The sequence below is a fragment of the Antedon bifida genome, chromosome 7 (assembly GCF_963402885.1).
Source record: "Antedon bifida chromosome 7, ecAntBifi1.1, whole genome shotgun sequence".
Lineage (NCBI taxonomy): Eukaryota > Metazoa > Echinodermata > Crinoidea > Comatulida > Antedonidae > Antedon > Antedon bifida.
This window is the reverse complement of record NC_136232.1, coordinates 3,354,450-3,641,146: the sequence shown is the minus strand read 5'-3', so window position 1 is coordinate 3,641,146 and position 286,697 is coordinate 3,354,450. Positions and strand designations below refer to the sequence as shown.

At 33.3% G+C, this 286,697-nt stretch overlaps 18 protein-coding genes and 5 non-coding genes across 23 annotated transcripts; 10 read left to right on the top strand and 13 right to left on the bottom strand.

Annotated features, from left to right (window-relative positions):
* Nucleotides 1-26,318: 26,318 nt before the first annotated feature.
* Nucleotides 26,319-28,979, top strand: LOC144848158 (uncharacterized). Its single transcript, XM_078704852.1, has 3 exons — nt 26,319-26,477; nt 27,840-27,932; nt 28,491-28,979. The coding sequence occupies exons 1-3, from the start codon at nt 26,422-26,424 to the stop codon at nt 28,720-28,722; spliced, it is 381 nt and encodes a 126-aa protein (XP_078560978.1). The 5' UTR covers nt 26,319-26,421; the 3' UTR covers nt 28,723-28,979.
* A 461-nt stretch (nt 28,980-29,440) lies between these two features.
* Nucleotides 29,441-37,792, bottom strand: LOC144848265 (uncharacterized). The gene is made up of 6 exons (XM_078704978.1): nt 37,695-37,792; nt 37,035-37,115; nt 35,940-35,978; nt 35,498-35,605; nt 35,070-35,123; nt 29,441-33,004 (listed from the first exon to the last, which is right to left on the bottom strand). The coding sequence occupies exons 3-6, from the start codon at nt 35,974-35,976 to the stop codon at nt 30,237-30,239; spliced, it is 2,967 nt and encodes a 988-aa protein (XP_078561104.1). The 5' UTR covers nt 35,977-35,978; nt 37,035-37,115; nt 37,695-37,792; the 3' UTR covers nt 29,441-30,236.
* A 38,106-nt stretch (nt 37,793-75,898) lies between these two features.
* Nucleotides 75,899-76,474, bottom strand: LOC144848362 (uncharacterized). Its single transcript, XM_078705083.1, has one exon. It carries the CDS (start codon nt 76,472-76,474, stop codon nt 75,899-75,901), a length of 576 nt encoding a protein of 191 aa, XP_078561209.1.
* Nucleotides 76,475-88,471: 11,997 nt separating this feature from the next.
* On the bottom strand, nt 88,472-90,753 carry LOC144847939 (coactosin-like protein). The gene is made up of 4 exons (XM_078704538.1): nt 90,577-90,753; nt 89,737-89,819; nt 89,180-89,337; nt 88,472-88,814 (listed from the first exon to the last, which is right to left on the bottom strand). Exons 1-4 carry the CDS (start codon nt 90,654-90,656, stop codon nt 88,707-88,709), a joined length of 429 nt encoding a protein of 142 aa, XP_078560664.1. The 5' UTR covers nt 90,657-90,753; the 3' UTR covers nt 88,472-88,706.
* Nucleotides 90,754-91,968: 1,215 nt separating this feature from the next.
* LOC144848053 (coactosin-like protein) lies at nt 91,969-96,989 on the bottom strand. The gene is made up of 4 exons (XM_078704720.1): nt 96,589-96,989; nt 95,902-95,984; nt 94,292-94,449; nt 91,969-94,144 (listed from the first exon to the last, which is right to left on the bottom strand). The coding sequence occupies exons 1-4, from the start codon at nt 96,705-96,707 to the stop codon at nt 94,037-94,039; spliced, it is 468 nt and encodes a 155-aa protein (XP_078560846.1). The 5' UTR covers nt 96,708-96,989; the 3' UTR covers nt 91,969-94,036.
* A 4,396-nt stretch (nt 96,990-101,385) lies between these two features.
* LOC144847888 (uncharacterized) lies at nt 101,386-108,610 on the bottom strand. Its single transcript, XM_078704454.1, has 13 exons — nt 108,483-108,610; nt 107,737-107,962; nt 107,238-107,394; nt 106,943-107,079; nt 106,667-106,802; nt 105,972-106,067; nt 105,481-105,611; nt 104,973-105,064; nt 104,408-104,567; nt 103,607-103,705; nt 103,182-103,340; nt 102,800-102,895; nt 101,386-101,981 (listed from the first exon to the last, which is right to left on the bottom strand). The coding sequence occupies exons 2-13, from the start codon at nt 107,932-107,934 to the stop codon at nt 101,907-101,909; spliced, it is 1,536 nt and encodes a 511-aa protein (XP_078560580.1). The 5' UTR covers nt 107,935-107,962; nt 108,483-108,610; the 3' UTR covers nt 101,386-101,906.
* Nucleotides 108,611-108,884: 274 nt separating this feature from the next.
* LOC144847889 (uncharacterized) lies at nt 108,885-136,689 on the bottom strand. The gene is made up of 12 exons (XM_078704455.1): nt 136,449-136,689; nt 116,058-116,214; nt 115,571-115,707; nt 115,325-115,460; nt 114,887-114,982; nt 114,003-114,133; nt 113,356-113,447; nt 112,777-112,936; nt 111,832-111,930; nt 110,832-110,990; nt 110,266-110,361; nt 108,885-109,996 (listed from the first exon to the last, which is right to left on the bottom strand). Exons 1-12 carry the CDS (start codon nt 136,644-136,646, stop codon nt 109,922-109,924), a joined length of 1,536 nt encoding a protein of 511 aa, XP_078560581.1. The 5' UTR covers nt 136,647-136,689; the 3' UTR covers nt 108,885-109,921.
* A 3,144-nt stretch (nt 136,690-139,833) lies between these two features.
* LOC144848360 (allatostatin-A receptor-like) lies at nt 139,834-140,961 on the bottom strand. The gene has a single exon (XM_078705079.1). The coding sequence runs from the start codon at nt 140,959-140,961 to the stop codon at nt 139,951-139,953; it is 1,011 nt and encodes a 336-aa protein (XP_078561205.1). The 3' UTR covers nt 139,834-139,950.
* A 4,567-nt stretch (nt 140,962-145,528) lies between these two features.
* Nucleotides 145,529-146,407, bottom strand: LOC144848359 (bombesin receptor subtype-3-like). Its single transcript, XM_078705078.1, has one exon. The coding sequence runs from the start codon at nt 146,405-146,407 to the stop codon at nt 145,529-145,531; it is 879 nt and encodes a 292-aa protein (XP_078561204.1).
* A 479-nt stretch (nt 146,408-146,886) lies between these two features.
* On the top strand, nt 146,887-146,959 carry Trnak-cuu (transfer RNA lysine (anticodon CUU)). Its single transcript has one exon. It is a non-coding gene; the product is annotated as a tRNA-Lys (tRNA).
* Nucleotides 146,960-147,030: 71 nt separating this feature from the next.
* Trnak-cuu (transfer RNA lysine (anticodon CUU)) lies at nt 147,031-147,103 on the top strand. Its single transcript has one exon. It is a non-coding gene; the product is annotated as a tRNA-Lys (tRNA).
* Nucleotides 147,104-147,174: 71 nt separating this feature from the next.
* Trnak-cuu (transfer RNA lysine (anticodon CUU)) lies at nt 147,175-147,247 on the top strand. Its single transcript has one exon. It is a non-coding gene; the product is annotated as a tRNA-Lys (tRNA).
* Nucleotides 147,248-150,658: 3,411 nt separating this feature from the next.
* Trnak-cuu (transfer RNA lysine (anticodon CUU)) lies at nt 150,659-150,731 on the top strand. The gene has a single exon. It is a non-coding gene; the product is annotated as a tRNA-Lys (tRNA).
* A 71-nt stretch (nt 150,732-150,802) lies between these two features.
* Nucleotides 150,803-150,875, top strand: Trnak-cuu (transfer RNA lysine (anticodon CUU)). Its single transcript has one exon. It is a non-coding gene; the product is annotated as a tRNA-Lys (tRNA).
* Nucleotides 150,876-153,402: 2,527 nt separating this feature from the next.
* Nucleotides 153,403-166,229, bottom strand: LOC144847935 (WD and tetratricopeptide repeats protein 1-like). Its single transcript, XM_078704531.1, has 14 exons — nt 165,767-166,229; nt 165,444-165,527; nt 164,331-164,377; nt 163,887-163,998; nt 163,379-163,566; nt 162,736-162,872; nt 162,152-162,319; nt 161,362-161,568; nt 160,261-160,402; nt 159,382-159,576; nt 158,900-159,123; nt 158,433-158,610; nt 157,578-157,770; nt 153,403-155,558 (listed from the first exon to the last, which is right to left on the bottom strand). The coding sequence occupies exons 1-14, from the start codon at nt 165,809-165,811 to the stop codon at nt 155,373-155,375; spliced, it is 2,106 nt and encodes a 701-aa protein (XP_078560657.1). The 5' UTR covers nt 165,812-166,229; the 3' UTR covers nt 153,403-155,372.
* Nucleotides 166,230-168,882: 2,653 nt separating this feature from the next.
* Nucleotides 168,883-176,511, top strand: LOC144847937 (uncharacterized). The gene is made up of 4 exons (XM_078704533.1): nt 168,883-169,067; nt 174,220-174,367; nt 174,760-174,919; nt 176,062-176,511. Exons 1-4 carry the CDS (start codon nt 169,009-169,011, stop codon nt 176,502-176,504), a joined length of 810 nt encoding a protein of 269 aa, XP_078560659.1. The 5' UTR covers nt 168,883-169,008; the 3' UTR covers nt 176,505-176,511.
* A 6,161-nt stretch (nt 176,512-182,672) lies between these two features.
* On the top strand, nt 182,673-195,429 carry LOC144848848 (uncharacterized). The gene is made up of 7 exons (XM_078705775.1): nt 182,673-182,950; nt 191,576-191,711; nt 192,186-192,336; nt 192,767-192,874; nt 193,251-193,475; nt 193,574-193,666; nt 194,133-195,429. The coding sequence occupies exons 1-7, from the start codon at nt 182,898-182,900 to the stop codon at nt 194,210-194,212; spliced, it is 846 nt and encodes a 281-aa protein (XP_078561901.1). The 5' UTR covers nt 182,673-182,897; the 3' UTR covers nt 194,213-195,429.
* Nucleotides 195,412-214,189, bottom strand: LOC144848847 (secreted frizzled-related protein 5-like). The gene is made up of 3 exons (XM_078705774.1): nt 213,228-214,189; nt 200,351-200,440; nt 195,412-196,591 (listed from the first exon to the last, which is right to left on the bottom strand). The coding sequence occupies exons 1-3, from the start codon at nt 213,721-213,723 to the stop codon at nt 196,278-196,280; spliced, it is 900 nt and encodes a 299-aa protein (XP_078561900.1). The 5' UTR covers nt 213,724-214,189; the 3' UTR covers nt 195,412-196,277.
* A 4,970-nt stretch (nt 214,190-219,159) lies between these two features.
* Nucleotides 219,160-222,116, bottom strand: LOC144848846 (uncharacterized). Its single transcript, XM_078705773.1, has 2 exons — nt 221,982-222,116; nt 219,160-221,541 (listed from the first exon to the last, which is right to left on the bottom strand). Exon 2 carries the CDS (start codon nt 221,535-221,537, stop codon nt 220,527-220,529), a length of 1,011 nt encoding a protein of 336 aa, XP_078561899.1. The 5' UTR covers nt 221,538-221,541; nt 221,982-222,116; the 3' UTR covers nt 219,160-220,526.
* A 2,842-nt stretch (nt 222,117-224,958) lies between these two features.
* On the bottom strand, nt 224,959-226,278 carry LOC144848357 (vesicular glutamate transporter 3-like). The gene is made up of 5 exons (XM_078705076.1): nt 226,186-226,278; nt 226,007-226,094; nt 225,500-225,595; nt 225,180-225,313; nt 224,959-225,057 (listed from the first exon to the last, which is right to left on the bottom strand). Exons 1-5 carry the CDS (start codon nt 226,276-226,278, stop codon nt 224,959-224,961), a joined length of 510 nt encoding a protein of 169 aa, XP_078561202.1.
* A 1,968-nt stretch (nt 226,279-228,246) lies between these two features.
* LOC144848068 (uncharacterized) lies at nt 228,247-231,344 on the bottom strand. Its single transcript, XM_078704739.1, has 2 exons — nt 231,240-231,344; nt 228,247-230,472 (listed from the first exon to the last, which is right to left on the bottom strand). The coding sequence occupies exons 1-2, from the start codon at nt 231,314-231,316 to the stop codon at nt 229,482-229,484; spliced, it is 1,068 nt and encodes a 355-aa protein (XP_078560865.1). The 5' UTR covers nt 231,317-231,344; the 3' UTR covers nt 228,247-229,481.
* Nucleotides 231,345-234,030: 2,686 nt separating this feature from the next.
* LOC144848356 (uncharacterized) lies at nt 234,031-244,847 on the top strand. Its single transcript, XM_078705075.1, has 12 exons — nt 234,031-234,424; nt 234,627-235,576; nt 236,047-236,120; nt 237,191-237,370; nt 238,345-238,544; nt 239,154-239,518; nt 239,924-240,174; nt 240,581-240,808; nt 241,512-241,722; nt 242,434-242,486; nt 243,497-243,776; nt 244,686-244,847. Exons 1-12 carry the CDS (start codon nt 234,031-234,033, stop codon nt 244,845-244,847), a joined length of 3,348 nt encoding a protein of 1,115 aa, XP_078561201.1.
* Nucleotides 244,848-245,259: 412 nt separating this feature from the next.
* On the top strand, nt 245,260-286,125 carry LOC144849233 (E3 ubiquitin-protein ligase rnf213-alpha-like). Its single transcript, XM_078706294.1, has 74 exons — nt 245,260-245,383; nt 245,530-245,874; nt 246,320-246,936; nt 247,204-247,363; nt 247,816-248,033; nt 248,319-248,450; nt 248,875-249,036; nt 249,413-250,266; nt 250,366-250,493; nt 251,034-251,111; nt 251,603-251,706; nt 252,070-252,208; nt 252,409-252,613; nt 252,848-253,079; nt 253,355-253,513; nt 253,985-254,099; nt 254,358-254,520; nt 254,779-254,953; nt 255,137-255,249; nt 255,405-255,596; nt 256,144-256,266; nt 256,525-256,654; nt 256,947-257,185; nt 257,399-257,481; nt 257,661-257,794; nt 258,119-258,196; nt 258,550-258,765; nt 259,132-259,295; nt 259,816-260,038; nt 260,286-260,456; nt 260,795-260,967; nt 261,197-261,310; nt 262,267-262,429; nt 262,728-262,840; nt 263,216-263,339; nt 263,701-263,894; nt 264,139-264,327; nt 265,087-265,195; nt 265,687-265,890; nt 266,039-266,175; nt 266,329-266,558; nt 266,797-266,961; nt 267,170-267,418; nt 267,656-267,788; nt 268,067-268,401; nt 268,524-268,696; nt 268,930-269,133; nt 269,373-269,563; nt 269,737-269,845; nt 270,007-270,107; nt 270,464-270,658; nt 271,129-271,383; nt 271,523-271,631; nt 272,086-272,319; nt 272,498-272,662; nt 272,997-273,113; nt 273,308-273,418; nt 273,572-273,625; nt 273,728-273,922; nt 277,679-277,772; nt 277,993-278,027; nt 278,204-278,310; nt 278,814-278,973; nt 279,082-279,250; nt 279,520-279,620; nt 279,934-280,173; nt 280,424-280,562; nt 280,983-281,066; nt 281,366-281,546; nt 282,142-282,418; nt 282,921-283,118; nt 283,747-283,836; nt 284,148-284,320; nt 285,033-286,125. Exons 1-74 carry the CDS (start codon nt 245,326-245,328, stop codon nt 285,178-285,180), a joined length of 12,951 nt encoding a protein of 4,316 aa, XP_078562420.1. The 5' UTR covers nt 245,260-245,325; the 3' UTR covers nt 285,181-286,125.
* The last annotated feature ends 572 nt before the right edge of the window (nt 286,126-286,697 follow it).

The window sequence follows — 286,697 nt, the reverse complement described above, 5'->3', positions numbered from 1 at the left end:
TGATATCAAGTGAATGCAACTTAAATTGTCTACTTAAACACTCTGTATTCATAGTATTCATTACAGCACCTGATAATTTGCAATTATTCATGATAAGGTCACCATCCTTTTGACATACCATAGTAAATAATAAAAGCAGTGAACTACCTGTAATGTCACTCAAATCATTACCACTGATATCGAGTGTGCTTAAAGGCAACTTAACTTGTCTACTTAAACACTCTGTATTCATAGTATTCATTACATCACCTGTTAATTTGCAATTATACATGATAAGGTAACCACCACCACCATACTCTTGACATACCATAGTAAATAATAAAAGCAGTGAACTACCTGTAATGTCACTCAAATCATTACCTCTGATGATGAGTGAGTTTAAACTCAACTTAACTTGTCTACTTAAACACTCTGTATTTATAGTATTCATTACAGCACCTGATAATTTGCAATTCTTCATGTGAAGGTCACCATGCTTTTGAGATACCATAGTAAATAATAAAAGCAGTGAACTACCTGTAATGTCACTCAAATCATTACCACTGATATCGAGTGAGTTTAAACTCAACTTAACTTGTCCACTTAAACACTCTGTATTCATAGTATTCATTACATCACCTGTTAATTTGCAATTATACATGATAAGGTAACCACCACCACCACGCTTTTGAGATACCATAGTAAATAATAAAAGCAGTGAACTACCTGTAATGTCACTCAAATCATTACCACTGATATCAAGTGAACACAACTTAAATTGTCTACTTAAACACTCTGTATTCATTACAGCACCTGATAATTTGCAATTATTCATGATAAGGTAACCACCATAATACCCTTGAGATACCATAGTAAATAATAAAAGCAGTGAACTACCTGTAATGTCACTCAAATCATTACCACTGATATCAAGTGTGTTTAAATGCAACTTAACTTGTCTACTTAAACACTCTGTATTCATAGTATTCATTACAGCACCTGATAATTTGCAATTATTCATGGTAAGTCTACCACCACCATACCCTTGAGATACCATAGTAAATAATAAAAGCAGTGAACTACCTGTAATGTCACTCAAATCATTACCACTGATATCGAGTGTGTTTAAACGCAACTTAACTTGTCTACTTAAACACTCTGTATTCATAGTATTCATTACAGCACCTGATAATTTGCAATTATTCATGTAAAGGAAACCACGAAAATACTCTTTAGATACCAAAGCAAATAAAAAAAGCAGTGAACTACCTGTAATGTCACTCAAATCATTACCACTGATATTGAGTCTCCTTAAACTCAACTTCACCTGTCTACTTAAACACTCTGTATTCATAGTATTCACTACATCACATAAATTACAATTATGAATGCGCACTTCCGGTACAGCTCCAATACATAAAACATGTGACAAAACAATCCCTCTACTATCACGTAAAATTGTATTAAGAAATGTGTCCCAATTAAAGTCATATCGAATAGGGATTGAAATAAATTTTCTTAAAATATGCATAAAATTTCCATTAATTTGTTTAAAGGTGGAAGAATTTACATATTGAATAAACTTTGTTAATGAAGTAGATACATCTTCTACAAGTTGTTGTATTTCTCTACTTGTTGTGGTTATGTGATTAATTATTTTTTTGTTCACAGCATCAGCATGATGATCTTCAACAAATTTTGAGCAAGTAGCCAAAGATATATACGTTGATAAATTATTTGTAATTGAATATTTTAAGAATTTACAAGCATCAGCACCAAGAAAACCAATTGCAAACTCTCTTGTCATTCTAAAATTTTTACTTTCTAATATTACCTTCCATTCACTTTCACCCAATGGCATAAGTAATAACTTTATATCATCATCAGCGCACTCTTTCATTTTACCTTCACTTTCAGCAACTTTGGATAGATAAAATCCTACCAATGACTCAACTATCAGCTTGTGTGGGGGCATGTAAATCTCATCATGGTTAGTTTTTGAAATGGGCGCATCTTCATAAACAAACCCAAGTTTTAAGGCCCTATCGACCATGTCATTGATCATTTTATCATCCTCAAAAATATTGATGTATTCACCTTTAAAATTATTTTTGTCTATGAAAAGTTGATTTTTTTTCAAGTTTTCATACATGTATTTCCCTAACAAAATCATAGGATGTAAATACTCAACTGAAGCGTCATCAAGTTTAGAAATAGGTCTCTTTTTTTCTTTTACAATAAATTGATTTAAAATACTTCGAAATATTTCTTTAAAAAGATCAGATTTACCACTAGGAAGATTTTGTTTGTCTTCCCACATATTACAAATTGTGAGAAGTAACAATGGATTTCGGCACATTGAAATTAGTTCTGGGTGTTTTATCTTGTAATCAGGTTGATTAAAAAGCTCCTTTTCAAGAGAATATCCTAGTTCGGGGTTTTTTAAATGCTTAAAATGATTTCCAATATACGTTTTTATGCTCTCTTCACAAAATCCTCTTACTCTCACATGTACGTCACACGCATTTATGAATTCATCTGTGTTTTCTGTACGTGATGTAAGTATCACCAAACTCTTACTTAATTCGTTCTTTTCAAAAAGATGAATCACACTTTTATTCTCCTTAAACCTTAATTCATCCAATCCATCAATCATTAACACAATCTGACCATCATGTTGCACTATGAAGGACCTGAGTTGTTGAATTGAAAGTTGTGTAGCATCCTCAAAATCGTTCATATTGGGTTGCTTTACAATAAGATCTACAATATTATCATCTTTTTCTAAACCTCTTGCATTCAATGGAAATACAATTTTACCGTCAAATACATTCTCTGTAGCTGTTCTATATGCTATGTACCTTAACAAGGTCGATTTACCTATACCCCCCTCCCCGTCTATAAGCACTTTATTTTTTGACTTGATGTTAGCTAAAACTTCATCCAATGTCTTCCTCTCTTGCTTCCTGCCATTTTCTGTGAGTAGATCCAACTCTGTAAATAGTTCAGGAAGATCAAAACGGCATCTCCTAAATGTTGCTGGTGTAAAGGTCTTGGTATTGTGGCAGAATTGGTTTTGTCTATCACGAAGGTATTTTTCTATCTTTTCTATAAAATAAATAAAACTTATACTATAATACCAATTATATGGATTGTGATCATAACACTAAAACAAAACTGTGCTTTATGTATAAACTGTAAACAGTTAATAATTGTTATGAGAACACAAAAATAAATAATAAATAAAAATAATAAAAATTGTACTGTAGCTTGCTTTTCAATTACAAGGTCAGATTCTGATTATGATTTTTTTTTTTTCATTGCGTTTTTTATTCAGTCATGTCCGACAGCAATTTTTTATAGTTACAGTATCAGGGCTATTGTCTACCAAACATAGCCTGATAATTTCAAAGTATGTACTGTATCACTAATTTCTGAGCATCTAGCACTCTATCTTTTCAAAATGTTCTTACCTCAGCCCCAACCATGGTGAGTCTGAGGTCCTGGGCCAGGAAACGCTTATATTTGTTAAGATACATGTATACATGTACGTTGGTAGGTTATGTAAGTTAACGAAAAATTATTTTTGCATGTGACTCCCTGACTCAAAGCTCTGTTACACGCCGGGCTGTTTACATTGAATTTGCCAGGGGAGGGGTGGAGGAGTGGCAGGCGAACAACATAGGTGTTTTTTTACCCTTTTTGATTTGGGGGGGGGGGGGGGGGGCAACCAAGGGAAATCCCCATAATATAAGTGCCTTTTTTGTTTTAGAAAAAAGAACTCTGTACAAATAATGGCTACGGGCTTGATAATCGTTAGTGGCGTAGTTTGATACCCTTAGGTAGGCCTACACGATGATGTCAATTCAAATTAAAAATACTGCAACTAATTCATACGGTATAAGAGGGGGAACACCCATTTTAAAAAATGGTCAAGTTTTACAATAACCGGCCAGCACAGTGGAAATTTATTTAGTAGCTCGTTTACAAACGTCTTGATAAAACTGTGGCATGTAGGCACTAACATGCAGAAAATTGGATGAAAGCCTAATCTTCCAGAGAAAATTTTAAAAATGCAGTAAAACAGTAATTTCTTACCAGAATCTGACAACAATGGTTCTATTTCCATTTCACATTGACCATGTTCTGTTTCATTATCAGTTTGCGCTTCAACTATTTAATAAGAAAAACAAACATAGTTTTAAAATTATTCACTGTCTTCACAATTGCAAAAAAAAATTATTAATAAAAAGGTAGTAAAGTTATTTCATCTCTCTTCAGATTAACTGCAATTTTGCTTTGAGTCAAATAGTTGGTATTTTTAATATTAGAATACAGTTTGTAACAGTTTTTGTACAGATTGTAATAAATGTTGCATGTACTTAATATAATTATATTTGTGTAAAATTGTTGCTTACCACAGCAGCACTGAACTTTACTTCTAAAGCTATTCCAACACTCATCTGGAAAAACAAATTTTATCAGTCCCACTATCGCCCCCACTAATGCAATCAAAGTACCTAAAACTGCAAAGAAAAGCAAAGGTTAAAATAATTACTCAATAAAATTGTAATATCCTCCTTATTTTTACAATTACAAAGATTACATTGTAGCCTTAATGTTTGCCAAAAAATAAACCAGTTTCTTATTAGGTGGTCGTGAGGCAATAGTTGGTTGTATTACATCATTATTATCAATATAGTCAAATGTTCGCGCTGTTTGATTTGAATTTTTGAGGTTAGGTAAAAAATGAGATTGTGACAGCCCATCAAAAACAGTTTTAAAATCAATTACTTCAAGGCAACATAACATTTTGAAACATGGTGAGAAGAAGTAGCTAAAGTTCTTCCAAACATTCAACTGGAGTACATTATATGTATAATATGTGCAAGCATGTGATACAGTTATACACCAATCCAATTCAATGGCAAGAGCTGATCCAGGAGGTAGAACTCTCACCCTTTTCACAGCTACAATTGCATTAAATATTTAACTACTTTTTTATATCTATTTTTCTAGTCTTTATTAGGCTAATTTGTAAACTCTTTAACATAAAATTTAGGATACATACCAGATGTTATTACTATTATTGGGTCAGCCATATTTACTGTATATAAAAAAGTAAATTAGAAAAGTCAGTCAATGTTGACAATATTGTTAAAAAGATATTTAGTTCATGATTTTGACAAAAATAAGTGATATTAGACCCTAACTAACAACTAACAACTGAAATTGTCTGTATATTACTGTGCAACATTTAGGAACTTCATATGATAATTTTAACTTTAATGAAGGCACTCCGACCACATTAAACTCACATTCTTTTTCAACAGATTGAAATATTTAAATTTAGGCTTCCCTACTACCTGACACGAATGACAGGATTTAGAATATTTAGACACATCTTTTCTAAGACCCAAAAGAAATGCCTAAGAATTTTGGCTACCGTTAAACCTAAATGACCCGAAAAAAAATCATTATGCGCAATACCAATAATATCCTGACGGTATCCACTAGGTATAACTATCTGATGAACCTCATTCCAAAAATCACTACTCAGAACACCTGGGGACCTCCACTTACACATAAGTATGCCATCCTTAATTTTTAGCCTGGGAAATTTTTTAGTTGGAAAATGCGATCCATAATTTATCCATAAAAACTCTATGGTTTTATTGGCCATATATCGTGTAGACGTGAGCTAAGTGAGAATCACTTGGTTTGGTGGCTGCCGAGATAAGATTTAGGGTAGGCAACTTTTGTCATATTTATGGTACATAAATAAAATACTGTGGGGTGTCACAAAACCTAAGACCCCCTAAGACCTAAGATTACAAAAAGATATACGACAGCTTAAAAAAACAAAAATTGTTTACCTATACTGTACAAATTTCAATCATAGTAGGTTTCATTTATTATTGCTTTTTTACCATAAATTTAATTAAATACTAATCACAAACAGAAATAAACTCACAATAGTTTCGCCCGTTGAGTAAATATATACCTTTGTTTCGTGTTGATATATATTTACTCCCTGCATTGGTTTCAGGGGGCGTTTCCTTTTTGCACCTGCTTGATCTTTTGACTCCAAATTAAGTCAACTAACTTTATCCTGAATACCACACCTTAATTAGGCTTCATAAGAAAGTACTTTAAGTTTTATGAAGGAGATTCACATAAAAAAAAAATTACTTGGTATTATTTTAAAATAAACATTGGTGATTTTACAGACGTGTTTCTCGCACACTATTATTCAGAAATTTCGCATACTCAATGTTTAATATTTTCGTTTCTATAGAGCGACAAAAGAGGGCTAAAAACTTGGTGGAATGCGTCTACAGTACTTTTACTTTAATTTAAATATATTTTGTCAATAAAAAATGCTGTAATCTGTTACTGCTGATACTTTTCTGTTTACAAAGAATATTAATTGACCTTAAAATCAGCATCACACCCATAGGCCTAGTCATAAGTGCGTCCTGAGGGGGATATGATGAATTTGTCAATTTTATTCTTAAATTTAACGAAACCATGTAAAGTATCAACAGTAACATTTTATTTGTATTGACAGTGACAAAATATATTGAAATTGAACATGATTTTCACTAAAAAATGCATTAAATAAATGGATTCCACATAGTTTTTAGCCCTCTATTAATGTTGCTCTTTTGGTGTTTTATTGTAAAACGAAAATATTGAACATAGAGTATGCGAAATTCGCATGAAAAAACGTCTGTAAAATCTTATTTATTATTTGTTATTTATTTATTCTTCTTCATAAAAGTAGTAATTCTAAGGTGTGGTATTCAGGATAAAGTTAGTTGACACATTATAGAGTTAAAATATAAGGCAGGTGCGAAAGGGAACTATTTGCAATCTAAGGTCTTGGGTCTTTAAGGTTTCGTGATCTTAGATCTTATAGGGTCTTAGTTTTCGTGATCTTAGGTTCCGTGACACCCAACACTGTGTGCAAAACACATTGCACAAGGTCCGATGAAATGTCTGTGTGTAAAATCCATTCTTTCAATTTAAAAAAAAAAAAAAATTGTGCTCGATACTAGTATTAGTACATGCTGCTTCATTTTAGGCGTTGGGAGTAGTAAACATAAGTGACAGTGAGCAAACTTGTATTGTAAAAGGAGGGTTACCGCCTCTTCTTGTAACTACGCATTTTGGTACTTGGATGTGTATATTTCAGCATGACCCAGAGATATCGACACGCCAACCTAATAGAGTTACTGTACTGTACAGTTTAACTATAAATGTAAAACGATTCGTACAAAAGGGACACAACCAGACAAGTGCGTACCTAACTTAATTTACATTTTGGTCCCTGTAAATTTTGATACGTACAGTTCAGGTGAACCACAATGAATTAACAGAACAATTGTATTGTCTTCCCATTCAATAGACACCCTTCTCTCTATTTTACTATAAATATTGAATATATTGGTTACCAAAAATGAGATGATAACATTTTACAATATTATTATTATTAGTAGCCTAGTAATTTTAGAGTAGGCGCCTGTGTGCACACGCGATTGCTAGCCTAAAACAACAACACGGTGCTAGGTACTGTATAATATAGTATAGCGTATTGTACCGGATAGGCGACCCCGCCCCAACAATGAATGGCCAATATCGTTATATTATCCAATATCTATTTTTAAATTGGGTAAGCTCAAGAGACTGTGGTGCGAAAGTGCATTAGTACCACCTTCTCTTCTAGACCTAAAACCCGCTTACAAAAAGCAACATTTGCAATAATAATAATAAAACTATAATACTGTACTTTTTTCCCACAATTTGTCAGCATTATAAATAAGTTACCGACCATCTTTTATTCTCCTCTCCTCTCTTCTCCTATAGAGGGCTCACTACCGTGTGACAGACCCATCACAATTGTCATCGCTGTCGTAAAATACAAACGAAAAAACAGTACCATCCAATAATTCCAATGTATTTATAAAAGTACTTCATTTATAAATAGGTCATTTGGATAAAAATAGAGATAGAATTTTTGAACATAATTAACGCAAACTGTATGGATATCATAAATTATAACAATTACGTAATTAGAAAGTTAACATGGTGCAGTATTTTGATAAAAGACCGTCGTATTTATAAGTCCTCTGTAGTTTTTTTCGTGGTAGTAGGCCTAGTAGGCCTATACAAATTGTCGCGGCCTACCTCCAGTGTTTATATTTCTATTGGTAATATATAAATTTTAGAGAATGTTTTTTTCTCTATAGGGGTGAACACAAAGATACTGAATATGATATATTGACAGAATGGTAACAGATTTAGAAAAAGTTTTTGTTTAAAAGTTTACGACACATGTTATAAGAAATTCTTTAAGCAGAATCACAAGCAACAGAAAAAAATGTTAAAGTTGCTCAAGCCTGAACCCAAGTTTATTAAATCTAAATCTTTTTATTTTTTTTTTTTTTTGTAGTTGAGCTTTTATTATACATTTTTAATATACATTTCATGCATTAAGAGTGCATTTCCTATAGCAACCTTTACATTTTAAAACAATATATTTTGGCCCATTAATAATCTTTTTAAACAAGAATACATAATTATCCATATCATTAACACGAAATTTAAAAAAAAAAAGACCGAACCTTTTTTTCTATTAATGCTGTGCTTGGGCAATATAATTATTTTGTTTACAATGGCCGATCTTAAAATCAACATTTCTATTGATGAGAGTTGTTATGATATATAATTACAGTATTCTAATAGCTGTAAGAGTGAAGAAATTATTCAAATTTGGCAGCTTCTACACACAATTATTACACAATGTCGTATCAATTATTTTTGTTTATTTTCAGAATTGACAGACGTGGGAAATTCAGTCGTAGGCGAATGTATAACGAGGACAATGACATTGATTACATTAACGAAAGAAACAAGAAATTCAATGAGAAAGCTGAAAGATTTTATGGAAAATACACTGCTGAGATTAAACAGACTTTGGAAAGAGGAACAGCAGTATGAAGAATTGCATATAAACTGCTCTTCTCTTTGTGTGTGGGGCAGGGTTAGGAGTGGGGGTAGTGGTTGAAGGAAGGAGGATGAAACAATCTTTAACTTCTGATTACCCTATAATATGTTTGACTAAAAGGCCTCCTCTATTTTGTCATGAGGGTGGGGGTACCTTTGATTTTTTGTATATTTGTATTGTATTTGAATTTAACCTCCACTCGAAAATTTCTATAGAAAAACATACTGAAAGTTTAAACTCACTGTCAGCCAAACCTTGTATAGTGATTACATCCAGTAAAAGTTGTCCGCTTACTTGAGGATTAGTTGCTATTATTTTTTAGTATCGTTGTATTGTATATAAAACAATGTTAATGAATAACGCTATTGGTTTATTTTTCTAGTCCCGGTGTGATCGAGCTAAGTTGGAAAGTCCAATTAAAAAGTAATATTTTTAGTGTGATAAATTGAGTTTATTGAAGTTTTCTTGTAACTTCTGTCATTTGTTTGCTCTGGTAGTCATCAAATAAAAATTTGTCTCCTGTGAATTTCTGTTGCCACCTTCTGTATCTGCAATCTGTTTTTTCACGCAATCTTTATTTCACTCCATCCATTTACTTTTGTTGTTGGATAAGCATCGTGCGTCAATATTTACAGAATATAAAAAAACACAGTAAATAAACTACACACAAATTATATAGCGTTTTTTTTTCATTTCATTTTTATCAGATAATTTATACAATACAAATTTAGAAAACTAGGTAAAAGTATATGTGTATATACACGTTGTGTTGTGTGTACTAGTAAGAGGACATTGTTTCAAGTGCACTAAAATTACATTTTGTAACAGTATATCTTAATTTTACTGATAATACTACATTCTGATAGTTATACTCCGTTGGAGACACTAACGGCAGATGACTTGGCCATGTTATAATTAATATATGCTATGCTTACAAACTTTCAAAAAATTAAGCTCGAGATATTCACACATTATGTATAGATTGAAAGTATAAACAATTTGATATTACTACCATATTTGGGCATATCACTACCATATTTGGATACATCACACTTTTTTTGTCAAAGTAGTATAGTGTAGATAGAGCTTAACTATATTGAACCTAAATTTACAACATCATATTATTCTTATCACATAAAAATTAAGAAAAAAATGAGTGCAAAAGATAACTTAAATCTACTTATCCAGTCATCTTCATTTCAAAATAAATCAAATTAACTATTAGTACATGTGTACAGTAAACAAATGTTACTATCTTTCTTGCAGGACTATTATATACATTGACAATATTTCAATATTTTCATTTTCAGTAAATCATCATAAAGTAATGAACACAACTCGTATGATATTGATACTTATTTTGAAATCATACGACGACTGATTTTAATATTGTCAGAGTAAATTAGGCTTGGAGGTTTGAAGAAAAACATCATCATTGATCAAAGCAATGTTGTTGAAAGTATTACTACAGATATTGAGCAAAACAAATTTCTTTTAAATAAGTTTCAGTTTAAGACATTCATTACATCACTTGTAGTCTATGTTCTAGACTGAAATTAGTAAAGATTTTACTCACATAAATATGTATATGAGATAAATATTTTGGCACATATGGCGTTTCATACGTATAATAAATGAGCATGTATACGAGATAAATATTTTGGCACATATGGTGTTTCATACGTATGAAACAGAGCTCGTATTTTCAGTCAAAAATCAAAATGCTGACAGGTGGACTAACATAAAATAGACAATAAAAACCGACTTGGTATATTGCAATAGTTCAAACAGATCAGTAGACGTAATAAATCAAGAATCCAGCAAAATTTTATATTGGCACCATATTATTACCAATACCAATGAGATGTTATTATTATGAAAATTACATTTTTATTTTGTTTTGTATGAATCGGCCTCAACTTTAGATTCATTACCAATGTTACAGTCACCAATCAAAAGTGATTAATTAGGCGATTCATTGTTATTAAACATGAGATAGGAACGACATTCCGATGCAAAACTATTGCAGCTGAAATGCATTTTTGGGGCTTTTTAGTCAGTTGGATTTAATTTAGTTTCTCTCTTTGAACACTCACTTTCTATAGCATTCATTACATCATCTGATAAATTGCAATCTTTAATTGTAAGGGAGTATAGGTCATTAGGTATTGACAATAAAGAACACATTAAACTACCGTCAATGTCACTCAAATCATTACCACTGATATCGAGTGAGTTTAAATTAAACTCATCTAGTCTATCTAAACATTCTGTAATCATAGTATTCATTACAGCACCTGATAATTTGCAATTATTCATGTAAAGGTCATCATTCTCTTGACATACCATAGTAAATAATAAAAGCAGTGAACTACCTGTTATGTCACTCAAATCATTACCACTGATATCGAGTGAGTTTAAACACAACTTAACTTGTCTACTTAAACACTCTGTATTCATAGTATTCATTACAGCACCTGATAATTTGCAATTATTTATGATAAGGTCACCACCTCTATACCCTTGACATACCATAGTAAATAATAAAAGCAGTGAACTACCTGTTATGTCACTCAAATCATTACCACTGATATCCAGTAGGTCTAAATTAAACTCATCTAGTCTATCTAAACATTCTGTAATCATAGTATTCATTACAGCACCTGATAATTTGCAATTATTCATGTAAAGGTCACCATCCTTTTGACATACCATAGTAAATAATAAAAGCAGTGAACTACATGTAATGTCACTCAAATCATTACCACTGATATTGAGTAAACGCAACTTCACTTGTCTACTTAAACACTCTGTATTCATAGTATTCATTACAGCACCTGATAATTTGCAATTATTTATGTTAAGGCCAGATACCATAGTAAATAAAAAAAGCAGTGAACTACCTGTAATGTCACTCAAATCATTATAGTCCGGTGGCAGGAGGGGGGAATCACCACCCGAAAGGGGACAAATTGCCATCTAACTTTTCTAGACCAGAATTTTCCGTAGATTACGAATATGGAAGGTAATCGATCAGGATAGGAAGCGTTTTCGAGATATAAGGGGTCAAAGTTCAAAATTGACCAATTACAACAATGTATTATGTATATGTATTATAACAAATTTATTGAAGCACAATTTGGTCTTTTATTACATTTTTATGATTATAAGTGTCTATTCAATCACCTTATAAAAAAAAATCCTTTGTAATTAAGGGTCAAATGTCAATATTGACCAATCAGAGATCGTACCTATAAAATCAAATAAAAACTTATATTTAATAAAAATTTGATGTTTTCTCATCCTGTTAATCAATCATACGCAATGTAAAAGAGCGAATACATCATTTCATCAGTTGACATAAGGTCAATTTCATCAGTTGACATAAGGTCAAAGGTCAACATTTTAATACACGTATTAACAAATAAATGCAAAGTTGTCCAAACTATGATATTGATGGTTTTTTTAAAAGTAATCAAATTATTTGATTAGTAAAGTTATGTTATTTCATTATAGTTTTGATTAATATAATTATAATACTGCATTTAATCAAATCAGACTTTGATCAGGATAGGAAGCGAATAGGAAGAGATAAGGGGTCAAAGTTCAAAATTGACCAATTATAACAATGTATTATATACATATGTATCATAACCAATTTATTGAAGTTCAATTTGGTCTTTTAATACATTTGTATGGTTATAAGTATCTATTCAGTCGCCTTATAAAACAAATACTTTTCAATTAAAGGTCAAATGTCAAAATTGACCAATCACACAATTTGCATATAAACCCAAATAAAAACTAACATTTAAGACAAAATGTTATGTTTTATCATTCTGTAAAGACATCTATCAATCATACACAATCAAAAGAGCACATTTATCATTACACAAGTTGACAAAAGGTCAACATTTGAACAAGTGATATACTAAATAATGCAAAGTTATTCAAACTATGAGATCGATATTCATAAATGTAATCACGTTATTTGATCAGTGAAGTTATGGTATTTTTATATTTTTTCTAGTGCGCATTATTTTAAATGTATTAATATAATACTGTAAAATAAATAATAAAATTATTAATATTATGACGGTTAAAATGTTATGATGTTAAAATGTTACGCTGACCTTCAATGATTTGCCACTATACAGTTGCATTAGGGCTACAATATTCGTTTTTGGAAAATAAACTACTATTCATCAGAACCAGAGAATACCAATTCGTACAGGATAGGGCATAGGCAGATCCAGGTGGCCAAACTCAATCCACAACTCACTACACAGATAGACCACAAATGTTTATATAGCCACAGATAGTTTGGCCCATACAGGAAAGAGTTTCCTGTACACAAAAGATTCTAAAATAAACCATATGGATTTGCCCGAATGAACCCTCTAAGGACCCTTTTGGGATCTCTATGTGGTGTGCTACATAAGGCCCTGTATTAGAAATTAATATGGGGTAAATAGTTCATAGATGAACTATGGATCAATAAAACTAAAATGTTCACCCTCAATCTTTAAATAACATTTATGGATTTGCCCAAATGAACCCAAGGACCGATTCTTCATGGACCTTTCGGGGTTCTCTATGTGGGTCTACAAGAGACCCTATATTGGAAATACTGTATGTGGGGTGAAAATGTGGGTTCATAGAGATATAATAAATATCCCTGTGCACCCTCGATCATCCACATTTTATGGATTTGCCCAAATTAACCCAAGGGCCAGTCGTTCTCCATGGATGGACATAGCCCCATAATGGAAATATAAGGGGTGACACTGTGAGTTCATATAGACAGGCGCGGCCCATGGAATAAAGCTGCCTGTGCACTCTCGATCCTTAAGGAACACTTATGGATTTGCCAAAATTAACCCCCCAAAGGCCGGTCCTCCATGGATGGACATTAAGCCCCATAATGGAAATATAAGGGGTGACAATGTGGGTTTATATAGACAGGCACATGGAATAAAGCTGCCTGTGCACTCTCGATCCTTAAGGAACCGATTTGGATTTTGCCTAAAATGAAACAACAGCAGGTCATCTATTTAGACCCTTCTGTGTTTCTCTACTGTATGTTCAGTTCTACATTTAGCCCCTGTATCGGATCAATGCATTTGGCTACATAAGTTACTGTGTTAGAAATATATCGGGTAACTAAAACTGTAGGTTCCAATATTAAGCCATGGGAAAAGCCTGTCTGTGCACCCTCAATCCTTTTAAAAGGAACCCATATGGATTTGCCAAAATGAACCAAGGGTAACTTCTGAATTCTCTATGAACCGTAAATTCCGTTTATTGGAGATACATGGATACCTGATTGAAATTGCTCAAAATGTTTCTGAAAGACATTGTACTGTATAGTAGTAGTATTCCCCTTCCACACCTCTTTGCATTAAATCCGCACGATAGGCTCTTATGTACAGGATTTCAAAGCAATAATTACACTTGTATTTTTCAAGCAGTATAATCTATTAGATTGAATAAAAATATTTATTATAAACAATTTGCCGTTAGAAATCTCTATGCCATGTCGTTATTTAGATGAGAAAAACAGGTCAAAGGTTAAAATTACAGAAAAATAGTGTTTCAGTCACTTTTTGAAAAAAAATGTTGCATTATGGCAAGTATAAACATATATATTGTGAACAATTTGAAACCAAAATTGGCTCCTTACGACAAATATTTATTAATTTATGTTTTTATAACCTTATTCAATTATGTCAAAGGTTAATAACCACACTTCCGGTCATTTTCAAGCAATATCATCTGTTACACTGAATATAAATGTATATCTTGGGAACAATTTGCTCCTATTTTCAATTCTCTCCGACCTGCCGTTACTTAGATATAGCAAAAAGAGGTCAAAGGTCAAAATTGCTAAAAATGGGGTTTCCGGTAAATTTTACAAAGAAAGTTCTGTTAGAGCTAATATAAACATATACATTGTGAACAATTTGACACCAAAATTATCTCACTAGGTCCAGAATTTCCAGAGATATAGCATGTTTTTATATTGGTCAATTTTGAACTTTGACCCCTTATATCTCGAAAACGCTTCCTATCCTGATCGATTACCTTCCATATTCGTAATCTACGGAAAATTCTAGTCTAGAAAAGTTGGATGGCAATTTGTCCCCTTTCGGGTGGTGATATCCCCCCTCCTGCCACCGGACTATTACCACTGATATCGAGTCTTTCTAAACGCAACTTAACTTGTCTACTTAAACACTCTGTATTCATAGTATTCATTACAGCACCTGATAATTTGCAATTATTAATGATAAGGTAACTATTACGATACTCTGGAGATACCATAGTAAATAATAAAAGCAGTAAACTATCTGTAATGTCACTCAAATCATTACCACTGATATCGAGTGTGTTTAAACTCAACTTAACTAGTCTACTTAAACACTCTGTATTCATAGTATTCATTACAGCACCTGATAATTTGCAATTATTCATGGAAAGGTAACCACGACCATACTCTTCACATACAATAGTAAATAATAAAAGCAGTGAACTACCTGTAATGTCACTCAAATCATTACCACTGACATGGAGTTTCCTTAAACGCAACTTAGCTTGTCTACTTAAACACTCTGTATTCATAGTATTCATTACAGCACCTGATAATTTGCAATTATTCATGAAAAGGTAACGTCTACCATACTCTTTAGATACCATAGTAAATAATAAAAGCAGTGAACTACCTGTAATGTCACTCAAATCATTATCACTGATATAGAGTTCCCCTAAATTCAACTTAGCTTGTCTACTTAAACACTCTGTATTCATAGTATCCACTACATCACCTATAAAATTACAATTATGCATGCCCACTGCATGTACAGCTCCAATACATAAAACATGTGACAAAACAATCCCTCTACTATCACGTAAAATTGTATTAAGAAATGTGGCCCAATTAAAGTGCGATCGAAAAGGGATTGAAATAAATTTTCTTAAAATATGCATAAAATTTCCATTAATGTGTTTAAAGGTGGAAGAATTTACATATTGAATAAACTTTGTTAATGAAGTAGATACATTTTCTACAAGTTGTTGTATTTCTATACTTGTTGTGGTTATGTGATTAGTTATTGATTTGTTCACAGCATCAGCATGATGATCTTCAACAAATTTTGAGCAAGTAGCCAAAGATATATACGTTGATATATTATTTGTAATTGAATATTTTAAGACTTTACCAGCATCAGCACCAAGAAAACCAATTGCAAACTCTCTTGTCATTCTAAAATGTTTACTTTCTAATATTACCCTCCATTCACTTTCATCCAATGGCATAAGTAATAACTTTATATCATCATCAGCGCATTCTTTCATTTTACCTTCACTTTCAGCAACTTTGGATAGATAAAATCCTGCCAATGACTCAACTATCAGCTTGTGTGGGGGCATGTAAATCTCATCATGGTTAGTTTTTGAAATGGGCACATCTTCATAAACAAACCCAAGTTTTAAGGCCATATCAACCATGTCATTCATCGTCTTATTTTTGTAATGTTCAAAAGTATTGCTGTATTCACCTTTAAAATGATTTTTGTTTATGAAAAGTTGATTTGTTTTCAAGTTTTTATACATGTATTTCCCTAACAGAATCATAGGATATGCATACTCTACTGGAGCGTCTTCAAGCTGAGTAATAGGTCTGTGTTTGTTTTGTTTTACAATGAACTGATTCAAAATAGATCGAAATATTTCTTTAAAAAGATCAGATTTACCACTAGGAAGATTTTGTTTGTCTTCCCACATATTACAAATTGTGAGAAGTAACAATGGATTTCGGCACATTGAAATTAGTTCTGGGTGTTTTAACTTGTATTCAAGTTGATTAAAAAGCTCCTTTTCAAGAGAATATCCTAGTTCGGGGTTTTTCAAATGCTTAAAATGATTTCCAATATACGTTGTTATGCTCTCTTCACAAAATCCTTTTACTCTCACATGTACGTCACACGCATTTATGAATTCATCTGTGTTTTCTGTACGTGATGTAAGTATCACCAAACTCTTACTTAATTCGTTCTTTTCAAAAAGATGTATCACACTTTTATTCTCCTTAAACCTTAATTCATCCAATCCATCAATCATTAACACAATCTGACCATCATGTTGCACTATGAAGGATCTGAGTTGTCGAATTGCAAGCTGTGTAGCATCCTTAAAATCTTTCATATTGGGTTGCTTTACAATAAGATCCACAATCCTATCATCTTTTTCTAAATCTCTTGCATTCAACGGAAATACAATTTTACCTTCAAATTCATTCTCTGTAACTGTTCTGTATGCTATGTACCTCAACAAAGTTGATTTACCTATACCCCCCTCACCGTCTATAAGCACTTTACAAGCAGGTTTTGATTGGATGTTAGCTAATACTTCATCTAAATTTGTTGGCTTACTATCTTGCGTCTTGTTATTTTCTTTGAGTAGATCCAACTCTGTAAATAGTTCAGTAAGATCAAATGGGTATCTCCTACTTAATATTGCTGGTGTAAATCGCCTGGCCTCACAGCAGAAAGTCTCTTGTTTATCACGCAGGTATCTTTCTATCTTTTCTGTAAAATAAATAAAACATGCATAATACCAATTATAAGGATTGTGATCATAACACTAAAACAAAACTGTGCTTTATGTATAAACAGTAAACAGTTAATAATTGTTATGCGATCACAAAAAGAAATAATAAATAAAAATAATAAAAATTGTACTGTAGCTTGCTTTTCAATCACAAGGTCAGTGGTTCAAATCCTGGTTCTATAAGTCAAGATTTTTCTGATTATTATTATCATTGCGTTTTTTATTCAGTCATGTCCGACAGCAGTGCAGTTTACGGTATCAGGGCTATTGTCTACCAAACATAGCCTGATAATTTCAAAGTATGTATCACTAATTTCTGAGCATCAAAATGTTCTTACCTCAGCCCCAACCATGGTGAGTCTGAGGTCCTTGGCCAGGAAACTCTCATATTTGTTAAGATACATGTATAATGTATGTTGTCACTGGGTGTTGGAGACTAGTAGGTTATGTAAGTTAACGAAAAATTATTTTTGCATGTGACCCCCTGACTCAAAGCTCTGTTACACGCCTGGCTGTTTGCATTGAATTTGCCAGGGGAGGGGTGGAGGAGTGGCAGGCGACAACATAGGTGTTTTTTTACCCTTTTTGATTTGGGGGGGGGGGGGGGGGGGGGAGGGCAACCAAGGGAAATCCCCATAATATAAGTGCCTCTTTTGTTTTAGAAAAAAGAACTCTGTACAAATAATGGCTACGGGCTTGATAATCGTTAGTGGTGTAGTTTGATACCCTTAGGTAGGCCTACACGATGATGTCAATTCAGATTAATTCATACGGTATAAGAGGGGGAACACCCATTTTAAAAAATGGTCAAGTTTTACAGTAACCGGCCAGCACAGTGGAAATTTATTTAGTAGCTCGTTTAAATGCTTTTGATCATGAATGATTTCAGCCAAGTTTACAAATGTCCTGATAAAACTGTGGTATGTAGGCAGTCCACTAACACGCAGAAAATTGAATAAAAGCCTAAATTCCCTGATAAAATTTAAAAAGTGAAGTAAAATAGTCATTTCTTACCAGAATCTGATAACAATGGTTCTGTTTCCATTCCACATTGACCACGTTCTGTAAGGTAAGGTTATTTCATCTCTCATTTCAGATTTAGTTTTGAGTCATGTAAGTACTACTAGTAATATTCGTGGGATGGAGGTATATAAAACATACCACTGCCCCTAGTGGTAAGTCTACATATTTTCGTTTTAGTTAAATAGTATTATGATAAACTATTACATATAATGTAACTGTAAATAACTAAAAACATTAAGATTATTTTAATGTATTTACTTACTTTTCCTGTATATGGAAGCATACATAAAATAATTGATCATTATACAAGGCTCGAATTAGCTACCCAATTCTCTTAAAGTCAGTAGAAAAATATGGCAATATTGTTTTTGTAGGTAAAAATGCAAATATCTAAAAACATTTTTTTTTACTTTTATATGGTCGACTTTTGGAGCATGATGGTCCAACATTGTCCACTTCATCCTCTCTATTTCCTAGAAAAAAAAACAATCATTATTCGTTAACATTCCTGACCTATAAATATACAATCAAACTATTGAAAACAGGCAAATTAGGATTTAGAAAAGGTATGTATAATATAACACAAGAGTTCGATCTAAATTGATATTACAATAATGTTTTACAATGGCGATACAACATTTTACCATTAAAATTCAAATTGTTTAAATTTAAAAACTATACCTTGCGGTATTCTTTTCCTGTTTCTATCGGATTCTATGACTTTATCCTCTGAAAAGAAAGTAAATGATGATATTACAGTATAAATTTAACTGTTAAGCTAAAGATATGTTGTATGTATTGTACCTGTATAATAAATATATTGGAGGTAGCCAATGTCTCACATGGTAAAGGGAAGGGGTATGCCTGTCCCTACTATTACTTTATAGTGCCGGAGTATTGTCTTATTAGTTATTGAGAGTGATACGTGTAAAAAGTTAGTAATTATGTATGTATTTAGAAAAGTAATTCAGCCGTCTAAAGTCGATGGCGTACAGAAAATAACAATTTACACATTAAATACATACTGTTACAATGTGAATCATTTCCGCAATGTTTGATTTGTGGAAGAAGTTCGGCAAATATATCTTTGTTTTCTGGTTCATCAGATAAACGCTGGTCAGCCTCCAATCTGAATACAACATCCCAGATGTTGGTGTATTCATACTTTGCCAGATTATAATGATCAATAACCCTCTTTAACGCGTCTGGGCCAACATTCTGCAAAGTTTTAAACATTCGTTTTCGATGAGTGGATAGCTTCTCGTCATTATTATTTTCTGCTTTATTGTCTGTAATATACTTGAGTACAACAGCTTCTGCTTTCTTCAAATTGGAAAGTTGTGCAACCTCTAATAACAGGTTAACATTGTTAGGTGCGATTTCACCAGTTTCATCTAGTATGTTGAATAGATAATTTCCAGTGACATTTTCTTCCGAAAGATCCCCTATTGTTACAAAGTCAAACAAGCAAAATTTCAACCAACGAATTCTGTTACCGTCAAAGTGTCGGCTGAGATCAGACTTCAATTGAGTAAACTCTGGATTAGTTTCATACGTTGCCATTTTTGCAGTTATTGATTCTTTTCTGCAAAAAAAAAATGGTGGAACCATCATAATTTATTATAGGCAATAGTAATTATTGTTATTGATTAAAAAATGACTTTGTAATCCAGTGATCGTCAGAATCATCCTCCCATCTTTATCCATAATCATTTTCTTAAGCAAACTACCGGACTACTCACAGGATGTTTTATGCTTGAGTTTTTCAATTAAAAACAAATTCAATACAAAAACAATTTCTGTGTATCATTTTGTTTTCATGGTAGTAGTGAGCCTACAAACTTGCAATTTTTAAAATGTTTGAGATTCCTGGTAATCGCAGCGTTGCGAACGAGTAAAAAATCATAACAACAATAAATACATATCAGTACTTTTACTTTTTATTGATGGCCAGTAAAATTAAATTCAGGTCAGTAATTCAGTTGATTTATTGGTCAGGTAAGTCACTTTATAACATTTAGTATGCCGAATGATGCACATCTTATAATGACGTTGAGAATTATGTTCATTAAAAAATTTATTTGAAAACCAGAGGAGATATTTTAATCTTCTCTTAAACCCAAATGAAAAAAATAAATCTTTTATAAATTTTAATTAGCTTATAAAAGCATAATTATATTATTTATTATATCTTGTAGGATGCTAACAAAATAAATATCAGTGATATAGTTGAAAAATGTACTATTTATAATATACAAGAGCATCTACTAATAATAATAGTATTGTATTGTAGAAACATAGTCATTATGTAATTCTACACATTTTTAATTTCAATTTACAAAATAGTTCCTTTATTGACAGAGATTATGTGTGACTGAAAAAAAAACAGGACCATTAATGAAAGGTAAAATAAAGCTGGGGAACATGTGTTATGTTTTAATTAGTACTTCTTCTCTCTAAAAAACAAAATAATCTACTGTTTTATACAGACGGCCATTTTTAACAGAGAGAACCGACACCCTTCAGATTGCTCCAATATTAAACAGATGAACAAATATTTGGTAATACAACATGTGTTTCACATGTATCTCTTCATATCCAACACAACCTAACCCTTAACCTAACCTTATATGATACTAATCAAATATTTCTATGATACTGAGAAAATAATATTCTGTGGAGATATAGTTCTAAAAATCGAGTAGAAATGGCGTATACTGCAATTCATACTGTTCCAATTTATCATGTGGTCTCAATTAGGCCTACGTCAGATTAGATTTTGAAAGGAGTATATAAAACAATGGAAACGACACCCTTCAACTAAGACGTCATTTTACCTACACTACACTTATTCCGATGTCATTTATATACGGTAGTTTCGCTGCTATTTTTAAAATCTGAATATGATTCCGATTATGGTTAGATATAATTAATAGGAAATTAATTGGCCCCAGTTGTTTTTTGTAATTCTGGCATATCTGTTAAAAAATATGTTATTATCTATAAGAAGAGTTCTAGTATAAGGTTTTAGAAATCAGGTCTTTGAAACATTCCTTGGCCTACAAAATACGTAAAATAGGAGCTTACCCTTAAGTTTACCGTTCGCATACAAAGTAGGTTCTGGTATCTTTATGTAAAGCATATACATGTTCTTATTATATGCTGAAAGCAAGATTATGTAGTTTCTAACTGCATGAGCCACACCTAAATATCACAAACTACTGATCAACTGAATATTTAGCCAACTGCATCACTGCTGTATTTGTTATGCTTAATATTTCTGTCGGTCAGTCTAATTACCGAAAACAACCATAAACAACCGAAAACAAAATAAAATAATCTAAATACCGAAAACAAAAGAGCTAAGACCATGACAGAGAGAAGACCGTACGAAATGGTAGTGTGCACAAAATACAATTAAAAATCGTTCAATCAATCAATCATAACACATTTACTTAAGCCTACAGAATCTATAAAAATATTATGATTTTAGTCTTTCGATTTTTGAACCAGAAACCAATGCATGTACTCCTCACATAAATTGTAATTACATTAATCATGATCAATTTAATTATAGATTTTCAAAGATAATAAATACAAAACCTAGAACTTATTAGTGTAGCTCTTCGTTCTTTCTATCTACCAAGAGAATTTAGTCAGATATTCATCACCATGGTATAGGTTCACCCTGGAGCTGATGTTAAGATAGCAAGCATCATCTTCAAAATAAATCTCCTGAAGCGGTATCTATTATTCTTGGTGACTTTAACAAGTCATGTCCTACCTAACTTATATCAACATGTAAATATTCCAACTAGGAATGAGAAAACCATCGACCTCTGTTACAGTAAGATTAAGGACGCGTACAAAGCTGAGAAGAAACCGGGAATTGGATTGTCTGATCACAATATGGTGCATCTTTTACCAATGGGGCGTTCTTTCTATGCCTACAATACAAGTGGAATACCATAGTACATATTTTAATCCAATATTATAAAATAATACTCTTGATTGAGACAAATCTACCGTAGCATATTGACACTATGGATATGAAAATATGATTTACCCACAAAAGTGTACATGCAGAAATTAACCAGATTTTAATTACAAACCATTATGTATAAGACGCAGACTTTTTTTATTTGCCTTTTATTTTACTGAAATTATGACAGAGAACCTTATTGAAAATATAAATTCAAACTGTTTCCACTTTTGGCAGGCAACTGTTACTCTGCTTTGATGTTTATTCCGTAACACGCTACGTTTTGTTTTAAGGGGAATCCCCGGATTGTATCAAGGTAAACAAAATCATGTGCTGAAGAACAACAGGCGCACAGGAAGGTTTACTCATCTCATCTCCTACCACCACATAACATTATATTAAAATGATTATATTTAAACAATGTTAACATTTATTTAGTATAATTCCATGCCAACTCAACAAATTTTCTGAAAATCACGGCTGGGTACCCCCTCAGATTTTCTTGAAACTTTCATATAATATGCAACTATATGTCTCACGAACACACCAAAAATTTCAGTTGCCAACTCCAAGTCGTTAAAAAGTTATGGCCATTTGAAAATGTGTCGTCTGTAGAATTTTTGGTCTTAATAAATTACCTTTTTGTAAAGTTGCATTTTTAATTAGCCATATTTTTAAAACTATTAAAGCTAATAAGCTGAATATTGATACACTGACATAATTTTGGTCATAGATTAAAAATATGAAAACAAATTTGCTGTATCTCAATTATTTTCCGAGATTTTGGTCCCTAGAGACCCTCCGCTTTCCCATTCCTCTCATTTATTTTCAAATCTTAATCTCATCAAACTTAATGATATCAATTTAATTCAACAAACCATTTTTGTCTACTCTGCCTTAAACAACATCCTTCCTCACCATCTTTGTTATCTATTTACTTCCAATTCCTTCTTTCATTCCCATCACACACGTACTAAAAATAAATTATCTATACCCTCCCATAGAACAAATTCTTTCCAACATAACATTCGATACTCTGGACCCACCCTATGGAACAACCTACCACCCTCCATTCTAAAATCTGCTTCCCCTAAGATACTTCTCTCAAAATTAAAAAAATACACCTTTTCTACTTATTAAATTTTTATTAATCGGTCATGTCTCGATCTGCAGTACCAACAGACTTTTTTTTTTTCTGTTATTCATATTTTAGATTATGAAATTTATTATGATTTTCTTCAATGCATTTCTTTTCGTTTTTATTTGTGTTAAGGCTCGCCCAACTCAAGATGTTTACCAACATCTTTCAGGGCTTTTGCCTTCATTTTCTGATATACTTTATAATTCTGTACAATCCTGTTTCTTGTTTTCCTACTGTATGTATTCAGATCTTGTAAATAAATGTCTATTGAATTGAATTGAAAGAATTAATTTATTTTGTTGCAAACAGTTTCGGCAATTTTTACCCCTTATTTAAATATGAAAATACATTTTTAAATTGATTTTTTCCTATACAATGTAATATATGGTGCTAAATGTATCCATACAAAAAAGTTCATCATATTAAAAATTCATCCTAGGGGTACACTGCGCGTCAAAAAGTCACTCGGGACACAAAATACAAAAAATCATTACTTTTTCGTTTTGAACTTTGACCTTGTGGGCAATTATTCCCAAAGTTGAAACTCATCATATAAGTTCATCAATGTATGATTCAGCTATGTTCCAAATACCAGTTTGGTGTCTTTATTCCTTCATGTCCAAATATGACAATGAAATGAAGGCGTTTTGTGTATATTTGTAGCAATTTCAATGTAAAACATGCTATCGTCAATTTTCGGAAGAGCATAATTTCAGTATTTTATCTCCTAGTTGCTTTCAATATATTCAATTTTAGACAATTTTTGGCCCTGAATCCATTTCTGCAACATTCAAAGTAACAAAATGAATAGTTTAAAAGATATACGTGGTCAAAAATGGCTCAAGTGCATAAATAGTGTGCACATATTGCTACAATCGCGATATTTAAATGGACATAAGTTTTATACTGAAACCCCTAGAACATCACAACTTGTTATCCTAAAATAAATTGTGTATCAATATTCAGCTTATTAGCTTTGTTTTAAAGATATATTGTCCCCCAAAAACATGAAAAATGAAGATTAATTAAATCAGACTTTGAATATGTTATTTTGTAGCTTTAACAAAGTTAATCACTTCCATAGAAAAAAAACGAAAAAAAAAAAAAATGTTTTCACTTGTAAAATGACAAAATAAATGGTTAAATTCAACCAAAATCCATTGGCTGGCAGCCAATTTGACCATTTTTTTGCTTTAAAATACATTTTTTTTCAGGTAAATACATTTTTTTTCGACCTAATTTTTGGTCAAAGTGGATAACTATTATGTTACATTAAAATGGAATATTCAACAAAACATTTTTTAAGAATTAGTTTTTCAGGGGGACAATACAGCTTTAAGGGGAATCCCCGGATTGTATCAAGGTAAACAAAATCACATGCTGAAGAACAACAGGCGCACAGGAAGGTTTACTCATCTCATCTCCTACCACCACATAACATTATATTAAAATGATTATATTTAAACAATGTTAACATTTAATTAGTATAATTATAAACAATCATATTTTTACAATAACGGTAATTTGGAAAAGCACATCCTCCTCACCTGTAATAGAGTAAATGAAATATATAATTAGCATAATAATAAATACTCATCGTCTAAAAAAATAAATAATCTACAGTAGACATACAGTATAAAAGCAATCACGAAATGTATAATAATCACGAAAATGTATTTAGTGCGCCAAATACAAAATGGCGTGAAGCAATAAAACCCAATCGAAATAAAAAAACACGACAGATATGATAAAAAAATGCATAGCTAGACTGACGCGCGCCATAAAAAATTCCAAAAGTTGGTTTAATTGCCACCAAAATAAAACGTTTGTTTGTTAGGCCCAATCATCTGGACCCGATCGTCTACTGGTCCCGATCGTCTTAAAACCTTGTTGGGCCCGATCGTCTCACGCTTTGGGCCCGATAATCTTACAATGGGCCCGATTGTCTGTTCCCCAAAAATTTACACTCCAACGATTACAAGTCTACGTACAGAAGCCTAAAACAACACGGTGTTTAGTATGGTGTTAGTGTACCGGATCGGCGACCGTCAACAATGGCCAATCTCGTTATCTATAAATCTCCTCTAAACCTAAAACCCGCTTACCATAAGCAACAACAAATTACCATCAGTTTTATCTACAAATAATATAATTAATACTGTATTTTGTTCCCACAATTTGTCAGCACTTAGTAGGCGTCGACCATCATATCCTCTCTTCTCTATATAGAGGGCTCACTACCGGGGTGTGTAGAAAGCGACGACCTCGAATTGGACGACCCCAACGACCCGGGCGACCTCGAATTGGACGACCTCGAATTGGACGACCCATAACACGAAACCGACGACCCCTACAGCCTAGCCTAGGCCTAAGTGTGGTATAACATCCCGAAGCCGAACATAGCCAAAGATCTTTAAACCATACCTTATATAATAATCGCAAGCAAGCAATTGATTGAAAAAATACAGAAATATTGCCATTTGATACTGAATGTGTCGACACGAACAAACGAACAGATATGGAACGCCAACGCCGCCGCTGAAAAAGGGGCCGTTTTGACCTGGTTTGCCATGTTTATGATATTTCGTGTGCTAATCGAGTCGAATGCAGTTTTAATGATGCACTCTTGGCGTTCCATATCTGTTCGTTTGTTCGTATCGACACATTCAGTATCAAATGGCGATATTTCTGTATTTTTTCAATCAATTGTTTGCTTGCGAGTATTATATAAGGTATGGTTTAAAGATCTTTGGCTATGTTCGGCTTCGGGATGTTATACCACACTTGGGCCTAGGCTAGGCTAGGCTATAAGGGTCGTCGGTTTCGTGTTATGGGTCGTCCAATTCTAGGTCGTCCAATTCGAGGTCGCCCGGGTCGTTGGAGTCGTCCAATTCGAGGTCGTCGCTTTCTACACACCCCTCACTACCGCGTGTGACAGACCCATCCATCACAATAAACACAAACGCTGTGAAACGCACTCGAAAAAAAGCCGTAAAGTGGTTATTGTACCATCCAATGGTATGACGAAGTCATTAATTAAAAAGCCTAAAAGGGTGCTGCAGTATTTTGTTTCTTTTGTAGAGAAAGGAAAGAAATAATATAAATTTTTTTTAAAGGTGAGATCTTAATTGCTTAAGAGATTTACATTGACTGATATTTTTTAATATTAATAAAATTAATAATTTCCTGGTTTTATATAGCGCCTAATGTTGTGAAACCTCTAAGCGCTGAACATAAAATTACCTCAGTCATTTTTTGGGATCAAACACGTGGGAAACAGCTAGTAATCAGCGCAAAGTTGTGTCTTGATCTAACCGGGTATACCCATTTATACACCTGGGTGGAGAGAGGCAAATATTCGAACCTCAATCTCACGATCAGTAGTCCAACGTCCAACACACTTCGCCACACGCCCTCACAGAATAGACGACTTATTTATAATTCAAATCTGTAGTTTTTTCGGGATAGTAGGCATATATACACATTTAAAAAAAAAAGAACTATCGCGGGCTACCTCTGCTGCTTCTTTCCCAAAAATAGTCTACCTTTTTTTTCTTCTTGAATGCGCTGCTTGCACATCATTTATTGTCAAATATATAACAATATTTCGCTGTGTAAAGGTGCTTTAGTACTAGTACTTCTTCATTTCTGAATCCCCCCTTTTTTTTTGCGCCGACCATATAATTATGCGCATGTCAATTTTAGGGTAACCAATTTATAATATATAGCCATTGTACGCCGGGCTAGCACTAAATCGAGCCCTGTTGTACCATCCAATAATTCCAATGATATGTATATTGATAATAAAAGTACTTCATTTATAAATAAGTCATGTGGATAAAATTTGTGAACATAATTAACGCAAACTGTATGGATATCATAAATTATAACATACGTAAATTCAGCGGGTGGCGCCAGCGACGTAATAGAAAGTAACATGGTGCTGCAGTATTTTGATAAAAGACAACGTATTTATAAGTCAAATCTGTAGTTTTTTCGGGTTAGTAGGCCTATACAAATTCTTTAATTAAAAATTGTCGCGGCCTACTTCCAGGGTTTATATTTCTATTGGTAATATATAAATTTCTCTATAGGGGTGTGTATCCTACCGTCAACAGTCTAATGCAAGAGGAACACAAAGATACTGAAGACGCTATTGACAGAATGGTAACAGATTTAGAAAAGCTGTAGGTTGTTTAAAAGTTTACGACACATAATTAGTAATGTTATAAGAAATTCTTTAAGCATGATTTCCACCAGAACACAATCACAAGCAACAGATAAAAATGTTAAGTTGATCAAGGACCAACCCAAGTCTATCAAATCTAAATCTTTTTATTTCTTTTTTTTGTAGTTGAGCTTTAACATTTTTAATATACATTTCATGCATTAAGAGTGCATTTCCTATAGCAACCTTTATATTTTAAAACAATATATTTTGGTCCATATTAATAACAATAATAATAATAATAACAAGAATACGTAATTATTCATAGGCCTATTATTAACATGAAATTAAAAAAGGAAAAAAGAAACTGTTTTTCTATTAATGCCGTTCTTGGGCAACATAATTATTTTGTTTACAATGGCCGATTTTAAAATCAACATTTCTATTGATGGGAGTTTTTATATATATATAATTACAGTATTCTAATAGCAGTAAGAGTAAAGAAATTATTCAAATTTGTCAGCTTCTACACATAATTATTACACAATGTTTATCAATTATTTTGGTTTATTTTCAGAATTGACAGACGTGGGAAATTCAGTCGTAGGCGAATGCATAATGAGGCAATGACATTGATTACATTAACGAAAGAAACAAGAAATTCAACGAGAAAGCTGAAAGATTTTATGGAAAATACACTGCTGAGATTAAACAGAATCTGGAGAGAGGAACAGCAGTATAATAAATTGCATATAAACTGCACTTCTCTTTGTGTGTGGGGCAGGGTTAGAGGTGTTAGTAGTGGATGAAGGAAAGAAAAACTAATCTTTAACTTTAATAATAATATTTTAGACTGACAAGACGTCCATTTTGAACAAACTTACTGATAACAAGATTAATTCACTGTCAGCCAAACCTTGTATAGTGATTACATCCAGTAAGAATTTTCCGCTTACTTGAGGTATACCTATAACTTTGTTAATACATTAGTTATCAGCTGTTATTTTCTCCTATTGTTATTTTTTAGTATGGTTGTATATTATAAATAAATATAAAAAATAATGTTAATGAATAAAGCTATTGTTTTATTTTTCTAGTCTCAGTGTGATCGAGCTTTTTGGAAAGTCTAATTCAAAAGTGATATTTTTAGATGGGTAAATTGAGTTAGGTAATGTGATTGAAGTTTTCTTGTAACTGTCATTTTGTCCGTCATCAAATAAAAATAATTATTAGGACAAGTCAAATTTGTTTTCTGTGAATTTCTATTTCTTTGTCCATATATCTTCAGTCTATTTTTTTCAGGCAGTCTGTTTGCATTTCTGGTTTTTATATCAGGGTTGGTGAACATAGTCCAAAATATGCAAGTATTTGTTTTTACGTCAACTTATGAAGGCTCAAAACTAAACGAAAATATGCGAGTCTCTGCAAAATGAGGTCAACATGAGGGCGCAAGTGATTTTCCAAAATAAACTGGCTGAAATGACTTGCACACAACATATAACACTTTTGTGGTTTGTTCGTGTGAAGTCTTTATTTCACTACGTCCATTTGCTTTGGTTGTTCAGTAATCTGTATTACATTGCCAAAATATCCATTACGTCAATATTTATCATTTATTCAGATAATAATTTATACAGGTAAAAAATACTAGGTAAAGATGCTTGGTGAATTTAAATGTTTAGTAAAAGTACACTAACATTACATTTTGTACGAATTTCATGATAGCAACAACATATTTATCTTTCTGGTAGTTATACTCCGTTGGAGACACTACTGACAGATGACTTGGCTATTTTATAAAATGCTATGCTTACAAATTTAAAAAAAATTAAGCTCCAGATATTCACACATTATGTATAGATTGAAAGTACTGTATAAACAATTTGATATTAGAACTATGAATAACTACATTCAAATTAAATTTACATATATGGATGATGTGTAGTTTCAGTAAACACTACTATATCTTTCTTGCAGGACTAATGTACATTGACAATATTTCTATAACTTAATTTTCAGTAACTCATCATTAAGTAATACCGACTTGGTATATTTCAATAGTTCAAACAGCTCAGTAGACGTTATAAATCAAAATATTGGCACCATATTATTACCCAATGCCAATGAGATGTTATGAATTATTATGAAAATTACATTTTTATTTTGTTTTGTATGAATCGCCCTCAACTTTTAATTACCAATGTTACAGTCACCAATCAAAAGTGATTAATTAGGCGATTCATTGTTATGAACATAAGATAGGAACGCACCAGTGACATTCCGATGCAAATCTATTACAGCTGAAAGGCATTTTTTGGGATTTTTATTCAGTTGAATTTAATTCAACTTTTCTCTTTGAACACTCACTTTCTATAGCATTCATTACATCATCTGATAAATTGCAATTTTCTGTTTTAAAGGATTGTAGATTAGGAGATACAGTCAACAAATGATACAGTAAACTACAATCAATGTCACTAAAATCATTACCACTGATATCGAGTCCGCTTAGGCCTACACTCAACTTATCTGGTCTAGCTAAACATTCTGTAATCATAGTATTCATTACAGCACCTGATAAATTGCAATTATTCATGGAAAGGCTACCACTACCATCATCATGCCCTTCAGATATCACAGTAAATAAAAAGAGCAGTGAACTACCGTCAATGTCACTAAAATCATTATCACTGATATCAAGTGTGTTTAAACACAACGTAACTTGTCTACGTAAACACTCTGTATTCATAGTATTCACTACATCACCTGATAAATTGCAATTATTCATGGAAAGGCGACCATCATATATTTCAGATACCATAGTAAATAAAAAGCACAGTGAACTACTGTCAATGTAACTCAAATCATTACCACTGATATCGAGTGTGTTTAAACACAACTTAACTTGTCTACGTAAACACTCTGTATTCATAGAATTCATAACAGCACCTGATAAATTGCAATTTTTCATGATAAGGTAACCATCATACTCTTGAGATACCATAGTAAATAAAAAGTACAGTGAACTACTGTCAATGTCACTCAAATCATTACCACTGACATCGAGTATGTTTAAACACAACTTAACTTGTCTACGTAACAACTCTGTAATCATAGAATTCATTACAGCACCTGATAAATTGCATTTTTTCATGATAAGGTAACCATCCTTAGCAACGATAGTAAATAAAAAGTACAGTGAACTACTGTCAATGTTACTCAAATCATTACCACTTATATTGAGTTCGATTAAAATCAACTTAACTTGTCTACGTAAACACTCTGTACACATAGAATTCACTGCATCACCTGATAAATTGCAATTCTTCATGTACACAAAATGTACTGCTCCAATAAATAAAACATGTGACAACACAATCCCTCTCCTATTAGATAAAATTGTATTAAGAAATGTGGCCCACTGAAAGTTATTCAAAATATCAATATACATTAGATTCCATTTCCTTAAAATATGTATAAAATGTCCATTAATGTGTTTAAAGGTGTAAGAAGTTTTATATTGAATAAACTTTGTTAATGAAATAGATACATCTTCTACGAGTTGTTGTATTTCTAAACTTGTTTCGGTTATGTGATTAGTTATTGTTTTGTTCACAGCATCATCATAATGGTCTTCAACAAATTTTAAGCAAGTAGCCAAAGATCGATACGATGATAAATGATTTGTAATTAAATATTTTAAGAATTTACCAGCATCAGCACCAAGAAACCCAATTGCAAACTCTCTTGTCATTGCAAAACCTTTACTTTCAAATATTAACCTCCATTCACTTTCATCCAATGGCGTAAGTAATAACTTTAAAACATCACCATCTTTCATTATACCTTCACTTTCAGCAACTTTGGATAAATAAAATCCTACCAATGACTCAACTATCAACTTGTGTGGGGGCATGTAAATCTCATCATGGTTAGTTTTTGAAATGGGTGCATCTTCATAAACAAACCCAACTTCATAAACAAACCCAAGTTTTAAGGCCATATCAACAATGTCAGTCATCGTCTTATTTTTGTAATCATCTTCAAAAATATTGCTGTATTCACCTTTGAAATGATTTTTGTCTATGAAAAGTTGATTTTTTTTCAAGTTTTTATACATGTATTTCCCTAACAAAATCATAGGATATGCATACATCTCTTTAGCGTCCTCAAGTTTAGAAATACGTTTGTGTTGGTTTTGTTTTACCATGAACTGATTCAAAATACTTCGAAAAAGTTCTTTAAAAAGATCCGATTTACTACTAGGAAAAGTTTGTTTGTCTTGCCACATGCTACAAATTGTGAGAAGTAACAATGGATTTCGACACATTGAATAAAGTTCTGCGTGTTTTTTTTTGCCATCTCTAGAAAAAAGCTCTTTTGCAAGGGATTTTCCCAAGTCAGGTTTTTCAAAATAGTTAAAATACTTTTTTAAATACTTTTCTATGCTCTCTTTACCAAATCCTCTTACTCTCACATGTACGTCACACGCATTTTTGAATTCATCTGTGTTTTCTGTACGTGATGTAAGTATCACTAAACTCTTACTTAATTCGTTCTTTTCAAAAAGATGAATCACACTTTTATTCTCCTCAAACCTTAATTCATCCAATCCATCAATCATTACCACAATCTGACCATCATGTTGCACTATGAAGGATCTGAGTTGTTGAATTGAAAGTTGTGTAGCATCCTTAAAATCCTTCATATTGGGTTGCTTTACAATAAGATCTACAATACTATCATCTTTTTCTAAATCTCTTGCATTCAACAGAAATACAATTTTACCGTCAAATACATTCTCTGTAGCTGTTCTGTATGCTATGTACCTTAACAAGGTTGATTTACCTATACCCCCCTCACCATCTATTAGCACTTTACAAGCAGGTTTTGATTGGATGTTAGCTAATATTTCATCCAATTTTGTTGACTTACTCTCTTGCTTCCTGTTATTTTCTTTGAGTAGATCCAACTCTGTAAATAGTTCAGTAAGATCAAATTGGTATCGGTTATTTAATATTGCTGGTGTAAATCTACTGGTCTTACGGCAGAAAGTCTCTTGTTTATCATGCAGGTATCTTTCTATCTTTTCTGTAAAACAAAAACAAAAAATAATAAAGATATAAAAACACAATTCAAAGAGTGTGAATTGTGTGTAAACAAAACTTTACAAAAGTATGTATTTTGCCCTGGATCAGAAAAGTGCATTTTAACAATTTTTTAGATTTTTGATTTTTTTTTTGCTTAAGGGCATCTTCTGAATGTACTCTATCATGTACATTGATCATATAGGCAAAAAAATGTCCAAAATATAAAATAAATTGTATTCATAAATGCCAAAAACATTTGCAAAAGCGTATTATATCTGCCAAGCATAGAAAAGATACCGTAGTCATCAACCAATCATTTAAGCGAATTACACATTAATTAGGACAATTAGCTGATCAAGGCATTGTTTACTAAGCTTGGCTTGGTGGCAGAATCAAGTAATAAATTCAAAGAAGTGTATCTCATCAATTAGGATATATATGTTTTGTTCAAGTAATATCATTAATCCAATATAATATAAGAGATACTGTTATGATTGATAAGTTTTATATTTTAATATTTATTGTATTAGGCCTAAATGACTGTCTCTACCAATGGGTATAAGGAAATGTTTATTTAAGGTGACAAACGGTTGCATACCAGGGAGTTGTCAATAAGGGTTAGGGTTCAATAATTGATGTTTTTTTTTATTGAGAGGCATAATTCATTTATTTGTAATTCATTTAGTTGAAAATATAAACAAAACATTTCAATATATTTAAAACTAGTAGTATGAAATTAGCTTAAATTTCTTTTATACCGTATTGTCTCCTGTAAAATGTAATAGTGTATTATAACTTGAAAAAGGTTGTAGGTACAAAATCATAATAAAAGTTATTTAATATATTTTCTATTATAATAACCTAGACATGTCTAGATGTCTAGGTTATACCATCAAGAAAAGAAAGCTAGAATTTTTTGGTCATCTCATAAGGAAGGAAAGTCTTCAAATGGAACTACTTAATGGTAAAATAGACGGAAAACGAGGCAGAGGTAGGCCACGTTTTACGTGGACAACCAACATAAAGGAATGGACCAAAATGAGCTATCAGAAAGTGTGTGAGAAAGGCGCAGCTGAGGAAAGAATTGAAATTCATGACAGCCGATCTGCTTCGAGTGTATTGTTACAATACGGTATGTAGCACATTAAAAAGTAAATATATATCATTACAAAAAATTGCTCTGAAGTTTGGTGGTTTAATATAAAGGTCAGTGATTCAAATCCACTCTCCAAGCCTTTTGGTGATGAGTTTGCTGTGAACTTTTTAGTCTGAATAATGGTCCTAATTTTATTTCACTTATTTTTTTAAAAGAAATGTAATGTTGTTGAACTCTACCTAAAAATAAAATTCAATCCTTTTTTTAATGTTTAAAGAAAAAATAATAGGAATGGGAAAAAAATAGGCCTATTGTACCAATACAGTAGGCCTATTATAGTCAAAATCCACCACAAATGTTTAGGCCTTATTATGAACATAGCAGATCAACAATGGTGTGCTTTTCACAAAAGTATTTTCTTTTTATGCTGATGCAAGTTGTTTTTCTGTTTTTAATAGCGAAAACAAATGAATCTTAGTATCTTGTGTTACCAGTTTTACATATTTGATCACTGTTGGAATATTTTCAATGTCAATTATATGCTTGGCAGGAGGTGATTATGAGAGGCAGATCTCGGTCTTTACTTCGGGAGCTTTATGGTAGACAAAGGAAACCATACCTTCAAACAATCAAAATAATTTAATTGTGCACTTTTCCATATTATTAGAACAGTATTTGATTTAACATTCATACTGATAATAGGATGAAACGAAAATAAATTACCAGCAGTACGGTACTTAGAATAGTACTGTAAGTATTATAGAGTCCTATGCGTATTTTGAATTCATTTTTAATCTTATAACGATTATAAAAAGGCATGCTCGTACGTCCTCTTTTTAGGTTTTGATAATCACTTTTGGTCATGCATCACTACAGTCAACCAAATTCTTTGCAAACACAGAACACCTAAAGCCTGTTAGAAAAATGGATAACATTGTAGCTCCAAAATAGTAAAATAACCTTCCCTTACCATAGTTTTGCAACAATGGGTCTGTTTCATTATTAGTTTGTTCTTCTGAAGTACCTATACATGAGACAAAAATATTTTGCTGTAAAAAAATGTTTAATTTACTTATTTTGTTCTATGTCTTGCTTTTTTAATTCGCAATTTAGGCAATTGTACCTGAAAAATTATTATGATTATTATAACTAGTAATTTTCTTTTTTTCAAAACGATCAATTTTAGCTTTTGTCTAATTATTATTAAAGATATTAGTATTTTAGTACTTCTGTGCCTTCAAAATAAGAAATTTACACATGTCACTTGAATTCGTCTTGTAATCTGTCAAAAAAAAGATTTATTACACAACACAGTGTTCTCACAGGTCTCTACTACCAACATTTTACACTGTATTTTTATTACAATAATAATAGTATATGTGTCAAATTGTTGTTTACCAAAGCAGTCCTGAACATTTCTTCTAAAGCTTTCCCAACACCTATCCGTGTAAACAAATTTTATAAATGCCACTACAATCCACACTACTGCAATCACAGCACCTATAACTGCAACGACAAAAAAGGTCAAATTAGTAAGCCTGTCCTCTCTAGGCCTATCCTGGAACAGTATAAGTTAATGTTTAGTTTTGAATTGGCAATATTTTAGGAAAATGGTTACTACGAATTATGGCCTAAACATTCCATGTCGGAATACCTGATATTAAAAATAAAAAGACATTTTTCGAGTTCTATGGCAGTGGAAAAAAATTACGTTCTGAGAAACAACTGTGTATTCCACCAGACAAATCTATTTTTTTTCTCACAGATTTCTACATCTTCATTCTTTACAATTAATTCAGCATTATTGCTGAGTTTGTTTAAAAACAGTAAAGCTACATACCACCAGCTACTATTGCTATATCTTTTTTGTTAACCATATCTAAACAAAAATGTAAAACATAAAATTCAGTATAATAGTAAAAATCAGTTTCAAACTTTGACAACTAAATGTAAATAAAGTAAAATAGATATAATATTACCAAAACGGGTGTTCTTTTCATTTTTCAAGAATACATGCAATGAGGGCTTTAGTACGAGGTACTAAATTACAATTCACTAGAGAGAGTTAATTCATCTAGGGATGGATATGAATTAGTCAATTAATGAATTATATGGAATCCGTTCTGGACAATACACACCACTGTAGAGATCCAAACGGCACATTATTTTGCCATGAAATTACTTCATTTTGGCCATTGCCAAAGATTTTAAGTTGACGTGACCCTTTGTTCTTCTGACGAAGCCATTGCCCTTTTCAAAAGCGCAGTTGGTTGACATTGACTCAGGTATTTAGATGTTTACGTTCATTGCGGCTAATATGAAATGAATGTGGAATATACTGTAGGCATCACAGGAAATGGAATGCATTACGTGACAGGTTTTTAGTGCTATATATTTAGCACGTTAAAAAAGAAAAATTACTAGTTAAATTATTAATAGTAGGTAAAGTACTGAAAATGAAAAAAAAAATAAAAGTAAAACATTTTTAAAATGAAAATAAATCTTCAGAATCTATTATGGAAGACAACATGTTATGACGTCATAATTTGGTCACATGGATTTTATAAACAGATTTTCTGGTTTTTTTTAACGTACGTTTAATGCGGATTTTAAAAAATTGAATGTCAGTAAAATTATTTGGTTATAACAAAGATCACCTATAATTCGTCAAAGTGACGAATTAAATTGTAGTTAATTGTTAATTGTAGTCATTCAGTGTTATTCACTTTAGAGAGAATTATTTTAATTTTAACTGTAAGCAATTTTCCTCTCAAAGTGTAATTAGAAAATTTGGATACATGATAACTTCAATAAAAAGCATTATTTACAAGTACAACCATTGTAATCTGAGAAAAATTAGTTGGACATCTCAGAACTTATGTTATACTAATAAGGATATTCCAAGAATGAAAATAAAACAAACAGTTTAACTTACTCTCGGTTGCTACTTTCTCTGTTCAACAATTGACAATAGTCACTGATGTATCATTATAATCAATCGTTAATGCTTAATGATCTATAATATATTGAAAAAAAATGTATACCGTAACTATAATTATACGAAAAATCATTAACCCAATTTATTATTATCAAATTATATCACTATAAGAATAAACATACAGCCGTGTATCGTTATGAGAAATTTCTAATGACTAGTCTTTTTTTGTAAAATTGTAATTGCAAACAGACGTTTCAGTTGAAGTTTCTATATAGGACTATACAATTATACAGACAATAATTAATTTGTTTTGACCTTTCTTCTTGATAATGATTTAACTCACCACGAAACTGTAGTTGGTGCTGACTACTATAGTACTTGAAATGTCCTTAACTACTGTATGATTGAATAATCTTCTTTTTTCGACACGACCACTCACTGATTTAAAGGATTTCTTAGAGTAAAAATTAGCAGAAATGCTGTTGATATAAAAATCCTATTTTCAAATCTGTTTTCAAAAAAACGGTCGTCTGACGTTATGAAGCAGAAAGGGCGCAGTTGCTTATTACCATGTCAATCCCAATTTTGAAACCTCTCTTACAGTTTTTTTTTTCAAATTACGTAAAATAGAGAAATACTTACTAATGTAACTCGTACCCTGGTAACCTATGTATAGTATTAGTACAGCATATACATTCAATTCTTGATTAGTTGAAGGTTTGTGTCCCCTTTTCGAACCACACCTTACTGAAAGAAACGAACCACTGATCAGTTTGTTATTTAATCAGGTACGTGGCACTGTTGTATTTGTTATGCTTATAATAATATGTTATTCATATTCCAATCATGTTTCACAGATGAATGCACACTTTCTTCAAAATGCACAAAGAGAAATACTGGTTTTTACTGGTTTGAACAACATAACATATAGTATTCGATTTTTCGCAAATTACAAACCACTGAATTACGTTAGGAATGAGATTTCAATTCATGAAACAAAAGGTGCACGCATAAAAACACTGTGATAATATTATACTTAAACAAATGTTGAATTGAAATAATGGATAAAAAAGAAGGAGAGAAAACTACATGCCTATTGAGCAATAATATGACATATCTTTTAGTTTATATAAAACAAAATCATATCAAAATGAATCAAAATACTAGTATAATACAATGAAAAATAATTAAGAAAACAAGTTTATGAGAATTACATTCGCTCTGGTTTAAAAAAAAAATCTCAACATTTTATATTGCTTATAAAAAAAAGTTGTATTCATCTTTGTTTCTTTTGTTTTGAGGGACAATATATCTGTAATAGTAGAATCATGATGTATCAATGATTGAAGATGCTCATCTGTGAACGCAAAATTAGATGAGATACAAAAAAAACAATTTCAATTAAATTCAATAGAAATGTATTTAGGCCTAAGTGTATAATACCGTAATCAATATTGCTGCTTACAATAACGATTTTTGGCTATATAAATAAAATGCAACAATGTTTTTAATGAAACCTGTAATTTACCAACCTTTCACGAATACAAAATAATTTAGAATGTTTATACTATATTCAATTACGAGTAAATCCGATGTTCTAAATTCTTTTAAAGATTTTATTCCAAATTTGAAATTTAAAAAATGGCGAATGAATTCCCAAACACAGAATAAATAATGGGACACACAGTGAGCCTATTTTTAACGATATATTTCAGTTCAATTACCTTTATTAGGTGATCATTTAGAATAAAATGATCACCTATTGTTATTGTACTTGCATTAAAATATTTTTCTTCTTTCTGTACACTTTTTGTGTAACAAATATCTCAAAAAGTTAAATGTCAATGATTACCAAAATTTCACAATGTCTTTCAAATACTGTAACTTAGTCCTAATAAGCTTTTGAGCGTGATCACTCACCCGTCATTTATACGCCATTTTGTGAAATCACATTATCAATCATATTTCCATAATTCATTATCACATATTAATAAAATTCACTACACGTAAGGTTCAGGCCAAGGGTACAAATATTAGCAAATAAAAACGCACGTGCACGTTGAGTCATGCGCGTGAAATCGCTCGTTAAAAATTAAAAAAATTACGTTTTGATCAATTTAGAGCATGAATTAGGCCATTTGCGTGTTTTAAAAAATTACTGCGCAAAAACACGTTTTTGCGCGTGCGTACATAGAAAGCGTAAAAAATACCAATTTTTTGTACAAATTGCATTCTACTCATCTTCCTTAGTACATTCACCAAATTTGAGTCCATTTCGACATAAAATAGTGCTATACGAGCAGGTTAAAAATGACAAAATGCGCACATTAATTGTACAAAAGTACTAAAAATGGTAACAAATAAGGCCTTTTTAAAATGAATATAACTCTTCAGAATGGAAGGTGACCCCCAATTTTTTAACTTATTATGGAAGCCAATGAGTTGTAGATATAAGTGTATATACACATTAGACGTACACAATGGTACAACGTCATCATTTGGCCACATGAATTTTAAAAATAGGGTTTTTACCTCTTTTGTCATAGACCACCATATTCAACAGAGCGCAACTTGCTTATCTGTGATCGATTTTCTTTTAATTTTTAATATGTTCTACCTCAACCAATTATGTTACTCATGAGTTGCCAATATTTTCATTTTTAAACGTCATCACGTATTAAAATTTGAATAACGGTGGTTACGTAATTTCACCTACAACGTATATTTGAATGACTTACAGCTCTTCTGAATTAAAGTTGACCTTGATGTTTGTAACTTATTATGAGAGCTGGTAAAATGTAGATATGAATTTATTTAAAAATTAGGCCTATCGGATGTTATAACGTTATCATATGGCCAGTTGAAGTTAACAAGTAGTTTTTTCATCTTTTTCGTCAAAGTTATACACATTTTAAAGAGCGCGCACCGCGCTTCTACGTGCCAAATTTTCTTCCAATTGTTATATTTTATTGCTCAATTCATTATCTTTCGATATTGTTATCCACAAGTTTATTTTGATGATGTCATCAGTGCCAAAATATTAGAACATGTGTGTCCATAATTTCACCAATGCTACACTGTATATAGATATACAGTATATACTGTACATAATGTATATGGCATATAATAGGCACAACTCAGCACTATAAGCGTATAATAGGATGGCATACATCATCATTTTTCGATTGTATGTTAACGTACGTTCATGTTTAAAAAATATTAATGTCAATAAAATTATAAAAATGATCACCTATAATTCGTCAAAGTGACGAATAAAATTCTAGTTCATAATAAAAGTGTAATTAAAATGCGGGAAAAGACGCGAGTCAATATTTAAATTTAACAGTCATTAGAATTAAAGGAGATCTATCAGAAATATTGGTGTTAAATAAACCATCGTCAATGAACTTTTCATTTCCGTCCGTGTGAATGAATAGGCCTATTACTACTGTACAGTATCGGATTAATGAGAAGGAGAGAGGAAGATAGTATGACGATACGATGAACGCATTTGACTAGCACGTTTGAGCCGATTCTATTATGGGGATTTGGACGGATAAGAGTATGGAAGACGTGATGAAACAAAGAACGCGCAGAAGTAAAGGTGAATTGAAGAGAACATAATCGACAATTGATATTCTGAATTATTCATCATATTCTTTGAATTACTTAGTAAGCATCACATTACCATTACGTACAGCTATTCAAATCAAAGAGACCAACATATTTGCTTTGAACATTTATTATGCGTTTATGTTATACGTATATGTTATTTATGTTGACAATGGTACAATCCATTTCAATCCTGATTGAAATTTTTCCGAAATATAAGAAATTGATAGTATTCAACATTATAGGTTAATTTAAAAATACAGTAGATTTTCTGATACTCAATATTTTTGGTACAGTAGCTATACAGAAACTCACATTAGGGTTGGTGAGTACCCTGCCAAAATACGCAAATTGAGGGCGCTATGCTTTGCCAAAATACGCAAACCATGCCAAAATACGCAAATCTGCTTTGCCAAAATACACAAATCTGCTTTGCCAAAATACGCAAATCTGCTTAGCCAAAATACGCAAATCTGCTTTGCCAAAATACGCAAATCATGCCAAAATACGCAAATTGAGGGCGCTATGCTTTGCCAAAATACGCAACCATGCCAAAATACGCAAATCTGCTTTGCCAAAATACACAAATCTGCTTTGCCAAAATACGCAAATCTGCTTAGCCAAAATACGCAAATCTGCTTTGCCAAAATACGCAAATCATGCCAAAATACGCAAATTGAGGGCGCTATGCTTTGCCAAAATCCAGAGCCATATATAGAGAGAGTTACGGCATTGCGTTCACGGATTTTAGAAAGTCACGTGGTGTGCACACCGGCCATGTTTGTGTCCAACTATGCCTATGTAGCGTATGGAGTCGAGTCATTTGCTTAAAAAATGTATACGAATACGAATACGAATACGAATAGAACTTTATTGCAATCAAACGAAAGATTGAAGTTTAACAAAAGCGTTTCACTCAGAAAAATAAAATGCAATATACAAATATAAAAGACATTCAGAAATGTAGAACATACAATCAAAAAATTAAAACAAAATTACAATTAAAAATCACTTATTATAAAAACAATAAATATAAAATTCAAATTGTTAAAGACATAGGCCTGCAGGATAAAAATTTAAAAGTATTAAAAATGTTTACAAATTTAAAAAATGTTAAAAACTTCAAAAATTTTCAATAATATTTACACACAAAGGTACGGAAGGTCGCGGAAACATAACACAAAATGTTTACCATTTTTGGAATAATCCGTGATTAATAATAAACGTTTTTGAACGGTTAGTTTTAACTCTAGGGATACAGAACTCACGGAGTCTTCTAAGATTATAAGCAGCAGAAGGAGCCTCCGGTAACAAATGATTCAATCTGTGACTGGGGTCTTTGATTTTAACAAAAAAATCCTTGCACAGTCGAACACGGCGGTCTTCTAAGGTAGAAAAACCAAGGAAGCTGCGGGCATCGGAATAAGTAGCATGCGGAAAAATACATTTAAAGGCCCTTCTCTGAATTTGTTCAAGTTGTTGATTCTGTTGCTTCGTAATATTTGATCCCCAAACTGGGGCCGCATATTCTAATATTGGTCTAATGATACTAGTATAAAATTGGACAAGTGCGGGGGCATCCAGGCCTGCCCTCCGCACCTGTTTGAGAAAGTACATTCTAGAATTACATTTACTAATCATTTGATCAATATGAGGTTGCCATGACAAATTATGAGAAATAATTACACCAAGAAGTTTAAATTCGTCAACACGTTCCAGATTACAATCTCCAACATGGAGTGGCTCAAAAGCAGTCTTTGACCTTTTACAACTAATTCTCATCTCTTTCGTTTTCTTAATATTAAGGTACATATTGTTATCCTTAGCCCACTGGACAGTTTCGTCAAGAGTGGTTTGGAGTACAGTTGCCCCATCGTTGCCGACGCGTTCATGGATGGAGGTGTCGTCCATGTATTTCATGCACGGCACCCCATCCAGAAGATCGTCGACAAAGATGATAAACAACATGGGCCCCAACCAGGATCCTTGGGGAATACCACCCTTAACGACTGTCCAAGGGGACAATTCATCGCCTAGTTTAACACGTTGTTTTCTATCACATAGAAAAGCATAGATCCAAGAGATTAGATGGTCTTCGACCCCTAAATTATACAACTTATCAATTAATATATTATGGTCAATTAAATCATAAGCCTTTTTGAAATCAAGCAATAATAATCTCATTTCATCTCCTTGGTCAGTAGCATTAAAGCATTCGGTTAACAAAAGTATAAGAGCGTCAGTGGTAGACACACCCTTAGAGCAACCAAATTGATTCAACTTGATTTTATCTTTAATTTGGACCCAAATCATTTCCCCTACGATCCCTTCAATAACTTTCATGGTGGTGGAAGTCAGCGAAATAGGACGCAAGTCATTCTCAAGAACCTTAGGTGGGTTAACCTTTGGAATGGGGATTATATCGGCTGACTTCCAAAGCATGGGGAGAACCCCTTCCCTTAAACTGGAGTTAACTATTGCACTTATTGGCTTGGAAAGGACATTGGCAAAATCACGTAGTACCCACGGAGGGATTCCGTCCGGGCCTGGGGCTTTATTACATTTCACAAGTTTAAGCTTAGACTCAATTGTCTCTGGCGTGATAATTAAATGGGGTGGTACTACAGTGTTACAATCATTGGTTTTTGGTTCAAGAGGTTTGAACTCAGAAGTCAGGGACTGGAAAAAACCACTAATTTTCGTGGTAAGATCGTATACGTTCCCGTTACATAATTCATTAGCCATAGTTTTAAAGTACTTAGTACCCTTTCCGAGATTAAGAAATTGTTTAATACCCCTCCACCAAGATTTAGAATCGGACGAGAATAACTGGGCAATACTATTACGATAAAAATCACCTCTCAAAGATTTAGCCATTCGGTTAGATAAGTTTCTAAGTTTCTTATATTCGGCAGACATGGGGTCAATTGCAAAAGCTGCTTGCCGTCTAGAAACGATACCTTTAAACGCATTATTTACCCATGGCTTATCTTTAAGAAGTCTTTTAATCGTTACTTGGGGGAAGTGTAAATTTAAGAGTTCAGAAATGTTCTTATGATACAGTTCAAACTGGTTACAGCATCCATCCATTCGATATAGATCTTGCCATCTAATGTTATTAATGTCGCGTTCGAAGTTTTCCTTGGCACCCGGTTTACAGCTACGTTTTGTATGGTAAGCGAAGACGTTAGGCGATTTAAATGTTCCTACGATTGGGGTGCATACGATGACGTTGTGATCAGACAGTCCTAAAGGTGATTCTTTAGTAGGTGCATTAAAAACATCGCTCATATTAGTATATATTAAATCAAGTGATGCGCGATCTCTAGTTGAAACTTTAACGATCTGTTTTAAGGGATACTTAACAATAAGGTTGTCTCTCATTCGGTTGAAGTCTCCTGTGACGATTATTCCTGATTCCGGATGTTTACTACAAATATAATCTAAACTCTGTGTAATGTGAGACGCCATTTCCCAATCATTATTTACAGAACTCTCCGGGTGATAGATAAGGCCGTAGGAGATGTTCGAATATTGTCGCGGCAAACGTTTTGGCCGGGTTGTTATCCACACACTTTCCAGTGATTCGTTATTACATTCACAAGGCTTTAAATATCGAATTTAATATCAAAACAATCAATTTGTTTAAAGGTTTTTGTTAAGATAATAACGAAATCATAAAGTTACTGCGAACATGATTTTTAAACAACAAAATGTAAAAACAATGCATTACTATAGAGAATCGCTGTACAAACTAAACGCGCACGCGTAGAGCGTGCATGGAGCGCACAACCAGAGCCGTTCCGAAATTGCTATTTTTGTTGTTTTTAATCATGTTCGCAGTAACTTTATAATTTTTTTATTATTTTAACAAAAACCTTTAATCAAATTGATTGTTTTGATATTAAATTCGATAATTAAAGCCTTTTGAACGTTATACATTTTCAAAACAAAAGACTCAACTCCATACGCTACATAGGAATAGTTGGACACAAACATGGCTTCTAATCCATTCGAAGTCGTAACTCTCTCTATATATGGCTCTGCCAAAATCCACAAATCATGCCAAAATACGCAAATTGAGGGCGCTATGCTTTGCCAAAATAAGCAAATCTCAATTTGCGTATTTTGGCATGATTGTGTATTTTGGCAAAGCAGATTTGCGTATTTTGGCATGATTTGTGTATTTTTTTGCAAAGCATAGCGCCCTCAATTTGCGTATTTTGGCATGATTTGCGAATTTGGCAAAGCATAGCGCCCTCAATTTGCGTATTTTAGCATGATTTGCGTATTTTGGCAAAGCATAGCGCCCTCAATTTGCGTATTTTGGCAATTTTTTTGCCTATTTTGGCATGATGCTCACCAACCCCACTCAAAAATCATGACAGCTGATTGCTTGGCCATGTTGCAGATGTTATGCTTTCTAACTTGTTTTAAAAATAGTAAGTTTGTGATATGCATAAATTACAAGAAGAAATCATAGACGGTCTGATATACTGTGATTAAACTTAATTGACAAAGTATTAGGCCTATCATTACATAAAGCTTAAGGTAGCATAAAAAGTACATGTCATCTTTATTTCAAAGTAAATCAAACTAATAGTACATTACGTGCGTAATTTCAGGAAACAATGGCTACTGTATTTCTTTCAATATTAATAACTCATTAACATTCCAATGCAAAATGATTATGAATTCAACTGAAAATACATATTTCATGATTTTAATCCGTGGATTATTAAAAAACCTTTTCTTTTCGACCACTCATTTTTTATACAATGCATTACATCGTCTGATAAATTGCAATTATACATACTAATGGTAATTAGGTTAGGAGAAATACTTAACAAGGAAAACAGTAAAGTAATGTCAATGTCACTCAAATTATTACCACTGATTTCTAGTCCTGTTAAACTCAACATCTCAACTTGTCTACTTAAACACTCTGTAATCATACTATTCATTACAACACCTGATAACTTGCAATTATTCATGGCAAGGTGACTGGCTTTAGGAATAATAGACAATAATGAACACAATAAACTACCATTAATGTCACTAAAATTATTACTACTGATATCTAGTCCCCTTAAACTCAACTTAACTTGCCTACTTAAACACTCTGTAATAATAGTATTCATTAAAGCACTTGTTACACTGCAATTATCCATTCTGAAAGAACCGTCTTCACGAATCAAAATCAACAGAGAACAAAGTAAAGAACCGTCAATGTCATTCAAATTATTCCAACCGATATCGAGAACGCGTACTCCCAACGTACATTGTGTCTTTAAAAACTCTGTAATCATAGTATTCATTACAGCACCTGATAAATTGCAATTATGCATCGTAAGGCAACACGTGTTTTTAGGAATCAAAGTCAATAAAGAACACAGTAAAGTACCGTCAATGCCACTCAAATTATTATCCCTGATAATTAGTCCCTTTAAATTCAACTTACCATGTCTACTTAAACACTCTGCAATCATAGTATTCACTATTTCACCTGATTGGCCATAGTAATGGTCTATTATCAGCATATCCAAATTTCCAATACATAAAATATGTGCAAGAAAAACTCCTCTGCTGTCAGACTCACACGAGAATCCGAAACGATCGTTGGGACACACGCAATAGTCACCGTCTGCGGCGTCAGAGTATACACATCGGCCATTATGCGCTGCACACGTCGTGCAGTTTACTGTTGTTTTAGGAATCGATTGTTTGCACACGGCTCCGGAGACGCCATCGCCTACACACACGCAATATTTCGATACACCATCGTACTCCATTCGTCCACTGATGCCACACAACCGTTCGTTGCATGCGCTATTTCTTCCACGGGACACATAGACGAGTATCAATGTTAGGCATACGATTGTCAACAAAGTGATAGCGATAGTTTTGACTTCTAGAATCATAGTTTATTATTATACAGGTGTTTGTTTACTGTTTGGTTTGTAAATGGGAGAATGCTGTTTATTTTTAATAATCTCGCCTAATGTACGACCAATTAAAACAGAATCAATAACAGACAGTGCTGACGATGCAACATTCAATATCCATGGGTGTCTAAGCAAACGAATCCATGTCTCTCTCTCTCTCTCTTTCTTTCTTCTTCAAAATTCTCACCATCACATAACATTCTGTCGTCGTCGTCATCGCGTTGGAAGAGAGAAAAACACAATATTATTTTTTTCTTTCAAACGTTTAATTGTATTATCACTACTATTACTACAATTTTAAGTTTTCTTAATGGATTCGTTGTTACTATTATATTGAGGTAGACGCAACGTTAAAATTGCATTGATTTGTACAATAAATTATTACTACTACAAAATAGAAAGAGAGAAAAGAGAAAAACACACAATATTTCTTTTTTCTTTCAAACGTTTAATTATTATTATCACTACTATTACTACTACTACAATTGCGGCATTCATTTGTACAATAAGAAATTACTAATACAAAATAAACTACTACTACTACTACAAAAACAACAACAATGTTGTTTTTTTTTAAAGTCAATGGATTCGTTGTTTTTTCTTAATATTGCATTGAGGAAGACGCTTTCGTTTTGTCAGCTGTTGGCGCATCTCATCACGCAAAGTATCGGCCATCGAAAGCAAACTGTCTTGAAATGTAGAAACCATATCGGTTTCTTGTTTTTGCAAATTTTCTATAACCTGTTGGTATTTAATTTCTATTTCGGTTTCACGCAAATCTTGGCGTGCCTGCTCCAATTGGCTTACGTGCATGCCAATGTCAGATGAGAGTAGATTATTGACATCACTGATAAAACCCCTCGTCGATGGATACTTGTCCATTATAGAATCTGTTTTTTTATGGTTTATTATTGAAGAAACGTACTCTACCGTACACCTTTTATAAATACGAATGCTATAGTTTTGACTTTCATTGCCATAGACTGATTCTGCAGTCATTAATGATTGTAGTTTGTCTGATTTTTGGCATGAATCTCTCTTGCGCCATATAACAAGCATTTCTTGATTACGTTCCCGACTACAAATGTAATGAGCCTGACGTAAATCTTGTTGTTGAGCGAGTGAAATTCCTAAATATATTGCTAACATTGACCAATCATTGCCCAGCTCTCTTGCCAACTCGAAAATACGCAGATCTGTGAGTGGTCCAAAGTCTTCATCTGAAACACAAACAAACCAAAAAAATTATTTATTTATTTTTTTTTTGTCATTTCTCAAGAATCATAATACCTTCGGTGAGCGTTTCACTCTGATCGTTGTTTTTAGACACTATCTTTAATTCCTCGTTGGAATGCGCTGACCGAGCACGTTTCACTGCTGAATATGACTCCTCGGCAACATACCTTTTAAAATTGTTCAACTTAGCATCAAGACCATCAGATACCTGGTTAATGTCCAAGTTTGTGGCTTTAGACGTAGCATACCCCTGGTCTCCAATTAAGCCCTGTTCTGAATCCATAACCAAACTTATGAAACGTGTGTGTGTGTGTGCAAATTAATAATACACCAGCTGCACAAGCTCATTTACATAACATAGCGGTCACAAACGAAAATCCTTGACCGGAATCGTATAAAAGGGATTGTTGACAGAGAGTCATTCCGGTACTATAATTTGATGTGCCTATAAACGAGAAAACAAGATGTTAAACAGAAACGGTGGTTTTGATGTTGATAAATTGATCGTTTTGGCAAAGAATTATTTGGAAAACGAGGAAAAAGTTGAACGTGAATATCCGGAAGCAATCAAGAATCAAGTTGATAAGGTGAAATGTCGCAGCGCTAAGTCATTACACGATCTGCTCGTGGGCATGTTCGAAGACGGCCATGTGAATGCAGGCTGCATTATTGTCACGCTTCACGTTGCACGTGAATTTGCTAGTTCCAGTAAAAATAAGGAGGAATATTCTGAAGCGCTAACCACATTTCTTAAGCAGTTATTGAATTGAGTAATATTAGCGATCATATTGTTTGTGCGTGCGTGTTGCTGTAGTATTGCGATGGCGTCCAGACGCAGGCACGGTTCTAATGAACGTTATGAAGACAGTAAGAAAGTAAGAAAACTTGATACTGTGTGGATATCATCATCATCTGATGATGATGATGATGAACCTTCAACGTTAGCGAAATCTGCTTCCGTAACACCTTTAAATTATGAAATATTTCGACAGCCGCCGAATAACGTGCCCGAAAGTGATTCGGAGACTGAAGTTCAACCGGAGCAGCAGCAGCATGCAGGTGATGTATACGACGACGGATTTTTGGAACGTGATACCGATTCGTCGTACAGAGTACAACACGACGACTCGAAAAATAAGATAAGAAATCTTCATTTTGTAAAGGATAAAGTAAGCGGCAATATTTGGTATAAAGTACCGAAATGGTTGGACGCAAACGCCGTAAACAACTTTACCAAAAGAAATGAACCCTTTACAATTGAAAACATCGTTTCGTTCACAAAACTGTCTGTGTACTTGAACAATACAATTGCTCTGGATAAAATCAAGCAATTGCTCATAAACACAGGCATTGTATTCCCAAAAATCTCAACGGATACAATTGAAATAATTTCGAAAGAAGCGACAGTAATGTTTTTTGATCCGATTAGAACTGCAGAATCCAATTGATTCACGCGACAATCCAACGGGAAAAAGCATACGCAATATCGAGTGTCATTGCCGATTCGTTGATTTTCTGGGCACCGCTCATTCACGATTTGTTTGTTAAGAAATCAGACTTGATTTCCATGTGGATGTCTCAGATTCCGCCCTGTTTCTTTGACAAATTACTGAGTCGAAACGCTCGCAGAAGCGGTTACAATGCAGACGTGAATCGGTTAGTGACCGTATGGGTTTCATCATTGCCCGACAACAAGATCAACGCGACAAGCATGGGCATTCTTCTCGACTCGTCCGTATTCTCGCCGTATAGAATGAACGAACACAACAACGTCGTCGATGATTGACGAACCACCGACAGAATCAAGACGCTCTTGAAAATGTCTGCTCGACCACCGGAACGTCAACTTGCCTGTCAGGACACACCGAACGCATCTGATTTTACCGTTCTTTCTTCCGGTGACGTGTACATGAATCACGCGTTCACAGGTACAACCATACTTGTCATTCGTCCATTGTTTCATGACGTAGCAATAAAGGGCGTTTTAAGTTGCACGAGTAACAAGAACACACTGTACGCCGTCTTCGAAACAGATTTTCAAGTGTACGAGTGCACCAGAGAAACCCTGAACAAGGGCGGTATAGCAGAATGGACTAAAATTGGCGAGATGCCTGTCGTTTACCGGCATCGTTGTGGAATGCAAATGTTTTGTTTTCTGGATAGATTGCTAGTGTTCGACACGACACGAGTAGATGCAATACAGAAAAATATGGATTCGTGTATGACACGATACGAAAAGAGTGGTTTGCTTTTAATACGACGTATCGTTATTACTCGAGTAAATGGTGCAAAGGAAACGAGTCAAACGGTGAAATCGAACTGTTCACTATCGGCAACGTCATGTGCACTAGAGCTGAGCCTAAAACGGTTGTTTCTAAGCTTTCAATAATCTCGAGCCAATTGATGGCCGACGTTGACATTCCGAACAGAATACTTCCGTCTCGTTGATAATTTTGCCAAATCATACATTCGACACTTGGACAAAAACACGTCGCTTATACACGACAAATTTATGCGTTCTTCAAACAACTTGTATCTTGTACTTGTGTATCGACGGTGCTACTGTAATGACTGCCGAGTGTGACGTGTGTGGGGAGAAATCAATGACTTTTCACGGGGAGACTGCATGCGTAGATTTTTGCAATTACGTATTTACTGAGTACAAATATAATCATAATAATACGTGTATCGCCCACAACCTCCAGGGCTACGATAGCTATTTCGTGCTCGAGTACCTAATACAAAAACTGTATCGTACCAGATATTATTGCTCGCGGTGGTAAACCTATTTAAATTAAGGTTAAAGAAACGAGTATCCGATTCATTGATTCCCTTTCATTTCTACCCATGTCTCTATCCAAATTACCCAAAACTTTTGGCATCCTCGAACTACAAAAATGGTTGTTTCCTCATTATTTCAATACTTTAGAAAATCAAAATTACGTAGGTCCTTACCCCGATTCTTCCACCTATTCCCCCAATAAAATGACTACTTCAGGCCGAGAAAGGTGTTGACCCCTTTTCAAATAATTGAATGACAATTGCCTCGGCGTGTAATCACGTCTTTTCTAGAAAATTTTTAAAACCATCCACCATCGCTCTATTTCCACCATCAGGGTATCTAACAACCGTTAACCATTCTCACTCTGGCATTGAATGGCTGTGCTACGAGTCGCATAAAAAGGGGTCTTTATCCATCATGCGAGAAATGGAGGGGAAAAATGTTTGGGCCTTACATTTTTAAAATTGAAGCAAGAAGCTTCGGGTTGGCCTGATTGGTGTAAAATGCCTGAAGATAAACAAAAATATATTTCGGACTATCGAACCGTAGAAGGTATCGATTTGAATCATGACGATATTGCGTACAATCATGGGCTTCGATGGGGCAAAAACAAGTAGTAGTAGTAGTGGCCATATCCATCTACTAAATAACTTGGTTTTTTTTGTAATTAGTTTTGTTTCTAAATAAAAATTTTTTTTTGAGGATTTCCTACTAATTTGTTTTAATTTAGTGTTTCAGTGTTATTCGTACTCTGCAGATTCTCCATCGTCCGGCCTATTTGCTTCCTACATTAACACATTTTAAAAATTGAAACAGAAGCTTCAGGCTGGCCTGATTGGTGTAAAACGCCCTAAGATAAACAAAAATATATTTCGGACTATCGAACCGAAGAAGATTGAATCAGGACGACATTGCGTACAATCCTGGGCTTCGATCTCTGGCCAAATTAATGCTAAATAGTTTTTGGAGTAAATTTGGTCAGCGTGAAAATCTCACGAGAATTAAATATACGCAAGATCCTAACGAGGTTTACGATATTTTATCGAACCCTCGGATAACCGTTCATGACATAAATTTTGTTAATAAAGACTTGGCTGAGATTAAATACGAGGACGAGGAACAATTTGTTGAAGTTGTTATTGCCGCATTTACCAACGCGCTAGCGCGTTAAAAATTTTAAGAGTTGTTGGAGCAATTACAAAAGCGCGTCCTGTATTACGATACCGACAGCGTAATCTACGTACCCGGTGCTTGGGACCCTCCCCTGGGCGACTATTTGGGTCAGTTAACGACCGAGGTCGATCCTAAAGATGGTAAATTCATCGAGTCCTTCGTTTCTGGTGGGCCCAAGAATTACGCATATAAATTGGACACAGGGAAGACCGTCTGTAAAGAAAGGGGTTTGCCCTTAATTTTACAAACGCTCAGAAAATTAACTTTGACACCGTCTCCAATATGGTAAGGGGTTTTGGTCCCGACACAATTAAGACGGTTGAGAAGAATCGCATAACGCGCAAGCCAAAAACACGTAAGATAGTCAACAAAGCATCTACTAAAGACTAAAAATTATCGCACAGTTCCTTACGGTTATGTTTGGTGAATCATTGAAATAAATTTCATCTCATCGATTAGCTATTGTCTAATTAATTTTTTTAATGTAGAATCAACTAAAGTATCGATTTTGTAGAATTTGTAGGACTTTCGTTTCATACGATCATCAATGCTACATGGAACCGATATTTATTGTTATTGTATTGTTGTATAGATGGAATCTACTAAAGTATCAATTTCGGTGGGAGTGCTAGAGATGGTGATCGAAAATATTTCGGAGTATCAGATAGTAAGACAACTGCTATCCAGCACAACACCTGATACCATATTGTGGTATCTTCTGAAAAAGAAGGCCTAGGAGATGGAGGACCTTAATTGGGAGCTGGTCCTGAACTGGCCGTATCCATCTTCTCTATAATTTTTTGTAATTATAGTTTTGGTTTCTAAATAAAATTTTCTTGAGGATTTCCTACTAATTTGTTTTTAATTTAATGTTTCAGTGTTATTCGAATAGGTATTGTTAATCATTTTTCTAGCGTGTATGTATTGTTTGACCATTGCAAGTCCTTGATTAATCCTTAACGATTCTCCCAACTGTTATTAATTATTCAGTTTCCTGGCTCCGAGTTTTCGACTTGGGCTAAGGCTAAGTCGAATGATTCTAACGATAGTTTGTTTAGCGAATGCCAAAGAGCAGTTGAAGCTATAGTTAGCCTATCGCGGTCTAATATAAACTCTATTGTAACTGACGGTAATATCCCCGATGTTGGGTTACTGGAGGATTTTGTTTTTAACGACCAGGACTTTGATTTGCCAGTTAGTCAAAGTGTTTTTGAAGCGACTTGTCGAATCCACAGTAGAAAATAAATTTATGAGTGTACTTGGAGAAGAGAATAGAAAAAAAAAAGAATGCAACAATACGGTAGGAATAACGTGTACATGAACATTTCTTCACGTAATAAAAACTGTGTTGCTGACTTTGTCGGCGCCGATGTATCGACGATGCCCGTGCCGATTTTTGACATAATCAATGGCGACGTGAAACGTATTTGTTTCTATATGGCACTCGGCTGTCTATACAGTCCACAATGCGATGATGATGATGATGTTGCGTCGTCGTCGCCGATGAATGGCGTTCGACTTCGAACTCCAAATGGAGTTGTCTATACGGCCGCCACCATGCCGATAACTGTAAAACGACGCATGCGGCAAGAATTCACTATAGAACACGAATTGGACAACGACAAACTGGAAGAGTTGCAAATGACGGTGACCAACAACAGCCGTATATTCTTATTGGATAAAAAAGAAAAACGAACCTACCACTGCGGTGCGGACATGAAGTATCCCATAACTTTGAACGGTGCCTTTTCCACACCGTGCACATCGGAGAAAAATAATGGTGTTGCTACCGCCATTGCGAATATTGCCAAAACCAATTCTATCAACAAAACACTATTTGCTCGATTTGTGGGACGAGCGATCGAATCACATTCAAGCAGTGATTGGACTGCCATAGTAAACATTCTTGGCGTATCAGATCAAATGACGTTATTACAAGAAAAGGAAAAACGTACGTACAAGCGAAAAAGAATCATAGAAGACGCTATATTGGACAAGTATCCATCGACGAGAGGTTTTATCAGTGATGTAAATAATCTACCCTCATCTAACATTGGCATTCAACAACTCATAAGCCAACTGGAGCAGGCACACAAAGATTTATTTTATTTTATTCAGTTGTCAACCAACAGTGATGAAACCGCCACTAACCTGGCTACTTTGCAAACACGATTCGATACAATGTTAATAGAATTTCAAAACCATATACCGATTCGTCGTACAGAGTACAACACGACGACTCGAAAAATAAGATAAGAAATCTTCATTTTGTAAAGGATAAAGTAAGCGGCAATATTTGGTATAAAGTACCGAAATGGTTGGACGCAAACGCCGTAAACAACTTTACCAAAAGAAATAAACCGTTTACAATTGAAAACATCGTTTCGTTCACAAAACTGTCTGTGTACTTGAACAATACAATTGCTCTGGATAAAATCAAGCAATTGCTTATAAACACAGGCATTGTATTCCTAAAAATCTCAACGGATACAATTGAAACAATTTCGAAAGAAGCGACAGTAATGTTTTTTGATCCGATTAGAACTGCAGTTGTAATCCAATTGATTCACGCGACAATCCAACGGGAAAAAGCATACGCAATATCGAGTGTCATTGCTGATTCGTTGATTTTCTGGGCACCGCTCATTCACGATTTGTTTGTTAAGAAATCAGACTTGATTTCCATGTGGATGTCTCAGATTCCGCCCTGTTTCTTTGACAAATTACTGAGTCGAAACGCTCGCAGAAGCGGTTACAATGCAGACGTGAATCGGTTAGTGACCGTATGGGTTGCATCATTGCCCGACAACAAGATCAACGCGACAAGCATGGGCATTCTTCTCGACTCGTCCGTATTCTCGCCGTATAGAATGAACGAACACAACAACGTCGTCGATGATTTACGAACCACCGACAGAATCAAGACGCTCTTGAAAATGTCTGCTCGACCACCGGAACGTCAACTTGCCTGTCAGGACACACCGAACGCATATGTTTTTACCGTTCTTTCTTCCGGTGACGTGTACATGAATTACGCGTTCACAGGTACAACCATACTTGTCATTCGTCCATTGTTTCATGACGTAGCAATAAAGGGCGTTTTAAGTTGCACGAGTAACAAGAACTGTACGCCGTCTTCGAAACAGATTTTCAAGTGTACGAGTGCACCAGAGAAACCCTGAACAAGGGCGGTATAGCAGAATGGACTAAAATTGGCGAGATGCCTGTCGTTTGCCGGCATCGTTGTGGAATGCAAATGTTTTGTTTTCTGGATAGATTGCTAGTGTTCGATACGACTCGACACGAGTAGATGCGATACAGAAAAATATGGATTCGTGTATGACACGATACGAAAAGAGTGGTTTGCTTTTAATACTACGTATCGTTATTACTCGAGTAAATGGTGCAAAGGAAACGAGTCAAACGGTGAAATCGAACTGTTCACTATCGGCAACGTCATGTGCACTAGAGCTGAGCCTAAAACGGTTGTTTCTAAGCTTTCAATAATCTCGAGCCAATTGATGGCCGACGTTGACATTCCGAACAGAATACTTCCGTCTCGTTGATAATTTTGCCAAATCATACATTCGACACTTGGACAAAAACACGTCGCTTATACACGACAAATTTATGCGTTCTTCAAAAAACTTGTATCTTGTACTTGTGTATCGACGGTGCTACTGTAATGACTGCCGAGTGTGACGTGTGTGGGGAGAAATCAATGACTTTTCACGGGGAGACTGCATGCGTAGATTTTTGCAATTACGTATTTACTGAGTACAAATATAATCATAATAATACGTGTATCGCTCACAACCTCCAGGGCTACGATAGCTATTTCGTGCTCGAGTACCTAATACAAAAACTGTATCGTACCAGATATTATTGCTCGCGGTGGTAAACCTATTTCAATTAAGGTTAAAGAAACGAGTATCCGATTCATTGATTACCTTTCATTTCTACCCATGTCTCTATCCAAATTACCCAAAACTTTTGGCATCCCCGAACTAAAAAAATGGTTGTTTCCTCATTATTTCAATACTTTAGAAAATCAAAATTACGTAGGTCCTTACCCCGATTCTTCCACCTATTCCCCCAATAAAATGACTACTTCAGGCCGAGAAAGGTGTTGACCCATTTTCAAATAATTGAATGACAATTGCCTCGGCGTGTAATCACGTCTTTTCTAGAAAATGTTTAAAACCATCCACCATCGCTCTATTTCCACCATCAGGGTATCTAACAACCGTTAACCATTCTCACTCTGGCATGGAATGGCTGTGCTACGAGTCGCATAAAAAGGGGTCTTTATCCATCATGCGAGAAATGGAGGGGAAAATGTTTGGAAAAAAAATTATTTTTGAATTTATGGGTTGGGAATTATACGAGTTGTTGGAGCAATTACAGAAGCGCGTCCTGTATTACGATACCGACAGCGTAATCTACGTACCCGGTGCTTGGGGACCCTGGGCGACTATTTGGGTCAGTTAACGACCGAGGTCGATCCTAAAGATGGTAAATTCATCGAGTCCTTCGTTTCTGGTGGGCCTAAGAATTACGCATATAAATTGGACACAGGGAAGACCGTCTGTAAAGAAAGGGGTTTGCCCTTAATTTTACAAACGCTCAGAAAATTAACTTTGACACCGTCTCCAATATGGTAAGGGGTGTTGGTCCCGATACAATTAAGACGGTTGAGAAGAATCGCATAACGCGCAAGCCAAAAACACGTAAGATAGTCAACAAAGCATCTACTAAAGACTAAAAATTATCGCACAGTTCCTTACGGTTATGTTTGGTGAATCATTGAAATAAATTTCATCTCATCGATTAGCTATTGTCTAATTAATTTTTTTAATGTAGAATCAACTAAAGTATCGATTTTGTAGAATTTGTAGGACTTTCGTTTCATACGATCATCAATGCTACATGGAACCGATATTTATTGTTATTGTATTGTTGTATAGATGGAATCTACTAAAGTATCAATTTCGGTGGGAGTGCTAGAGATGGTGATCGAAAATATTTCGGAGTATCAGATAGTAAGACAACTGCTATCCAGCACAACACCTGATACCATATTGTGGTATCTTCTGAAAAAGAAGGCCTAGGAGATGGAGGACCTTAATTGGGAGCTGGTCCTGAACTGGCCGTATCCATCTTCTCTGTAATTTTTTGTAATTATAGTTTTGGTTTCTAAATAAAATTTTCTTGAGGATTTCCTACTAATTTGTTTTTAATTTAATGTTTCAGTGTTATTCGAATAGGTATTGTTAATCATTTTTCTAGCGTGTATGTATTGTTTGATCATTGCAAGTCCTTGATTAATCCTTAACGATTCTCCCAACTGTTATTAATTATTCAGTTTCCTGGCTCCGAGTTTTCGACTTGGGCGAAGGCTAAATCGAATGGTCACTCTTATGGGAGGGTCTTCCTAATTATTTAAAGGTTGTTTGACCAATCTTAATAGTGGACACATTTCCTAAAGGAAGTTTTAAGTGCCTTTGTTTTTTTTTAAATTTAATTAGCGTCATTTTGGCGGTATAAAAACAGCGTAAGTTGTTTTAATTCTTTATTCGTTTACTGATTTTCACAATGGCTCATTACGCTTCCACCTCATCCGATTCTAACGATAGTTTGTTTAGCGAATGCCAAAGAGCAGTTGAAGCTATAGTTAGCCTATCGCGGTCTAATATAAACTCTATTGTAACTGACGGTAATATCCCCGATGTTGGGTTACTGGAGGATTTTGTTTTTAACGACCAGGACTTTGATTTGCCAGTTAGTCAAAGTGTTTTTGAAGCGACTTGTCGAATCCACAGTAGAAAATAAATTTATGAGTGTACTTGGAGAAGAGAATAGAAAAAAAAAAGAATGCAACAATACGGTAGAAATAACGTGTACATGAACGTTTCTTCACGTAATAAAAACTGTGTTGCTGACTTTGTCGGCGCCGATGTATCGACGATGCCCGTGTCGATTGTTGACATAATCAATGGCGACGTGAAACGTATTTGTTTCTATATGGCACTCGGCTGTCTATACAGTCCACAATGCGATGATGATGATGATGTTGCGTCGTCGTCGCCGATGAATGGCGTTCGACTTTGAACTCCAAATGGAGTTGTCTATACGGCCGCCATCATGCCAATACCTGTAAAACGACGCATGCGGCAAGAATTCACTCTAGAAAACGAATTGGACAACGACAAACTGGAAGAGTTGCAAATGACGGTGACCAACAACAACCGTATATTCTTATTGGATAAAAAAGAAAAACGAACCTATCACTGCGGTGCGGACATGAAGTATCCCATAACTTTGAACGGTGCCTTTTCCACACCGTGCACATCGGAGAAAAATAATGGTGTTGCCACCGCCATTGCGAATATTGCCAAAACCAATTCTATCAACAAAACACTATTTGCTCGATTTGTGGGACGAGCGATCGAATCACATTCAAGCAGTGATTGGACTGCCATAGTAAACATTATTGGCGTATCAGATCAAATGACGTTCTTACAAGAAAAGGAAAAACGTACGTACGTACAAGCGAAAAAGAATCATAGAAGACGCTATATTGGACAAGTATCCATCGACGAGAGGTTTTATCAGTGATGTCAATAATCTACCCTCATCTAACATTGGCATTCAACAACTCGTAAGCCAACTGGAGCAGGCACGCAAAGATTTATTTTATTTTATTTTATTCAGTTGTAAACCAACAGTGATGAAACCGCCACTAACCTGGCTACTTTGCAAACACGATTCGATACGATGTTAACAGAATTTCAAAACCATATCGCCCAAATCTGAGCAAAGAGAAATTAAATACCAACCACAACTGACTAACGATATTTTATTTATCGAATGTCAAAGAGCTGTTGACGCTATAGTTATTCTATCGCGCGCTAATGTATCTGACGATAATATCCCAGATGTGGGGTTACTCGAAGATTTTGTGTTTGGAGACCTGGACTTTGATTTACCACTGTTGGGGACAACGTAAGAATAGCACTGTTGGGGACAACGTAAGACTAGCAATGTTGGGGACAACGTAAGAATAGCAATGTTGGGGACAACGTAAGAATGGCAATGTTGGGGACAACGTAAGAATAGCAATGTTGGGGACAACGTAAGAATAGCACTGTTAGGGACAACGTAAGAATAGCAATGTTGAAGACAACGTAAGAATAGCAATGTTGGGGACAACGTAAGAATGGCAATGTTGGGGACAACGTAAGACTAGCAATGTTGGGGACAACGTAAGAATAGCAATGTTGGGGACAACGTAAGAATAGCAATGTTGGGGACAACGTAAGACTAGCAATGTTGGGGACAACGTAAGACTAGCAATGTTGGGGACAACGTAAGACTAGCAATGTTGGGGACAACGTAAGAATAGCAATGTTGGGGACAACGTAAGAATGGCAATGTTGGGGACAACGTAAGACTAGCAATGTTGGGGACAACGTAAGAATAGCAATGTTGGGGACAACGTAAGAATGGCAATGTTGGGGACAACGTAAGAATGGCAATGTTGGGGACAACGTAAGACTAGCAATGTTGGGGACAACGTAAGAATAGCAATGTTGGGGACAACGTAAGAATGGCAATGTTGGGGACAACGTACTGTACAGTAATACTACTGTAGCAATGTTGGGGACACAAAATAAAAATGTTCGATCAGCTACTCAATTTATTCAGAGGTATACACGATATTAAAATCCAAACCCCCAATTTAGAATGTTTGAAAGAATTTGTACACGGTGATGTGGAATACAATTTGGAGAGGATAACCCACTGTAATTGCAACGTTAAGAAAACTTGTGTGCAACGGAGGTAGCAAAAAGCATGTGCCATTTAACTGAGAAAAAAAAATTAGTTTTCTACTGGACGAGGTCAGAATCATTGGTTAATCGTTATTATATAGGAAATCAGTATGATATAACCTTTACAGTAATATAATTTCGCATAAGAATTTCAGTTTCAAACCTATTAAAAGTACTGTCTGTATAGAATCATTTCCAACAAAGAATTATTGAAAACGAGTTCTGGGCGGGATTTAGGTGGTGGTGGTGGTATAAATTTTGTCAGATAGTAATGTGTATCTGGAATGACCCAGTGCATTCATTTGATGGAAATAATAAACGCATCAAAGAGTTTAATAGAACAGGATTGCGAGTTATATAAATTTAAAAGTTAGGAGAACTTATTTCTCCATGAATTAACATAGCATTGTATAGTTCGAAAGTAGAATATTAACTATTGACCTCCACGCAGACTTGTTTAGTAATGTTTACCAAGAAATAATATTCTTTAATGGTGTGTTCGGTTACATTTTGGACGATCATTGTTGTAATAGATAGAGTGTGTACAGCGTTTAACAAATTCATTTATTACTGTATCCTTAAACTTTGCTAGGCTAGAGTAACTTGTTGTTCTTTATCCTTATTCCTTAAGTCGCGTGTTAGCAGCGTTGTGCTTCCATTAATAAATCTTGAACATATTCTTCCCAAGTTTCGCTGCTTGTAATAATAAGTTCATGTTTATGTAGCAATACTTTTTCAAACAATTCTACAATGGAAAACCTTCAGCTTTCTATGATTTGTTATGAAATTATATATGCTGTTCATTATTACTTTTCTGTGTAGTAAATTGTTTCTTCAATCCTCGGGTTGGTTGATTGTTAGGCCACCGAAGATGCGAACAATTTTAACTTTTCGAAATCTTGCTGTTAGTTATGCTGCTCGGTACCACAAATGTACAGTACAGAATACGGATACAATGCTTACTTCATTACTGTTCATTACATCCATTTAGCATCAATTGTGGAGATTTAAGTAATACTTCAATACAACTTCACTCCATGTTCTAAAACTTCGGACGGAAACACAGGAATGTTTTCTTGGCATTGTGTAGATCACAGGTGGCTACTCCATTAGCAATTCTTACAGGGCTAAGATGTATTAGTTTCTATTCAGTTACTAAGATGTTTCTATCACCAGAACCAAAATATGATCGAGGATATCTTAAACATGAGTCAAATTTATGACTGATTCTCGGCGCACTGGTGCTTCGATCGTTCACCCATCTGAAACTTGGTCTTGTTTTGTTCAATATTCAGTATTGTTTTGGAAGTGTTCAAGGTACCAATTAGTTCGTAACTTATTTTGGTAAATTGTTGTTGAACTTTATCAAATGCGATACATTCATGTCCAATAATATTGCTTTAAATCATCGGTAAACATTTACTAAACAAACACGCAGTGGAGATCGTGTTAATGGTCACATTCTTAGTAAGATGCATTGCACACATTGTGCAAGATTACACCGTACAGTGATGGTATGTCAGATGCATTCACTTTAGAATTATTTTTAATGCATGATATACTGTAAATGATTATATTTTCAACATTCATATACATTAATTACACATAGAGTACAGTACTCAACAAGGTTTGAAACATATTCAATGCAGACAAAAGAAATTACTGCGTGGTGGATATCAAATGCAATAGTAGGAGAACCATAATTAAGAGTAGGAGGAGCGACATAACGGGGACAATTTGTTGACGATAGGTTTAACAAATGAAGGTGTTGGCGCCATGTTGATTGAAACAATAAAACATAACTTGACGTTTAATTGGCAGACGGACTAAAAAATGATAATTAAAAGAATAACGTGATTGCTCATATTGTAGTTGAAAGTAGGATAAACTTAAAGGAGGGATGTAAATTGTAAGAGAAGACAGTTTTACAGAATTAGGGTTTTGGCGCCAAGTTGATTAAAAGTAAATCTTACTCAGGCAGACGGACTAAAAATTGATGATAATCATAAAGCAAAAACGTTTAGTTGAAAGTGGGAAAGGATAGGTGAACATTGTAACATAGAAGAAAGGTTTTTTTAGCCAAGTCTGATGAAACAATTTACAGATCATTTCTTGGCAGATGGACGTGTGGAAACAAGTTTTCAACGATCTAGATAATCTGTCCACCGTAAAGATTAAAACAACTTAAATGTTATAGCTACCTGAAAACGGCAACAAAATAGTGGACGTCAACAATTACTTATTTGTTAAGAAGCTGTTGTGTTGTGCGCAACACCAGATACCACAAATGTGGTATCTGTTAAAAAAAAATCGCCAAGATGGAGGACCTGGGGGTGAGGCTGGTGAGATATTTTCATATAAATTTAGAATCACCGCGCAGGTATTTTTATTTATTTATTTGAACAAAATGGTACAAGCACAAATTAATTTGTTTGTCACGGAAGAGCAAATCAAGCAGTTGCAGGAGGAAATACAAGCTACGAAAGGTTACGCGTGGGAACGACGAATTTAATTCTTTATTTTTGTTTAGAATGAAGTTACAGCAAAAAGTCATATAAAAAAAAAGGGAAAAGGAATAAGAATGGCAGGAGGAAAAAAGAAACGATTACCAGCACCATCCCCGGCTCAAGCAACACCACCATTATTGTCCTTTCCAAAGACAATTTAAATTCTGTAATTTTTAGCGGCGATTATCGAAAGAAGCAGATTTATCTTTACCATCATGATAATCATTACGACCTCATAACAACAATAACAGGTTTTTTTAAAGTAGATTATAACTGTGACAAATGTTTCAAGGGCTATAAGCACAAACATTCTCACAATTGCCAATTCACGTGCGTACTTTGTAAGCACAACGACTGTGACCCTTCTACTGTATTACCCCACCTGTAAAACCATAGAGTGTAAAGAGTGCAATAGATTTTTTAAAAGACCACAATTGTGAAAATCGTTTTAGTAGAATTTGTAGGACTTTCGTTTCATACGATCATCAATGCTACATGGAACCGATATTTATTGTTATTGTATTGTTGTATAGATGGAATCTACTAAATTATCAATTTCGATGGGAGTGCTAGAGATGGTGATCGAAAATATTTCGGAGTATCAGATAGTAAGACAACTGCTATCCAGCACAACACCTGATACCATATTGTGGTATCTTCTGAAAAAGAAGGCCTCGGAGATGGAGGACCTTAATTGGGAGCTGGTCCTTGTTATTGTTGTTTTGGCGGGGGTTTCATTTTGATGTTATTGTTAATATTTTGGCGGGGTTAGTAAAGAATTTGTATTTTAAAATTTAATTTAATCATTTTTAATTGGAAGGTTTTTCGTCCAAGGTTACTGTTTGTTGTTCATAGATAGTGTCTAGGTATTTCTTCATCGTTGTTGGGTTGTTAGGAATGTTGTTTATGCTATTGTTGTTAATGGTAGATAGATTACTGCAATTAAGGGTATGAGTTGTATTACTTATTTTGTTGCTTATACCTGTTTTTAAGACAGGCTCGAGGAGTATATTAACATTCATTTAACAATAGCCTTTTGTCCTTTGAACACTTTAATCAATGCTACCGTTCAAAGTATTTCTGGGGATTCTGTGTAGGCTAGGGGGGGGGGGGGGGGGGGGGGTGCATACTTCGAACTTTTTAACAATCGAAAGATTGTTTTATAAATCATATAAAATCGTCTCTTATCCAAATTATCCTCTCATAGCTCATTGATATCTGTAAGCCTATACATTCTCTGTTTCGGCAGTTCCCAGTGCATTGTTCTGTAAAGACTAGATTCTGGTTTTTTCGGCGCTCCCGTATTTTTCCAGCTATGTAAGTACAGTTGTTGTTTTCCTGGTGTAGGCTTTATTTAGTATTTTGTGGTTATTGAGGAGTTCTCTCTTGTTATGGCTTTTAATAGTTCTCCTTTAGTTCACTAATTCGTTGTTTTCGGATCCAACTCGGAGTTTAAAGTTTTTTTTTTGTTCTTTTCCCCTTCATTCACTACTGTAAGTTGCTTTTATATTTTGTTTTTAGTATTTATCGTTTTTTTTATTTTTTATTATAGGATCTCCCCCCCCCCCCCCTTCTTCTTTAATTATTGTTATTGTATTGTTGTATAGATGGATTCAGCAAAAATCTCCATAACCGTAGAAGCACTGGAGACTCTGGTCAAGAGCATTGATTCATACAAAAGTATTAAAGAACTACATGGATTCAGCAGAAATTAACGTATCCGTAGAAGCATTGGAGGTTCTTGTCAAGAACATTAAGACATATGCAATTGTTAGAGAACTACTGATCAAAACAAAGACAGATACCACATTGCGGATAAAGGCTATGGAGATGGTGGACCTAAACTGGGAGCTGGTCCTAGACTGGCCCTACCCTCCATCTTCGTAGGCCTTAATTGGTTTTGTTGAATAATTTGTTGAATAATTTGTTGAATAATTTTTTAATTTGATTAAAATTTGCGGTGTCTTTATTTGAAATTTGTTTTTAATTTAGTGTTTCAGTGTTTCTCTCTCCCTCTAGCCCTCGTACTTTTCCAGTTTACAGTTTGATTTTTTCTGATTTAACGATATTGTGAGTAGTTTTCCCCTTTTTTTCTTTTTCTTTTTCGCTTTTGTTGTTGTAGCTTCCCTCCTCATCTTTATTTATTGTTATTGTATTGTTGTATAGATGGAATCTACTAAAGTTTCAATTTCAGTTGAAGTGCTAGAGGTGATGGTCGAAAATATTTCGGAGTATCAGATAGTAAGACAACTGCTATCCAACACAGCGCCTGATACCATATTGGGATACCTTCTGAAAAAGAAGGCCTCAGAGATGGAGGAACTTAATTTTACAATGTCTCAATTCGCTTCTTCCTCAACTGATTCTAACGATAGTTTATTTATCGAGTGTCAAAGAGCTGTTGACGCTATAGTTAGTCTATCGCGCGCTAATGTATCTGACGATATTATCCCAGATGTGGGTTTACTCGAGGATTTTGTGTTTGGAGACCAGGACTTTGATTTACCGGTCAGTCAAAGTATTTCTGAAGCCGGTAGCCTTTCTCTTACGGATATATGTGATAATACCATAGAGATTGTTTAGGATCTATCGGAAAGTTTAATAATTTATCGTGGACAACTGAGCATAAAATTAAATTATTTTGGACAATTGCTGGGAGTAAATTATGAAAAGCTTTATGCATTAGAGAAACTATATATAGTTTTATTAAATTATAAAGAGTTGAATTATCAAGAGTGTTTACGATAATGAAACTGTGGACGACGGTGATGATAATAATCTGAACGAGGTAGATTTAAGTCATTTTTGTACAATTAATAGATTAGTCGATAGGTTTAACCAACGATTTAATGCTACAATTAGCGATTTTGTAGTTATTTTTAATGTACACCATTTAATTTTAGAGGTATTCCTGCCCACTCTGTATAGAATTTTCGAACATGTCGATAATCTTTGCATTTACGTGCATGTCGACGACATGCTGCGGATAGTTATTTAGGCTGAAGGTTTGGATACACTTAATTACCAATATCCCGAAATATAATATCATATATTATAGGCTAATACTGGTGGCCCTACAGTAACAGACGATAATAATTATCGTAACTCAGATTACAGATCAGACTCAGTGGACACAGTTCATTCATCATAAAATGCTCATAAAGGAACCCATTTCCTTTTTATACCAATTTATTTCTTTTCATTAGTAGATATCATATTGTTTTAAACGGCGGCCGAACGGATTGAATAGCGACCGGAGTGATCAGTCATCGTTGAATACTCGTATGTTTTAATTGGCATGGGAAACAAAATAGCCTACTTACCTTGCACATGTACTGGCTGTACTTGTACGTACAGCATTTGTATCCCAACTCCTCCGTTTGGATTCATGCTGGTGTACAGCACAATGAACAGCAGCTGCTACCATGTTTACCTCGATGCTGTTACCATGGACTTCGGCGAGGGAATGATTCGAAATCTTTTTACAAAGGCTTTTATTATCGAAAACAGTACTTCCTCCACTGCATTGTTATCTAAATAAAGATCAAGCTTTGTTCTTTACTGCCTGCTTTAGTGCGACAAGGATGAGGTCGTTTGGACTTAACTAATCGGATTAGTCCATTCACACGATAGCGTCGATACTTAAATCTAAATACAGTACAGTACCTATTCTTGTAAGCAACAGAAACAAAACGTATTTAATACGTTCCAATGTAGAATCGTACATACAATTAAGTTTCATTTTTAATGCACACTTTAGTTCGCTGGAACCATTTTATGGGGGGCAAAACAATGACTTTTCACGTCTGCATGCGTAGATTTCTGCGATTATGTATTTAAAAAGTACAAATATAATGACAATACTTATGTGTTTGACCAATCGTTTTAGTGTATACGTTTTCTAAAGACGGCGATTACCATCATGATAATCATTGACATTATTACGTCAAACGGGGGAAGGTAGCGCCTTCAAGCCTGGCCCCCAATGTATACATTTATTGTGGCAAAAACATAAAGTTGAATTAATACTCCAGTTATAGAAGATTCATAAACTGATTACAACAAAGTGGAAGCTGTCCACTCTACCACTCTCTGATAAAGTTCAAGATATAGTATGCCGTTGGAAAAAAGAACTGTTCGTGTGTGTATTAGGCCCAATCTGAAGAAAAGTTCAAGTCTGTGAAAAGGGGTGTAAATCTTCCAAAAAGACAATGGTCCAGCGATATTCAGAAGATAATTAAAGAGGTTGATTACTACGAAAACGCGATTATCCTGATACTGCAGAATGTGGTTATCAATAACTATCCCAAAATGATAACACATGAATAAAGAAGTAGCATTGTAAGTTTGTCCTTTGTCCTCCACCCCCAATTCCATACAATAGACGAGTCCATTTTAAGTACATAGGCTTAAGTCTTTGTTCTGGTGCGGTGGCAGCCTTGGGCGATTTAACTACCAATATCCGGACCTATAATATCTAGAATTTTGCTGGTACAATATTGTACATATGGTGCTATACTGAACATCCACAAAACAATATATATATATGATTTAAAGATTGGAAAAGGAAGGGTTTACTTTATTATACAATTATTTATCGTTTTGTTATTTTTCTAGGTAATAACCATGCCATTCATTGCTGAATGAAACCCTTATTAGAAAAACAAAATTTGACCTCAATATTCAAAAAGAAAAACATTAATTTGCAGTTACTACTAGGGTAATAAAGAATATTTTTACCAAATAAATAAACATTCACCAAAAAGGTAGTTAGTAACGTATATTATAGGCTAATACTAGGTAAGCCCTACAGAACAGACGATAATAATTATCGTAATTCATATACAGATCGGACTTAGTGTTCACGGTTCATTCATCATAAAATGCTCATAAAGAAACCCTTTTCCTTATATACCAATTCTTTTCATTCGTAGATATCACATTGTTTTAAACTTAAAATTCACAATCTTTGAAAAGCAAAGTGCTAAGCTAACACCACGGCGGCCGAACGGAATGAATGGCGACCGGAGTGATCAGTCAACGTTGAAAACTCGGCATGAGAAACAAAGTTTAAAGCAAGTAGCCTACTTACCTTGTACATGTACTGCATGTACTTGTACGTACAGCATTTGTATCCCAACTCCTCCGTTTGTTGGATTCATGCTGGTGTACAGTACGATGAACAGCAGCTGTTGTTTACCTCCATGCTGTTACCATGGACTTCGACGATCGCGAGGGAATGATTCGAAATCTTTTCACAAAGGCTTTTATTATCGAAAACAGTACTGCATCCACTGCATTGTTATCTAAATGAAGATTAAGCTTTGTTCGTTACTGCCTGCTTTAGTGCGACAAGGTCGTTTGGAACAAAACGTTTTTAATACGTTCCAATGTTTCATTTTTTAAATAATGAAAACTTTAGTTTAATGGCAAAATTATTTTTTTTTCGCCGGAACCATTTTCAGAATTAAGCGAATAAAATAAATAATATCATGAACCAACGTTGGAGGACAGGGTATGTAGCTAATGAGGACTAATTTAATTTTATTTTTAAAAATAATCAAATTGAACACATAGCAATCAAATTAGATTACAGCCATAATGAAACATTTTTTTATTTTCAATTTTTACAGTTAGTCGTAAATCATAATCCACTAAATGTTCGTACATCATAAGTCATTAAATAAAATTACCAACAAATAAATATTAAATGTTTGTACAACTCTCGATATCATCATAGGTCTGTAAATTTAGCTAAAATTACAATGTCCTTTATCCCGAACTTAATTCTAACAATAGTCCATTTTAATTGCATATCGCCATGGGCTTTGGTTCGAGTGCGGCGGCAGCCTTGGACGGTTGAATTTCCAATTTCTGGACATATAATTAAAATATATTATCTTGATTTTTTTGTTTGGTACAGTATTGCACGTTATGGTGCTATACTGAAAATCCATAAAGGGGAAGAGTTAGAGTATAATTACCAATAAATAAATATATACATATATACTTATGGCATAGTAGGCCTAGTTAGATTTTAACCTGCCTGTTTTTATATATATATTCAGATTTTTTTCTGTTAGGGGCGATGATTCGCTGAAATAAATTAGGCCTATAATTATTCCAAAATTAACAAAACTTACAGCACAGGCAATGGTAAAAAAGCCGAATTAGAGTCCGTATCAATATAAAAGTGTAATATTGTACAGTACCCGGGGAATTAACAAAAAAAAAATCCATATGTAGGCCTACAAGCATTCGCTCACCCCGGATTGACTATAAATTGTTATAAATATACTCAATACAATTTAATAGATATTTACATGGTAGAAAAGCGGTATGGCGACCGAAATGCATTGCATTGCGACCCAACCTCTCGAAATGATCAGTTGACCCGACACCGCAGTCTATAACATCGTAGTATTGACTGTAGCCTAGTTTAACATTATAAGTAATACAGTAGCTTATTTCTATATAACAACTTCAATTAAAGATAAATATTTACTTACCGAATAAACGTTGAAACATTTAAATTGTTTAACTTAATGCTGTAACACACCATTATAATATATATCTGCGAACACCCACCAGAGAAATGAGAACAACAGATCACGAACAGCGTACCCTACCGAAGAGCACATGCTAACACGCGGTAATATGCAAATGAGCACGTTTAAATAACATGCGGTAACTGAAACACGCCAACTAGGGTATTATACGTACATTTTTGACGAAAAAACAAAATAAATATGAATATGTTAATTCTTTTGTAGATTGGTGTACTCAAAATCATCTCGTACTTAATGTCGAAAAAACTACCCTAGAATCAGGGAAAGAAACTGATCATCAGATATGATGACGTTGACAATTGGATAGGAGCCAAGATAATACGCGGGATTTTTCTCCAACACTTGTTGGCGCGCAACATCACCTTTTGATTGGAAGGAACCGTTAAACAAAGTTTGATTTTACATCTTTGTTTCATGAATTAGAGTCTGCCTGTAATGGAGGACAGTATAAAGTTAGGCATCCTGTCAGTTTTTCCTACACTTTCTGAGGATGAAGCTATAGCGATTACAGAGCATCTAGTTAATGAAGTTGGTGCTGAAAGTGTGGATGATTTAAAATTGAAATTGATCCAGCATTGGAAGAAGTGTATACAGTAGTTGGTAGGTTTATTTTTTGTTTATATACTGTACTACATTTCATTATTTTTATAAACAATAATTATATTAAATTACGTACTGTACATAATGTAAAAAATAATATGGTCCTCGTTGAAATTCAAAATTCGGATTAGGCTCTTTTTGGTCATCCTAGTCATAAAACTAAAAACCCAGACTTTTTTCCAAAACATCTTCAGAAAGGGTTAATACTTGAAACATTTATAATGGTGTTTTATACTGTATTTTGTTTTCATATTTATGGCAGATAAAACCGGTGAAAAAAAAAGCTGAAGACAAATTCACTTCATAATTGCACAACTATGAAGAATAGAGAACTGGATCTTAAGGAAAGGGAGTTGGAGGTTAGAAGGCAAGAGCTGCAGTTGCAGAGGGAGGAGGCGGTTTTCAGAAGAGAGAGAGAAAAAAAGAAGAGAGGGACGCACTAATAGAGTGTTTAAAGACATTTGCCAATAAATAATTTATTTATTCCCACTATTCAACGAATAAACATTAATAAACATTAAGCCTATTCAACTAATAAACATTAAGCTTAATTAAGATTAAGATGCTGTTTCGTCATGGTCGTGTGAAGACGTAGAAATTTCAGCTCCGCCATAAACCTGATTTATTCCGCTAATACTTCACAACGTGACCTACTAATTGTAATATCTTCTGATATACGTTGACGGTTGTTTTACATTAAAACAAATTAATACATTTATACTGTTGGATATATATGAGCTTTATTGAATTGAACTAATGTTGCTTGTCTGAAGACTGAAGAGAATATGATAATCTATTAACTGTTCACTGAGTTGGTATATTGTGGAATTTATAATTGCTCTAATGGGATTTCTAATGGGAGTTACTATAAACAAGTGTTGCTGTCCAGTGGTCCAATTTGCCCTAGCTTTCACTGAGGTGAAGGTGATGTGATATCCCTCCTTTTTAGTACAAGGTGTAATTGTTCATTAATTTACATGGTGGCAGCGGTGGGATATAATAATAAAACCTTTGTGCTAGTACAGTTTAAAGGAATTTTAGTGTCAAAAGCCAACGCATCATGGCGGATAAACAACCACATATGGATTGGAACTCTGCAAACATAGGCGATTCGTTTCGGATGTTTAAACGACAAACTAAATTGTATTTTACTGTAAAGAATATTTCGCAGGAAGACCGCATCAACCATCTATTATTGATGGTAGGTGAAGAGGGACTTAATACTATTTGGGAGAAGTTTGAGGAGCAAATAGAGCCACAATCGAATTTCCGTGTCTCAAGAATGTATCTTCAGAAACTAAAACAACAACCGGACACACTCATTGAAACAGATGATAAAACCATTACATCTGATCAAGGCGTTTGCGACTCTTTTAATAAATATTTTTCCTCAATCGGTTCTTCTCTTTGCAATTCTATGTCAGATTCTCAAATTGACTTTAAGTCCTATCTTCCAAACCCAGTTTTGCAATCATTTTTCATTAATCCTGTAACCAAGTTTTACAAACAATTAATGATTTAGATTCCACTAAAGGCGGTGGTCACGACAAAATTACGTCACACATTATTAAAATAGCTTCCCCTTACATTTTTACAAGTTTATACTACATTGCTTTCTAAAGCATGTGCTAGTGGCATGAACAGAGTGGTAGTGACCAAGTATTTTGACATGCTTGGTGCGGTACTTGACAGAGAAGAACTGCATCAATCCACTCACCGAATATACAATGTTGATGAAACGGGACTGCCTATGATAAATAGGCCAGGAATATAAGAAGACAATGGATTTTTATTTTTGATCGTTTCTGTTTCTATGACCAACAGCAGTATTTGGTAAATGAACTACCATCTCAATTCTAGTACTATCCACTTCTATTCTTTTCATTTAGACCTACTTTCCCTTGTTTTCAAAATGTTTTTATGTTCGCATACCATCACAGACACCGACTCAATGGCTACTGCCCCAGTGTCAACAGAGACAGCTAGTCTTCTGACCCAACCATTGACAACTGTCATTACCTCCATCCCCTTCCATTGTTTCCTTCTCGATTATCATCATCTTCCGCTGTCTCACACTCTCCCTTCTTCACACATAACATGCCCTTTAAGATTGACTTGCCCCCATTTTTTTAGGTAACCGCATGGAAGATTTTTCCGTTTGGTGCCGCCGACTTGAAGTTGCATTAGATGCCACAACCCCTCAAGCTACTCAATTGGAAAAAGCGCGGATATTGCCATCATGTCTTGCTGGCGCTGCTTTAACCTTCTAGGATAATCTCCCGTCCCAAACAAAGTGTACCTTTACTGAGGTCAAACGTCAAATGACCAAGGCTTTTGACCATAACACATATCAACATGTGGCATTCAGAACGTCCCTTACGGCCAGACCTCGACTGGTGGGCGAAACTCTGCAGGTTTATGCAGCAGATTTCGCTCGCTTGGTCCGAGAAGTTTTTCCTGAGTACGGCAGACATGCTTAGGAAGGGGAAATATTTAGGCAATTCCTGGCGGAACTTAATGCAACCCTGCGACTCAAGTGCCATGAGCATGGTGTTTCAAATATTTCTGAAGCTTTAAAAGTCGCTCAAAACATTCAATATTCCCAAGAAGCTAGTAAATTGTACCCACCCATTAATTCAGTAGGTTTAGAGACTGATGTGTTACGACCGTGCGTGCCAGATTTCTGTCCAAGATTCTAGGCAAGATGAATGCCTCGACCAGTAACAAATGCTTCCATGTCTGGGCAAATTCTTAATAAACTGCGCCACCGGATAATACGAGGCACAGTTAACAACATGGTATCAATTGCACACAATTCTCCGTGGAACAGATTGCCAACCAACGACGAGATTATGGAAATGGCAAAATGCATGGTTATTACTTATCCCTCTTTGAAGGACGAGAAAACAAGACATGTACAGTAAGTTTCATTTTAATAAGTGATGATGCGCAGTTGAATCTCGCCTCCAGGAAAGCTTATATAATCTCAATTATACTTAAGGTATTTAGTACCCTTGCATAATTTTCAATTTAATTACAGAACAGAGGTTGAGACATTGTAAGGTCCCATCTGATAAAACCATATTTAACTATAATTATCAAATTTACCATATTTTATGTTTATGGGTTTTTTTTGGTTTTTTTTTTATAGATGGCGGTTTGACTAACGATGATCTGAAACACCTCTGCTATGAGGCATTAGGGGAACTTATCCCAACACCAGGAATAAAAGGCATCCTTTTAAGGTTCAAAATATGGAAAGTTTTATCCAGTGTAAGTACTGACAAAATATGATTTTATCTTATCTACTGTTTTGTCAGCAGTAGGCCTATGGGTATGCCTATTGGTATGTATTTAAATTCAATTGTTCAAACAGTAAATTATACAACAATAAATGTCATAAAATCACTTAAGTAAACACATTATATAACAGGTTATGGACTTTTAAAACATAATAGACCACATTTTTTTCTGAAACGCTTGTCACACGTGTGATATATTCATTTTCTATGCTTGATATTTTTTTTACACCACAAAATCTAAGATTGCACGCAATCCTAGTCCCATTTGCATTGAAAGTAAAAGGAGACATGTCATCAGGTACTCAACATATTGTTTTTCTCTAGATTTTTTAATTGAATATTTGTAAATAAATTTTGTTAGGAATTTCATGAGTAGAAAATTATTGTTGAATATTCTGATAGAAAAAGTGGTTTGTCAGTATCGTTACCGTTTACATTGACAGGTGCTAAATTCCATTCCAGAGTCTGAAAGGGCTCCATCAATACCTCTCAGTTTACACCAGTTACCTACCGAAAGGAAATTCAAGTTTGAAGTTGAGCTAAAGGACAAGCCGAGGACAAGAAGAGGGATATTATCAAGAATAAGAGCGACAGATTCAATCAACCCTTTTTTTTAGCTGTAGGTCCTTCTACAAAAAATAACAAATTGGAAAGAATTGAAAAAGAAAAGAGAGGAGAAGGTGAGAAATTATCGACTTGCCTGCAGCAGAGAGCTGGGTATCACCAACAGTGCAATACAAATTTCTTTGGTGGAAAGCAGGAGTAAACTTGCACCAGTACCTGTCGAGACCGAAATACAGGATGTTGCTGCCCCGAGCTTGTCAACATCATATATTGTTAAATCAAGATATGTGCAAACCAGTCCACAACTTATTCAACAACACCAAATCAACGCAAACCCCAATAAGTGATATAAACACAATTTTAACTGAATCACCAGCAGAAATTCCAGAAAATTTACCAAACTCTGAGTCCGACTCCGAATCTTTGTCATCGTCATCGGAATCAGGTGATTACTCAAGTGATGATTACGAGCCAGAGGAATGACTTTGAGACAGGAGAAGATGATGAATATGATGAAGATGATTGTGACAACTACCTATCATCTCATGCTGAACCTCATCGTGAACGCAAATTCATTGTTTATGATTCATGCATTTGTGAACTTCTTTCAAAGTGCAATACCTGCAATGCAACTACACTGGTCAGGATAGCCGCAAAGAATGGATGTGCGGCGGTGTTCCACACAACCGATGATGTAGCAAGATTCCAGAACAAATTTGAACGTATTGTCCAAGAAGAAGAAAGAGAACCCCTAATTCACACAAGTGAACTAACACAACTCATAAAAGCCTTGACAGAAAAACTAGGAACAAGTGACACCAGGCACCCAATAAAGTTACCAGGCTTGCCCCCACCCAAATGGGATGGCACGCCAAGGAATTTCCATTCGTGGAAAATAAGAATGGAGCAATATTTTGAATCCTGTCAAGTCAGAAATGATAAAGAAAAGTTGACAATACTCCTGAATGGCGGGTGGGTGCTGATGTAAGTCCATTGAGTTAATTAAAGGTCAATGGATGATAAATTTGAATTAACATTTTTAAAGCAACAATTTGTCATCGTCATCGGAATCAGGTGATTACTCAAGTGATGATTACGAGCCAGAGGATGACTTTGAGACAGGAGAAGATGATGAATATGATGAGGATGATTGTGACAACTACCTATCATCTCATGCTGAACCTCATCGTGAACACAAATTCATTGTTTATAATTCATGCATTCGTGAACTTCTTTCAAAGTGCAATACTTGGTCAAAATAGCCGCAAAGAATGGATGTGCGGTGGTGTTCTCAGCTGAATGTAAACAAAACCATTTACAGACATGGGGGTTGCAACCCATGCTGGAAAAAATGGCCTAATTTATGCATGGCTGCAACTACACTATTCAGTGGAATGAGTCCAGAGAAGATATTTTTGTTTTGTAAATATTTGAACTTGTTATGCTTCAGTAAAAGGACATTCTTTTTGTTTACAACATGCATATCTAATTCCGTCTATCACAGATGTTTGGAATCGAGAACGGCAAATGGCACTTGATTCATGTAGAGGTACATCAATTACTTTTGGAGGAGCATATGGGCGGAGCATGGGAAAGGATGATTGGCATATGCAGACGCATCCTAGATTCTATGTTTGCCGACTTAGGACCTATCCAGCTGTCACATGAGGTTCTGACGACACTTATGGCAGAAGTTACGGCGATTGTGAACTCAAGACCGCTTACGCCGATACCGAGTGATCCACAATCTCCTGATTCGCTAACACCAAATATGATTTTTACTCAAAAGTCTAATCATGTGAGGGCCCCTCTTGGTATCCGTTTTACCAAGAACGACTTAGTTGGAAAGCAATGGCGGAGGGTGCAATGCCTGGCCGATATGTTTTGGTCCAGGTGGAAGAAAGAATATCTTCCCATTCTACACGGTAAATTATCTGACTACGTTTGAACGCATTGCTAACACCTACTAGTGGCGAAAAGAACACTGGGTAGAAAAATTTATACCCCATTTGACAGGAAAAGCAAGGGCAGCTTATGCATCATTACCAGTGACAGAAAGCAACCAGTATGACAAGGTGTGGAAAGCAATTTTACAATGGTGTGATATAACTGAAGAGGCATATAGGCAAAGATTTTGGAAAGTGAAGGGTTAAGAGAAAAGGGATAGACTTTGAGAAAAAGTTTCAAAATAGAATAAAAATGAAAATTACTATTACTATTTGCTATTTATACCTGGCATGTAAAAATGCCGTTTTGGTGTAGGAATAATAAGGAAAAAGAAACAGAACCATCAGCGTGGTCAGAATAGAAAAATGCAAAAATAAAATATCAGTTCTAGTGTATCAAATTATTTGAGTCTTCTTTGGTACAAAAATGGTAGCAGAGTGAGGTTACACCAATTTAAATACAGTAAATTAGGGCTCAAAGTTGTTAACCACAGCTAGCTAAGCCTAGTTGCAGCGAACCAGTGAGTACATGCTTCTAATAAGGGTGTGACCATCACACGGCAGGCAGATCAAAAGTACTAGAACTATACAGGGCAGTGTTGAAAAGATAAATGATTAAACAAAATAATTTTTGATATCAAATTTTCATTTTTAGTGAAGGTAAAGATAAACGTTGAAACTTACCAACGTTTCGTGCGTTAGCATCGCACTTTTTCAAGGTAGTGGTGTCAGCTTGGTTTGCCGAAACTGATCATGGCATAGTCATGTGATGTTGTTGTGACATGCGCCCTCTCTATTTCTTGAATACCTCTGGGTAAATCCCAGAGGGGTCCGCCCCGGCCGGCCGTCTCACTTCTAACAGGTCATCATATATGTGTGGCAGCCACTTTCCTCCTTGGTCTCTGTTCATGTTGTTATCAGTTTTTCTCATTGAAATTGCTACTTGCCATCCTCTCTTGTTGATGTTTCCCTCTTTCTTTAACACTTTCGCCTCCCAATTAGGTGTATGGTTTTCCTTTATAGCATGGTCTGTAATTGCAGATTTATGTGTGATGTTTGATTGCGACATTCTACTTGACCTTGTCATAACTCCTTTTATGTGATCTTCTACATCTTTTTTATGTTCTTTTATTCTGTTTCCCAGTTTTCTACCAGTTTCTCCTATGTATATTAAGTTGCAATTCATACAAGGTACACCATACACTACTCCACTTGTGTCCTCCGGCTTAATCTTATCTTTTGGGTGTACTAGATGCGGTCTTAATTTGTTTTGAGGTACAAAGTAAGAGTTAATTTTATGGCTAGTGAGCGTTCTACGTATCTTTTCGGATAGCCCTCTCACATAGGGTAAAGCTATGCTGCCACGCATGTCTTGTTTGTTTTCTCCTTTTTTTCTGACTATTCTTTTCTTTTTCGATGGTCCAATTCGGGTAATCACATATATTAAGTACCTTTCGGATGTGCTTCATCTCTTCTCTTTTGCTCTGCTGTGTTGTTACAATGTTTTGGCATCTGTCCACTAGTGTGTTGACGACGCTCAGCTTGTGCTCAAGAGGATGATTTGATTTGTTTAAGTTAAGTTTAAGTATTGGTCAGTATGTGTGGGTTTCCTGTAAATCGAAGTTTTTATAGTACCGTCAGTTTTTAGGGTAATGAGGCAGTCCAAGAACGGAAGAGTGTTATCGGTCATTCTTTCTGTAGTAAACTTGATACTTTTAGTAGGGTCTATGGTGTCAAGATGTTTGTTAAATTCTTCTATATATTCTTTTTTGACCACAGCTAAAACATCATCTACATACTGTAATATCTTCTGATATACGTTGACGGTTGTTTTACATTAAAACAAGTAATACACTTATACTGTTGAATATATATAAGCTTTATTGGATTGAACTTAATGTTGGTTGTCCGAAGACTGGAGAGAATATGATAATCTATTAACTGTTCACTGAGTTGGTATATTGTGGAATTTATAATAGCTCTAATGGGATTTCTAATGGGAGTTACTATAAACAAGTATAAACAAGTGTTGCTGTCCAGTGGTCCAATTTGCCCTAGCTTTCACTGAGGTGAAGGTGATGTGACATCCCTCCTTTTTAGTACAAGGTGTAATTGTTCATTAATTTACATGGTGCCTTGGGAATACGCTAATTTTAGTTAGTTATTCGGGCTATTTGAAGCATTAGTTATATACAGCTTTCTGTCCTATATTAGCAATTACATTTGAGATTATAAAAAGTTATATACAGTAGTTTCGATTGTACAAAATTCAGCTGTCCATATAGAGCTGCGAGCAGTTGTTTTCATTTAGTTCATTCGACAAAGTTAAGCAATAATAAGTATTAGAGTTCATATTTGTTTTTATTAATTATTATTATTATTCTATAGTTCAATTTATTTTATTTTCTATCATCCTTCCTCGTCTTTCGAGTTTTACTTCTTGTTAGTGGTGGAGATCTTTAAATATGGTTCCTATGGTCATTTGTTCTATGATTCTCGTTTCTTTTTCTGCGGCTGTAAATGCGCATTTTTCTGCATGGAATTTAAGTTTAGTAATGTAGTCATCAATCGACTCACCCGGTTGTTGTTTTAGTTTCTGAAGATACATTCTTGAGACACGGAAATTCGATTGTGGCTCTATTTGCTCCTCAAATTTCTCCCAAATAGTATTGATATTCTCCTTATCTTCTTCGGTTAGTCCCCACGAATCAAATCTTTTAAGTCCCTCTTCACCTACCATTAATAATAGATGGTTGATGCGGTCCTCCTGTGAAATATTCTTTACTGTAAAATACAATTCAGTTCGTCGTTTAAACATCCGAAACGAATCGCCTATGTTTGCAGAGTTCCAATCCATATGTGGTTGTTTATCCGCCATGATGCGTTGGTTTTTGATACAAAAATTCCTTTAAACTGTACTAGCACAAAGGTTTTATTATTATATCCCACCGCTGCCACCATGTAATATCTTCTGATATACGTTGACGGTTGTTTTACATTAAAACAAGTAATACACTTATACTGTTGAATATATATAAGCTTTATTGGATTGAACTTAATGTTGGTTGTCCGAAGACTGGAGAGAATATGATAATCTATTAACTGTTCACTGAGTTGGTATATTGTGGAATTTATAATAGCTCTAATGGGATTTCTAATGGGAGTTACTATAAACAAGTATAAACAAGTGTTGCTGTCCAGTGGTCCAATTTGCCCTAGCTTTCACTGAGGTGAAGGTGATGTGACACATACCTTCGCCAATAAGTGGGTCTGATGTTTTCATTTGCCCTGCTTATGGCCTCAGTCTCAGTCTTTATCTTTACCTTCACTAAAAAAATCAAAAATATTTTGGGAAGGAGATGAATTTTTTCAATTTTAAACAAAATAAGAAAAATGATCTAAAAATACTAAGAAATAGGAAAGGAAAATTAACAAGGATTAAAAATAAACTAAATGTATGAAGATGTAAGAAGTAAAACAAGATGTGTGAATTTGATAATTTACATGATAGCTTTAATAAAAGACAGAATTGTAGTACTTCGTGAAAATGATTTAATGTTACAAAAACCAGTTGAAATATGCCAGGCAGCAAAAACTAGCCACAAAGCGTGATGAACAATACAAAAATTACAGGCAACAGTAAAGCGATAGAAGAGAATGAAATAAATAAACTTAAAAAAGAATACAAGTAAAAAAAAGCTAGTAGTAGTGCCACTAGTTCATACAATAAAACTGGTGTTATAAGAGATTGTAGGCAATGTGGTAAAAATCATGAGTAAATAAATACTGTACAAGCACTATGAAGATAATGCTAAAGAGTGGTCAGTAAATGATGCAAGATGATATCTTTTTACAACAAGAGGAAAGACTATTGAAAATATCCCCCAACATCTGCGGCATTAAGAGAACATGTGAAACGGTCTGTTCTACAAGCCATGCCTTCAGGGTTGAACAGGACCCAGTGAACTGAGGATGGAGGAAGGACGGCAACAACTTTAGTCCAGTTTGGAGTTCATTGCCGGAACCATCAGATGTCACAAAGGTTTTAATTAGCTGTGGACACACCAACTGTGATCTTGGACACTGTAAATACAGAAAGAATGATTTACGATGTACAGAGCTGTGTGGTTGCCAGGGAAAATGTGACCTACAATAAGTGTCCGTGTTAAATGCATAACTAAACATAAACAAATAGTGTAAAGCCAGTACGGTTTGAGCTACATTCAAAATGGCCGCCATGCAATCAAAGACGTTATACCAATATGTTTTTTGACCTCAATACCATATTATACTTTGTACCTAAAATTATAACTGTAGGTACCGTACTGAAACATTTTGAGTTCGCTATTTTGAAATTAAAAATGGCCGCCATGCAATTAAAATATTAGTTACCGGTAAATACCAATATGTTTGGTGACCCATAACCATATAATTTGTACCTAAAATCAGAACTCTGTGTACCTTTTTAGCAGAGATATACCTGAAAAATGAAAATTTGGGGGTCCGCCATTTTGAAATCCAAAATGGCCACCATGCAATCAAAATGTTAGTTATACCAATATGTTTGGTGACCCCATTACGTTATAATTTCCATTTAAAATCAGAACTCTAGGTGCCTTTTTAGAAGAGATATACCTGAAAAGTGACAATTTGAAGTCCGCAATTTTGAAATCCAACATGGCCGCCATGCAATCAAAATGTTAGTTATACCAATATGTTTGGTGACCCCATTACGTTATAATTTCCATTTAAAATCAGAACTCTAGGTGCCTTTTTAGAAGAGATATACCTGAAAAGTGAAAATTTGGGGTCCGTTATTTTGAAATCTATATAGCCATGTTCAGGTATATTCTTTTCCTAAAGTCCACGGGACAAGATTTAAAAATCATCAAAGAAAAGGATTAGACATATTACTTAACAACTGGGTTATTTTTGCCCAATGCATTGAGAATGCTATTGGTAACAAGGCACACAGAGCTTTGAAGCCCAAATTGAGAGGCTATCTACTTAGTGTAAGCTTAGAAAATACTCTTTTTTCTCTTTAGTTTGTTTGTATAGAGATCTACTCGAAAAGTTGTCGTCCCTTTCTCTAGCTTTCGAAAAGGGGAATGTAATGGTGTTCGAAGTAGACTTGCAAGTCAAAATTATGATTAACAATCTTGAAGACTTGCTAGAGGATGATTCAGATTTAGTTGTAAATGTAAGTGAATTGAGTACATATAAATATGATTTTGATGTTGAAGCAAATGTTTTAAGGTGCTCTCTCCCAAAACCAAATCATATGCGAAAGAAGCTGGAAAATCGAGAATACACACAAGTATGCTTAAGAGATATGACACATACAGGTGACAACACACAGCAACGAAACAATCTAAAACAACATACAATCCCAGAAAAATGTAAATGTTTAAAGTCTAGGATGCAATCTTTTGATAGTGATCTCTACAAAAATATGTATTGGATTGATCCTGCTAATTGGGGAGACTCTGATTCTATTAATGACACCCAGGATAAAATCGATGCTATAATGAAACTAAGCAAACACTTTGAAACAACACTCGCATACTCAGGGTTTGATTGTTGTAAAAAAATACTTTGAAGAGATAACGATAACTCTTATGGTGGTATCAGGAAAAAACGAAAACATAGTCCTCAAACATCAGTAGACTCAGAAACTGAGTCATCAGAATCTGAAGAGTCCTCAGAATCTGAAGAGTCCTCAATACACAGTGACTCAAAAAGTAGTGATGAGTTGTCTCTCGGTCTGAGTGACCATTGTAATGATCTTGATGGTACATAGTGATTCTGAACTTCTAAAAAGTTAAATAAATATCATTATTTGTAAAATAGTAACTGGTTTCTGATGATTCAGACTTCTAAAAAGTTCATAAATATCATTTGTAAAATAGTAACTGGTTTCTGATGATTCAGACTTCTAAAAAGTTCAATAAATATCATTTGTAAAAAAGTAAAACTGGCTTCTGATGATTCAGACTTCTAAAAAGTTCAATAAATATCATTTGTAAAATGGTAAAACTGGCTTCTGATGATTCAGACTTCTAAAAAGTTCAATAAATATCATTTGTAAAATAGTAAAACTGGCTTCTGATGATTCAGACTTTGAAGTTCAATAAATGTTTTGATCATTTGTAAAATAGTAACTTGTGCCTATGGTTGTTATTTGTTATCAGTCCTACCAGACATCAAACAAAACCAATAATTATATTTCTGTATCAATCATCAGCAACATGCACATAATCAGATTCAAGAAAAAAACAAACAAACATGCTTTTCAATTTGTTAAAAGCTTTATTTTATTAACATTGTCATTCCGTGAAAATAAGTCTTTTTTTTTTACAGCTCGCCTAAAAAGTACAAGAGCGTTTTGAAGCACACGAACAGCTCACCAAAAATTATCGAGGAGAGTGATTTATTACTTGCCCACAATTTCTAAAAGACAAGGCCTGAATAGGCCTACTACAACAAGTACAAGGCTAGCCTACCTTTTAGCTATGCAACACAACTGTAGAAAAATAATTAAACTTTTTTTCATAATTAGGTTGAAAAAACAGGCTTCAAGACACCTTAAAAGAAGCTAAATATTATTCTCTGATATCAGATGGGCCAACCGACAGTTCTGTAACAAACAGACAGATCTTTTTTACAAAAATACAAGTAGGTTGAAAGAGGCAGGAAAAGCAAATCACCAAAAATCACTTAGTGTATTCCAACACATGTAGGTGGAACCAGATGGCTACCACATGTGCAAAGGGCACTGAAACCGGTGTTAGATGGTTATATTCCACTACAGTTACATTTAAATCAGGTACAATAACAATCATTTTTACATTACTTAAATATTATGAGAACAAATTAAATTCAATATTTTAAGTTTTTTTTTTACATTTGAATGCAAATGACTTACTACTGTACTCTTATTTTGTACAGTCAGCATTGCAGCAAGGAGTTTCTGGTGAAGTTAAAGCCAAAGCTAGCAACTTTCGGAAAAACCTCTGTCGTAAAAACCTTGTGCAGTTCATATATGACATAGTACAAATTCTATCAAAATTGTCATTGACTGAACAGAAATCAAGTTCGACTGTAGTGTATGCTGCTGCATCGATTTGAGTCAGCAGACTATAAAACAAAGTCAGTCATGTAATACAGAAAATCTGTTTTTAAACTTAACTGCTGAAAACTGAAAGAAATATATTAACATTATATGTTTGTAATTTTAGGAAAATGACACCAACACTGCAGGTCATTAGAGAAAATATTGTAGATGATGATGGTTGTTTTAAAGGAGAGAACCTTTTAGGGTCTGTGTCAAAATCATTTCTGGTATCCAGTTGGCCCTTGATGGAAGATTCCAAGACATGCAACATGGATTGATTACATGATCTACGTACAGTAGTAGCTTTAAATTTTGGCCTGCTAGTGAAAGAAACAACAGATATTATGAATTTATTACAGGTATTTGAGTATCTTGTCAGGGGTTTCATTAGTAGCCGGCAACCAGCGCATTCGACCATCTACTTTGACATTTCACATTTTCGCTGGCTACTTTCTGTCTACTTAGGCCTACACAGCCTAGCTAGTAGGCCTAGCCTAGCTCCCTGCGCAAGTACTTTTATTAATCAAGAACAATACGTACGTCTTTGTTGTATTTATTACGTTCTCGCGACGACACGATGATGATGGATTAAAATAGGATTGTAATTAATCAATTATTTTACCATGTAATCTTTACACGAAAGGGACCTGTGGAATTTTCCTTTGAAACTTTTCGCACTGTGTGTAGCATGCATTTCCGCTTGACCAATCAGAGGCACTGTTAGAAATCCTCAACCGTGACATGACCTACCCAGCAAATTTTTTTTTCGTAGGTATCCCAGTCAGAGTCATTTGCGCATGCGCATTACATTGATCGCGATTACGTCACCTTTCTCGCGCAACATTATGAAAAAATAAAGTTACACAGAAGAAGAAAACTTTTTCGCAATATAAAAAAGATAAAAATGACGGTATCCAAATGCGAAATTTGTGATGATGATGAGGAAGATGTAGGACGCGATGTAATCTATGAAAAATTAGAGGTCAGTTATGCTTTATTATAATTTCATTATATCGTGTTGATTTTCGCGCCTCTCTATCTATCTAAGCCTTGGCGCCTAGCCTGAGGAGGCTAGTTTAGAGAGGATGAACCTCCTTTGCAAACGCTTTCAGTCAGGTGAGTTTGTTACCATGCCCACAATAATATAGGCTAGGCCTATTATAAATATTATTTTTATATGATAAGAAGAAGAAGAAATGGCATATTAAATGATTTCATCAGATTGGAAAACAAATAGAGGGTTGGGTAGGCTACAGTATGCCATTGCTACTACTAACTACACACTAGCATCAGCGATGAGCGCAGTCGCAATGTACTGATGTATTAATAATAATCAATAATCAATCAATAATTCATTTAATAATAATTAAATGTAATGATAATGATGATGATGATAATTAATGATACTAATAATAATATGAATAGTAATAATTATGAATAAATTAATAATATTATGAATAATTTATTAAAAATATTAAATAATTCAATTACAATCAGTTACATCATACCTGCAGAATACCATCATGAAGTTTGTAAACATGAGCATATTGATGAAGTAAATTACACATGCTTTTGACCAGGCTGACGATGACCAGACTGACGATCAAGAAAGATTGAAATCAATATTTGAAAAGCTCAGCAAGAAGGTGAATGAACATAATGATGTTTACAAAGCCCCTATAAGGAAATTCATGTCCGCGTTTGACAATATCACTACAGATGCTGCTTTAGTCTCTGCATTGGCTACTTTCGGTAAATATAATGGGCACTCTGCTGCAAGGCAAATTAAAATCAGAGCGAAGAAATGCCTCTAAACGACTACCAAAATTGGGGTGCAGCCGACTGCCATAGCGAGTCGCAGGGTTCCATTGGGAGGAAGGCGAGCCTTAATAACTGGACGACCTCCAAAACAAGTGAACCAATCAGATCATGGTTATGCCAAGGAAAGGGGTAGCACCACAAAGAAAGGAGTTATCCCAAAAGAAGAGCATCCGCACCTCACTCGCTATCTCAATGTGTAACAATAACGCATCTCTTGGACAGACACATTCCACAAAGTAGAAATGATCAAGTATAATGGTAAGGCCATAAAAAACAGGAGAACATTCAGAATGTAGTAAAAACATTTTAAATGGGAAGAAATGGGGGAGCAACCCAGAAGTATAGAAATGTGTAATATAATATTGTTTTTTATATAACGCTCTATTACCCCAGTTACATTGGGATGATGTCTGTTTATGGAACAATACCAAATGTTTCCAAAATCTGTAGCATGATATAGGGCCTATATACAAAGGAGAAATTGTACCCTAAAATTGAATTTAAGCTTGCGGTAAGGAATGTGGAATTATAAATACAGCATTACCACTTTAGGCGTTAATTTTCACCTTAATAAAATAATACGTATGGGTTGACCATCATATTAACTTTAACTATTTAATTTATAATATATTAAATTTATATTTTTATATGTTTCGTTTAACTGTATTATTCACATAGTTAATATGATGCATTGGAAATCAAACTTATATGATCTTTTAGATATATAGAATATTATTTATCTACATAATTTACCTGAGCCGGTCCATGTTGTCGTTAATATTTTATGGTCATCTTCACTGCACCGCCACTAGCACTACACGTCGCTGTCAATGTCATATGATCTTGGCTTGTTTGTTTCTTGAGTGTTTCTCTAGGCCTAGCAAAAGAAAGGCTAGGCTAGTGATAGCGATAACATTCCTGACAAACGGGTCATAACTTTATAAGCCTAGTAAAAATAGGCCTAACATAAATACTCAATTTGTTCTTTCGATAAATTATTACGACAACAATTTCTCAAACGATTTCTTATCGTTATGTTCAAACGCAACACGTTGTACTAGTTGTTTTCGTTCTCTCCTCTCATGTCATGCTTAAACCGTTAGTCTTGTTTTCCAGTCGCTTACCGTGCGACTTACCTTGAAGGTGGTACGTGCATAATAATACACCTGCAGTAGTATTACTAATTATTATTATTATGCAAATGATTTGGGCATTCAACACCGTTTATAGTCTTACGTGAACGCATACACAAGCAACATAAGACAAAATATTAATATAATTTATATAAATAGCATTTTTTCCGATGTATTTTTCAGTTGTTTTTTTTACCAGTAGGCCTATATTTTTATAATTTACGGTCTTTTGATATCGTCTGAATCGAGTTGAAAGGAGCTGCGGCTGAAAGGAGCTGCGGCTATAAGAACAGCATCAAGATGACACTTTATCATCAGGTTCAAATATCACACTGGAAATAATGTGCATTTGTCTATTAGATGTCCGTCCCATTGGTTTGGGTGTATAGTGAGTTCGTCATTGTTTTCTTACTTTATTCGTTTATAATTGTAGGATATTATGGCCATAGCTGCACCCTCAAATTGCCTGTTTGTATGATTTGCATATTTTGTCCAAGCATGGCGCCCAATTTTCTAATTTTGGCAAAATTCCTACGATGTTCGCATGCTTACCAACTCTAAGACCATTTTCCATTTCCAAACCATGAATGTCTGGTAACTGACCAATTAGTGTAGTCGTCATTTACCAGGACATCTGGTCAAATGCCACTTTACCATGTTTCTGTATTTTTACAAGGAAATTAACCAGGGTCCGGTGGTGGTGCCCCGTTTGCGACCCGTTTGACCAGTGCTGGTCGAACTTGAGCAGGTAGTTTTTAGAGTTTTTATCTATCTCTATTGGATAATTAAAATGACAACGAATTAGTTTTTTGAGTAGATAATTTTGAACATAAAATTGTGTCAGCACTTGTGTGTCTTGGCTAGTTATTATGATATTCATTTTTATTTAATAACGATAAATAGATATAAATATTTCGTCTTTTTTGTTATTTTGTGATGGAAAAAATATTGAGTGAACATTGGCACTGAGCTTAAATGTTCCCCGTCCCCTTAATGTCCCCTTTATAGGAGTGTCCCCTCAGAAGGATTGTCTGTTTCGCCCCTTAATAATATATGATGGTGTCCATCTTATGTCCTCTCAATTTTAATGTGCTACACCCGATAATCCCACGAACTAAACGAAAGACATTTGCTGACCGTTCGTTCGCCGTAGCAGGACCCAAAATTTGGAACAGATTACCGAGTCACATTAAACACTTAGACGACTATAATCAGTTTAAAAAACATTTAAAAGCACTATATTTCAAACAATGTTACGATACTAATTGATGTGAAGCGCCGCTGATTATGTTGTATAAATGTGCGCTATACAAGTAATAATAAAATAAAAAATAATATAATAGAATACACATCTAGCTCGTATGCACCTAAAGAACCTAGTACATCTTTCGAGACGAGTAGGGGGTTACCCCGGTGTATTAGTACATCACAGCCACTGATCACCAACTGGGCCCTCTGGAAGACCAGTCTTTGACTGAAGAGGTTACCCAGTATAAATATATATTTCAATTCAATTCAATAGAATAACTGTACAGTAGGCTCCCATTTGATGCAATGTGTTACCCAATCCATGCTATCCATTTGAAATAATGTGCTATCCATTTGAAATAATGTGCTACCCGATAATCCGTATAGAATAATGTACAGTACAATTATATCCATTTGATTATGCTACCTAATGTGCTATCCATTTGAAATAATGTGCTATCCATTTGAAAGAATGTGCTACCCGATAATCCGTATAGAATAATGTACAGTACTATATCCATTTGATTGTGCTACCTAATGTGCTATCCATTTGAAATAATGTGCTATCCATTTGAAAGAATGTGCTATCCATTTGAAAGAATGTGCTACCCGATAATCCTTATAGAATAATGTACAGTACTATATCCATTTGATTGTGCTACCCAATGTGCTATCCATTTGAAATAATGTGCTATCCATTTGAAATAATGTGCTACCCATTTGAAAGAATGTGCTACCCGATAATCCGTATAGAATAATGTACAGTACTATATCCATTGGATTGTGCTACCCAATGTGCTATCCATTTGAAAGAATGTGCTATCCATTTGAAAGAATGTGCTATCCATTTGAAAGAATGTGCTACCCGATAATCCGTATAGAATGTACAGTACTATATCCATTGGATTGTGCTATCTATTGTGCTATCCGTTTGAACTAATGTGCTGTCTGTTTGAAATAATTCAGGTTTTTTTTTTTGAATATGTTTTGCTATCCATTTTAAACGTGCTAAACAAGTTACATATTTGTTGATATAAATTTGCGGTACTCCAAAGTCAAAGTCTCCAAAGCTATTCCATCATTTCGTATTCGGGGAATCGCCCACAAGTGTTTTCTCAGAGCAGAGTATGTTCCGTATGGGGTTCTGTATGCTATTTTTTAATAATGTACAAAAAATGAAATGAATAATCATATTAATTATCGGTATGTACGGAGAAAGCTCGAGCGGAAGTCGAGAGTTACTTTTGCCAACAAGACGAAGCGCGAAACAAATAAAAACGCAGCCCGAAACATCTGAAATAATATACAATTTCTCAAAACATGAAAACACAGAATATATTATATTAATATAACTTTTTAATATTTCCAAAGGCTCGGAAAGGAAGAAGGGCCTTAAAAAACTGAATTGCTATATGTTAGACCACATTTCCATAACTTTTCAAAACTCATCGAACCCTCTGCTAGTAGGCCTAATTAATATAGGAGCGTATCGCCAAATCATTAGAAAAAAAAACATGGCATGAAGATGTAATTAATCAAACAACGGCCAAAGAATACCAACAATTTTAATTTAGGTTTCGATTCGTAATTACTAATGTGGTGGACTAAGCCTAGTTTGAAACTATAGTGACCATTTATTTTAGAAAGAAAGATAGAAAAATTTGTTTCCATCTCCATGTTAATACCAAGGCACTTTTCAATTAAAAATTCTGGCCTAGTATTCTTGCAAGGTCGTCACAGCTCCAGTTACAAAGGTCGTCACAGCTCCAGTTACAAACGGTGATACAAAGTGTCAATCATTTGACCAGTGAACAGCCCACTGGTAGGATAGTCCTTGAAACCGTCCGTAAAACACATTAATCACTCACATCAGTCATGCCGCTAATGGTTGAAAACCTCACTTTTTGGGGTTTTCAAACGTAACGCTATCCGGGGCTCCTGCGCCTAATGATTTCCCCGCATAATAGCTTCAACTCTCCTCACCTACCTCTAAATAAAACAAAAATTAATAAACTCGCACAAAAATTTCAATGGTATCACAACAATCACATATGCTCAGACAACAGTTTATTCCTCTAAATTGGTTATGTATATAATAAAGTGCAAATAGCAGTACCCTGGATGCGATATTTCTTTTCGTAAAAAGAGGACCCCTCATGAAACGTCACAAAAAACAATACTGGTACGTATTCATTAGTCATTTCCATAAGGTGTGACGTAAGAAATTGAGCTAACTACAATAATTCGCTAATGCAAACGCTTTGTCGAGCCGTCTAAATCAATTCTTATCTGCCAGTGCCATAGGCAGCGCCTGATGCCGATTCTAAAATCTTTTCAATCTTTTCTAATTTCAATTCAGATCTTTCATCTGCCAGAATCTCTTTACCGAATTGCTGAAAGAAAGAAAATAAATAAATAAATGAAAAACCAAATAAAAAAAATATTTATAACTTCGCTATTGCCATGATGTTATTGTGTAAAATCCATTTTCAAGTGTATACCGTATATTACACTATATTTTTATACATTACGATTTTTTAAACATTGGATAGGCCTACTATACATAAAATAAACAAAGTATGTTAAGCTCTGTCTACACTATCAAACTAGTTTGAAAAAAAATGTCATGTGCCCAAATATGGTAGTGATATGACCAAATATGGTAGTGATATGACATCATCATGTCCATTACATGGGCACATCACATTTTTTTGTCACAAAGTTTGATAGTGTAGACACAAAGCTTTAGGTGTCTTACGGTTAATATCTTTTTCATAAAGGCCTTGTCTGTACTGACTTTAGCCTTTTTCAGTGGGCTAACAGCGAGTCCTATCCATGTGATAAATGCAAACTTTGCTCTCCTGCTCATCTCGTCGCCAGTTTCTACTCGAAGATATACATATGCCCTTACGTCCTCTAAAATAATTCATCAATGAGCCATAGATATAATTACTACTGGTAATCTTTTGTGAATTCACTTTGGCCAAATTCTGTATTGGCAAGAAAGTGAACATTGTTGAATGTACAGCAATATAAGTAATGTAATCTACAATCATACATTTGAAAATACAATTGCACATCTCTTCTACAATACAACAAATTACAAATTAATCATTAAAATTATTCTTACTCTTAAAATAAATATATTATAATTGATTTTGTATCGATACTACTATGCTACACTATCAAACTTTATGTGAAAAAAAATGTGAAGTGCCCATATATGGAAATGAAGATGTCATATAACTACAATATATGGGCACATCACACTTTTTTTGTCAAACTAGTTTTATAGTGTAGACAGAGCAGTCATACCTCCTAATTGCGCGAGACAGTCATCATAGTCAGAACCAGTTCCTGACAAAACAATCTCCTTACCTTCGTAAAGACACAAAAGCCTGAAATACATGAATAATGTGTTATAAACAATGTTAATATAGCGCTTAACACATTATAATATGAATAAACGGTTTCTATGTGTTACAAAGTTGGATCCAAACTGTTTGCGCCACTACTTATACAGGCAATTTACAGTAAAGGAAAAAATATGGAAATCTATATTAGTTCTTATGACCATTTACACGAAACGAAGAGCGGACAGGTGGTTGTGAGAGCGGAAATGCGCTCAGGATAGATACGGTATACAGATTCTACGTTGTACAAGCACGTGGTTTGCCGTTTACCGATACCTCTCTCGTCTGCGTGTAAACTGGCCAGACGAGAGCTAGCGGTAAGCCGAAAACCGCGTAACTTGTCCCACGTAGAATCTATACCTATATCCTGAATAGAAACGGCCTGTCCGCTCCACACAGATTATATACATTGTTATTACCGTTTTACCGCTCGTCTGTGTAGGCGGTAATCACTGGTCCAGCATTTTTTGCACACTCTGATTTGAATTATACCTATGTACTATACTTCTTAATAGTTTAACTATAGGCTATATTTAATGTTGTTGGAGTTTGATTTATATCATTCATAGAATAGTTAAATTTTACATAATTGCATTGGATTATATATGATTTCATTTATAGTACAGTAAGTTTGGCTGCTATACAGGTAAACTGCTAGAGCAATCAAGTGCAACGTCAACTACCGTACCATTTTTACAGTTCGAACCTGTGTTCCAATCTCAAATTTATAACATTTACTTACCATATTGTGTCCGTACTATCAGACCTAACATCTTCGTATGCAGTATTAACCTGTTCTTCGTCTGAAATAGGACTACTCATGTTGTAATAAGTAATGTTTGCGATATGTGACAGGAGATATTTATTTTTTAGAAAGGCAGACAGGTATTTGAGGAACAAAACACTCAATTGCTTTACATAATACCCGAAATCACGTGCATACTTGCATTTCTAGTAAGGCACATGATTGGTCATTACCATTGGATTCTAAGGCGGCTCAATGTCATCTACGTAACATCCAATAACCCGGCCTAACCAGCGGTCTCTGAGATCGATTGGCTGGCAAGTTGTGACACGTCACTAATCTGCATTCGCGCTCGTTTTGAAAAGTAGACACATGCCATCTTAACGGAGCATGCACCGCTAAGAAGCCTTCGTTTATTTTGTAACAGTTTTGTTCATTTGTATATGACTATAAAACTAAAAATAAACACGTAGAAATCACGTTGTAAATCAAATTTCCCTGATTGAACACTGAAAAATAACACGCACCCGAAGAACCAAAAATAGTTTGACAAACATGTGATGTGCGCGTACACGTATGCGTAAGGATGATGGAATAACAACAATTATCACTTAAAATTCATTTATTTCTTAGGAAAGCGACACATTTTAGTTTCTATAGACCCCGAACAAAAAATATAATATAACCTGTAGGCATGCAACTGAATTCTAGAGACAATGTGACTTCACGGCGGTACAAGTGAGAAAATTCTTCTGTAGTCTGTTGATTTGCGTCAACCAATCAAAGGGCGAGAATCCAAAATCGTTCAACCGTGAGCCCTCATAGACTCTCTTTTCCCAGACGTTTTTTTGGGTCCAGCAGCTGGGAACTATACATTATAGTCGAGTTTACAAATTCTTAAAACTGTCGGCCTTAGAACTATAGGTATACGGCGATGATAAAGCTTCTTAATGAGTATGTCCTCTTGAGTCATAGCTGGCTAAAGCCGCAGCGCGAAAATGTCTAAGTATGTAAAAATACATGTAAACAAGAAATATTTCTTACAAAAAACGCCGTTTCCATCTCCCAAATCCCTCTCTACGCAAATTCACCTAGTGGAAAATAGGCTAATGTGGGAAAGTGGTATTACAAAATGCAGTGTACAATCGTCGCCTGCCAACAATGACGTTCGGATCTGACAAGCAATAATAAAGTTTGTGAATCTATGTGCCATAGACTTCACCAAGGCTTTTGATCGTGTGGATCACACGATTCTGTTAATCAATTCAAGTTAATGAATGTGTTTCTAAAGCATCTAAACGACTTTTTACCCTTTCCATTCTTAGGAAAGCTTTGGCCTGTTAAATGTCTTTACTACGTACATACGTCCAATTTTGGAATATGCGTGTCCCTTGTGGCATAGCCCATTAACCAATATCCAATGTACTAGAATTGAAAGGGTACAGAAGAGAGCTCTAAGATGTATTTACGGTGCTAATTACATCAGTTATGAAAATGCTTTATCCATGTCTGGATTATGTTCCCTTGAAGCCAGAAGAGATAACTTGATGATGAAGTTTGGGAAGGGGCTACTACTCTCTAAACTCTATCGTGATATGCTTCCCCCTTATCGTAACCGCGGTCGCAATTTGAGAAATATTAATTTGCTGGATGCCCCATTGTGTAAAACTAATCGTTGGAAACGCTCTACCATCCCATTATTGATAGAATGAATGAAGCTTCTACAACTAAAACTTTGTAGGTTTATTAATAATAATGAATGAATTAATGATTACCGCATGCCTTGGTTTATGACTGAATTTTAAAGAATTTCAACGGCTTTTTAATGATTTGATTTACTGTGTACTTGTATATTATTATATTGTTGTTTGATTCTTTTGAATTTTTACTTTGTACGTTGTTTGCAGAATTATTCAGCCGTTGGCTGCCTTCTGTTTGTACTATTTATGTGTTTTTTTATGAATAAATACCTATATATAATAATAGTAGATTGAACATACGCTTTTATATAACAGCGGCACACTTATAAATAAAGGTGCCGTACTAACAAAGAAAAGAACAATTTCAAAAGTACAATATGTAACCTACTATTACAAAACCCCTACATACATTACAATGCAAGTGATTAAAATTATAATAACATAAAATTACCCTGTACAATCAACAAAGTTGTTTCAAAATAAAAATAATGAAAAAAGCATGTCAAATACAAGAACCAAAGTGGTAATTAAAATTTAAAAACTAATATATATTAAAACGGCATAAAAATAAATTCTAGGCCTCATACATTTTGCTGCAATACAGAATCATCATGTACAGATAAAATAATAATAATAAATGAAGCGTCCAGAATTTGGATAGCTGCTAAGTGACGCAGCAATAAATATGGACAGTTTATTAGTGTACCGTAAATATAGCTCAATATTGAATATATAAATCTTAAATAATTATACTTTAGGCATTAGTTGAATCAGGATACAGTACTTTGTATTGTAATCATTATATTGTAACTTACAATTTGGTAAAATTTGTGCGTACTTGAAGTAGACTTTATTCCTATTGAAAATTTGTTTGTCACATATCGGTGTTTTTACGAATTGTATTATATTAATTCAGTCTGAGTAGAGAAAGCTCTATATTTTTATTTAAACGAATGATTCGCAATCACAGTGGTTATTAACTAAACTTTATATATACTTATATTATACCGTGGTCTTGGTGCCAAAACTGTCTATGTCCAATTAGAGCAAAAATGAGTTAAACCCTCTATTAGTTATGTTCTTGGATATACTTTCTCTGCCAGAAGTGACTATGTCCACTCCCTTCAAAATAGGGGGCGTTAGACAAAGTAAATTAAGTCTATGTCCATATTATATATGATTTTGATTTATGCCAGAACTGTCTATGTTGGGACATGGTCAGTTCTGGCATGATTTTTTTAAATTTTTGTGGGACATAGACATATCTTTTACATTGGATTCCTGTATGCAGCGGTGGTCCAAGCTGTCTCTTCCGTATTATCATTTTCAAGTTGTTTCTCACTTCTTTGGTGAATTTTTGTGATTTAAATGAACCAAAATAGTCACTATGTCTGACTTATTATGTCCATTGTGTTATTTTTTTTTTCGACCATAACTGGTTATGTCCATTTTTGATGATTTTTGGCCATTTTTGGCCCACCCAAGGGAAGAACGAGTATGAGGCCCAAACATCAACTTTGACTGAGTATTAGTAACATAATTCTTGAGTATTATTGTTTAGCCTAGATTTTTTTATTTGTAAGACATAATCAAACTTTGAAACCTCTTTTTCTCAAAACGTCAGTTTTGGACATAGACAGTTCTGACTCTAGGCCCACGATACTAACAATATATTAGAACTATTTAAGTTGCTGATTCTTCCGACATGGTGAAGAAACGCAAGAAATGAGTAAAAGTAATGTCGCTTCTTTTGTTGCCTACTGGCCAGTTCCATAGCTAGCGCCACTCGCCTTATTCAATGCATTTGTTATTGTTTCCAACTTCAATTCGGATTTCTCATCTGCCAGAATCTCTTTAGTAAAATTCTAAAAAAAGAAAAAAAAAACATTGCAAAACAAATAAATGGGACAATAGCACTTATTATTTAAAGAGTTGCTACAATTGGATTGTAACCAATCCCCGTTAGCCTAATATGGTAGCACTCTGAATACCAGCACATTCAGGAAACTTACCTTCAATATTTCTTTTACAAAGGCCTTATCTGTACTGACCCTAGCCTTCTTCAGCGGGGTAACAGCGGGTCCTATCCATGTGATGAATGCAAACTTTGCTCTCCTGTTCATCTCGTCTCCAGTTTCTACTCGAAGATACACATATGCCCTCATGCCATCTGAAACAGTTCGATTAAAACTCAAAATATATGTGGTCTCACCACTTGCATGCTTTACGATTAAAGGTGTTTTATAAATGTCTAAAAAGACCTATTGCCACACAAAAAGGAAACGCAAGAAGACTGAAATTTCACACATTTTTAAAAATCTGATTCAAATCACGCGTTCACTGACTTGGTAACGCTTAGCACGCGCATAATCATCTTTATATAAACACATGATTTTGATTGTGCTTAAAAAATGAATATGCTAGAAAATTATTATGTTAAGAAATGAATGCTAAAATATGATTATGTTAAGAAATGAATATGCCAAAATATAAATTGTGTTAAGAAAGGTATGCTAAAATGATTATGTTAAGAAATGAATATGTTTAAGAAAATGAATACGCTAAGAAATTAATACGCTAACTTAATGTGTTAAAAACTTAACATTTAAGGAGATGTACTGTTGTTACGTTATGAAAATTATGAAATGAATATATTTTTAGTAATAAAAGAAAAAAATCTTTATATAAACACATCATTCTGTCAAATACTGTACAACTAACTAATACTGTACTAACCCTATCCCTTAAATTAGAAGTTCAAATATTATTTAGAGTTTTGAAAATTCCACGTTTAAGTGTAATTTAAACTGTATATTTACGGTTATAATACATTATTTCTAGTCGTTCTCCGTAAACGGGAAAATGGCAACTTTATCGTCTTCACCGGCAGTCTCTCCCTCCCATGTCTCGTGGCGCGCCTAGCCTTCCTAGCTATTATGGGCCTCGCATTCAAACGCCGCTTTTAACACAGCCATTTTAACCCAATTAAAATGTTATTTCATTAAACAATTAAATTAGAAGTTTAAATATTATTTAGAGTTTTGAAAATTCCACGTTTAAGTGTAATTTAAACTGTATATTTAAGGTTAGGCCTATAATACTTTTTTCTAGTCGTTCTCCGTAAACGGGAAAATGGCAACTTTATCGTCTTCAAAAATTAAGACGACGGAATTTCACGCTAAGCTCCGCCCACTTTGTTAAAGCTCATGCATAAATTATTCATGAGCACCGTCCTCCTGTAGCTTCCCGTCGTGTTTTGTAAAGTCTCTAATCATATTCTTTACACCGTATATCGCATACCTTTGTTCGATTTTGATCAAATTTCAATATGTTGTTGCTGAATCAACATTTATTTATTTAAAAAAAATAAAATACCGTAAAAGTTATATTTAATTCCAAAGATCACCTCAGTCAAAGACTTTTCATAGGTCTGAGAAATATAATGGCCATCACCACCACCTTACATTTCGCCGCATTTAGGCCTACGTAGAAGAAGAGTTTTCAGTTATGACGTCGAACATTGAGTCAAATTCTCCAAGGTAAATTTAAGTAAAATAGAGAAAAAAAGATAATGTACGTGATAAATAATAACTGCTCGAATTATTTAATAAATGGTGCATACCTCCTAATTGTGCGAGACAGTCGTCATAGTCAGAACCAGTTCCTGACAAAACAATCTCCTTACCTTCGTAAACACACATAAGCCTGAAATAGATAAAATAAAAACATTCATTTTAGGCATCAAATTGTGAATATTGTGTTTGCTTGACGCATTAGCTATTAGAATTTACAGTACATTCTAACAATACTGGTATTTTCCAGGCAGATACGAAGTACCAGGTATGACCACAAAGTACAGTCAGATGTTTACATAGTAACATAATAATCAGAACAATGTCTTTAAATTAAATCTATTGTTATCTAATATACCCGATTCACGGTACTATATCTAAGAATTTTCCAGTATCCTAGGAATACTGTAAATGGTAATACAACATCACATGTGTTTCATAATGTGTTCCCATGACTCACCATAACCTAACCCTTAACATAACCTTACATGATACATTGCACCACATTTGATTCAATGAGATGCAATTAGGCCTATTCTATGATGGGCAAATATTGTAGTAGGTGATAAAGCCCCGAAAATTGGGTAAATATATAAACCAGTAACATTAAAATTATCAAATTGAGTTGAGTTTGGTTACTATTGGTAGAATACAGTTAGTAGGTGCATACCAACGACAGAGAGTTTAAACTGGATTAAATCACATAGAACTGGGTTGGACCACCACTGCCTACTCACCAAGTTGTTTCTGTTGCATCTGACCTAACATCTTCGTATGCAGCACTAATCTTCTCTTCATTTTCTGGAGCTAAGCTTCTGGCTGCTAAAAGTGCGGTAATTAACGCTAACACATTCATGTTGTAATAATTATTATAAGTTACTTTGGCAAGACTGGGCGCGACTGTGCTGTATGCGGAACAAGGCTTACGAGTGTTTGTTTAGTCAAACTAACACAGTACGTTAACCCGTGGACAAAAGAAGTTACAAAGTCAGTGATTATTGTTGTTTTCTGAAAGGCAAGGTTCGAACAAAAATACTATTTTAGACCATAACCAGCTGACTATAACGTATTAATCCAAAAGTATGCATACTGATGACAATGACGTATTGACCACCGACAAGATTAGATTGGAACGTAGGCTTACTCGAAACCTAAAATGTAAAAAGCAACAGCAAAAAAAGGTATTTTACTCTTGTGACTCTTCAGCAACACAAAATGAACCTTTTTAGCCAATCACAAGTAGGTGCAATTGTGATCAAAGTTGGTTCAACCAGGAAAGAGTTCACTCTTCCTTTGTTAAACAAAAAATGGAACGAATTAAGCATCATTTGACCTAGATCGATGACCTTCGATTAATACCAAGTTATAACTTTTTGGTTTAACCAAAAGTGGAAAGAATTAACATTACGGAAAAGACCCATTTTCTCTTGTGACCTAGATGCCCTTTGATTAAGACCACGTTATAACTGTTTATGGCAAATTCCATGTATCTCATGGATCTGTGACTGTTAATGGCAATAAAATTGATGAAGTTAATGAATATATCTCTCTGGAGCAGAGATTTAGCCTGAAAGAAAAGAATCAAGAACAGGAGGTAAAGAGGAGAGTCAGATTGGGCTGGTGCCAATATAGAAACCTAAGCAACATCATGAGAGGGGAAATACCGTTAAGCCTAAAAAGAAAGGTCTTTAATCAATGCGTGTTACCAACCATGACATATGGAGCTGTGACCTGGGCACTGTCAAATAAAATGGAAAAGAAAATAGCAGCAGCACAGCACAACATGGAAAGAAATATGCTCGGAATCACATATAAAGACAGAAAAACAAATGAATGGGTGAGAAAACAAACACAAGTCCAAGACATTATGAGAACTATCAAATTAAGTAAGTGGAAGTGGGCTGGACATATCAGTAGGAGAAGAGACAATAGATGGACTTCGCTAATGACATCATGGATACCCAGACCCATGGATGGGAGCAGAAATAGAGGAAGACAAAGAGTGAGATGGCGAGATAAATAGACAAGTATTGGGGTAGAGTGCAGTGGCAGGGAGCAGCTAGAGATCGTTCACTATAGCAGAAACATGATGAGGCTTTCGTCCAGCAGTGGACTGACAAAGGCTGATGATGATGAAAACTTTTGTAGCTACAGTAATCACCAGTAGATGCCCGTGATCAAAGTTGGTTTAACCAAAAGTGGAAAGAATTAAATATCATCATTACGGAAAAGACCCATTTTCTCTTGTGACCTAGATGACCTTCGATTAAGACCACGTTATAACTTTTGTAGCTAATCACCAGTACTGTAGATGCTAGTGATCAAAGTTTGTTTAACCAAAAGTGGAAAGAATTTAAGTATCATTACGGAAATGAATGAACTACTTTTTTTGGTGATTTGGTGATCTTTGATTAGGACCAAATTATAACGTTTTTAAAAACCAATCACCCGACCCATGATTTCTTAGTTTAAATTTAAAATTACCATTATTTTTCTTTTGTGACTCAGGTCCTATTTTATTCTTCTATGGGTTTTGTCCTTTACTTTTGATTTTTTATGGAAAATCAGTACCTTATTTGACTGAAAAGTTTCAAAGAGTTTCATCTAACCACCATTATATGACTAGAAGTAGTGTCAATGGTTTTTCAGTTCCTAAATCTGATAGTCAAATATCTAAAACGTTTTATTATACAGGCATAAAGGCATGGAATAACCTACCTCATTCCATTCAAGAAATAGAAAACAAATTTAATTTTAAGAAAAATGTTAAATCACATTTCTGTTCTACCAAATAACTATATAAGTCAATCATAGTCTCTAATTTAACTTGTTTTTTTATATTATTGTTATATTTACGTGTTTAATGCTATACTTTGTAATGATTATATTTTTTATTTTAGATTGTAAAAGGATCCCAATGGAAATAAGCTGATAAGCTTTTTGGGCTATCCTGGAAAATCTCTTATAAATGTATTATCCGTAATTTATGTTATCACTTTGTATGTTTTTTTTATGATGATTTTCCAAATAAATTCAAATCAAATCAAATCATAATGTATCTTAACTTTTGTTGGTTATTGAAAAATTGTATAAGATCTTCACGCTATATTAAGTGTACCGCCCTCAAGATAACTTTATGATTTCGTTCTTATCTTAACAAAAACCTTAAACAAATTGATTTTTTTGATATTAAATTGATTATTTAAAGCCTTGTGAATGAAAACATTTTTTAAGCAAATGACTCGACTCCATACGCTACATAGGCATAGTTGGACACAAAGATGGCCGATGTGCACCCCACGTGACTTTCTAAAATCCGTGAACGCAATGCCGTAACTCTTTATATATGGCTCTGCATTGTAACTTTTCCCGTTTCCAACCGTTACGATGTTGTAAACTCACTGTCCAGCAAACGGCCAATGGATGACCAATAAACAATTATTAAGAGATATTTTCACCTGCAGGATGTAACTAAATACGCGTTACTATAATTTATAAATCAATGTTTGTTAACAATATATGTGAAAATACCACCTGTATAATTTGCATTTTGTGAATCAAGTATTGTGAAAGTGATCATAATCGTATTCAAGATGCATTTGGGGTTTAAATTAAGTTATAAGACATACATTCAATGGTAAACAATTCATGCCGATACAATTAACTTAGCAAGAGTCAATATTTCGAGTATTTTTTACGCATTTTATAAATTAAATTTACAACTAATTTAATTAAAGCAATCGATAAAGTATATACAATAGTATTAATAAATAGGATTATTATTTTAAAGATGTATTGTCCCTTAAAACACAAAAAATGAAGGTCAAAATATTATAAATTTAAATTGGCCATATCAAAGCAAAATTAAAGTTATTCACTTTAAGTCGAAAATTTGAGCCAAAAACAACAAGTTTACGTAATTAACAGGTAAATTAATTTGATTACATTTTGTCTGGCAAATCGTCGCGAGCGAAAGTAAACAAAGATTTCAAACCACGAGTATGCATTATGCATATGCTAATTAGGATTGTTTACAACTCGTCACCGTTGAGAAAGTTAATATCTATTATGATACTTCAAAATGACACAATTTTTTTCGAAATATTTTTACAAATTTTTTGGGGGAATTAATTAGTCAAAGGGACAATACATCTTTAAACAATATTGTGAAATCAGGTCATTCTCCCTGCTAAATCTAAAAAAAATAAATCAATATACTGACCTTCGAAAAAATAAAATACACAATTTTTTAATAAAGACTTTTTACTAAGTTATGCTTGTAATTTAATGTGTATAAAATATAATACCATAAGAAAATTATGTTCATGTAAAAAGAAAGTGTTAAAGAAATGCTATGAACATGTTTAAAGTATAACATATTGGTAATTGGTATTAATTAAAAATTATAATTATTTTGTTATGGATATTTGAGTTGAAATACTTGTATATAGTTATGAAAATAAAATTTTGTTTTATAATTATAATTATTATTATATCTTAATGTATGTATAAGAAAAACTTACATCTGTATTAATTGAGAGTAGAGAAACAAATATTAATTAAAATTGTGCATATTATATAAAGATAAATATTATTTACAAACATATGAATTTTTATAAGAAATAGAAGTGGGTAAAATCCCCACAAAAGAGAAAAAAAAAAGTTATGCTTGTAACCTAGTGCAATTGTGCTTGGATAGTAATTATTATTAAATAAATAATAAGTACCAATTACCCGATCAGGATGTTTATTTTTCCATATTACTTTTGTAATTTACTTATTTGTATTGGTTTAGGACATAAATGTAAAAGTACAATACAATAATTTTAAAAAGAAAAAAAAATTAATTAATCGTGGTTTGAGTAAAATGCTACGTGACACATGTGAACCATATCCGGATAATGAAGTAAAAGTGAATGCACTCGAGACTTGTGGCCCACGAAAATTATCTTTAAAAATACGCTGGAGTAGGCCTATACAATAATTTGTATGGAATAGCATCAAACGTGTACTCTAGAATTGCAGACTTTTTAACAAAGCGCCTTACACCTTGAGAACGAAAAACAATAAAAAAAATGTATCAAGAAATCAGTCTTTCATGGACAGTGTGAGGGTAACTACGTATGGCGCTTGGTTCCAGAATTGGATTACAAGGACGGAGCATGATTTTCGTAAATGGAACCGCAAGTCCGTGAGTGTCCATCAGTTAGGCCTACTTGTGTTGCAGAAGACAGCAATATCATGACCATCGAATTTTACTGGAAAAAAGTTTGAATGATGCGTGCTGTTTCTCATGTATATGACAAGAGGACCTGCAGCTGCGAATGTATGAAAGAAGGCATCAAATTATATTCGATAATCATGGCCAACTTCACTCGAACAGGTTCGGAAATTCTACATGTATTGTTATGAATGTGAAAGTAGGTAAAAGATTATCTAATGTTTCTAATGAAACAGGCAGAAGCTCTCATCTTTTACATGAGACCTCGTGTGGTACCGTAATGATGGTAATGAACTAGAACATGTACGCAATGTACGTATGGGTTTATCATTTATTGACACCATTATTTACAGAGTTTATATATTAGCTTAAATATTTATAAATCGTATAAATAAATTTATCACCCGGGAGTAATTTTACATTTTCCGTATCTTTAAATTTCTAATTAATGCTCGACCCCAGAGAAATATTTAACCTGCCAGCGACGTTTGACAGCTCAGTTAAAAGAATAAGAAAACATACCCAGTTTAATTTATGATGCAACTAAATTTGATAATAACTGATTGGATAGGAGTCGAAATTTATTTTTTTCACACTATAGTGACGACATTTAGTATCGTATTACTCATTCAAATAGCTGTATAATTATCGTTTCATTTCCCGTGAGTATACTAGTATGCACTTTTTTCTATAGCAAAATCAATCAATCAACCGTATTATCTCAATCAATATTTTAAAGTAGGTGACTAAACAAATTTAACTTAATATTAACTTGTTTTTTCTGCAGTAATCTTCTACTTTAGTGATGATCTTTTAACCCCTTGCAAATTCATTCTACTTCTTTTTCTTTTGTGGTTTTTCATTCTTGACGTATTCCTCGAGAAAAGCAACCGTTGCACCAAATCCTTGCTGTAAAATAAAAAAATATAATTGAATGAAGTGATGTTTCAAAATTCACCGGTGCAAAATTCTATTGATACACTTCCTCATTTCCAATGTTATATTTGCTCGCATATTTGGATTTAGTAACACGATGCTTGAATCGGTTGAACTTGTCTTGCGTTCAAACGCGTTTGATATAAAGCTAGTAAATCTGATACAAATCTTGAAACTATCGGAGTTTTATCGGAGGTATAATAGAGTTTTATCGGAGATAACAACATGGAGGCATAAGAAGGGTTAACCGATCACTTACTTACGTCCTCTAAAATGATTCGGAATATAAAAAACTCATAAACAAATCTGTGTAATTACTTTCGTCTGCTACGCGCAGCAAAAATAATTTGATCAAATGACACACGACATCTTGTCACTTCTTGTTGGTCAAGTGTGGACAAATTGGGCACATCAACATAGAATTGATGATTGCAACCGACTGTAATGTGTATACGTTCTAAAATTGAACGCTCGACTTATTTCAAAGAAGGGTCTTATAATTACACGCGATTCATACAAACGATATAATGAAAAGAAGAACTGGCATATCCGATTCTTCACCGACTAATGCAGCCATGATACTAGTGGCTCGCTTTTTCTAGATGTGATTACAGCTGTGTTGCAGGCGACCATCTAGTAGTCTATGGTGTAGCTATTATACCAGTCACTGTTTACTGGGAAGGCATAGGTCTACAATAAGTTCTAGGATATCGATAGCAAGACGCTTTGATTTTCAAGTTTTTTGAGACCCAAAAAAAAGATTATTTATATTTAAAATACTGTAGGCCTACCTCATACAGGAAATTCCTGTCTCCAATTTCAATAGCAAAGTCTGTTCCGTTAACATAATAAGTATCTACACCAACAGTACGTTTCACATCAGTTGGCTACGAAAAGGAAAATAAAGGCCTACATTTTCTTGATAGTGTATAATACAACCAATATGTCTATTATATTTTCAAGTCATTATTACACCAATGCATTTTTTCCAACAATAGTAACGTATGCATTGTTTTCTAAAAAAATAAACATAAAAATTAAAACAAATGAATAACAAATGTTAAACATGATTTCGCTTATAAAGTAAAGAATATTTTTATGTTACATTCATTAAAAAAAAAAGCTATTTTTAAGGGGACGATAACAAGTAAAGTGTATAATTATCTTATTCACCTCAACGTATTCTCGCATAGCATGGTTGAAAACACTATTCTGTAAGGCCGTCAAATAGCTACCAAATCCTGTAATAACTTGACGTCGATATCCAATAAACTCCGCCAGCATGTGAACACCTTTGCTCTCAACGTAATCTAGGATTTCTCTTGAATGGAGCTGAACAGATTTTAACAAATAATTAAAATGTTATGGTAAAGTCTATAACACAAGTCTTGACTTAAAATGCTCGGCTGTTATAAACTGTATTTTTTATTTTAATTACGAGTCCTAAAGTTAAAAATGTAGCCCTTAGCCCTACCTCCTAAATCAAAGTAATACTTGGACTAAATTATTTAGAAATGTTGTTGCCATATGTATAATATATACCACCCCGAAATATTATTTTTAAGTGTGCGTTTGTTTGATTGTCATACAATACTTACCGTTCCATTCTTGTCTTTGTCGATTTTATCGAATACGGTTTTAACATCTTCATCCCCAAACAACGTACAATAATCTTCTTGTGTAAAATCATCCGTATTCTATTAAGAGGCGAGATAAAAATTCCTACGTCATTAAAGTTAATAAGTATAACCAAGGCTGTAAACACCATCTAAAACACAGCCACAGATACACACAACAGGCAAGAGGAACAAGGCAGTAGACTTTAGGCATAGTTAAACAAGGCCAACAGCCATAAGTCGCGTGCTCTCAGAAAAAAATGAACTTTCAAAAGTAATGTACTTTAAAACTTTTCTGTACATCAAAACAGTTCAAAAAGTACAGAAAAGCGATAAAACGCATAGTGATACCGGACCGACAGACAGACCGACAGACCGACAGACCGACATAGTGAACTATTGAGTCGCGTCCACGCGACTAAAAATCATGATGCATAGGATGACGTAATCAGGACATCGCCATGTCTACATAACCTTTAGAATAGATGATCAGAAGACGATTTAAATTAAACCTGCCACGTGGTGGGAAAGGTATACCTTACTTACGTTTACCTCTCTCAAACCAAGTGTAAATGCGTACAAATTACGATAGTTGTCCAGTACGTATTTTACCTGTGTGTTTGGAAGCTTTTGATATTATTTAACAAAAGATGACAAGGTTCTATAATAATAATTTATTTAAACATTTTATAGCTCCATGATTTAAACATACAATTTTGTAACAGTGGCAAACTTTGATATGAAGGTTCTGGTAAACAAGCTTCAATTCGAATAATAACTTACACATTTGAATATATCACTAAACTCTGCAAAACTAAGATCACCGCTGTTATCTTTGTCAAACTTTTCGATTACTTGGAAAAACTTGACAAATGCAGATGTCAACTGTTTACACTCATCTTCAGCTCTGTAAACCTTGTTTTTGATAACATCTTTTCTTTCTCTACAATGCACAAATAATATTAGTGTTAAGCTAAATAACTTGTCAGCCAATGCTAACCTGATAGTGACATATCTAGTACTAACCGGTTCCGCAACATTTTCTATCCAGCTGTTATTAGGGCAGTACATTTACGAGAATGAATTTGATTTTATATTTGTTCGTTGTACTTTGCACTGTTTTTGTATTTGCGTCTTCGAGGAACACAATCTTCAATGTATATTTTACTATAATAGAGTATAACACACATTGAATATGTCATGTAAATATGATATAAATAAATACATTTAAATGTGAATGATATTTCCATCGATGAATGAATGGTTCACATTGGAATTCTGTGTGTTTTCTGGGAAACTAATGAATATGAATATAATTATATAATAATAATAATAACGACATAGTTACCTTGCGAGTTTTGTGTCTGGAATTTTTGCAAATTCTCCTTTGTTCCTTTCGTTGAATTGAAGTTGCATAAGACTAGATTCACTCTCAGTGTACTGAAAAAATAATACAATTTAATATCTGAACGAAATGAACAGTAATGAACTAATCATAAAAGTATATTATAAACTATAATGGATTCAACCTACACAATTACCGAATTCAATTTGTTACATAATAATTGCGTTTATATATCCTTCATGTTCCTAAATGGAATAAAAATAAGTTAAGACGATCTTCTTATTTTTTTTTACATTTTCCAAACTTTCTTGCTCCTTATCAACATCAAGTCTACTATCACAAATAAGGAAAATAAACGTGATTTCTCATTATTAAATCTTTACATTCTAAATACAAAAATTCCTATAAGGATATTCATTCTATATACAGTGATTAGCATTTCGAAATTAAAATTAATGAATAAATTATGAATGGATTAACCATAACAAAAATAATAGATTTCCAAACTCACTAAACTCAGTCCAAGAGTCTCATTGTTCTTCTCTTTGAACCGTTCCTTGGTATTAAACATCATAGGAATTGATGCCGCCGGTTGTAATCGTTTGAAGAACGTGTTGTCCTCTTCCATTGACAACCACCAGCCTTGGAAACAATTTAATTTTATCATGCACCATTATTTATTGATTCTAACTTACCATTGAGCGATTGATATTATGCGATATTAGGTCACCTATGTTTATTAGAGATTGGTCTTTTGTTGTGTTGGTAATGGATATGCGGATATAGGAGTGTTTAGCATTTGTCATGCACTGTTTCAATTTTACTATTAAAAAGCTTTAAAACCAATGTGTTATTTATAGCAAACCATTAGTTGTCAACTGACCATTAATTAGTTAGCATATAAGTAGACACTAATTGGAAACAATCCTGCTGAATCTGTGAACAGATTTTGTATTAAATTATGTTGTAAAGTAAAATGATATATTGGAATTATCTTCTTACCGTCATAAACATGGATTGGGTAGTTACATAGAAGGCCTCCATCTACGTACACATCTTCGTGGTCTCTCAACTTATACTTTACCGCACACAGAAGTGCTACAATATTAGAAATGGTTTTAAAGAAAACTAAATAGAAGAATATTTTATTTATTTTTATTTCAACAATATTTTATGAGGGTGGTCCATCCAGCATTAGCTGATCATTAGGAACCCTTAAACAATACAAACAGTAAATACAAAATAAACTATAAAAACACAAATATCAACAAAGATATAAAAAAAAAAAATATATATATGTATATATATATAAACAAATCAGGCAAAGATACATAATAGAAGCTACACAACGGCAGAGATAACGTCATGCAGTGAAAAAATTAAAGCATAATATATACATAGTTTTTATCAATTCCTGGCATATCTAATTTTACAAATTAAGTGAAGTCAATGCTGTAAAATAAGGTATAACACAGTCAACGAATGGCTGCATTACACCTTACTTTCATTATCATTTAATTATTGGATGTTAACATGGAAAAGCAAGGTGAAATTCTATTTCGGACAACTTTGTATTACTTAAAAACAAACAGATTAAAACAGATTAGAAATATTACAAATATCGATAAAGACGCCTCTGATGATTCAACAAAATAAAATAAATAAAATTAAATTAAAAATGAGGTATCACAACTTACCCGGTAAAGACATGCTCATCCTCAGGGCGACAATGATCGGCATATCCGGAGTCGTTTTCACATGGCAGTATTCGGCAGCCATAAGATTGAGGTTAGTTGCAACACAACACAACTCTTTACCGGTCTGATCATACAGCTGTCGAATAGAAAGATATTAAATATAAATAGTTTAACTTGGTATCAAGTAAAAGTATTTTATCGTTATCGTTATCATATTCGTCTCCTGTGGACAAGAGTTTTGTCATCTTGTATACAAAAAACTAATTAGCTATTTACCTCTTTGAACGTCAGTTTTCCTTTACCACCATAGTCTTCTATATTTCCTTCAAGCCATTTTGTATAAGCATTAGCTGGATGCCAGCCAAAATCAGACTTCAAGTTAAAGTATAAACTGAAAATCCCCCATCGTGCATCTGTAAAATATGAATAATAATCATAAATCAAAGAAAATGCAACGGTTTTGTAACCTTTTTAAAAGTGGTTATTTATTGAACTTTTTACGCATTTTTTCCAAGAGATATATTTTCGATGGACAGTAGATTTTTTTTCTCAACAAACGTTAATGTCCTACCGAGTAACATTGTCTCAATGTTGCATCTTGCTTTCTCCACTTCCACTACCATCTGATGTGGGGTTAGTCCAAGTGCGGCAAAGCATGCTGTCAATGCTCCTAGACTAGTTCCACCGAATCTAGTGACCTTAGGTAATATACCAACATCTTGAAGAACCTAGTAGCAAAAGCACACAATGTCATGTATATATATTTTCTATTGACTTGTTTGTCGGTTTCGAATGCGATTAAACTTAACATTTTTAATACAGTTTGGTCATTATCGCAACTCTTCCTTCTTACCATTACGATGATATTTTACAGTATGACATTTCATTTTTTTTTGTTTTCGCATTTACTTAATTTGTAGTGGAGGCAGCAGTAGACCTACATCAAGACACATTCTAAATATATATGCTTTATGCGGGTTTCACTTTACGCGGTAAGAAATCGTTGTGTACTGTAAGAAATAGGAATATAAATGTTTAATAATAGATTTTATTTTTTTTAATATTATTACCTGTAAAGATCCTGCGTACGCAAACAGTCGATTTCCACCACCTCCGAAAATCAGATTGCGGTAAGGGTATTCATACTTTGAAAGTTCTTTGACATTTTCTAAAAGGTCACTTGGAACCTTAATGTCAGAAACATCAACGCCTCTTAAAGTGGCTAACTCTTCATGGCCCAAATCTTTAACCCTTGGCTTTGCAGACATATTGTGGAAGTAGATATTAGCGTAGATACTGAAATGCACAAAAAGGGTAATATTTTAAAAGATGGAAAAGAGGGCTAAATTGTTACTGGTCATTACAATAATATCAAATTTTACTTTGTTGTGTTTGTATTAATGACACGAATTTAAGTCGTGTATCCTAGTACAATGAACTGTTGGTTTGGTACCGAGTTCGGTCTAGGCACAGGCCTAGCGGATTCGGATTCCGTATTCCGATTGGTATTCAGTATACGTACTGATATAAATGAATATAAAGGCGACTACAAAAATGCACCCTAATGACAACAATTTTGTTGACAGACTATTGAATACCATGTTATTTTTTATATATCATGATATTTTTGTATTGACAATTTGTAAATTAGAGGATCTTGTCAATGGTCGATCCTATAGCAAGCGTAGTAGCTATATCCTATTTTATATTGAAGATGACCTGACGATATATTTAGGCCTATATATAAACTGTAGAGAGACAGAATATTAAGAGAGGAGAACGGTGTGGTAGGCTGGAGTAAAACAAAACCAATTACCTCAAAACAGATTGTATCAATATCAGTGGATGTTTCGTTATTTTGGTTTGGTACAGAGCCACATTCTAATATTCCAGCTGGTTCTGCTTTGGTTGGTGTCAGAGTCATACGTGACGGGTATTTTAAGCCGAACTGCAAGGGAAATTTGCATACACATATTCAGGTGTACAATCGTACAAAAGATTCGTAGAGGAATTATTAAACACACCACCTCAACCGTATAAAGAAAGGTGTCGCACCTCAGCCAGAAAAAAAGATGAACCAATTGAGAAGATAATCAACTATTGTACTTTAATTATTATAACTAATTATAAAGTATGTATTTGCTTACGTAAATCTATGACCCGTTTAAGGTAAGTTTGTAGTGCTACCCCGTTGGGCTGGAGGTGGTACCGATGTAAACATACTGACACACTATTTGTAGAACAAACCGTACTCACCACTGTTAATGATTGAATTTTTCGTTGATAGCATAACACATATGTACTAATTATAATGTTCTCCTATCTATCGCCATATATTATGTTCCGTTCACTTTGTATTATAATATCATAATACCATACCAAAGGAGATATTGGTGAATACTATTTGTAAACGGATTCTCAACATTACGATAGTATCATTCGTAAAGCGACATTCGTGTTGACGAATATCACCAATCATAATTATACATAACCAATCAAAAAACGAATAATGGTTTTTTAAATCCTTTATATCCCATGCATTTAGAATCATTAATAGCTGGAGTTTATTAAACTCCTCATTCGCTCTGATCTTACACCAGTCATAGCAGTAAAAAATCGGCTTTAGGTTGCAAAATCATCCTTATGTAATGTAATGATTCTATTTTTAGATTAAATAATTTCTACGGATTTAAGAGGTAAATCTAGAACCATAGAACCAAAGAAACCCTCAAATACTTAATTACCCTCCAAAATATTCCCTGTCGTAATTATAAATGATAAAAATGAACAGTAGACATAAATGTACGTATATGGGTGTATCATTTAATGGCACCATTATTTACAGAGTTTATGTTAGCATAAATATTTATAGATTATCATATAAATTCATCACCTGAGAGTAATTCTATATTTCGTATCTTCCTAATTAATTCTCGTCTCCTGAGAAAATATTTAAATATTTAACCAGTCGTCGGTTGGCGACGTTTGGCAGCTCATTTTAAAAAACAAATCATACACATCCTGGATTAGATAATAATTACAGATTAGGCAATTTATTTTTTCACACAAAGTGAAGACATTTGGTATAATATTCAAATAATAACTGTATACTATCGTTAATTTCCCTTCAGCTATAGTAAAATCATTCAACCATAATATCGCAATAAATATTAATATATGTTTAGAAAATAGTTTAAACGGTATCCTCTTTTCCCCTCAGTAATCTACTTTCGAAATGATCTTGTAATCTCACGTCTACTTCTTTTTCTTTGGTGGTTTTTCATTTTTGACGTATTCCTCGAGAAAAGCAACCGTTGCCCGAAATCCTTGCTGTAAAATAAATATTATAATTGAACGAAATGATGATCTCTATCTGAGTTATTAACACAGTGCTTTGGTCGGTTAAATATCGTTACATCGGATATCTGGAACATATCGGATTATATTGGTATATCTGATTGGCCGATAGGTTGATTTTTTCCCACTGTGATCGAATGCGCTACAATACAATGTTGTTATTATAGTTCTAGGATATCGATGGCGTTACGCTTCGATTAAGTTAATTTAAATTGCAAAAATATATTTATTAATTACTGTACCTCATATAGGAAATTTCTGTCTCCTATTTCAATGGCAAAGTCCGTTCCGTTAACATAATAAGTATCTACACCAACAGTACGTTTCACATCAGTTGGCTACGAAAATGAGATATATCTGATAAATAAAACCGTCTTTGGCATGACTGTAATATTAATAGTGCATAATTTAATCAAGGTTATGTTTACTAAGAGTTTTTTATTCCAATGTATTCAATAACATCAAATACGTTGGAAAGTTTAAATATGTATTGTTCCCCAAAACATGACAAGTAACGATAAATAAAATCAAATTTTAAAAGGCCATTTTGTAGGTTTTAATAAAGACCAGACCCTCCCTCAAATTTGTAGCTTCGGGTGACGTGTTCGGTCAGTAGATACAGGGAACCGAGATGAATTCCTCGATTTTTCTATAAATGAAGTTAATTTAGTGGTCCGATATTTGCTTTTGATTGCTGAGCATGCGTTGCGCATGAAACGAATTCCGTCTACTGATTCAACAAAACATGTTTTAAAATTTTCTTTCCAAAAGGAAAATATAATATCGTATGATAATTTTATAATTTCACCTCAACATATTCTCGCATAGCATGGTTGAAAACACTATTCTGTAAGGCCGTCAAATAGCTACCAAACCCTGTAATAACTTGCCGTCGATATCCAATAAACTCCGCCAGCATGTGAACACCTTTGCTCTCAACGTAATTTAAGATTTCTCTTGTTTGGATCTGAACAGATTTTAACAAATAATAAAAATAGTTATATAGTAAAGAGGTTATTGTCGATTTTAGAAGGAAAAATAAAACTAATCATGTAAATATTGAAATTGATAATGAAATTGTTGAAATAGTAGAAAGTCATAAGTACTTGGGATTAATAATTGATAATAAACTAAATTGGGAGAGAAACACTAAAGAACTCCGTACCAAGGCTAATAAGAGAATGTACTTTATATACAAAATGAAACGGTTTAATGTTAGTTCTCATCTCATTCATATGTTTTATTCCTCTGTTGTTCAATCAATCATTTCTTATTGTATTATTGTTTGGTTTTCTCATATCAATGTAAACAGTAAAAGTCAAATTCAGAGATTAGTAAATAAGGCCAGCAGAGTTATCGGTGTAGAAGTGAAACCTTTAGATGAAATGTTTAATACATTCATACTTCAAAAATTTGACACAATTATGCAAGACCCATCACACCCATTACATTCAGACATCATTATAAGTAGATCAGGAAGGGTTAGACTGACACAGAAAAAAATATCCACAAACCGTTTCAGATTTTCACCAATGTACATAGCATGCAATTTATTTAACAAAAACTTTTCAAGATAGTCACTTGTATCATTTGTATTTATTTTTATTGTTATCACATCATATTACTTATTCTACTCAGGTACAAAACATATCTCGAAATTGTTAGCAATTTTGACAATAAAGTTATCTTGTATCTAGTACAAAATCAAAGTAGGCCTAATACAGTTGTAATCATATTATGACTGTGTGTGTTTGTAGTATGTGAACGGATTACCATAAGCATTTAATACACATAAGTATAAAACTCACCGTTCCACTCTTGTTTTTGTCCATGTTGTCGAACACGGTTTTAACATCTTCTTTCCCGAACAACGTACAATAATTTTCGTATGTAAAATCATCTGTATTCTGTTTGGTAAGATAAAAGTCATTACTTCCCTAAAATTTAAATTTCCTTAAAAACTATACTGTAAATTAATGGTGTGAAAAGGTTACCAACACTTATAAGAAATAAGTATTTTTACAAACGCATTCCAATTATTGTTTTTAAACTTCAATTAAACTTTTCTGATGATGTGTTGTAATTCTAAATACAGCGGATTACAATAGTAAAAACCCAGAGGTTTACAGGGCATCATGTAACATTGACAAGGTTAAAGCGTTTGGACATTTTCTGCTGCATTATATGGCCGATAATATTTAAAGATTATTTTGACCATTATGCTAATCCGTAGGTCTAAGTGACTGAAATACATTATTATAAGCCAAGTTGAAGTGTTGATTTAAATTTGTACCCAGCTACTATAATTCATTTCCATCAATTAAACGCTTGTTGACTGTCTAGTCAATTATTCTACAGGGAACAATAAATGTGTTCTGATAAGTTCGATAACACTACGAATAGGCAGACAGTTAAAACGCGCGTCTAAATCACGACGGTACGATTTCCGTATACGCGCATGTCCACCTGTTTCTGTTGTATTGTATAGCGTATTTATGAAACACCCATAGATGATGATCAGATTACGAGATCATGGCATCGTAAACTATGTAATTTACAGTAGGCCTAGCTCGTAGATTTCCGTTACTTACGTTTATCTCTTTCAAATCTCTCTCAAACCAGATGTAAATGTGTACAAAATAATAATTAGCAGATGTACAGTATGTATTTGAGCTGGGTAATAATGTGAAATTTCGCATTAAAAAAAAGATAACAGAAGGTTATCTGCTAAACAAGCTTCAATCATGACTTACACATTTGAATAAAGCACTGAACTCGGTAAAACTAAGACTGTCGCTGTTGTCTTTGTCAAACTTTTCGATTACTTGGAAAAACTTGACAAATGCAGATGTCAACTGTTTACACTCATCTTCGGCTTTGCAAACCTTGTTTTTGATAACATCTTTTCGTTCCCTATATTTAAAAATAAAATTATTATTGTTATTATAATTAACTAACTAGTTCTTTAGTTGTCTTGTTGAATCTTCTAAAAACAAACGCAATTGAGTGGCCATGGAATCGTGGCCTCGTACGGTTAGTGTCCGCTCACCATTTCATTTCACTTATTTTTATTCACCCAATTCAATCGATAAAATGCAAAAGTTACAGCCTAGTACATGGTTAATGACCTAAATACTTAATTACAACAGTTTATATATATATATTTTAAATACACACGACAAGGTACAGAACCAAAGTACAAATCACCAATATCTATTTATGAGGTGTGTTATTAAATGAAATCTGAATTTGTTCGCTATACCATCTTTATACCTTAATGATACAACATGACTGTATCTAGCTGTATCATGTAGTAAAGAAAGATACGTTACCTTGCAAGTTTCGTATCTGGAATTTTTGCAAATTTTCCCTTGTACCTGTCGTTGAATTGAAGTTGCATAAGACTAGATTCACTCTCGGTGTACTATAACAATTACAGTTACATATAAATTTAATATCCCGAAATAGAAATAGCATAAAATCTTTCTAAAGCAACGCTAGTAATACATTAATTAAAATGAATATTAATATAAACTATGACAAATTACCCGAAATAATTAAAATTGAATTTGGTCCAAAATGAATTAATTTATTTCAAACGATTTAACGTTGTCCCATGGCGTGACGACAGCAAAATCTACTTTTCCTAAATTGGTAATGATTGCCAATGTTTATTGTATCATAATTATTATATAGAATAAAAAATATGGCAGCCGATCTCTATGTTTTTTATACGGAATGGGAAACGTTTTTATTTTATTTACTCCTATCTGCTTCTGATCAACTATTATTTGTTGATTTTTTTTTTCTTTATCCATAAATTAAAATTTCAAATTATTTTTAAGTTATAAGTACAGTACAACATTCTTATATAAAATACATAAAAGGATATATTTTCTATATGAGGTGATTTAAAACAACAATGGATGTAAATTAACATTGGATTACCAATCATAACGTAATAAATGTCCAAACTCACTAAACTCAGTCCAAGTGTCTCCTTGTTCTTCTCTTTAAACCGTTCCTTGGTATTAAACATCATAGGGATTGAATTCACCGGTCGTAGTCGTTTGAAGAACGTATTTTCCTCTTCCATTGACAACCACCAACCTTGGAAATAATTTTTCAAATCTATCATGCACAATCAGTTGTATTTGTTTCATCTTTCAGTGATTGATTATGAAATTCGCAAGTCGATTATGTTACCTAATGTTTATTATTTTTATAGAGTGGTCGTGGGTATAGATACGCAAACAGAGCTTCTCTTTTTTTCATGCGGCCACCATAAAAAGCCAAGTTGCAAGTTATAGTTACGGTAACTTTTCCTAAAAAATAAAATAAAGTAAAAACTTCTCCTAAACATCATTATCTCAATCATCGTTCCCAGTGATTACTAGTTTTTGTTACTTTCCCCGCCAAACTGGTATAACTACATGCATTTTAGATTGTTGCCAATGAACTATAGGCCTACACACTATCGAACTTATAAATACTACTGTGCCAAAAGTTACGATAAGCAAAAAATCAATGTATTATCATAGGTAACAAACCATTTGTTGTCAAGTGGCCATTAATTATTTTCAAGAATGTGTCACGTTTAAGTAGAAACTACTACATTTTGTATATATACAACTTTTTGGATCATGTTTTATTGCAATAGTGAAGTTATATAACGACAAGCTTTAAACATTGTATCACCTAATTTAGGTAACAAACCATTATTTATCAACTGATCAGTACGGTAATAGTTAGCATATAGTGTCATTTTATATCATATAGTGAAAGGATATATGCATATTAATTTGCATTTTTCTATGTTAATGGTTTTAAAGAAAACGTATAATATTTGAATTATCTTCTTACCGTCGTAAACATGGATTGGATAGTTACATAGAAGGCCTCCGTCTACGTACACATCTTCGTGGTCTCTCAACTTATACTTTACCGCACACAGAAGTGCTAAAATATTAGGAATGGTTTTAAAGAAAACTAAATAGAAGAATATAAGCTACACAACGACAGAGATGACGTCAGGCAGTGAAAAAATTAAAGCATAATTTTATGAATAGATAATTAATTCATTTCATATCTAATTTTACAAATTAAGTAAATTCAATGCTGTAAAGAAAGTCATCGAGTGGCTGCATTATAACTAGTATCATTTAATTATTGAATGTTAAAATTCGATTTCGGACAACTTTGTATTACTTAAAAACAAATAAGATAATGAATATTTAAAATGTTGATAAAGACGCTCCGGATGATCCAACATATTAAAAATGAGGCCTAATCACAACTTACCCGGTAAGGACATACTCATCCTCAGGGCAACAATGATCGGCATATCCGGGGTCGTTTTCACATGGCAGTATTCGGCAGCCATAAGATTGAGGTTAGTTGCAACACAACACAACTCTTTACCGGTCTGATCATACAGCTGTCGAATAGAAAGATATTAAATATAAATAGTTTAACTTGGTATCATATTCGTCTCCTGTGGACAAGAGTTTTGTCATCTTGTATACAAAAAACTAATTAGCTATTTACCTCTTTGAACGTCAGTTTTCCTTTACCACCGTAGTCGTCTATATTTCCTTCAAGCCATTTTGTATAAGCATTAGCTGGATGCCAGCCATAATCAGACTTCAAGTTAAAGAATAAACTTAAAATCCCCCATCGTGCATCTGAAAAACAAAAGAATATTAATAATCTATTTTCCTAAAGCTACAAAACATCTATGGTCACGATGACGTCATATCACTACCATAATTGGGTACGTCAAACTATTTTGTAAATTTTGTTTGATAGTGTAGACAGAACATTATAGAGTGAATAACAGAAGGGGAGTTAAAACAAACTTGAATGGGAATATTTGATGACAATAAATTGTACATACATGAGTTAAAAGGCCAGTATTATTATACTAAATTCATATTATGACCCTAATTATATCATACGATACTTTGCCATTTTCGAGAAATATAGTCCTGTTGATGACAACATTTATCATTTTGCCAAGTACAAACATTGTTACCGAGTAACATTTTCTCAATGTTGCATCTTGCTTTCTCCACTTCCACTACCATCTGATGTGGGGTTAGTCCAAGTGCGGCAAAGCATGCTGTCAATGCTCCCAGACTAGTTCCACCGAATCTAGTGACCTTAGGTAATATACCAACATCTTGAAGAACCTAGTAGCAAAAACAGTCGTACACATGATATATATACTTCGGGAAAAGATTTTGTAGCGTTTAGTTCCACAAATTAGATTAGCTTTCAAACTCGATGGAGCAACTATTCTGTATGTATCTAGGCCTAACACTTTTTCAGTTGCGAATGCGATTATATTTAACATTATTGACATTCATAATTAGTTATCCGCTTGGTATACCAAGCGGATAACTCCTTGTTACTGTATGAGATCAATATTTTTTTTCTGTATTATTAGTTATCCGCTTGGTAGAGCGGATAACTCCTTGTTATTGTATGGGATCAATATTTTTGGTTATCCGCAACTTAGTTGCAGGATAACCCATGTGATTGTAAATATCTTTTTTTTCATCTTCTTTGTTATTCTTCTTTCTTTCCCGGATTTTTGTGCGTCGCATATCCCCTATTGCTTGTGAATATATCTTTTGTATAACTTTGTCATTATATGGACATTTACCTGAAGTTGTGCACCTCCATATTTTGAATGACGTCAGAGTTGCGCAACGTGACTTACGCGCGATTTTATGAATTTCAATGATTGATCATAGGATAAAAAATAAAAGTCATTTTGTATTGACATTTGGTGAATATTTAAGTCATATCAAAGGCAAACTTTCTATGGATTAAAAATGGCATGTTTTACAAGAAGTTACGCGTGCACGCGCATTTAAAGTTTCAAAATGCGCAAAATTAATTTCTAATCAACTTTCTGCGCTGATCATGACATTTTGAGCATGTCAAAAATTCCCGCGCGCGCGAAAAATTTTGCGCGTAAGATGCGCACGGAGTATGAAAATCATGTTTTTTCTCTTGAATTGTGATTTTCCAGACTTTCCTAGTCATTTAAAAAAAGATTGACATCATTTCAAATTAAAATGACGTCATACGAACACGTTGATTTATAACATTTGCGCGCGTTTTAGTTGAAAAAGTTACAAAATATTGTCAAATATATGCCTATTTTGAATCTGTTATAGCTCTTCAGGATCGAAGGTGACCCCCAATTTTTTTAACTTATTATGCAAGAAGATAAATTGTAGATATGAATTCATGCAGAATTTTTACCTCTCGGATGTTATGACGTCATCGTATGGCCACACGAATGTAAAATATAGGATTTCTTACTGTTTCGTTATTGCTCATCACATTAAATAGAGCGCATCTCGCTTATACGTATTCCATTTCACCCGATATTTTAATAATGTCTAGGTCAATTAACTATCTTTCGCATGAGTTAAATATATTTTAATTTTTATGACGTCATCATGTCTAAAAACGTAAATAACGTGGGTCACTTATTTTCATCTTTACAGTAAATTTCAATCTGTTATAGCTCGTCAGAATAAAAAGTGATAATCATAATTAAAACGTTTTCTGGAAGCTATTGGATTGTAGATACGAATTGATGTAAATATTTTGCCAATCAGATGTTGTGACGTCATCATATGGCCAGTTGAATTCAAAAAGTCATATTTTCATCTCTTGCGTAAAAGTTCATTGCGTTTAAACGAGAGCGCATCTCACTTTTACGTGCCCAAAATTCTTCAAATTTGTTTTAATGTAAATTTTTAGATAATTATTTTCTAAAATTGTTATCTTTATATGTCAATTTGATGACGTCATCGTGTTAAAAATTGGATTTAAAAGATGGGTCTCATAATTTTGTCTATGCTACACTGTATATAACATATACAGTTTATTCTGTAAAATACTGTAATATGATGTATGCTACATAATAGGTACAATTCAGCACTGTAAACATATTTATTTCATGTCATAGGATGGCATAATAATTGTCGAGGTTCATATGGTTAAGTATGTGCATGTTGCGTTTGCGCGGATAACCCGAACTCGTCAAAGTGACGAGTTCAAATCTAGTTTTTCTGTATTATTCTTGGATCCTTCCTTCCTTTTTGTGAGTCGCGTTTCTCTAAAATGTGTAAACATAACATTTCATAACGTTGACAACATATGGGCATTTACGTGAAGTTGTGCACCTCCTATTTTTGAATGACGTCATAGTTGCGCAACGCGACTTACGCGCAATTTTATGAATTTCAATGATTGATTATAGATTAAAAACCAAAAGTCATTTAGTATTGACACTTTGACAAAATTTAAGTCATATCAGGGGCAAACTTTCTACGGATTAAAAATGGCATGTTTCACAAGAAGTTACGCGCGCACGCGAATTAAAAATTTCAAAATGCGCAAAATTAATTTCTAATCAACTTTTTATGCGTTTCTTGTCATTTTGAGCATGTCAAAAATTCCCACGGGCGCGCAATTTTTTACGCACGCGGTGCGCACGTAGCGTTAAAAACATATTTTTTTCTCTTGAATTATATTTTTCAAGTCTTTCCTAGTAATTTTGAAAACAATTTAGACCTTTTCCAGTTTAAATAACGCCATACGAACACGTTGAATTAGACAATTCGTGCGCGTTTTTTATGAAAAAGCTTAAAAAATCGTCAAAATTATGTCTTTTTTTAAACAGTCATAGTTTCTAAAGTAAACCGTGAACCGTTTATTTTTATTACAAAATCTAGAAGTTGATGAGTTGTAGATATCGGATCATGCATCGATAAGGCTAAAAAAACATTGTGACGTCATCGTATGGCCACACGAATGTAAAATATAGGATTTTTGTCTCTTTCGTTATTGCTCATCACATTCAATGGAGCGCATCACGCTTATCTGTATTCCTTTTTCTCCTAAATTTATATATTGTGTAGGTCAATCAACTTTCTTTAGCATGAGATAAAAATATTTTAATTTTTATGACGTCATCATGCCTAAAAATTTTAATTACGTGGGTCATTAATTTCATCTTTACAGTAAATTTTAATCTGTAATAGCTCGTAAGAATAAAATGTGATAATCACGATTAAAACGTTTTCTGGAAGCTATTGGATTGTAGATACGAATTCATGTAAACATTTTGCCAATCGGATGTTGTGACGTCATCATATGGCCAGTTGAATAAAAAAAGTCGTATTTTCATATTTTGCGTAATAGTTCATCACATTTAAAAGGGTGCGCATCTATATTTTACGTATTCAAATTTCTTCTACACGTTAATATGTTGTTCCTGAGATAATTTCCTCCAGAAATTGCTATTTAAGTGTTTCATTTTGATACCGTCGCCATGTTAAAAATTGGAATAAATGGCGGGTCCCGTAATTTCACCTATTCTACACTGTGTGTAATATGTATACAGATTATACTCTTTGCATGTATATACTATATGACACAAATTGACAGAATTCAGCACTAACAGCATATCATATTCTTCAGTTCTTGTCATAATGCCATAATCTTTATCTGTGTGCAATATGCCAACGTATGACGTGCACGTGGCGTTTGTCGTTGTGCGGATAACTAACTCGTCAAAGTGACGAGTTTCATGTCTAGTTCTTCTTTCCTTCCTTCCTTTTTGTGAGTCTTGTTCCTCTAAAATGTGTAAACATAACATTTCATAACTTTGACAACATATGGGCATTTACGTGAAGTTGTGCACCTCCTATTTTTGAATGACGTCATAGTTGCGCAACGTGACTTACACGCAATTTTATGAATTTCAATGATTGATCATAGATTAAAAACCAAAAGTCATTTAGTATTGACACTTTGACAAAATTTAAGTCATATCAGGGGCAAACTTTCTACGGATTAAAAATGGCATGTTTCACAAGAAGTTACGCGCGCACGCGCATTTAAAATTTCAAAATGCGCAAAATTAATTTCTAATCAACTTTTTACGCGTTTCTTGTCATTTTGAGCATGTCAAAAATTCCCACGGGCGCGCAATTTTTTACGCGCGCGGTGCGCACGTAGCGTTAAATACATATTTTTTTCTCTTGAATTATATTTTTCAAGCCTTTCCTAGTAATTTTGAAAACAATTTAGACCTTTTCTAGTTTAAATAACGCCATACGAACACGTTGAATTAGACAATTCGTGCGCGTTTTTTATGAAAAAGCTTAAAAAATCGTCAAAATTATGTCTTTTTTTAAACAGTCATAGTTTCTAAAGTAAACCGTTAACCGTTTATTTTTATTACAAAATCTAGAAGTTGATGAGTTGTAGATATCGGATCATGCATCAATAAGGCTAAAAAAACATTGTGACGTCATCGTATGGCCACACGAATGTAAAATATAGGATTTTTGTCTCTTTCGTTATTGCTCATCACATTCAATGGAGCGCATCACGCTTATCTGTATTCCTTTTTCTCCTACATTTATATATTGTGTAGGTCAATCAACTTTCTTTAGCATGAGATAAAAATATTTTAATTTTTATGACGTCATCATGCCTAAAAATTTTAATTACGTGGGTCATTAATTTCATCTTTACAGTAAATTTTAATCTGTAATAGCTCGTAAGAATAAAATGTGATAATCACGATCAAAACGTTTTCTGGAAGCTATTGGATTGTAGATACGAATTCATGTAAACATTTTGTCAATCGGATGTTGTGACGTCATCATATGGCCAGTTGAATAAAAAAAGTCGTATTTTCATATTTTGCGTAATAGTTCATCACATTTAAAAGGGTGCGCATCTATATTTTACGTATTCAAATTTCTTCTACACGTTAATATGTTGTTCCTGAGATAATTTCCTTCTGAAATTGCTATCTAAGTGTTTCATTTTGATACTGTCGCCATGTTAAAAATTGGAATAAATGGCGGGTCCCGTAATTTCACCTATTCTACACTGTATGTAATATGTATACAGCTTATACTGTTTGCATGTATATACTATATGACACAAAATTGACAGAATTCAGCACTAACAGCATATCATATTCTTCAGTTCTTGTCATAATGCCATAAACTTTATCTGTGTGCAATATTCCAACGTATGACGTGCACGTGGCGTTTGTCGTGGTGCGGATAACTAACTCGTCAAGTGACTAACTAGTTAGCAATAAGAACAATACACTAGACATGAAACTCGTCACTTTGACGAGTTAGTTATCCGCACCACGACAAACGCCACATGCACGTCATACGTTGGAATATTGCACACAGATAAAGATTATGGCATTATGACAAGAACTGAAGAATATAATATGCTGTTAGTGCTGAATTTTGTGTCATATAGTATATACATGCAAACAGTATAAGCTGTATACATATTACATACAGTGTAGAATAGGTGAAATTACGGAACCCGCCATTTATTCCAATTTTTAACATGGCGACGGTATCAAAATGAAACACTTAGATAGCAATTTCAGAAGGAAATTATCTCAGGAACAACATATTAACGTGTAGAAGAAATTTGAATACGTAAAATATAGATGCGCACCCTTTTAAATGTGATGAACTATTACGCAAAATATGAAAATACGACTTTTTTTATTCAACTGGCCATATGATGACGTCACAACATCCGATTGGCAAAATGTTTACATGAATTCGTATCTACAATCCAATAGCTTCCAGAAAACGTTTTAATCGTGATTATCACATTTTATTCTTACGAGCTATTACAGATTAAAATTTACTGTAAAGATGAAATTAATGACCCACGCAATTAAAATTTTTAGGCATGATGACGTCATAAAAATTAAAATAGTTTTATCTCATGCTAAAGAAAGTTGATTGACCTACACAATATATAAATGTAGGAGAAAAAGGAATACAGATAAGCGCGATGCGCTCCATTGAATGTGATGAGCAATAACGAAAGAGACAAAAATCCTATATTTTACATTCGTGTGGCCATACGATGACGTCACAATGTTTTTTTAGCCTTATTGATGCATGATCCGATATCTACAACTCATCAACTTCTAGATTTTGTAATAAAAATAAACGGTTAACGGTTTACTTTAGAAACTATGACTGTTTAAAAAAAGACATAATTTTGACGATTTTTTAAGCTTTTTCATAAAAAACGCGCACGAATTGTCTAATTCAACGTGTTCGTATGGCGTTATTTAAACTGGAAAAGGTCTAAATTGTTTTCAAAATCACTGGGAAAGGCTTGAAAAATATAATTCAAGAGAAAAAAATATGTTTTTAACGCTATGTGCGCACCGCGCGCATAAAAAATTGCGCGCCCGTGGGAATTTTTGACATGCTCAAAATGACAAGAAACGCGTAAAAAGTTGATTAGAAATTAATTTTGCGCATTTTGAAATTTTAAATGCGCGTGCGCGCGTAACTTCTTGTGAAACATGCCATTTTTAATCCGTAGAAAGTTTGCCCCTGATATGACTTAAATTTTGTCAAAGTGTCAATACTAAATGACTTTTGGTTTTTAATCTATGATCAATCATTGAAATTCATAAAATTGCGCATAAGTCACGTTGCGCAACTATGACGTCATTCAAAAATAGGAGGTGCACAACTTCACGTAAATGCCCATATGTTGTCAAAGTTATGAAATGTTATGTTTACACATTTTAGAGGAACACGACTCACAAAAAGGAAGGAAGGAAAGAAGAACTAGACATGAAACTCGTCACTTTGACGAGTTAGTTATCCGCACCACGACAAACGCCACGTGCACGTCATACGTTGGAATATTGCACACAGATAAAGATTATGGCATTATGACAAGAACTGAAGAATATGACATGCTGTTAGTGCTGAATTTTGTGTCATATAGTATATACATGCAAACAGTATAAGCTGTATACATATTACATACAGTGTAGAATAGGTGAAATTACGGGACCCGCCATTTATTCCAATTTTTAACATGGCGACGGTATCAAAATGAAACACTTAGATAGCAATTTCAGAAGGAAATTATCTCAGGAACAACATATTAACGTGTAGAAGAAATTTGAATACGTAAAATATAGATGCGCACCCTTTTAAATGTGATGAACTATTACGCAAAATATGAAAATACGACTTTTTTTATTCAACTGGCCATATAATGACGTCACAACATCCGATTGGCAAAATGTTTACATGAATTCGTATCTACAATCCAATAGCTTCCAGAAAACGTTTTAATCGTGATTATCACATTTTATTCTTACGAGCTATTACAGATTAAAATTTACTGTAAAGATGAAATTAATGACCCACGTAATTAAAATTTTTAGGCATGATGACGTCATAAAAATTAAAATATTTTTATCTCATGCTAAAGAAAGTTGATTGACCTACACAATATATAAATGTAGGAGAAAAAGGAATACAGATAAGCGCGATGCGCTCCATTGAATGTGATGAGCAATAACGAAAGAGACAAAAATCCTATATTTTACATTCGTGTGGCCATACGATGACGTCACAATGTTTTTTTAGCCTTATTGATGCATGATCCGATATCTACAACTCATCAACTTCTAGATTTTGTAATAAAAATAAACGGTTAACGGTTTACTTTAGAAACTATGACTGTTTAAAAAAAGACATAATTTTGACGATTTTTTAAGCTTTTTCATAAAAAACGCGCACGAATTGTCTAATTCAACGTGTTCGTATGGCGTTATTTAAACTGGAAAAGGTCTAAATTGTTTTCAAAATCACTGGGAAAGGCTTGAAAAATATAATTCAAGAGAAAAAAATATGTTTTTAACGCTATGTGCGCACCGCGCGCATAAAAAATTGCGCGCCCGTGGGAATTTTTGACATGCTCAAAATGACAAGAAACGCGTAAAAAGTTGATTAGAAATTAATTTTGCGCATTTTGAAATTTTAAATGCGCGTGCGCGCGTAACTTCTTGTCAAACATGCCATTTTTAATCCGTAGAAAGTTTGCCCCTGATATGACTTAAATTTTGTCAAAGTGTCAATACTAAATGACTTTTGGTTTTTAATCTATGATCAATCATTGAAATTCATAAAATTGCGCGTAAGTCACGTTGCGCAACTATGACGTCATTCAAAAATAGGAGGTGCACAACTTCACGTAAATGCCCATATGTTGTCAAAGTTATGAAATGTTATGTTTACACATTTTAGAGGAACACGACTCACAAAAAGGAAGGAAGGAAAGAAGAATAATACAGAAAAAAAATATTGATCTCATACAATTACAAGGAGTTATCCGCTTGGTATACCAAGCGGATAACTAATAATACAGAAAACTAGATTTGAACTCGTCACTTTGACGAGTTCGGGTTATCCGCGCAAACGCAACATGTCATACGTCACGTCATAAAAATTTAAATATATTTAACTCATGCGAAAGATAGTTAATTGACCTAGACAGTATTAAAATATCGGGTGAAATGGAATACGTATAAGCGAGATGCGCTCTATTTATTGTGATGAGCAATAACGAAACAGTAAAAAATCCTATATTTTACATTCGTGTGGCCATACGATGACGTCATAACATCCGAGAAGTAAAAATTCTGCATGAATTCATATCTACAATTTATCTTCTTGCATAATAAGTTAAAAAAATTGGGGGTCACCTTTGATCCTGAAGACCTATAATAGATTCAAAATATTTAGCCAGCAAAATTAATGAAAACTCGACCCCACCTTCTGATTATTTACAAAATCCCATAACGCCTTCTTTCTTCTTGAAACCGATTACACATTATGAAATTGAAAATCTAATTAAAAATATAGATATAAAGAAGTCATCTGGTTATGATTACATGTCTGGGCGTCTAGTCAAAGACTCTGCTTCCCATATTAGTAGACCACTTGAGCATGTATTTAATTTATCATTTATTAATGGGATCTTCCCAGATGCTCTGAAAATAGCAAAGGTGTATCCTATTTTTAAGAAGGGAGAAAACGATGTTATAAACAATTACAGGCCTATTTCTGTTCTACCAATTTTAGCCAAAATATTTGAAAAATTAGTTAATGTCCGAATGTTAGAATTTCTCGAAAAGCACCATATTCTCTATGATCACCAATATGGATTTAGGAAAAATTACAGCACTACATTGTCTCTTGTAAATCTAGTAAATTCAGTTATCAAGAAAGTGGATGAAGGTAAAGTCACTATTGGAATCTTCATTGACATGGCAAAGGCATTTGATACAATTGATCATAATATTTTACTTAACAAACTTCATCACTACGGGATAAGAGGAATTTGCCTGGATTGGTTTAAAAGTTATCTAACAAACAGAAAACAGTTTGTAAATTATGGTGGATGCAACTCGACCGAAGAACGTATTACACATGGTGTGCCTCAGGGCTCTGTCCTGGGACCAACACTTTTTCTTTTGTTTATAAATGACTTACCAACTTCATCAACATTCTTTAATTTTCGATTATTTGCAGACGACTCAAATCTTTTTCACACATATGATGGAAAACACACTAATATCAATCTTGATGAAGTATCTTTTCAATTAAATAAAGTATTAAAGTGGTGCAACGCAAATAAGATAACAATAAACTCGTCCAAGACAAATTTCATTATATTCCAAGGCAAGAGAAAAACAGTCACAACTATAGGTAATATTGTAATTGATAATAAGTACATCCAGGAAGTATCTGAAGTCATGTTTATTGGCCTAATTATGGATAAACATTTGACATGGAAAAACCACATAGAGAAAATTAAAACTACTATTAAAAGAAAAATTGGAATCATTTTTAAATTGAGACATTTTCTTCCACAGAATATTCTCTTATTAATTTACAAATCATTTATACAACCACATATCATGTATGGCCTTGAGATCTGGGGAAGCACTTATTCATCGTATTTACAACCTATCTTTTTACTTCAGAAAATGGCAGTGAGAGCAATTTCTTTTAGTGACTTTACCTCCCATTCTCAACCTTTATTTAAACAATTTAATTTGCTAGATGTATTTAAGTTACACAAATTATGTATTTCCTTATTCATGTTTGATCTGTATCACGATAAATTGCCTCATGATCTAAACGAATATGTAACACTTATCACCCATTCACATGAAACTAGACACAAATGTAAGGGAAATCTATACCAACCTAAGGCAAATAGTACATCAGGCCAATTCTCCATTACCTGTATAGGCACGAAAATATGGAACGAAATACCAATACAGGTCCGGGAAATTAAATATAGGAAACATTTTAAAACCAAAGTCATAGAACTCCTGTTGGAGTCAGAAAATTGATGAGTAAATGTATGGCATTAATATATACATGTGTGTATGTACAATTGAAACGGAATGATATATGTATGTATGCGTGTTTGTATGTATATATATATATATATATGTATAATTTATAGTATGATTTGTATATATATATATATATATATATACATCTATTATTATTATTACTATTATACTATTATTTATTAGTAATTAATTATATCTTAATATGATTTGTTTGATTTAAACAAAAAAAAATTTGAAATCTTTTAGTTATAAGGGAGTAGGGCTAGACAGGCATGAAGTTGCCTTTTCTCTACTTCCTTTTTATCCAATTATTAGTTATCCGCTTGGTATACCAAGCGGATAACTCCTTGTTATTGTATGAGATCAATATTTTTTTTCTGTATTATTCTTCTTTCCTTCCTTCCTTTTTGTGAGTCGTGTTTCTCTAAAATGTGTAAACATAACATTTCATAACTTTGACAACATATGGGCATTTACGTGAAGTTGTGCACCTCCTATTTTTGAATGACGTCATAGTTGCGCAACGTGACTTACGCGCAATTTTATGAATTTCAATGATTGATCATAGATTAAAAACCAAAAGTCATTTAGTATTGACACTTTGACAAAATTTAAGTCATATCAGGGGCAAACTTTCTACGGATTAAAAATGGCATGTTTCACAAGAAGTTACGCGCGCACGCGCATTTAAAATTTCAAAATGCGCAAAATTAATTTCTAATCAACTTTTTACGCGTTTCTTGTCATTTTGAGCATGTCAAAAATTCCCACAGGCGCGCAATTTTTTACGCGCGCGGTGCGTACGTAGCGTTAAAAACATATTTTTTTCTCTTGAATTATATTTTTCAAGCCTTTCCTAGTAATTTTGAAAACAATTTAGACCTTTTTCAGTTTAAATAACGCCATACGAACACGTTGAATTAGACAATTTGTGCGCGTTTTTTATGAAAAAGCTTAAAAAATCGTCAAAATTATGTCTTTTTTTAAACAGTCATAGTTTCTAAAGTAAACCGTTAACCGTTTATTTTTATTACAAAATCTAGAAGTTGATGAGTTGTAGATATCGGATCATGCATCAATAAGGCTAAAAAAACATTGTGACGTCATCGTATGGCCACACGAATGTAAAATATAGGATTTTTGTCTCTTTCGTTATTGCTCATCACATTCAATGGAGCGCATCACGCTTATCTGTATTCCTTTTTCTCCTACATTTATATATTGTGTAGGTCAATCAACTTTCTTTAGCATGAGATAAAAATATTTTAATTTTTATGACGTCATCATGCCTAAAAATGTTAATGACGTGGGTCATTAATTTCATCTTTACAGTAAATTTTAATCTGTAATAGCTCGTAAGAATAAAATGTGATAATCACGATTAAAACGTTTTCTGGAAGCTATTGGATTGTAGATACGAATTCATGTAAACATTTTGCCAATCGGATGTTGTGACGTCATCATATGGCCAGTTGAATAAAAAAAGTTGTATTTTCATATTTTGCGTAATAGTTCATCACATTTAAAAGGGTGCGCATCTATATTTTACGTATTCAAATTTCTTCTACACGTTAATATGTTGTTCCTGAGATAATTTCCTTCTGAAATTGCTATCTAAGTGTTTCATTTTGATACCGTCGCCATGTTAAAAATTGGAATAAATGGCGGGTCCCGTAATTTCACCTATTCTACACTGTATGTAATATGTATACAGCTTATACTGTTTGCATGTATATACTATATGACACAAAATTGACAGAATTCAGCACTAACAGCATATCATATTCTTCAGTTCTTGTCATAATGCCATAAACTTTATCTGTGTGCAATATTCCAACGTATGACGTGCACATGGCGTTTGTCGTGGTGCGGATAACTAACTCGTCAAAGTGACGAGTTTCATGTCTAGTTTTAATGTTTTGTATTATAATGTTATGTTTATGTATTTGGATAAATAAAGAATGAAATAGGCATATATTTGACAATATTTTGTAACTTTTTCAACTAAAACGCGCGCAAATGTTATAAATCAACGTGTTCGTATGACGTCATTTTAATTTGAAATGATGTCAATCTTTTTTTAAATGACTAGGAAAGTCTGGAAAATCACAATTCAAGAGAAAAAACATGATTTTCATACTCTGTGCGCATCTTACGCGCAAAATTTTTCGCGCGCGCAGGAATTTTTGACATGCTCAAAATGTCATGATCAGCGCAGAAAGTTGATTAGAAATTAATTTTGCGCATTTTGAAACTTTAAATGCGCGTGCGCGCGTAACTTCTTGTAAAACATGCCATTTTTAATCCATAGAAAGTTTGCCTTTGATATGACTTAAATATTCACCAAATGTCAATACAAAATTACTTTTATTTTTTATCCTATGATCAATCATTGAAATTCATAAAATCGCGCGTAAGTCACGTTGCGCAACTCTGACGTCATTCAAAATATGGAGGTGCACAACTTCAGGTAAATGTCCATATAATGACAAAGTTATACAAAAGATATATTCACAAGCAATAGGGGATATGCGACGCACAAAAATCCGGGAAAGAAAGAAGAATAACAAAGAAGATGAAAAAAAAGATATTTACAATCACATGGGTTATCCTGCAACTAAGTTGCGGATAACCAACTAGATTTGAACTCGTCACTTTGACGAGTTCGGGTTATCCGCGCAAACGCAACATGCACATACGTTTAAAATATATGAACGCCGAAAATGATTATGCCATCCTATGACATGAATTAAATATGTTTACAGTGCTGAATTGTACCTATTTTGTAGCATACAGCATATTACAGTATTTACAGAATACACTGTATATGTTATATACAGTGGTAGCATAGACGAAATTACGAGACCCATCTTTTAAAGCCAATTATTAACACGATGACGTCATCAAATTGACTTATAAAGATAACTATTTTAGAAGATAATTATCTAAATCATTACATTAATACAAATTTGAAGAATTTTGGGCACGTGAAAGTGAGATGCGCTCTCGTTTAAACGCAATGAACTTTTACGCAAGAGATGAAAATACGACTTTTTTTATTCAACTGGCTATATGATGACGTCACAACATTTGATTTGAAAAATGTTCACATGAATTCGTATCTACAATCCAATAGCTTCCAGAAAACCTTTTAATTATGATTATCACTTTTTATTCTGACGAACTATAACAGATTGAAATTTACTGTAAATATGAAAATAGGTGACCCACGTTATTTACATTTTTAGACATGATGACGTCATAAAAATTAAAATATTTTTAACTCATGCGAAAGATAGTTAATTGACCTAGACAGTATTAAAATATCGGGTGAAATGGAATACGTATAAGCGAGATGCGCTCTATTTAATGTGATGAGCAATAACGAAACAGTAAAAAATCCTATATTTTACATTCGTGTGGCCATACGATGACGTCATAACATCCGAGAGGTAAAAATTCTGCATGAATTCATATCTAAAATTTATCTTCTTGCATAATAAGTTAAAAAAATTGGGGGTCACCTTCGATCCTGAAGAGCTATAATAGATTCAAAATAGGCATATATTTGACAATATTTTGTAACTTTTTTAACTAAAACGCGCGCAAATGTTATAAATCAACGTGTTCGTATGACGTCATTTTAATTTGAAATGATGTCAATCTTTTTTTAAATGACTAGGAAAGGCTGGAAAATTACAATTCAAGAGAAAAAAACATGTTTTTCATGCTCCGTGCGCACCTTACGCGTAAAATTTTTTGCGCGCGTGGGAATTTTTTACATGCTCAAAATGTCATGATCAGCGTAGAAAGTTGATTAGAAATTAATTTTGCGCATTTTTAAATTTTAAATGCGCGTGCGCGCGTAACTTCTTGTGAAACATGTCATTTTTAATCCATAGAAAGTTTGCCCTTGATATGACTTAAATTTTTACCAAGTGTCAATACAAAATGACTTTTGGTTTATAATCTATGACCTATCATTGAAATTCATAAAATTGCGCGTAACTTACGCTGCGCGACTCTAACGTCATTAAAAATATGGAGGTGCACAACTTCAGGTAAATGTCCATATAATGACAAAGTTATACAAAAGATATATTCACAAGCAATAGGGGATATGCTGTAGACAAAAATCTGGGAAAGAAAGAAGAATAACAAAGAAGATGATGAAGAAAAAGATATTTACAATCACATGGGTTATCCTGCAACTAAGTTGCGGATAACCAAAAAATATTGATCTCATACAATTACAAGGAGTTATCCGCTTGGTATACCAAGCGGATAACTAACTAGACATGAAACTCGTCACTTTGACGAGTTAGTTATCCGCACCACGACAAACGCCACGTGCACGTCATACGTTGGAATATTGCACACAGATAAAGTTTATGGCATTATGACAAGAACTGAAGAATATGATATGCTGTTAGTGCTGAATTCTGTCAATTTTGTGTCATATAGTATATACATGCAAACAGTATAAGCTGTATACATATTACATACAGTGTAGAATAGGTGAAATTACGGGACCCGCCATTTATTCCAATTTTTAACATGGCGACGGTATCAAAATGAAACACTTAGATAGCAATTTCAGAAGGAAATTATCTCAGGAACAACATATTAACGTGTAGAAGAAATTTGAATACGTAAAATATAGATGCGCACCCTTTTAAATGTGACGAACTATTCCGCAAAATATGAAAATACAACTTTTTTTATTCAACTGGCCATATGATGACGTCACAACATCCGATTGGCAAAATGTTTACATGAATTCGTATCTACAATCCAATAGCTTCCAGAAAATGTTTTAATCGTGATTATCACATTTTATTCTTACGAGCTATTACAGATTAAAATTTACTGTAAAGATGAAATTAATGACCCACGTAATTAAAATTTTTAGGCATGATGACGTCATAAAAATTAAAATATTTTTATCTCATGCTAAAGAAAGTTGATTGACCTACACAATATATAAATGTAGGAGAAAAAGGAATACAGATAAGCGTGATGCGCTCCATTGAATGTGATGAGCAATAACGAAAGAGACAAAAATCCTATATTTTACATTCGTGTGGCCATACGATGACGTCACAATGTTTTTTTAGCCTTATTGATGCATGATCCGATATCTACAACTCATCAACTTCTAGATTTTGTAATAAAAATAAACGGTTAACGGTTTACTTTAGAAACTATGACTGTTTAAAAAAAGACATAATTTTGACGATTTTTTAAGCTTTTTCATAAAAAACGCGCACGAATTGTCTAATTCAACGTGTTCGTATGGCGTTATTTAAACTGAAAAAGGTCTAAATTGTTTTCAAAATTACTAGGAAAGGCTTGAAAAATATAATTCAAGAGAAAAAAATATGTTTTTAACGCTACGTGCGCACCGCGCGCGTAAAAAATGGCGCGCCCGTGGGAATTGTTGACATGCTCAAAATGACAAGAAACGCGTAAAAAGTTGATTAGAAATTAATTTTGCGCATTTTGAAATTTTAAATGCGCGTGCGCGCGTAACTTCTTGTGAAACATGCCATTTTTAATCCGTAGAAAGTTTGCCCCTGATATGACTTAAATTTTGTCAAAGTGTCAATACTAAATGACTTTTGGTTTTTAATCTATGATCAATCATTGAAATTCATAAAATTGCGCGTAAGTCACGTTGCGCAACTATGACGTCATTCAAAAATAGGAGGTGCACAACTTCACGTAAATGCCCATATGTTGTCAAAGTTATGAAATGTTATGTTTACACATTTTAGAGAAACACGACTCACAAAAAGGAAGGAAGGAAAGAAGAACTAGACATGAAACTCGTCACTTTGACGAGTTAGTTATCCGCACCACGACAAACGCCACGTGCACGTCATATGTTGGAATATTGCACACAGATAAAGATTATGGCATTATGACAAGAACTGAAGAATATGACATGCTGTTAGTGCTGAATTTTGTGTCATATAGTATATACATGCAAACAGTATAAGATACATATTACATACAGTGTAGAATAGGTGAAATTACGGGACCCGCCATTTATTCCAATTTTTAACATGGCGACGGTATCAAAATGAAACACTTAGATAGCAATTTCAGAAGGAAATTATCTCAGGAACAACATATTAACGTGTAGAAGAAATTTGAATACGTAAAATATAGATGCGCACCCTTTTAAATGTGATGAACTATTACGCAAAATATGAAAATACAACTTTTTTTATTCAACTGGCCATATGATGACGTCACAACATCCGATTGGCAAAATGTTTACATGAATTCGTATCTACAATCCAATAGCTTCCAGAAAACGTTTTAATCGTGATTATCACATTTTATTCTTACGAGGTATTACAGATTAAAATTTACTGTAAAGATGAAATTAATGACCCACGTAATTAAAATTTTTAGGCATGATGACGTCATAAAAATTAAAATATTTTTATCTCATGCTAAAGAAAGTTGATTGACCTACACAATATATAAATGTAGGAGAAAAAGGAATACAGATAAGCGCGATGCGCTCCATTGAATGTGATGAGCAATAACGAAAGAGACAAAAATCCTATATTTTACATTCGTGTGGCCATACGATGACGTCACAATGTTTTTTTAGCCTTATTGATGCATGATCCGATATCTACAACTCATCAACTTCTAGATTTTGTAATAAAAATAAACGGTTAACGGTTTACTTTAGAAACTATGACTGTTTAAAAAAAGACATAATTTTGACGATTTTTTAAGCTTTTTCATAAAAAACGCGCACGAATTGTCTAATTCAACGTGTTCGTATGGCGTTATTTAAACTGGAAAAGGTCTAAATTGTTTTCAAAATCACTGGGAAAGGCTTGAAAAATATAATTCAAGAGAAAAAAATATGTTTTTAACGCTATGTGCGCACCGCGCGCATAAAAAATTGCGCGCCCGTGGGAATTTTTGGCATGCTCAAAATGACAAGAAACGCGTAAAAAGTTGATCAGAAATTAATTTTGCGCATTTTGAAATTTTAAATGCGCGTGCGCGCGTAACTTCTTGTCAAACATGCCATTTTTAATCCGTAGAAAGTTTGCCCCTGATATGACTTAAATTTTGTCAAAGTGTCAATACTAAATGACTTTTGGTTTTTAATCTATGATCAATCATTGAAATTCATAAAATTGCGCATAAGTCACGTTGCGCAACTATGACGTCATTCAAAAATAGGAGGTGCACAACTTCACGTAAATGCCCATATGTTGTCAAAGTTATGAAATGTTATGTTTACACATTTTAGAGGAACACGACTCACAAAAAGGAAGGAAGGAAAGAAGAATAATACAGAAAAAAAATATTGATCTCATACAATTACAAGGAGTTATCCGCTTGGTATACCAAGCGGATAACTAATTATCCGCTTGGTATACCAAGCGGATAACTAATAATACAGAAAACTAGATTTGAACTCGTCACTTTGACGAGTTCGGGTTATCCGCGCAAATGCAACATGCAGATACTTTAAACTATGAACCTCGACAATTACTATGCCATCCTATGACATGAATTAAATATGTTTACAGTGCTGAATTGTACCTATTTTGTAGCATACAGCATATTACAGTATTTACAGAATACACTGTATATGTTATACAGTGTAGCATAGACGAAATTACGAGACCCATCTTTTAAATCCAATTATTAACACGATGATGTCATCAAATTGACATATAAACATAACTATTTTAGAAGCTGATTATCTAAATAATTACATTAATACAAATTTGAAGAATTTTGGGCACGTAAAAGTGAGATGCGCTCTCGTTTAAATGCAATGAACTTTTACGCAAGAGATGAAAATATGACTTTTTGAATTAAACTGGCCATATGATGACGTCACAACATCTAATTGGCAAAATATTCACATGAATTCGTAACTAAAATCCAATAGCTTCCAGAAAACGTTTTAATCATGATTATCACTTTTTATTCTGACGAGCTATAACAGATTAAAATTTACTGTAATGATAAAAATAAGTGCCCTACGTTATTTACATTTTTAGACATGATGACGTCATAAAAATTAAAATATTTTTAACTCATGCGAAAGATAGTTGATTGACGTAGACAATAATAAAATCTCGGGGGAAATGGAATACGTATAAGCGAGATGCGCTCTGTTGAATGTGATGAGCAATAACGAAAGAGACAAAAATCCTATATTTTACATGCGTGTGGCCATACGATGACGTCATAACATCCGAGAGGTGAAAATTCTGCATGAAATCATTTCTACAATTTATCTTCTTGCATAATAAGTTAAAAAAATTGGGGGTCACCTTCGATCCTGAAGAGCTATAATAGATTCAAAATAGGCATTATTTTGACAATATTTTGTAACTTTTTAAACAAAAACGCGCGCAAATGGTCTAAATCAACATGTTCGTATGACGTCATTTTAATTTGAAATGATGTAAATCTTTTTTAAAATGACTAAGAAAGGCTGTAAAATCATAATTCAAGAAAAAAACACATGATTTTCATGCTCCGTGCGCACCTTACGCGTAAATTTTTTCGCGCGCGTGGGAATTTTTGACATGCTCAAAATGTCATGATCAGCGTAGAAAGTTGATTAGAAATTAATTTTGCGCATTTTGAAATTTTAAATGCGCGTGCGCGCGTAACTTCTTGTGAAACATGTCATTTTTAATCCATAGAAAGTTTGCCCTTGATATGACTTAAATTTTTACCAAGTGTCAATACAAAATGACTTTTGGTTTATAATCTATGACCAATCATTGAAATTCATAAAATTGCGCGTAACTTACGCTGCGCGACTCTAACGTCATTAAAAATATGGAGGTGCACAACTTCAGGTAAATGTCCATATAATGACAAAGTTATACAAAAGATATATTCACAAGCAATAGGGGATATGCGACGCACAAAAATCCGGGAAAGAAAGAAGAATAACAAAGAAGAAGATGAAAAAAAAGATATTTACAATCACATGGGTTATCCGCAACTAAGTTGCGGATAACCAAAAAATATTGATCTCATACAATAACAAGGAGTTATCCGCTTGGTATACCAAGCGGATAACTAATAAGGAAAGATAACTTCTAAATACAATACTATACATGCGGGTTCTATTTAGTAATACATAACATATTTAACAGAAATGAATGAGGCATCATATTATTATGCATTATATATGCATGTAGGATTATGAAGGTAGTTTTTTACCTAATGCCCAATGGCATGTTGTTTCAAAATATTTTAAATCTACGTTGATCTAGTTTGAACTGAAGAGAAACTGATTGACAAAATCAAATCCTAAAACTTCGAAAACGGAGTGAAGCTTGAAGCGCCTTTATTTACTGAATAACACTTTGCTAAAAGTATTCTAAAAGAACGTTTCGGATACAAAGCATCTAAGTTGACTATATTTCAATAAAGAGGCCTATATTATAAAAGTTGAAATATTGTTAGTGTTGTGTCCCTCGTACTGGCCTAATACCTTTCTGAACGATAATAATAATTGCATTTTCAACGATCATTGTTAATGGCGTGATGAACTTAAATGTTACAACTGCATGCTTCTCCTCTAAGGGTCACGTCCGTGCTGCAAATTCTCTCTCGTTTGTGCAGTGGCTGCGAGATCTAGCACACCTACTCTTTTTGAAAGGTTTACTAGGTTCTTATCGGAGAAAACTCGTTTGTTCTCCAACACATCCATACGGTGCGGGTGAGTCTCAAACACTTGCCATAATGTTATGGATTACAGTTCCACCCTCTTACCACTCAAATATGAGCAGACTTTTCTGTAGGTCTGACCTACATATATATAATCCACTATATATTTTCATCGTAAAAACAAAAACATTAAATATACAGTAATCCATCATGCACGTTAATTTAGAAGATGAATATCATTGAATAATTCATGTTGATATTCAACACAATTAAGTAAATTTTAATAGTGCAATAATACGGTCAATAATCTCTTAAATAAAGTCACCCCTAAGGACTAGGCTGTTGAGTTCAATTAACATTTCAGCCAGCAGTACCACTTCGTCTGCAAATCTCATGATTTCACAACAATTAATTAAGGTATAAAGTAATTCTTCTAAAAATAGAAATGTTCAAAAACACATGTATTACCTGTAAAGAGCCTGCGTACGCGAACAGTCGATTTCCACCACCTCCGAAAATCAGATTGCGGTAAGGGTATTCATACTTCGCAAGTTCTTTGACATTTTCTAAAAGGTCACTTGGAACCTTAATGTCAGAAACATTAACGCCTCTTAAAGTGGCTAACGCCTTATGATCTAAATCTCTGACCCTTGGCTTTGTAGACATATTGGGTAAGTAGATATTAGCTTACTGCAAACCGTAGCTCTGTTGTTGGAGTTAAATATCTAGTTGAATAACAAACCATAGATCGTTAACTTTATTAACTTTATTATAGCCTACTCAGTAGTTTAATGCACTTTAAATTATTATTTTTAGAATACGTATACTTGACATAATATTTACAGTGGCTTATATACGATATATATATATATATACGAAACTCGTTTTCCAACTGCTCACTTTTGAACCGTAACTGTATGTTTTTGACAGATTTAAACGGGTCATCTTCATTTGATAAACATATTTATTTGTAATGTTTGTATTTATTTTAAATAAATTATTACTTATCAATAAAAATAAAAACCAATTAGATAGTCACATAAATTGTTTGTTTAAATGCACTAAAACGGTGATATATGTATAGGACAGAGGAAAGAACTATACGGTTACTGGTTTTCTGATTCTACTTTGATGAATTCATGTTAAAAACGTCGTATTTCGGATTTAAGTTGTATATCTTAAATATACTGAACAGTTTTCTGAATGTATTTGACAATGGAGACAAGAAAATACCGTTCTTTCGAAATAAGGTATTTTAAATCCGTATTCTCCTGCTCAGCATTAAGACATAATATAAGTACAATTGACCATTTGCAATTCATTACCATCGAGCATCTAAATTTAATAATCAATCATGGCGATTTAATGATCATGATAGTATATTCACACAGTAAGCCTAAACATCGTTTTCGAGTCAAGAAAAGACTTCTATAATACGAATAGTACGATTCTTTATATAAAAAATATCAAAACAGAACGAACAAAAAACCCATTGAACAAATTATTTGTAGTTTATCGTGTTACTGTAAGCGTTTATATACTTTTCCCAAAACCAATTTAAAATACAACCGAGGATCAACATATGATATGATAATTTTTGAACTCGTCCAATAAAAAAAAGAAATTTTGAAGTAAAAAAAAATATTTTTTAGATACAATAAAATATACATCAATTTTCATGTAGAGTTCATGTTTAGTATAATTAATTTCAATCAGTAGTACTGGCGTACTATGTAATTAAAGTAAGAGTACAATCGACCTACTTAAAATGGTTGTTTATTCCTGTTTTGTAATTATTTACTCAAATCGTACTTTTTGATGGTAGGTCACGTGTTATTCAATTCAATTCAAGTTCACATTTTTTTGGCCAAAATCGGTAAGGACCTTATCCAAGAAAAGACCATTATAATTCTCTAGTAGTAAGCCCTTTTACCAAATAAAGCAACAGCAAGTGATTGAGCCGAATGAGGAACGCTTCAAAATGTTTATAAACATTAGGATAGCTGGCCTATCGTAATCGTAATCATATAGGTATTACAAACAGAGACAATAATATATGTAACCACTACAGATCATAGCTCAAAAAGCCATTTAAAAGAGTCGTTTACAATATTTGGATTAATTTTTTTTTTATATGCTAATATTTTTATATATATATTTTTTAATAAACATATACAATATGACAATTTGGAGCATTCCTTGCTCGGCTCAATCACTTTCGCCTTATTTAACCAGTTGCTTTATTTTGTAAAGGGGCTTACTACTAGAGAATATGCCCTTTTCTTGGGTAAGGTCCTTGCTGTTTTGGTTAAATCACTGTCGCCTTATGTTAGCTTGCCATTGTTGCTCTGTGGAACTTGTGCATATGCTATTTTTGGTAGCCTGGTTACTACGTCATCTTTTGCAGATTTGTTTTAAAAACATAAATTAAACTCGTCAGTATTCAAAGGATAATTAAAAAGGTGACCTCCATGGTGACGTCCACAGCGACGAGGCTGACGATATTAAAACGCTCAAAAAGAATATAATAATTTGTATCACAGAAACGGTATGGCTATAATAATTGCATCATCGCTAGAAGCAAACTTGATTTGAATAAGGGGAAAATCTCATTTAGATGAGATTTGAGAAATTTATGGTTATTATTCTTTTGATATAAGATACCGATTCATATACTGTTTAAAAAAATAATGAATCGAGCATAATATAATGGTATGATTATTCTTATATTGTTTAAAGGTTTACATGGCGAAATCAAATGTTGATATAAGTTTGCTGTACACCACAAATTTATATCATGATTATTCTTATTATGGTATAACCGTATGTTTTAGTAATAGGCTTAATGGCATTAACGCAGTGTGTCTTACTAATTAAAAAAAGGTTTATAATATCTTTTCCTAACAATTAATGGCAAACATGTAGAATAGAAATGCACACATGTAGCAGTTTGCCCATCTTCAAATATGACTGTATAGGCCTATGTGGATAGTGTCTCCTTTTCAGGGGAAAATGGAAAACGGTTTCCTACTTTCTAGGAGTTTTATCAGATAATCTATATTGTTTTGACAACTCTTGAAAGATGACCAACAGTGCTGATTTTGCCAGTTTTCTCTAAAAAGTTTTTAATATTACAAAAACAAAAATTAAAATCTCGATAAATTATTGGCGCACAGCATTCTTTATTAGCGTATAATTTTTGCTAATTCTAGGCGTACTATAATATTACTACATTACAAATCTTCCAAAACCTCGTATCTCCATTTATATCTAAAATCGAGGAATCAAATTGTACCCATTGTTCATGGGTATCGTCACAATATTGAAATTTTTTTTTCTTAGAGCAACAAAAGCAAATTAAAGCAGAAAACTGTGAGAGTTTTTTTGTTAGAACACGTAGTTTCAGATGCTTATACGAGGATTTTAATGGTACAAACGAGGTTTTGAATAGGACGTTTTGGAACTAAAATCAGATTAAAATCGTAGAAAAAAGTTCATTAATTCATGAGTTATTTTAGTGTTTTATGTGTTTTACTGTGTAGTTTGATATTGTTTCCAAATAGAATATCCTAATAAACACAAAACAACTTTTTTACATGTACCTATAATCAAACGTTTGTAATGATATCTTAATAATATTACGTTGTTTCAAAACGTATACATAGAACTCTATTTATTAGTTCATAAAACTACACAAATTTACATTTTTAAACGCACATATCCCCAATATTACACCGAACAAATGTAAAATTGTTAGCTGGGATGATACTATTATTGATTAAGGCTCTGTATACACTATCAAACTAGTTTACACAAATATGTCATTGATACGACGTCACCGTGTCCATTTATGTGCACATCACATCATCACATTTTTTGTCACATAAAGGGTGTAGATAGAGCTTAACGGACATTTATGTGGTATTGAATACAGTGTATGACTTCGAAGTGCCAAGTTTTAGTACGCAATTCAAAATTGGGTCCCTGTGGTTCTTCGTGTTAAAGTCAAACGGTTACTCCCATTCGCACGTGTATTCATCAAGTTTGGTCGAAAAAAAGTAGGCCTACATCTCAACACGTGGTGTCTGTATTTTTGACTTAAAACAAACATCATCACCGGATTTACTAGCGTCGCTAAGACATAGCATAGGACACTTGGAATCAAAATAATGTTCATGAAACGCTGGTAAGCGATTTCATCTGTCAAAAATTGAACACCTATGGTTGCTATGTAATACGGAAGCATACACAACCCATAGATAATGATTATCAATAGTAGTGATTTAGTCAAACGTATACGCTTCGATTGTTGCTTAGCAATGGCCGCGTTTGACCTCTCACAGAGTTGGCGGCGTATACTAAGCACCAGTACCTTCGCAATTCGTATGTAATTGAAGCCAATGACAAATAAGGGGATTACATACAGACAAATGAATACAGTTACTTCATGAATTTGAGCCATTGTCGTTCCATGATCCAGATAGTTGCATTGGTTGTCCTCTTCATGCGCCATAAAGTAAGTCGGGATGACGGATAACAATCCGATAAAATCAATGGTGATGATGTAACAAGACACTCGACGTGTACGAATCGTGCGGTGTTCAAGCGGCTTGGTGACAACCATATACCGATCATAACTTATAGCACAAAATGAATAAGCTGAAGTAGTCAGTGAGTACATAGTTACCATATTGCTGAGTTTGCATAAAAAATCACCAAAAGGCCATATCCACGTTACCCAAGTATAAATATTCAACGGTAGCATTATTAAAATAAACGCAATATCGCCAACCGCAGCGTTCACTATCAAAATATTTGTGACGTTTCGTAGGTCCTTGTTCAAGAGAATAGTTAGACTCATGATTAGGTTTCCAATCACACCAAAAGCACCAGAAACACACCAACATAAAAAAAATGCGAGATTAAATCCATATTCATCAGATTCAGCTGTAGCGTTGATGTAATCAGTTCCATTTTCCATGTTGATATATGGTAAAAATATACCAAAATCGCCAAAACAATATCACAAAACCTTTATTTCGCTTACCTGCTGAATTGATTATCTAATACCAATCGGTAAAAACAAAACTCATCTTCACAACTTATGTTCAAACCGTTAGTAGGTATTTACACACAATTCACAGGATTCAGTAATTAACGATGACTGTGCTCGGTAGTTTTCTAGATTCCAACGAATCAGATATTTCTCGACAGCGCATGTCCTACTGTGTGAAAATTTATCTATGTGATCCTAGTTAAAGCAGGTTTTTCTTTAATTTTAAAAACGGACAATAATAACACGACTCTCGGTGCATAACAAACTATAAAACACACTTATGTTGAAACAAGAACACAATTTGTTAAGTTCTATCAAAACAGTTTCATCGTATGTTAAAGATACCCGGAAGACTCAGAAGCAATGTACACTTTTTTTTCTCGAAAAATACCAAGTAATTTAAGCCAACACAACAGCATTTCATCACAACAGAGATCGAAATAATGAGGTTTGTAATTTCATGCAATTTAAGTAAGTTCGCCGATTGTGTGGTAAATGCAAACAATTACTGTACACATCGGTAAAGGCTCATAAATCAGTGTCATATTATAGGAAAAAATATTCGAGGTGATCTGCGTGTGTTGGTAGGCTACTATAGGACATGGAATATATCTATGCGTATGTCAAAACGTTTATTGACACCGCTTAAGACGTGGGAAAGAACAAATAATAACTGAGGAAGGCGATTTCACCATATAAGTATCAATTGATAACCATAACACTCCCTCCCCCCAAAAAACCAATAAAACGAAAAAAGTGATGGGAAACAATAATATAATGCAAGGCAAAATCCGCCAATTTAATCCTACGGTTATTTTGTTATGTAATAGCTCCACTCATGTTCAATAATTGGAGCGTTTACATTTATTGCTTTCAGGCCTCAATTCAGATAATCCAATATAAGCCGGTGAGGAAGGGGAAGTAGGATGGGATGTTGTAATACGCGACGTGAGAAGAAACATCTTTCTGCTATAACAGGAGGGAAATTGTTCATACCATATACATTTAATAATCTAAATTGCAATCATATTGATATTTTTAATGATAGGCTTGGTTATTTTAAGAGGAAGATTATGTGTTCATTTCTTGAACAGCCTGCATAACCTGTTTGATCAATATACATTTTAAATTGAAACTGTCTATGGCATTCTGATCTATTTTTTTTTATATATATTTATATATTTATATCTGTATTTTATTGTTAACCGTTTTTGATGTTGTATTGTTTTATGTTTCAAACCTGTTTGTGGCGGTATTTATCGCTGTTGGTTTGGATTGAATAAAATAAAATAAAAATAAACATCCATATGAACAATCGAACCATCGATGTCTTCCCCAGAATTTTTGACAAACATTTTCTAACGGTAAAAAATGAACTTTACACACTTCATTCGTATCTCAACTAAAAATAGTAGAGAGAGGCCTACGTGAATATCTGCACATACCTACAACTCAACATGCAGATGATTTATAATACCAAAACCGTTTATAACATTTTTCCCGTAGGAAGCACTGAAGAAATAATGTATCGTTGATATCATTGACATCAAATCATGTTCTGAATCTAACCCTCTAAATAACTCCTCGCTCTCTCTCTCAGTGAAGGAAAAATGGAATTCGCAGGGTTCGAATCTAGGAAACAACTCCATGGAAATTAATCGTTTCAGAGGCAATTAGTATAGTTTGGTTTCTCACGCGTCATGCATATCAATTAGGCCTAAAGTAGATGAATATAAATAATATAAATACATAATTCAGATAATTTTTCTACGAAAAGAAAATAGGCTATCCTTTTACATAGTAGGCCTACCGAGAAACGGCTGAGTAGGCCTAATTAATCTGTCGCACTAAGAAGATCGATAGTGAGGATAGCGTACAAGAGCATGCTCATGGAAATACCCTAAACACTAACTTGAATCCTAACCCTAATCTTATTTTCCACTAGACGAATTTGTTTCCGCGAATCGAAAGCGCCAGCTTATGCACATGCGTATTTATGTTTCCATCTTCCAAATCCTTCTCTACGCATGCGGAAAAGCTGAAGGTTTCCGCCTAGTGAAAAATCGGCTTAACCCTGCCTACGCTCGTGATTTTGCAGGAGATTATTTGATTTGAGCGTCAATAGTTTTTAGAAGTGAGTAGGCTCTTGTCTTGACATCTTAAGCCATCATTGAGTGATCATCAATGGCCGACATTTAATATTGTATCCAACCGACATTTAACGTTGGAAATTATATATTTCTGTTCTCACCAGCTGTTCAATTATGTGGCCAAATGAAATTGTGTGCTGTCCAATAATAATAATAATAATAATACCACATTTATATCGGATCCAAGTCTTCATAAAGTATTAGAATCGCTCGAGTTTGAACCTTTTATGGATTAAAAACAATGATTTATAACATTATTATTAACGTCGTCACTATCCATCTTAAAAAACATTATTAATATCATCATAACTAATTCAGATTGTTATTTCTTCAATATCATCAGCACAGTTGTCAAAATTATTTTGTTACGATGAGCTGGATATATCATTGCATCATAATCGTCACTGTTATTCGTTGTTATCAATAATCATTATCATCAATAATAATGATCATCACAGTACTCACTCAAACTGTCATGGTCAAGCGGCCATAATATTATTAGCAACATCATCACTAATATCAACATGAAGAGATGTATTGTCATCCAAATACGAAAGTTAAAGAAGAAAAAATGCAACTTTAAATAGGTCATTTTGTAGTTTAATAAAATCATTCACTTTCGCCAATTTACACACAAAAAGTTAAAAAATGATTCCGCTTATAAAGAAAAGGCAAAATATACAGTTACATTTAAATCTTAATGTATTTTCTGTCCTTTTTCCTAAAATAATTAGGTAAATATTTCGTTGCTATCCAATTTTGGTTCAATTAAATAACTATGATGTATTGAAATGCCTCATTCCAGCGAGTATTGTTTAGAGAGTTATATACTTTTCTTTACATTTATTACAATACAAGGCCTATCTTTAATAGTACAGTACTTTCGTCAAACAAAATAAACAGTTACATTTAAATCTAGGCAATGCATTTTCTGTTTTTTCCTAAAATAACTAGGTAAATATTTAGTTGTTATCCAATTTTCGTTCAATTAAATAACTATTATGTATTGAAATGCTTCATTCCAGCGAGTATAATGTGTAAAGAGTTATATAATTTTCCTTTGTGATAATATAAGGCATATCTTTAATAACGTTACTAGGGTAATTTCGTCATTGTCATTGCTACTTTAAATATGTTAAATGTCTCCATCGCTATACAAATATCATCATTATAAAAGATATAATCACCACAATAGTCATGCTTATTCATCATTATTCAGAAAAATTAGACAAACATTGAACTTATTTCACGTTACAATTCAGTTATTTGAATAAAGATCTCATTCAAATGACGTCATACAGTTTTTGACGTTGATTTATTACATTGTTTTTAGTTCCCTGGAACTCATACATTTACACGAAACAAATGTTCATATTATTCAACTCTATCACAAAGGTTTAAAAATAATTGTTTTCGTTGAAAACTACATGAAAATAATAGAGTATGTGTAGGCCTATGTTATGTTTAAACACAATATAAAGAGCAACTAACTGTTGTTATCGTTATATACAATGTAATGCATTATTTATTTTGATTTTAAAAAAGTAAGTCAAAAAGGTCCTTTTAACCATAACATAGGTTATATACATGAGTGAGAGGAAGTACATTGTACACATTTGGAATTACGTCATCATCTTTGTTGCTCTTTTATAAAGCTTGGTTCTCTCTAGGACGCAACACAAAAACGTAGGCGCAACGCAATAAGTGAACTTTCGCTTGTCATTGGTAAACTCGCTTACGCTGTATTTTCATTGCGTTGCAAACCAAGCTTAAGGTTGGAACAAACACGTATCAACACCGTGTTTCGTTGATCCTTCGCATGTGATTGATCAAAATAGGCCTCTTGTGTTACGTATTTTTACACTGCGCCATGGACACTATTTTATATGCATATTTACAGTTGAAATAAGATAACTTTCATCGTCGTCGTCCATTTATAGATTTCTCACCACAACGTAATCGTCATCAGCATAATCAATGTAAGATCAATCTTCATGATAATGATCAAAGTAGTCATACTATTTTACGTCATTATCAGCATAACCCGGTCATTAATCAATCCTAATTCAATCAATCATTCATTTTCATAATACTAATCCTAATACTTCATCATAACCATTAAATCATGATCACATTCGTCGTTATCAACATCTTTATTATCATCAACATACATTCATAATAATTATCGTCATCATTTGTCAGTATCACTACTGTATTTTTTTATCGTAATTGTCGATCGTAAGTTATGATATGCATTATTCATTATTTTATGCCATAATTGATGTCATGCATTCGCGATGTTTGCCGTAAGATGTTTTGAGTTTAGTCAGTTTTCACGTATTTTAGGTGTTCACTATCGAAACAGACGCACTTGCACTGGAGCTATAGTCTTTCCTCTGATTCGATTTATGGTACCTCACTAGAACTTTTGCTGATTCTTGTTTTACCGCCTTACAAAAACTTCTATTATATCCAGTAATGAAGAAGAGGACACCTGGGTTGACGAACGACGAACACAACAAACAGACGAGCGCAAAGAAGTAAAACTTTCCAGCAAACTTATTCAATCGTTCTACATCGTGAAACATAAACTGATAACTAATAGAAAAGATATGTCTTGGTAACAAACATAAAGAATACACCACAACCATTACAAGCAACGTTCTAGCAAGACGAATGCGTGAATCCGTGTGGTGATTAACGCCGTGACGTTTATTCGTACTGACGCTTTTAAATAAAACGATTGCAATACGAACGTAGTTAAACGCCGTCAGTAGCAACGGCGTAACGTAGGACACTATGAATACTAGAAGAACGTATACTTTTGCGAATGTTGTTCCGTGTTGAAGGTAGTAGCATTGTGGACACATGTACATAGGTCGATGTATCTCCTGCGCTGTGATAATTTTTGGAATGCTTACAACGATCCCAACCAGGTTGATTATTAGCTGGGTGAGTATTGTACGTTTGGCCGTCCAGGCTCTACCGGGTTCCAGTGGATACGCAACTGCGACGTAACGATCAAAACTCAGTGCTACAAAAGTGTAAATTGTTACGGCGCTTGAAAAATGTACCACTCCATTCAAAGCTTTACAAAGCAAGTCACCGAACATCCAAGTAGAAGTTAGAAAGTAACTAACATTAAAGGGAACAAATACAATTAACATGATTATTTCTACAAAGCAGGCATTTACGATTAAGATTATCGCTGAAGATCTCATTTTTCGGTTGATCAATATAATGACGATTAATAAAACGTTAGCGATTAATCCAACAGAGCCTAGTACACACATCACAATTATAAGATTTACTAAACTTTCATTAAACCGCCTGACACATTCTGTAGAGGTTGTAGCAGTAGAATTGTACATAGTTCCTTCTAGTATATCAGTATAATTAATATATGATTCCATTTTATAAATTGCATTTATTATATTGGAGACTCTAGTAAAACACTTGCTATCGTAGAGATATGCATAAAGCACCCAAAATCTGCAATTGAAAAAAAAAACAAAACATAATGTTACTTGATAATGCACTTTTTTTACTGAATAGTGTTTCGCTATTATTTCTTCCATAAAGGAAAATACAGGAGATATAGGGCTTAAAAGTAATCAGTTAGCTCAGTCGGTAGTATATTGCTAGCAGTATTTTGCTATAGTTTTCCTATAAATAAAATACAAAAGATAAACCACAAATAGCCCGGTTAGCTAAGTAGGTAGAGCATGAGACTCTTAATCTCAGGGTCGTGGGTTCGAGCCCCACATTGGGCGCACTTCTTTTCCTGTACAGTATTTTGCTATAATTTTCCAATAAATGAAATACAAAAGATAAACCTCAAATAGCCCGGTTAGCTCAGTCGGTAGAGCATGAGACTCTTAATCTCAGGGTCGTGGGTTCGAGCCCCACATTGGGCGAACGTATTTTCCTGTACAGTATTTTGCTATAGTTTTCCGGTAAATGAAATACAAAAGATAAACCACAAAAAGCCCGGTTAGCTCAGTCGGTAGAGCATGAGACTCTTAATCTCAGGGTCGTGGGTTCGAACCCCACATTGGGCGCACTTATTTTTCATGTACAGTAAGTAACTGATTAATCCAAATGTGGTATCAATTATTTTGCTTGAATAAGTAACAGTCCTAACGATAATTAGAGACTAATACATTTTAGATCAAGTCACATACGAAGAATATTGTAAACACACACTTAAATTTGCACAGCCTCTGGTGATCTGTATAATGGCTTAGATGATTAGAATTTGCATAATAGATATCTGTAATTTAAACTAAAAGTTGATTACTTTTGATACTGATTATTAAAAGCCAATGCGGCAAAATGCTAAGAAATCCAAATGTTTTTCTCATCCTGTGACCTTTAATATGCCTTGACAGTAATCATAGGTATACATATCGTTTTAATGCATATTAATGACAAAGCAGCGGTACGCGTTTCGGTTTCGAAGAAATCACATAATTTGGGCGCGGTGCCTTGAAATGTTGATAAAGCTACTACGCGTTTTATACTTTGTTCTTCCGTTTAAGAACGAATTCATTATTACGGACAGTGTATGTAACAGAGGCAGATCCAGGGGCGTGGTGCGTTGAAATTACGATATTACAACCGCTTTTTGTACGCGCAAGGCTTTTTGTACGCGGAACATTAATCTTTTATATTCTTCTGTTTTTGTTAATAACAAAAATTAACGTACATAAAACAATGCATTCAACAACAGGGACGGGTCCAAACTAGACATTTTTTTATAGGCGAACTATTAGGCCTACCTATTATTTCGGAAAAAATGTGGTAAGCACACACATGACACACATTCAGTTTTTAATCTCCAGACTAAAAACATAGTAGGGCCTACCATTTGAAATAAAATTGTAATATACTTGTTCTACATTCCCAAAACTTTTCCACCTCTCCGTGCCAAAACCAGCCTACGCCTTTGAAGAATATCGATATACTTAAATCAATTCGTAATAATTAAATTGCAAATATAAAATAAGACATATATTACGGTAAAGCAACATTAAGGCTTGTATTTAGACTATTTGTAATTCGTATCAATTTACATTTACCCAGGTAAACTAAATAACACAAAAATACTTACATCACGTAGCAGGTACCGGACCGAATTCCGATCACAAAACACACGAGTCAGAACCACTGTGTTACTAGCGAAAACCATTGGCATTTACTAATCGAATACCAATTCAATATTGAGATAGAATTTATAATCACGTTAGGATAGATCGTAGGCCGGAAGGCGCTATTTAATGTACACGTCACGACAAGGTATATATAAGTTACCCGTGTGGACAAGTGACGTGAAGCGTAATGTAAACTAGAAATGCTGTCATTATATGCAGGCCTATATAGGATCGCCAACCCCACTTCAATTCACCCACAGCCTTCTGTGCTGTGGCACACAAGGCCACACATGAACACAGATATTTTTAAAAAACATTTGCAGTTTGCAATTCGATTCATTTTTTCTTTCAGAATTTCTGGTCCATAGAAATAACATACTATGCAATAAATGTTGAAATTTACTATTTATACCGTATGCTTACTTTTATTAACTTTTTTACATACACTAATTTTATTCCACCTGTGCGCCGGGACCTATTCATTTTTTTTTAGTTTTAAGGAGGCACCTTCAGGAGCCAACAAAGTGTCCCCTTAAAATGGGTATCTTGTCCTCAGAATAGGGGTTGACCGTGTGTTAAAATATATATTTCCCCTCATTTATTTATTTATTGGGTGTATCCGTTTGGGTGGTCCCTGAATAGGGGTGTCTCAAAGGAGAGGTTCCACTGTATAACTGTCGTTTTGATTTTCATTTATGATCAAATAATTACAATAAAGTTTTGCCATGTCGTTATAGCAAATCGCAAAAGGTCACCATCAAAATCAACACCATCTACTTCTTTCGTACTTGATTGTATAGATTCCTCAGTCGCTCGATGAATTCTCCCATGGTTGTTCAATTATATCACAATTCTCAGCCGAATACATAAGTGTAAACTAATCTATTGGTATTACTGTGACGTCAACTAGCTACAATTCCTAGACAATTGAAGATTGATAAACCCATATTTATATCAAAAATTATATTTTAATACCAGGACGCTGACTGATAAAAATGTGAAGATTATTTTAAAAGGGAAAACTATTTTTTAAAATATCAAGTACATTATTTGGTCACGCAAAATAAAAACAACACAATGCATTTACAAGAAAAGTGGGCCTAAAACCGTTGTGTGAGGAATAGCCTACATACTTATGCAACTTAATATTTTGTTTAATTAATTTGATGAATATGGCCTAAAGTTAAGTAATTTACACACAATAGATTGTTCTTATTGTCAAAATAAAAGAATCAAATAGATGAATACCCTGTTGCTAAATGTATAGAAAAAAGGAAAAGGAAGATTTAAGTGTTGTACATAGGTACACTCCCTGAACATATCATTGGGCTAGTGATCTAGGTAGTTTACAATTGCGATGGCGCTAGTTACAAACCGTTATGCATGATTAATCAATAGAATGACGTAATGCATACAAAGTGTTTCCGTTTTTTATGTTATTTTTCAATGAAATTAAAATAGGTTCTTCTATACTGAAATAAGTTGATTTTGTTGTTTTAAATAATTGTAAAAAATAAATGAAATTAAAACAGTAACGATATAAAAAAAGGGACAATAACATGGATGAACACCTATTTTATCAAAGTTAGTTCTTACCTGCCGTTCAGTAGCCGACTTTGAGGTGACAGCAATCAACATAAAGTTTAGTATAAATCATGATGTAACATACAAGTGCCAATTTGTTAAACATGGAGTTCGAGGTCAGTGCTCGTGCTGTGCTTGATATATTGTTTTCGATATACGATACTATATAATTCACACTGCAAATGCCAAATGGTCAAATTACACTAAATTATCTAAGAGCCAAGCACAGTTTGAATATGTAAGAGAAATCTCTGATACAAAATAATGATAATTTATACTTTAGTAAAGTAACATTTGCGGTATTTTAAAGGTATATTGATAAATAGATGAGTTAAGTTCTTCTGGTGCCCAAGACATAATTATCATGTTATGGTGACTGTTGCTTTTAAAAAATATACACCAAAAATATGAAAGTGTATGAATATGCGAAACCCTTTACTTAGTCGGTAAAAGTATGAAACTCTAAATCTAAGGGCCGTTGGTTCAAGCGCCACGTTATGCGTAGTTTCTCTATTATAAGTGTTATGTCTGTTATTTCAAAAGAAATTACGGAAATAATGTACGTCTATATGAAGTACGCAAAGCATGTTTAATTCACGGAAAGCGTGTGGTTATCATAATAAAAACAGTACAAAAGTAAATCAATGAGGCAGGATCACCTAAAAGTTATAAATAAAACATTCATGTTATAATGTGTGTATATTGCTATAGTTATACTGTAATAACATATTCAACGCCCGGTTAGCTCAGTCGGTAGAGCATGAGACTCTTAATCTCAGGGTCGTGGGTTCGAGCCCCACATTGGGCGCACTTTTTTCCTGTACAATATTTTGCTATAGTTTTTGCATGAAGGATAATACAGAAACCATACAACAAATCGCCCGTTTAGCTCAGTCGGTAGAGCATGAGACTCTTAATTTCAGGGTAGTGGGTTCGAGCCCCACATTGGGCGCACTTTTTTCCTGTATAGTATTTTGCTATAGTGTTTCCATGTATAGAAAAAAACTTCCTATAATGTTTGTGAAGTACTTGTTATGGTTTTTCCCTGAACAAAATGAATGCGTTTTGGCGATAGATAGTCGTAGTAATAATACTTAAACAAAAATACGAAAATAAAGAAGGTACGTGAAGAAGCCTCGTTAGTAGCTCAGTGGGCAGAGCATGAGGGTTGTTGGTCCAAGCCCCGAATAGTGCGCCGTACACTTGGTATTTTCAACGTGTAGTTATATTTCAAACAAAATACGAAAATAAATGGTGTACCCGAAGAGGAACGTGGCAGGCGTACATGAGGTCCTACTAGGACCGTACAGAAGTATGCACAGCGCAAGCGAGCAGCTGACCAATGAAAAGCGACATTTGTAATAAACCATCGGTCTTGATTGGTCAAATTACATGCTATGTGCTTATGACCTTGGGTTGGGTCCTAGTGGGAACATGACTCTTTAGTAATTGGTTTAAAGTGTATATGCGTTCCTCCTTGTCAACATCATTCCACATCAATGCCATTAGTCAAATTAACTTTCGCTCTTTGTTGTATGTAATTACCAAGTTCATTATCAATTAATTAAATATGTATTTTAATTACACAAATATAATTCCACTTTAATGCAATGATGCATAATCTGAACTCATTTCGGGATATCGGTTTATAAGATAGGTATCTATAAAGGACATACAACCAACCAGTGGCGTAACGGCTATGAGCGCTCTAACTGGCTAAAGTAACCCAGGGGCCCTGGAACTTATGGGGCCCCTGAGCAGTGCCCAGAGGAAAAACAGGCATTAAATAATGTCCAAAATGCTAAAACGCCCGAGGCAATCAACGCTGGAGGGTTCCTAAACCAGGGGCATCAGGTCTCCGCGCGTTACGCTACTGCAACCAACATAATTATATCTTTGCACATAAAAAATATAATGTCATAAACTACTCTTCTATACCTTCACTTCCCATTAACTGCGACGTGTACACGTAACGTCATGACCGACCGATGTTCCTGTAATTTTCCAACAATTTATTTTGGATATACAGTATTGGCAACTGTTTTATGTGCAAGATAGGCCTACACATTTTATGTCAATTTTTTTTGTCTTGTGTGAGTTCTTCTCACGTTTATTTAAATTCTCATTGATGAATATATTATATACATATAAGTACATTTGTGACAATTAAAAGTAAGTGTTTAAAGTAGTTAAAATACAGGTATATTTACATAATAAGATGCCAAAATTCAGTATTAACCATATTTTTTCTCATTTAAAATTTTAGATACGATGTTAATTAAAATGTAGAAAAACAAAATGGCGGTAAAATACATGATTAAAATTTTCTTGTTAAACTATCTTATTTGTGTTCTTATTTGTGTTCGAGTAGAGAGGCTATTTTATGTCAATTTTACTACAAAACGAATTGATTGACTGATAGCTGGCCGTTTTTACAAATGGACGAGAATGCCTGTAAATGGTTATGCCAAACTTCTAACATATCATAATTACATAACGTATGTAAGCATAAAAACAATTTTACAATCACTCACAAACAAAAAAACACAATTTAACAATCAATTGACGGCACAAGTCCGTAGTCAATGAACAATCACATACATTATAATATACAAAGCATTCTTTAACGTTAATATAATTACATTTAATTGTATGTTTTTGTACGATATCGGATCACCTAAAAAACACACAACGATTGATTCGATTGAAAATATTTATTCGTCCAAGTCAATGTTTATGTCATAATATATATGGTGGCATTTATCTTACACCAATGTTTAACATAATTTTGAGAAACTAACATAATATTTCTGTTATACTGTATATATATAATTATAATTTACATTAAATCTAATTAAAAGTCTTCCTTAAGTCATAAAATAATGGAAATATCAATAAAACATTTCACCTCCCCCATACTTTACTTATAATCGATACATGAACATAATTTAATACTATTGAATTTCTAACATAATGTATGCATGTGCATGTATGTATTATGGCGGTATCCGCCTTCCATAGACAAGATAGAGGCATGAGAATAACACAAATGCATGTTAATGATTTGTTTATTGGAATGACCGGGGTAATAATGTTCAGCGCTTAGAGGTTTCACAACATTAGGCGCTATATAAATCCAGAATATTATTATTATAACGCCCTTTTCATAGCCGTTCATTGGGTTTTCTAAACATTTGTATGTATATAAATAGAAACTAAAGAAAAAGATTAAACATGGGAAAAAAAGCGAAAGATAGAAACATTTATATCTTGATACTACGATTAGTGAACAAAATGAAGTAAATTTGTTTTATCGCAATAACAACTTGAGAAAGAAAGTTTGAATTAATATACAGTTTAATGTAATCATGGATTTTGCAGATTTAAGTGACTTAACACAGTATTACGTAGGCGATTGAGGTTGGCGATTGCGGTTTATCATTGCTGTAGGACATGAACAGATAAAAGTAAAGGCGACATTATCTCGAACCGACAAACGGTATATAAAGATTAGAAAAAAGTACGAACCAACCTGGATGAGTTAATTAATTAGTAATACATTTAGCCCTCCAGGTTACTGAATTAATACACCTGAGATGTACATCTATCACAATCAAAACCATACTTCTAATTTTTCATTCAAGGCCTAAAATAAATATTTTGAAAATGATTCTTTCTTTCTTTAGTATTTAATAAAGGATCATGGCAAACGTCATTCGACTACAATTACTGCAGTAACTTTTCGTTTACATCATTGTTTATGCACAATTATTTAGCAAGTAAAACATGTGTAGCTAGGCCTACTGTATAACTGCAGTACAAAATATATTTATGTTTCTTAAATGGTCAAAATTTAAATAAAATATATAATCTTCAAATAAACACTTTTGTAATTTTAAAAATCAAATTCATGTAACGTAGTGCTTACATACGACACGGAACTGTTTAGTTTAATGTAGGCCTAAACATCATCGTAATAATCAGGTGTATGATTACACGCTCTCGTCTCTATATCGAACCAGGGAAGAGTTAATCGGACTTACACACTACTCGCTTCAATCGGCGTTCAGACGTGTGTGGTATACGTTATATCATATATACAATACTGAACAATCGGATTTATATCGGAGGTGCATCGGAGTTAACGAAACGGAGGTGCATCATAGTTAACGAAACGGGCGTATATCGGAGTTGACGAAACGGAGGTGCATTGGAGTTAACGAAACGGGCGTACATCGGAGTTAACGAAACGGGCGTAAATCGGAGTTAACGAAACGGGCGTAAATCGAAGTTAACAAAACGGGCGTACATCGAAGTTAACAAAACGGGCGTACATCGGAGTTAACGAAATGGGCGTACATCGGAGTTAACGAAATGGGCGTACATCGGAGTTAACAAAACGGAGAAATAAGAGAGTTAACCAACACATGAACACTTACGTCGGATATGATTCAGATTACCGTAGCTTACGCTTAGCTCAAGTGCGTGTGAACACAGTAAACAAAACTTGAAGCTACCTAAACTGATTGAATGCTACTCGTAACTTATTTTGTCATTCATTAGGCATACTACAACCAACAAATGTACCACAACTAAATGTACCACGGCGGTTAGGTAAGCATAGCGGTATTGTACTTGATTAGGAGTCGAAATTAATTTTCCCTGCAGCCATAAGTCAATTTAACATCAATTTTAATTAATTTTTAACTTTAGTACAGGTATTAATAAAATTGCTAAACGACCAAAACTAATAGACCTGATTAGATGGCATTATACCTAAGTAACATGCGAAGCAGTCAAAAATAAACGCCGCATTAAAGACACCGCGCGGGTATTGGATAGTGTGTATGTGTAATAACAATTACAATAAATAAAACAATACTATTGTGGTATTGTTCTAGGTTTGCAGTTTAACATACTGCCATGTATTTTTTCAAATAAACCAAAATAAATATAAACACATTTCTGTCATCGGCAACAATTTGGCAAGTATTAATAGGCCTACTACAAATTTTGCTAGCGTGGTATGTATATCATTTTGTCGACAATGCATTGGTTAATTACTTACTAACAATAACGTTAGGCCTGCAAAAAGGAAATTAATTTAATTAATTTTAACGAGTGAAAATGCGTTTTGTTAGATGATGAACCTCTAATGGTTCTAGTGGTAGAAGGTAGAAACATTTTGTTTGGAGTAAGTGTACACATCAGGTTGTTGTGCACTTAAAAGAACACAGTGCATGTTTCAGAAGAGTAGGGGGAATCACCCAGGTGTACTTGTCCTCATCCCCTGTCATTCACGGTAAGCACAGCACCATGGCTGCAGTAGGTCTGTGGGAGGACCTAAGCAACATTTCCTCAATTGAGGTGAATATTATCAAAACTAATTCAAGAGACTCACACATTTTTGAAGAGTCGAAACGACCAATACTTTTACCAGATGATCGCATTAGCTAGGCCTGCACTGATCTGGTGCTTCGCTGCTAGAATCGTCGTCTGATCCTTCTGGCATGCCAGATATCCTCTGCGCCATATTCATCAGAAGCACCTCTAAGGGGTCTGCAATCATCCTCCTCTGATTGGCCAACGCCGCTGAATCACAATCTGTTACGTTTCTGTTACTTGCCTTTCCATCCTGAAAAATTTAAATACATTTGATATTTGAAAAAACAAAAATATATAAATATTTTTATTTTTATATTTTTTTTGTAATTTGTTACATTTCTTCAACTTATAATTTAATTTAAAGTTTAAAAATAGACTAAATAATAAATATTTATAAACTGAAGGGGTGAGGTGGTGGGAATATGCATGAAAGTTGAAATTAACTTAAATGAGGCTGTATAGTGAAATAGAACATTCACATTTGTCACTTATAACACACCTAAGTAATTGATTGTATGGGTTCGAATCACGTGGCGTTGTTATTCAATAATTGATGTTCCTCAGTTGAAAAAAAACAATGATTTCATTAACAAAAATAAATTGTTAAATATCCATTATCTGACAATTTGCTTTAAATTACATTATATTATATTGATCCAATTTTTGGTAAAACTATTATGTGACATTAAAATGGCATATTAAAGTACCGTAATGTATATATTTTTCAGAGGGAAAATATATCTTCAATAATGCAGGCTCATATAGTTAATAATATGTAAAAGCTGCAATGTGTTTAAAGTAGAAATCAAATGCCAGACAACTAAGAGAAGAATGAGTTTTCAACGAAAGCAGCCTTAAAGATGTATTGTCCCCCAAAAACTTGAAAAATTAAGATTAATTAAATCAGACTTTGAATAGGTTATTTTGTAGTTTTACTAAAGTGAATCACTTCCGTAGAAAAAAATAATGTTTTAACTTATAAAATAACATGATAAATGGTTAAATTCAACCAAAAATCCATTGGCTGGCAGCCAATTTGAAAATCTTTTGCTTTAAATTCCAGTTTTTTTCAGGTAAATAATTTCTTTTTCGATCCAATTTTTGGTCGAGGTCAATAACTATTATTGTGCCTTTACTATTATAATGTGACATTAAAATGGCATATTCAAAAAAAAAAATTTAACAAAATTATTTTTCAGGGGGACAATACATCTTTATACTACACGATTGAAGTTGCCTGATCACGTTTCTGCCTAGTACAAAAAAAAGAAATAAGAAGGATGCTATTTGCCCTAAAGCTCTCGTCACATCTCCCTGATGATTCCAAGAATGTCATTGATTAAGAAGATGTGATGAATACTGTTTAATTAGTTCAGAAATGTGATATAAACGTATTACATTTTCACAATTCTAATGAAGCATTTAATCAAAATTGCCTTTCGCCACACTGAATTTAGATAACTTTAACAGGAAAATGCAACTTGTGTACTGAATATTAATAATAATAACATGAATTCTTTTGGGACAGTGGAAACCCAACTCTAATAATATGGATCTATCAATAATTAATCTATTATTATATAGACCAAAACATTCGAGCAAATTAATTATATTTGTTATTAATTAATTATAATCTTTAAATAGATAATTCTGTTTAGATTTTGGATATTGTGAAGATTTGAAAACAATATATATAGTAATTTTTTATATTATATTATTTTGTCCTTTGTAACTTAATTCTATCAATAATTTACACCCAATTATTCCAATGATTGCTAGACCGAAAAATCCTACCAATTAAATTATATTTATTATTAATTAGAAATACTGTTTAGATTTTGGATATTATTATTTTTTCCAAATTAAATTATTTGCATAAATTGCATCCCAGCTGTTAATATTTTGGGAACAGTGGTAATTTAATTCTATTAGTTACAGTAATATTAAAATCCAATATTTAAAAAAAAAATAATATCTATACTGTATACGAAAAATCTCACCATATAAAATATATAAGCCAAGTCATTCAGGAAATTTAGGATCTAGACTAAGCAACCCACGCTTTGCATAACTCCATGTACTCACGTACCACAAAAGCACCATGGGCACTAGATTACGAAGGTCATTACGGCATACATTCACTGGCCTGTTCAAACTCCCTCCTCCAGCGTACAGTGTTTCTACTCATACAAATATGGGGTTTTATTTTGCTGATCAACAAAAAAAAATACTTTTAACAAAAATATAAATAAGGATATTCCATACTTACTTCTGGTTGAGGCGACCATAGCCTTACAACAGGATCAATGCCACTTGTTGCTAAGTAACAGCTGGTAGGGTGTGGCTGTAGACAGTTAACAATTGAATCATCGCCTCTAAACACCTGCATAATGTTAGTTGATTTTCTATCCCATATAAAGAATGAACCATCGTCTGATCCAGCTATTACAAACTGACCATCACTGTAAAAAATGTTGTTGAGGTTAGGGAGCTTTTGATTCGCAATGACCTAGTACATCAGCAGTACATTTTTCATTACAGTATTTGCCCCTTGTTTTCGTCCACTAAAATTTACTGATTACCCAAATTACATATATTAATTTATTTTGTTATTTATTAGACAGAGAAAAAAGTTTGGTTTAATTTTCGAAATGTAATACTGAAGGCCAATTTACACAGAAAATTGTGCGTTTGTTCCACGTACAAGCTATTATTTGCTCTTCCCCTACCGTTACTGATCGTCAGTGTAAATGAGCCTTTATACTGTACATGAGTTTTCTAAAGTGGTTGGTGCTAAAAACTGTGGTCAGTCTAACACTACACAATTAATGCAATCAACAATGTTTTATTGATGACAACATAAAGTTAAATATGAGCCTGAAATCTGTAACAATTTCTATTTCATAGCAGATCTTCATCTTCTTAAGCTCTATCTATAATATCAAACTAGTTTGACAAAAAAAGTGTGATGTGCCCAAATATGGTAGCGATATGTCCAAATATGGTAGGGATATGACATCATCATGTCCATTATGGGCAAATCACATTTTTTGTCGCATAAAGTCCACTCCACTACCTTTAATTTGTGTTGTTAATGTTCACTTTATAAAAATATATATTTTACCTGCCAAAGAAGTTTGCCTCTTTAATGTCTGTCGTAGTGTTACAGTGTCCGCAATATCTTTGTTGATAATCCCATGATTCTGCTCTAAGCGCAATCTCATGTTGTGAGAGTTGAAACTCCCGACCGCTGCGTCCAAGTCGAAGTAGAGGTGAAGTGCTCTCCTGATCCTTACCAGAATCTTTTTTAAATTAAAATACCATCACATTTGAAAGAAAATATTCTTGATGTTTATATATATCTGTGCCTCCTTTGATTTTATTTCTTTTATTCCAGTCCACTTAGGCAGTGAGTATCTGCTTTATATTCTCATTTTTTCTGGCTGTTTTACTTTATTGTTTTGATTTAGTTTATGCTTATTTCTAACTACTGTACTATCTTGAAATCCAGCCACTGTTACAATACACAGCATTGTCATTTTTTCAGTAATTTGCCTTTAGATTTATATATTATTTATTTATATACTGTACCTTCTTCGGAATTCTTTTTCTCACTCAGACCCTTGTCTAAGACTTCACAATCCTTAGTGTACTCTGGAAATTTGACTTTAAATTGTTTAAGGCAGTCACCAGCCTCTGTGAACCAATTCAACTCAAAGAGGCACTGTGCCAGCCTAAATTGAGCCTTCCGATGTGATGGATCCAGAGAGAGGGCTTGATGACAGTCTCTAACAGCACCATAGATGTCACCTTCCCTAGATAAAAAGACATCAATAAAGGATAAGAAACTGGGGCTATTAACAATGTTGTTGCAAAGGTTTTACTATTTACTCCAGAGCGGTTTTAAAGCGGTTGTAGTTCCAAACCTTACATTTCTGGTCATGTGGATACCCCATGTGTATGATGCCTCCAATTATAAACAATTTGTGTAAGGAACAAAAGTATAAACCCACTCTATTAATATAGTTAATAAACAATAGAGATTTTAAACCTGGATCTTCTCTTTAACTAACCATTTCCGCCTTTGATAGGCAGCTGCCCTGTTGGCGTATAGTATGGGGCTGTTCGGTGCGATTGACAAGGCTTCATTGTACAGACGTATTGCATTTGTGTAATCTTTTTTCTCGCAGTAGAATTTATTTGCTTTCAGCTTTAAGGACTCGGCCTTAGCTGGCAGTTCTTTTGTTTCTCTTGCTGGAAGACATGACCTACAGTAAAAATTTAGATAATGAATAATTAAGTAGGGATGCAATCCTGTTGCTGTGAAAAGTATGACCTACTCTAAAATGATTAGTATCTCTTAAAGCTATGTTACCGCCAGACGCAGGGGTGTGAATCACCAAGTGTTGCTTGTTAATTCCTGATCAAAAAGATTCACTTGCAGTTGACAAATGCGTACAACAAATAATTATTTCTGTTCACCCACTATATGCGCATCAAAGTCTAGGCATATCTGAAATAGCACTGTGGCTAAGGAGCAACATTGTACATTCTGTTATTTTATCAGACAAACAAGGAAATTCAGCTAATGATCCAAAAATAATTTATTTAATAATTTCCATCATCAGTTGATTTGATTTTCTAAAGTATGGTTCCCACTCGAGATGCAAAAGTGTGATTAATCAATCTCGAGTCTTGCTTATGATTGGCCACATAACTTACTGTGCATGTACGTCCTTGCATTGAGTCTCTAGTGTGAAACAAGCTTTATCGATAAATAACTAAATACTGATAGTTTGATAATGAAAGGTCAAATTACTCTTCTAAAATCTGAAAATCTTTTTTCACGTAATACTAAAGTTCCAAATTTGTTTCCTATGCAAAACAAACAATTTGACTTTCCAAAAAACCATACATTGTGGGCCAGCCCAAATATGTCCAGTTTGAGTTACCTTATTACTGATGTAGACGTTCCATTATTATCCAAGTTGAGTTTCATCTTGCTGTTTGACGCAATACTTTTTGTAAAACCATTTGACGAGTGAACTGATGTCCCATTTGATGATAATGCTTCTGCCATTGAATTAGACACATCTGAAACAATACCGTAAATCTTCTAATTGTAACCCTGGGTTATTATTATTTTATTGTTTTTTAGGGTGGGTTACTATTAGAAGGGGGGGTTACTATTAGAGTAGTGGGTTACTATTACTAATCTTAAATTAAGCACCTGAAAATAGTAACCCACTCCAACTTTTCCGGTCAACAAATCATAGCAAATTAATAAAACAGTACGAATAAATAAATTTGTTTGAACTCTAACTTTATTTTATAAACTCAAAAACACTCAATACTCCCCACTCCCGAGATCAACATGCATTATCTCCTTGTTTTCAAAATACAGCTGCATCATAAACGACCAGTCTTCATAAATGTAATTTTGTCAATAGTTTTTGTGACTCTAATATTAACCCCCATGGGTTACTATTATAGATTGACTTATAAGGTGGGCTACTATTAGAAGGGGGTGACTATTAGAGTGTGGGTTACTATTAGAGTGTGGGTTACTGTTTGAAGGGGGGTTACTATTAGAGTGTGGGTTATTATTTGAAGGGGGTTTACTATTAGAGTAGTGGGTTATTATTATAGATTGACTTATAAGGGGTTACTATTAGAAGGGGGGTTACTATTAGAGTGTGGGTTACTATTAGAAGATTTACGGTAAGTATAAAGTATTGAAATATACCTTTGCAATAATTTTGATTGCTATTCTTTAATTGCAGAAATAAACTAAACTTGGTACAGTATATAAGATGAGTCCTGTGTTTATTCTGTGCATAAGGGAATGAGCTGTTAGGAGCTCATTGTACTAAGCCTAGGCATTATGTGATGTGGTGGCCAGTTCCTTTCTACGCCGCCTTATCCTCCCTAGTGTTTTCAACAAGGTACTCATTTACAGCTGAGTGGACTGGAAGTTGTCAGGAAATGAACCCAGGTCTCTCTGTATGACAGTCAACTGTCCTAACCACTCGGCTACCAAACTCCAAACTTACCTATACACATTCCATTATTATTGTGTAGTACATAATCTCCAATTCTGAACCGCTTCGGTTCGTTCTGTTGCACTATATCAAATAAATAAACTTGTTCACCGCCCAAATTAACCAGTATCTCCTTTCCGTTTGGACTGAATGTTACATACGTTGCAACTAGAGATGGGTAACGTCTTCTTCTAACTTCCTCTTTTGAAGGCAAATGGGCTAAAAAGTAGATAAAATATTAATAGTTATTCTTGATTTTTAATGATGATTATATGATATTATTATTCCCCAGTTATATTTTTTATGGCTGCATTTATTCTGTGTATGGGCAACAAATGGCCAGAAATTACTTTCCCACCAAAAACCAGCAAATAAGGCAGCTACTGTACCAATCTCTGGACAGCCCTACACAATTAGGACAACTACCCTCTGAAAAACTACCCATTAAAAGTTCTACTCTCTAGACAGCTACCCATTAAGAGAACTACCCTTTGTTCAGCTAACACAAGACAACTATACCCTTTGCACAGGTACTTCTTAAGACATCTACCCACTGGACAGCTACCTCCCTTAAGATAGCCAGTACCTTCTGGATAGCTACCAAAGTTAAGATAACCCCATGGAAAACTACCCCAGTAAGAAAACTACCTCCTCAAGACAACTATCCTCTGGGTCGGGTTGGGTATGTTTCCTGTAAATATGTCCAAAAATTGTTTCTTCAATAGTGCCATTTATCTGGCAACATGAAAATGTATTATTAATTATCCATACAAACTGATAGATATTTTAGGGATGTTCTCACCAGCTACGAAATATTGCACACAACCATCAGGTAAATTGCCTTGGGCATCAGGGTCTGGTGCTGGCGTCTGCCATGGCGACTCATGTCTTTCATCTCCGGAAAAACGCACTGAATGCGGAGAGAGCATTCTGACATCATACAGCCTAACATATGGATCATTAGCACCAACTGACAAGGTAATAAAATGGATAATAATGATGACATGATTAAAAAGTAGCTGGCAACTTAAATTTAAAAAAATTAAAATTTAATATTTAAACTGGTGGTTGTAATTCGATTTCCAGATTTGGCTTTTAATAGTAATACTTTGGCCATTTGTGGAAAACAATAGAAAAAGTAAAGATTTTTGCATAACATTTATTTTTATGTACATTTACACAAGATGCGAACATTTCTTTTTTGTTTTAGTATCCATCATTTTGGAATTCGCCATAACCAAATTAACCTAAAGAGTCATAGATACCACTTTTTTCCTAACAATGTACCATAACACATTATTCCTTGCTCCTTTTAATACCTTCTTTGCCCCTTTTTTTTAGAATGGATCAAGTCTAAGAGTGGTTAAAACAAATGTAGCACATTACCAGCAAGTAACTCGGGTCTGTATTGGTTGATGGCCAAGCATTTACACTCTGCATGATTCCCAATGTATGTATTTAAATTTATCAGAACATTCTCACAACTATCTCCGCATGTATGCTGCATGCGAAGATCAAATTGCCTGAAAAAAGAAAACAAGAGATGTGATTATGCTGAACAGATCAGAAAGTGACAGATACAAGAAAGGCCTGTGATTCTTGAATTCACAACCCTACACATCGCCATTTTTGTGGTCTCATTTTTCAAATATCTTCAATACAATACATATACAGTTGTTTAAATATGGCTTTTGTTAGTACAGTATTTTGAATATACAAAGCCTGCAAACCAATAGGTCAGGGGTGGCCGGAGGATGCTCTCTCACAATTTTAAAATCCTGGATACTGTATACAGTGTATGCATATTGAAAAAATGGTACTTCTTTAGATGTTTTTTTGACTTTTATAATGTTTACCTTGGACACTGCATGGATCTGTTCTTTTAGAATACCAAACTCTAATGATGTGTATACATTATTCAGTAGAACCCATGTTAACCTTTGGGACCCAACAAAGTGTCCCCGAATGGGGGTAGGGCATAATGTTGAAACATACAAAGAATTTGATTTGATTGAGAAAACAACCCTACCGTATTGTTCCATCCTCTCCAGCACTCCACAGCATGTACGGCGTGTTTGGGGCAGTTGCTAGCCTCTTTGCACGGCCTGCATGGCAACTAAAAGACTGAGTTGTCTCCCCTCGGCTTACATCATGAATTCTCACCTTAGTGTCAGCTGCACATGTTGCTACAATGTTATCATCTGAATCTGGTAAAAACTTTGAAAAAGTACATAATAATGATGATACGGCCGTACTGCGTTGAAACACCGGTTTTCATCAGATCAGTGAAGTTAACACATTTAGGACCGGTAGCGTTCATGGAAGGGAGACGTCTGGGAATACAGCATTGGATGCTGTATAGACCGGAGAGTGATGGTGTAATGGTAAGGAAATCAGACTAACATGTGATACAGTAGGCATGGGTTTGATTCTGTCTGTGTGTTGATTGTATCCTATAGATACTTCACTCTTATAAGCATTATTTTTACAAAACATAAAAAATGGCAGTCTCTTTTTTTTTTACAGCTATTGCTTACCTTTATTGAAAATATATTTCCATGATGACCAGTTTTAATAGTAACTAACTTTTTGTGAATAAATGGATTCCATATAATTGTTTCCAAGTCATCGGAACCACTTGCCAATAACCTGAAATTAGAATATAACATTTTGGCCCATATTTCAACAAATTCAATGACAAAATATTATACTTATTCATTAAACAGTGGCGCTAGGTGATTAATCAGAGCTATTGATTTAGTAAGTGATGTACTGTGTGTATGTAAAATGTAGAATCCCTTAAGAAGAGGAAGGCAGGTATGTAGCTGGAGTACAGCAATGGGTGTCAAGAGGTTATAGGTGGTTGGGGATAACAAAACAGTAGGAAGAGGTTTCTTTGATGGTCTAATTGTGTTGGTTGGCAACAAAACCGGACTAATGTCAGAAATGGAACTACTGTAACTTGAGATCGAAGCACTTACGTTCCTTTTGAGTTCCACTCTAAACAGTTGACACATCCTGAGTGACCCTGAAATATAAATACCAGTAGTTAATTTGTTTCTCCAACCCAACACAAATGTTGATGGTGGATGATGTAAGATAATTAATGATGAATTGATATCTATTAGATGATATGAATCAAATGATAAGATAAGGATGCTGTGCTTCTGCGGGTGATGTCAGTGACGTAACGCAAGGAGCAGCTTCTTGTTTAGTACTCCGAAAGGCCCTTCCAACACTGAGTAATTGCATCGGGTTGCCCATGCTGTGGGGCCTCTTAAGCTCTTGGGCCCCTGGGTTTAGCCAGTGAGCGCTCATAGGCGTTACACAACTGGGTGGTGTACATGATGAGAAGAAGATGACGGGATCATGAGTCAAGTTTGTGGATAATGCAGTTGAGGATGATGATAGGAGGAAGTTAAAGATGTATTGTCCCCCAAAATTATGAAAAATAAAGATTTTTAAAATCGGACTTTGAATAGGCCATTTTGCAGTTTTAATGAAGTTGTTCACTTCCATAAGAAAAAAAACGGGGGAAAAAAATTATTTCACCTATAAAAAGACAAAATAAACAGTTAAATTACCCAAAAACTCATTGTCTTCCAGACAATTTGACCATTTTTTGCTTTAAATTACACTTTTCTCAGGTAAATAAATTTTTTTCAGACCCAATTTTTTGTGAGAGTGAATAACTATTATGTGACATTAAAATAACATATTCAACAAAAAAATTTAAAAAAATATTTTTTTAGGGGGACAATATATCTTTAATGATAATGATTTATACATGTGAATTGATTATGAAGAGCAAAATAATGTGTTACATAGGACGATGTTAAATATGCTTCATGTTATATCCAAAGTTTGGATATTTAGAAAGATGATGGATGAGGTAATGACAACAATCGCCACTATACAGTAGTGTACAGTACATTACAGCTCTGTCTACACTATCAAACTTTAGACAACAAAATGTAATATGCCCATATATGGACATGATGATTTTGGGCACATCTTTTGTCAAGCTAGTTTGATAGTATAGACAGAGCATAAACATCATACAAAAGAAGAAGTATGAGTCTTCTTCGACTAACCTCAAGCTCTTTCTCCAGACCAAGCCGACTGACAAGCTTTGAAGTGACTTGCTGTGTTCGCTGGAAATCGGTATGGTCTTTTGCCTGTCATAAAAGAAAAAAAACTTTGCTTTTATTGTAAATATTATGTGTAAAAACAGCAAATAGATATATATCAGATATTCTGGTCTGGTAAAACACACATAAATATTAATAACAAATATTTTTAACTAAACGTTATATTTATTTGAATTAGTTGCGATGATCGATCTTAATAGTAATCGGCCTGCTTTTGGTTATTATTACTCATGGCTTGAAATGACAGACTCTCGAGTCGTACTCACCTGAAACTGGCGATTTCTCAACTTTCTTACAATATTAATGTCCATTTTATTTCATATAATAATACTGTAGTTTAGTCTAAAGAAAGTATATACAGTATCATCTAATTATTGTTCTTGTAGTAGCTATTTTCATCAGTCATTTACGATAAGTAAAGTCTAAGTAGTAAGTTTAATGAACTTTGGCCTTGCAATAGTGATAGCCTAGTAAATTATAGCCTGTAGTGGGCACAAGACATCGGATTGCACTCTCTTAATGTGTTCAGGAACGCTCACACACATTCAATTTTGTGGGCTAGCCTAGAGATTTTCGGGTGGTTCGATTATAATTGTCATGTCATTTTTCACTACAATAATGGATCAGTAAAGATATCAGACACTTCCGTTGGATGATGATTATTGCCAAACGTTTCCATTTAAATGTTAAACTTTAAAGAAGAAATTATTAGGCTAGGCCTAAGCTACCACTTGATCGTCGCTCAACAATGTTTACAAACAACACAATTAAAAGGCTGTGTGATCAGCTGTGTCAGATCACGCCCTCTATCGTACGTAAAATATTAGTAAATCCAGCAGCTAGAAAGATTCAACATGAAGCTCATGGGCTTCTTTTCGAAAAGAATAAGTCCAATCTAAAAAATAATCCCATTCCCTGCTTTGCAAAAGTAATCTTTAAATAAGAAGCCAATTTCGAAAATAAGCCCAACAACAATTCCAAAAGAAGACCCATATGCCTCAGGTCATCCTTTCGCAGATAAATTAGGGTAAATGTCGAGAAATAGTCTAATTAATATTTTTTTTTATTTGTTTTTTTTTTATTTTATACACATCCAACAGCAAGCACAAACTCGCCAATTACAGGATGAATAAACTATTTATAATTTATCGTGCTTATAAACTAAGTCTCATTTGGGGCTTAGGGAGTGGAAGGCAAGCACGTCACACCACCAAGCTACAGCTCCACTATTAGTGTACCATGTCAGGATAGGATTAGGAGGAGCAGTACATCCCATCTTCCTTTATCAAATTCATTGAAGTTTTATATTAAACAAAAATTGAGAATTATGCCTACGCTTGTCCAAGTTAGTCCAAGCCTTTATGACTGGTCAGTAGGAATACGCGCATAGGCCTAATTGAAATCAGGGCATCCAAATAACTGATGATCTAAGAGACGGAACAACTTCCGCCTTCACACCATCATATAGCATTTTGCTGTAGCCTCATAATACTGTACACATTATTTTCCGCAAAGGGTGAAAGTTGCTTGCAATGGTTCGCTGACTAATTGTCAATATAATGACGCCGGGAAACGCGTCACGTCTGCAAAGGAAACGACATTTAAGTAAAATGTAACGCACTTTTACCTGTTTGCCTATAATATACTTTTACACAAAGTGTCTGACAAGCAAGATAATCATGTTGTATGAATATACTCCATTAAAATAATTACTCAATAATAATAATAATCATTCATGCCATATCTAAAGTCAAGATTTGAGAAACTGAGCGAATACACAATAAATAGATTTAAATCATGTCAATCATTAACATACACAGTGCATATCTAATGTCAGGTTCACACGTACGGCGTATTTAGCTTGGCGAAACAATCCTGGCGTGCAAACTAGTGGCGTTGTTAACTCCAAGGACCGTCCTCGATAATTATAAAATACAGTAAAAATTGTATAAAAATGCTACCTTGATAAATTGTAGATTATGTCATCAATTCTATTACAAATAGAAATGTGTTATAATAAAATGTTGTGTATAATATACCTACCTGGATTTTTCTAGACTTTTAGCATGTTCATATAGGGACCTTATAGAAATTCATTGTGGTGAAATAAATTCTGTTGCAATTTTTTCAACCATATTTTATAGTTTTCCTCTGTACTATTATATATCGATTTTCATAAATACGAAAAATAGATTTGTATTGTAATATTATTAAGAAGATATGTCAGAAAGTTCAGACTATCACTAAGATTAGAGGAATAATGAATTAGGCCCCCGGGTTTACATTTCCCTCCCAGAGTATGTAGCCTATCAAATTAACAGTGGGATATTTAAACACGTTCTCAATTCTCATGGCAATAGAATCTTAGAGAGCACACTCGATCATTTCAGTTTAGTTGTTATGAAACAAATGACAATGACAGCGTAGGGCTGTCATTTTAACACAACAGTATATGGTCAGTCCTTTGAGGACTTATATCTAGGCCTACACACAAATAGAAATGGAAAGGGAGAGTGGGTGAGGGAGCGTATCCCCCGTGCAGACGTCGAATCAAAGTCCGTTCAAGTTGTCACACTGATGACAGGCCTCAAGATCGTATGTCTTGTTATCATGCTATTAAGTTATGTAGGAAATAACACTAAAGATAAACATCCTGGTTCATCAATCACAATTCGTAGAAATCATTAAAAGATCATCTTAAAAGATGGTCGGAAATTGATATTGAAAGCAGTACCGTATACCCTGTGAAGATGTATTGCTTTAAATATTTCTTTATTTTTTATATTAAGCCCGCCCGGCCCACATAATCGTTAATTTATAAAAATCGTAAATAATGAGAACATGTTGAACAAATGTTTTCCTCCATGAAGAATGGGTGACTGAATATGTGCTATACGATTATCTGTATTTAAATCGGCCTATGAACAATTGTCAACATATAAATAATTTATTTCATTTTAAAACTTCAATAATATTCAGAAGTCCGTAAAAAAACTCTGCTGGTTGGTCTTAGCATGTTAATATGATTACAATATCTTATCATTCAATAATAATGTAGTAAGTATTGTTCTTCCTGTTCGTTTTGTTCTTCTAAATATATGGAAATAACTTTATCACGTGTTCTGATTAGATAGGCAGTAGAACAGAGTTACGTCACATGAATTGTAATTAAAACAGTGTAGAGTATAAAGAATTAACAATACGTATTAAAACTATAATTTTAATAAATACCTATCACCTATTTTCCAAGAATACTTATATGGTTATTTGTGCAATTCTCAGTACTATATACGGATATTAATCCGGCGGAAGATACGTCACGCCACACAGAAGCCAAGTTTTCATTTTCAGATGCTGGGGTGAACACTCAGCCAATCACGACACGCGTTCAACGGTGTTGAATATGAAACTGTGTTACTGTATTCTTTCATTTTGTTTACAGGCTTTGTTTTAGAAACTTTACTTTTAAGTTGATTATTACTTTACATTGATTATTATTATTGTAACAATGGAGCGATTATGGATATCTACTGGCTCTATTTTCTTTGTTTTTCTGGTTATAAACAGGTAAGTGAATCTTGAATCAAATTAAATACGGACTAATATAATATTAGAACTAATTCAGTGAAGTATAACTAACTCTTAGACGTCAATTTTAGTAGGGACATGTGCAGCTGCCAAGGGTCATATCGTTTAACTCTTATGCTTTATTTCTAACTTCTTTTACACTATCATATGTTACCTGTGCTTTTTATATAAAGTGAGATATTCCCTAAATTCAGAGTGTCACTTCAATCAGACCTGAACCTCGGCCTCATAGTCCTGATATGTTGCTACTGATGTTTCATTATAAATGTTTAACAGTAAAAAGTAGACATAGGCCCAAAGGAGCAAGCACATAGGACATACAAATTATTGTTTTATCTCAGTTTAAGCCTACATGAATATTTGCATACAGTTATACTGTTCGTGTTAGGCCTACTAATTTTGCTTAGGACCCCTTATTTAGCTATGCTTCACTATGTAAGACCGGTAGTCTCGTAAAACAGGTAAATCCACGATAGGCCTAGTATTTTGTCATCAATGGATGAATCACTTCTCTGGATTCATATTCGTCCGATTATTGGTAACGAAGAATATATAAAAATGAAAGTGGGATTAGTCCGGCATAAACATCCAGTCATCACCGATACCGTGAAACTTTCCGTTGGTTTGTGTGAATTTAGGCTATTAATAGATGAAAGATGAATGCATATGCATATTGTAACAACGTATTACATGACCGTAATATTTTTCCTTTCACTTATAAGCCTATCTGCAACCTCTCATAATGGACACAATCGAAAAGCCCATTTGTTATTCTTAACTAGTGCCCTGGTATCGTAAGCATCCCTCGACGCATAGCCTATGCATAATCGACCACCCGAAAAGTAAGGGGGAAAATGCGATTGCTAAATAAAAAATAATAATTTACAGTTGACTGCAAAATAATTGAGAAACCCTAGTCTTCAGGACTCCGTGAAATGTGCGGACGTGAAAGTATCCGCTTACGTGAGGTGGTCGCCCTTTTACATGAGGTTTCGTCAATAGTGTACCAACTTGATTTGTGTTTTTGTGAAAGTGGATATGAGAATAAAGCTTGGTTCCCACTAGAACGCAACGCCAGGACGTAAGCCGCAACGCAAACGAATTGACCAATCCAAGCGATGGATTATTTCGAACCGTACCTTGTGATTGGTCAACTCGCTTGCGTTACGGCTTACGTCCTTGCGTTGCGTTCTAGTGAGAACCAAGTTTTAGAGATCAGATTGTTGGTGCATTTGAATCAAGAACATTTTATTTAATCCTGTTCTTTGCGATCATCATCATAACTAACTCGGACTATAGATTACGTAGATCCACAAATTGTGAAATGTTCACAGTTACTAAAAAATGTTATTTGATTAATCTGAGAACGCAATGTTGATTTTCCGAAATTAACGCCCTGTCCTAACTTGGAATACTTTTCATATAACTTATTATGTATTTATACTGTAGTATATGAATGTTGTTGGTTAGTATAGGCCTATATTGTTTTTAATCTGAAAGTAGTGTTCAATCACTCCAGACATCAGCCCCAAATGTATTAACTAAAACAGCAGACTATACTGTTAAGTTGAGAAATCTAAATGGAGACTTGGCAAAAATACACTGTCTTCATTATTTTGTGATTCAAGCCAAATATCGCATTAACTTTAATATAAGATCTTTATGTTTCCGTTTAAGTTTTAAACATGTGTTGAGGAACGCCACAGCATCAAACAGAAAGAGACGTATCTGATAGAATCATAGCTAGCGAAACACTTAACACCAAATAATTATAACTTTGAATAGAATAAAACAATCAGTGTTCTAAGTGTATTGATGATTAGTGTACTGTTTTAATCATATGCCTAGGCTTTTTTGCCAAAGTTAGAGGGCCAGTTGATTGGAAACACAATGGAAGGATATTCGATGATTATTATATCTGAATTCAGACTGAACTCGATTCGGTCCGGTGATGATAGAAACAGCAAGCAATGTTACGATTTTCTAATCGGGCGCTGCGGTTCACATACGTACGTTTTTGTACGGATTGCAAAACTAATGCATCACAAATAGAAGAATCTCTCCTTTAGGACACCCTATTCAGAGACACCCTTATAATTAATGGGACACTCTCTTTTAGGGGAATCAGGGGAACAAATTTCCTAATGCTTTGTTCATTAAACTATGTCTACACAATCAATATACTTTGACAAAAAAAATGTGATGTGCCCAAATATGGTAGTGATATATCCAAATATGATAGTGATATGATATCATCATGTTAATATATGGGCACGTCACATTTTTTTGTCACTTACAGTTTGATAGTGTGGACAGAGCTTAAGGTACGTATACCCATTAAATAGTTCTAATGTAAACATCCAGCATGATTGTTATCTTTAAAAATCCTGCATACATATCCTGGGATACTTTATGTTCACATGAATGTTATCAGTTTGTTACAGATGTTGGATTTAATTCAAAACCACGCACTTGATAATACAATAAAGAATATGTTGCTGAATAGTAGATTGTAGATAATAGTTTTCGTAGAAATAATTTGTTTGTCTCAATATGTCTTTTAGCGCGTTGTATCAGAAATTATAAACTTTCTTCGTGTACTCAAACAAGAAATATTAGGAACAAATTTCATTATAAAATGTAAATAACCCTCCTAAATAAAGAATAGGAAGAACGGGAATAAACATAAAACATTGACAATATCATTTATATAGCGCCTTTTTGAAAGATCAAAGCGCTTTGGCGATCATCAAAATTGTTTAAAAAAAGATGTGTTTTTAAAATATGTAACGAATGATAAATTCCAATACAAATTCATTAGTATATAATGAATAAATAAAGCTTAGAAAATCTTGAGTAAAATGTTGAAACAAATACGGTCTTCGTGATTCCATACAAATTAATTATAAAATGGTAATTATATGTAAAATACATTTGGAAATGTTTAACAGTGGTATTTTCTGGGCTTCTCTAAACTACTATACGTCTTTCAATAATTTAATATATGAGTTAATATATATAATATATGAGTTCGAATTATTTTGAATGGTTGTAAAGCCAGAACAATTCACATCTTGGCGTTAGTCCAAAATAAGGTCAAATTGATAAAGAATATGCAACTATTATACAATATTACAGCTTGGATTTATTAAATACAGGAAATGATATTGTGTATAGGAATAAAAATCTAAATTTTGTAATGATTTTACATCAACATTTTATGAATTCTTAGCATTTTTAAGATATTATAAGGGTACTGCATTGGTGAAACATCAACCCATTTTTTATTTCTCCTTGATTAGACCAACTATATGTCTATAGATTTTGCTTTGCTTTGTTTCCAGCCGGTCATTAAAACGTTAAGTAAGTTAATTTTCTTTTACTGACACATCACCGCCGGATTGTGTAGAGCTCTTATACTTACAACATCAAGAAACTTCCGTGTTGGGAAGCAATCGATTTGTGTTGTAGAACCTATCGGATTAGGCAGTGAAAAAAAAGAAATCTTTCCCCAGTCAAACTAAAACGTGTTGCTGCCTCTAGCAACAATAATATCAAATTAACCCTCAGGAAAAGCATCACGAGATGTGAGTCATGCATGATTTTGGCGGGAGACCCGGCTACATGTCAGTCAGAGTTTGTTGTCTGCTTGAGTTTCCCCAAGGGTCACAACAAACAAGCGTACATGAGTCACATTCAGACATCCTTCAATTGATTATTTTTACGTCATCAATTCAATCTTTCTAAATCAAACTTCGCAAACTTTTTAAATTTGTTTGTAAACGTGTGAAAAATGACATCATGGCATATCTGTCATTATAATTATGACCATAGAAGCAAATTTATTCTATTAAGTGGATTGTTTAATTAGGCGATAAAATGTTCAGATCTGTTCACAGTGCATGCATTATTTCATGAACTTTTTCTTTGTGCGTGCGTGTACAAAGCACTTAAAAACAATCGTAGGCGCTAATACAACCATTATTATCATTATTCTACATGCACTGTGAACAGATCTGAACATTTTTTTTTAATTTTATTTCATCATCACCCTACAGTGATCAAACGTCACCATTAACAGGGTTGAAAGTCGTAAAATATAACATATTATATACAAGCAAAAATCAACAGATAACAAGACAACATTTAAATATTACTGACATTAGACAAAACCTTGTGACGGAAACAAGCAAGGGAATCAAAAAAAATATCAACAGATCCATCAATTTTACATAGTGAGTGGTATAACTTAGGCAAACGATTAACAAAACCATTTTTAGTAATATTTACCCTCCCTCTTGATATAGAAAATAAAGCAGGATTACGCAATTGATATTGTGGAACAGAAATAGGAAAGTACACTTCAAAATTACCATGAAAAATTGAATTCACAGCCTTAAAAAGAAAAATTAAATCAAATAACTTACGCCTATCCTCAAATAACTTACGCCTAACCTATTTTATAGTTATAATATTATATTTTATAATAGTATATTATACTTGATGCTGCATAGGAACCAACCATTTTCACCGCTCTGTTCTCCAGCACTTCAAAGCTCCTAAATGAGAGTTTGACAACATAAATGTGATTATCCTATTAAAAAAGAAATAGATTAAATGTTAACCAAAATGATTTTTGCTTAAGAGGTCGCTTATTTAATTTTAGCACGTGTCGTCAGAGCCTTCCAAAAACGAGTAGAAAAGATGAATGAACAAATGAATGGTGCTCTCAGAAGAGTAGGACCGGGTTGGGAGGAGTAATCCTACAACCACCCCTCCCCAAGCTTGGCGAATCTGATTTCTGTGAATATCTAAATCATACTTGTTTTGGATAAAGAGTTAGAAAGAAATCGAAAGTCTACCAATACCAGACAATAAATTGCAGTTTGTAGACCACAACTCCTAGACATGTATTAGTCATCTCAAACAATTTGGCCTAAAGTTACACAAAATAATAATTATTTATCCTGTAGAAAATATAAATTATGATATGGTGATTTAGCAAAATTAATGGTAATTATTTTGAGCGATAAGATACCTTCTGATAAAATTAGGACCGAAAAATGGAAGTAATACATCAGTTTGTTACAAATAATATGCAATTTAAATTATTAATTTTATTTAATTTCAGTGTATCTGCGTTTATTCTTCCACGAAGTAATAAATTTCGATGTAGTTTATGCGAAGAAAAAGATATGCTAAGGTGTGTTGATCTGAAGTGCCCACCTGGATCAACACCTGTATTGGACACATGTGGAAGATGTAAAATATGTGGAAAGGTATGCATATTATACGTATTTTATTAGTGTTAGTTAAGGTTATTAAAGCCATTAAATAAATTAATAATGTTTTGACTTTTAAACTTAAAATAAACAGTTATATTCATGAAAAAACCTAGTTTTGGCTTTAAATTACTGTTTTTTTCAGGTAAATCAATTTTTGTTTAGATCCAATTTTTAAATAGTCAAAGTGAAAAACTATTATGTGACATTAAAATGACATATTCAGCAAAAACGTTAAACAATGTTTTTTCAGTGGGACAATATAATTATTTTTAGGAATAATAATGATAAACAGATGATTAAAAGAGATGCTTGATAATGGTAATTATGGTATAATTACGCAACTATTAGTTGAAATATTTATTTACGTTTTCTTTAAATTGGTTTAGACAGAAAATGAGGAGTGTGGGGGAGTTTGTGGAATGTTTGGATTCTGTTCCGACGGTCTCGAATGTCACACGGGTCCGGTAGAAAATCAAAAGAAGAAGTTTGATGTCCGAATTGTCGCAGAACACTTCTCAAATGCAGGAAGATGCATGAAACCATCAGGTATAATAATATATAATTATATTCATAATGTTCGTTCTTTATTATAGAATTTATTGCACAATGCTTACAAGCGCATCACATTATTACCCCGGTCAAACACGTATGGAAACATACTTCCATAATGCAGCTAACCAGTACAAAGTTGTGTCTTGGGTACGAATTTATATACCTGAGTGAAGAGACGACGCAACGAAAGTAATGTATCTTGCCTAAGGATACTGTACAAGCAATGCGACGAGAGTTGGATTCGGACTCACGAGCTCACGATCAGTATGGCGGTACTATAGGCCTAGATATCAAAATTGGTTTGAAACCAGTTTTATCTAATGATCAATGAGATGATAGCCTATGGCATGCGTTACTAATATTGGTCTAGGAAACCGTTCGTCTATTACTGCAGTTGTCTAGACATACAATAGAGATTAGATCAACCTGAAATTCGCTTGACAATTTGAAAAAACAAATAGATAAGATTATTATTATTATTTTTTCAACAAAATTTTACGAGGGTGGTCCATTCAGCTGAAGCTTATCATCATTAGGGACCCTCACACAAATACAAAATGACGACATATAGGCCTAAACATGTAACAATAAAATTAAAGTAAATATAATTTATAAAGATAAACAAAATAAAATAAATCACAACAAAATTAGTATAATAAAATATTAGATGAGTTAAATTAAATTAAATTGGCCATCTCAGGAAAAAAGATAGGAAAAAGGAAGCAGCTAAATACGAAAGATTATAAACTGTTTGTAAGATCTACAATGCAACTTCAATCACAGTTGTTGTGTATAATTAACAAAAGTGGGCCGAAGTAATTACGTTGGAAATACTCTATAGTAAGTCATATATATCTATAGTAAGTAGTCATTTTCAAAATAATGTATACGCACACGATTATCTGACTAAATCAGGGTGCAGTGTCATAGCTGCTATAAATAAGTGGGTCTATTACTGATTCTTCTATCATATCAGGTTGACTCAAAACTTTCCACGTTATTTTACATCAATCCCAATGAAGTCAATTTGATATTTCGTCTTCATCGTTACCTTAATATTATTATCACAATACCATCATTGGCGATTTGTTTAACCATTATATCTAACATTATCACATTATTTCCATTTTTGTCAGATATTCCTAAAACGCAACCAAAGAAATCAAAATCAACCAAACCGGATATTGTTTACTTTTCATCCAATAATGACGGAGGAGAAGATAAGCTCATCTCTGAATGGATTTCGTCAGACGGTACGGAAATGTCATCTTCGTCAACGGTATCGGATAAAGAATACATCTCCGTAAGTGGAAACGATGATTCGTTTATGAACGAAGACTACGGTTCAGGCAGCTTACAGCCATCCGACGCGTCTTCTTCCAGCGATCGGGTTCTGTGGAGTGAAGGCGGAACAATAGACGTACTGTCATCCGATGACTCTCTTTGGAGTGATGGTTCATCATACACTTCGAAGTTCTCTTCTTCGACGGGGGAACTCGTAGATGCATCTGGCGACTCTTCTGACAGTTCTGCGCATGAGGAATCATGGTATATGGGGACTGTCGTTGTAAAGAAATAAAATAAAACTGTTATGATATGGAACTTCAATTAATACACTCTATCTGGCAAACTCCTGCGAATTTTGTTGACATATTTACAATAACTACAAAAAATGTGTAAATGTATTATTGATAAACCTGTACAGTAATATTAAAAATGTTACCTTTATTAGATGTGTTCACTAATTTATTAAAATAAGTGGTTCTTGAGGTATGGCAGCACCTGCATATAATGTAAATTATCGATAACCTTGATTTTAATGCCATTTTAACATAATAGTTATTCACTTTGAGCAAAAAATTGGATCAAAAATAAACTAATTTACTTGAAAAAACTGTAACTTAAAGCTGAAAATAGTTTGGTTTTTTGTTAAATGTAATCTTTTGTTTTGTCTTTTAATATATGAAAATTATATTTCGTTTTTTTTTCTACGGAAATGATTAGATTAATTAATACAGCAGAATAACCTATTCAACATCAGATTTTATTTATCTTTACTTTTCATGTTTTTGGGGGACAATACATCTTTAACACTTTGACTGCCAGAGGTTTTTCCAGTTAGAAACTGCCATCGCCAGCGTTTTTAGCCCAATTCGATGTTTTTATTAAAGCTGATTGAAACCATGTATGTGATCTGATTTATATGTAATTTAGACTAAAATAATTATAAAGAATTTAGCTTTACAATGGTACCAAGAACGATTTTTAAATCGCAATATTTAAATCGTAATAGTAAAATGAAAGTAACCCACTTTTTGAGTTTTTCGTAGTTTCGCGCAAGAAAGTCGAGATATTCGCGATTTTGTGCAAGACATCACAATACGAAAATATCGCCCGGTGAGATCAACAAACAACAAAAAAGTTACTTACACGGCACCGATAGGCCTATAAAAACAAGTTATCACTATTGAAAAATGTATTACATTTTATAAATCATAAATCTTACATCAATGTTTCGCCAAAATCCACATAGTAAATACACCAGGCCTAGTTAACCAGGCCTAAAGTTGGTCCGGAACCGTTTTACGACTAGGCCTAGGCTAGCCTAGTACTACTAGCCTAGATAGTAAACTGATGATAATATCCATACCATTTCAAAACAAGTTTGTTGCGTGAAACTCGGTCACTTTCAGTAAAACACCAAAACAATTAGGGTATACATACAATAATAAAATTAAAGACAATTCATATTGAAAATGACTCCATTATTTTTTATTCAGATAACAAAAAAACATGTCAATCCACAAAAACCTTTGTAATGCTTCGGCGGCATAGCTAGCGCGCGACCGATACACAATGCGCCAAGCCATCCCTCTACGCGCTACTGTGATGCGCGGTGTTTGTTATTTCGACAGGTACCATTTTGACAGTCGTTCGTAACCAGATTAGTTACTTTCAAATTGTAAAAGATTGGCGGTCCAGACCGAATATAGTGTTCATATACCAATAATTAACCTATCTACCGGATTTCTTAAAAAAACGCGAAAAACGAAGATCTTCGTGTTTGGCAGTCAAGCGTTGTGTTTCCAAAAACGAAGATCCTCGTGTTTGGCAGTCAAAGTGTTAAGTGAGTTCACGTAGGGTCTATTCTAGTATTAAGACCGTCTACATATTTGTTTTTTTGAATGAAAATTATATATTTACCTATTTTATCGTCGTTCGTTATCGTCCTACAGTATGCATTGTTAGGCTCATTTGCATTTAAAACACCACTGCATTTCATAAAAGAAAGTTTTTTTTTAAATAGTATGGGAGGATATTTAACGATTGTAAGATATTTAGTACGTATTCCCAAAAAAGAATTATCGGAAAAATATATGTTCTATTTGATTCAACCCTTGTGCCCTGGATAGAAGATGATTAATAGAGCTTTGTTCGCATAGCCAAATGTCAATTGAATTAAAGTGTCTCTTAGGCCCATGTATCCTAAAGAATCAGATCTTACACGCTGCGGCGAATAGACGGCCATGGAGTAGTGTCAAGAACTTGGCAGTGGGCCTAGGCTTGACGAAACTTAGTCAATATTTATTAATTCACGGGTGTCAGTATTTCTACCGTTTTTTTTATAATTCTGTCCGAAAATGTTTTTTCTTCAACAAATATAATAAAAACCTTGAAAATTCCCGGTCGGATAGCCTTTTTTATGAGATACCGGTATTTAATTAAATATATGGCAATAAAAAATAAATACATTTTAAAAAATAGAAAAAAGTATTGGATTGCCATTGTAATTTTTTTGATAACCACGTACACGTTTTAATGTCACATAATAGTTACTTTTGACCAAAAATTGGATAGGAAAAAAAATGATTTACTGTACCTGTAATGGTAATAATTATATTTTTGTAAATGTTGTTGTTAACCATACCTTGATGTTAAGGTGAATGTTGATAGGCTAAATTTGAATTGGACTATTGTAAATGTATATTTGATTTGATCCATTCAATATACATCTTACCTATGAAGGATTAAAGAATAGTTACTTCAATCATTTACATAATTTATCATTTTAAACATAATACATTGATGAAGAAAATACACGAAAAAACATATATATATATACATGTTTAAAGATATATTGTCCCCCTATAAAATTGTTTTTTTTTAATATTGTTATGCCATTTTAATGTCACATAATAGTTATTCACTTTGACCAAAAGTCGGATCGAAAAAAAGTTGTATGTAGCCGAAAAACTAAAATTGTATGCAATGTATATATATTTTTTCTTTTTCTTTTATTTTATTTTATTCAATCGAAACCAACAGCGACTATTACCGCCACTAACAGGTTTGATACAAACAAAGCCAGGACTGTTTAAAGCACCTTGATTGGTCCTAACATTGATCAAGGGCTTCTCTCGTCCAGTGCCCACCTTGATCAGAGGGAAGGCATAAGCCAATACGTCTTTTTCAATGGGTTTTTGGTTGAATTCAAGCGTTTTTATTTTGTCATTTTATAAGTGATTTTTTCTACGGAAGTGAAATTTGTTAAAACTACAAAATGGCATATTCAAATTCTGATTTCATTAATCTTTATGTTTTTGGGGGACAGCACATCTTTAAGTATAGACTCATGGCATAATGAGATGCATTGCATCAAATTGGCGGGAAAATCAACCTAAGCCGACCAGCCAAGAGTAAGTTTTTCAAGATTTTATAAAATTATATTGTTTAAATTATCATACATTTTACAATAACACCAATTTGGTGAAACAGTAAATTTTATGGATATTTCTAAAGGTTGTTTTATGTTTAATTGCAATCCTTGTCTCTGGATTCCTGTGTGCAGCTATTGCCGCCCTCAATCTAAATATTATTCTTTATCCCGTTCTTCATACGTCATAATTGCTGTCTGTCTGTGTCGTAGTTCGAACAGAGGTACCTACTTTATAACACGTATGGGTGTATCCTTGCAACTTGATTGATTAATTACGTATAACGTGTCGTTCGTTATTATTTTCGTCTTATTTAGTCTTTTGTAAGGAAAACATCCCAGGCCAGTTGGTGGAAAAAGAGCCACGGGGAAAAAAATCCCATAGCGCCGCCTATATAATTTGCTTGGTATTTTTCAAAACAATAACATTCAAAATGGCACTCGATATCCAAACAAACTAAGAAATCGTATAGGATAAGAAATTCATCAAAATTGATTCTCTATGAAAAATTGAGGGCACCTTTCTTCAGGAAAAATGTAGGCCTTTAACCGGACGAACACTTTTTACAATAGTCTAAAATCAAACTTTAGATATTTGTTTAAATTTAAATATCGCCCTCATTAATTTTAATTAAAATTAAAAAGTGTATACCATGGAGTAAAGTACAATGTATGGTGATAAGTATTTGTACGATCACATAAAACAAGAATGAAGTTTAGATATTTATTGTTGCTTTTTTTCTTTTCATATTCTTGATATTCGTGTTTCTGTTTTTTTTTAACTAATCAGAATGTACAAACAGAATTCTCAGACAACCGGAAGTTACAGAAGTCAATGAAAATCATTCTCAAACATAGTACGGTAAGGTATGTTTGCCTGAAAAAGTTGCATGTGGCTGACGAACTTAACAACGCTTTGGAACGAAAGGTTGACAACGGTAAGCGTTTTCTATTTTAGTGCCGATGCTATTTCCCTGTATATGACGAGAAATCGCATTTATTGAATGCGTTTGTCGTAAAATGATATTGATGGTAAAAAATGATCAATTCAAACATTTCATCTTGCCAAACTGTTGCGTAGGCCTATTTATAGAATGGTTCCTTCGTTTAAAACAATGAGTACTATTTCTTCAGAAGTAACACAATGTCATACGGACTCGCAGTTCAATTTATTAATGTCATTTTAGGGTTCTTCAATACGAATTTAAGAATATATACGTATTTCCATTCCATTTTTGTATGACAGTTCAGTATCTTAAGGTATATTCAAACTTGATTAGGAGAACTCGGTATACTTTGATTATAATTCTCTAAAGTGAACCTTACCCTAATGGGCATAAGAGTACGTTTAACAGGTGGTTTTAACTAATTAACATAATGTTTTGAAGTGTAGGAATACTTTAACAGGTGGTTTAGAATAAATCACCCCAAAATTACATACTTTCATGTTAATATAACCATAAATAAATTATATAACCACATAAATAACATTCCTTACTGAAAGAAACGTCGATCATAAAAGTTCCAAACGATATCACATTGACGTACTTAACATACTTGTTACATCCTACAATTATATAAATATAATCCATGACGTCATAACCAATTCAGTACATCGTTTTGTGTTCTATTTATACAAATGACATCATTGGCTTCCTCCAATGTTGAATTGTTTCTTTCTATTTAAAAAATAGGACAATAATCAATTCATATGATTATTTTGATAAAAGAAATAAAACAATTTATGTTGTGTAGTTCTTCAACCCGGAGCCGACACTCACGTCGTTCGCTCTGTCGACCACCTTTCAATTACACTGTGATTTCCAACAAAAATAGAAAAAAAATTAAATAAAAAATAAAACGTACAACTGTTGGCCTATTTGCTTTATCCGAACGCCTATGAACACGGGCTCGGCAATTTTTGGCCATCTTACATGTCACAGTTGGTAATTTCATTAGTGAAGAGATCAGGATTTTGTATAAAAGTACACGTGAACAATACTTTTAAAATTAATATTCATAAATATGTTGTAATAACATTGCATACATACAAACAATGTTCAGACAACAACATACAGGTCTTCTCATAAAAGATAAATTGCGACATTATTTTCAAACAGTTAAATTAAACAGCCTTAAAATAATTTATCACGGAAGTCCACTATTATGGTGGCGGGAAAACATCCATTTTAGTTTTCGTCTGGCCTTATTATCGTCTGATTATCTATATAATTAGTGCTTCGAAGTAGCCAATAGAAATGCCGGAAAGGAAATAATTCGGCTTGATTCTCTTGCGATACAGACGTGATTGATTTTAGGTAGTTAGGATATTATTGCAAAACAATTGGTCTGGTGGGGTGGTCATTGGCCTGCTAATTATTTTGGCATTATAAAAACAATATATTTTTTCTTATTATAATGTTTAGGCCTACTAATAATTAAATAGAAAATTGCAACAACAATAATAAGAACTCGCGATCAACAGATTAGAAAATGAATGCCAAACTCGTGGAAAACATTTTTTCTTTACAAGGCTAAGATTCAGACAGTTCTTTTTTTATAGATTTGCGGCACTTACAGTAGGCCTACATCCTTCTTCAATGACAAATGACAAAGGTTGAATTAATTACCAATGTATAACATTAAACAGGTTCGTTTTCAATTGAAATATCTTAAATTTCCTGAAGTTGTCATTGTCATCTTCTACGTGGGTGTACAACAACAATATTTATTTTTCTATTTCCACGACGTAAGCCAAGTGCCTATGCAAACTGCCCGGCTAGATCCCCTCAAGAAATTTCGATACTTGAAATGGTATTCATAGTGTATCGGTCCCCCTGATATTTTATATTAAATTTCAAATGTTTTTTCCTACATTACGTTACAAAAATTAATACAAAATAATGTTTTTCTTCCGGCACTTCCTAAGTTTTCGATATTATATTTAATGAGGACTGACGTGATTGGTTGAAATACATCTGACCGCGCACGATGCATGTTCGACGTATCTGTTACAAAAGATTGTTGTTCTTGCATAGTTGTGGCAGATAGAAAGAAAGTTTTAAAGAGCAATGACATAGGCGCTTCATGATTGGTCAATAAGCGAAACGGAAAGTTTATAAACGAATCGGCAACTTTGTTTCTACAGTTAAATCAGACAAACGTAGCAGACGATTTACACGGATTCTGTAAGAACTATACCGCCGTATCATTTTCTTCTATTGTCTACGGATAATTTAAGACAAAATCTGCAGCAACATGTTGGAAAAGAACTTGATGTCAATTTGTTTAATATCATTCGCAATCTCAAGGTTAGTTGATATATTCTATATTATTATATTGTGTATGGTATAATGAACAAGTCAAATTTCAGATGGGTTTCAAGTTTATTAATATTGTTATGGTTTCAACCAAAATCATATTCACTTTATTTTTGTTTTAATAATGTTTAATGTTATTTAATACAGCTAAAATAGATAAACATTTTCCTACACCCTTATTTTATGTTTTTGTTTGCTGCTTATTTGTGGTTACCGTATCTTCATTTTACAACTATAAGCTCAGCAGGTTTAATTTTCACTACAAAATTATTAATTCTGTTTGCTAATAATATATTTTCTCATATAGTGTACCCTACTTTTAAGAATAAATGTGTTAGAATAGTCCTAGAATGTAACAATCTTGTCATTTGAACAATCTTTTTATTTTAATATTTTCAGATGTTTATATCTTTTTAATTATACAATACCGATCTAACTGTAAAGTAAAGGTCATTTGTTGCGGTGAGTGAAGTTGGCGGAGAGGGTGGGTGGGGAACGTTATATTTTATGATATATTCTATCATGTTTTTAGACTATATAAAAAGGAGTAAGCTAATCCTTTGCAAACTATTTTTAGTAAAAATTCAGCTTATAAAAAAACAATATAAACAGTTATATAGAATAGGATTTTTTAACATGTTAGGGTGGCGCCAATGAAAACGTAAATATAAAGTAAAAGTCTAATGTCTGTGATTTAAATTGATGTTGACAATTGTGATAAAAGAAATGCACTTCCGTTTTTTCCTTTTGGCCTTGTGACCGAATTCCAGCAATTGTGATGCTCTCAGTACATTCCTCAACTATTACAATATACCACGTTATTAAAATTGTTGATTGATGGAACAAAATAGAAAATAGAAATAAAATGTTACCGCTAAGTTAGGTAAATAATTAACACGCCGTCTGTCCAGTCTTTGTTTAATCAAAAGTGGAATCTTTGTCCTGAAAAAAATATATAAAAAATCAAACTTTGCTCGAAAATCTTTGCTCAAAACTGTAGGTATCTTTAAAATAGGATTTATCGATGCACAACAAAAAAATTACGTGGTTATTAACAGAAATGAAAAGGCTTTTTTTGCATTATTATTTGTAAGCATGGTTTAATAAAAAATATTTTAATCCGTAATTTTCCACATATTCATATAAGTAATACTTATTGATTTACTCACGAAATCACTACACAGGCTAATTTTGTCTACAGAGAACTTCCAGGAGTTATTATACTATTAAGTAAAATAATATAATATCCATAAAACATATATATCAACTTTATTGACATTTAAGCCATTTTTCATGATAGGATTTATGCTTTTTTATATGATTATTCTTAATGGAAATGGCACTAGTTGTGATCTATAATTAGAATTTAATGTCCACAGTACATTAATGATGGTATAAAAACAAACCGTATGGTATTAATAGCAATAACAAACATCCCAGTGGAACGCGTGGTCATACCTACCTGATAATTAAACCATCCCTGTGGAATTTTCAAAGAACATTCGGATTTCCGAAGTTGACTCTGAAACGTGAAATTGCAATTGTCATGAGAAATAGACAGAGTCAATGATAAATGTGTCGGGTGTTGTTAATTGTAAAGTTGCAAACATTGACCTAACCACTTACAGCAATGTTTAGGCCATGTTATAATTATTATCGAAATTGTTTGCACTAGGCCTATAGTCAGTTAATACACACAATTTACTGTATAATTGTATTATTGTAAATCTCACGTGTTGTACTATGTTGAATTCAAACAGTTTATCTAGGTGCTCCTGTCGATAAAATGGATTAATTAGGCCTAGGCCTACACTGTCCAGATTTCCATGCATTAGTACTAGAACTAGACAGTAACCAGATTGATACGAAACTGATATATAATTATATATACGGCTTCTAAAATCAGTAGTAGGCCTACAAAACCAGGGAAGAGTAATTTCACTCTTCCCTGTACAAAAAAAATACTAGTAAAAAATAAAGTTTAATTAAATCAGACACTTAATGGATTGGCAAAAAGTAAATATTAAAAATAAATTATGTTTTCTCCACTTGTTGAATCGTCACAGGTATGTGTGGAGATCTCGGTGGGGTAATCTGTACTTCCGCTAAATGATAGTTGTGACACCTGCGTAGTATAGTTGTCTATTGTGCTTAGGTTAAAGGTTAAACGCAAAGGTATGCATTTACACCTGTTGAATAAAAAAATGTATCATCAGTACCATTTACGGTATGTAAACTGTTGATATTGAATGTACGTGACGAAAATGAAATCACGTTGCAGAAAAACAAGAAAATGTTATGGGCAGCTATTATTTGATGACGTCATCTGATAAACCATTTTGACGTGCCGACGTATGTTTACCACCAATAAATATTTTAGTCTATAGATTTGCCCAGTACCATAGGAATATTTGGTGATACAGCATGTCATTTGTATCACATGTGGTGCATGTATTTAAGGTTAGATTGAATAGGGAAGAGTAACTGAGGGGTGTAATAATGTGAAGCGATTAGAAGCTTAGCAAGCATGGCATTCATTCATTTTTCTTTATTAATAAGAAGATTTGAAAATATTACTACCAGTATATAAAATAATATTACAATCAAATTGTTATTATCGTAAAATATTATGAAGGCTTTTGAGTCGGAAAAAATCTATATTAACACTGTAATTGTGTGGGCCTTGAAAAAGCATCATTCATTCAGTTATCTTTATTTCATATCCATAGAAAAAAAAAATAATCCACAAACTTTACATGTGTTTAACTTGACTTAACTAAAAAACAAAAGCTAAGATTGACATATAATTTTTTTTATTATCATCACCGTTACTTCCTACACGTTAAGAAAGGGTCAAATTTTCTAATTTAACATTACCAGTTTTCGTGTCAATCTTGTATCATCTGCACTCTAACCGAATTAACTAAATAATATTAATTCAGTGGAAAATCACGATTTAAACTCTGTAAAGCTAGATGACCAAGGCCGGTCACATTTTCTAATTGGTACAACATTTATTTTCATCGTTGTATGTCGTACCAATATTAATGTTAGGCCTATACTTATAGGCGGCCGGTGGATTACTCATAATAAACCTTGGTCGTAAGAAAAAAAAATGTTCTTTTTATTCATTTAATTATAAAATATTAAATCGAATATTATCTTCTATTCAGTTCATACTAACACATTTATTCACACGGTATAAATGTTACCTGATCCTTAAACAAGAAAACAGCTTGACAATTCACACTATCTTGCATTCATATCAATGAACAAACATGCATCCATTCACATGGTAAACATCTTATTTTCTGTTTCATAATAAAACGAACTGGACCATTTGAACATATATATTACCGACTCACACACTTCATACCATGATTCTCTATAACTTTACAATAATTTGCTACAATTCTGATTCTTGTTTTCTTTTAAACCATAGTTTGTTATCTACTAAGTAGGCCACACTAGTTATATTAAAACACCGAATACAATGTTGATATTATAATGGAAACCCCGAGTGATGCCCTTATCTTATTACTAAGATAAGAAGATTTGGAAAAATCATATTAACATTTTTTATTATCGTAAAATATTATGAAGGCTATTCAGTCGGAAAAGTCAATTTAACACTGTAATTATGTGGTCCTTGAAACACATTCTATTTTATTTTTGATGAATGCTGTTATGATTCACATTAATAGAAGGATCAACATGAAGGCTAATCAAAATAACAATAGACCCACAGCAGTAAACTGTAGTATTTTGTATAGATTATAGAATTTTCTTGAGGTATGGAACGTCTTTCACACAAAAATGTATATGATAACAATTTCATGACGCGATGACGATCAAAATGTATCCATGGTATTAATTATATCGCAAATTAAGTACATTGATTAATATTAATTGTTGCTTGACTGACGTTCCACGTCCAGGCTAGGCCAAACATTGGATTTGAAAGCATAGGATAGGACTATACTACTAACATATCATTTTAATTTCGCAAAAGCTAATATGATTTGTTTTGATACCCAGTGGGGATAACATGTCGCCTCATTTCAACGTATTGTAATCGTCCATTCCAGAAATGTCTAAATATATCCACCGTCTTAACAGGTTTCATTGTGCGCTGTAATGTTTGGTAATTCATTTTTATTACAGAAATGGCATTTGCATCAGGTGAAATGATTTTCTTCGTTAGAGGAACTCACGCTATCTATAATGTTTCGTCTGTAATAAATTGGACAGTGTTATCTATTAAGTTAATAGTACATGAGCAACAATAAAACATGATTTAAATGGAAAAGATTTGAATCATTTCGTATGATTCGCAAGGGCCTTCAAGTTTGATTTTTCTTCAGCTCATTTGTCCACAGTTGATTTGTTCTTTACTTGAGATATACGCGAGTAAACTCTTGGTCTATGGTATGGGCTAGGCCTAACCTACCACTACTAAATAGATTACTAAGGTTTCTATTTTAATATCATTCTTCATCTCAGTGTTAAAAATATTTAAAAAAAAGCTTCACGAAAATTTTAACTTAGGACAAACTGTATCAAAGTGTATTCTAGATTGTTTAATTCGTCAAAAGTCAACGGGTACATCGTATACATTCATTTTCGTATTTAGGCCTATGTCTATTTGTTACTAATCATTCAGAACAGTGTTAGAAATAACAATTAATTCAATATCGTTTTCACAAATGTACAGACTATTTTGTTTAATGTTTAATTTAAAAATAAATTGTTAAATGACACTAGTCTGACGGATTGTAGAAAGTGATGAAAAAACTATAGAAAACTCAGAAAATAAAATTGCTGGAAGCCTATTCAACGATGATTCAGTAGTTCAACGTATGAGGAGTATTCGTCCCATTCAACTCTTAAATATTCATTATTTGTATATAAACGGTGAAATGCTAGGATATAATAATATTGATTGTTTAAGCATTAATTGTGAATTTTAAACTTAACCATTTTGAAAGCTGGCCCGTTTTCAGGTTTGTGTAGTAGTGATACGTATGTTTCCTGTTGATATAACCAGTAAACAGACTATCATTTACAAACATAAATAATTACGCTTTCATGATACTTATTGATGTAAAGTGTTGTTTTACATAATAGACATGCGTTTTTAGAAGTAAAAGTAAAAATATATTAAAGTAGCAGACATCAATTATAAGTTTGAATGTTAAAGGTTGCACATGATCTGTCTGGATCTTACACTTCGGATTGGTTTGTCTGCTATGTGTTTTAATTAACAAAATTAAACAATAATATAAAGTTGAAAGCCCCTAATGTTGTGAAACTTCTAAGCACTGTACATATTGTTACCCAAGTCATTTTTGGATCCAACAATATGTGAAAACATACTCCCATAATTCAGCTAATACTCAGTGAAAAGTTGTGTCTTGACTTTACCCATTTAAACACTTGGGTGGAGAGGCAAACGTAAGAAATGTGTCTTGCACAAGGATACAAGCAATGCGACGAACGTTGGTAGTCCAACGTCCAAGCAACTTATCTAATATTGAATACGTGTTTGCTTTTGCCTCTTTAGGATAATGTAGGCATTACTTTTCAATGTTTCAAAGTTAAACTCAACATATTTAACACAAAAAATAAACATAGTTTAAACAAATATTCCGTATATTTTGTTTTGGTCTGAAAGAGTTTTTATAAACAAGTTTGAGCTTCCTCATTGTATTTATTTTACATTGATGAAATTAATGTTTATTGAATTTGAATATTGAACAAACTTGTTTTGTAAAAGCTATTTTTAGAAATGTTTTGTCAATGTAGTAATGGGAAACCTATTACTTTCAGTAATTACAACAGAATCATGTCTCTTAAATAATGAAAACTCATACACTACTAATGTTGTCATTGTTAACATTTTATTTTGTAACAGTAATTAGTTTAAGCCAAATCGGAATGTGTTGTTGTCGTGTGTCTTTATTAAAGTACATTATAAAAGTGCCGTTTGCTACGGTAGCTTAGTGACAAGATGCATATTCAAAAACAAGAAATTGACTAGAAATGGTTGTCAATGTTTTACACGTCTAAACGTTTGTTGTCATATAAAGTAAAAATAAATATAAAGTTAAACATTTATTTCGGTTTTGGGTGTCTTACAATAATATCTTGACTCCGCCACCTACCTAGTTGGGGGTTTCCATTAGTTATCGACCTGTCGCGTGAAACAAAATTATTATTTTACAAGATCACAGTTATACCATTGAATATTACTTTACGTGTTGAATGGGACAAATAAAAAAAAATAAAATAAAACTTCATAAGTCCTCGTGATACAATAGTAACCAATTAAATGATAAGGACATACCTAAATAGTTATGTTCCATATTAGTATTATTATTTTTCAACGATACCTTTATTTGCGACATTCTTTAAACATTATCACGCGTTACCTGTCTTTTATGTGACAACATGTTGACATCTGATGTAGGAAAAATACCAGCTTGTATTAATATCATCAAACTCCCACGCATCATAAAATAAATTGCCAATTACGGTGACTAAATTTGGGTAAATTGCCAATGAGTAAAATTAAAAATAAGTTACCAAATATAATGAAGTAATCCAAGTTTTTCTTGTCATAAATTGGTGTCATATTAGTAATTATTTAAGATGCAATGTAGGCCTACATGCTGATAATATCGTATAGCTACTATAGGGCTTCTAAGAAATTGTTTACATTATGTAATCTTAAAAAAGCTAATGTTCCTGGTCATGATATCTTATCATACGAAACATAAACATTAATGTTATGAAGTATTTTTCTGTTTCTAATGTAAGACCGCTATAATTGGAATATGCATGTTTTGTTTGGCATGGTTCTCTTATTGATAACGTTATGGTGGTGACTGTATATATTATATATCATAATAATTAATTGGTGTCATATTAGTAATTATTTAGGATGCAATGTACATGCTGATGATATCGGATAGCTACTATAGGGCTTCTAAGAAATTGTTTACATTATGTAATCTTAAAAAAGCTAATTTTCCTAGTCATGATATCTTATCATACGAAACATAAACCTTAACATGGTATTAAGTCTCATCAGTGTTTTTCTGTTTCTTATTTAAGACCGCTATAATTGGAATATGCATGTGAGGCATGGTTATCTTATTGATAAAAAGTCTTAGTTTGTCACTGCTGGATGCGTATAAAATAAATTTAAAAGAGCACATTTATGTATATTTATTTCTTCACACTTTACCTAGTTGCAATACCGTGAGTTCATGTATATTGTTTACCATAATTAATGTCCACATAATCTTCATTACGTCATTAATTAAACGTATTTACAGGAGACACAATACCGGCATTTATTCACTAATTGACAAAATGCTGTAGTATCAGTTGCCAAAACAATATATGTCTGCTTTATTATACAGTCATGGATGATATAGTCTATAAATTAATTTCTCTATAATAGTACACTGCAACCGTTCCCTAAGGTGTGGAACAGTAAATTGGCAATTATGTAATTAGATAAGCAAACACAATGTCTCTTTCATTCAGTAATATCCATATGGCTGCAACAAATTTGAGAAAGAAAGATGTGTACGCATTACTACTATCAGTTTAGACACAGGAATACCGGAAAAAGAAAACAAAATATCATAATTATAAGAATATAAAATATGAGTGTCCTTAACTAGTGCTTAAACAAATTTTGGTTGGTTGGTCTGTTGGACAGTGTGCTTTGTTTTAACAAGTAAAAAATAATATCTGTATTATTAATATGGAAGTTCACATATGGAAGTTTCAATGTTTCCAATATAGACAATGGGGTTTCTACTACCCTATCACAGAAAGACAGTCTGTCTTATGGGTGCTTTTATTTTTATAATACGGATAAAATTGAAACTGTCTTCTGTTATTCAGACAACTTTTGGTCGTTTGGTTAGTGTGCCTTACTGTAGCTGGCAATTTAATATACGTATGCATGCTATCGGTTATAGTCTTTTGCCACATTATAGTTCAAATGTAGTGTAAAACTAGGTCACGTTTGGGACTATAACTACATCACTAATTGTACTTCGTTGTGACCGTATACCGTATTGGATAGTGTATCACCTATGTGAAATTACCTTTACTAAAGTTAATAAGAATGATTTGTAGTATTTCATTGTGACTTGCAAACCTGTCAATATAGCTCTGTTAACATTATACATCCCAAAAGAATTTAACATGTGGGAGGAACTTTACTGTTAGTGTCTTTGCCAATTCGCAAAGGTAAATAATGTAAAATGTTTCATTGACCGTCTGCGTTTGAGTCGTTGTATTCTGTTCGTATACGGTCCTAAGAATGTGGTAACAATACTTATTATACAGTCAGGGGAAAATGGCAAAATCAAAACTGTGGTCATGTTACAAGAATTTATAATAATATAGATTATCTGATAAAATTTATAGAAAGTAGGAAGCCTTTTGCCTTTTTTCCCTGGCTGTGTAAACGTAATGAACAACATATTACGTTTCGTCTAGGCTAAAATATTTTATTTTCTTTTAATTATATTATATTCGTTTTCTCTTAATACAAAACCAAGTGCCTTTCTATATCGTTTTTTATTATTTCAGTGGATTGTCAGCCTCAGTTTATCCGACTTGTAAATGTCCGGCGGTGAAACCGGATAAATGTCCAAAATTGAACTGCCCTCGTGGATCGCTACAGGTGGAACACCCCTGTATAGGTTGCTGTCCTATTTGCGGAAAGGTAACAATTTTAAATTGTTAAAAATCAATTATTTTAACCATCAGAACAATAACAGGTAATCCTTTTTATGTTATTATTTCTACCAAATAGGTAAATATTTAATTATTTACAATTAAACTAGGCCTAAAAGAGACGGGTTAATATTTTGATAGCCATACTGAATTAAATGTTTTCCCGAAGTAACAAACATTCTTCTCTTATTGTTTGATTTGATTTTGAATAAGATTTTTGCTAATCTAATTTATCTTATCTGTTTGAGTCAATACAGTTTAGTTTGTTTAGTATTCTTTCTTTGAAGAAAAGCTTAAGTAGTATAAAACACAGAGTTAAAGTATGGTTGTTTACAACGAAACACATCTTTCATTACAACACCTTCTCTACGCAGTTTCCCACCACATAGTAATAAATAATACACAATAGGCTAATATAACACATTTAACTGTAATGGTCTTCTTTTTATTACTATTATTCCAGACGGAAGGTGAGGAATGCGGGGGTGTGAACGATATTTACGGACGATGTTCACCCGATCTTGATTGTCAACCTGACATGTTTACCTTAGGCAAGCTGACTAACCGTAGAGGGACGTGTAGCAAACCAGCAGTGGGGTTTGACATGACAGCAGGTACGCCTAATTATAGTTAACGAAAACAATTCAATGTGTTTATTGAATATCATATTGTGTCAAAAAAAATAGGAAAACAAGGAATCCATTTAGGTTGACCGTGATACCATAATTATTATTAGCCATTTTAAATTATAATATTAAACACTATTAGATTGGACATCTGGTGTTATGTATTCTACTACACCAGCAATTTTCAAAAAATTAAAATCTTATCATCGTGGAAGATACTTGACGAAGTAGTAGAACAACTTTTTTGTTGCTAGTGGTAATTATTTCTTTGTCTCTGTTAACCCTGCTATAATCCCTATTTTGCTATTGTACCACATTCCTAGTCCAAGCCAGTCACATGATAATGTTCAATGTTTGACAATGCGTTGAATATTTAACAGGCGGAAAATAAAGTTTTCTATGGATTTTGTTCATTCAGATTTTTTGAGATCAGACGATTTGCAAACTGAACTGTGGGATGATTGGGAGTTCTCATTCGGGTCATCAGAGCCAAAGGAATTATACAATGTATTCGATGTAGGACAAGGTAGGATGCCAACTAAAGCTAGAGCTGCACCGTATGATCTGAGATTGTCCTCTTTTTTGAAAGCGGCGAGAGTAGCCAAGCATGAACTGCACATGCGATACTTAACGCGTCTATTATCCCCCATCCCCCAGAGTAGTTATAAATAGAGCCCTCTATCTAATGCAGTGATTGATGTACTTGTAAAATGTTATACCGCCCTCAATTAATTGATCACACAAATCTCCAACAAACTTCTCCAACTAAAACTAAGGCATCTGTCTTTATTTCAAAAGAAATCACCCCAAGACAGAGATTCATGTAATGTTTCCTTTGTTTATTTATTCATCAATAACATGTGTGCTCTAACCATTTACCAAAAAAATCATATCTCTTTCAGATTTTCTAAAACAAGAAGATTTAACGAAAGAATTATGGGAAGGATGGGGATTTTCGTTTTCGTCAATTCGAGAGTCAGACGATTCTTCGTCGTCGGAACAAGGCACAGTGTCTTCGTCGAATCAACAGCAGCAATACAAACCGTCATCGGAGTATCACGAAAAAGACAAATCTTCGTCATCTGAGGAGGACCAATACAAAATGTCAGTTTCATACAATAATAACGGTAACTATTCTCTTTCATTGATTGACTCACTAAACATCAAAATAAATAACCTTCCAAACTGAATTTACCATCATCTAAATTTTGTTTCCTTCTGAAAGATGTGTTGAAAAATGATCAGACAACAAATGGAATATGGGACGATTGGCTGTTTTCATTCTCATCAGGAGGAAGCGATTTTTCGAATATGAAAAGTAAGTAAATAGCATTACTCCTTTTTTCGATGATCATGCGCCATTAATATTCCAATTGTATTATGACGTTTAGTATGGTCTTGTCTGCTGCCCTCAATAATCTAGTAAGGGCGTGTGGCGCAGTGTGTTGGACGTTCGCGACTACTGATCGTGAGATCGAAGTTCGAATCCAACTCTCGCCGCATTGCTTGTATCCTTAGGCAAGATACTTTACTTACGTTTGCCTCTCTCCACCCAGGTGTATAATTGGAAACCCGGTTAGATCAAGACACAACTTTGCGCTGATTACTAGCTGCATTATGGGAGTATGTTTATAGGTGTTTGATCAGGAAAATGACTGGGGTAATAATGTTCAGCGCTTAGAGGTTTCACAACATTAGGCGCTATATAAATCCAGGATATTATTATTATTATAATAAATCAGTAAGCCTCGAACTATTTACATGTTATCATCCTATCCTTGCAGGTTCCGATTCAGAAGTTGTCATTGTAGAGGGCAGTGGTTATTTCTATAACAAAATAATGAAAGGATATCCACCCGTTTAGAGAACACAATGGAATGTATACTCATGATTCCATGACCAAAGAACTTTGGACAAACAGTAAATAATGTAAATTAAAAATAGATAGATATAACACAAATACCAGTAAGTAAATATGGATAGATTGTAAGAGAGGCAGGATGAATTTGTAAATTCAGTATACAGTATATAATTAGTTTTGAAAATTGATTTTAGAGTTTTGCGATGACTATGACTATCTTCACCATTACCCGAATACTATCTCCAGCTCCAGAGTTTTTAACAGGGATGGCGCAGAGAGACCATTATGATTCATAATAAAATGTTGGTGGCGCTAGTTTTTCCATGGAAATGTTTATGTTAAAGTATGGCACGTTGACTTGTTCAAAATACTATGTAGTACAGTATTTATATTTTCAAATTCACTCTACTTACTTTCACTCTACCTACTTTATTTTTAAATTTAATCAAATATTGCAGATAGATTGTTGATATGATCATATTAAAGTGTGATATCTGCCCAATGGTAGTTATATGACGTCATCATGTCCATAATATTATGAGCACATCACAATTTGTTTTGGTCACATGAAGTTTTTTCTTGACGTCATCGTATTTTTCGTCAACATCATTATAATGAACGTCAGTTATAGTGATATCATCAACAAGATCAGCAGCCTTCATTAATATGAATCGTCGTACTCTTTAAATGTTTTATTGTTGGTGTATTATTTAATTTTACTCATCATTAAAAGTCCTAATGTATATTCAACCTTTAGTTTGATATGATTTATTTAACGTGGCATTCTTTATACATCTATCGTTAAGCTAGGAGTACAGTGTAGTTAATAGTACATAAGTATGTAAAATATTGTATAAAAATAAGAATGTATCATGAATATTAAATTGATTAATTATTATTCATCAAGTTATCTTGTTTTATGACGTGTTATAGGCCTACACACTTTTTACTTACCTACCTTATGTGATATTGAATACAAACAGAACAGTACAAACAATTATTATACCATCAAGGAGGAGTGAGTCACTCTGAAGTGAAATGGGAGAGAGGGGTTTTTATTAATTAGAATGTTTTATTACATGTTCCCTTGTTAGTAGAGTGTAATTTTACTCTTCTCAGATGGAGGAAAATGCATAAAAAATAATTCTTATCATATCAAAAAACTAGTAGAGAATCTAGGTAAACTAAAAAGGAAACGAAAATAGAAATGAAAAAATGTGTTTATTCTATATAAGTTTATTTATTTTTACAGCGTAACTTTACAATTGCGAATAAAGCAAGTATTCTTTCTTATTTTACATCTATATCTATCTAATTATGATTTGAGCAATGATTATGACGACCAGTAGTAAAGGTAAGCCGCTGGATGTTATTGTTACCGTTAGGATGTTAAAGTATTCCCACAAATGTCTCTGCCAAGAAAGCAAACGTAGCATAGGTCGTATGACCCCTTTGAGTATACTCAAAGGGGTCATACGACTTCCTTATTTAATAATAACATTTACATTAAGTTTAGGGCTGAACTATATTTATACTTCTTCCCCACTGAAGAGAAAACAATTAATATAATATACTTCTTATAAAATATAATACTGTATAATACCTTGCTACTTCAGAAGCTTTACCTATTGCCTCCAAACCAACACCGGATACTTCACACGTTTCTTTCAAAATGAACACACATAAAGTGTATGTATCAAACATGTACTGGGATAATTACCTAAAATTTTGTTTAGGTACGTACCAAAAAATTGCAATTTATTGCTTGCAACAACGCTTAAACGGACTTGTAACGCTTTAAATTGATTGTAACGCTTACTTAATCGGACATGTAACGCTTACTTAAAATGATCTGTAACGCTTACCAATCTACCTACCAATACGTCACGAGCGTAATTATTAATATTGAATAAGCCTATTAAATATTATACACAGAGTATAACCACAACACGACCCATATACTGTATTAAAATTCCGTCGTAACAAGCATATTATCTTTCTAAATAATTTAAATACACAGTTCGTGGGATAATATTATTTTTTCAATGGTCGTCTTCACATAGGCTATTTACAGTTTATTACAATCAGTTTTCTTGAAACGTCTGGTAGCGTAACGAAATTCTTTCGTAGTTACCCATGTGTGAGCAAATGTCATTATCAGTTTGTTGCTTTTGGTTTTCTTTCCCATCACCAGATAGAAATCAGTGCTTTTAGTGATGATGTCACAATTGCAGAAACCGCCCTCTGTGGCAAAGAAGGTTAGTTTATTTAGATCGCGTTTCTTGAGTGGGCCTTTCTTGTAGATCTTTCGCTTTTTTTGGTTCGCTATGTATTTCTTGCCGTCCGATGAGTCCCTTACTTTGTCGATTTTAACTCTGATAACTGAAAACAAAAAAATAATAGACGCATTTAAAGGACAGTAAAAACGTTGAGAAATATAACAATAGTGATAATGAATGTAAAGAGAAAATGCTGATGACAACGATGATGATGATGGTAATGATGATGATGTTGGTATTGATTGTTGCTGAGTATGGATATGATGGTTGTAGTTATCATGTTTGTAATATTGTTGTAGTGATGATGGATTGTGGTGTGGTAAAAATGGAGCTTTTAATGATGGTATAATGATACATGGTGATGACAATGCTGAATAGTAATTTTATATGGTCCGTAAATGAAAAAAAAAACATTATTTATTTCTCTGCATCATTGTTTCACGTAGGCTACCCCAAAAGGATACAGTACTAGTCACAAATCTGTCTAGAATGCCAATCATAAAATTTACAACTCCTGAATATTTAAAAGTCTGGTAATAACTCATTATGACATAGTTATAACACACACCATTTAATAACAAATATTTCCAATTATGTAGAGGTTGGTAAGGTAAGTAGCTTCGGTTCTTTTGAAAAATGTAGACGAAGTTTGAACGAGTCACAGAGGGTTTTATTTCGCCCTTGAGGATAATGTAAATGATAGGATATAGTAGGATATAGGCACGCTCCCCTGATCCATTTAATCAGACGCGTTCATGGCTTGTTGAAATGGTAAGCCTAAACCTACACTAGCAAATTTTAGTTTGTAACTCAAACAAAATCAAGTTTGACAATAATTTGTGTTTGCTTTAATTGTGGAAGATGTCTGGTTAATTTTCCGGCTGATTTTTTCTTGTTTTTATATGTTTTGTTATATAGATGGAATTACTAATGAATACCATTTTGTTTGTTTAAGCCTAATTTACACTAGCAAACTCTGGAAATATTGTCTTGCTCAAGTTTGTAAATCATTTTGGTACTTTAGGCTTTAATATTCCGCACAGGAACTCGAGCAAAAGTGTTTTGGGTACCCTAGTTTGTTCTAGAATCTAGAGTACAGATTGTACTTTAGTTTGTTAATAATTATCTGTAGCGCCACCAGCGAATATTTTATTTCAAACTTATTCAATTTTTTACTTTTTTTACACTTGTGAAACAAAATAATAGTTTATTTATAGGTACAGTATATGAAAATATTTGTTTTCAAATATTAGGAAAAAATTCAGAGATAATGTTATTTAGAGTTTTGAAGTAAACATACCCAGAGTGCCAAATGTATATCAAAATCCATCTGGAAGTAGCGAGTAGCCTATTGAAATCCCCAGCTCTAGTATGGGTATCGTATGAAGACTATTAGATCTCTTAATGTATGCTACAATAATGCTCTGCGCCGTATACTTACTGTCTCTAGAAGTAGTAGTGCCAGTACAACGTTTACTGAACATGGTGTCCCTTCCTTTAATGAGTACATGCAAAAATATACATATTTTCATGCAACGTATGTTGAATAGTGGTAACATCCTTTTTGCTTATGTTTGCAAACATATGCTCCATAACTCCATAATGTATTTTGGACGGAGAAGCATTCTATATACTTAAGTTTAGAGTTTACGATTTTTCTTTTTCTGTTTATAAGTTTATTAATATGGATGATATTTTCGAAATAAAAAGAAATTGATTTGAATTGATAGCTTAGCATACTCAGCCGCCCAGAGTAATATAACCTAGGCCCAGTCGCTGACCACTACATTCCTATTATTGTTGTTTTACGACGATAAGAAGTCGGATGCCATCACTTTTATGATAGTTCCTACAGGAATTACATATAGTACAAGTTACCCTACAAGACCGTTGTGTGATTGTTTATTGTTACATGATTTACGATTATCAATTCATTGGTTGTATGCATTATATTATTATTAGACACTAGGCCCAGCAGCTTTACTCTCTCTAGCCTCGTATAGTATACGACAGGGGACTGTACAGGTTACAGGTCCAACGCCGAAGACATGACACAAGTTTTAATGGTCCCGTTTTGAGTGTCTAATTAAAACGAATTGCTCAATCACGAAACTTCTATTCAATAATAATATTCACCAATTATCGAAAACCACTAAGCAGATTGGCATACGATGTTATTATTACTTTTAATATGACACTTGAAGTGTTTTTATTCTTAATAAAGATTCGAAAAAAATCAACATCAACTTTCAGCTCACAGATGAATTTAACATAGTTGTTTTGTTAAAAGATATAGGCCCTACAATCTCCGAAACTCCCACGCAATCTTGAGATAGCATCTTGCAACAAGGAAAACACATAGGTGTTTCTTTTATGTGAAAATTAATATGTTTTGAAAAATATTGATATCATTTTAAGCAACAAAGTATGCTATTAGCCCCGTGGAAATCAAGGAACGGTTGGTGGTTATAACAACTACAGGTGAAATATTGTTAGCTTTTATTTTGAATGATTATCGTTCTCCCAGGAGAAGTTGAGGTGTTACATGTTATCCGGTTTTTGCTCTGGGGTAAATAATGAAATGAAAGATAACTTTCGTTGAGATTGCTGCTTCCTTTGTTGGTACACGTGACTTATTACAGTAACTGGGTTTCCCAAAATAAAAATAAGTAATACTGTATACCTTTGACTTTATTAATGAGCGTGTGGAATTGGTTACACTAACAACCTGAATAATGTTCTTAATAAGTTATGCTTCTTAAAGTTCTGGGTTCTAATATTGTGTGACCTTGTAAGTTGTAACGATTTTTGTTTGTCACCCCTTTCTTTGCCACCACCCACAACATCAATTATCGTTGGGATTGCCAATTACAGGATGGGAAGAAAACTAACAATTCATAAGTCTCTTTTAACACATTAGGCTAATATTTATTTACTTTACGTTTTTTTCTCTCTTTATCGTCTTGTACATCACCCGTTGTTCACACAGACATAGGCCTACTTTATCACATATCATTAGTAAACAACATGAGAACGTATATTGTTTGTCTTTTCAGCGACATAACCTACGGTACAGTGTAACCATCAATAATTCCTATAATACAGCCGTAACATGTGACGACCATGTACCACTGAATCACGGAATTTTTAAAAAGAATGATGCATCCTCTGGCTGAATGCATTGGTAATTGTCATTATTCAAGTGTAAATAAAAAATAAGAAAAAAAAATGTATTTGATAATTATATCATTATTTATAATAATAGAATATTACATTATGTTTGTCATGATTCTTAAACTGCCACGAGTCGAAATGTAATCATAAAGATATTTATAGTTTTATGATGTAATAATATAAAGAGAAGCGTAGGTCTCCCTTGAAGCAGCATTTCCTTTATCTACCGACTTAAATAAACAAAGACGTGGAGATTTATTAGATCCGAATTTAATCATAGAAGAAAGGTGTTATAATGCTATTTTAAACTTTATGGCCCGTATTCTTAAAAGAGGACTATCTTAATGTTGTTTTCCTTCTCAATCGTAATAAACAGTATACAAGTCTAAAATAATGGTAGGCCTACAGTATAAAATATTTGGTTTAAGTGTATATGAATTGAAGCGGTAGCGTTTAACTTCATTTGGTATAGTCTACTTACACAAGGCAGGCACGGGGATCAACAGAGAAACCCGAAGATTTTTTCTTGGTACAAAACTAGTATTTTAGGGACGGGGGAGTTTAATAATGAAAAAGAAATCCATTTTAGATGAACATCTCGAGATGGTATATTTTGTGCAGTGAAAATGATATAATACATTGATTGGTGTATCTGTGAAGATGTTGAACATCATGTTACATTACTTACCAAATTCTGCATTACAAAAATACTCTAGAATCAGGCTTGCCGGAGCATCCGTACGACATTGTGTGTACACGTCCATCAGACGTTCTTTACCTACAATTAAAATACATTTTAATATTAATACACATTATTATACATTAATATACATTCTACTTTTATAATTTGTAAAACAGAAATGCTGTTATATTTATTTTCTTTTTTTTTGTATAAGATTTTTGTTAGAGATTTAAAATAGTTTAAAGATTTTAAATTTATAATTTATCGATTTTAAAACTAAGAAAAGAAAAAAAAGGTTTCGATCAAATCTCCCTCCCTTCTCTTCTCGGTCAGCGCCATTGGAAGCATGTTTCTGTGACCATGCCATGACATTGCAATATTTATAATATAATCATTAAAATTCTAACACTTTAAATGGGCATACTTTAATCTTGTTTAAAATAACCTATCAGTAATCTCTTGTCGTAAAAATACCGATAACTATTAGTAAGCAAAATGCCTTAAAATATGATTATGATTAGGAAATTCGGATACAGCTTTATATCTAACCGAATTCTTTGAAAATATTTTTCTGACATTTCGCATACTCCCACTAAATTCAGCTTAATCATTGTGAATTTCATACAATAACAACCGTCTATCAATCCATCAATCATCATATCAATCAATGGCAAGAAAAAAGATTAAACTATACGAAAACAGGTGAACGCTATTAAGTATGGCGGTAATATTAAGTGACGTTAAGTTTATTATTGAAAATATATATTTAAAAGCAAAAGACGTTTCTGCTGAAAGCTTGGCAGTTGACGGTCCATCTTGTCATCGCCGTGTAAATATAGATAGGAAGTGCTCACCGCAATTAGGCCTAAGTGACAGTCTGAAGGGTTTAGTCGTGGACATGGTTTAACCCACCCGCCAAGGTTGTGAAACTTTGAAAGTACAGTGTATGCCTATACCATGGAGGTATACATTTATACCTCCATGCCTAATACAGAGTCGTACAAATAAACCTATAAAACTATAAACTAATACATTTCTTTGAATTAACAAAATCGCAATAAAAATGTTAATTATCTTACTATCTACAGACCAGATCTACAGAACGTCATAACAAAATAATGCTGCCATATACAGTATTATTAGATTATTAATTAAGTTTTATGTATGTTCTTTGACCATTCTTATAAAAAAAGAGCATTACCATATTAATGTAGGAATAGGTGTTATTATTTCTCCTGTATAAATCATCCCCATCATTAATTCCAGAATTCATCAAACAATCATTTATAACCTTTCATCACCATCACTATCATTAGGCCTATTAACTTTAAATAAATGTGTGTCATCAACACTTTTTAGAAACAATTAACCATCACTGAGAAAATCATCACTTTTATTAAACATCACTTTCAACATATCGTCCACATCACTTGTATCACTTTCATCATTAGATTTACTATTACTTTTATCATAAACTTTCTCTACCACCACCTTAATCTCCGAGATATAACTAATCACTCAAAGAAATATATCGTTTAAACAAGAAAATCTTTATAGATTGAAACCTGATCTGTATTGCTTATAAAGAATACCTTGTTCTGACTTTAAAATACACCATAATCGGATAATCTCCTCAAAATCTTTCTAGGCTTAAAAACATATTACCAACATACTAAATATCCAATAGCGTACTCGATATTGATCTCGTAAAACCTAAGCATCCATGGAGGTGGGCCTACATACCAAAGGGTTACAGTTCATACCCATAAAAAGTTCAGACACTGTCGCAGTCAATTATGTATACGTAAAATGTGAACATTAGAACATTAGGTTTATGTATTTGAGACATTTACACTGCTTGGTTTAGTAATGTTACGGTTGGAAATAACATTTTAATGTCACGTTAACTTTAAAGAACATTTTCTAGTTCAATATCCGTTGTGAACCACAAGATATATTTTCAAGATGAAGCGAAATTTCTTTTGACAGTCAATCAAAGTAAAAAAAAAACACACCTTATCAAAAATAATAAGCATTCGACAAACCACGTTTAGCTATCAAAAGTTTTTCTTGCGTTTTTATGAACTCACCTATATTCTATTTATCCGGTGAAATCTCTTGGGAAAGTGGGCTGAACAGTAAAATAATTCTACGGTTTATCACAAGATATTATTCAACAATGTTTGGGCAGGTACATAACATTGTCCCTAGATAGTTGTACATGCATCAATACAAATTATTCTGAGTGGTGGCTCCAGACGTTTTGCAATGAAACAAAATATATGCTTATTTTGGAAAAAAAAGTCAAAGATTTATAGTTGATGATCGGTAAGCTTAAAAGAGTCTGACCATGGAGGAAGGTCTGACCTACTCGTTCTTTGGATAATTTAGGATATTCTTTGAAAAATACAACCAATCCGAGAACAAATGACGGTGTATTTAATCGAACAGTTCAACAAACACGTCGTCATGCAATCAAAATAAAACTTGGTGGTGGAAAAATTAATGGAAGGCGACATTTTTTCCTGTGAAACTACGTTCGATTCGAACGAATAAATTCGTCTGGTGAACAAAAAAACATGAATGGAGATGCTCCTTTTTCATCTGAAAGTACAGTTACAATACCATTTACTAACTTGTGGAAATATATCCGGCAATCCCCTCCGTTCGTATGTTCAATTTTTGCTTGCTGACATAGTTTTCAATTAATAATCTTCAAATTTTTGTCGTTTTTATATTTACTACTGGTTAAGAATTTTTTTTAATAATCCAATCATGTCTAATACCCTAAAAAGAACATTACTATTTAAAACAGTTTTTTATAGCAGTGTAGTATAGGCATATCATCATACTTTAGTAATATTCAAATAATATAATATATACCCGAGTAGAAACCTTTTAGGACAAGAAAAAATATAGTTGTAAATTGTGTCCAACTCACGTGAACCGTACTGGTTATGTTATAAGCAAAAACAAGTAAATATATAAAAAAGGGCAAAATCTCTATAATATCTGTTGATCTATTCTACTATAAAACAATTTGACTTGCTTAATATTTTCCAGATTTTTTGATATAAATGACGCATGAAATTCAACTTGGAGCCATTCGTATGTCATCATAACTCATCTGAAAAGTAGGTTCGCAGGTGCTTTCGGATAACCATAATATTATTGACATTCTGTATTTTTTTTTATAGATTCTATACTGGATTTCTGCCACTTTAATTCAAGGAAAATAGATGGTTGTTCCAATTCTGTGTCATGTAACATTCCCATGTATTCCTGAAAATTAGTGTCATAGCCCTACACTATTCTGAAATGCATCACACGCTCCTTTACAAAATGAATAGGCATATGTCCTATTTTGTATTATCATAATGGTTAATACTTGTATTTGAAAAGAATAGAAATCGCTGCAAGTTTAAAGATTTGAATTAAAACGAATGATAATGTGTATGGAAAGCAATCGCCGCCAAACTACAGACAAATATTTAATGATGTTAACACAACCATTTTATGTGTATTTCATGTAGTTGCACTTTAATATTAAATTTTTCTTCACGAAATAAATTAAATTGATACGCTGTAAATTGTGATATTTGATATCGTTTGACTGACAATCAGCTGTTACCTAGAGAAACATGGCATTTAAAACAATACCAGGATACAAAAAATAGAATCCAATCAATTATAAAATTTACTACTCCCAATAGACTGGAATTTTGTTGACCATAAAATTCCTGTCTCTTAACTGCACTTAAGCAATGTTGTAATTCACTTTTGTCTACATTCTTTGATGTTTCTTTTTAAGATTTTTAAGAATGTCAAATAATAGTTATTTTGCTTTTTCTCACTGAACGTAAATTACGTCAGAGCGCATCCAAATCTCGGTTAAAACCCGTATTATTAGTAACCCTCATGTTCATAAATGTAACTTCAATACGTTACCAAGGATAGAAATAAGTCCAAGTTTGAAAAAAAAGAATCACATTCTCTCTAAATAAACCATTTAATATATATAATTGGTTTATTTATTTGTACAGACTATAGAACTCCGGAGTGATATTTGTTACTGCGTGTATCAATAATGACACCAAACGCATAACGGATTGTAACTAGCGCCATCACATTTAAATATAGTATTCAATAAATATTAATTAACACATAGAAAATTAATAAAATGTAATTATAAACAAAATATACATTAAAGTGTATCAGAATTTTAAGATGTAGGCCTATTTACCGAAATTTAATATAAATCAGGGTAGTCAAAGTATTTGTTTATATCAGGATTGCTTGGATGTACTACAACATTGGATTGTAACTAGTGCCATCATATTTAAATATGGTATTCAATAAATAATAATTAACACATAGAAAATTAATACAATGTAATTAAAAACAAAATATACATTAAAGTGTATCAGAATTTTAAGATGTATTCAATTCAAGGGTCATACTAATCGGCACAGAAATTCCTTCTTAGTAAATGCAATCCATGAGTTCAACTGTAGATTTTTAAGATAATGTTTCAGTTTAGTATTTATTTATGTTGTAGTTTGGTGAGTTCTTGCAGCAAGCAAGAAGAATTTCAACTGTCACATGTTTGGCCTTTGACAATAAAGTTATCTTGTATCTTGTAATTCAATTCAATTTCAATTTCTTTTATTTCGGAAATTTCATCAATATCAACAAACGTACAAACAGGAAAAGAAAAAAGAAAATATTCACTTGAATTTAAATCAAACAAACCATTAATGATTTCTAATAAATCAGGATGGTCAAAGTATTTGTTTATATTTATACCAGAATTGCTTGAATGTGCTACAACATTAGTAAAACATATCCATTAATATTGTCTTCTTCCGATGATAGTTTGAAACTTTACGATGCCCTTCCATTGAACTTACAGTAAAAGTTATTGCTCAACAACGTGTTTCTCCGAACTAATGTGGTGTAGATGAACTAAAATGCAATTCGATGTTTTATTAACGAGAGCAATACATCACTCTTCCTAAACACACGACAAGACCTGGCGGCAGATCAAACATTCTAAGTATACATATCCTCATGATAGCCATAAAGTCGTGTATAGGTACCGTTTCGGTTGCCTTAATTACATGATGAAGATAAAATGAATACTAGTTTTAGAAAAATGATTTTAATATTAAAAACTGTCGTACTTACAGAAAACTCCTCCTGATTTAATTATCGATTTATTTCGAAAAGAGATTCTGTTGCTAGTTAAAATAACTATAGCGAGGCATTTAATGATAGGCAAACTGCCTTAAAATGTGACATGTTTCGAGAAACTATTCTCATCATCAGAAGAACAGAAAACAACGCCTAGAGTACTTATATACCAATAGGACAGATTGTATGTAAAGATTCTGTTTCAATTTATAAAATATTGTAATTTAATACATTTTCGTGGGGTCTTGTCATATGAGGTAAATTTACCAAAAGTAATAACATACCAACTTATTTCGTTAAGTCGATATTTATTTTATTTAGCTAGTAACATTTTATGTTACATTGCATCCATTTCCTTTGAAGATATCGAATCGGAATAGTCTCCATTTTTAGTGAACACCTTTTTACCAAACAAGCTTCCGGCCTTGTAGGACACAAACACAATACACTACGACAAACTACAGAATAAATATCTATTGAAGTAAACTATAAGTAAAATATTGTTTTATATTATATCTATGCCTTTACTCTTTATCGTCATTCGTTGCAGACTATTTGTCTAGCCAATAATAACCAATTCATCTGCCATTTATTAAGTTGTCTACTTTTGAAGACCAAAATCTAAGCGACCATTGGTACAGTTTACTATGATTGCATTATGCTATATTTATATGCCGATGACCGTAACCTTATATCAATAAGGCGATTTCAATTTCCTCTGTTATATCTAAATATTTTGAAATATTAACTAGAAATGACAAGTTTAGAGACGGGTAATATCATAAAGGCAGATAAGTTAGAATATTGTCTTCATATTAATCTGAATTGTTTTCGTAAGTTTGATTGTACCGTGAGAAAGTAAACTTGACAATGGGAAGTAGTCATCACCAAATATACCAGGAAACGTAAATATGTTATAAATACAAAACACACATGTTGTAGTGTGCGAAATATAGATACCTCTCTGAATTGTCAAAAGTTAAAATTAATGATAGCACACCTGAATGTATCCTAGCAATTTGATTGGTTAATAAGTACCGCGTACCGTTCAGTAGGAGTTCTATTAAACATAAATGTGGCAATGTAAATGGTGATATGTAATGGTACTACAGTATTTCGTTCGTATACTTCAGCTTTTTGTTGAGCCTATACATACACTGAATAATGAATAGGGAGAATATTTATATTCGTTGAAATCTTGACTGATTATTCACTTGCAGTTGAAATTTGATACATTTAATTTGGTAGTTAACTGAAGTCCGGGTGTAGCTATATCAAATGAATTGGCGTAATTATCTATCACTAATACATAAAAAAATACATTTGATTCATAATTTGGTAAATGCAATGTATTAACTTGAATGAACCGCAGCTAATAAGGCCTACTGCAAAGTAAATTTACCGTAATTCAATTCAAATTCGTTAACTTTAGTATACTGTTAACTGTATTTGCAATTAAATAATACAACTTCAATATATTTTAATAACTCAAATGCATTGCATTGAATTGATCACGCACTAGATTTTCGTATACGGTATCAAACGCCAGGTGTTCGTTTGGCGAAACTAGAAGGGAACGTTATTTAACTCTCACCGAGATCCCATTGCAACAACACAGGCGTTAACAGCTATTAGCCAATACATAAACACTTGAAAGGCTACGTGGCCTGGTCTTTTTAAAACACGATGAAGTTAGTTTATACGGAAAAGTCTTCAGGCAAATAAAGTAAATAAGCTTGCCGTCATCCTAAATTAGTGATGGAACAAAACACACATGTCATGAATACAAGTAATCACAACATTTTACAACTTTGCCTAATTATATCATGGATCCCAGATTCGCAATTCACACTTTTTAATATATTATGATAAGCGTGTGTAATACGATATCAATTTAATAATAATTGTACAATAATTGCTTGTCAATGACACCGAACCCGGGATTTCCTGTTTCATAGCTGTGTCCACACGATAGAGTTATCGTTACATATTATTTAGAGTTATGCCTAAAACTGACGTAGAAGATGGATAAAATTTCTTTAATTAATACTTTATGTCGATAACTCCGAAAAAAAATACGGTGTACACTTCCAAAAAACTACGATATGTTTCGGATGTACATCCGATGTTACGTTATACCATTCGTTTTTGAACGCAAGTTATTTCGATTGACTGCATTTAATTAATAGAAAAAAGGGCGTTATGTTACTTATAATTTGCTCAGCTACATTTGGATTGTCAAGGTATACATCTCCAGCTTGAAGACATTCACAACATTTTGCAGTCATGCACCTTGCCCTATTTGGACATGTTTGTCTAAAATCGGCTTTAGGCCTAGGCCTACATAAAGTCTAAATTTCAGCAGGTTATGTTTATAGGGAGAAATGGGCTAGTCAACAGAATGTGCATTAAAAGCTAAAATAATCACAAAAATCAACACGCATTCACTCGGTTGTTGGTGTTGATTCCTAACGGTCGGTTCAGATTATTATATAGGCCAACGTAGGCCTCAGAGTTAGAATGTCTCCCAAGTATCGCGGAACTAGCCGCCAATCTTTTGAGATTTTTGTTAGACGTGCAAGACCAAAGTAGCATGTCGATATTAGAAAAATACCTGCTTTTGAAAATACAGTATCTATAAGTATTAGCAGTGAACGAAGCGGTATTCATGAAATAATGTTACACAGCATAAACATTAATTATAATTACACTATTTTATGAACCACGGCTTGGCGTGGTTGACATTTTTATTATTAGGCCGAAGTAAGTATCCCATAATTTACCTCATATTAGAACATTCGTTAATGCTTTTTACATTCCCATCGGGACAATAATACAGGCGTAGCTTGGAGGCAAAATTTAGATATCAAACACCGTATAAAATGTCTCCCATGGTCTAACAAAACATTTCATCTTGTCTAAAAGGAATATGCGTTCGTATCTTTAAAAAACAAAATATAACATTATTATCTATCATAGCAAATATGGAAATAGTTTTAAGGTGGTGTTAAAGGTGAATGAGTTTCTTTTAGACTCAAAGAGCTAAATTCTGAGAGATTAGTCGCTTACAGTACTGTAATACCAACTGCCCCACTCCTAGTGCAGATTATTATACGTACGATTGTGTATAGGTTTTCCCTTAAACAAAATAGTTAGGCCCGTTGATGACTTTTGATGTCTTTGTTAATATATGTGTACCATAGGAAAGCCTGCCTGGGATAGTTACCTAATCGGGCGGTAGGTTTCACTGAAGAATTCGGAGCCTTGTGGCAAGGTAGGAAAACTGATACAAATGTAATGGTAATCCAAACTATTTTTGTTATTGGCAACAATGTACATTTACTCAGTTTTTGGCTTCTGTTTCAAAACGTCAACATATAAGTTTACTGTGGAATTTATTATAACTTCAAACAATATGATGTGTTAATGAATTTAATAAATTCGATAACAACGATTTGTAACTGGGTTTGCTCAAGGTATGGTAGGCCTAATGCCTATTAGATTAAACATGTCGTCGATCGTCGGTAACAATAGCTATTATAAGTAAAGCACCCATGAAAATATAACTAAAACAACTGTTTTTGGAACGGGTTGCGTCACATGCGTTACAACATTGAAATATATAAGACAAGCTTTAATCAAAATTATACAAACATTTATAATATACTGTTACTGATGCATTGTTTTTAACCATGTTAAAGGGCCAACTGAGACAAGTTTTACTTCTAGGTTGCCTCATTTTATGCTTTGTATCATTTGTATGGCATTTATTTGATGAAATAAATGTTTGTTGAATTGAAATTGAATTGAAATATACGACGTGTGATGGACGTGTCTCTTCTTATATATTTTTTCAAACGTAATGTAGCGCTCATTTTTTTGTATTCTTTCACCTGGATTGTTCGAGCAAAAATCAGTAGAATTTGAAAGGAAAAAAATGAACCAATTGTTAGTTCGGTGATGTTGTCATACTCTAAGGATTCGATTAAAGATATCCAATAGAAGGTGATGAGAAGAAGGGAAGGAAGAACGAACAAGTATATCCGGAACAAGAGATGACGGTACGTCTGGACAATGTCAGTAAAAACTACTTCAATATGGTGCACCTGTATCAGTACAATGACATAGAAAATTAGAACAAGAGCAAGTTGTTTATCAAATGAGTGAGTGATATTAATTGTGACTTTTGATTGTGATGACTACAACAAACAATAATGAAAATATCTTGATGATAATTAACAATCATCATCATCATCATCACCATCCTAAATATCATCGAATATCACCATCATCATTATCATCACCATCTCATTATTATCATCATCTTCACCTTCATCATCATCATCATTATCAGTATCATCTTCATCATTATCATCATCATCACCATCCTCATGACCACCATCCTCATTATAATCATCATCATTATCATCTCATCACCTTCATCATTATTATCATCTCATCATCAGTATCATCGTCATAATCATCATCACCATCCTCATTATCATCATCATCATTATTATCGTCATCACCTTCATCCATCATCATCGAACATCCCATCATCCTCATTATAATCACCATCGTTACCATTCTCATCACCTTAAAACATCATCCTCAATCATCACATTCATCATCATCAATCATCACATTCATCATCACCATAACCGTCGTTATTATCTTCATCAGTTTAATTTTCACATTGGGCAAAATACGGTGGATCTTACTTAAGTTGCATGAAGAGAAATCCGACAACTCTAACTCTAATCACAGATATATCATTCATGTTCAATAAATGCCAATACAATCGTAATCAATGGATTATTGTTGCTTTGATGTGAATTTTGTAAATCCAACAAAAGCTGTTTATTTCGCAAAGGTAACTCCGAAAGATTTTGATTCTAATCATTATAGATACAGGTATATGAGTTGGTAGCTTAACCATAACTAAACTATACAGAAACAAACATGTCGGTAGACCTTCAATACTCTAAATCATCAGTGAGAAAACTTGGTACAGTACAAAATGTATACAAGAATGATATCTTTAAAATGTCTTTAAAAAGACATCATTAGACGCAATACAGTTATAAGTTTTACCACTTAAAATGGTCATTCGTGTTTTATTTTTGTGTGTACTACACAGTTGGTAATAATCTCATAATCTAAATCTAATTTTCAATCTAAGTATGTTTCATCCAGCAAGAAAATGTGACGTCATTACGGACATAGCCCACACTGAGTTTATATTATATTCCACCATTGGTAGAATCCCAATTAAGAGAACACCTTCGCAAAAACATGTGATAAAGGTTTCTTTGAATATAGGATTGGCCGTAGTTTTAAAACATATTATCTATTCTGTTTTATATTCACGGCAAAGTGTACAATGGAAATGGTGTACCTCCCTAAATAGGGGTGTCCCAAAGGAGGCCTTTTATACAAATTGTACAAGTGAACAAGTATCGATACAGTCAACGCAATTGACGCACGTATAGCATAATGATAAAAAAAAAAGCATTGACAAATAAACATTCTATTAAATATACAGAACGCAATTCAATGACGGACACAAAACGGATGATCTGAACACGTGGATTCTGGAAGGGTTCATGGTAAGTGAGTGAATCTGTGTCTCAAGGGACAACATATTCCCCCTTGACGCTACTATCAAACTGATTTTAGCATTGTCCATAAATGTTTAATGTAGGCGGTTTATGCCATACTGACAAGTGGGTTAGTGGTTGCTATTGGTGAGTCAGAGGCAATCAAAGAACGCCATTCTGGATTTAAAGGACGACCATTTGAGTTATTGTAAGCAATTAAAAATAATGGAGAGGGATGGAAGAGTTAAGAACAAGTGTAGTGACGTAGCTAATTAGCATGCAGGTGGTAGCGGGTTGGTTATACGCTTAAATGTTTTGGAAATGTGTGAGGTATTCAGGATTTAAAGGACATTTTAGAAAGAAAGGAGTTTTTTAATTATGTAATACGGTTACACTTTTTAAGATGGTCCGTGAAAAAACAAGAATTTAAGAAATGGTAGAAAGGATGACCACCTAATGCTTACAGGATATTGTAGCCCGTGAGTAGGTTGGATGAAATATTGACACAATTAATTTTTAGTAATTTTGAGGGGTGGGTACGAAACTACATTAGATGTGAATATGAATGTTTTTGCATTGCAATGAACTAAATATAAACAGAACCCCAAATCATCACAATATGCTAAATGCGCTTTGCACCGACTGAGTGAGACAGTATTTACGATGCATTAAGCGACTTGGTTTACTACCAAGCATGTACTGCTGTACTGTTGTAGCCTGTAGGCCTATAAATACCAAACCATTAAAAATCAAAATGTATTTCTTTTGCCTATTTGAAAAACCAAAAATAAAACAATCAAAATACCAACAATCATAATAAAATGAGTGAGTAGCCAGCTTTCCAATCGTCGATCTTAATTATGTACTCGTAAATAAATATTAATGATAAATCTACTAATTGGCATTGACGGATGACTAAAGCTTCTCAAACTTCATACCGGCAGCTATTTAAAAGTTTATTCCGGGGTCACGGGCTTAGGTCCGCAACACTCAAGGTTGCCCCCTAAAGTGGAAAAGACTGCTTTCCTTTGCTTGTCATAGGACTAATGAAATTTGCTATAAAATGAGTTCTGGGAGACGTGCTTGACAATAAGTTTGCTAATAATACGTACACAAAAGTCAGGCCTTCATTTATATACGTTTTATATCAATTATAGCTACCATAAAAACTATAAATTGATACGGTAATTGATGAATCTAAAGACATAACATTGAAATAACTTTCACTTTTACCAGGATTTGAATGACATCTTCAGGGAGGAAATATAATAAAATAATCTAGAAAATAAAAAAGAATGCTTGCTTGATAGGCCTATTATTTTGTAATTTCTTATATAAACGTGTAGTTGTTGAACTATGAAACTACTCGACAGAATAGAAGCATGCGTGCCATCATTCATAATAAATTTAATTAATGGTAAATTTCAGCACTCGCTTATTGGTTTTCCACGTGCTCGAATCCTTATTTCCTGTGAATGTAGTTATCAATTATGTTGTAGTTGAAGAATAAATTGACAACACATTTCATAATTATTTAAATGTTTAAAAAAGATATGTCTTATCTTATAGATAGGCCCTACTTGGCAACAAAGTGGGCATCAATTATAATAGTTAAAATTTTGTGTACAATTTTTTAAAAATTTGTTAGCACATTCTCATAGTCACTGCTTCGCGCATGCGTTAGTCTCTTATCTCACAATAATCTCGTAACCACGTATATTACGAGATGATATATGCATTAAAGTATTATAAGATGAAATGCTGGCGTGTTGTTACCGAGTCCGAGGTACAGCCTATTGCTCGCGTACACAATTCGACTAATTTCATCAATATTTGAACGCGCACATTGCCATTCCAACGCTCTATCTTTGTGTTGCGCTTACGTCCTTGCGTTGCGTCCTAGATAGTGCGTCACAAACATTAAAGCGAAATGAGCTCTGCCATGTAGAGAAATATATACAATGTTTACCTCTACAATACACGCTCCCCCTTCTTTCATCTAGTGTATGCGGTGTCCAAACTGTCCCAACACCGGTCTATTACAACGATGTTATGTCAATGAATAAAAGGGATTATAATGTTTTACTTACCTGTGTTTGAAACGGCGGCCGTGTTATTTGTATAATTTGTGTTCCCCATCTGAGCAGTTATACACAGGTTGTTATCTTCGGGATAGTTATCACATCTCAGCATGTCGGGCCATGGGAAGCAATATTGAGCCATCACAGGCTCACAACTCCGTTTTACCTCCTCGCAAAACGAACGACACGGGTATATAGGCCTATCCAAACACACGGGGGTAAATAACGAACACAGAAAGAGCTTGACATCTTCGTGGCAAGACGTTCCTACAAGCGGCATCCATGGTAAAGATTGGGTTTGAACTTCTCTGAAGGTTTCGTGATCCAATAAATTAGGCATTCTCATTTTACTATAGCCTATGTCCTGGCAAAGACTTAACTGTCGTGGAATGTTCACACATGTCGGCTTTGAGTAACGACCCTCCATGGCTTGCATAGAACCACCTGAGCCGAGATGGAGAGCATTAAGTAACCCTAGTAGTATCACAACAACGTGGGAATCCATAGTTATTTATTGTTAGTAGACTAGAATAGTCCCACCAATGGCACCATCAAAGTTACAATTGCTGCAATTGATCAGTATTATCCTCAGCAGTTGTTTCAATCAACGGGTTGTGACAGAATACTGGTTCACCGTCTGCAGTTCTTGCTGCACTGGCGGATAAACAGCAAAAGAGGAATGTCAGACGGACAGTTATGCCTACGCCACTCAATTCGCTTGAATCATCCGTCAATCAAGCGAAATAATCTTCATTTAGCACACTGCAACAGAGTGTTTATCATTACTTAATAAGAGTTCCAACGGTGACCAGTCTATCAACTCCGCGGCTTTAGTTAGCAAAACGTCCTTCAGGCCTTGCAACAAAAATCAATATAAACCGGACTAAACCTGTGTATGTTACTCTTTGGTTAAACCGGTGACTAAAGTATGCCTTAACTAGACGATACTATTGAGGTTTATGAAGACAGCAATCAATTGTAGAAAGTTTATAACATGATCGCCGCGAAACAGCACGATAGGATTATGTGGACATTTACAGCTTTCAACCAATCAGGGATCACGCTTTATATGCCAATCTCCGTGGGTTCTATAGCTTGAGGATCACGCCCTTTGACCTCCTTCTAAAGTTTACGCCTGTAAAAGGAATATCGCGTGTCACATTGTTTTCTATGCCGAAAAATGAATGTTAAATATTTGATTTTTAGACATTAAATGTGAATAATAGTGTCGATTTAAAGTTGTTATACTATGTTGACATTGTGTTTATTTGCTTTCTAACATATTGAATTGAATATGGATCTGTCCTATAAACATCACGACTGGGGAGTCTGTGGTTTTTGACGGCATTTATAATGCTATACATTACACAATACAATCATTTGTAAGGCAAGGGCACTAAATAAATAATCTAATTTACAATTAATTCAAATTTGTTAAATAGGCGTACCCATTTTGTTAATGAAAAACGGATTCAACTACCCTAGATACCGTACTGTTTATTTATAACCACGTGTCGTTAACATTAATAATTCCATGTACCTTAAAGTGGTAGGTCTACAACCAATGTAACTTTAACTCCACCAAACTTCAAAATGTAGCAAGCGCTTCCTATATCGGATGTTTAAATTGTATTAATATTTTTCGTTTAAAGAAAGAATATTTAAAGGTAAACACAATGAAGGCTAACTCTTGACTCCGATAAAACGCATTTCAACTCCAAGAGAAAAAATAGCGTGTAAAAAACATCCTTTTTTCTAAATCACATCCACTATTCCCACCATCCAATGAATCAGATCATCATTAGCGAGTCATATGGCCGAGCGGTTAAGGCAGGGGCGCCGTTTATCGTACCTAAAGAGCCAACAACAACATCGGCAAGGGTTCGAGGCCGACTCGCTCCTAGTTCTGGTGGTGGAACAAGTCTTCTCGGATAAGGACTATAAACCGTAGGTCCAGTGTACACAGTTATAACCTGTGTGTACTTTAAAGAACCCAGTTCATTATTCGAAAAAGAGTAGGGGGTTACCCCGGTGAACTGGTTCACACAATAGCCTCTGTATCAGGGGGATTACCACCTATCTGATAGGACAGTGATTAATTCACTATTGGTAATCCTTGGCCACAGTGCCTAAAGACATAAAATAAAATAAAATAAAATAAATAAAATAAATATCACAAATCACTTAAATCAAGGAATTATGACAGATTCATTTAATATCCCATCATAACTAGGTCAACACTCCCGGAATTAACTTAGGCCTAAAGTATCATAATATTGGACATTGGATAGCCACGTCTATGATCCGGCGATTCAATAATCGAACACGTATCTTTTCAAACCATCGATAATCAAACAGTGACCCCCAGCCAATATCTTTAGAAATGGGCCTACGTTTCATTAGCACTTTAGGAGTTTTTTACTACAAACTTAACTTAATGATGATCAAGTGCGGTAAGGTTTATTTACGTAAGATTCACCATCAAGTCACTAATCGTCATGTACCTACAGTAATCCCAAAGTAATTCAAGTTTATCCAGGATGTTGGGATGGTGGTGGGTGTGTGTAGTGGGGAGATGACCGTTGATAGACACCATGATATGTCTCAACAATTAATAATTGGTTAACCAGAATCACAGTAATTGGAGTGATGTGTTTATAAATAATGAAATGGATGAGAATACGTTGCCTAGGCCAAAGATTTTTGAATGATTGTGAATCTACAACCTTTGGCATCGGGAATATTCATTTTCCGGCCAGGCATAAACTAATGACAAACATCCCTATAAAGTCTAAATAAATCAGCCTACACTGTCAGTGTGTTTTTCTTTATTGCTAACAATTGGAGAAAAGAATGTGATGTGGAAGTTTGATCGATCTCCAATTGAAATGTTTGATCTTGTTTGTTATCATGAATTTGCTAAAATAACCAGAAAATAAAATTACGACGCCATAGAGATAATAAAGAGGACACGTTTGAGAACACGACGTACAGTATTTGGAAATTTTCTGTTTCAGAAAGAAAGTCCAAAACACATTTACATTTTCAGACGTACCACGGAAACGCCTTTAAACAGTTTCACAGGACTGTAAGGCTTTAATCTTAATCTTTTTTCTTATATTTTATTAAAATTGGTTATAAACTTCGGTCTGTAAGTAAGAAAAAAGAGTAAGTATAGTAAAATACAATGAGTAATGAGACAAAAAGTGTAAAATTAAAGGATTGAACATAAATGACAAACAAGAGTGAGAGAATACATAGTACATTTAACACTAGGCCTATCCTTGCAAGAACAACATCCCTGGTTAAATATATTGACATTTATGATGCTAAATTCCGTCTATCCATGTAACATAAAATCTGGTAAAATAACTTCGCATTCGTTCTCTAATTGGTCAGCCTATTAGTGACGTAACCAAACTCGTGTCGCGCGCCAGACGAACGACCAACATTTTTTGCGCTCTTTTTGTACATCAACGAGCCTAGGCCTAGACTGTGCCTATCCTCTTGTAGGCTAGAATTAACTAAACAATAATGATGTATTTGTCCGAAATTTTGAATGCACGGAATCTTAAAAGTTTGAAGAAAACATTAAGGTTTGTTTTTATGTTTTTAATCTATTTTTAGTAGAATATTATAAAGTAATTAAATCTGCCTGCTGGCCACCACCAGCCAGCTTGCAGATCAGGCCAGGCACAACGGATGCACACTGATGCGGCAGTGTGGTAAACTGACACATCCACGGCCGGCCTAGTAGTAGTAGTAGGCCCAAGGAGGCTAGCCCTCATAGGCCTAAACCTACTAACTGGGAATATATTTTTAGTAGAATAATAAATTAATTAAATCTACCTGCTGACCACCACTACCCCATATGGCACATTCCAGCTCGCAGATCAGGCTAGGCACAACAGTAAGCACACGCGTACGGGTGGGATGCGGCATTGTGTTACTGTTAGGCCTACTGGCACATCCACGGTAGGCCTAAGGAGGCTAGCCCTCTACCTAGTCTCCGTGGACCTAATCTCTAGGCCTAGGCCTATAACCCACTAACTGAGAGTGAATATGCTTGCAACTATTATAAATAGGTAAGTAGGTGCTAGAGCCTAGGCCTATAGGCCTATGCCAGATTACAAAAGAAAGATAAAGTACTAAACACATAGGCCTATATTAATACTATTTCGTATTTACAATGTATATGCTGCGGATTTTAACATTTTTGCGAAAAATCGTTAGAAACATTTTAATATCAAGGAATCTATAGGCCTACAATTTATTTTGAATTTGGTTGTTATTGTAATAATAATAATTTAAATAGGCCTATAATAATTAGACAGATTTTCTGCAAAAAACGGACGTAATTTGTGCACGTCACACGGATCATACTGAGTACACCCGAAGAACCCAATTACGGAACTTTTTTTTTTTACAGAAAATCGAGACACGGGGGCATACCGTAAATATTTGAGAATACTAAATCCAATTTTTAACTATTATATTGCAGAAGACGACCGATAGAATGACAGATATTGGTTTTACAGGAACGAGTCATTTCCATGCTCTTTAAATCTTTTTGTTTGACTTTTGAAACCAGTAAACATATTAAATAATGTATTCCTCACTCCTTCCTCGCATAAGAGGAAGTGGACATTGTTGATATTGACTGCCGTTCATCTTCGGAGTATCGTTATCTTTATTATAAACAATTCTTCATTCTGACGGTGATCAGTTGGTAATCGTTTTTCACGTTACTTTGTTTACTATCTATTATCATTCACAGATGAATTAACTTAATCATTGAAAGATGTCCACGTTACGTCAAACCTAATATACGTTATATGAACTATATTATAAGCAATGTTTATCAAGACAAAAGCCTATTAGTTCTAACGCACGGTAAAAGTTATATTGAAATACAGCACTGAGAATCGGGTAGCACATGGATTCCTAGGTGAATCCAAAAGTGAATGCGCCTACGAGAATATTCGTAATCAATCCCGAGGACATTTTGTTTAAACAGTAGGTCACTTGTGTTTCAATTAAAACAATGGAAATTAGAAACTATCAAGAATAAAAATAGAATTGATTTGACTTTAAAATACCGATTTAGTCACGATGTATGTCACTGTGGTTCTATGACTTGTCTCCTGAGATGGCAAGATCATTTCTCAGGTGCGATTCAGCATGTATTATCCGGGCAATCGTTGTCAATTTGGCCACGAATATAATTGAATAATTTTTCTCTGTGGATGTTTTCTTATCTTAAAATATATTAGGCATAGCGCGTCTCGTCTAGAAAACACGACAGAAGATGAAAAGTTCTATTTATAATGACCGTACTTAATAGGCCTACCATAAAGCCACTGTGAACTTTTGAAGACGGCGAATGACAGGGATTTAGTGGCGGATCCATGCTTTTGAAATAGGGGAATATGGCCTAAAATGTTTAAGATGAAGTAGGCTTATAACTGACCTTAAGTTTATTATGTTCTATCTTTTGCCTTGTATTTTTCGAATGTTGTGGGTGGGTGGACAAGATGCGTGGAGGGTGGTAGTCTGGACTACATACTGCTGTACGTAGGCCTATTTCAGTACACCACTTGATGTAGGCATGGGCATTTTTTTCTATTTTCCAATCACAGAGATGCATCTTCGTATACAAGGCTTTATGATTCAGAATGTGTTCAACCAATTATTCATATTTCCCAAAATGGATAATTCAATCTGAAAGGGTTAATATAGTAACATGCACAACAATACCAAAGTCAACATGTGAAATTCTGTCTTACTGAAACTCAAGGCTGATTATTAGTTTTCCTCCCAGGGGTTATATAAATACAAATTTAAATGGGAAAGGGTAATGTTTAAAAACATTTTACAACAAACCGATTTGTATATTAAATTGCTCAAGAATGTATTCAATGATAACAAATTACAACCAGGCCTGATTTAATGCTTACAATTAATGCCAATTGTCCTATCTTTTTGAAAACCTTTCGAAAAGTTTTCTTTATTATCAACTTTGAATTCGTTTCGAATCGTAGACCTACTGTACTGCATCCGACAACTTACCAGGGGATAATTACCCACCACAAGGACAATTTCTCCCTTGGACAACTACCCCTAGAGAAATTAACACCTAGGACACTGCTACGTGACCTCTAGGACAATTAACCCAAATCTCCCCTAAACAAAACTGAAGTAATCTGCTGTACATAAGATAATATATTGATTGTTTATTACATCACATAAAGAACAAACGCAATGTGCCTTATAGAATAAATTGGTAAAAATGAGAACAAAATCGATTCTATATAAAAGATTATACGACAAAGTGCCTTGTGCCGTATGTCACTCTAAGCCAAGTACAGTTATTCGGAAAATTAAGATAATTATACAGTATGCCTAAATCCACATAGGCCTGCATTCGTGTCCTTTTTGTCTAATTCTTATTACACAGTGTTTACAAAAATAGATCATGTCCGGAAGTTATATATCCGTAAAAGAGTAACGTGAAACTACATACTACAGAAGGCGGGCGCACTTCATATTTTCCATCAATTGAGGAATAATTATTTATACTCTCTACTCTACTCTATTTCTATTTTTGCATAAAGTTAACTTACAGTACCTATTTTATAAATGCTAAATGTAAAGCATGTGTTGTGCTCAGTTAGTCCTAATATTACCATGGCTTGATACATAAATGATAACACAATTGGACGAATAAACATATCTTATGGTATGGTTATTTTTTGTTTGTTTTTTGCGTAGTTTTTCTAGATAAGATGACACTTGAGCAAATTTACACGAAATACATGCTTATCGACACTGCTGCTTTCCCTGTTATCGAAAGACAAATTTACATAATGAAAACGTCAAATAACACGTATATTACGTCAACAGCTAAAAGCTACTAATATAATCAATTACATTACATCAGGGAGATTACATCTCCCTGATTACATTGTTAAACATCACTTGCTTTATTGCATAGCATAGCTCTTAGCGTTACTAATGTAAACTAATATTTAATCAATAGAAATATATATATTAGGCTTAAAGATACATCGATTTAAGAATATAATTTTAAAATAAATGGCATCCAAGGAAATATTTTAAAATAAGGTTTAGTATATGTGAACCTTTCACTTCTTCGAAAATATTTCTTGACCAACGCAAACATGTCTGTTCAATAGAACTAAGCATTTAATACATGTCCTTTATTCTTTAAATCGGCCTACGGTCCCTTTTTGTCACTATAAATCGTGTTTTACATTGTCGCTTACGGACGGCCCCCCCCCCCCTCATCTAAACTTGTTTTATGATGATACCGTATGGTCTGACATCATATATTTTCTCTGTTGGGTCTTCCATTGGTGAAACCCAGTAGTCAGCCCCAACTTCTGTACGCTCTTTTGGAATGATTTTCAAGTGGCCACCAGCAATATCTGGATTGATCCTATTCTGCAAAGCGATCTTGTAACTTTTTCCTTCAAACTCAAAGATCTGTGCGTAGAATTCATCAATCATAGCCAAAGACGGGCTGCTGTAAACTCCGTTAATATACTCCAACTCACCTCCACGGAACTCTTTGACAACAACCGCACCTTCATTTCTCATTTTAGTTCCGTGGTAGGAGACCGGCCATTCACCAGGACTAGTGTTTGTACGTATACCGCCTGATCCAAGCCAAGTGTTGTTCCCGTACACGTTTGTAACAGAAACAGCATATCTGTACCATCCACATGGTCGGTAATACCGATATGCCCCTCTCATGTAAACGGCATTCCCATCATTCCTCTTTGTGAAGTCGTAATCTAAACTCCTGGCCAGTAGAGCAGGATCCAACTCAAAGACACCTTCTGGTTTTCTGTCTTTCGTCAGAACAATAAAGTTGATTGTTGCACCGTTTAGTATTTCTGCCGATTCTACTGTACTTTCGTCATCTAGAATGTTTCTATCATACATGAATCGAATATCCTTCTCTATGCCCAACTTATCGCTCACCATTTTCTTCATCTCCGATACTGTAGTTCCTAGAGATACTCTGATCGTAGTTGTTCCTCCAATCATCCCTCGACAATTCACCTCGATCTCACCACCAGTTGTGCAGGGCTTCTCTCTTGGAACCATCGAGTGAGATAGGTGAAAAAGGTCATGGATTGTGAGTTTGTGAGGAGCCTCATCTGCTCCTCTGCAATCTGATACTGCAGCTGCTTGGGGAGGCGATACTGCAGCTGCTTGGGGAGGCAACACCTGAACTCCAAAGGATGCAGAGAATCCGGCGGCTAACAATTCCAAAGACCCCAATGCAGCCATCTTACTAAAAAATAATATAGTGGGGTTATTTTTGTTGGAAAAGATACAGATAGACCTATAAATAAATAAATCTATAGATAAGGATAGCTGGCCTCTTGAATCGTCAAATATACGAGGACTATAATCTAGAAAATTATTATGGCCCTACAACCCCATGTCGATAACTTAAACCCTCTTTAAATTTCAAAACAAAAGAATAACGGATACTATATTATAGATCATCGTGTATTCATCCGACAAATGGTTTTATAAAAGGCCAAGTTATACCTAAATACTGGCTGTATATCAATTTTTGGCAGTCGGTAAACACAGCAGTTTAGGCTACATTTAGTGTCCGCGGTGAACTACTTTATTGTTCCACTGTGTTCGTTCTAGGTTATCACTGAGTTCGGATTATTTATGCATTGTGAATTTCAACTTAAATAACTGTACTGTGATACTTACAGATAACTCTTCAAACAACAAAATCCTTTTTTGTATTCTAGGCAAAAGGTGGTTGTATCGCATTCCTATTCAGAGCAAACGTTGTCAATAGGCACCAGTTATTTGGGCCTAAGCGAGTGCACTGCTATCCTTGTCTATGGTGAGTGGTGACCGATGTAGCTGTTTTTAAATTTCTGGAATTTCCCAACGTCAATAAAAATAAGTCAAGGGTTACCAACGATTGTAACGTCATAATGAGTCATTGTGGAAATAGATTACACGAGTGGTGTCGTAATCAACCATGCATCGATACACTTCCGGGAGTAAATGGTGGGGGAGGGGGTGTAGCTGGATGGGGTTTTATTCCAGAAAAGAATAATCAAGGCATTTTCTATTCCTCTGGTGATATTGGATACCGTACATCAAGTGTTATGTACGTTAAAAATACCGACTATGGTGGTGATGTGAAATCAATATAGAAACTCAGAAAAAACAATCGAATACTGTACGTTTTTATTCATGCCAATTCCACAGTTAACTTTATTTCCGCGTTGACCGCGTGATATTATACGTACACAGGGTCTAATGAATGTTATGAATGGACTGGTACAAATAATGTCATGAGGTGACAAATGAACGGTTATATTTTCTCGAGTCGAAGGCAGGTTTCATCGAATTAAATAATTTGTTTTCCATTACACGAATATAAAACATTTTTACATACCTACTTTAACGAGTATAGGTCAAGTCCAAAGCATTAGCAAAAGACAGAGTTTCATTTGTGACCAATAATCCTCCAATCAAATGACAAGAATCAGGTGTGTAAAGCCTGTTTTCCTGTCGACGTTATTCGATGCTATCGTTAACAATAATCGGCAATCTTCTACGTAAACATTTAAATGTTAACGATTTACAGGAAAAGGTACTCGCTATCGTTATCATTTCAACTTGATCGTTTTCAAACGATCGTCGTTGAACTTTAACGATCAACGACGATAGCGTCGAATAACGTCGACAGGAAAACAGGCTTTATAAGTCGATATAGTGGCTCTCTATAATTATTGACATTGTGATCACTTTGTATAATTAGCAGTATTGTCACTCTGCGTTGACAATGTGATCACTTTGTATTATCAGTATGTTGTCACTTCGTTGACAGTGTGATCACTATGCATTGCCGTATCATCATTTTGCCACTTGCCAGTATATTGTCACTCTGCGTTGACAATGTGATCACTTTGTATTATCAGTATTGTCACTTCGTTGACAGTGTGATCACTATTATGTAGGTATTGCCTGTATCATCATTGCCACTTGCCAGTATACTGTCAATATGGCTTCATCAAAGAGGTCGTTTCAGCTGAATTATCGGTAGGTTTCGCCCATTCCTGTATCTCAGCACTACCAAAGACCAAAAAACATAGCAGCCCTACAGTATGTACGCCAGCTATAATCCAAAATACGCTACGCCATTGAATCATCGTATTCTGAAACATAATTAAAGTAGGTCTCAAATGAGCTGGGCGTTGCAATGGAAATAATTGTTAAACTGTTCGAATTCAAATTTAATTTTACTGTGTTATGGGAAATCGTTTACATTATTTTGTCACTCTCCATCCCGCAAGATGTTATTTGCGCTCCTTTCATAAATAAATTATAGTTTAGAAAACGGGTCTGATCACCATATACAAAGTTCTCAAGAATGATCAAGAGGGACAAACGAGCGTAGTTCTCAAGGTAGTTAAGGTTAAAAATGTACCTGTTTTGGGCCTACTTACATGTGTTTGTGTAAATTCTCCAACCACTGCTGGGCCAATTACCCCCGTAAGCCCCGAAAACGTTAAGGCAATCCCGATTACTAAAGCTGAATGATTGGGTGCAATATCCAATGTATTTGCACAGATTGTGGTCATACAAACACCATACAATCCAAATGCAATGATCATAAGTACTGCTGCGATCCAAACATTATACAAATATCCAATCAGAATAAGAAGAATTGATTGTAAGCCAATAACTGTAGGAGAAGGGAATGATACGTGTTAATTTAATTAACTTTAAACTAACTCCTATTAAGTAAGGAAGGCGGAAAGAAAGAAAGGACATACAAGGGAACATTAAAAAAAATATAAGAAAAGGAAAAAAACAAAAGAAAACACAAAAAAAAGAAAGGAAAGGGAAAGAAAGGAAAGAAGTAAAAAGAATGGAAAGAAGTAAAAAGAAAGGAAAAAAAAAAAGAAAGTAACAAGGACAATTAGAAAAAAGGGAAGAAAAGAGAAGGTAAGAGAAGAGAAGTAACAAGAATAAAAAAAAAAAGAATGAAAGAAAGAAAATGCGTCAACAATGATCTAAAATAATACTTACAACTGACAAATAACTTTCGTATATGTATTTTGCTGATTTCAGTATGATTAATTAATTTGTCCGCAACAACTCCTCCAAAAATAATTGCAATGAAATATACAAACTGGGCAACAGATAGCAAATAGCCACTCTACATGAAATAAATGATTTTCCTTATTTTAATCATAAATATTTAAAAATAAATTAAGATGAAGATGATCAATATTAACATTTAACAAAAAAAAGTAAGAGCATTATTTCATTATTTTAAATTTGGTTCCCACAAAAGCATCCGTAAGTAGTTTTACCAATCACGATGGATCATACGAACTGTCGTTTGCGTGTCCACTAATTTATTCGTTGACTATGCGCATGCGTCGTCATAATTATATTGATATACTTTTTGTGACGAGATAAAATGTCTAACTAATCAGAACTCAAGAACTCGTGCAGCCCATTGTTTTTTTTAGAAATAAGGTAATACGGAGAGAAAATTCCGTATGTGGTACTAACATACTGTATCTATTAACATGATGTTACACCTGTATATCATTTTCCTTTTGTTTCTTTCCTTATTCAAGAGGATGGGTAATTATCTAGTGGAATATACATTCTTTGTTGTCTTACCATTTTAATGTCAAACTGTAATATTGTTTCAAAAAAGATAGGGACCGAAATCAATTCCAACAAAAAATACACTTATTGACAATACTGGTGCTGACATAGCTAACTCCTTCCAATTTACTCTGTAAACCTTTAAGTAAAAAAGGCAAACTTACAGAATGATCACAGTATCATATCTAGTGACAATAAACAGCACTGAGTATCAAGTCTTCTGGCAAAAACTGTTAAAATAAAAATACGCAATTATTTCACCTCTGTGGTTTGCATCTCTTTTGATTGAGATTCTTTTATTGATTCTTTTTCAAATTCAGATACCCAGCGATTACTTGTTACGTCACTCGATCCCACAATCCACCAGCATAAACACCATATGATTCCAGTAATACCTGAAATAGAAATAAATAGTTTGCAAATATAAAATTTGAGTCTATGATAGTGTGTAAATAAAGTTAAAACTAGAAAAACCGTACGGATAAATGTGGTTTTTGTAGGTGATTCCCGATGACACACCGATTGTACCAAACATAATAGGAATACAAAACCGTCTAGAAAATGGCGTCAGTGCCTCTTACCAAATATATAAAATGTAGATGGCCATCCTCCAAAAATCGGTGACGTGGTAAGTAATGGCGATACGTAGCTAGATACAATTGCTCCTGCACTGTAGCCTAAATAAAACAACAAAACACAAATGTTCTTTTAAAAGTAGTTGCATCATATGCGCTCAGATCGAGTACAAACTAAAAAATATTAGTCACACTTAAACGCTGATTTGAAATTAAACAGTAACAAGTATTATATAACTAGCAAATAATGAGGAATAATATTTTATCTGTTAGGATCGCTGTTTGTCCAGAAATGGACTTTTTGTCTATTATGTAATGATAATATGTTTATAGAGCCAGCCTATACTATGCCTAAGCTAACCTTGTTAATCGTATAAGGGATGGGATTGTGCGCTGTCATCTGCGCATGTGTCCTATGTCTTATTACCCGTCCGCAATGTATAAATCAGTTTTGTCTATGTAAGTTCAAAATGTTATACTAAAGTTGCAGTCGTTAGTGTAATTTTTGCTTACCTGAAGTTGAAATTGACACAAATGTACTACGTTCATTTAATTTCGACCATTTTCTTATAATACCAATTGTTGAAACATAACCTAGGCCCTGTTTACCGACATAGAGAAACAATGATTCATCATATAACTAGACTTTTAAGAGAGGCATATAGAGAGTAACAATTACAAAATAGCCCTACCTGTGCAAATCCATCAAATATTCTACCTATTACCAACAGGCTGATTCCACATCTTGCAGAAAATGGAGAAAGCAGAGCTATTAGAGAAGACATAGTTGAAGCAATAAATAACACATGGAACCCGCCGTATTTACCAACCAACCATCCACCAAGTATTGGTGTAGCAAAGTACCCGTAGTAGAATGCGCCTAAGATGACTTGTTGCGTTTTCATGTCCCATTCAAATGCATATTTCTGTAATAATAATTTGTTTAAAAGTCGTCGGTCAATTTAGGTGTGTTGTAAAAGAACAGCCGAATATATTTTATTTATAATAAGTGAGTGGCCAAGCGGTTAAGACAGTGGAACCGTAACACCTTTCCATATTATTATCATCGGCAATTGGGTTCGAGTCTCACTCGCTCCATGGTTCTGGTGGTCTTCTCGGATAAGGAATATAAACCGTAGGTCCAGTGTACACATCTGGCTCATGTGCACTTTAAAGAACCTAGTACATCTTTCGAGACGAGTAGGGGGTTACCCTGGTGTACTAGTATACATACATCTACTGTCACTCATAAGAGGGCCCCTTGATTGTCAGCATAAGCTGTTTAGGGTTTTCCTCTATAAATAAGGTGTAATAAATAAATAAATAAAATTATACAATTTATAAATGCATGATGATTGATCATTGTATCAAAAAGTAATGATATTCAGCGTCTACTCTTCTATTTAGGGGACACTTGTCTACATTATTTTACTGTAACTTTTGTTTTTGTTTGGTTGACGTACGATGATAATGCTCCAATTTGTACGAATGATGTAGTTTAAAATATTTGAAACACAGCACATGAGTACAATGATATATGGAATATGTAACCGAGGCGGCAAATCTGTAGAAGAAAAAAAAAGAAAACAAAAACATACTTTGTTTATGATCATTTACCAACTGAGTACATATTATTATAATCGCCGTTAAAATGAATTAAATGAATGTCCTGATTTTTTTAAAGCATAAATTAACGACACGTCCATGAATAGGCCTAATATCGTGAACAGCATGATGAGTATTATTTTATTTTATTTTATTCAATTTTCAGGCACAAAAATACATGACAACAAGACAGCGGTGCAGCACCCTGAGGATTGCCATGAGTGCAAAGCACTATCGAGATGGCTCTCCAATAATAAGTATGCCTACCAGGTAAAAAAAATACCTGTCATAATCCTAGTCAGACAAATTAATAAATTACAATAGTAATATAAAATGAATTAAATGAATTTCCTGATTTTTTAAAGCATAAATTAACGACACGTCCATGAATAGGCCTAATATCGTGAACAGCATGAGTAGGCGTACCAGGTAAAAAAATACCTGACATAAACCAGGCTAGTCAGACAAGTTAATAAATTACAAAAGTAATATTTGTCACGGATATAATTCATACCTTTTTGTACAAATGATTTGCTTTTCTGGTTTTCTTCCACATCGTCTTTTTGTAACATCATTATTAGCCTTAAACTGACGAAAACCGAAATACTTTTAATAAAAATACTAGCCAAACCAAACAAATAACTATGCCATTGTATCAGAAAATGACCAACCGCCTTTCTTCCATGATTAGGTCTAGTATAATAATTTATTGTAGTACTTGTAGTTACCATACATTCTTATTACTGAGGCATGACCGGATTCTACTTCTATTGTGACGTTGAAATTATAAAAGCCGTTCTGTTGCTAAAGTGATTCTGATTTAATCGTTTTTATCTAGTCTGCACTTAGGGGCGATTTCGACCACGTACTCCGTATACCAAATTGTCCTACTTTTTAAAAGGTTTGTAAAAGACAAAAATGTGGTTCTACTTTTTAGTCGCGTGGAAGCGACTCTATAGTTCACTATGTCGGTCGGTTGGTCTGTCTGTCTGTCTGTCTGTCGGTCCGGTATCACTATGCATTGTAGCACGCGACTTAATGGCTGTTGGCCTTGTTAAAAGACAAACCAAGGTTTGTAAAAGACAAACATGTGGTTTGTAAAAGACAAAATGTGGTTTGTAAAAGACAAAAGACAAACGAGGCCTATGCTTTGTAAAATACAAAATGTATATAACAATTAAATTGGTGGCGTAATCGTATTTACATACATTTGCAGAAATACAATGCAATCATTCAGATAATTACAATATTGCATTGAAAAAAAATTTAATACAAACAAAATAAGTAAGAAATTCCACCACAATCACATCACGGAGTTACAAATCTTTCTAGTCTTGAAAGAATTTAATGTCAAGTGAAACGTTACGATGAGAAATGTTGTTTTATTTTAATATATCCAACTGTAAGGTGCAAATTACAGGATATTAGATACATTATAGACAATGTATAACATTTTAAAAAGATCGAAATGGTTGCATATTTAAATACAGAATTTTATCAAGAAAAAAACAATACAACTTCAAACATTCAAATGACTAATATTATTTACATTATGTTTTGACAAGTAATGCCACCAGTTACGGAAAATGGTATAGTCTGTACAAAAGTTTCCGTTTGTGACGTCACAAGCGGATTTTCTTCCATTTCTTAGGGCTGTTTCCATGCCTTATCGTCATCTCCGAAATGTACTATTACAATCAGCAGTATGTAACAGTATATAATACGTGTTGAAGACATAAAATGAAACTTTTTGGAACCCAATTTCAAATCATGTTACGATGGAAAATGTTATTAAAAGTCATGGATATACGATATTTACCAAATCATATCAAAATAATCACTTAATATCATACTTATAATACTGTACCTATGATTTAACATCCGAGATTTGAATTTGTTAACATGGAGGTATTGATTATACTATTTATGTGTGGGGATCACCCCACAGAAGTGGAGTTGATTAAAAAATGTTTAGAGGCCAAATGGTATTGCTCCTCCTCACTTTTGTATCAAATGGATATTCTACGATATTTACACAACCTCCCAATGTACTTTCTTAACACCTAACTGCCCTATTATGAATATTGTAGATGGACGTCTGGAATACTTAAAGATGTGTGTGCGTTTTCTATTACAAATTTTACAAACAGGACTAAATTGCAAACATTATTTCTGAATTGTGTATGCTATCTTGTATAAATATATTTATTAATAAATGAGTAAATTGTAAAAGAGTCCATTTATCATGTACCTCAAAATGTTCATTTACATGGAGAATGGAATGATTCTGACTAAATCTGACCATTAAACCAAAAAAAATAAATAAATAAAAAATACACATTCAACATTTTGTGAGGGAGGAGACTCGAATAATTTGTTTTTCTTACCCCAACTGAGTGTAGTTTTGAGGATTATTGTCAGTCTTAATTTTTTTTATGATGATACCATATGGTCTGACATCATATATTTTGTTTTCCTGGTCCTCCAGTGGCGAGACCCAGTATTCAGCCCCATCACATGTATGTTGTTTAGAGATAATTTTCATGTGATCACCATCGATGTCTGGATTGATTCTGTTCTGAAAAGCGATCTTGTATTTTGTTCTGTTATGCACAAATTCCTCGGCGTATAATTCATCAATGATGTCCAGCGATGGACTGCTGTAAACTCCATCAATAATCTTCGACTCATCTATATTTGTCTGTGTGGCAAAAAACCCGCCCTTGTTCTTCATTTTGGTTCCGTGGTACGATACCGGCCATTCCCCATCACTAGTTTGTATACGACGTTTTCCGCGTGATCCAAGCCAAGTGTTATCATCACCGTAGACGTTTTTAACAGCAACAGCATATCTGAACCATCCATATGGTCGGTTGTATTGATAATTTCCTCTTGTGTAAACGGTACGGTCATCTTTCTTCCGAGTGAAATTATAATTGTGTTTCTTAGCGATTAGTGAAGGGTCTAATTTGTATTTGTGTTGTGGTTGTTGGATGACATCTACAATGGCACCGTTAAGATTTTCAAAATCAGAGAAGTGTTGTAACTCTCTTTCACCTGACATGAATTTCACATCTACATTATGTATATTAAATTGGTTTCGTACTGATTCTTTCATCTCCGTCCATTTCTTTCCAGGTGTAATGTCAACATCACGCCTTTCACCGGGACTAATTATGGCTTGAAATTTCACAACGATCCTTTCTTCACCATTATATATATGCATCATTGAGTGTGAGAGCCGAGATATATCATGGATGGTAAGCTTGTTAGGTATGTGTGCTCCAGGAGGATAAACCTCAACACCGAGTGCTGCAGTAAGTCCTTCGGCTAATAAATCCAATGAACCCAAGGTAGGCCTATTATACCACTCACTAAATGAAGAACAGGAGTTTATGATTCACATTATTGTATTTTATAGTCTTATCCCACGCAAAACAGATTAGAACATTTCTAAATGTTTCGAAACAGGACGCAAAAAAAAGACGTGTGCGCAATATTGACCAAACTTAACAAGCTACGGATCAGGAACCTGGTTCTAGAAACAACAAACCAGGGGGCAGCCAGTGAGAGTCATGGGGTCTAACCCCACCACCACCAACAATTTTGAAAAATTCAATTTACCGTAAATACAATCGTTCCTGATCAAACTATAAACATTTTTATTTTAACTTAACCTAACAATTTAAAATCGGAAAGTTATGGAATGGTTAGGGTATGCTTCACGAACTAAATGCTTCTTCACCGTGCTGCTTCGCGACGGAGAGGACAGAAACATGTTACGGCGCAATCATGAGTTATGAGCGGCTTTCCCTTAAAATATTAACGTTTAGTCTGGCATGAACATTGATACAAAGAATGTATAACAATGCTTAGTTATTATTTAAAGCAAATGCAATTTAGGCAACCTGGTGTTCTGTCAAACCGAGACATGAAGTTGCCGCGATTGTGATTTGTCAACTTGCGTTGCGCGCACGTCCTTTTATTGTGTTCACTTGTAAATTAAACTTAGTTAAACTTGATCATAATTATGATAAAATAGTACTGTGAATCTATTCATGTTAATTGAATTGGAAAACGTAGGTTATAACGAAAGAAATTGAGATAAGTCTTCTCAAAATCAGAAATAAAAAATACGAACCTCAACCTGGCGAACATTCTAAAACTTTGAACAGCAGTCACAGCACGAAAGAAAGGAACATGGCTGCTGAAAAACATCCATACCGTAACATAACATAAGACACCCGGAAATGTACGTTTGAGCAAATATGTACTATCGTTTGCTTTATAGAATTTCGGACAATGGAAGTTTCTTCTTGTTTTTTAAAATGTGAATACAAATAGACCCTATTATAGGGTCTATTTAAATAATAGACCTCAGAATACAAAATAGTTCATACAAAATAAACTGTGATAGAAATTGTGGAAGTACAGAAAATGATAATGGAGATTTTCGTGACTCCAGAATTTGTATAATTTGTTTCAAGTTTCACAAACAAATATTTATTTTCCGTAAGATATTTCTTTTGTATAAAGTCTACAGGCCTATACAATAATCTCATTGTTGCACATTTTAAAAAATACAAGCATTAATTAATTCGGTCTAAAACAATATTATAAACAATGATTAATTTAAAAAAAGTTATAGTACTATTCGATTGTTATTTGTCAGATAATGACGTTACATAGAAGATGATGACATCAATCCAAGAATTTGTTTGCATTTCACAGCCAATTCCAGCTACTGCAAATGACATGTCTTACACATACTTTTCACACAAAACATAGGTGTGAGCGAATATATATTATTACCACTTGAAGTAACTTCTGCTAACTGGTGGCTTTAAAAAATGGTGATTCTCATTCATCAGATATACATTATTCATTCGTAATAGTTTTATACATGAAAAATGAAAAAAAAAACTTTCATTTTTTAATTATTTGTATTGTAACAATAAACATATCTACGTCAACTAATGTATTGAAAACATTAACGTTGTATTACTGTATAATGTTTTAGTTTAGTAGGGAGTAATATAATTACGACAGCTTTTAAGTTTAAAAGGCAGTTGTGGCTTGTCATACATTAAGCTCTCATTACTTTCGTTTCCGTAATTCTGACCAATTACTGTACTTGGATTTGGGTTAATTCATTATTGATAATAGGTACAACTGTTAAAATGTAAACGTAGTACGCAATGTTGAAGTATAATATCCAAAGTAAATGCAATACAAGATAGCTATTCCTGTGCCTTTTTATCTATATCTAAATTTAAATTGATAATATTTAAAAATATGAAGCCACATAGAAGCTCAGAAACGTTTAATCAATGTGGATTTTACTATTTTCGTATAAACTGAAATGACACATCAAGGGAATTTCCAGCTTTTTTGGAAAATGGAAAAACCAACAGAATAGAGGAAGTGGGCGAACATAATTATTTTTCACAGTAACACAATAGCAGTTTGAAGGAAACCTTTGATCAGATATATTGTAGGTAATTATTTAACCTTTTAGAGTATACTATTATTATTAATAAGTCGCTTTATTATTACAATATATTACTCTTAGCTAAGCCTTCCGTCTGTGTGTGAGGATCGCTACTAATAGTACTATTAATTGGTAAAATTATGGAGTCGCCGTGGACGTGGTGTGTGTGTGCTGGCTAGCTCTGAGCGACTGTAAAATTATTGATTGAGTTCTTAGTATATGATGTAGCCAATCTTTATTGAATTGTAGGACTAGTTTCGTGCATAAGCCTCCAGTACTATGCCTCCATTGATTATTGGCTGCCTTTTATTTAGCCACTAGGCCTAACTAAGGAACGCCCAAAATCATGGTACGCCAACAAGGACAAAATGTTTATCATGACCCTCAATTTGCCTATTATTAATATTATACATTTGTGATGAGAATTGCTATATAGTGCAACTGCAAGGTGAAATCGTGAGAGGTGAAATCGTGAGATGTGAAATCGTGAGATGTGAAATCGTGAGATGTGAAATCGTGAGATGTGAAATCGTAAGATGTGAAATCGTAAGATGTGAAATCGTAAGATGTGAAATCGTAAGATGTGAAATCGTAAGATGTGAAAACGTAAGATGTGAAATCGTCAGATGTGAAATCGTGAGAGGTGAAATCGTGAGAGGTGAAATCATGAGAGGTAAAATCGTGAGAGGTGAAATCGTGAGAGGTGAAATCGTGAGAGGTGAAATCGTGAGAGGTGAAATCGTGAGAGGTGAAATCGTGAGAGGTGAAATCATAAGAAGTGAAATAATTTTGTTCTATGCATTGGCATACATAGATCTGGATTCTCTACCATTTCAAATTGTAATTTTCTGTTTCATCCACAAGAATGGATGTCCTGCAATCTGTTTTCAGTGATAGTCATGGAGATTGCAGACTGCAACACAACCAATAACTAATTGATGTAGGATCAGACAGGTCACTCAAACGTAAGTTTTAATAGGAACTGTGAAGCATGGTTAACGTTTGTAGCTATTAGGATTAACAACAAAATCATCAATGCAAAGGTATTCTATCATAATTTAGCTTCTGAACACTTTGAATAGAACATACAGTACTGGTAATATTAAGTGTAATTTCCAGGCAGGTCCATTATTGTCAAAAGTTTTCTGAGGTCCTTAATATATTAAGGCTTGTCGCCAACCCTTTAAAAAAAAGCTGACGACACTCTTGGTTATCAAAATAAGTTTAAGAATCAATTGGAAACGTCAGGGAGCCAGTATACAGATGTAATGTAAATTATTTCATGCATACTACCTATTTAAGCTGGTCAATCTATGTAACAGTCGGTAACGGTAGTAAATGTAATATAAAATATAGTGTCCCAATTTCTTAATTAGAAGTTTGCATTAATTAAAATTAAAGCTGAAAAATATTTTTCTGTTTCTTTTAGATTGCCAACACTATGGCTTGGAGGAATAAAATTTGTATTTCTGTGAATTGCAAAAGTAAAACTAGAAATAAAAAATATAAATATTGTGATTTCTGTTTTCAAAATATACCATGTTGTGCAAATCCTGACTGCAAAAATAAATTAAAAAACTCAAAGACCTCATTGTGTAAGCAATGTGATAAATCCAAATATGATGGAGATCATACAAGGAAGAACAAAAGAAGCTTCTCTCAGACCACATATGGTTGTACATCTCTTGACAGCACAATAACAGAGAAACCAAATGAAAAGTCTGGTGAAGATCTGAATAAACACAAAAGTGTATGCTTAAGTTGTCGAAATCCCATTGAACCATTTCATACATCCTGCTCTTTATGTGGATCAAGAACTCAGCAGATATCTAAAGGTATAGAATAGATTTGTTTTACTGTCAACTACAGTAATTCCGCTTACAAGAGTGAAGTTAAGTTGGGTACTACAAAATCTGGTTCTTACTCATTAATCATCATACAGTACATGATGCCAATGTGTGACACAACATAAATGATGTGTTCTTTCTATTACCTAAATAGTATTGTTTCTGTAATTCTATATTGTTTTTTGTGCAGAAGCTTCAAGTAGTGAAACAACAATCAAGAGACCTCCTGTAGCAGATGTTGCTACCATAAAGAAAGAGCTAGCTTCAGAAATACATGGGACATCTTTAGGACAAGAGTATCCTTCATCTGGTGACAATTCTAGAGTACATCGTCACAGCACAATAATACACGTAGGTGAAGAGGGGCATGTAGAGAGGCAAGAGTTTCCTACAAACAATCTGTCTGATGGAAGAAATGGGAAGAAAGATATGAATCAAGATGATGATCCAGTAACTGAAACACTTTTAGGCCTTCGAAGTGGAGATACATCAACATCTGCAGACAATAGAATGATGTACTGCATAGAAGGATATGGTATGCATTTGAACAAGATTGAAAATATTATTGTTAAACAACCGGCAGATAACTTTCATAAAAAAACTGTTCAAAAACCCGTTCAATCAAATGTGGTGGTTGCAAAACAGGCAGCTCAAGGAGAACAGACATCTGATTCTAAAAAGAAATCTCAAGGGGAGCAGACAGCAGCTGCAGCAGAGCATCAAACTGTAGCAGGTCAAGAAACTATGGTTGAGAAGACAACCCAAGGAGAGAAGAACACTGCAACAGAGCAGAACACTGCATCGGAGCAGAACACTGCATCGGAGCAGAACACTGCATCGGAGCAGAACACTGCAACAGAGCAGAAAACTAAGGCAGAACAGACTACTGATCCAAAGAATACAACAATAAAACAAACAGAAGACAAATCACCCAATGCACAGCCTTGTGTTTTTGGTAGTCAAAACAGGCCTAGTTCTGTCTCACAAGTAGGGCATGAACTCTGTTCCAGACAAGGTCATTCGTCATCTGCAAATGCCTCTTCAAATGCTAGTCAACTAGCAACAAAATCACAACCAATTGATCCTCTTTCTAATCAAAATGGTGGTCAGCAAAGTTGGGAAGGTTCAGCAGTAGATCAAGTAAGAGTTATGAAGAAACTTTTTATTGGCCCTAATTGATGATTTTCAAAGTGGTCACCACTTTACGACCCTAACACTTTTAGTCGTCAATAATTTGTTTAAGACTGCCTGGTTGTATAAGCCAACATGTTTAATTCCTTCTTTACTTGAAACCAATAAGTACGTCATTTTACAATTCTTTGATATTTACTTGAATCCATGTTTAAATTATATTGCATAGAGAATTTTTGAATGTTAATGTTTTACATTAAATGAACACAAACACACGATTTTCAGTTAAGACCAGAAACCAGACAGGCAAACCAACAGCAAACAGTGGAGACCATTTGTATGCTAAAGCTGCTAACTTAGATATATTTAATAAGAGCATTTTTTTAATTTACCATAAAAAGTAGTGTATTTGTAGTTTTATTTTAAGTCTAGATGTTTTTTATTTTTTTCTGAAAGTTTGACATCTAATTTTTTTCCAGAATGGGAATGATGGAAGAAGAGGAGGTCAGCAATACAAAAAAGATAACTCTAAAGTCTCCACTCAATCTGTTCCGTAAGTAATTACTAGTGTCCAATTTTCAGGTTCAGATATGGTAAATGCCTCTATCAGAAGTTAACGCATTTATTTTTAATAGGAAATTTTCAATTTGCAAGCGCAAGTCAACTGGCACGTCAGTCGTCAACTGCCAAACTGAGTATGTCATAAAACTGCAAAACGAGAGTGATCTCGCGATCATGACGTCCCTTAGATTTTTTTAATGAAGGTCATTTAAATTGTCAAAATTGTAATGAGGTGTCCTGTAGTGATTTGTTTACAGCTGGGTCCTTGTAACAATTGGGACTGCTAATGCTATTCACTTTACTGTAGTACAGTTTCTAGATGGCCTTGTACCACTGGACATCAGTGGTTAAAGGGTCATAAATCATCAGAATTGGTGATTAAGTTTTACACCCCAGTGAGGCTCTCCTCCTACAAACTGTGATTTATCAATTTTTATTGGTTATTTTAATTGGTGTAATACTACATGTTATGGTGTAGGTTAAGTTACATACATAGCCTGGCATAAGCCTGTGTCCTACCAACGGCATAGTGATGGAATAGCATCACAAGCACTAGAGATTCATTAGGTCATTACGTTATATATGAGATTCATAAGGTCATTACGTCATATGTTCACTGGCACATGTAAATGTCCACTTAATGGATGAGTACCAGTCGACTACTACCCATGTGAATGTGAACTTTGCACACATTCACTCAAATCGAAAAGTACCTATTGATTGAGGATGCAACTAGGCTGTCAATTGTTCAGTTTTAGCTATTTTTATCAATTCACTCAATTTCAGTCTTTTATGTGGCAGACCTGCATTCTTGAAAATTACAATGGCAGCCTTTTACTTTTACTGCCAGTGCAACAATACATATTTGTACATAATACTGACTAAAACTACATAAACATTTATAAAAAGTGAGTTAAAATCTATTCAACTTCACTTGTCACAAACTCTCCATATACTAGCATTATTGTTTAATTATCATCTGTATTCTAACTGTAATTAGTTAACTAAGTACTGTGGATTTTATAAAAAGTATTAAAGTTGTATTACCAATATTTGTTATAGCAAAGAAAACGTACCATCCGCTTTGAGAGATAAACAAGGTGGGATGGTAAAAATATACTTTCATGCAATTCTTACACCTGAATTCAAATTCAACGAAACTACTGATGCCGTATACATTCGTTTTGGATCTCTGGAACTAGGTAATTTTAAGTATGACGCAGTTAAAATGATTCCAAACAAGTAAGTAGTACAGCGTTATATCTTATTTAATTGAATGCTTTTGGAAATTCATGATTATACATATTTTAACCAAAATATTGGTATATTGATTGCATATGTCTCTTGTTATGGGTGCTTAGTTGACCTATCATTTTTTAAATTATAATTTACATTAGTTGTATGTCATCAGATCTATACGTTTGTATTAAAACTGCAAAATGAGTAAATGTTGCCAAAAAAATGCAGCTCTTTAATTACTTTATATCTGTTTGTACAAAATATATTTTTATATAAACACAACAGGCAAAGACCATTAATTCCAAACCGCCCGGTGAGATACTGAAAATGTATTAATTAATTTGAAACGATAAGATTAGGAAATCTGTGAGAATGAGAAAAAGTTGCCCAACCAAGATTCGTACCTGGAACCTTCTGCTTGATATGCAGATGCCCTAACCATTAGACTACTGGGACTTTTATGGTATTGTTCAAAGACGATTGGATAGCGACTCTTTAACAGGCATCTGCTATGGTAGGCTAAAGATATAAATGTGCTGTGCGTCCGTATTGAGTATTATTATGATGTTGAAAAAGGTTTATTGAATCTAAATTTGTGACATTCAGGCAGATTACTTCATTAAAAGCTAAGCAATAATATAAAGTTTGAACCCACAAGTATAAAATTCAGTGCCTACAATCTGATAATGCCTACAGAAATAAGGTGTATGCTATCCTATGACCTGAAGTTCATATGTCTAGTTCCTGGTCTAATGACATATTATACATGCATGCAGTAAAAAACAAACATCAGGTGATAATTTTTACTGTTGTGGCCATTAATTGTTAATTACATTTGTGTGGGTGTTTTCAAATTTGCATCCCTCTCCATAACAATGATTTGGTTTTTGAGCTGTGATTGTGTTGTATTTAACAATCTATAGTTAGTATGTGATCTGCATTTGTTATCATTGTTATTATTTTCTATTTCATTTCAGATATATGCACAAATACGTGTTTATGGCAGGTGAACTGGAAATTAAACCATGCTATCTCAAATTTGACTTTCTTCCCTATAAGTATTGTCTTGTTAGAAAAAGTAAGAAAGAATTTAGTTTTGAATTTCTTTACAATCAGAACGGAAAAAGAATTGTCAACAGAGCTCTGATGACCAAATCGATGAATCTAAAGGCAGGAGGTACAATATAATATATTTATTTTTTGATATACACAATTTGAACACTAATTAATAATATACTGTTTCTTTCAATAAATTGTGTGTACAGTATATCCTCTTCTTATGGGCATATATTTACTGATATTTTAAATGCATTACAACATCCTCTAAATTTCTACCTGTTGGTTTCCTACCATAATAATAATAATGATAATGACGATGATGATGACGATAATAATGATAGTAATCATGAAAGTGTATACCTGTAACATACATTTAGTAATATCCAAGGAATTATTTCAAATAAAGAATACTGCGATCTTATTTTATTAGTAAAATGTTGCAATTCCATATTACAAATCCTACAGCAATCTAAGACTAAGTAGCTACAGCTTAGAAAGCCCAAACTGTAGCGAACCATTCAGACTTCCAACACAACCAGTAACAGGCTCAATAGTTGAATTAAAGATGACGCACAAGACATTCCTGGCAGTCAAATTTCAGATTGTGTAATTTACAAATTGAGCAAGGATTTGCACAATTTCAAATGTTGCAAATTATGCTTTAACAATAACATAAAAATCAGCCTTGTTGATGAATTAAATAATCTTGTTTTCTTTCTTTACATAGCAATTTGGCATCAATATGATAACATGATTCACCATCGAAAACTAAAAGATCTCATGAATAACGCATCTGGTGGACAAAAATCATTATTTGGACGAGCAATAGAACATGTCACTGAATTCTTTTTTGGTGGTAGTACAATGTCAAACTTTGACCAGCGTATTGCAGCAGACTATAAAGAAGGTTTGTTGTCATACCTTCCTGCTTGGGAAGGCTTTGTGTGTGCAAATGCTGATACATTACAGAAGCCTTGTGAAGCTATTAAGAAGTTCATTGATATTGCTACAAGTATGAAAGGAACACATACAAACCTCAAGGATTCACCAGAAATAAAAGTGTGGGTTCCTAATGGATATTCATCTCATCAGGTACAACATTTGTTTATATCGTTCGAAGTGTATTAATGACAGGAGAAAATATAAAGAAAGAAAATAAGAAAAAAAGGAGGTTAAATAATTTAAAAAAATTATAATGAAGCATTAATGTTTAATGACATATGAAATTGATGAAATTTAATAAAAGTGTGGTACTTCACACAAAAAAAAAATGAAAAAGGTACAACATGTTTTAACAAATTAAGGTCACGTTGTTTTCTATTTTTTTGTTGTCAGATGGATTATAGATCTTGTTTCTATGATGTGTATTCTATACTGTGATCCATTGTTGTTTTATTTATTTTGCTTTTGTCAATTAAAAATGGGTTTTATCTGATTTGAAAAAAAAATGGACTAAATTTATAGAAACAACTGTGTACTTTGTTTCTTTTTTAACAGGTTATTTGTCAGCATCTTGCACCAAAGATCAACCAGCTAGGAAGTACTTTTACTTCAGATAATGATGCCATCATTGAAGTCTTGACGTCTGCATTAGCTATTGTTCACATACTTATAAAGTCTAGCATCTATTTGAATCAACCAGAAGTAAATAATTTACTACATGCATTGCTCATACCACCCAATTTGAGCAAACATCAGTATGACTTTATTATTAAAAAAGTCAAGGAGGAGTTTGCTCCTATATTTCAGTAAGTAAAATAATATTTTATGTTATGTATTTAGACACATTTAGCAAAGGATTACCAATAGCAAATTAATCACTGTCCTATCAGATAGGTGGTAATCCCCCATACAGGGGCAAATATTGTATTGATGGTGTAATAATAATTAATAGTTTGATTTTAACATAAAATGTCTTCCTACATTCATTGACTTTCTTACAATGAATCTACAGTATAGATATATATCTAGAACACCAATATTGTTTTTTTTGTCAGTTTTTTAAATTACATGTGCCATTACTGCAAGAAGTAATTGTAAGAAGGTTACTGTAGTGAAACAAATACTATTGATTGACCAAATGCAAATAATTTACAAAAACATTTCAACACCTAAAATTGTTAAAGAAATGTAATGCCCCTTTTTTAAAAACAGAGATCTAATCAAGTCACTTGAATCCTGGTGCAAGAGAATAATGACATCAGATAGCAATTATGATGCCTCTTGGTTGCTGGTAATGCCTCTTTTGCACTTTTTACGAGTTGACTCTAAGCCAAACAAATGGCCTGCAAGTTTGGATAAACATAATTACAATGAAGAGCAGGGGATGAAATATAATGAGATGAAAGTTAATGAAAGTGAAATGCATCAAAATAGAACTATGTAAGTAGATTTTTTTCATACAGTTATTAATTCAATACATTTTTTGTTTGGAAACCATACAACAATCTTGTTACTGTGATTCGTTCTTTCTGTAGAATCTCAATCAATAGACTTCATTTCGTTTCATGGAATGATTAGAGGCACAAGAGACAATGGTTTCTGATCTCTTGTATTAATTATATCAATACACTCTGAATGGTTGACCAGTAGACGGAACATAGTTTTCTACATCCAGTGCCATATTGATTGTTCTTTGGAAATATACCTTGTGAAACCCTTAGCCCATATTGATCTAACATTAGAGGAAGACCTGAATTATTTCATTCACATACAGTACTTTTTGACCTAACAACAAAAAGCAAATATATATTACATAATTAATCTTTATTTTAAAAAGAAAGAGAAAGAAGTATAGTACTTTATTATACTGTATTTCCATCTAAATCTTTATATAATTAAATTACATATTTCTTTAGTATGGTGTAACATTTATAATAAAAGCACGTTATATGTTTTTTTTTCTTTATAGAACTTCTTTTACTCAAGTAATATTTTATTTTAGTACTCTGTTTGTCTACTTTAATTTAAATACTTAGTTTCTAATATTAATCGCAATAGTTTTTTATCTTTCTTTTTGTCAATTCTTTTGTTACTATGCACCGCATTTGCATATTTATACATTAATTTTAATCTTTATATTTAGGGAGCAATTGCCAGGAATACTGAACAAACTTCAACATCTTTTTGAAGTTGATTTTCTACTTCAGTCAACAATTTTGTCGTCAATGAGCCTAGTTCAGCTCACAGAGATCGTTCGCATTGCCAGTTTTAATTTTTACATAACATGTCGTGCAGTTGCGCGTATGGTTCACCAGATTTTTGTTAGCCATCAGTTGGGCTCAGATAAAATTCAGGTAAAATTACTTATCTACACTATAAAACTAATTTGATAGAAATACAAATGTTAATTCTTGAATTATTGTACGTATGTAATATTTTACCGAAAAGAATAAAATTAAAAATAAGTAGACATTCCACAGAAAAAAAGTGTGATTTGCCCAAATATGATAGTGATGTGACACCAATAGCAATAGTGTCCATATATGGGCACATCACATCACAAAGTTTGATAGTGTAGACAGAGCGTAACATTGAAATGGGTGAATGAAAGATACTGTGGAATGTCTACTTATTTTTAATTTTATTCTTTTCGGTAAAATATTACATATGTACAATAATTCAAAAATTAACATTTGTATTTCTATTTAACAAAATTAAATTGAGATTGCACTTTAATTACTTAATAAACATAATTAAATGTTGGTTTTATCATAATTTATTGGAATCTAGAAATTTACATAAATATTCAAAATTGTACACATTTCATTATCAAAATCATTATTGCACTAAGATTTAAAAAATAACAACAATGCTTTAATTGTAACCTTTTTAATAATTAGTTATAATTATGTTAAAGTTTGGTCACCTTTTTATTCATATTTATTTTGTTTTGTTATTTTATTTATTTTCCAAAAGTTTTAAAAAAATTTTTATTATTAATATATGATAATTTTTTGTAACATATCTCATCTAACATCTGATATATAATTTTCTTTGACATGCAGGAGTTTCAGACTGTCCTCTCAATTATAATTGACAAAATGAAAGAGATGGAAAGGTATGTAATGTTTTTTTTAAGACAAAGGTTATAAGTTAATTTTGATATGGAATAGGTTTAGATGAAATAATACTATATTTGCATGTAATGCTAAAAGGAACTATTGTAATCATTTTTCTATGTGTGTGTAGACAAATAGGATTCTGTTTTTCGAGTTATGTGCGAAACAAACTAAAAACATGACATTTACTTATTCACTTTGTAAAAGTTGCATGGTTTGGAGATTCCTACTTCTATGTTCATCATTCCATAAGTGTGTTGACAAGTATTAATATCTTATCCTACTCAAAAGGTGTACTTTTTTATTGTTTGAATAGGACAATAATAAAGTTACAGTCCTTATCCTAAAACTTAAAGAGTTTGTTCTACAAATTATCAGTTTTTTTATTGTATGTGCTTGGGAAATACATTATATTTTGTATATTGCTTTATGACCACTCAGAAACTGGTATCTTTCATTTATATCACTGGTATATTTATTCAATAATTCAATTCAACATAACATTTAGCAGCAGGAAAAAAATATCCCGCTGAATTGCACTTTGATAACAAAAGGATAACAATAAACACATTACAAATTAATAATTAACTGTACTAAATATGATAAAGGACTAGTCTTGTGGCGCAGAGAGTTACAATTGATATTACATATCCTATCAGCATTGCGAGTAGGCCTATAATATTTATGAATAGTATTACCTCTAAGCGGAAGAAGTGAGAACTTGGAGTTGGGATTCAAAATGGATTTCGCAAAGGATATACAAAGTCTCTACGCCTTTCACTAATGCTGTTTAGACGCAATACAATCATTATCATCATAATCATTATTTTAGGAAATATAATTTCTTCATAACAAAATTTCTTATCTTTCTTTTTCCTAGAACAAAATCATTTTATTTGTATAGTATTTACTTGCAAATATACATATATTTTACCAATACTAATACAAAATGTAGAAATAGGTGTGATAATTTGAAATAATACTGAATAATTGTTTTTTTATTGAACAGTTCAGGCAACGAACTTACTGAACATGATTACAAAGCAACACAAACTATCTTAGAAGCATTGCTATGTCTTAAACGTTGTCCTAATAAAGACAATTTTACAACAATTATGTTGCTGCTGCAGTTGTTTGTTGTAAGTGTAGACAGATGTGTAGCTCGATCTAATTCAGATTCAGCATCTCATTTGGTTGAGACAATGAAAGTGTATATAGCTGATGCCAGAGAACTTGTTAAAAATCTGATAAAGAGTTTGATAGAGAGCAATGGTTATTCAGATTTCACAGTAAGTACTGAAAACTTATACAATACCTGCATCACACAGTTAAGTTGCAATCACTGCAGAAACTTCACTTCTATCATTTTATACTGGAAAAAAAACTTGATGTACAATTCTGCAGTAATCATTTTAAAATCAAAAGAAATTTCTATTTTTAATAAATTTAGAATGTTTAATTAAAATATTTTCCTTTTATATTTACAAGATTGGATTGATCAATAACCTGTTCAGTATAGGTTTCAGTCATAAAGATTTTCAAGAAATATGGCACAACGTTTTGTACACAAGTTTACAAGAAAGCATCAGATCGGTAATAGTTTTTTTTTTATCTTTACAAAATCTTTTCAGTAGTACAGTATTATAAAATGATAATATTTGCAAAAAATTTCGTAATATCCCATAATAGTAGAAAACCAAATTTAAATGTATACATGCCTTTGAAAACAATAGTATGTCTAAATTAGAAGTTTGCCATCATTTAAAATTGCAAATACCTCTCATTTCTGTTTAGTTTTATCTCTACCAGATTCTTCATAAATTGTTTGGACATCTCCAACTTGGATTCATACTTTGATACCAAATTATAGAATTAAGAATGAATTAATTTCCACATATTTTTTCAATGAGCCAAACTGTAATTAAAAGGACTTCTCTGAAAGATTTCCATTAGCTGGAGTGTGTGGTGGAGAAACCATCGTAGTTGAAGGCTACTGCTCCACTAGCTATACTATTACAATTTGTTTGTATTTTTTTTTGCATGTGGTACATACAAAGTTAAATAATAGTTTCAAAATTCCCAATCAAACTGGCGCAGTTAGTACATTTATATGTACAATCCCTTTCACCTAGTCTCTGAAAGACCCCGCATCTATTGCTGTTTAGTTTTTAAAAAATTGATAATGTAATTGATTGTAGAGAATCCAGACAAACAGAGAACAAGAAGTGGTAACATTTTATTGCAATACAGAATTTCGCAATATAGCTGGAAGAATTCAGGAAGCCTTTTCAGAAGCAGCATTTGGTGTCATAGATAAAGTTATGGAGGTAAAGTATCTTGTACTGTATAAACAAAACTAAACAAATGCAAATTTCTAGGATCTTTATTTTGCATAGGCCCTACTTTTTACTTGGTATACATTAAAAAGATAAAAAATGTACACCTATCAATGTTGGCTTAGGATTTAAAGATAAATACTGTTGCTTTAACAATTTTTGAAACATCCTGATTTTGAATATTTTTGCTTATTTTTATCAAGCCAACAATACTATTTTTATGCAACGGCTCAATTTGTAAACATGGAACATCAACTAGATCTATCTACACTGTTCTGTAGGCTTTATGAAAAGTGTTTTGGTCTCTAATAGAAATCACACTTGATTTTATTGGAGAAAAACTCAATACAATTTCTTAAATGTGTATCACATAATATAGGGTACTAGTGGAGAAAACATTATGTCCAGTCTCACACATGGACTGCCTTTATCATCTGAAGCAACCAAATATGGTGAATTATTCTCTCATCTGCTTAAAAGCTCACTATCAAAACCAGATGCCATGACACTTCGGTACCACCTACAATGGAAACCACTTGCCAATTTTCTTAAAATGACAGGTATGACAGTATTAATGGATTTTTTATTCATAAAAAGTAATCTATTTTTTAATGAATATTTATAACATTATATGTTTTGTAAGATTATGGGAAAAAAACTGTTGGACATCATAATATGTATACATACATTTTTATACTTTTTTCAGTTAAGGGCAAAAGCAGCATTGCTTTAACTGAAACAGCCCAGTCTTTGCTCTTAAAAGCTAAGTCTTTGATGGAAGATTGTGTACTGGACAGCATTTTCAGCGGCTCAGTTAAAGTAAAAGATCTTAAATTGATTCTAGAGAAGAAAGAACAATTTTTCAAACTCACTGATGTCATGGATGTTGCAGGAATTGCAAAGAAATACTTACCACATTATGCTAATAATAGCAATATTCAGTTTGATGTGTTGGTGCGTAGTGTAGTTGAGCAGCGAGAATATGAACTGAAAGCTTTTGAGGATTTTTCAATTAGTGTTGCTGTAATGATGACTATGTGCAGAGACATCGGTAAATTTGAGATTCTAAAATAATGTATCTTCCAAATGTAATAATATTCAAGTAGTAATTTGAGTTTAACCAGTCTTTTGGTCTTCTTACCATTATAATATAGATCATAGTAATCGTTAATATAACTTGAATAATATGGGAATGTACAGTAGTATAAAAGAATGTTTTTGAGTTGAAGAGAATATTTGTTTACATCATTTCGAGATAGATTTATTGATCCCCATTAATCAATAACACCCATAAAGATTCTCTAGGTTGAAATAAGTTTTTGTTAATTGCAATAGAGCACACCTTTCTACGTAGTACAGTATATATGCACTATACTATATACTCACTCAAACATAAATAAAATGTATGCATGTAACCTGTCATTTCATCCATTGTGGGGTTGGAACCTAGGACAATAACAAAAATAGTATGATGCAAAAACGTTTTTTTTTTATAGAAGACAGCAGTGGAAGGAAAACTCAGATAGTGGATGTAACAGAAACTGAGAAATTATTTAAAATGAATAAAGACCCACTAAAGTTAAATGAGTTATGCTGCCCATCTGACATCCAAATGTGTATGTTGAGTATGTTGACATCCCCAAATATTACATTCTTCAATTTTTCAAATGAAGTAAGTGAAATGCTCCCTGAAATTCGAAAGGTTTATGACAGTTCAATCTTCCGACACTTCTGGAACATGAGCGTCTGTAGAGAGTTAAGGCAACGAGGAGAAAGTGGAAAACTGATGACACTGGACAATGTGGAGAAGAGAATATGGCAATATGTAAAGAAAGAGTTACATGACTTCTGTCAATCCTTGATGCTTGGTAATATCACATTAAAGTCTATTGACAACAACTTACGTGATATCTCTGATGAAAACTTGGAGTCGCATTTCAAAATCTTTGAATCTCACCACTTTCCAGAGTACTGGATCAAAAATCGTTGTGATCTAATCCGTCTCTATCGACAAATTAACAGATGTTTTGCAACAGCCAAAATTATCCAGGAGATCCATGAAACTTTTCAACTGAACGGAGATTTAAGTGCTGTAAACATGTTGTGTTCATTGGTGGTAAGTTATTTTATTTTTAGTAGACGATGCGTTTTTAAAAATATTTAACAAATGTTTGTGTCTACAACATTCATGAATAGTTTTTTTTCTTCTAGATTTGAGCTTTCTAGACATCTTGTTGTTTTATCAGGTCTTTTAAAGTATTCATTCTAAATGTGGAATCATGATTCACTTTTACATGCACAAGGTCAGCTTAAAAGTTTAAGTCATTTATAAATATTAAATTAATACATTTTGAATTCTTATTGTTATATGTACTTTCAGAACAAAACAAATTTCAAACAGACACTTTTGAAAAATGTGAATAGTGGTATGACAAAAGTCTGTAAAGAGCTTGAAAATGTGACAAGAGAAGAGAGTGAATGTTTGCAAACACTAATGAAAAGTAAAGACCTTATTAGTTGGATAAAAAAGGAAATAAAAAGTAAGTATATATATGTTTTGTGTCCTGTTTTATTTACAAACTTTTAAAATAAACAATACTTTGTTATTACATGCCTGTGCTTGTCAATAGTCAACTTGTCAAATTAATAATTGGAGTTGAATTACTCAATGCCATAATGCATGAGTGAATATGAATAGTATTGTTCGAATGAAAGTTCATATGTGCCGGTAACTAGATTAAATGGTTTAAACTAACTTACAGCACAGTAGATTCAACATACCACAATTTGACACAATTTTCGACACAAGGTATATTGAATTTAAAGCTTGTTTAAACTATTTAATCTTGATAGTATTGTTAATTAATTACACGCTTGTCATGCGTTTATACACAAACGTGTGAGCTTGGTATATGATATGTAGTCAGTACTGTAGTTGAAAGATACATTTCAGAGAGTTTTTGACAATTCACATTACTTTCAATTTGTATAGGTGTGCAGGAATTGAATGTGTTTGTAGATTTGGCAATGATCCAAGCTGGGGAAACTCCAATGGAAGTTGACAGAGTTGCCTGTCTCCATCAGGTTGCAACTGGTTATTCTGCTTTTATTTTTAATCTTACTAAAGATTGTGATTTTGAAAAGCTCATAAACATCTGCAAACAAACATGGAAAGCTCTGAAAAATGATCCACAATTGTCAAGTAAACTGGTAATCACAAATTCATTATTCTACATGTGTTGTAACAACTATTTATTGAACTTTCTTTAATGCAAGAAGTAAACAAAAACAATAGCAAGCACATAATGTCAATTACAGAATTGGCATAAATGTTATGAGGTTTGTAATGGGATTGTTTTTGTTCTTAAAAATTATAAATAAATAGAACTTTTCTTGTACATACTTGATTATAAGCAATCTATTGATACTTAGATAGACTTATTTCGACCTGGATATGACAATCTTGGTAACTGTCTGTTTTGTTATTTATTATAGTCGGATATTTCTGATTACATGGATTGGCTGAAGGGTATTAAAGAATCACATGGTGCAATGGAAGTGACTTCAATACAGGAAGTGGAGAAAATTAATTCAAAAGGGATTTATGAAATTGGCAAATTAACCAAGGTATAATATAACAAGAACATTGAGAGATTACTCTGCCAAGAGCTGAGTTTCAAAATTAAAAATGATTTTTAAATGTTAAATAAAGTCTATAGGCTTAACAGGTAGTTGTCTGTAGTGTAATAAATATATTATGTTTCCAGTCAGTGATCACAAAAAGTCACAATTCGGCCATAATTTAGCAGCCTAAAAGTAGTCCAGAATTGGGATCATGTGGCCGTATTCACCAATCACATTTAAGACTCGTCAAGAGGCTGTGTGAGTTGGCCTTTAGAAATTCACCAGAATTGGGAGGGTGTGGTGCGGCCAATGCATGGAAGTACTGTAACTAAATGTTTTGCTATCGTCACAGAGACATGTGATTACATGGTAAATAAAAATGGGCATACATAATGCAACAGATAACTTTATTGAAATGTTATTTTAGGGAAGTTTACAGCTTCGTGTTCCAGCAACAAGGTGGAGAATTGGTAGGGAAAAGATTTACACGGTTAAAGAACTGAAAGATCTACAGAGTAAGTTGATGCTTGTTGCTGGCAAGGCCCACAGAACTACTGATGCAAAAGAAGAAATTGATCGCTTTGTAGAGGTAAGGATGTGGTAATCCTTCAGAGTGGGTTGTTACAGCTATTGAAACTTGAAACCGAATTACTACACAAACCACATAATGTATGTCAAAGGGCAATCAACATTAACTGTCGTAATGATACATCCAATTTTATCAACAGTAGTCCTACTGTGTTATTTAACAATTTCAAATATATTTATTAATTATTATTATTATAGTTTCCTTCCATCCAGTAATACATTATAGTTACACATTGAAAAAGTCATTATGTCCTTATAGACTTTATTTATTTTTGTTTGATATATTTGTTTATTATATGTAAGTATGCTTTACTCAAACTTCCTACACCACACTTTCACCTGCATGAAATTATGCAAATTATTTGTTCTTTTCATAGATATTTGATGGGGCTCAGGATCTGGAAGCATACTATCACAAAATGTGTGCATCAGGAAATATACACTTTACAGATATGAAGATTTGTCTGCATTGTAATAAGGACAGTGAATTCAAGGTTCTTGTAGATTTCTGTGTCATTGACCTGAAACCTCTGTTTGGTAAAAGAAAGCTTACAGATATTTTAAATGAGTTGCTAGTTTTTCTGAAAGAAAGTCTGAAGGAATGGTATGATTATATCGATGAAAGAAGAGAAGATTTGTATCATCTCAATTTTTACACGACAAAGCAACTTGTGATTCTGCAGCATGCTCTCGCAAAGTTTGGAAATGAAGATGTTCGTCCAGAAGTATATGCACTACTAAGTCTTGTGAGACCAAATTGTACAGTTCAGGATTTGAGAAGAGCAGTTGCTGAGTGTTCTGAAGAAACCGATTCAAGTATTGAAGAGGAAACTGTAAACGAAGATGCCACATCGGAAGATGTTGTAATCAATGAAAGCAATGAACAACTGATTACCTTCTGGGATGAAATGAAAGAAATGGTTGATGAACAACAGACGATGGCATATATAGAGGACAAGAAGCCACTTAGTATTGAAGAAGCAGTTGAGTTTATTTTCAATAGTCCTTATGAAGATGAAGTCTTAGAAGTGTTGGTGAAGAGATTTATTGATAGAGTTGGTTGTTGTCTGTCTGATCTAAGAAATGATGATGAAGAATTCGGGAATGAAGTAGCACAGGATACTTTTGATAGCAAAGAAAATGAACAAAAACCATTCAGTCTTCAGAATCGTGGCTTGGGAACTGAAAATGTCAGGAAAGATTTGTTAAAGGGAATGAAAGCAATCAAAGGGTGAGTTTCATGTTGTATAAAAGGATGATTTGTTAAGAACTTGAATCTTGTATCGTATGAATTGGTGATAGAATAATTTGGAATAATATTCTTTTTCAGAACTCTTGTAAAAAAGCTTAAACATCTATGGAAAAACTATCTAAGCTCAACAAAGTCTGTAGACTTATCTGATTATGTTAGTCTTGAGACACTTGGGAAGCTTCTGTACTGTTTGGCTTCATTAGATGGTAAGTCAAGTTTGCAATAACTATGGTTAAAACCTTAAATTATGATGATTGGGAATGTAACTTCAGATAAAAAAATATACCTCTTTGAACATATTTTTTGTATTAAGGAATGTAAATCTAGAGCATATTTTAACCCAATAGATGCAAAGTCGTCTAAAATTGTATTGGAATAAATGATTGGAGGCACTAATTTACATTATTATTATTATACATAACTGGAAGTGTTGTGATTTCCTTTTTTATGTTAATTTACTTCACTTACTACTATGTATGGCAGCCCAGGCAATTTAGACCAAATGTGCGTGTGTGTATATTTTGATCACCACAGAATAGGCCTACTACATCAGATAGACTACTGTAGGCCTACAATAGGCTAGAACCACTGCTGTGATAGGTAAAAAATGATGTAACTCATACAAAAACATAGTGACATCATTGTGGTTCACTTGCCAGTTACCTCTATTAGGAGATTACAACTTCAATTCATCTTTAATGTTCATGAATAATGTATAATCAGGTTTTTCTTTTTCTTTTTTTTAGATACAACAAATACAACAACAAGAACTTTCCCTCAAGTATTTCAAATAGGACATACTAACCTCATTGTTAGCCCTGCAAGTAAGTACGACAGTACAGAATTTAGTTATAGATCTGGCATTTTCTTTTTTAACACAATTATTGAACTCAAGTTGTTCCATATTATTTTCAGTTAAACTAGCGTCCTCACAATACAACATAAATGTTTGTGAATAATCTTTGATAATGATATTGACACCACAAATATCTTTGTGTTTGTACTGATACATACACATTCGAACACACCAATTTAAGTAATGCTACTGTACTTTGAAATTGAAATTAAAATGACCCCTACCATTAAAATTTTAGGAATCCTGTTTATAAAACATATCTTATTTCATTATAAAGCAAAGAGCTGCATAGGCAGAGTAGACAGGAAAAATAAAATTAAAATAAGTTAAAAGACCTCAATAGAATTTTATTAACACAACATGTTTGAGACATAGCTTGTCATCATCAGGTGAAGAAACTCTAACAAATGATAACATTTCATTAACAATTAAAATGCATCATGTTGTTTATGTTAACAGGAAATGTTCTTAACACAGTACTGTCTGTTTACATGGAAAACAATGAATGCCTCCCAAGTTATGATGAAGTGCTACTGTGCAATTCTACAACCAGTCTAGAAGAGGTAATGCAAAATCTTAATTTTTTTTTTGTTTTTTTGGTTGGTTGTCTAAATATCTAACACATACAAAAAAAACCATGAAATAAGACTGAAAAAAAATGACACAGAAGAATTATTTTCACTGTTTTGTTCTTCAGCAGTTTGGAGCCTTCAAAACAGAGCTTGCCAAAACAGAACTCAAAAGGCTTTCACATACACAACATAAAACTATGAGGAACTTAACTTAAATAGAAGACAGGTCATTCCCTCACACTGCTTCATCTACTGTGATTACTGCAGATATATTGTTTTCTTCTGCATTTTTAAACTTTTTAGCTTCAAATTTTAAAAAAAGAATAACACACTTTCCCAAACCTTTTTCTACAGGTTGTGTTACTATGGCGACGGGCGGTAAATGGTAATAATAAAAAGACATACTGCCTTGTGAATGCTGATGTTTTGAATTATGATGTCAGTGTTGAAGCTGTTAATAAGCTTGGTTATTTAATGAAGGGAAAAAATGAAGGTACAGTATGTAGAACCTGATCACACATATCAGTGCATGCGAACAAAATAAAAGTATTGACAATTTCAATTAAAAATTAAAATAAAATACTACTGCTACTACTTCTAATAGTTATAATAATGTTTTTAAAATGACTATATGCTATCTCCTTACACTTTGTGTCTCAGGATTATGTAATTTTTTCTTAAATTACTTGCTAGGTTTCAAGCTTGTGATTATTTGTAATCGTGAAAGAGAAGACCAATCTCACATGGTGGCAGCATTTAACTCTTATCGCATTTCATCAGACAAACAAACTTGCAGAAAGCGAGAGGAAATTCAAAGTTACCTTTATGAACAGTTCATTCAACAAGTTAATCTAACAAACCAAGGACTGACACCAGCAGCAATTTTAACCAATCAAAGGTTAATTAGATTAAATTTATAATTAAGTAGAATATTGATATTCAATAATGATTTTAATTAATCGTTTTTTACAAATATTTATTGTATTGTATTAAAAACTGTAATCATAAATAACTAAATCTTTCTCTTTATAGTTAATTTTTAGATTATAATTACATAACAGTCATTGTACAATAAACAGTGAATAAACCATTATTGTACGTTTTAAAACATTTTATTCTGCCACTCTTATAGAACGTGTGTACAGGCTATTTCTTCTAACAGACCTGGTGTTGGAAAATCGCTTCTAGTTCAACGGTACAAAGAGCGAATTGCTTATGCAGGCCAGAAACAAAATTGCAGCATCACGGTCCCTTTACAGACACTTAGTGTTCAAGAGCATGAGATTGCAAAGAAATTAATCGGAGAGATTCAAAAAGTTGATTCAATCTTTCCTCGGATTTTCCATCTAGATATATCACCAAATGTGAGATACTACGTAATTTATTTAATGCCATCTAGTCTCTGTAATTCTGTGTTTTGCAGTTGGTCAACACAAAAAAGACAAATAAAAACAGTAATTAATTACAATCTACAATTACAACATCTACAAGAAATTGACTAACTTCAAACAATTTCTTACATCGTAACAATTAGAAAATAAATATTAAAATAATCTCTTAAAAGAACTATAATAAATAAAAATAGATTTATTGCGAATTTTAAAGAATTCTGTTATAATTACTTGTTATCTTGTTGTAGGTGTGTGTAGCTAGTTTGAACAATTTCTTGTTCAATCTTCTTGTACTAAACACAATATGCTGCTCCGATGGCTTTGTTTGGCGAAGACAATTATACGACCTTTATCTAGTAGAGGTCACTCTTGACCCCAAGGAAGCAGAATCTGAGGATGATAAGAAGGTCTGTTGTCACTTGTCTTCTTCTCTTTTTCTTTTTGAACTTAAAATAATCAGTATTTATAATTGTCTAAATCTGGAGATATTGTATCTGCACTACTGTAGGGTAATTTTTCTGCTAAAAGAAATGTGAATGGCTTGAGACTTGTAACACTAACGCAATAATTTTAGACTTTTGGGCCCGCGTTCATGATAGGGGAATATCTTTAGTGCTGGACTATCTCTGGGATTTAGTCCTGGACTATCCTAATTGGTATTCACGAAAGTCCTGAACTAAACCTGTAAAATCGCCAAAAGATAGTCCACCCAAGGGTTAGGTATAAGGAAGTTAGTCCTGGACTATCTAAGAATAGCTCGAAAAAAATGGCAGCCTGAGGTAAGGTACTGTAGGTTACAAGTGTGAAAACTTTAAAACCATGAATACGGGCCTTGATTATTTGAGTCTTTTATTTATAATGAATTTTATTTCACTTAGAATGATCAGAAATTCGTCAAAGAATGTTTCTATGAGATTCTCCCAACTGTTTTGTGTCGACCACCAAGAGAGGTACTCAGGTTGGAAGTGCAAAAAGCTAATGAACAATTAACAGGTATAATACACATTTATTATGCAGACAACTGAATGACAACCTTAACAAGGACTTTAAGAAGAAATCATAATCTGTTCATCAAATCTACAGTATCCCTGACAACCAAAACATGGGCATCAATTTATCTTATTTGTAATCTAATCTATTGATATTATCTGTTATTACACAATTACCAAAGAGCTATTGCTTTTTTAACCACTTTTTAATTTATAATGAATAACATATAAATCATCATAATATGATTTTTCTTTGTTGAAGATTTTAATGATCCCTTGATGGACGATCAGCAATTCCGAAGTTCAAGTTTCCAACTCCCGTATCGTTATCTAATAGGACTTGAGCAGGATGCAAATCTAGATAACTTTAGGTTTAATAAAAGGGTTTATGGAACTCATGCTGAGTGCCTGGCAACACTACTAAGGTAAACAATCTACTATAACCTATTTTAGTAAGGATAGTAATAAGTTGTTTTTTAGTTTTCTGTTAAACCAAAATAACAATTTAAAGGTAGGTTTGCGGTACATCAAGGAAATAAAGTATGGTTGAAAATGTCTCAACGTTTTGGTATGCTACAATCGTACATTTTAATAGTATTACAGCATCTTTAATACGAAAATTAACTTGTATGTTAACTGTTTATCAAGTAAACCTCATGCTGATTTTACATGTTTTTGTCTAGACATTGTGGTCTTCGTAATCCATCATGGTCCGAGTTATGTCACTTTGCTCGTTTTCTTGAAAAACAATTAGAAGCTTGCGAAAGCTCTAGTTTTTGTGACCCTGCCATGCTGGCTGACACAGGACTGAATGGTTTTAGAACATTTGTTGTCAAGTTCATGTTGCAGATGTCAAAGGTTGTTTTTTTTTTATTTTAACATCTAGCCACAATTTGGTTTAGGTGGCTTGTTTCTGCCTGATCTTTGGCCTAATGGAATAATTCATTAATATATTATTCCACATTTTTCTTTCTCTGCATATTATTACTGATTTCTATGGTGATTTTAACTTGAGAGTAAATATTGTTTTTGTATTATCAGGATTTTGCTACTCCATCTCTTCAAATGAGTGATGAGAGTTACCGTGTAGATCTCGGCCAGGAAACGGATGACAATCTACAAGCATTACAGCTTCGCAGACGATGGGAAAATAGGTAGGACCAGTACAGTGGCCAACTAACACCTAACTTTCTTTTCCTGTTATTTTACTATTAAGTTAATCCAGAAAATAAATGAAGGAAAAGAAAATTTAAAAAGAAGTATAATTTCTAAGGACAGACACTGGATAATACATCTTTTTTTTTCGTAGCCCACATCCATACATCTTCTTTAATCAAGACAATCAGACCATGACATTTATGGGGTTCAGCATTGATCGCAACGGAACACTTTTGGATATAAACGAACAGGTACTTCAACGCAATGTGATGACAAAGAGTTTAATGAGAGGACTTGGTAATCAACGAGTTAACCTGTCAGAAGATTTCAACTCATTACCAAGGTGAATTTTCTTAAAGTTAGACTTTGATTATATTTTTCATAACTTAAGGAATAGAGTAGAAACAGAATCCAGGATTGAACCCAGTACCTTGGGATTGGAAGGCTAACATGTTAACCAATAAGCTGCAGCTCATCTAGACTGAGCTTGTTTTCTTTTGTGAATGCCTGTAATGCAGTATACAAATAATAAATAAATAAAGTGTAATTTTCCATTCGATAAAGCAGCACTCTAATTTTGGACGCGGAGTAGAACAATTATGAATGACACACTACATCGATCGAACATGATCAGTCAACAAAAACCTTTCTAAGCATCATGTTGTGTGTGTTGCTGCTCACTGTGTAACAAAAAAGGAACCTGCAAAACATTCGCAGTACTCGCATATTAGTAACACAATTCAATAGAGTAGAACATTTATTGAATATCATATGACCCACAATCCTACAGTGAAATGACAAAAACCTACTCAGGTATGTTATAATGTGGATTAGTCGAGGTATAGGATACTGTAGATCTTAATAAATAAAATGTTTTTTTTTATCAAAAGGGATGAGAAGTTGAAAAAATTGTGTATGGTAATGGGAATCAATTATGTTAGTAACCCAGACACGACATATGAGCTGACCACAGATAATGTAAAAAAAATCCTAGCAATACACATGAGATTCAGGTAAAAATGTGGGAAAATTATTTTATTGTTTGGTTTTCCAAGATTTTCAGGTAGGAATAATGCATGCCATTTAACAATTTAAGTTCTTACATTTCTTTCATTGTAAATACCAAACAACTAGGATGTCAATATTTATGAACTTATTCTACTTTATTGCACAAGTATTCTGTAATTGTCATGGCTAAAATTTCGGTGCTTTTAGAATTAGTTTAATTTTAGTAAACTGGTTATTCCATCATACTACCCTTTTTCATATAGGTGTGGTATCCCTGTGATCATGATGGGAGAAACAGGTTGTGGCAAGACAAGACTGGTTCGGTTTATGTGTCAATTACAAGCAGGTGGCATTGCAGTCGAGGAAGAGGTTGAAAACATGATTCTTGTAAAGGTAACATTGAATGCATTTCTTTTCCAGGAAATTTAATCAGCAATTGTGTTATGAGGTATTTTATATGTATTTTGGAACTGGTAAACAAGCTTTAACTGCCATACTACATTGTAATTACTACAAACATGAAGGAATTTCCTCCATGCTACAAACTCCTTTTTTCTAATGTTTCCATGTCAGTTTTTTTTTTATTCTTGTGCAGAATGGCTTCTGTATACTGTACATGTCCGCAAACATTTTACTCATAATGTAAAGCTTTGGAAAAGAACCCATAATATGTTTCTTTATTAAGGTACATGGAGGCACTTCTTCTAAGTACATTACAGAGCGTGTATGCAGAGCTGAAGAACTTGCAAAATACAACAAGTTACACTACAAAATTGATACGATTCTGTTCTTTGATGAAGCAAATACGACAGAAGCGATTGGAATCATAAAAGAGATCATGTGTGATGGTCGAATGAATGGTCAGCAAATTAACTTTGAAAGCAGTGGACTGAAGATTGTTGCTGCTTGCAACCCTTATAAAAGGTATTTAAACGACTACAATGCATAAAAACAACTTTACAAAGATATTAATCTATATTACTTATTCTTTTAATTGTTCATGGCTCTGAATTATTGTTATGACAAAAAAGTATTTTTGATGAAAACTGTATTAAGATAATCTTCATATTGCAGAAATCTAAATGTAATCCTTTTACAAATGAAAGTAATGAGTTTTGTTTGTACTGTACAATGTAGGCACACAGATGAAATGATAAAAAGACTAGAAACAGCAGGTCTTGGATACAACGTTAAAGCTAGTAAAACAATGGATAGGCTTGGTAATGTATTTTTAAAACTATAAATTTATTAAAAAAAAAAAAAATCATCTTTAAGCTAAAAATAACTTGAAATAGAAAAATATTTAGAATCTAAGCCTAAGTAAAGGAGTGAGTTTCATAGAGACTTGTACAGCAATGAATATAATTGAAATTGTGGTTTGTTTTATGTATGATTTCAGGTCATATACCTTTACGTCAACTTGTTTACCGGGTCCATGCTCTGCCTCCCAGCATGCTACCATTAGTGTGGGACTTTGGACAGCTAAACAGTGATGTGGAAAAGATGTACATTAGGCAAATTGTTCCACGCTTTGTAAGTAGTATTCACATCTTCCTGTTCAAGGTTCTCTTGATGTAGACATGATTTCTATTAACAATTATTTACAGTTTGGCCAATCTCAACCAAGTTCTTTCCTCTGTCCTACTAAAGTACTGTATGTTGCCCACATACTGTACATTAAAAGCTATGCATTTTCGGTTTTCTAATTCATGTGTACCCATTCTTGTTACATTTCTACCAGAAATAACGCTTTTACTTATCATATTGTGGCTATGGATTACGGTTCCACTGCTCAGTCACTTACTCAGCCGAACTTGCTAGTACTTTGAAAATTAAAATAAATTGTTTATTATTCAGATTAATTCAAGTAAACACCATGTAGATGTTCTATGTGACATATTATCAGCTGCACAGACGTTTATGAGGAAACAGGAGGTGTGTATTATGAATAAACCTGAAAAAGGTGGTGCAGTTCTCCTTATTATTAAAGTTAGACTAAAGTTGCTCATCGTATAGTATAGGGGTTAGACTGCAGAAGAGTTCCATTTAGTCTATGGAAAGATGTAGTGGTGGTTTAAGGGGTTGGGATTGTTTGGTGGGGGTAGTGATTGCAGCCTTTTCAACTATTGCAGATGCTCATCTTTACTTACAGCTTACCCAATTTAGTTTTGTATTCTTTTAGGGTTCCTTCAATTTATGGAAAGAGGTTTTCCACTTTCCGTTAAATTGAATATGAACATTTTATATAAAAGACATTAAGATTGTGATTGCATTTTTATCTTATTCAGAATGAGTGCAGCTTTGTAAGCTTAAGGGACGTTGAGAGAACACTAAATGTAATGATATGGTTCTATAGAAAGAAAGATTTGCTACGACCATTGATTAAACAAAAGAGGACAGATGAAATTAAAAAGAAAGAAGAAATGGAGAAGTCAAAAGAGGAATGCCTGTATGAGGATGACGAGGAAGATGACGATGACGATTTTGAAATACAGGAGATAAAGGTTTGTTTTAACAAACCCTGTGGTATTTATAGGCCTACTGAAGTTGTTCTCCAGGTAGTAGTCAAACTAGTGACCTCCAGATCATTAGCCTGGTATTTATATACCTCTAGCCTACCAAGATGGCGTTGATGGCTTAGGTTAGATTCGAGACCAATTACTGCATCAATGTAAACTGTTACTACAGTACTATGAAGCAGCAACTTGTTTTTGTATCAGGAATATATGTAGTCAGCCATGTAACTTTCTATGAAAGTGATTAACTTTACTAAAACTGTGTAATGACCTACAGTATTCAAAGATTTTGTTATTGTTTTTTGACATCTGCAAACTATGTAGAATGTTTAATTTTGGTTTTGTTTCTTAAAGTTTATCAATGACTTCACATGGGCATTGATCCTTGCTCTTGGTGTGTGCTATCATGCATGCTTGGATAAAAAGCGAGAAGACTTCAGGAAAACTATATCCAGAAGCTTTAAGTATCCACTAAATTTACATGGAGGTCATGAAACGATATACAAAGAAATTGACAGGTAAACATTGATTTTGAGTACAAATCTGGGTTTAATAGAACAGACGCTATACAAAATGGTTTTTCATCTAGTTAAAAATGTATTGTAATACTCACCAGAGGATAAAACTTTATTTACCAAATCTAAACCACACTTAAGAAATTTAGGATTTGTTGGTTATGAAATAGTGCAACCAGGGAGGATATGGTGCAACTGTCAGAGATAAATAAATAATAAATATTAAGATTGCCTCTCAAATAAATAATGCTTTTAATTTTAAGTTTTTCCCGACAAAAACTCCCTGCTACCTTTACAGCACACATGCTTCTACCACTTTCGTTTTTTTTTATGGAATGCCCAACCTGCCTCATTACTACTTTTTAATTAGAAATATACAGTTAGATTAAAATCTTCTACTGTAATAGGAAGTGGTGCAACTTACTGAAATAATGATAATTTTATTTGAATAAACATACTACAGTATAATATTGTCTCAAGCATAAAAAGCACCTATCCAAATTGTGTTTTTTTTCTTTGACAGCTGTCAAGACATATTTTTAGATGAAATACGGTTGGGTCCAAATATTGCTCGCAATAAGGCACTGAAGGAAAACATCTTCATGATGATTATCTGCATCGAGATGAGAATTCCTTTATTTTTGGTCGGTAAACCTGGAAGTTCCAAATCTTTGGCCAAAACAATTGTGGCTGAAGCCATGCAGGGTGATTCATCATCATCTAAGTTTTTTAAGGAACTCAAACAGGTATGATTTGTGTCTATACGTACACATATATTAATCTCTATTACAAATTCCCAATCAATGAAACCATTACAACATGAACCAAATATTCCCTCAAAAATTTGGTGGTTTAAGGGTTAAAATTGTATCAATAGTAATATGGGCATATCAAACACAATCTTGCCAGAAGCAAGCAATATGCTCTAACATAACAAAACAATCATTTTTTGTTTTCTCACGTCAACCCTTTACAACTTTGAATTTATATCAGGTACACATGATATCATATCAGTGCAGTCCATTGTCGACACCCGATGGAATTGTGGGAACTTTTAGTCAATGTAGCCTACTTCAAAGAAAAAAAGACCTGAACAAATTTGTCTCTGTTGTTGTTCTTGATGAAGTTGGACTTGCTGAAGACTCTCCAAGGATGCCATTGAAGGTATATATTGTTTACAGTCTTTTTTATAGTATAATTTTTTATTTGTATCATTTCATGTAACCTGTGGTAGTTATTAAAAGCTTAGGATGCTTGGTAAACATATGGATGAAACTAGTACAAAAGATTGATAAAGAAGCCTTTAAATACTGACTGAATACGTAAATGATTTGTGGGTAGTAGTAGTAGGGGTATTTCCTCAAATCCATGTCAGTCACGCCTGTTTCAAGTTGTCCGACCTCATTTAACATTTACATCAAAATATTGTGTCAATGAAAGGTTACAGAAGTCGTTTACAAGAATCCATATACTTTCTTTTTTTTTTAATTGCTCTTCTTTAGACACTGCATCCATTACTAGAGTATGGTTCTGAAGAAGAAGACAATCCACAACCCGATAAAAAAGTTGCATTTATAGGAATCTCTAATTGGGCACTTGATCCTGCTAAGATGAATAGAGGCATATTGGTTTCTAGAGGAGTTCCAGATGAAGATGAACTCATAGCAAGTGCGAAGTAAGTGTTGTGTTTCTTAACTAACTTCCATGATGTGAATATCAAGAGTTTGTGGATGGAATCTTGTATTTGTAGCACATGATTAGACAAGGAAGTTGCATTTTATTTCCTGGGTGGACACTCAATCCTCGAACTTATTCTGCTTGCATTCTTGGTCAATGGGACTTTTTTCTGCAATGCCCCTTTTCAACCATTTTGTATTAATTAATTTAATTTAATTATTTCATAGGGGCATATGTGCATCAAATAATGTCAGTCACATCCTAAGGCCACTTGCTGAAGGATACTTAGAGATCTACCAACAACAAGAACATGATTTCTTTGGACTTAGAGATTTCTATAGGTAAAGTAAATCTGCTTATATAGACCTTAAATCGACGTAAGCTACTTCAACAAATATCATTGAATATGATGCATTGGTTGATAAAAACATTATTTATACATTTTGATCTATGTTTACATTAGAAACTGAACTTGTATTATTATGATTACATATATAGCATACATTGTCACGAACTCCTTTTACGTACGTTTCCGAGCGGTTGAGAATACTTTAGGAACTCCCTTGTGACATAAAAGTATACACACAAAATCCACAAAGTTGTAAAATAACTAAAAAACAAGGCTTAATTTCAATCAACTTCAACTTTCAACAATCCAGTAAACACTTTAAACAACAGCTTCACAATAACTTTTACATCCTTTTATATACAAGATGTTCCTATCCTTCTAGATCATTCTTTATACTTCTTATTCTATTGGATTACAGTTTCTATTAATAGCAACTTCTGGAATGTTCCTGATTGTTCTTTTATATTAATTATACATGGTTTCTTAAATCTAAACATACTCTTATTCTAGAATTTTCATGTAGATACTATGTTACTCTATATGTTAGGGAACCGTGATTTATTACATTAGAAACTGAACTTTTATTATTATGATTACATATTATAGCATCAATGTATAGGAATTTATGCACACATTTGTAGTTTGCCCCAACCAAAATTCAAACCTTGAATCTTCTACTTTTTATGCAGACATCCTGCCATATGACCTGGGGCTTTCGTGGTATTTAAAATAATATAATCATCTTATTTCACAAATCGATTTCTCCGAAGAGAAACATTTTGTATTTGAACAGGCATCAGATCAGTGTACACATATACTGTATATATACATATATATATATAAACAGTTTCTTTTAAATTTTGGCATTGAAAAACCCTGAAATAATTGTTTTGTCTCTGTCATCACAGTAAAATATTTGTTTGATTATTAATGTTTCTATTGTTACAGTCTAATCAAGATGGTGAATCAATTTTCTGAGAATTCAGGAGCACAACCAACTTGGGCTCAAATTGAGCACGCAATCAGGCGTAACTTTGGTGGAATGGATGGAACAGAAGACTATATAAAGATATTTGTGAAGAAACTTGAAGGATACATACAAAAGGAGAAGGTTTGTGATGATTATACAGTTGTTTAGCCCAAAACCTGTATTTCATAATAGTGTACAAGTAGCTTATGTTTCTCTGTCAGTGTAACATTTTATGACCAATTATAACTAAAGAAATATATATAATGTTCGTTGGTTAAACGTGGCTCGGCCATGGTCAAAACAGTGTCGCTACCTAAAGCTTGTAACAATATTTAATCATACCACAATTTACTTTAAAGGTCAGGACTACTATATAACTACATAATTTTACAAAGTATATCCATTTAGATAGAATAAACAATATATAAATGTTTTCCAGCACGATGCTGATCCAGCTTGTACACCATCTGGCCTTATCAAGGCAAGCTTAGCAGCTCAAGGCCAGACACAGGCTGGAGGAATAAAAAAGGTGGGACATGGTACATCTGAAGGGTAAGTTGTTCTTTCAATTCATTTCCATTTATTGACTTCACCGTACATTACACATTGTCATATGGCAAGAACACAAATAAACAAAATGATACACAGAATGAAAATAAATATTTATGTAATAAAAAGGAAAGCCTAAACAAACTAACCCGACATAACAAGTTTAAAAAAATGTTATCAAACTGAGAAGAACTTGCGCTTAGTGTTTTCACAGGTCTGATATTAATGGAAATTATTTTTCATTTATTCTGTTAACATTATGAATATCTGATTTGCTGCATCAAAGTAACTTTTTTATTATATATATTTTTTTTTTTTTTTTTTCGCTGAGAATAAAAAATTAACTATACTAGGTTTTGTAAACATTATTTATTATAGAGACAGCAGATACCTTCTGGTTTTAACAGAGAAGTTTGCAGCTCTTCCAATATTACAACACCTGAATAAAGATGCAGTAATTCTCTATGGAAGCAGTTTTCCATTTGATCAAGAATACACACAGGTATTTTTTTATTTTCTTTTGCTGCCCGAGGGTTTATGAATTGATGTGTAACTGTAGGCTAAATGCCATTGATAGATTAAGCACAAGGTTGGGACAAGATGCTGCTACAACTCAAGTTCTTTGTACTTACAAATCTGCTTGACATAAGTACAGTAGATGTATCAGATTATAAATCTCTACACTGCAGCATGGAATTCTCTCATGGAAGAATTCTGTTCAGTACTATCATTAACTATCTTTACCCAGCTTGTACAGAAATCATAATTTTTTTTGTGGTTTTATAATTATTTTAAATAGCGACACAGAACATTTTTACCAGTAGATATATTGCATAGATTAAAATATGTAATAATTCTAATAGGTGTGTAGAAACATCAACCGCATTAAACTTTATATGGAAGCGGGAAAGACAGTTGTCCTTTTGAATCTCGATAACCTGTACGAGAGCTTGTATGATGCCCTCAATCAATACTATGTTTACTTTGGCGGACAGCGATATGTAGATCTTGGACTCGGTACGCACCGTGTTAAATGTCGTGTTCACAATTCATTCAGGTAAAAAATTAAGTATTGAATTATGTAAATTTAAAAGTAAACATCTCTACTGGATTTTCATTGCTCACTTTACAGTACAGTAGTAATTTGACATGTATGTGTGTTAGGTGGGGATGGGGGAAAGTGGTGCGTGCATGTGGTGCTTTATCATTTCTCAAGCTCTATGAACATATGACTGTGGGATTTTGGTCTGATTTATAATGTAATTTCTTGGTACTAAACATGTTCTTAAAACTTTTTACAGGTTGATAGTGGTAGCTGACAAAGAGGTTGTACGTACGCAATTTCCAATCCCTCTCATCAATCGTCTTGAGAAGCACTTTTTGGCGATGACAACGATGTTAACTGAAGAGCAGCTGCAACTTGTGAAAAGGCTTGAAGATTGGATTGACTGTTTTATTACTAACAAGCAACAACAATTTTATCGTACAAAGTAAGCCACCTTGAATAATGTAAAGCTGTATTTACACACTCTAGAGTTACACATAATTCAGTTTGCACACTTAACCTGATCCCAATCATGTCTTACTTACAACCAACTTTATTGTTTACTCTCTTATATCTGTGTCGTTAACTCCAATATTCAGATATGTTTCAGTATGTAAAGTTTAAACCAAGTGCTTCTCATTCGGGTTATATCAGATGTTTCTGTATTTGTTTGCGTTTGAAAGTTGAAAAAGCTGACGAAACTCTGATAGACCGCAATTTAACTTTTATAGAAAAAAGAGCATGTAACCAATTGGTTAACAATGTTTCTGAATTCTTTGAAGATGTAAAAAATGTCGAGCCATGTCATACAGTAAAATTTCAGGGCAAAGGCAGTCATTTGATAAAGACAGTAGAAAGATAGCACAATAAACACATAGAATTGGCTGTCTTGAGTTGAAATTATTATAACTATTATCATAACATAAAAGCTTGTTTCTCTTTTTTAGAGTTAATCTATAAATGTTGTGGCAGTCATTACATATTTTTAGATAACACTAAATACTAAAAAGGCATGTCTTGTTTTTTTTTAAATTGTAGATGTGTTTGTATCTTAATGTGTAGAAGTAAATGTATAGTGTGCTGTAAATTGCACACCTCAGAGGGATGTGTTAAGTGAGTGATTGCAATCCCACACCTCAAGGACAAGGCCTGAAAAGATATACAGTAAAATCAAATCAATTTAATGTTTGTTTGCTTCATTTAGGTCATCAAAAGATACTTTTAAGAAAAGTGATGCATTTGTTGGTTATCATGGTGATACAGTTGCTACACTTGTTTATCAAACATGGGCATCATTTAAAACCAGTGAAGAGGTATTTAAAATTACGTTATCCTCCCAGTAGTCATGATTTTGATATTGTTTCTTTCATTATTACTTACTCTTGTTGGTGTTACAAGCAATGTGATGGAGTTGTAGCTTGTTGATTAACATGTTTTTCTTCCAATCCGAAGATCATGGCCTAGTGCCAGGACTCTTTCTACTCCACTTCCTAAGCCTGAAATGAGACTTAGTTTATGAGCATGATATAGCTAATCCATCTTGTAATTGGTGAAGGAAAATAATATATTTATATATATATTTATTACACAAATTAGAATGCAAGAACACAAACAATTATGATATTTACCTTCTAGTCACTATCTTCAAACAGCTTCTTAAGCTTTTGGCATTGCACTTTATAAAGAAAAAGTTATTATTAAACAATGAAAGTCAAACTATAACAGTAATGTACAATTTACAGTAAAGTCAAAATGACTATGTAAATATTGCTGTACTTCCATTTTGTGGTTTCCGTTTCTAAAGATCTTTGAAGATGTTAAAAACCAACTGTTGATGCGTGCTACCCCAGAATCTGTCACCAGATTAGCAGAAACAAATATTACTGAAGAAGAGAGAACAACATTGCAGCATACATATTTCAATGTTCAGAAACATACATGCCTAGCAGAATATCTTGCTGATCAATTTAATAATAATCCTGGCATAAACGATGGAATCTTAGCTCAGGTAAGATGTAGTTCTATGTTAAATTGCTGAATTTCATCTTTTTTTATCTATGGCAATCCAGATCATAAGAATTTTTATTTTCTTTGGGATATTTCTTGGAAAACAGAAACATATTAAAATCAAGGGTATAATTTTTTGTTATTTCTAGGTTACCACATATTCACGACTGCTGACTGTAAAAGATTCAAAAGCTCTTGCAGAATCAACACAGCTAGATGTTTCTGACATCAGTTTGGTTTCCCTACAGGAGTTTCAATATGAGCAACAGTTTTCCATTAGACTTCAGTGAGTTTTTGTTCTTAATTTAAGTTCTTAACTTCCTGATTTCCACACTTTTGGACAAAACTGATTTGAATATACCAGAAGTGGAGGTGAGAATATTATGTAAACTGTCCATTTACACTAAATAATTACTATAAAATCTAATATTTCTTGTAGAAAATTCTTTGGTGTAGTTTCTGCAAATGACAGATTATTATTGATACAATGCGACGCAAGTAGTGACACCACAAATCTGATCCCCTGTGCTTCTTATCGAGTGCAAGATGAACGGAAGAATGTATTGTCTGCCATGAAAGAAAGACAACATGTTGAAAAAGTGGGCAGAGCTCATGTAGTCTTTATTATCCAACTTCCTCGTGTTAAGAAATGCTTTGATAGATTCCAAGGTATTTATTATAAATCTTTCTATAAACACCTGTTGAAAAGATGAATTAACCATCCTAATGAAATGCTAATGAACAAGTTTGTTTTTACACAAAATGCTGTTATAGTTTTGTTTTTTACCAGTATTTGTTCCAAGAAAAGTAATATATGTGTATAAAATATTGGTATGTCTAAATTAAGTATAGTACAGTATATGAAAATACAGGCATGCAGAGTTGATATGATATGTTTATATCATAGGTGGACTATGGTCTTCTGCTCACATCGACGATCTTCAACGTCCGAAAGAAAATTGTCCAGATGTTTCCAAACTTTTAGGCCGACCAATAAGTGAATTACTATTTACTGTTCCCAAAGTACAGCAGAACATACTTATCACTTATCAGATGGAACAAGAACTGGAAGGTAATTTTGTATTCTAGATCTATACATTTTCTCGAAAGGGAGTCCAATTTTAACTTTATTAGAAGTGGTGCAAATCAATCATTTCTATCTAATTACTAACAGTACTGCAACAACAAATTACTGCTTTATCAGTATAATGGTAATTGTTGTTATTGTTATTATTTCTTCATTTTCATTTAATAAATAATTTGTTAATTTGAACTTGAAGAGATGGAAGGAGAGAGAATTGAACAAGGAATTGAGGAAGGATCTAATGATGCAATGGAAGATATCAAAATTATGGATCTAGAGAGCAATCTATATGAGGATGTTTCCCTTGTCAGTTGTACAGCTGTTCTTGTTGACTGTATCCATCCAGCTATGGCAAGAATTATTGACCCTTCTGATCAAAGACATAGATCAACTGAGAGAGTCCATCTTCTGGTACATTTGATAGAAGGGGATTGTGTTCACCATGGTAAACTATGTATACATATATATTTTGTTTTTATTGAAAACTACTTTAAGACCTTAGCTCTCTAAGAAAGTTTAAGATATAGTGATTTTTTGAGAACCCATCTGGTTTTGATTGGTGCTTCAGGCAGGCCCCCAGATATCAAATCATTGCTGATAAATGTCGTTTTTGCTTCACTCTGCATAAATAAAATTTTCCTTTATTTTTCATATTCTAATTCTTTTAATTATTTGAATTCAGAATTTTTAAATTCATTAAAACGTCTCATCGTTCGTCTCATGAAAGAGAAGGAAGGAATAGAACCAAATCCCTCAGATTGGTTAAGCAGAAAAGGTCTAGACATCAAGCAGGTTCAAGAGAATGGGACATTTAGGTGATTGTTTTTTTATACATACCAGGCTTCAATTCAAAACGTCAGTGCTGTTCACACTGAAGGCAACTGTTTATGTACTTTTTAGAAAAGTGTGTTGTGTTTTTCAATTCATCACCAAAACTTGTCTAGAACAAATTCTCACGTGCCAGTGATGCAAGCACAATTCAACCTAATCCTTCTGTTTAAATTTTTACATCCTAAGAACTGCGAGTGCATTATGGATAAGATTTCACCGTTGACCTACCATTTTCTAATATAGTTAATTTTTCTTGATATAGACAAGCATGTTGGCAGCATTTAACAGCAACTGTAGCCTTATTTCTGGCTGAAGTAATTGCTGCCTGTGACATCAGTAACAATCTTCACCTTCTGATGACTGACAAAGCTGACAACCTTTGGGTTCACCAACTTTGGCTTAGCATATTCTCATCCAAAGATTTAATGAACATGAACTATGAAATGTTCCTTTCTCCTGCTAAAAGAGTTCAGCGATCAGAAGTACCGGTCTTAGAAAAAGGATTTGGCGGTAAATCATTCACAGCCAGATTTCCATATTCTTGGATTGTGAAGAGAAAATTTGATGACATTTGGAAATTTTCATTGGAAGCAAAAGGTCGGTTTTTAAATCAAGTCTATGATTTTTTCACCTTATTCGTTTAAACCACCAAGACATTATAATAGGTACTGTAGATATACAAGAATTTCTTTGACGTAGAATACATTTTGTATTGATAGTTGGAGCAGATATATCATCAGAGCAGCATTTCTTGCGGAACACACAGCAATCTGACATTGGAAAAATCATTCAGACTGCCATGATTACTTGTAGAAGTGAAGAGGTTATTCAAAGTTACATCTCAGACTTTGTCAGCATGACTTGCAAGACAACTCATGATGCGGAAAAAAGGGTATGTGTAAACATTCTAGGAATTTTTGGAAGAACCACAATTGACAGCCTTCCTTAGTGTAGTGTACGCCCTTCTATTATAATCCAAAATTGTACTTTTTTATATTATATTGTTTTATTCCATATTATTTTTTACCCAGAACTAGAGGGGTTAATCTGTGTATTTGAAATTTGTGAAGAATCAATGTTATTAAAGTAAAATATAGCTAAACTTTTTTTTTTATTCATCAACAGCTTCTCTGCCAACAGTTAAGTAACTCATCTTTGTCAACTGTACACAAACTTGGAGGTCAAGTTAAAAGTGTTGACTTGGTTGCTTGCGTGCATTTGGCCTTTATCAAGTTGCAAGCAAGATTTAGACACTTTTCACAGATCATTGAATTATACCCAGGTGTGTTGCCAACACTAGAAGAAGAGATACAAAATGAAGGAGAAATGGTAAGAATTATTCTGCTGTAATTACTGCAGTAAGGTTAATTTGTACTGTTAATGACATTTTAGGGATTTGGGGAAGTGGATATATTGATTAATTGATCTGAGACTATGCACACTAAGAATTGACTACTACATTTTATAAAACAAACATTGATGTACACATTTTTTCCTACTATAAAACCGTTTTAGATTGAAAGAACTCTATAGTGACATACATTTACATGTATTTATTTGTGTTGTAGACCCTTGATGTAACAAGTCTAAAATATGTATTGGACAGTATCAATCATGATTTCAGTACACAAGAAGGACAAAGAAAATGGCTGAAGGAAATTAATAAATTGTTTCCACTTGTTCAGAGAGTGATGGACTTGTTCAGAAAAGATAAAGAAATTTATGGAGCAAGAAACAAAGTAATTCTAGATGAATGCAGGTACATAGATGGGTTTTCAGTACAAAGCAAAACATCATTATAACATTTTGGCTAGAAGATGCAAGGAGACGCAATGATGAAATGAAACCCTACACTAAAATTATCTTATTTCAGCTTTCTTTGTTGCAGTAGTAGTATGTTTGTTTATTAAGAACATTTCTGCATTTTTTCAGATATTTATGGTCAAGGATAACAGTAATGAAGCTTTTCTTTGAGCATGTCTCTTTGACGAATGATGAGTTTGCCAAATTGATCTCGCCAAAATGCAAGGCCATGTGGCTGGTTTGTATATATTTTTCTAGAATAATTGGAGTAAACAATTCACTGTTTATTAACTGTAAACAACAACACTGCATTGCAACCTCAAGTGACAATAATTTATACAGAAACATTAATTATTATAGTATAAATTTTAAAAATTACTGTATGGGTTTTTCTTCTAGGGACTAGGAAAATCAGCAAATTTAAAGAAAGCTAAGTCTGTAAACATTGTGGTTAAGATCTTGAATGACATGAACATGAACGCTGGTAAAGTTTACTATAAGTAAGTTTTCATGAGTAATTTTATTTTAAGGCTTTAGTGTACATTTAATTTCATGTACATTTTAAACAATATAACTATAGTTTGTGAATAAATTACCTCGACTTCCTTGTAGCACATACAGACAACAAACCGATTTAAGTGTATATATACATAAGGTACAGTAGTAAGAGGTAAGGTAAATTTGAAATATTGCAGAGACTAAACTATTGGATTGAACCCACAACCTCTAACCACTTTGCCACAGTGCCCCACAATATAAATTTATGTAAAAAATCACAATTTATTTCCTTTGAACAATAAAACGGTTAACTAGTTTTAGTTACATGATTTAAATTAAATATTCTTTGCGGTTGCAGAAGTGGAATCCATAAATGTGGAATTTGTGATGAGAGTATTGCAGATCCTGTACTGCTTCCATGTAAGCCAAAACAACATGTGTTTTGTAAAGGTTGTATTGAAAAATATTTTAATACAGAAAAAGCGAAAAAATGTGCATCGTGCAGATCAGAATTTCCTAGTGATTTTGTGTGTAAAGAACAATCTCAAGTCAGGTAACAATACTTGGTTTTACTTTTGCTGACAACAGACTCCATAATTTGTCTTTGTGTTTGGAAGTCAAAGTCATTTTCACACATCAATCCTATCTACAGAATCAATCCAATCTAACCGTGTGGGCTTAGGTTGACACGCTACTCAATTGGTTGACATGAGCACTCCAAGCAACAGACAGTTGCTAAAAACTAAACTTCAAATCATGTAGTATTGGTAATTGCAACTAATTACGATCAGTTCAATGTTTACAGAAGCTCTCGCAGCGCATACCCTAGTTCCTCTTTCAACTTCAAATCGTGTCACATAAATGGTATTGGTAACCACAGCTAGATACAATTAGTTTAATGAATGCTCTTTAGCAACCAGTTCCTTTCAGTTGAATTTATTTGATGCCTAATGGAAATATTTTGTGTTAAAAGTATGTATGTATTTATTGAACCATATTTTGTCTTGTGTTCCTGAATTTTAGTGAGACAATTGCGAAGCATAATGCATTTAGGCAATGCTGTAACTCGTTCTTCATGGAAGTCATCTCACAGCTTTGCTTTGCTAATGGTACTCCACCTAGTGGAGAGGTTGTCAAAAGGTTGCTAGGATATGTGACAATAGAATCAAAGAAACAGAACCAACCAGCCACGAAGAATGTGTCACCATTTCCAGAGGACTGCATCGATCCAAATCCTGTTGTCAGATCATTTTTTCTTCAGCTCTTGCTTCAGTCAAAGTGAGTTATTTTATCTTTTATTATATATGGTAAAATGTTTTTATGATAGCAGTATTGATGATGACTGTGGTTAAGATTTAAAAGTGATGTGATTATGATATTTTTTTCTTTGTGATTCATTCAACACTTTTTTTTTCAGTCTTGAACAAGTCAAAGAACATGTAGACAGATATTTAAAGAATTGCAATTCCTTTTTGAAAGAGTCTAATGCTGGTGATATCTGCAAATTGTTTATAGACTGTTTAGAGGTGTGTATATGTAATCATCACAAAAATACAATTTAAAAGATCTCTTTTACTCTATGTCATTAAGTTTAATACATGTTCTTCATTCTTATTTTGAGTTTTTTTTTAGAGTATAACATTACCCCTATTTTGATTGAATTTTAAGTGCCATCTGAACAACTATTGTACTCTCAATATATCATGTATAGGTGACTATCGCATGGAATGAACTTTTATTCTGTGGTAATATTAACATTAGTAAAGCATTATGATTTTTGGTTGTGATTCATAATTGATAAATTGACATTTCCGTTGGTGTACTTCAGTAGTCTTCTAGAGAATAACTGCTAGGCAAGTGAAGTTTAGGTGAATATAAACAAACACCCAGTCAAAGAAGGTCCTGTCATCACTAGACAATAAATTTGAGACTGGATAAATAAAATATTAAACACCTTTTTCCTAATCCAATTTCTTTTAGGACACATACTATTCACGTGTCTCTCAAGACACTGCAGATAATAGAACATGTGAGCTCCTAGATCATGCTCATAGGAAACTTCAGAGTGCTGTAACTTTCTTTACAAGACAACACATGTTAGAAGATTCATTAAGTGTAAAGTTACTTGAAGCTGTATCGCAGATACGATTTGCATTTACTATTCTCATTGATGTGACACAGCAACACCAACATTCAATAAACGTCAAGCGTCTTGTAAGTTTTATTTGATTATTATTTATAGTACTTATCAAGCACTAACTATTTGTCAATAAATAATGGTTTGGTTAGCATGTCAACAAGATGTGTCATTGGCACTTACTCAGATGTGACCCAGCTAAAAACTTAAACATGTGTATATGTATTCACTATTTATGACAAATTATTTTTTAAGCTAAGCATGCTGCTTAGAGAAGCTTGTGGGTTTTGTATGAGGAACAAGCAAGCCCAGCTGTACCTAATAAGATACATGTATAAGGCATATGGTAGAGATGCTGTCAACCAACTCAGAGAAGATGACCAGTTGAAATGGATCTTGCCAGATGAGTTGAAGGTTCAGGTCCGCATTTTTGTTTAATTGTTATTTTACTGATAATCTCTTTTTACAGTGGGTAATATAGCCTCTTAATATTATGTATATTCTTATGGTACACACTTGTATTATTATATTATTTGCTACAGTCCTTTAGATCTATGGATACATGCCTATTCAACCATGGAATAGTCAAAACTATAATTGATAGTGGAAACACATTTACAAAAACAAAGACCTCTCAATTAATTCTGTGGGGTGGGTGGGGGTGGTGGTGGAAACAGACAACTAATTTATATTTTTAACTGTAAGATTCTAAATGGTAAATGTATAATTTTAATTTTGTTTTTACCACAAATAGGAGCAAAGTGTTCAAGATTATTTTGTCATTCTTGGAGATATGTATAAGACCATCCGGGAAGCAGTTGGTGAATGCTTAGTGGACAAAAAATATAAGAAAATGTCAAAAGTGATTCTTGTACGTTGTAATAATTATTTCTAGAGTAGAATACTTGTTTTTTAGTATAACACATAAGATACAAACGAGCTCAATGTTATAGATTTTAGTTCCATAGTACATTCTATAAAAGAAAATAAACTATAACTGGTGACGGTCATGACTTCTTCACAGTTTACTAGTCTTTAAAAATTCTACCGTTTTTGTTTATGTAGAGTGTAAAAGGACAAGAAAAGCAAAAAGAAGTTTACTTGCTCCTTTCCATATTTAGAGAGATAACAATGAATGCAACAACACAAGTAGGCACTAAAATGATCTCTTCAGAGGTAAGTTAATTTAAAGTTGAATTAATTTTTAATTAAATAGTTTGTATATTTTGGAAAAGTTTATTTGAATTACCAAAAATACAAATTGCGCAATCAGTTAATCTATCGTTCCATTTGTATATTAGGATTGCTTCTCTATGATTTTTTATTTAGGTTAAAAGAAAGTTTGGAAAGGTCTTTCAGAATTTTGCATTCCTCAAAAGTAAGGTAAGTAAAAATGTGATTATTATTGTCAGTACAAAATTCTCAATGTCAATGAAAAAAAAATACATAAGTAACAAAATCAAAATGTAAATTTTGTTTGTAAAGGATCTAGCAGACACATTGTTGATGAACAGAGCACAGAATGTGCAGCATGTTCTTAGAGTCACGCCTGGTTTGAGTCATCAAGACTACGGTATTCAGGGAGCTGTGAATCACCTTCAAGTTGTTCTAAATGTAGTTGATCGAAAATCATTGACACAATGCCTTGCTACATTGATGAGAAATCCTTCTAACATGCAGGTAAGATACTTTTAAACTCAAATAATAACTACAGTAATTAGATTATTGATAATCAGCCCTACAATCTTAAGCCAAACTGCAACAAAGCAAATGCAAAAGTCAGAGCATGCCATATACATATGCCTAGAATTAGTAGAGTAGAAATAAGGTTTCACCTCAAAAAAATTGCAACAAAAGGTTTTTCAACGGATTTTGGTAGTATTGAGTGTACTAAATAACAGAAAAAAAGTCTCAAGAATTTCGACCACCGGAAAGTGTTTTTTTTCAAGATGGCCGCCAAAATAGATAAAAAGTTAAAATGTCCATACCTCCTAAACTACTTGGTCTATTGATATGATTTTGGTACCAACATACTCAGAACATACATATTTATATTCGCTATAATAGAACATTTTGGCCAAAAATGACCGGAAATACCATTTCTGACAATTTGACCTTTGACCTTGATATGTTGTATCTTGGTAACAACTGACCGTAGGGAAACAAATGATGGCTCAAATTGTTCAGAATGTACATATTTACATTTATTGTAATGAGACATTTTGTCAAAAAATGGTTGGAAGTAAAGGTTATTGACCTTTAACTTTATCTGTGTATAATTTCCATATCTCGGCAACTATGTGTGGTAGAGATTTAAAATTGGGCTCTAAATACTGAGAATATACTTATTTATATTTACTCTAATGAAACAGTTTGACAAAAAATGACCAGAAACGACATGTTTGACCATTGACCTTGATATGCTATATTTCGATAATGACTGACTGAGATACACCTTTTATGGCTCAATTTGTTCAGAATATAATTATTTTTTATTTCGTATAATGGTCTAATCTACTTATGAAATAGAGAGCTTTCCTGGGAATCAAATAACTGTAATATTTATAAAGACCTTCAGAATATGAGTTCAAGTTCAAATTGTTCAGAACATACTGTATACAATCTTAATAATAATAGTAAATAAAAAACCGAAAAGTAAACAAAAACAAATATAATAATAACTTTTAAATTTCTAATTATGGTATAGCAGCAATTGATTAGATATTGTGCATGTATTTAGTACGGCATCTTAAACAACTGTTCCAACTTCGTCTTCATCATCGTCATCAATCTCTCTATCTACGTTGTTCCATTCTTCTAGTTGACACACTCCCCAAACTGAAGTACATGCCAATCCATAGCTTCTACAACTGCAACATACATCCAGTAGTTACAATGGATGATTTTATATCCTAAAACAGATTTCAATCTGGTTACATTAATCACTCTAGTAGGCCCATCTTTTCCTTTGTCTAATCTGAAGTACATTTCTCGGTTTGTTGTATTTACATGATACAGTAAAAGTACCAGTAAGTCCGTGTCTTCTCCAATCAAAGTTACTGTATTATTGACTTCTGACTTCAACTGTTGCCAGAGCAATGTCAACATCGTTTTTTTTGTTTTTTTTTAAACCATATTTAATGAGGGTGATCCATCCAGCTATTGCTGATCATTAGGGACCCTCAGAGGTTCACAAGACAAACATATACACAAGATGCTCTACGTAAACAAAGTCTTATTACAAGTCTTTGGGAGTGGAGTAATTTGGTCCTTAGAAAAAATCCTGACATGTGACGGGACTTGAACTCAGGACCCTTGGAGTGGTAGCCAAGCATCATAACCATCAAGCCACAACTCCACTCTTTTTTCTATAGCTCATATGAAAGCATGTTGATAAATTTGTGTTTGTTCTCATGCCTTGACAGGAATTCTTCTTTCTTTCCATCAAATTCAGTTAGGACAAATCTCTCTAGACGATGTAATGAAATATCAAGTCCGTTTCCACCCTCACTCTTCAAAGCCTAAAGACATCTTTAGGAAGGCAAATAAATCAATAAATTGATAGAAAGTAACCTAGAATATGACACTGATGTGTGCCGATAGTTTCACTCAACCGCATCAGAAACTTCAAACTATCGAGGAGTTTGGATTAAAGGCCATGTCTATTCGTTTTGGAGCCAAGTCACTGGATTTCCCAAATAGCTACAGATGCAAGCTGTTTAATAAGAAAGTTGCTGAGGGTAAATAATTTATCAAACCTCAACAACTACTACCACCAACCTCATCTGCTACAAAATGTCACAGTCTTAGAGTATACTATCAAATCATGCAATGGATAAAGAAAGATAATACCATGGATGCTACCAAGTCGGGGAAGTTTTTAATAAAACATTTGTGCCAATAATGACGATTGAAACTGCTGCTTCAGAAGAACTTTTGAAAATCATCCATTGTAACTGTACTACTGGATGTAAAACTGTATGTTGCAGTTGTAGATGCTATGGATTGGCATGTACTTCAGTTTGGGGAGTGTGTCAACTAGAAGAATGGAACAACGTAGATAGAGAGATTGATGACGATGATGAAGACGAAGTTAAAAAAGTTGTTTAGGAAGCCGTACTAAATACATGCACAATATCCAATCAACTGCTGCTATACCGTAATTAGAAATTAAAAATTATTATTATATTTGTTTTTGTTTACTTTTCGGGTTTTTTATTCACTATTATTATTAAGAATGTATACAGTATGTTCTGAACAATTTGAACTTGAACTCATATTCTAAAAGTCTTTATAAATATTACAGTTACCCAGGAAAGCTCTTAATTCCATGGGTAGATTAGACCATTATACGAAATAAAAATAATTATATTCTGAACAAATTGAGCCATAAATAGTTAGTCAGTCATTATCGAAATATAGCATATCAAGGTCAATCATCAAAAAATGTCGTTTCTGGTCATTTTTTGTCAAACTGTTTCATTAGAGTAAATATAAATAAGCATATGCTCAGTATTTAGAGCCCAATTTTAAATCTCTACCACACATAGTTGCCGAGATATGGACATTCTACATAGATAAAGGTTAAAGGTCAATAACCTTTACTTCTAACCATTTTTTGACAAAATGTCTCATTACAATAAATGTAAATATGTACATTCTGAACAATTTGAGTCACAATTTGTTTCCCTACGGTCAGTTGTTACCAAGATACAACATATCAAGGTCAAAGGTCAAACATGCAAGAAATAGCATTTCCGGTCATTTTTGGCCAAAATGTTCTATTAGGGCAAATATAAATATGTATGTTCTGAGTATTTTGGTACCAAAATCATATCAATAGACCAAGTAGTTTAGGAGGTATTGACATTTTAACGTTTTATCTATTTTGGCGGCCATCTTGAAAAAAAACCACTTTCCGGTGGTCAAAATTCTTGAGACTTTTTTTCTGTTATTTAGTACACCCAATACTACCAAAATCCGTTGAAAAACCTTTTGTTGCAATTTTTTTGAGGTTGGCCCCTTTTTTTCATTAGTTCTACTCTACTAAATGCCTCCTATTAAATGGAGGCAAATGTTGAAACATCTCTATGGTTGAAATAAACAAAAAATATTATATAATTTTACACTTACAATAACTAGCAAGTACCTTAATGAATTTGATGTTATCCAGATTAAATTCTGAGTAATAATAATTGGAAAATGTACAATACAAGGATTTTACAAATTACCACATTGATTATAACAATGACCATAAAAGAATGGACAAATGAATTATGAGAAAGGATGACAGCCAATTGATGACAGCAAACCTTCTTCAAGCGTACAGTAGGACACCAACAGGTTAGAGAATTATAAATTCAGCCATTCTTTTTTTAATCTTTTGAAACATACCATGCAAAACTTATTAATTAAAACATTATTTCTCCATTTTAGAATTCATTTTTACCAGCAATGCCACAAGATGATACAATGGAAGCTGTGAAGGCACTCCGTCGATCAAATACTGAGCGTAACATGACATGGAATCGTAAGTCAACTTAAAGGTCACTTTAATTTTACTTCATATTTGTATAAGATCCTACAGTTTTATACACCCTTGTCACTCTCGTCTTTTGCAATTTTATTAAGCACCAATTATCTACAGTAGATAGAGATCCTTGCCACTCCGGTTGTCCAGGAGTCAAGCAGCTAGCGACTAAACTTTTTATCAGTTTTTTTTAATAATACTCTATTTGTTTTTACTGTAGAATGTCCAAATGGTCACCCTTACGTTATTGGAGATGTAAGTATACTGGCCCTGATTTGCTTATGCCGTTAATTAAATTTTAAACTGAACTTTAAAACAATATAGTAATAGTGGTAACAATGTACTCCTTACCTTTTTGGACTTAAGCCTACATCTTAATTGATAATATTTTTGTATTATCACTATTAAAGAATTTCCTATTGTATTTTCAGTGTGGCAGAGCAACTTTTACTGGACATTGTCTTGAATGTAACTTGCCAATTGGAGGGCAGCAACATAGATTACGTTCAGACAACACATCAATTGAAGTTACTAAAATGTAAAGTTGTAACTTTGATTTTACAAATCTCATTATTTGAATACCTGCCATTCGTTAATTTAATCATTTTAGTTCATTCATTGTATTATAAATATAATAATATATAAGTGAAGGTAAGGGAATAAAAAAATAAATGACTAATAAAATTAATTCAGGTTTCAACAGTTGTAATATTATATATAAGTATTGATTGTTTTTCAGCCAATCTTCTGGACAATAACATTTATATTTAATTTTTTTGCCAGCACACTTTTAAAGCCAATCTTTATTGATCTACTACTCTAGATCTACTATTGATGAATTTTTGTTAAGAACTTGTTTCAACTGAAAATAAATGTCTTTGTCAATTCTTAATTGGTGTACTGTTAAGAAATATTTCGTTTATGCATTATACTCAAATATTTACTCTGTTGGCTCAGATTCTTAAACATCTCAGATCAATATCACACAAAAAATATATTGTACTTAAAGAAGGTATAGTGATATTTTTACATTTTTTGCAGGATTGATACAACATCAACAGGTCATGTGCTAGGCGAAGCTCAGCCATATGGTAACCAGATTGTTTGTGAAAGATCCATGAACTGTGTAGCAACTGCTATTGTTCGATTCCTGTTGCATGGTAGCATGCTACTGGGTACAGAGTGCCAACATGGACCTCAGGTAGCGTTTTAATATTATACATATATGAATTTAGCTGTTAGTGTATTTTATCATAATATATTTAAACTTTGTATAAAGTTTGAATAAAAAAATTGTGTTCTTTTTTAGCCAATTATCACCATCATTAAACCAACACCACTAAATGTCTTTGAATTTCTATGGCAACATCTGCATAATGATGTACGGCTCTTGTCAGTGACAACAGGAAAAAGCAGGGATGACTGTATATTTATTCTGCATAAAGTCATTGACAATATTTTTCAAAGAAGAGTTGCTGGTAAGTCACACTGTTTGTTTGGGTCAGGGTCTTGTAAGAAGTTAAAAGATTTAAGATAAAAATCTAGTTGGTGTGATTTTATTTCCATAAATTTCTGTCTCCTGTAGTGATTTAAAAATTACCCAGGGTGTGATCGCATCACTATGCAAACACTGATGCCTAAATTCATCTGCTAACTTTCCAAAAGCCCTTATTGTAATTTTTTTTGTCAAGAGCGAAAATTGTTTTTATTTTTGTTAATTACCCAAGTTTATTATTTTGTTTTATAGAAAAATTACAAACTGGTTTTCAGCAACTGCTAACATCGAAGAATTGTAGAAAGACTTGGGAAGAAAACTTTACAGCAGCTTACATAAAACCTGTCTTTCAGGTAGACTATCAATCTTTTTGCTTAAGTCATAGTTAAAAAGTGCTTAGGTGAAAAATTGTATCTTTTATTATCAAACCAGTCCTTTTTATGTTATGGACTACATCATTACTCTGAAAACTGACTTAAGCAAAATAATTTACTTAAAGCAAAGTAAAGAGGATTTTGTAACTAAGCTGTTTTGACCCCAGGAATTTAACTCAACTGGGTTGAGGTTGAATTAAAGCATTCACCAAGTCTTTTTTTACACCTCAGCATCCCTTCCACTCATTAAATGTAACTGTGTTCCTGAAACGTACTTTTAATGTTTATCTAGGGTCTGGACAAAATGATCCACAAATCAAACAAGGCATTAGGCGAGGACAAACGTCTTAGCAATGACCCCCTGATGTGTTTGCTGAATGCACCAATTGAGCCTGAAGACCTTGGTAATCTGGCTGACACATCTCATGTTTGGCAGTATCGAAGTCGCATCACAATACACAGCATCCATCAAGCTTTGGAAAATGAGCAAGATGATAATTCCTTGCTTGTACTTAAGAATTTCATGGAAAAGGTTAGATAGTTAGTTAGACTACTGTATGACTGTGATTCGTAATTCAGAAACTGGCAATAATAGTATTTAATTATACATTCCATTAATACAGTACTAATCAAAATTATAGTAGCAAGACATTTCTGTTCACATTAAGATTTGAAATAGTTAAAAATGCGAAATAAGTATACTTTAATAGTTCGGTACTGCATACAGATTTGCTCTGTATATACTATATAAAATACTTTATTAAAAACATTTTTTGTTGCAGGAAAAGCATCTAAGATTTGTGCGATATCTACCTGACATAGTACAATTACAACGTCTACTAATCAACAAGTTTAATCGACATATAGATTCGTCTGAAGCAATCACCTTAAGCATCTCAAAGTTTTTGGACCAACTCCCTGGTAATTATTTTCACTGATATTTAATAGAGCTTTGTTGGTAAATAGTTTTTCTTTAGGTTTTTAATCTAATAGAAGAATAAATAATAAATAATGGATGAATAAGTTATTAGTATTTTAACTTGGGATTTGAGATTCTGACCTACCAGTTGGTAGGTGTTTTGTGTATTGTTACTGTGAACAAATTTCTTTATACCTTCTAATATGACAGTGAAATTGCTATACTTGTCCTAAAAGGAATAATAGTCTTTATTATTTTCTATCTTAGTTTTGTTACATTAAAACCTAAACGGTAAAGCACTTTTATAAAACATTTATCATCAACAAGTTTTGTAGGTATGGTCCAGGCCTGATAATAATTACAATAATGCCAATTCCAAAATGCAGAAATAAAATAATAATAATTATTATTGTTCGTTTCAGTGTCAGAGCATTCAGAGTTTAAACGTTTAATTGACACATTTTTTTATGCATGGAATTCTCTCAGACAAGATGTAGCAGCAACAGGTAAAATTATTTTTATACATTTAGAACTGAAATAAGTATTCTTTCTTTACATTAAATTTATATTAAATAGATGTACTTTTTTTCTCTTACTGTATTTATTATGTTGTTTAAAAAAAAATTAAAAAAGTATTGCTCAGAAGGGATCAGATTTTACTACAATAATGTTATTTTTTTATATTAAAGCACCTTCTGTAGATAGATAGAAATCTTCCTATTTCCTACGAACGACATTATTATGAAGCCTAAGTTGTTTATAATAATTAGATATTTAAAAGATTAATTTTGATTAATGATTTTAGTCAAAGCACCAGTCTCAAAAGAATGCTTTTTGGAAACCTTGACGTGCAACAGCAACATGGCGATACTGTTACCAACAATGCAGGGATCGGGGCTCTGTAGCACTGGTCTTGTAGATTTTCTTGTAAATACACAAAATGAATTTCTTGGAAAATTTCAAAACATCCGAAATGAGCAACTAAGGTTAGTTTTACCAATTTATTTTGAGTATTTCTTTCAATTTTTATGCATAATTTTGCGAAAATGTTCCTGTGTACACATACGTTTTCTGTGCTTTATGTTGACCTGAATATTTTAATGAGACTTATTGTCTATTTTTTGTTTTTTGTAAGTTTTGTTGAGTATATAGTATTTTCTATTGTACAGCGCTTTGGTCACTTGGAAAAGCGCTATATAAATCCAAAATTAAATAAATAAAAAATTAAATTAAAAATAAATTAAATTGGTGTAATTTTCAAAAAGATGCAGCTCATCAATATAATATAATGATTGGTGGTATCTCTTTTTATACTACTTTTTAGATTAGTGATACATTTTTAATATTAATATAATTGCAGTTATTGTCCTAGTACCTCCAAAATTCACGAGAACACCTGGCATCTCTTAATTATGGTATAGCTAGGGTGAAACAATAAAGCTGTTTTAATTGGTTTTGATTTAATAGTGTTGCTTGAGATGTTTAGAGTTCAATGCAATGACAAACAGCATTACATAAATTCTTTTTTGAGGACTAATTAATATTGACAGTTTAAAAGTGTTGTTTATTTTATTTTTTCAGTAAAGTGCAGACGAAATCAGATTTATTACAGTCGCATCTGATCGTCTATGATCCAGACCGTGATTTGCTTCCATTAATTTTGTCGCAGTGTCAGTATATAGTAAGACCAATGGAAGAAAACCGAGTTGAATATAACCTGGCTGGTCTGGAGCTCCAAGTAATTGAAAGATTCGTCAGGGGACGTGCATTTATCAATTGCAAATTTGACCATCTTTTGTTTCGCGAGGATGTTCGACATGCTGCTATCTTTGAGAATTTGCGAAATAATATTCCGCAGGTAAAATTTAAGATTCATGGCTATTATTGTAAAACAGTTTCACTTTTTAAGTTTGTAACACTAATACAATATATTATATATTATTCTACCAAACAGAAATATAGTAGTACTTTATCAAGCAATTCATTTATTAACCTTTCCAAAAAAGGTTTTGATCTTAAAAATGTAAAAAATATAATATCAATTTTTTTTTAATTCGACAAGTTAATGCCCTGCTTCAAATGTTGATACCAATTTAAGTTAATAAAATAATGTTTTTTTAGCTAGGGTTGTCTTTAAGACTACTGAAATACTTCAAAAAACAATCTCAGATAGTCTATAATATTGATAACTTTAGTATTGAAAAGTCCACACATTTTCTTTCTGAGAGTAGTTGCTTAGACCACAGACTGTTGTTTGTGTCACATTACAGTATATCATGTACAATATTTTATATATAAAAAAAATAAAACAAAAAAAAACCCACAACATTATTATTACACAGCTTTTCTTTAATTTGCAGGAAGAATTGTCAAAAGCTCTACAATGCAACATCATAGCTGAACTGAAGTCATACCAAGATCTGTGTGGATGTTTAGCATCTTTGGATATTGCTATTGGTTTCCTCGCCAACTACAAACCAGAAGGCAACATGTTGATCAACATCTACTTGCGAGATAAACTTGCTATGTCACAGAATAAAATGCTAAAAAGTGCCACGGTAATTAATTTTGTATATTATTATATGTATATATATATATGTTTAGGTCTACAGTTGGGTGGGTGAATAATATTGGTCTTGTCTTGAGAATGTCTGCTTAACTATTGGTAGCAGTGCAGTACAATTTGGAGACATCAATTAGTCATAATTTTAATAAAAAACTGAACATAGGCAAATTCCCCTATGATGGTGCAGCCCTGTATTAATAGTAGGCCTACTTTTTGAAAGCAGAAAACTTTTAAACAGAAAATATAGGGCTACATTAGGCAAAGTATAGTTTATTGTGGATAAAACAATTTTTAAAAAAGAACCGTTCCTGACATTTTAACTAATAGTAATTTTTTCTTTTATTCAAAATTCCCAAATGTTTACAAGCTAAGCAATAGTTAAATCGGTAAATAGGAGAAAAAAAGTATGACACAATATGAAATGAACCAATGAAATGTCATGAATACACTTTATACAATATACGAGGCTGTAGCCATATTTTGCAGAAATAAAAATTCCTGATATTGTAAATATTTGGGACTGTATGTATTATTTCATTCAATATTGATAAAATTTTTGAAACTGTAATTGTTTTTTTTATACATAAAAAGTAGTTACGACAAAGCTTTATTCTTACTAGGCTTTACGTCATTGTCGTCTGAAGCATGTCCTGGCCCTTTGGCAGCTACTCGCAATGGAGAAAGCTGTGAGACTTACCAATAACTCTCAGGTAAATATCAATTTTTTTTTTGCCGTTTAAAAATTCAGTTCTGTTTCATACACGTTCATAAAACATACAATTAACTTTTAAAAGCTCCAGTTTGAGTCCTGCTGTCACACTGTGTCGATCAATTAATGGAATACTACTACTACTGTGCTCTCTGCATATACGATAGTACTATAATTAATGTTGATTATCTGAGATATATAATGGTAGGCCTTATTGCTAACAAATAACAGAGGATAATTAGAATTAATGACCCACAAACAAAAACTTTCTTTTCTCGGTTACATATAACAAGATATTTTGATGATTTTCAGGATCCCTTTGATGGAGTTGGAGAAGATTATCAACAACAATTGACTGATAAGGACAAAAATGATCTGAAAGCTGAGCTAAGGTTCAGTAATTTAGATCAACTGTGTGGGGAACTTTATGAATATATTGTTTTGAACCTGAGTGACCAATCGGATGAAGACAGGAAAATTTGGCCGTAAGTTTAAATTGTACCCTATTTATATTTATTGTATTCCTATTCTTCTTCTTCAATTCACTAAATTTGCATCACTCACTACTCGTACGCGCTTTTATTCAAACTCGCTACTATTCATACTCACTTACTATTCATACTCACTTACTATTCATACTCACTTACTATTCAAACTCACTTACTATTCAAACTCACTTACTATTCAAACTCACTCCTATTCATACTCACTTACTATTCAAACTCACTTACTATTCAAACTCGCTCCTATTCATACTCACTTACTATTCATACTCACTTACTATTCATACTCACTTACTATTCAAACTCACTTACTATTCAAACTCACTTACTATTCAAACTCACTCCTATTCATACTCACTTACTATTCAAACTCACTTACTATTCAAACTCGCTCCTATTCATACTCACTTACTATTCATACTCACTTACTATTCAAACTCACTTACTATTCAAACTCACTTACTATTCATACTCACTTACTATTCAAACTCACTTATTATTCAAACTCGCTCCTATTCATACTCACTTACTATTCAAACTCACTCCTATTCATACTCACTTACTATTCAAACACACTTACTATTCAAACTCACTCCCTATTCATACTCACTCACTCACTTTAATCTTACTTGCTCACTCCTCACTCACTCATGCCGACTTAAAATCTTATATAAAAACAAATGTATATTTTCAGAATTTCTTACACACTGGAAGAATATTATGCAATTAAAAACGAGAATGCTGAAATTACTGAACTAGACAATTTACCAGACACCATAACTTTAAGCCATGCTGTTGACACATGGAAGACAATTGCACAACTTTACTCTGCACAGAATTGAAGTAAAACAGGAATTTATGACCAAAACAAACAAAACTGCTTTAATAGTTATATGTAAAAGAATATTGTTACTGAATAAAGACTTGATACAGATGGTTTTTATTAGTTGAAAGTATATATTCTTATCTAAATGTTTAGGAGTTTTTTTCTACCATCCTTTGATGTAGGCAATGAGTGTTTTTAAACACTAAAAAGTTTACATGTACTTGGTTTGTAAAAAATATTATTATGGGATGGATGATTATAGGAGCCACCCCGATACAACCAGTTCTCTTTTGAAACTTTGAAAACTATAGTTTTAGAGAATAACTTTTATATTAGTCAATCAAGTCAAAGTAGTTACAATTATTATTATGTGTATATTGATTAATTGTTCGTCTTCCTTACAGCTAGAACTATGCTACGTCATTTGTATTGTATTCTACATAATTCAATTAATTGTTTTCAGACTTATTAATAATTATAATCATGTCTTAAATGAATTAACAATTATTAATACTCCATATAGGTACAACCAAAGTATATAATGTACTGTACTGTATATATTCAGATAATTATATATATTCATATATTGCGTAACAATAAATGTAAAACTAAAAAATCTTATATATAATTCATGGAAAAAGATCGACTCTTGTAAAAGAAAGTAAAAACTTACTTCTTGTCGTCATAGTTTATTCATTGATATTTTTAAAGCAAATTTTATTTAGGATATCATATAATTGTAATTTGCTCTCTATTTTTGTAGAGCATTAAGAACATTTGTTTTATTACATTTGTAATAATACAAAAGTAAATGTTAACATTAAGATTAATCATGGACGTTTAATTTAATTTAAAGCAATATTATAAAAATATTATGGACTTTTAATTCTGATTTTTAGCAATATTATAGAAATAATACATTTATTATGCTACATTACTTAGTTTATCTTTATTTCTCTGTACATGCAACTTACATAAAATACATTTAAGCTACTTGAATAAAGTAGAATAAAGTATAATTAAGTCCCAGATGGTTTATTAGTAACGTTTCATTCGTCTAACTTACAGTATCTTGGTAAGGAAACATGAATACTATAACCCAAAATAAGCGCTGTATAGGGCGTTGACTACGCGTTAAACTCATCGTGAGACTGTGTTATCCATCTTAGTATAAAGCAATTGGTTCCCACAAGCGCAACATAAGGAATTTGACCAATCACGACACGTGAATCATCTGAATTTCTGCTCGTCATTGGTCAACTCACTTGCGTTGCGCCTATGTTGTTGAACTGTGTCCAAGTGAGAACTAAGATTTTAGACCCTAAAATAGACCAGGCTTTAGGATTTTTAATTGTCAATCTTAATTTGTTTAATAATGATACCATATGGTCTGACATCATATATTTCCTCTGCTGGATCTTCCATTGGTGAAACCCAGTATTCAGCCGTTTTAAGTTTTGTTTTTTCTTTTGGAATGATTTTCATGTGACCACCATCAATGTCTGGATTGATTCTATTCTGAAAAGCGATCTT

Excerpts from the sequence above, each read along its gene's own strand:
- LOC144848158 (XM_078704852.1), top strand. The coding sequence starts at position 26,422 with ATGGCGATATTTCTGTATTTTTTCAATCAATTGTTTGCTTGCGAGTAT. Across the intron at positions 26,478-27,839 it reads GCTTGCGAGTATTATATAAG|GGGTGTGTATCCTACCGTCA; the intron begins GTATGGTTTAAA and ends ATTTCTCTATAG. Across the intron at positions 27,933-28,490 it reads GTAACAGATTTAGAAAAGCT|AATTGACAGACGTGGGAAAT; the intron begins GTAGGTTGTTTA and ends GTTTATTTTCAG.
- LOC144848265 (XM_078704978.1), bottom strand. The coding sequence starts at position 35,976 with ATGGTTAACAAAAAAGATATAGCAATAGTAGCTGGTG. Across the intron at positions 35,606-35,939 it reads TATAGCAATAGTAGCTGGTG|TTATAGGTGCTGTGATTGCA; the intron begins GTATGTAGCTTT and ends TTGTCGTTGCAG. Across the intron at positions 35,124-35,497 it reads AAATGTTCAGGACTGCTTTG|GTACTTCAGAAGAACAAACT; the intron begins GTAAACAACAAT and ends TCTCATGTATAG.
- LOC144848362 (XM_078705083.1), bottom strand. The coding sequence starts at position 76,474 with ATGCGTGGCAGCATAGCTTTACCCTATGTGAGAGGGCTATCCGAAAAG.
- LOC144847939 (XM_078704538.1), bottom strand. The coding sequence starts at position 90,656 with ATGAGTAGTCCTATTTCAGACGAAGAACAGGTTAATACTGCATACGAA. Across the intron at positions 89,820-90,576 it reads GATAGTACGGACACAATATG|GCTTTTGTGTCTTTACGAAG; the intron begins GTAAGTAAATGT and ends CATGTATTTCAG. Across the intron at positions 88,815-89,179 it reads TTATGAAAAAGATATTAACC|CAATTCGGTAAAGAGATTCT; the intron begins GTAAGACACCTA and ends TCTTTCTTTCAG.
- LOC144848053 (XM_078704720.1), bottom strand. The coding sequence starts at position 96,707 with ATGAATGTGTTAGCGTTAATTACCGCACTTTTAGCAGCCAGAAGCTTA. Across the intron at positions 95,985-96,588 it reads GATGCAACAGAAACAACTTG|GCTTATGTGTGTTTACGAAG; the intron begins GTGAGTAGGCAG and ends TATCTATTTCAG. Across the intron at positions 94,145-94,291 it reads TTGTAAAAGAAATATTGAAG|AATTTTACTAAAGAGATTCT; the intron begins GTAAGTTTCCTG and ends TTCTTTTTTTAG.
- LOC144847888 (XM_078704454.1), bottom strand. The coding sequence starts at position 107,934 with ATGTCTGCAAAGCCAAGGGTTAAAGATTTGGGCCATGAAGAGTTAGCC. Across the intron at positions 105,612-105,971 it reads CCCAATCCATGTTTATGACG|GCTGGTGGTTGTCAATGGAA; the intron begins GTAAGAAGATAA and ends ATTGTTTCCAAG. Across the intron at positions 101,982-102,799 it reads ACAGGAATTTCCTGTATGAG|CAAGGATTTGGTGCAACGGT; the intron begins GTAGGCCTACAG and ends TTTATTTTACAG.
- LOC144847889 (XM_078704455.1), bottom strand. The coding sequence starts at position 136,646 with ATGTCTACAAAGCCAAGGGTCAGAGATTTAGATCATAAGGCGTTAGCC. Across the intron at positions 112,937-113,355 it reads CCAGATACGAAACTTGCAAG|GGAACGAAAAGATGTTATCA; the intron begins GTAACGTATCTT and ends TTTTAAATATAG. Across the intron at positions 110,362-110,831 it reads CTATGCGAGAATATGTTGAG|CCAACTGATGTGAAACGTAC; the intron begins GTGAAATTATAA and ends TCATTTTCGTAG.
- LOC144848360 (XM_078705079.1), bottom strand. The coding sequence starts at position 140,961 with ATGGAAAATGGAACTGATTACATCAACGCTACAGCTGAATCTGATGAA.
- LOC144848359 (XM_078705078.1), bottom strand. The coding sequence starts at position 146,407 with ATGAGATCTTCAGCGATAATCTTAATCGTAAATGCCTGCTTTGTAGAA.
- LOC144847935 (XM_078704531.1), bottom strand. The coding sequence starts at position 165,811 with ATGGACATTAATATTGTAAGAAAGTTGAGAAATCGCCAGTTTCAG. Across the intron at positions 165,528-165,766 it reads TGAGAAATCGCCAGTTTCAG|GCAAAAGACCATACCGATTT; the intron begins GTGAGTACGACT and ends CTTTTATGACAG. Across the intron at positions 163,999-164,330 it reads GAGTGGAACTCAAAAGGAAC|GTTATTGGCAAGTGGTTCCG; the intron begins GTAAGTGCTTCG and ends TTCTAATTTCAG.
- LOC144847937 (XM_078704533.1), top strand. The coding sequence starts at position 169,009 with ATGGAGCGATTATGGATATCTACTGGCTCTATTTTCTTTGTTTTTCTG. Across the intron at positions 169,068-174,219 it reads GTTTTTCTGGTTATAAACAG|TGTATCTGCGTTTATTCTTC; the intron begins GTAAGTGAATCT and ends ATTTAATTTCAG. Across the intron at positions 174,368-174,759 it reads GATGTAAAATATGTGGAAAG|ACAGAAAATGAGGAGTGTGG; the intron begins GTATGCATATTA and ends AAATTGGTTTAG.
- LOC144848848 (XM_078705775.1), top strand. The coding sequence starts at position 182,898 with ATGTTGGAAAAGAACTTGATGTCAATTTGTTTAATATCATTCGCAATC. Across the intron at positions 182,951-191,575 it reads ATATCATTCGCAATCTCAAG|TGGATTGTCAGCCTCAGTTT; the intron begins GTTAGTTGATAT and ends TTATTATTTCAG. Across the intron at positions 191,712-192,185 it reads GCTGTCCTATTTGCGGAAAG|ACGGAAGGTGAGGAATGCGG; the intron begins GTAACAATTTTA and ends CTATTATTCCAG.
- LOC144848847 (XM_078705774.1), bottom strand. The coding sequence starts at position 213,723 with ATGGATTCCCACGTTGTTGTGATACTACTAGGGTTACTTAATGCTCTC. Across the intron at positions 200,441-213,227 it reads GGCCGCCGTTTCAAACACAG|GTAAAGAACGTCTGATGGAC; the intron begins GTAAGTAAAACA and ends TTTTAATTGTAG. Across the intron at positions 196,592-200,350 it reads TTTTTGTAATGCAGAATTTG|TTATCAGAGTTAAAATCGAC; the intron begins GTAAGTAATGTA and ends TTTTGTTTTCAG.
- LOC144848846 (XM_078705773.1), bottom strand. The coding sequence starts at position 221,537 with ATGGCTGCATTGGGGTCTTTGGAATTGTTAGCCGCCGGATTCTCTGCA.
- LOC144848357 (XM_078705076.1), bottom strand. The coding sequence starts at position 226,278 with ATGTCTTCTCTAATAGCTCTGCTTTCTCCATTTTCTGCAAGATGTGGA. Across the intron at positions 226,095-226,185 it reads TATTTGATGGATTTGCACAG|GGCCTAGGTTATGTTTCAAC; the intron begins GTAGGGCTATTT and ends GTCGGTAAACAG. Across the intron at positions 225,596-226,006 it reads TGTGTCAATTTCAACTTCAG|GCTACAGTGCAGGAGCAATT; the intron begins GTAAGCAAAAAT and ends TGTTTTATTTAG.
- LOC144848068 (XM_078704739.1), bottom strand. The coding sequence starts at position 231,316 with ATGTTTTTCAGCAGCCATGTTCCTTTCTTTCGTGCTGTGACTGCTGTT. Across the intron at positions 230,473-231,239 it reads AGAATGTTCGCCAGGTTGAG|TGAGTGGTATAATAGGCCTA; the intron begins GTTCGTATTTTT and ends TTCTTCATTTAG.
- LOC144848356 (XM_078705075.1), top strand. The coding sequence starts at position 234,031 with ATGGCTTGGAGGAATAAAATTTGTATTTCTGTGAATTGCAAAAGTAAA. Across the intron at positions 234,425-234,626 it reads AACTCAGCAGATATCTAAAG|AAGCTTCAAGTAGTGAAACA; the intron begins GTATAGAATAGA and ends TTTTTTGTGCAG. Across the intron at positions 240,175-240,580 it reads GAGTTTGCTCCTATATTTCA|AGATCTAATCAAGTCACTTG; the intron begins GTAAGTAAAATA and ends TTTTAAAAACAG.
- LOC144849233 (XM_078706294.1), top strand. The coding sequence starts at position 245,326 with ATGACACTTCGGTACCACCTACAATGGAAACCACTTGCCAATTTTCTT. Across the intron at positions 260,039-260,285 it reads TTTTTAAGGAACTCAAACAG|GTACACATGATATCATATCA; the intron begins GTATGATTTGTG and ends AATTTATATCAG. Across the intron at positions 282,419-282,920 it reads TGCGAAATAATATTCCGCAG|GAAGAATTGTCAAAAGCTCT; the intron begins GTAAAATTTAAG and ends TTTAATTTGCAG.